A 254,107-nucleotide genomic window follows, 5' to 3' on the forward strand; every position below is an offset into this window, starting at 1 on the left:
CTTCTTTTAATTCCCCTGTTGCCTGCCTGTTGAGGTTTGGGGAGACCATACAATCAAATGTGTGTATGCATGTCGCTACTTAGGCTAATAACTCAATAGCATTCTCTCTTTGGTTTCCCTGAAGACACCCCACACTACCCCAAATTAGTTTTAGCATCAATAACCATGTGTTTGTCCTGCCAGAGGCATGGCAGCCTCAGAATGGGATTTGGTTATCTACATGCCCATCGCAAAGGGTCAGAGGTGGACCTGCAGGGGAATGACACTGAGGTCTTCCCAAAGCTGCTTAGTCATCCCTGCCTCAAAGGAAACCAGGCCCAGGTTGAGGCCACACACTTGTGTAAGAGCCTTGTGACCCAGCTGTGACTGAGCAAACAGCCAACAGACTCTCTCCAGCAAATATCATCTGACTGCTCTGGAGGATTTGACCCCACCCTGCCTAACAGGAGGGGGTTGTGGTGTGCTCGTTCCTGTGCCTGGGTCATGGAAGGAAGACAGAAAGAATAGGGGAATTAAGAGGGTCTGAGAAGGTGAAGATTTGGTTTGCCTTTCAGGCTGACTGAGAGTCTAGAAACTTCTACTCAACTGATAAACCAAAAATTTCCTTCAGAGACAATGTGCCATTCCCTAACGATACCCCAGACAAAGATGCTAACAATGAAAAATGTTGGCTGCTCATCAAGTTTGATGCTACATGAGACTCTGTTTAAAACAAAACAAAACAAACCCTCTGCTTCCACAGGGCTAAAGTGTTTATAACCTCGAGTTTTATGGGATTAACACTACTTTCATCCCCAGATCTTTTGATATGCCTCATAATGTCACAATGCCAAGCCAGCAGGGGCGCTATGACCAAGACTCACTGAAAGAAGCTGTGTTGCTGGATGGTGGTGGTGCATTCCTTTAATCCCAGCAGAGGCAGAGGCGGAGGTGGGGGCGGGGGGATCTCTGTGAGTTCAAGGCCAGCCTGGTCTACAGAGCTATTTCCAGGACAGGCTCCAAAGCTACAGAGAATCCCTGTCTTGAAAAAACCGAAAAGAAGCTGCGTCTGTCTACAAAGACTAATTGGCTGAATAGAACTCTTGTCATGTGGAGTGTTGCAGTTCCGGGCCTGATGATCTTGGGGTATCTTTACCCTCCTAAATAGACATTCATTGCCCTCCTCTGTATCTGATCCAATATCTGCTGTCATAAATCCTTTAGAATGTACAAGCAAACCTTGTTTGCTGTTACTGTGATAAAAAACCATGACCAAAAGCAACTTTGGGAGGAAACAGTTTATGGGTTACAAGTCTGTTGAGCCAAGGCAAGAATTTGAGGCAGGGGCTAAGGCAGAGACCATGGAGGAAGGGCACTTACTGCCTTACTTCCTGTAGCTTGCTCAGCCAGCTTTCTTTTTTTTTTTTTTTTTTTTTTTTTTTTCAAGACAGGGTTTCTCTGTGGCTTTGGAGGCTGTCCTGGAACTAGCTCTTGTAGACCAGGCTGGTCTCAAACTCACAGAGATCCGCCTGCCTCTGCCTCCCGAGTGCTGGGATTAAAGGCGTGCGCCACCACCGCCCTGCTCAGCCAGCTTTCTTATACAGCTCAGGTTAACCTGCCCTGGTGGAACTGCCCTCAGTGGGCTGGCTCCTCCTACATCAGTCACTGATGAAGAAAATGCCCACAGACCTCTGGTGGAGACATCTTCTCACTTGAGGGTCCTCTTCCCAGTTGACTCTAGCTTGTGTCAAGTTGAACAGAAGACTAACCGGGAGAGACTGCTTCTTTCCACAAGGCAAAGGGATAGAAACACTGTCAACACCTCAAGCCCATGGCAGAGTTCTCCATGCTGTGCTGCAACTTCCTGATGGGCCCACCAATATGTTTGAAAAGTGCCTTGACTTGCAACTGTTCTTATAAAAACTTCAAACTGCTACCACACTGGAACATGGACTTTGTGGTGTCCTTAATCTGTGTTCTTATGGTCACTCATTTTTTTGGCTTCAGAAAAAAAAATCATCTTGTATCCCTTTTGAGTGAGATCAGTATTTTTCACACTGGCATTCATAAAAAATAAAAAAGGTAAAACGGCTTATATAATTTTCCTGAATGTTTAAACCTTATAGGAAGACCGGGTTGCATCCTACACGAAGTGACTGGATATTGCTTGTAACCATGGCTTTCATGTTCAGTTTTGCCCTGAGTGACTTCATTTTGCCATGGTGCCTGGCTCCATGTAGAGTGACAATGTGGATGAAGGAAGACTCTGTGTGGTACCACATGCATAGGTACCACTTGTGAGGCACAGGCTGAGAAGTAACTTATTCTAGGAGTTAAAAAAAACCTCTGTAAATTTACCAAAGTCATTTAGGAACACAGGCGCATAAGGCATATCAAAAATACCAGAACCAAGGATTTCCGGAACACACCTGACCGAGCAAGGGTGCAGCATCCCACCGTGAGGGCCTGCTACGGTGTAATGGTGATGGTCCCTTGGACCTGTCAAATGACCACTTGCTGTGTGCATCAAGGGACGGAAGGGTAGAGAACCCCCCCCCCACTATCTCTGGGCTCTAGCTCAGCTTGTTTCACTGCTCATTGTCTGTCTGTCCATCTGCCCACACACCCAGACCTCACCTCCCTCTGCAGAACTGAAGTCCTGCCCCTGCACCTATAGCTCCACCCTGTGACCCTGTGACCCTATGACCCTGCAGCCCCACTCTGCCCTTTCAGGAACTCTCCAGCTGGGTCGCTGTAGCTGCCTCTGTCTCCAGTTAGGCATCCTTGAAACCCTCACTCCCTCTGCAGTCACTCTGAAACCTATAAACATATAGAGCATAATTCATGTGTGATGTGTGAGCTGAGGTTCAGCTCAAGGGTAGAGCCTAGCAAGTACAAGGCCCTGGGTTCCCTCCTCAACTCCAAACAAACAGAAAATAACCAAACAAGCACCATACAATTAGAAAAGAAAAACCTGTGTTTGCCAAGAGTCAGCTCAGCAGGGAAGCCTGGAGTAAGGAAGGGGTAGGTTGTGAAGTCTGGAGTAAGGAAGGGGTAGGTTGTGAAGTCTGGAGTAAGGAAGGGGTAGGTTGTGAAGTCTGGAGTAAGGAAGGGGTAGGTTGTGAAGTCTGGAGTAAGGAAGGGGTAGGTTGTGAAGTCTGGAGTAAGGAAGGGGTAGGTTGTGAAGTCTGGAGTAAGGAAGGGGTAGGTTGTGAAGTCTGGAGTAAGGAAGGGGTAGGTTGTAGCCAAGGAAATCGATGCAGTTTGTGAACCCAGTTGGGTCTCAGAGAAACTCAGGACGGAAGACTGAGATGCCCATTTAACATATCAAAGCAGACTCTGGCCCCAGGTTCTCTCAGCGTCTCAAGCAAGTACCTGTTTGAGTCCTGGTTCCTCTCGCACTCCTCCACCCTGCCCCCATCCACCACCACCACCCAGTGCCCTACCCTAAACCTCTCCAGCCCTGAACTTGGTTTCCTTTCCCCAGCTTCTCTTTCCTACCTAACAGCCATTTTGGCCCCAGGCTGTCTTGGCTCCACTCCTTGAGCTCTCTACCCTACTCTACTCTCTCTCTTCGCTCCCCCTCCTCCATGACCTGGTATATTCTGCTGGTCACGTTCAGTCTGGACTCTTCCTCTAGCAGTTCCCTCTCCCTCGTGTCCACAATAAAACCTTCCCTGCAACCATACCTAGCCTTGGCCATGTCCTCATTGTCATTCAAAGTCTGACCCTGAAGAAAGACCTAAACATCTCTATGTTGCTGGCATAGTGTGCTCATGCCTGTTTACATTTTAAGGTTTGCTTAATTTTTAAAACATGTCGTGCATTATATCATTTGAAGAACATAACTTAGGCAGGGGGTCACATATACAGTTATTGTAACGCGTGAGTATCTTTCTCAAGAAACCCACACCTATAGCTTTGATGCGTACTATAATCTCTCTACCTTTCCTCTTTCCCCTCCCCTTCTGCCTCCCTTTCCTCCCTCTCCCATCCTTCCTACATACTGAAATCTCTCTTCAATCTTAAAAACTTGTTTGCCAAGCTTTCCTTGCCTCATCCTGAAATTCTTGTCTGTGGTATAGTCCAGCCTTACTGGGTGGCAGGTCCAAGGAGGAGGGAGGAAGGGAGAAGACCTTGGGCTGGGGGTGGCAGTGTTGAGCTGTCTCTGTTGCTGTCCCTGAGAGGAGCTACTCTGGAAGTGTAGGGCACAGTCAGGGACACAAGGCTTCCCCATCGAAGGTCACAGCTCCTCTGGCTGCTCAGGCATGCACCAGCATGCCCCAATTAACTTCACAGTTGTGTTGACTTATCCCACCCCAGCCTGATTTTTCTCTAAAGCTGTATTTTTCCTGGCTTTGTATCCCAGGAGGCCAGTCACTAGTGGGGAGACTCATCAAAACTGTGAGCTGGAGAGGGGCCAGGCTGAAGGGGTGCTCAGGGCTGGCTTGTCAGTTCTGTGAGTCTCCTTCAGTTGGGTCTTTGCTGTCTACACACCCAGGGAAGTGGCAGCTCCATGCCCCACAGGTGCTTGTTAAAGACATGATAACCCAGATTCATTATCACCTGTAAGGTTCCCCTCCTCCCCCTGGTACCTTGCCTCCACACTTCCTTGGTCTCTTCTCAACCTCCAGCTTTGCCTATCTACAGTCCCTCCCCACAAATCTCAAGAAGTCATAGACATTAAAATATAAATGTCTTTCCAAACATGGGGTCCCAGGTCTGTAATCCCAGAAATCAGGAGGCTGGGACTCAAGGAACATGATTTGGAGGATAGCCTGAGACTTTCCGTATCCCTCACCATCCCTTGTACTCATCCCTCATTCTGTAGATGCCTTGACCCAGGCACTCCCAGGATGCTGAGTCTTGTTGTTTTTTGCTTGTATCTAGCTCATACTCCTTCAGCGCAGGGAGGGGTTAACTCAGAACAAGAAACCCATTTCGAATGTGTGGATGCCCAGCTGTTTATAACATACACACAGGTTCCGTCTCACAAATGTGTCTGTAATACATAGCACAGCACATCTGTCCCCCCTCCCTGGGCTGTAGAGAGAGAGTTGGAGAGAATGGTTGCCGTCACCAGGATCTTCAGATTGATCACCCAGAACTCCTGGTCCACAGGTAGCAGTGGTTCGCTGCCTGAGTTTTGTTTCTTGGCTCCTTTCCCTCCTTCCTTTGCCTTCTTTCCCCTCTTTCTCTCTTTCCCTTCCTTCCTACATTCCTTTGATCCTTCCTTCTCTCTTTCTTGATTTATGTACCCTGCCCCTCTTTTCTCTGGGTCTTTCTCTGTGGACTGCCCCCTTCCCAGGGCTGTGCGGCCACCAGGCAAGGGGATTGCATGTTTTTGTTTTTGCCACAAGCAAAGCGCTCTCGCTCTCTGTGTGCCTTTCATGAGAACCGGACGATCTGATCTCTTCTGCTGTTATTCTTGATTCACATGGCAGCCCTGCTGCCCTGCAGCTCACAGGTCTCCTCACATGCCTGATTCCCAAACAATGGGGTTACAAAGAGGCCCCACTGTCTTCCTGCACCCTGGATCCACCTCTGATCTCTACACTTCCTGCTCCCCCATCCACCCCTGATCTCTACACTTTCTGCACCCCCAGTCCACCCCTGATCTCTACACCTGCTGCACCCAATCCACCCCTGATCTCTACACTTGCTGCACCCCCATCCAGTGCTACAGATAGAGCCTGAAACACTGTGCATGCATTCGAGGCACTGAGCTGTGTCCCAAGCTTGATATGATTGAAAACGTTGAAAATATTTGCTCATCAATGTGCTAGACTTTGGTGGCTTCCCATGGAAAACTTTATCTTCTCTGAGAAGTGAATGGGGGTGGGGTGGAGGGCAAGGTGGAGGGAGCAGGAGGAGGGGAGGGAGTGGGAATTGGGATTGGTATGTAAAATGAGAAAGATAGTTTTAAAAAAATAAATTAATTAAAAATATTTGCTTATTTGGAGGATGGGAGACACATGCTTGCTTATATATAACATATAAATACATACATACACACATATGTGTATATATACATTCATACACACATACACACACACACATATATCCACATGCCACAGCACATGTGTGGAGGGCAAAGGACAATGTGTAAGAATCTCAGTTTTCTCTTTCCATCCTGTGGGTTCTGGGGACCAAGCCCAGGCCATTAGGGTCAGCAGCAACTGCCATTACCTGCTAAGCCATCTTCCAGCCGCCATCTTCCAGCCGCCATCGTCTCAGCTTTAAGGGGGAGGGGACATGTTATTTTTGTCTCTCCCAAGGAAGGGGTTTGGGCAACACACTGCTATTTACAGTTTCATTCCTACATCTTCAAAATGGCCATTGGAAATGTGCTACAGGAAAATGAGGGGCCTTCCTTTGTTTTAGGGTTCAGCTGTAGCAAGGAACACAGCTGGAGGAAGACACCCATGAGTAAGTGGTCTGAAGAGGTGGGGGGCAGGAGGAGGCCCCAAACCAGAAGTCCTCTGAGATGACCTGTACTGAGCGAGTGGGCTGTTTCTTCCACCCAGAACGTGGACTTATTCCTGTATGGAGCATGCTTCTCTCTGCCCATATCCTGTAGGCCAGGTGGGGACGTGAGTGTCTGTGTGAGCATGGTGGCAGAGAAGCCAGATAATGTGATGTTCATGAAAAAAATGTCATTTATAACCTAATGGATAACAAATCATTACTCAGTATTTAGGAGGTGGAGGCAGGAAAATTAGAAAAAAGTCCAGAGTTTTCCTTGGCTCCATGAGTATGTGCTGGGTTACTGAGCTGGAGACTTTGTTTCAAAAGTAAAGAACATTGATGTATGAATGTAGAAAGGTCTATGTCAGTCACAGGGCACAGTAGACAGAAAACAGAAAGAAATTTTTCTTCTGTTTAGAGAATGTAGTAATACCTATGTATCTATTTTCACATGCTTTTTAAAAAGTGATCATCTATTTATAGGGGGGCATAAGAATTCTGTTGCACCGTCTCAAAGGCACCTTCTTCACACGCTTGTAAGTGTATTTGTGAGCGCCCTCTTGCAGGTTTCCTACCGGCTGTTCTCACCGGAAGTGGCTGCTTTATTGTTCTCCACAGCCTCCCCCTCCCTAGGAAGGCAGAGATCTGGCTGTCCTTGCTTTCTAGTACTGGCCACAAGCACAGCTTTCCCTGAAGCTGCATATCTGTAGCGAACATACTGGAAGGCATATTTATCCTGGCAGCGGCACCTGGACGCTACCGCTGCGTTCCGTCAGGGCCAGACCTCCAGTGCTCCTCGAATTGCTGGACCTGTCCTGGTACGGGATCTCACACCACCGCTCCGGGTGCTGCATGCATAGGATGGTCGCTTATACCTCCGCAGCTCCGGGCACGTTCAGCTCTGCTCTTGGCTGCCTGGGCCATTTTGATGATCTTGGTGAAGAGGAGCGATGCCCTTTATAGCTTTCACGGTCTTTCATTTCTCTCACTTCCTGTCTAAGCAGCTTCATGAATCCGCAACACTTTCCTTCCCTGCGTTCAGCTGGGTGCATATTTAACAATGTTTGCCAATGACAGCCCAGGCTAATTATAGCTATGCTCCCGGTGGTTGTAATCAGAGTACATATACACTCGTGGGTTCTGATTGTTTTCATTTAAGATTGTATTGAAAATTACATGATCTTACTCCAGTCTCCAGCAGAAATGGTGTAATGTCTCCATAATGATACTGTCGAGGAGTGTGTGAACCACTGTCCTCTGGGCATAGTAGGGGTTACACTCTAAGTCCAAACAGTTGTGGTCACCTACAGGCCGTTCTCAAAATGGGATCTGTTGACAGTCCTTCATGCTAGGTGGTGGGGAGAACCGTTAGACATTGATATGCGATTCTAGCCACTGCGTCCAGAGTCTCCCGATTTCCACGGCCCCTTTCCGCAACCGAGGCAATAGAGGGCTGGCTAAAAGAGGCACTCCATCAATGCCACCATGGGGAAGTCTTCATATCAGCTGAGGTAAGATTTGGTGATGCTGTTCTTTTGGGGTTGCTCACCTTCCTGTGGTAATTCCTTATGAATGTGACTGTAAGAAAGAAAATAAAACCCAACAACTCCTTGGTTCACCGACCCATACTTGGATGGAATTATTACATGGTCTATGTTGATACCCTGAGATGGATAGACATTTGTTCATTTCCATAGGGAAAGTCCATGCAACAATGTGATTTATTACTGAAATCTACAAAGAGCAAAAGCCAAACCAAACCAAAATATTTCCCTACCCCCAAAAGGAAAGTGTTAAATTAGTGAGTTATTTCATCAGATAGATTACAGGGTTGTGGCTTCTGGGACAGAAAAAATAAACACTACCTGTTGCTTAGAGCCTTGACATAGGATGCTGCAGTACCAATTCTGCTTTGGTTTTACATGATGTTTATTGCTTTCCCCCTCTCTTTTTGTTATAGGTTAGACCTCTTAGTGACACCCATGACTGAATTCTTTAGCAGGGACAGGAGGCAGTGGCTGGGGGTACTGTCCCAGACCACTGTGGGACACACACATGCACATGCACGCACGCACACACAAACACACACACAGGAGAATGCATCCTATCATGGTTGTTATGGTTACACTGCTATCAGATAAGTATTCTTCAAACCTTTCAAAGACTAACAGAATATGGCATTTAATTTAAGAACTTAGAACTTTTCATGACAATAAGAGACATCTGCTCCTGGCAGCACCAATCTACTTCAAGAGGATGATGGGCATCAAAGACTCCTTATTCAGCTTGTCAGCCATTTGGGCAAAAAAATGCTTTTGCCTGGACTGCTTGATGTTATGCTATATGAACTGGACATTCAGGACTCACAGAAAAATGATTGCTAATGTTGCCTAAAGAAGGTGAGACAGTTCGTCAGGGTTTTTGCTTCATGAAAGAGTCTGCCAGACATTCTGCAGTACACAGAAGAAAGTGACTGACAAACTGCCAATATAGGGAGAACTGTCTTTGAAATTTCCTGCTTCATGGAAAAGTCTGCCAGATACTATTGGCTTGTAGGCTGAAGATGGATGCCTAGAAGAATGTTAGAGAAGAACTTTGGGTGACTTTCCAGGCAGTGAGATGTCTCTGTTAATTCTAGAGTTTTGGAAGTTGCTTACAATGTACCTCCTGTTAACTTAGGTAATATTATATCCTTCTGGAGTCTTTGATGGGAGTAGAAGAGTAGTTATACAGTTTTCCTTAGTTATGGTAAAAGATAGATTAGATATAAAACTTTAGACTAACAAAGATAGGATAGATGATAGAGTATTTTCCTTAATTTGCCAAATGTAAATGGACTAAATATTATAACTATAATTCTTGTTTGGTAACTGTTTTGTTGTATATAATCTTGATATATTAAAGTTAAATTCTTCCTTTTTATTTAGACTAAAAAGGGGAGGTGATGTGAAATTCCCCTCTATATGCTGGAATGTCATTGGTTAATAAAGAAGCTGCTTTGGGCCTATTGGAGTACAGAATAGGGCAAGGCAGGAATTCCAAGCAGATAGAGAAAAAAGATGGCAGAATCAGGGAGAAACCATGTAGCTGCCACAGGAGATAGATGCCAGACACAAGATGGAATCTTACCCATAGGCCACAACCACATGGTGATACACAAATTAATAGAAATGGGTTAATTTAAGATATAAGAACTAGCTAGAAATATGCATAAGCTAATAGGCCAAACAGTGTTGCAATTAATATAGTTTCAGTGTGATTCTTTCAGGCCGGAGTTGCCAGGAAGTGAACAAGCAACCTCTGACAACAATCATGCTTGAACCCTCCCACTTGGGAAATTCTTTTCTTACCCTTCCTTAATAAATCTATGTTTGCTTTGTTTAAAACAGACAATCAAACAAATAAATAATTTTAGAAACAGTCCAAGAAGATGAGTGAGCAAGGTTGATTACCTGTAACTTCAGTACTTAGAATTAGGAGGATGGTGAGCTCAAGGCCAGCCAGGGTTACGTGGTAGGATCCTGTCTCAATAAAAGGCAGGGGAGGGTGTGATTCTGTAGCAGTCTTGCCTGCTGTCTTGCAGTGGGTATGGGGCTGGGCAGCATGGTTGTATTAGTGAGGCCACATTATAAACTGGGAAGAACACAATGGAGAATGAGAGCTGGATTGCAGCCCCACATCCAATCCTCTTTCACCTGGTATCAGTTTTACGTTGCTGTAACAGAATACCACTGAGTGAGTAGTTTATAAAGAAAAAAACTGTATTTTGTTCAAGTTTTGGAGTTTGGGAAGACCTAAGAACACTATGCCAGCTCTGGTGAGGATGCTTGTCCTATGTGATTCCATGGTGGAAGAACACGAAGGCACAAGGAAACAAGACAAGACAAAACTAGGTTTTCAAAATGAGACTAGGTTGTTTGTACAAAATGATGGGTTGGCTTTATTATGACATTTTCATACTCTTGTGAAGGGTCTTTGATCATTCCTACCCCCATTTTGTCTCTCTCTCTCCAACCCCGGTATCCTAGAGTCCTACTGCCTTCTACCTTTATGCTATTTTTAAAAACTATATTTGCATAATAAAAATTCAGTATTTGTCTGTATGAGTCTGGTTTATTTTGTTTACTATGATGGTCTCCATCCCTTTTTCTGGAAAACTAATTTGTTCCGTGTGTGTGTGTGTGTGTTGTGTGTGTGTGTGTGTGTGTGAGAGAGAGAGAGAGAGAGAGAGAGAGAGAGAGAGAGAGAGAGAGAGAGAGAGATTCTGGTTTGCCACATCACTGACTGCCATGTTCATGGTTTTCCAAGCTTCATTTAGACTTGTCACATCCCACAGTCCTACAGAAATACCAAAGCTCTGTCTCTGGAAGGCTTCAGTATCTTAGAAGAGTAGGTAGACCCCGATTTACTCTCACTATGTATGCACGCACAAAGGGATTCTCTTATTGAGCCTTAAAAACAAACAAACAAAAAACAAAGCAAAAAAATGTATCTCTGATTAAATCCTGAATCCATACCTTATCTCCTATCAATGTATCGATGTTAGCTTATGTAGGCCTCTCCGAAGTGCCAAGAGATAATATTTTTGTTGTGGGCATGCCAAGGATTGAACATAGGGCCTCACATGTGCCAAGTAAGTACCCGACCACTAAGCTATTCTAAACTAAGTCTGAGAGATAAATTTTATAATTTTTTATTTTTATTTTTATGGTTTTTGGGACAAGGATCTTGTCTTGCTATGTAGCTTGGGTTGGTCTAGAACTCACTATGTAAACCAGTCTGTTTCAGACTTTCAGCAGTCCCTCCCCCATCTCAGCCTACTGAGCCTTGTGATTATAGCCGGGTCCAGTCACACCTAGCTTGAGATCTAAAATTAATTTTTAGCAGATGCTAGGGAGAGTAGGCAGCTTGTTGAACCCTCGTTTATTTATCATTTTTGCCTCCATCAAATAGCACATCATTTGGTCTGGAGAGATGGTTTAGAGAGTAAACACGCTTGCTGCTCTTTCAGAGGATTGAGGATCATTCCCCATCATCTGTATCAGATATCACAGAGGCCTGTAACTCCCCCTTCCCAGGATCTGATGCCCTCTTCTGGTCCCAGCAGAAGTGGTAATGTCTTTTTCTGAAAATTTTAATCATTTTAAGAATACTAATTTTACATTTTCTGATTTTCTGATAAAAACATGTAGCTAAATAAATTCACTTCAAGTAGTGTTTTTCTTGTGACCACAACCTTACTGTGCTGCTCTTGCACTACCATAGTCTTCCTTGCTTCTGTGATCTCTGAGATCCTTACTTCTTCTGTGATCTCTGAGATCCTTACTTCTTCTGTGATCTCTGAGATCCTTACTTCTTCTGTGATCTCTGAGATCCTTACTTCTTCTGTGATCTCTGAGATCCTTACTTCTTCTGTGATCCATGAGGTCCTTACTTCTTCTGTGATCTCTGAGATCCTTACTTCTTCTGTGATCTCTGAGATCCTTACTTCTTCTGTGATCTCTGAGATCCTTACTTCTTCTGTGATCTCTGAGATCCTTACTTCTTCTGTGATCTCTGAGATCCTTACTTCTTCTGTGATCTCTGAGATCCTTACTTCTTCTGTGATCTCTGAGATCCTTACTTCTTCTGTGATCCATGAGGTCCTTACTTCTTCTGTGATCTCTGAGATCCTTACTTCTTCTGTGATCTCTGAGATCCTTACTTCTTCTGTGATCTCTGAGATCCTTACTTCTTCTGTGATCTCTGAGATCCTTACTTCTTCTGTGATCTCTGAGATCCTTACTTCTTCTGTGATCTCTGAGATCCTTACTTCTTCTGTGATCTCTGAGATCCTTACTTCTTCTGTGATCTCTGAGATTCTTACTTCTGTGATCCATGAGATCCTTACTTCTTCTGTGATCTCTGAGATCCTTGCTTCTTCTGTGTTCTATGAGATATTTAGAAACACATTTTTAATTTCAAGTAATCCAAGATTTCTTCAGACTGTTATTTATCTCCACTTTCATTCATTCCATGTGGCCACACAGAGGTCATACTCTACATGATCACAGTTCTTTAATAATCGTTGGTGTTTGTTCAGGTCCTAGCATAAAATCTGTGCTGCTGAGTGTTTGGGCTCCATTCCTCTGTCATCAGTGTACACACTGACAAGACTGTGTCTGTTTTAGGATCTGATAGAAATGGACTGGAAGACTCTGCACTAAGAGATAGACTAAATGCTTCTTTGAAGGTGATTAAAAAAATAAAAATAACTGCTTTGTTCTCACTACATGTTTTCTGACTCATTTAACACATTATTATACTGGTTCGATGGATCCTCAGATGCTATAAAATAAGGAAGTTATTTTGTTTTCTTTTTTGCCATCTGGTGATTGAAACTGGAACTTTTGGCATGCTAGCCAAGTATTCCATATACCCAGCCCAAAGATGTTTTTAAAAATTCAGTGAACTGACCCGAATGCCCCCTCTTTAAGAGCCAGCCTTCATGGTTCCAGATGTCCACTAACTGATGAACAATAAAAGTGTAGTACATTTACACAATACAATACTATTTAATTGTTAAGAAAAATGAAATTATGAAATCTACAGGAAAATGATGAACTTAGGAAAATTCATCCTGAGCAAGGTAACCTAGACCCAGAAAGGCAAACTTTGTATGTTTTCTCTATGTGGACTTTAGCTTTTAAGCTTTAAATATGTGTTCTTCAATATGAATAACCACAGAGGTTAGGTAGATAGTAAAGGACCAGGGAGGAGAATGGGATCTTCCAAGGAAGGGGTAATAGAACATAATGTTATAAATAAATAAAGGTAAAATTGAAAGTATTAAATTGGGAGGGAGATGGGAGGGCAGGGAAAAGGAGGGAATATGGGGAGGGATGACTAATACTAAAGGCCTTTAGAAAAGTCATTGCACACCTACTACTATAGAGCTTCCTTCCTAATATATGCACACACACACACACACACACACACACACACACACACACTGAAAGGAATTTAAATGGAGTTACCAAATAACGAGGGTGACAATGCCTGAATTAGACATCTTACACTATTGATTGAAGTCCCAGTAGCTGAAGTGGGTTATGTCTTGTTGAGTCATTGGCCAAAGGGATCTCACAGATGACCCCCAACATTACAAGCTACTGCCATTGCTATTGGTTGTTCTCCCAAAACTGACGGTAAGGCCCTTCTGCTGGAGACTCTATTACTTATAGCACCTTGGAGAAATTGAGCTGGTGGTGCCCAACCAGAAGTTTCACCCCCACTGACTGGCAGTGCTCACAGTGCTGGAAGGTACTATGCACACTACAGGAGGAGAACATAGTCATCAATATCACCCAGCTCTGAACCCTGAGACCTACAAGGGTGACCTGCCTGTGGGATATACTGGTGCAGTCTTTCCCAAATGGAGTGAGCCTGGGCTTATCACCCACAGGGCAGGAGTAGCTAGCCAACATAAACCAGACTCTCTACATATTTTGTCTGGGTATTTGTTTGTTTGTTTTGATTTTCCTTTTGAGAAAAAAAAGAATGGGAAGTCAGGTGGGAAGGTCAAGGATGAGTTGGGGAGGGCAAATAATATGATCAAAATATATTGTGTGAGAAAAAATTTAAAGCCAATAAATAAACAGATACTAAAAAGGAAACGGTGTTCCACTTGTGATGAGTCTAGTTTAATAAGAAAGCCGTGCCAGGAATGTGTTGAAGTTTCTTCCAGGATTTTTGTCTACACAGGTGTCTAGCGTGTGATAGGACATCATGACTATATAGAAGTAGGGATCCCCTAAAAAAATTAGATCAGACCATCTTCTCTGTAATTAACTCCTCTGTTGACAAGGTTTAAGTTTTGTGAGTGGGTTGTAAGCAGGCCTCTTTGTTCATTCACAAACGACGTAACCAGAATTCCGCACCACCGGCTGTGTATTATCTGACCTACGGAGGCCAACAGCTAGGTTCCCTCCACAGTGGAAGTGGTTATGTGAGATTGCTCTCAGATCACAATGCCTGATGCTCGCACGAGGAACTGTCCAAGGAACTTGCTCACCATTTTATCTTTTTATCTCCTTTCAACACATATTCATCTGTCGTCGGTTGAGTGGGGAAACACAAAGGTAAGCATTGCTGATGGCTCCTTACCATACTCCGTCAGAGCAGTGGCTAATCTAAGCATTTTCTCTCTGCCATGATGCAGCTTTGAAAGACAGCGACAAAAAGCACAAAGTGGGAAGATGTGTTAAGCTGTGCTGGTTAAGTTTTGTTGTCAATGACACTGTTTAGAATCCCCAGGGAAGGGCGTTTCCGTGAGTGATTGTCTAGATCGAGTTGGCCTCTGAGCATGTCTATGAGTAGTTGTCATGAGTTCACTGGTTACGGTGGGAAACCCTTCACACTGTTGGTGGTGCCATTCCCTAGACAGGGAGACCCTCAACTGTGCAGGGTTGGAGAAGGTGAGCTGAGTGCTCTTGCTCTTGACTATTGGAGGGAGTGAGACTTAACTGCTGCAGGTTCCTTCCATGTCGACATTCTCAGATGATGAACTGGAACCTGGCATCAGGAGCTAAAATGAATCTTTTCTTCTACGTTGCTGTTGTCAGGGATTTTTGCCACAACGAGTGGAAGAAAAGTAAGATAGCATCTGTCCATTTTTCCTTGAGGGACAGGCTAAGGATAGACAAATCAGCCTTAGTCCATATGCTACTTGACCATGGTTTGCCTGGATGGTTAGGGTACCAGAAGGAAAACACCTGGAAGAAATAGATGACAGGGATGTTTGGGGAAGAATCCCTAGCTGCTTGTCTTATCTGAATGCTTACCGAGATGCTAAGTCATAGAAGATTAGCTGAGGAGAACTGAATGGAAATGGCTGGGGGGAATAAGCCAACTTAGTGTGTGCATAGCAGTCAGGCTCTTCAGCAAGGCTTCAATCTGCTCGTAACATACTTCTTCCTGTGCTCGTAAGTTTGGCTTTGTGGGTCAAGATGTCTGAGTTGTGACTTGAGAAATAATTTCATCTGGTGACACCATGGCATTAAAATGAGTTTTGGTCATCTTGGTCTCTTTATGCCCCAGAACCTGCTTTTCTTATTAGTAATGCTTCTGGGTTAGTTAACAACACTACAGCAGCTAAAGCCATGAGTTCTATCTAGTTTTAACTTTGTTAAGATGGTTTCTATGGTCATGAATGTGGTCTTACTTTGTATTTCAGTGTGAGTAGAGAAATGAGGTCAATCATATAAGGTATTTCATGGTCTTTTTAAATTGAAATGTGAACTTACAGATTTTCATTATGCTTTCTCTGGACATTTCTGGTAAGACGCCATTGAATTTTACAACTAGAAGAGTTTTTCGAATGGATGGGCAAATCAATTCTCATTTCCTCTTTAAATCTTGACATTTTAAAACACACAATACTTCGGTGTTTATTTTTATTCCTGACATGGTTCCTTGCTTGGAAATCTGCTCAGTTTATTCCCATTTCTATCACAAATGAAATATTTCTGTCCTTGCCGAGTCCGTGCTTTTTATGTGTAATGCAGCCATGGTCTCTTGCACTATACGCTGTTCGTAAGGATCAACTTCCCAACCATATTTCAGCTTTGTAGATCATGGTATCATGACCATGTGAGTTCGCTCAGGGAGGAGTCAAGCATTCAGGATGAGAAGGAAGTCTTTCAGGAGGACACAAGATCTGTGCCGAGTAATTAGAACCTGAGCTGAAATCATGCCCCAGCAGGTGTTTTCCGGCTAAGCCTCACTCGTGAGGTGGAGATGCTAAGATCAAGTGGCATCTGAAGTGTAATGGTGTGGAAAGAGAAAGCCTATGCAAACTGGAGGCACGCTCTATCCAATATTCCAACAGAATTCTACTAACAGGAGGTGAGCAGGTGGAAACCTCCCAAGCAGAAGTGATTCACAGAGGGCAGGGCAGCGTCTGTTCTGCTGAAGTCCTGGAATCAAGAAAAATGTGCAGCACCTGCAGGACAATCAATAAAGATTTCAAAATGCAAGAGAATCTGTTAAATGATTCACTCAGGGGACTGAATAATAGGGAATTATCAACTTTTATTTTCAAAATTTTTAGGACATGATCATGTTTTGTTTGTTTGGGCTTGGGTTGTGCTTTTTCAAGTTCCTGGTGTGATAATGTACCCTTCCCCACCATAGTGGCTCTTATCATTTGTTCAAATTGATTTTTGATTTTTCTTTTTTTCCAATATAACCAATATCTATTTAGCTTCATTATTGTTGTTGGAAATGTAGACATGATATTGAAGCAAAATAAATTTTATTGAATAAATATTTATTAACGTGGTAGTTCGGGGTTAGCTTTTGGGTGCAGAATCACTCTGTTGTCCTGAGATTATGGATCAGTTTTTTGTTTAGCATGAAAGTATGGCCCATGAGCCTCATCATCACCGTGCCTCATACTTTCCTCCACACTTTTAGGTGAGAGAGGGAGCTAGAAATAGATAGATGTTGATATTCTCTTGCACATAGGTTAGTTATAGCATGTTAGGTGAATTATGACCTTTTTATATTCTTTATTTGGAATTTAAGCATGATAATAAGACATGCTTGAGTGTCCTTTGAAAAGGATGAGCTTATAATGGATGGCCTTGCTTTTGATTGGTAAGATTCAGAATTTCCCAGAAGCCATACTGTTGCAGAATTTTTCTGTCCTGCCTGCCAGTTCCCAAATTCCCACACAGAGACTTATTAATTATAAATGCTAGGCCAATAGCTTAGGTTTGCTAATAAACAGCTCTTACAACTTAACACATATTTCTTATCTATGCTCTACCACATGGTGGTATCTTTTTTTCAAGCATGATTTGTTCATTTTGCTTCTCCCATTTCCTGGTGATCCTGCCCTTCTTCATCCCAGAGAGTGCTCTTCCTGTCTTCAAGTCCTACAAAAGCTCTTCTTGTGTAGTTATTTAGCTCTTTTTTTAAAGTACGGCTTTTTAAAAATTGTTTTTATTGAGCTATATATTTTTCTCTGTTCACCTTCATCCCTCCTCCTCCCCTCCTATCATCTCCCATGATCCCCATGCTCCCAATTTACTCAGGAGATCTTGTCTTTTTCTACTTCCCATGTAGATTAGATCCATGTATGTCTCTCTTAGAGTCCTCATTGTTGTCTAGGTTCTCTGGGGTTGTGGATTGTAGTCTGATTTTTCTTTGCTTTATGTCTAAAAGCCATTTATGAGTGAGTACATATTATATTTTTCTTTCTGGGTCTGTGTTACCTCATTCAATATGATGTTTGCTAGATTCATTTGCCTGCAAATTTCAAGAAGCCATTATTTTTTTCCACTGTGTAATACTCCGTTGTATAAATATACCACATTTTCTTTATCCATTCTTTAGTTGAGGACCACCTAGGTTGTTTCCAGGTTCAGGCTATTACAAATAATGCTGCTAAGAACATAATTGAGCACATGTTCTTGTGGTATGATTGAGCATCCTTTGGGTATATACCCAAAAGTGGTATTGCTGGGTCTTGAGGTAGGTTGTTTCCTAATTTTCTGAGAAATCACCATACTGATTTCCAAAGTGGCTGTACTAATTTCCACTCCTACCAGCAATTGAGGATTGTTCTTTTTACCCAACAACCTCTCCAGCATAAGCTATCATTAGTGTTTTTGATCTTGGCCATTCTGACAGATTTAAGATGGAATCTCAGAGTTGTTTTGATTTGCATTTCTCTGATGGCTAAGGATATTGAGCATTTCTGTAAGTGTCTTTCAGCCATCTTAGATTGCTCTGTTGAGAGTTCTCTGTTTAGGCCTGTACCCCATTTTTTCAATGGATTATTTGTTCTTTTCATGACCAGTTTTTTGAGTTCTTTGTATATTTTGGGTTATCCCTCTGTCAGATGTGTGGTTGGTGAAGATCTTTTCCCATTTTGTAGGCTGCTCTTTTGTCTTTTTGACCATGTCCTTTGCTTTATAGAAACTTCTCAGTTTCAGGAAGTCCCAGTGTCTGTGCTACTGGGGTTATATTTAGAAAGTGGTCTACTATGCCAATGCATTCAAGGCTACTTTCCACTTTCTCTTCTATGAGGGTCAGTGTGGTTGGTTTTATGATGAGGTCTTTGATCCATTTAGACTTGAGTTTTGTGCATGGCAATATATAGATGGATCTTTTTTTTTCATTCTTCTACATGTTGATATCCAGTGATGCCAGCACCATTTTTGAATATGTTTTCTCTTTTTCATTTTATATTTTTTGTTTCTTTGACAAAATCAGGTGTTCATAGGTGTGTGGATTGATAAATGGGTCTTTGATTTGATTCCATTGGTCCTCCTATTTGTTTCTATGCCAATACCAGACTGTTTTCAATACTGTAGCTCTGTAGTAGAGTTTGAAGTCAGAGATTGTGATGCTTCCAGAAGTTCTTTTATTATACAAGATTGTTTTGACTATCCTGGGTTTTTTGCTTTTCCATATGAAGTTGAGTATTGTTCTTTCAAGGTCTATGAAGAATTGTGCTGGGATTTTTGATAGGCATTGCATTGAATCTGTAGATAGTTTTTGGTAAGACTGTCATTTTTACTATGTTAATTCTACCTACCCAAGATCATGGGAGATCTTTCCATTTTCTGGTATCTTCTTCAATTTTTTTCTTCAAATATTTAAAGTTCTTGTCATACAGGTTTTCCACTTGTTTGGTTACAGTTACTCCAAGATATTATGTTATTTTTGGCTATTGTGAAGGGTGATGTTTCCCTGATTTCTTTCTCAGCCCATTTATCATCTGCATAAAGGGGGGGCTATTGATTTTTTTTTTTAGTTAATCCTATATCCTGCTACATTACTGAAAGTGTTTATCAGTTGTAGAATTTTTGGGGTCACTTATGTAAACTATCATATCATCAGCAATAGTGAGAGTTTGATTTCTGATTTGTGTTCCCTTAATTTTCTTTTTTGTCTTATTGCTCTATCTAGAACCTCAAGAACTATAGAGACAGTGAACAACCTTGTCTTGTTCCTGATTTCAGTGGAATCACTTTGAGTTTCTCTCCATTTAGTTTGATATCAGTTTTTGGCTTGCTGTATGTTGCCTTTATTAAGTATGTTCCTTATATCCTTGTTCTTTCCAAGACCTTTATCATGAATGGAGATTGTATTTTTCAGCATCTGATGAGATGATCTTGTAGTTTTTTTCCAACTTGTTTATGTGGCAGATTACACTTACAGATTTTCATATGTTGAATTATCCCTGCATCTGTGGGTTGAAGCCTATGATGGATGATTTTTCTGATGTGTTGTTAGATTCTGTTTGCCAGTATTGTATTGAGTATTTTTACACTAATGTTCATGAATGAGCTTGGTCTGCAATTCTCTTTCATAGTTGTGTCTTTGTGTGATTTGGGTATTAGGGCAATTGTAGCCTTGTAAAAAGAATTTGGCAATGATCCTTCTGTTTCTTTTGTGTGGAACAATGTGAGAAGTATTGATGTTAGTTCTTTGAAAATTGTGTAGAATTCTGCACTGAAACCATCCTGTCCTGGGTTTTTTTTTTGGGGGGGGGGGAGACTTTTAATGACTGTTTCTATTTCTTTAGTGGTTATAGGACTATTTAATTTGCTTATCTGGTTTTGATTTAATTTTGGTAGGTGGTATTTATTCAGTAAACTGTTCTTTTACTTTAAGTTTTCCAGTTTGTGGAGTACAGGCTTTTGATAATTCTCTGGATTTTTTTCATGTCTGTTGGTATGTTCCTCTTTTTCTTTCTTATTTTGTTAATTTAGATATATTCTCTCTGCCTTTTGGTTAGTTTGGATAAAGGTTTATCTATTTTGTTGACTTTCTCAAAGAACCAACTCATCATCTCATTGATTTTTTGTATTGTTTTCTTTGTTTCTATTTTGTTGATTTTAGCTCTCAGTTTGATTATTTTCTGCCATCTAGTCCTAAAGGGTGAGTTTGCTTCTGTTTGTTCTAGAGCTTTCATGTGTTCTGTTAATTTACTAGTGTGGGAACTTTCCAGCTTCTTTATTTAGGCATTTAGTGCTATGAACTTTCCTCTTAACACTGCTTTCATTGTGCCATAGATTTGGGTATATTATGTGGTCATTTTCATTTCATCTATCACTAAATACAGCAGGGTTTACACCCTTGAGAGAAGCACTGCCTGCTGGGCACCGTTCTGGCTACACTTTATGGCAGGCTTGTCCCCAGATCTACTTGTACACCCCTGTGCTGTGGTTACAGATGCGTGTTACTGGGATGACATTTGTGGAGATCCTGGCAGAAAGTAGCTCGCGGAGTAGGAAACCATGGGGCATTAAGTTTATTTCCTACTTCAGACGACTCTGCTGTGTCTGTGTGAGACGCCAGCATGCAGGAGAGCTGGGTAAAGTCATAGGGCAGAACTCTACACAACTCGATACTTCTCTGCGTGTCTAATTCGCTTTAAGATAAGAACACACACACTATACAGAGCTTATGGAGAATTATTTTTGCCCTACAATTTTATACCCAATTAAACTATGCATCCACTGTGATGACAGAACAATGGCAGTTCTCAGACATGGGATTCACATGTGATGACAGGACAATACAGTTCTCAGACATTGAAGTCACATGTGAGGACAGGACAGTGGGAGTTCTCAGACATGGAAGTCACATGTGAGGACAGAATAGTGGCAGTTCTCAGATATGGAAGTCACATGTGAGGATAGGACAGTGGCAGTTCTCAGACATGGAAGTCACATGTGAAGACAGGACAGTGGCAGTTCTCAGACATGGAAGTCACATGTGAGCTGAAGATGAAGATTCAGGTAACACTGAAGTCTACAATAGAGAAAATCATTTCTTTCTGGAACAACGCTATGCAGAGGCCTCTGAGAAAACCAATGTAGATGGGAACTAGGAACTAATGTTTCCTCAGAGGCTTCTAACCTACCAAACACCTCCTTATTTAATGATACCAGTAAAATTTTCATTCTGATTTTTTAAAATTTTTTTTGAAAATGTATGTTTGCATGCATGTATGGATGTCTACCACATGGCTTATGCCCATGGTGACTGGAAGGGGCATCAGGACTCCTGGACCTGGAGCTACATATGATTGTGAGCTGCCTTGTGCACACCATCTCTCTAGCCCTACTTTGATTTTTTGAGACAGGGTCTCATTCTATAGACCGCCCTGTCTCAGTATCCAGAGAGTTGGGATTGTAAGTGTGATTATAAATCAACTGATTCAGGTGACTTTGTTTTCCAATCCTGGGAATGAACCCAGGACCCTTGTACATGCCCCATCACTCAGTACAAGTTTTTAGTATTGAGAGTTTGGAGCTGAATTATGGATACACATGTAGAAAACTGGTATGGGAAGTCCTTCTGTATATGTTTTGCTTCTATTAGTTAATGAATAACGCTGATTTGGTCAGTGGCTGAGCAGAGCAGGGCAAGGCGGACGTTCCAAGCAGGTAAAGAAGGAGAGAGTAGACAGATGCCAGATGGAACTTTACCTGGTAAGCCACAGCCACATGGCTATACATAGATTAATAGGAATGGTTTTACTTAAGATATAAGAGTTAGTCAGAAATATGCTTAAGCTATTGGCCAAAGAGTATTGCAAATAACACAGATTTCTGTGTGATTATTTTGTGTCAGAGTAACAGGAAACAAATGAGTGGCCTTTATCAACAGAAAACTAACACACACACACACACACACACAGAGAGAGAGACAGAGACACAGAGAGACAGAGACACAGAGAGACAGAGACACAGAGAGACACACACAGACAGAGAGACAGAGAGAGAGACAGAGACAGAAAGAGAAAGAGAGAATTGTAGCCTGCGGGGAGAGAATTGCACTAAAAAGATATATAATCCTACTACCTTAAATAGCTTATTGTAAACAAAATTTGTGTAGTCTAAGATTGTAAACACTAACTATTCATTTAGCCAAATGAAATACTTTTGGGGAGAAGGGAAGGAGGGAAGTTTGTGGTAGAGAAGGAAGGAAAGTTAACTCTTGTCTTCCCAGGAGGGAAAGCAGGGAGCGAGGAATCACTGTCCTGAGGGTCTTGGCTGGAAGGTGAGCATGGCTTCATCATGTCGTTCTGGAATGACAGTGAGGATGGCTGTGACAGGAACACCTGAGGGATTCATTTCCCTGCAGTCACAGCAAACGAGTGGGGAGTGAATGGCAGCCACTGTGGAGGGGGCACAGGCTGAGCACATGGGCCAGACTGGGCTGGCTCGGGAGGAGATGGGCTCAAGTTCCATGCCAGCAGGGGTCAGTCCAACTCCATGCCAGCTGGGGCAGAGTGCAGCCTCAAGTCAAAGCAGCTGACACCATCCTGAGGTGGCAGTGGCCTGGTTCCGTGAAACCCGTGACATAGCAGTGCTGACGGACGTGAAGTGACTTGGGAAGCGGGTTTCAGGTTCCCAGAAGCTTGGGAGATGCTGGGTTGACTGACATAAACCAGATTTCTCCAGTGCAGGACATATCAGAGCTTCCCATATGAGGATGGTCACAGTCTTGGTAAGATAGTTAGGGGAGATGATGCGGTGTTGATCATGACCCTGAGACTCCATGAGAACAGAACACTGGACCAGAGAACTGACAGCACTTTCTAGATGAGGGATGTAGCACGAGGGGCTGGCGTTGGCAGGAAAAGGATCTGGGTTTTGTTTTCTCTTTGGTTTGTTGCTAAGCAAGCGCTTTGAGCTTCAGCCCTGGACCTGGCTCTTGTATTTTGATGCCTTCACCACCAATCACCGGTGCTCTATCCAGCTGGTTGGAGGTGACTGCCTGTCTTGCGCTCGCTCTCCCCAGGGGCTTACACTTCAGTTTCCAGGTTCTAGGGCCTCTAGTGGGGTTCCTGGACTGGACACTTCTCTATCCAGCTGAGGAAGTGCCACTTGCCTGAATCAAGGACAGACTTTTTAAGACGCTAACACGGAAGGCTGGCAAGATGGCTCAATGGGTAAAGTCTGTCCCAGAAGAAAGAGGTCCTAAGCATGGATCCCCAGCATACATAGAGGAAGCTGCCATGCGTAACTGAAGCTGCACACTTTCTGAACAGCCGAGCATCTTAGCAGCCCGACACAGGGACCTTCCCATTCTTATTTTCTGCTGTCTAATGTTCCCTTCTCTGAAGTGCTGGCTTTCTACACATAGTTCTAACAACTTCCGTCTTTGCTCTGCAAACCCAGCATGCTTTCTCTCCATTTTACTGAAACACACTATCTACTGACCTGCCCCGACCGTGGGAAAGTCAACGGAGACCCTAGTGGGGGAGTGAGAATGGAAAGAGACAAGAGACACAACAGATGGAGACAAGACAGGATTCTGATGAAGTCTCATTTATTCAAGGGAATAAGCGAGGTAAATATAGGGTAAGGGAAATGAGGAAGTTCTCCTTGTGTAAATGGGTAACTAGGCAACTTACTAGGCAACCTAACCATGGTCTAATTGTCAGACAGAAACTCCCTAACTGCAACATGCAGAAAAGTCAGAAGGTTCAGAACACGGGAACAATGGAGCAATAACTCCTTGCAGGGTTAGTATTTGACAGATCAGAACAGCAGGAGGAGCCAAGCACAACAGGGTGGGTGAAACTGATTCAGGGAGCAGTGTCTCCCACACTGACCTTAATCCACGGTAAAAATCTTATCCTCATCTGCTATGTTTCCCCCCAGTCTCAGATTCCTAGTCCCGCACAAGAGCACAAGATCCTTGCTCATGGGTTGTTTTGGGGGTATATTCATTGAGTAGAAATAGAGAAGCCACTCAGTACTTTCTGGGAAACACAGAGTAGGCAAGGGAGTCACTGAGACCCTTCAGGGTGAGGGCCTTCACCACTTGATCATGGGTGGACTCTGTTATCTGAATAAGAAGATGAACCTCTTCCAGCATAAGGCCCCGTGTTTTCGAAGCACTACCTACACCATGTGGCATTTTGCCAACAGGTGGCATTCTGCCAGGATAAGCTGACTGTCACCCAGAATTCCCTTGAGAGCTGCCTTCACCTTCACCTTCAGCGCTGGCCTCATCCACTTCTGAGAGGGAGGGTGTCAAGTGAGTGTCGGAAACCTTCAAGGTCTTCAGGAGCCTCTCTAGATCATCTTTGACTGTTGGTTTCAATTCTTGATGTAGGCACTTAATTTGACAAATAACTCCCTCCTGCCTGTGTTGCACACTGGGATTCTGAGCCAACTGTGAGTACCTGGTAGGGCACCAGGAACTCCTCAGTCTTGCTGGTGTCTGTACTTCTGGGTTGCATAACAGGAATGGGAGCCTCCTGCCTGGGCACAGCATGTCTCTTGGTGCCCATGTAAGGGATGATGAAGGTGACTCCCTTGGACCAGAGCACTACAGTCTTTGGGAGATGGGTTGCCCTCTTGGTCCCATCATTGCCAGCTTTCATGTGTGGCCTGTGGATCTTCAGATAAGGTTATGTTGGGGACTCCCCAGCTGGGGGCACTTAGAGGAGCCAGAGTCAGGGAAGAACACTCTCTCAGTTAGGGATTCTCTCCTCCAGACTTAGGGCTGTCCCTGGTCCTCTGCTGGCTGGATCAGGGAGCCACAGACCCCCTCCCCTTACAGCTGTTCTGAGTTTCCCTTCACAGGAAGACAGTGATGATGGATACAGGGCCTATTCTGTGGGCTGAGTGAAGGCCAAATAACCGCATGAGCTGCAATGGGAAAGCCCAGCGCAGTGAGGGCTTTGCTGTGCCCATCCTCCAAGGAGCACATGCCAAGCACTGGACCAAGCATCCTGAGAAAGCTGAGAGCCAAGGATGCACAAGTCTTGCAGGGTCTCATGGGCAGAGCAATTCCAACCTCGTCCCACTGAGCACACAGCTAGGCTCTAGTTCTGTGTTGGTGGTGCCTCAGATCCACCTCCTATACCCATGGCTTCAGGGGGGTCTCTCTTTCACTGCCTAGTTCTTTGGAAGATAGACTAAGAACATTGATGGAGGAATTACTTTCATTTAATAAAGAAACTGCCTTGGCCCATTTATAGGCCAACCCTTAGGTGGGTGGAGTAAACAGACAGAATGCTGGGAGAAAGAAGCCGAGTGAGTGAGTTGCCATGATTCTCCCACTCCAGACAGACGCAGGTTAAGATCTTTCCTGGTAAGCCAGCTCATGGTGCTACACAGAATATTAGAAATGGGTTAGATCAATATGTAAGAGCTAGCCAATAAGAGGCTGGAACTAATGGGCCAGGCAGTGATTAAAAGAATACAGTTTCCGTGTAATTATTTCGGGGCATAAGCTAGCCATGTGGGCGGCTGGGTGCCGGGGACGCAGCCCCGCCGCTCCCACTACTACAGAGTGGCACCCAACGTGCTAATGAACTCCACATAAAACCTGAGAGGGCTTAAAAAGGACACAGAGAGAATTTATCACAGCTTTTTGCTGTTTGTGGGTTGCGTGCAGCAAAGAAATTGTCCTGACTCAGCAGCAGGAAAAAACTGGCTGTTTTAAAATGCCGGCTTTCTGGGCTGTGCCGCCACTGCGATCTCTGTCTGGCTTCTGCGGGAGACAGAGTCTTTGAATGGATCTTTTGGAGTAAAGTGCTATGGCTTGCTTGATGGCAATGTGGACTGCTGTGTGCCTGGAACTGTGTGTGGCTCAGGGGCACCAAATGGCTCTGAGGCAGGAGCGGCTCAGCTCCGCCATGCTGAACTGTGCTGGTCTCAGGCAGGAACTACCGTAATTACCATAATAACAGCGCAGTTAAGGTTTAGACTGGGCAGGATACAGGCAGTACCATAATACCTCTAAATGGTGCAACTTAAGTTTTTGAGAAGTGCTTAACATTTTTAAAAATGCTCCTGGATAGTAAAAAAATTACAGATTCACAATAGAACTGATTCAGACACTGTTGGATGAATGTACGTAGGCTTGAGAGAGAGAAAAAAATATATATAAAGAATAAAGTTAATGTCTTAAAAAAAAGGGTAAAGTCTTTAAAGAGACAGAGTACAGATAGTTATAGATTAAAAGAAATAAAGAAAGATAAGCCACGTAAAAATGGAAAATTCACAGAGAGTCTGGATTCTTTGTATTATTGTGTTTTCTTTAAAATTTTTGACTGTGAAGGAGCTAAGTACAGAGAGACATTTCATTATATGGGCTGCCAAGCTAAACCAGAATGGATATAAGGGTATTATGATTTCAGAATATGGGTCTAAGGATATGATGCTTTGGAGAGGGTCTTCTTTTGTTTTCACAGAGGATGAGACTCTGTGGATTGCGTCTATCCCAATATGGTATGATAGACCACGCCCTCCTGAAAGGTTGCTGTGAACACCTTCAAAAAATTACTTCACTCAACTGCCAACTGAGATGACCCTGGCACACAGGTTATACCAAGAAAGACTTAATTAACGACGCCCCCATTCAGCAGGAAGCAGTTTGGAGAGAAAAAACTGCGCCCATGTTCCCGAATATTGTTTATAACTGTTCTTTTACATTTAAAGGGGGAAATGATATAGATATGAATAATTTGCATTGGTATGGATTATAAGGTCAATTTTGTTATATGTATATGCATATTTCTAATATTGATTAAGGTATTGTGATTGTGTAGTTCATTTAAAAATGTAACGTATATAGGTTGTTAATGGATAATCATCAATAATAGTCAAGCTTGTAGTCATGTTAGATTTTCTAGATGTGTATAGATATATTTCAGTTAGATAGGCATTCTTCATATCTTTCAAAGGCTACAGAATATGGCATTTAAATGTTTTAATAACTTAGGACTGTTATAGTGAGATACGTCTGCTCCTGGCAGCACCAATCTACTTCAAGAAGAAGATGGGCATCGAAGAGGCTTCTTATGGAGTTTGTTAGCCATTTGGGCAAGAAACTGCTCATGCCTGGACTGTTGCATAAACTGGACACAAAAAACCCACAGAGAGGACTGCTGAACTTGCCTAAAGGTGAGATGGTCTTTCGGGGTTCCTGACTCATAAAAGAGTCTGCGAGACATTCTGCAGGACACAGCAAAAAGTGCCTGAACTGTCTTTGGAATTTCCTGCTTGATGAAAATGTCTGCTGGATACTATGGGCCTGAAGGCTGAAGATGGATGCCCCAACGGTACAGAGGAACTTTGGGTGACTGTCCAGGCAGCGAGATGTCTCTATCATTTCTAGAGTTTTGGATCTCTTGTTTGCTTAGGTAATATTATATCCTTCTGGAGTCTTTGATGGAGTTGAAGAATGGTTAGTTATAGTTATAGTTTTCCTTAGTTATGATAAAAGATAAAATAGATATAAATATTATAACTGTAATTCTTGCTTGATAACCATTTTGTTATATGTAATTTTACTATGTTAAAGTTAAAGCCTTTCTTTTTGTTTAAACAAAAAAAGGGGAAATGATGGAGGAATTACTTTCATTTAATAAAGAAACTGCCTTGGCCCATTTATAGGCCAACCCTTAGGTGGGTGGAGTAAACAGACAGAATGCTGGGAGAAAGAAGCCGAGTGAGTGAGTCGCCATGATTCTCCCACTCCAGACAGACGCAGGTTAAGATCTTTCCTGGTAAGCCAGCTCATGGTGCTACACAGAATATTAGAAATGGGTTAGATCAATATGTAAGAGCTAGCCAATAAGAGGCTGGAACTAATGGGCCAGGCAGTGATTAAAAGAATACAGTTTCCGTGTAATTATTTCGGGGCATAAGCTAGCCATGGCAACGGCTGGGTGCCGGGGATGCAGTCCTGCCGCTCCTATTACAACAGAACATCATCCTCGGAGTTCATGGGATAGTGAGGGATGGGCAGTACTGTGAACAGAAGCTCTGAAGAGGAACAGGTCTGTGCCTGAGCACTGACTATGGTCAGTCTTTCCTTGGATGTCTGTTAGTCTGGTATCCCAAAGTGGCAACCCACCTTCCCTCCCCCACTTACTAACTGCCTAAGACATGGAAACGGCCAATGACTGGATGAGCGTGTGGCTTTCACAGTGGGCAACCTGTACCCAGAACCCAAGAGCCTGTGAGGTGCTGGGGAAAGGCCCAGTCTCTGGAGATTTTTGAACTCAGGTCTTGGAAGAACCATTGTCTCTCACTGCCCTTCTATCCTCCCTACCCCCAGCCTTGCCTTAAAGACTTCAGATGCTAAAAATACATACCCTGGCCACCTGCTGTCCAGGGAGACACTGGCTTTTAACTCCAGAATCCCAGCCAGATCTAGCTCAATGTGACAGAGGGCACAAACCCAGGGGGCTAAATTCACTTCTTCCCACCAGGCTTTCCCTACCACCTAGCAGGGGGCTGGGGGCAGGAGGGCAATGCCCACAGCCAGCAGTACCAGCTTGAACTTTCTGGAGCCAAGGTGCCAGCTGGGTGTGGGGCAATCTGGGAGAGGGCTACTGGGGAAGAAGGCTCCAAAGAAAGAAGTGGATGAGGCCACAAGAGGCAACTGTTGTACTGTATTAGAATAAAGTCAGCACAACCACAAGTTACCACCGTACTGTCTTGTTAACCTGCAGCCAGCAGATGTCACTATTAACATGGAACACAAGGATCTGTGGCAAGATCCCTGGACAGAAAGTGGATTAATGGAGACAGCTCTGGCTTGCCCTGGGCACTCAGGGGCACATGGGAGAAAACTGCTAACTGCTTCCAGTTCTAATTAAATCCCACTCAACAAAAACACAACCAAGAGATGTCAAAGGTTAATTCATTTGCAGTCTTAACACAGGACCACAGACAAGGAATGAGAAGCAAAGGAAGAAATTTTAATGGAAAAGGCTTAAGCAAAAGGCTTCATCAACAAAGACACTTGTGGGGGCATGACACAGGAAGTGCAGATTATATTTGAAAATGTGAGGACCCCTGAGAATGTTCTAGAAAAGCATTGTATTACAATTAACTGCTGTCAGGCCAGATGTTATGGCACTTGCCTTTGATCCCAGCACACCAGAAACAGAGACAGCTAGATCCTTCCTTCAGTTTGAGTCCAGCCTGGTCTACAGAGAGAGTTCCAGGACAGTCGGCTACACAGAGAAACCCTGTCTCAAATAACAACAACAATAAAAGTGTACGTAACTGCTGTCACTCAACTGCATGGTCCAATCAGTAAAATATAAAAAACAGAACAGTATATAAGCAACAAGCTCAGTGATGGAATTAAAGGCTTTTCATGTATAATGAGAGGACCCACGTGATCAGAAATTATTCGGAGTGGTGGTTTGAAGGAGAATGGCCCCCGGGGCTTGTGCATTTGAATGCTTGGTCCCCAATGGTAGAACTGTTTGGGAAGGATTAGGAGGTGTGACCTTGGAGATGTGTCACTGTGGACTGGCTTTAAGAAGGTGGATGCCATTTTTGAGGATACTTGAGGTTGTCCTCTAATCTACACAGGCATGCACATACACTCACCTTACAGTGTGATGGCAGTGTACTGTAGAATATTATTTTAACTGGGCAAAGACGTGTTACATTTGTTTCTGCGGCAGAGTATTACTTTAACTGTGTAAAGGTGTGTTACACTGGTTTCTGATGCCTTTGTTAAGGATATAAAGATGTGTTCCATTTGGTTACCTTGTATTTGTTTAATTATGTCAAGATGTGTCGCATTTGTTTCACCGTGTCTGCCTAAGGCACCTGATTGGTCTAATAAAAAGCTGAGTGGCCAATAGCTAGGCAAAAGAAGGACAGGCAAGGCTGGTGGGCAGATGGAATAAATAGGAGGAGGAATCTAGGCTCCAGAGGAGAGAAGAAAAAAGAGAACGAGGAGAAATAGGGGAATATGCCTAGGCCAGAAGCCAGGCAGCTGCCAGCCAGCTAGACAGAGACAGCAGGAAAGTAAGATATCCAGAAATACAGAAGGGAATCCCACATCACAGAAGGAAAGGTAAAAAACCCCAAGGCAAAAAGGTAGATAAAGAGAAATAGATTGAAATAGATCTAAAATAAGGCCGAATATTCATAACTAATAAGAAGTCTCCATGGGTGGCCAAAAGAGAGCCTGGCGTAGTAGTGTTGACTGTTACTTATCACAACCTAGGATCACACAGAAGATGGGCATCTTGGGTTGGGGCTGCTTTTCTATCACCAATGGAGGCGGGAATCCTGCCCACTGTTGGTGGCACCACTCCCTGGGCAGGGAATCCTGGACTGTGTGAGGGCTGAGAGAGCAAGCTGAGCATCGTATGCCTGCGTCCATGGCTCTCTGTTCCCGACTGTGGTTGTGAAGGGTCCAGCTCCCGCAAACTCCCACCACAGCGACTTCCAGGCCGTGAGGGACTGCCCCTGAGCTGTGAGCTGGGCAAACCCTTCTCCTTCAGGTGGCTTCTGTCATTTATCACAGCCACAGGAACAGAAAGTAAGATACACATGCGTGAAAAAAGGCAGGCAGGATGGCTCAGTGGGTAAAGGCTCCTGCTGCCAAGTCTCACAAGCTGTGTTCCACCCCAAGGACCCACAGGGTAGAGAAGAACACTGACCTCCCACGGGGTGTTCACACACACACACACACACACACACACACACATTTAATTTTAAAAATTAACAATCTTATGAAAACATTGCAGTTATTTCAAATATAAAGTTTTCAAGTGTAATTTAGATGTGGGAAATTATAAGGAAATATTTCTCAGAACACATTCTGAGGGACTGGAGAGAGCACAGTGACTAAGGGCACTTACTACTACTGCAGAGGGCCCAGGTTCCATTCCAGCACCCAGCTGGAGGCTGCCACCCCCTGTAACTGCAGTTCTCGGTGCTCTGATGCCCTCCCACTTCTGGCTTCTGCGGGTAGCAGGCATGTGGTGCACATATATACACATACATTCAGGAGAAACATTCGTGCACATAAAAACAAATAGATCTTATATAACAAAACATATTCGTACCTGGATATGGTGGCCCATGGCTTTAATCCCCGCACTTAGGAGGCAGAAGTGGGTAGATCTCTGTGACATCCTGTCTTCAACGTTCCATTTTGTGATTTTTGAATGTTTACTTAGTTTTACTAGAGAGAAGTTTCTGTCATTCCACCCAGGCCAGCCTTGAGCTTGAGACAGCCCACCTCCGCCTCCTGAAGACACCCGACACACCTGCCAGCTGGAGACTGAGTGCTGAAGGCCTCGGATGACGCAGCCTGAACTTCAGGATGAACCTCAAAGGACAGTGTTCATTACCCCACTCTTTCAGGTAGTAACTGGAAAGCAGTTATATTAAAAAATCTTTCCAGACCCATGGTCAGGATGTTTCTTCTAGAATGCACCATGAGTCAGGAAGTCTTTCCCCAGTTTGAGAAGAGGGTCTTCTACTTTAGAGACAATTTTTATTCCCAATTTAATTGTTACTTGTATTTTTAAAAAAAAGATTTAGAGAATGAGAGAGAATGTGTGTGTGTGTGTGTGCGTACACACGCATGCATACATGTGCAGATGTGCCGCATCAGCCTGGATGCCAAGACTGGCGGGGGGTGCCGGGATTGAGACACAGAGGCTTCTTTTCAGGTGGACGAACAGCAACCTTTATTTTGCCTTGAGCTAAAGCCTTTTATACCTCTACTCCTTCTGTGGAAAATTACTGGCCAGAAAGAACACAAATATCCTTGTCAATCACAGGCCACAAGGAAGTTCCGCTGTCGGTCAGGGGGAGTGAGGGCAGCTGGATCACAGTACATATGGATGACCATAGGAGGGTTTTAGGTACCCTAGAACTGGAGTTACAGGCAATTGTGAACTGCCCAATATGAGTGCTGGGAACTGAGCTCAGGTGCTCTGTAAGACCAGCAAGTGCTCTTAACCACTGAGCCATCCTTCCAACCCCTGACAACCTGAATTTGATTACTAGGAAACCACAAGGTGGAAGGGGAGAACTACTTCCTGAAAACTTTCCTCTGCCCTCCACATACATACACACTAAATAAATTAATTAATTAAAAACAAAAAGCATGAAAGAATGAGAATTTGAAACATACACACATAGAGTTGCACATACCACACACACAGATGCTTAATAATAAATGAAGATAAAATAAAAGTGGAGTAAAATAATAAAATAAAGAAAAAAGGGGGAAAAGATATAGTAGATAATGCACAATTATAGACGCCAAACCTGAAAGCTAACAAGAGACGCTGGCACCTGACTCTCTGACTCAACCACACTGGTATAGAACACACTGGGAAGCCAGTATCAGTTGACTAATCAATTTATACTGAGCGTAAAGAAGACGGCAAAACTACTTGATAGCTCTATAGGGTAGGAGGGATTTGGAGAATTATTTAGAAGACAGGTATAGACATACAATCAAGGGCAGACTGAGGGCTGGAGAGGTGGCTCAGCAGTTAAGAGTATGTATGCTTTTCCAGAAGACCTGAGTTCAGTTGCCAGCATCCACACTGGGCACTCACAACTGCCTGACTCCAGCTCTAAGGGAGCTGGTGCTCTCTTCTGGCCTCGGAGGACACTGCTCACATGACAAACCCACACAGACACACACATGCAGAACTAAAAATAAAGTTTTAAGATACCATGACCACAGCAACTCTTACAAAGAAAACATTTAACTGAGGGAGTAGCTTACAGTTTCAGAGGTTCCATCCATTATCATCATAACGGAGAGCATGAAAGCGTGCAGGCAGACAGGGAGCTGTGATATGGGATTCCCTTCTGTATGCTGTGAATACCATTGATTAATAAAAAAAAAAAAAAACCCTGTTTTGGGCCTATAGCAGAGCTATGGAGGAACAGAGCTAGGTGGGGAAACCTAAGCTCAATGCTGGGAGAAAGAAGGCGGAGTGAGGGAGACACCATGTAGACATTGCCAGAGACAGACGCACCAGAACTTTGCCAGCAGGCCATGAGCCTCCTGGTTAAGTATAAACTAATAGAAATGGGTTAAATTAATATTTAAAAGCTAGACAATAAGAAACAAGAGCTAACAGGCCAAGCAGTGATTCAAATAATTAGAGTTTGTGTGGTTATTTTGAGTCTGGGCAACCAGGAACAAACAAGCAGTCTCCTACAACAGAGCTGGCTACGGTTCTTACTGTCACACTGAGTAAAGTTTGAAAAAGAGATATCAAAGCCTGCTCCCACAGTGACACACTTCCGACAGAAGGTGTGGCCCAGATTAAAGGTGTACCCACCACCCTCAAGGTCTGGATTAAAGACGTGTGTCCTCCAGCCTCTCCAACAAGCCATACTTCCTCCAACAAGTGCCCTCTCTGCGAGCGTATGGGGGCCCAAAACATTCAAACTGTCACACCCTCTGCTTGCAGCGTTTGGGTCTCCCTTCTTGAAATTATACACTTGATCATAATGTTTTTATTTTAAAAAGTTTTCTTAATTAAAAATTTGGGAAAAAGTAATTTTAGATGAATTAAAATTGAAATTAAAATATTATTGCAGGATTATTCCCCTTTCCTCCCTCCAACCACTCCCATGTAAATTCTTATTATTCTGTCCCAAACTTATAGGCTCTGGTTATATTTCTAAATATTTCAAACATTTTTAATAGATCCATGTGACCCAAATAATGACTTGAAAGTTACTTTAGCTACTTGCTTCACTTTCTGAAGGAAAACCTTAGAGAGAGAAATTCCAGTGACCAGGAAGAACGGAAATGTACCCTGAATCACCCCTAACCCTGAGGGTTGTGGGGATCTGGGGAACAGTTTAGAACTGCAGGAGAAGGAGGAATACACCAGGCATTCCCATAACAGACAGCCTTGCCAGTAAGTGTCTCATGCTAGCTAGTGAGCAGCTACTGTGGGGACCTGTTAGCACTACAAAATTACAGACCTGATCCCCCCAACTGAATGGAATACAGAAATCTATATGAACCCCTCAAAGCATGCTTACCATTTTAGTTTTCACTTACTGATCCACTGAGGAGTTTTCCATTTGACCACAAATGTCTTCATACAGGTTAATATCCAGAGTCCATTTATTGCTCTAATTCTTCCCCCAATGCTCAAGATGTTCTGGGCAATGTCCCTAAGTCCATATCCCGTCCATTCTTGTCTGCTAATTTACCATCTATACTCACCTTCAGGCTCCATTCCTGGTCCCTTCTCTGCTAATTGGAGAAAATCCAACAATTCTAAACACAGCACTAGGCCTCCTATCCGACCCATGCTCATCCTTCAGTTGGATGCCATCTGTCATCTTGAGATGCCCAGAGCACCAGGGGCCATTATTCTGTATCCTCTATTTGGGGGGGCTATTTGATTTTCATCTCCTTGCCTGTCAGTTTGAAAGCTTTCAAGGCTATACATTAGATAGACTAGCATACATTATATGTTTCTGGAATTGAGCAGAAAGTAGCAATGGATAAGAGAAATAAAGTGAAATGGCCCAGGCTCTAACTCTAGCCCTTCCCAAAACCTAATCAAGTCACATAAAGTCATGGGATTCAAATCCTCCTTTCATCACATGAGAAGGTTGTGGAAACCCTTATCTATATCCAGTCATTAGAAGTACAGTCAAAGCTGGGGTTGACTCAGAGGGACTGTTTTGAAGACAGAGCTCTCAGCATGGGCCTCTAGGTTATCTCTAGACAGACAGTGTCAGAGTTAAACTGAGTTAAAGGACACCTGGCTTCTCTTCCCTGCAGAATTTATTTCAGGGTCAAATTTATACTGAATTCAAGGGTACCCAGATGGTGCTCCCAGTAGAACCCATCCACTTGCTTGGTGTTGGGGGAAACCACACACCTGCCATCAGAAGAAACTTGTTCAGTGAAAAGACAGAAGAAACTGAAATTGTGTTGGATTTATTTCTTCTATCACTTTGGAAAAGCATTTACAACAAAATATAAAATTAAGAAAAATAAAAATTAGAATATGATAGGAAGGAGAGAAAAAACTCAATTAACAAGGTGACTTTTTATTAAGACAACGACCTTGCACTTCTAGTGAAGAAGCGAAGAAGCATTCAATGAAGATGTTAAAGTGATTCTGTACTAAGTTTTTGCCACTCCACCTAGGAAAAGGCCAGACAAACAGATCATCAGCATCACAAGGGAAACACAGAGCAATGGCTAAGACAAACAGTTCTTCCTGAGGTTTATCAGAAAAAAACATAGATCTTGGAGATGAGGACTTGCGAACAGCAATGGATTTCCCAAGGGTATATGTGATAATAATCTTCACAGTCTGAACATCAGAGTAGTTCTTGTTTCAGTCAATCTGCTTCTTTAAGCTTAACTGATTTAGGGGACCAGCCCCATCCAGCACCAGGGTATGTAAAAAAAATCCACAAATGCAATGAGGGCTAGACTTTTCTATCTGAGGGGTAAAAAAGAAAGTACATGCTTTCTGCTGGTAACTTTCCCTTTTACTTCATCTTAACAATGCTCTCTGCAAACCTCTGTCTCCACACAGCAACATATCTCCACCCAGCCATAGCTAGACATCTCATTTAAATAGCTCTCTCATACAGCACTTTACACAATGGCTAGGCACAGCTCCTCCATGCAGCTTTCACACACACACACACACACACACACACACACACACACACACACACCTTTTCTATACTATTCACACATTCTTCACTCACTATCACTTGTTGACTCTCACTTCTCCCATGCTTCTTCATTTCTCACACTTCCCTCCCCACAGCCGCCTTCTCTCAACACCACCATTCCTCATCTTTCACAGTCAAACTCTGGACAATCCTAAGTTACATTTTCAGGGCCCGACCCATTCTCATAACACAAGATAAGTCACGTAGTTTCTCTTAGACTAGCAATGCCACATTGACCATGCACGTAGCCTAATTGGCGATGGTTCCTGGACAGTAAACAATTGGCTGAATCTTTAACCTGAGACTGGGGCTATGTGCAAAACCCAGTTACTGAGACAGTTATGTCTAATAAAGTTGCTTCTATCTTGACCTTGAATACACAAAACACCTGGAAAAATGACCTCGTGTGTGTATTTGTCTCTAGGGCTAACCAGATAGTGTCTCGGGAGGCAACCAGCCTGTTTTAAATCTGCTCTGAAGTCTAGAGTTTGTTGTCATTATAAAAGACTGTCTTTGTGACTGAGAATCTTGTGTCAATCTGAGTAATGTAAAATATCTTAGTATTATTATTAGTCGTCAGAATTATGCAGTTGAGCAGAAACCATCTTCCTGACCATCCACAGCTAGATTTGTGAGCAATAGAAGGACTGTTTTCACGAGATAAGCACGCAAGACATGGGAAAACACGCAAAACTGTTCTTATGGAAGAAATGTAGTGGTTCATGTAAAAAATTACATGTAAATGTAACTGGTTTTCAGAGTCTGTAAACCTTGCTCGACAGGATCTCCATCAAAAAACTATTCATCTGGTGGGTCAACACCTGAATTATCAGTTGTCATATGCTGTATGCTTCCATGGTCCCCTGCATACAAGAGCTAACACAGAATAGAGGGTGAGCTCTCGAGATGACATGGTCAAGAAGGTATGTTAGAATACTTTCACATACATTGTTCATGTCACTACCACAACCAATCAAAAGAGATAACTATGGAAAGATTTTCTCATCAAGTATTTGAGAGGTGCTCACTTAATGCTGAGCAAGACCTGGGTCTGAAGAGAGGATGGCACTGGAGGTGAGAGGCTCCTTCTGTGACAGTCAGAGATTCTATTAACAGTAACTTGCCTGCATTAGTTGGCTTTCTATTATTGCAACAAACTATCTAAGACAACTTATAAGGAGGGAGTACTTATTTTGACTCATGGTCCTGGGGATTTTGTTATATGGTCAGGAGACCACTGCTTTTGGAGCTGTGGTGAGACAGCACAGTGGAGCAGGAGATCGTGATAGAGGAGGAAGCTGTCAGCTCCCTGCAGCCAGGAAGCAACGGAGAGACAGGAAGGACAGGATCTCAATGTCCCTTCAAGAGCACACCCCTATGTTCTAGCTTCTTCCCACCAGGCCTCAGTTCCCATGGGTTCAAATACCTCCCAATATCTCCCCAGGATAGCCACCAGACACTTACTACATCAACTCTTAGGGGACACTCCAGGCCAAATATGTGGCATTGCTGAAGATAAGGGCATGCTTCATTAAGACAATTGCATATTTTCTTTGTCATAAATGATCAATGAAAATCCCACAGTTAATATTTATTCTATGACACCAATAATTTTTAAAAACATTTATTTATTTAATGTGTTTGTGTCTGTGCATGTGTGACCATGTGTTCACTCATGGGCATGCAGGCATGTAGGTGCTAAGGTATACATATGGCAGTCAGGACAGCTCTCTGGAATCAGTTTACTTCTGCCCTATCTGGATAACTGACTCATGTGGTCATGCCCATACACAGAGCCTTTTCTTTCTGAACCATCTTGCTGGCTCCAACTCCAATAATTTTTTTTAATTTTAACATACACAAATATAAAGCAGATAATACAAAAAGAAATACTTTCTGGTAGCCAGACTTATTTTTATCTGGAGGTGAGGGGATGAGATGAGGTCAACTTGGGCTTAATTTTAATATTCTCTAAAGTAATGTTGGTCCTTTTATTGATAGCATTTACATTGTACTAGGCATCATAAGTCATCTAGAGCTAAATTAAAGTGTGGGAAAGGCTGTGTTTAGATTCTATGCAAATACATCATCATTTGACACAAAGGACATCACTATCAATGGTGAGAGATCTGAATTCTACAAGGGTTTTCTTGCTGAGTCACCTCCCTGTGGGTGGGACTGAGGCACAGTGAGTTGTGTGGAAAAGCACCTTTTACCCCAATGTCATGTCCATAATAATGAACTCTTTCCACAAAACATCTTAAATCCACTCATATGCACCCATCACCTATTGGAGGTTCCTACTTCTCAACACATGAACTTTGGGGACACAGTTAAACTCCAATCAGGCCATATTCTTTGTGACCTTGTGACCTTCATAATCTCTTCAAAGGATCCAACTCCAAAGTCAAATGGGCACTCAAGACTTCTTCCAACATGGGGTTGGAACACAAACTGATCAAGTAATTCAAGGGCTTTGCCTTACTCAGCCTACACCACTATACCCATGCTTCCTCGTGTCTTTGAGGGTGAGCAAACTGGCTCTCTTGCTGGTTTTAGAATCCCAAGGATTCTCCTATAGCCTGCTAATATTTTCCCCCTCACTTTTACACATCCCTTGGATGCTTAGTCACACACCACTTCTCCATGGCACCTCACTCCCTGCTTGACCATCACAACCCCAGCCCCAACCTGTTCAACAGCCCTACTTCCCATTGTCACCATCGTTTTCAGTGTTGGACCACACATCTTACCTACTCACCATCTGTCCCTGGGCTTCCTGCTGGCTGAGATTATTTGTTCCATTCAGGGTTGGTCTCCATCATCTTTTCCAGTGAGATGACAGAAACTTATGACTGTCTTCAAAGGTGAGCTGCTGATGGGATATTAGCTGCTTCACACTGTATGTGGTCTGAGCCAACAAGTGACTTCTACTTTCTCCACTAGGAAACTAACTTACTGTCCTCACACGTCTTTCTGGCTGCTGATTTTGCACTGTTCCTCAGAATCCATTATTATTTCTTGTCTCTTTCTTGTGTGCTTAGAACATGCTGAAGTCAGCACATTCAGATTCATAAATTTAGACCCCAAGGGCCTTTTCTGTGAAAGACCAAGGTTTATTGAAATAGCAGAATAATAACAATATTGCACAAGGTCAAATAAAGATATAGTTTAGATAGGTTATCTTCAGGCACTTCAGAGATCTACAGAATATGTCATTTAAGATATTCTAATAGCATATGTTCTTCTTTTTTTTTTTTTTTAAGACATTGAGACTTTTCTGCTCCTGGCTGCACCAATCTACTTCAGAGAAGTTAATGGGCATCAAAGAAACTCCACATGGAGTTTACTTTCTTTGTGGCAAAAGCCACTGGGTAAGAAAATGCCCTTGCCTTGACTACTGACAGTATACCATCCTAATTGAACAGGCAGAACACAAAAGAAATTGACTGCCCAAAATATTGTCAAGATAAGGAGGGACAGCCCTTCAGAATATCCTGCTTCACTGAAAGGTCTGTCAGATACGCTAAGCCTGTAGGCCAAAGATGGAGATGCCCTAACGCTGCAGAGGAACTTTGGGTGACTGTCCAGGCATCCAGCTGTTTCTGTTATTACCCACATATTTTGGAAGTTGCTTGCTTGTGCTTCCTGCTTACTTCATTAATATTATTTCCTTCTCGGGATTCTGACATAGTTGAAGACTAGATAGTTAGTTACAGTTTTCCTTGTCTACCAGATGCAGAAAGCAAGTTATAATAGAAAGTAAATTAAGTACAAGACTTTGCATTCACCAAGATAGGGTAGATATGGAGTATTTTCTCTGAATTTGTCAATGCAAATAGAGTAAACATTGCTGATGTATTTATTGCTTGTATATAGTATATATAGTTATTGTACTTATTGTACATAGTTTTTCTTATAGTAGTTATAATCTTTTTTATTTTAGATAAAATGGGAAAGTGTAGTTCATTTCTATTTTAATAAATAAAGTTTGCCTGAAGATCAGAGAGTCAAACAGCCCCACTGGTCAGCCTTACAGACCAGGCAGTGGTAACACATACCTTTAATTCCAGTAGCCACATTAGTTGCCATAGAAACCAGGCAGTGCATACCTTTAATCCCAGGGATACATGCCTTTAATCCCAGCCCTAGTGGCTGGCTGCTTTGCTTTCTGGATCTCCAGGTTGAACCCCAATTTTTCTCTCTGAGTTTTTATTAATCATATGTCTTCATAAATGTGTGTGCCACCATCACCTGGCCATAACTGTAATTATATAGAGGAATGGTGTTTCAGTTCCTAAGGCCATTGGAGATATGTGTTTTCCAGTGGTTTCAAACCACAGATTGAGAACCACCACTCTACAATATTTATACAACTCTTCTTTTGTACTTTATTTATATTTCTGAGATTTTAATATAATTATATTTCTCCTTTTTCTTTCCTACCTTCAAGCCCTCCCATATACCTCTCCTTTAAATTCATGGCCTATTTTTCATTGTTATTATAGGCATATAGTATATGTATATACATATATATTCCTAAATATAACCTGAGCAGTTTGTATAATGTACTTGTATTGTGTTTTCAGAGTTGATCATTAGATATTAGATAAGCAGTTGGTGTTTCTTTCCCTGTGGGAGACTATTTTTCCTGCTTCCAGCAATTCCTCAGTTGTCTGTAGTTCTTTGCATAGGATAGAAGCCTTGTGGGCTTTTTTTTTTTTTGTCCACTTTGGCAGGTCCATGTGTGTCATCCTTGTTCATCTCACACTTAGGCAATCATACTGGTGAAAATTTATGGGTGTAACTTCTGACCTTACTAGGTGACACAGTCTCACATCAAACTCTCTGCTCCTATTGCACTTACAATCTTTTCATCCCCTCTTTCACAATGTTCTCTGAGCCTTAGAAGTAGAAGTGTTTTGTAGCTGTATTCATGGGGACTGGGCTCCACAACTCTGTATCTTGATTGATTATAGTATTCTGTAGTGGTATCTGTGTGTTGCAAAGTTTACTTGATGAGGGTTGAAGACTATGCTTATCTGTAGATATAAGGAAAAATACTTAGATTGTTGTGAAGGATTATGTTGGTTTAATGAAGTAGTGGTTGTAGATTCTTCTCTGATATTTATGACTTCTCTAGAACTAGGTTTCCAATACTAGAAATGGTTTCCTTCTTATTGAGTGGATCTCAAGTCCATTTAGGGAGCTGTTGGTTACCAGTAAGATACACATGCCACTAATGCACCCGAGGTTATTGTGCCATGCTGGTTGTTAATGTGGTTCATAGGCATCATAGCTGGGTAGGACTGTTGGCTGCCTCCCTCCTTTGGAAGCTTGCATGGTGCCTTCTGGTACCATGAAAGTTACTCATCAGGGAGGAGGAATTCAAGACAATCCCAGTTCAGCAGGTATCTGGGCCATGTTTCTGAAGTGTATGGTGTCTTCAGCAAAAGGACTTACCATCCAGTTCTAGAGGGCAACCAAGGGCAACAGCAATAGTCTGTATGTTTTAAGAATCTCTTGGACAGCCTTGACCAATAAAAGAGGGCTTCTCATGTCTGGTGTTGGCTTTTTGCTATGTGAGCTTTGGCTCTTGGAGGAGGCATTGTCAGTACAGATGACAAAAGTTCGTCAAAAATAGCCAGGCAGTGGTGGCACATGCCTTTAATCCCAGCACTCGAGAGGTAGAGGCAGGCGGATGTCTGTGAGTTCGAGGCCAGCCTGGTCTACAAGAGTTAGTTCCAGGACAGGCACCAAAAGCTACAGACCCTGTATCGAAAATCAAAAACAAAAACAAAACAGGATGCCTTATGGAATTTTCAGAATCCTTATTGTTAGTCTACGTCTCTCCCTTCTTCCACATTTGCCTCTTTCCCTAAAGAGCACGTTTTTCACATCTCCCCATCAGATCATTCACTTATACCCAGCTATTCCCCTTACCCTCTCCTATCTTGTTCCATATTTACCTTCCTCTCCCACTTCTCTAAGATCTCCCCCTTTCCCATTTCCTTGATCTGCTCACTTGTACTCTGTTATTCCCTCTTTATTACTTTCCAATCTTCCTGCCCTGGCAATAGTCCCATTTAACTTTCCTGGTCTCTGTAGTTACTACAGATTATAAGCTCACATCTGATGCGTTCCAGTTTTATTACATGTGCTGCTCAAGGAGTACCCAACATATAATTGAGCATGCCTGGACAGTTTTCCATTTTGGTTACTGTACATATCACTAGCAGAACTTCCATTTGACTGTGTTTCGTCTTTCCTACTGCTCATCTATTTGGTAAGACAGAGCTGCCAATCTTTCCAGGTAACTTTCTTCTTTAATTTTTTAAACATATTTGCAGTGGCAACTTTGATGGTCTCAGGTACTCAGCTCACATTCTAACAGGTTTGCTATCACATGCTTTTTCTCCTGACAGATAGGAGAAAATCCATCCTCTAGGTTTGGTTTGATTTTGGCTTTTGTTTAGATAGTTCATAATTTTTTGTTGCAAACTAGATATTTTAAACAATTACAGCAACTCTGAATTATTGGTTTCCTAATCAGTTTCAAAACTGTAGTCTGTTCATTTGTTTATTTACTCAGCTTTGTGTGTGTGTATGTGTGCACACGCATGTGTTTCTGTGCATGTATGTGGTATATGTATATAGTGTTTACACTCGTGTGTTTGTGTTTTTGATATAGGATCTCGTGTATTCCAGGCTAGCCTCACACATGGTATGTAGCTGAAGGTTGCCTTTAGGTTCTGATTCTCCTGCTTCCACGACTCAAGTCTTGGTTACAGGTATGTACCAGCATGTCTGGCTCCATGTGGAACTGGGGATAGAACTCTGCCCCAGGCATACTAGGCAAGCACTACACCGACTCAGCTACATCCATAGACCACGTGTTTGTTTTGTGGCCTATTAGTTAGGTGGTTTGCTGGTCACAGGGAGGGCAGTCTATTTCCTCCCCTGTGTAGTCCCCGATGTGCACACCTCTTACAGTGCAGCCTGGGCACGCCCATTTTCTCCCTTAATGCCTGCTCCTCAGATGACTGTGCTTTGCTAAGGTCCCCTTGGCTCTTACCTAATCACCATGTGCCTGGTTCTACCTCTTTTATGCTCACAACCAGTTCTGGGTTGGGAAGGGATGGAGAGATAGGCACAGTCTTGGCCACACCCACTCAGCTCATACCGAGACTTAGAATATTTTCATGAATAACTATTTTCGCGTCTGCTGTGCCCCAGACACTCTAAATAGGTTTTCATCAGCTTTTCCAGGTGCAGCTGTCCCTGCCCAGAAGCTCTGCAGTGCCCTCTACTGCCATGTCAGTCCTTCCCCGGTCACGTGTGCTTCTCTCTGTCCTTTAGAAACCTCTCTGCTTCACAATATAAACAATGGCCTCACAGTATAGGAACACCATGCTCACGTATTCACATCACTTAGTATACATGGACTGGGTAGCTCAGAATCCCTTTTGCCAGTGAAGTATTCCATCCCAGCATGGGCGAGCTCACATTTGCACATCCACCTGCTTCCAGGATCCTTGGAGTGCTAGATCTCGGGGCTTTTGCCATCTGGGTGAAATTATTTCTGTCTGTGCCAACAAAAGAATAACTTTTGTCTCTGGGGCCATGCTCATTCTGATATACATTAATAATCAGTAAATTAATTAACAGGATTATGTTAGCTATAACTTTTCCAGGTGTGCTGGTTAGTCTGTGTCAAATTGACACAAGTTAAAGTTGCTGGGAAGAGAGGATCTCCATAGAGAGAATGTCTCCAAGAGATTGGCCGGCGGGCAAATTTGTAGGGCTTTTTTCATGATCAATGACTGAGGATGGTGGGGGCACCCCGGGCCCCACCCACTGTGGGCCATGCCATCCTTGGGCAGGTAGTACTGGGTTGTATATCTAAGAAAACAAGCTGAGCTAGACATGCTCAGTAAACCATGCTTCTCCAAGGCCTCTGCCTCAGTTCCTGCCTCCAGTCTCTGGCCTGGAGTTCTTGCCCTGTCACGATGGACTGTAAGCTGTAAGATGACATGAACTCTTTCCTCCCCCACGCTTCTCGTCACAGTGCTTATCACAGCAGGAGAAAGCAAACCAGGACAGCAGACTTGTGTGGACATCTTCGGAGCGTTAGTTCACACTGTTGTCTTTCTGCTGCCTGTGAACTATGTAGAGCATCGTCAATATGTACTCAATAATACATCCGTCTCCCGCCCTTTGTGAGAGCAATAGTTTATATATTATTAAGGTTTTTTATTTTGAGGTGTTTTTCTTACATATATATACCTGTGGATCACTAATGTGCCTGACACCCTAGAAGTCTAGAGAGGGCATCAGATTCCCAGGAACTGGAAGGAGACAGTTGTGAACAACCATGTGGGCTCTGGGACTCAAACCTGGGTCCTCTGGAACTGCAGTCAGTGCTCTAAGCCACTGAGCCATTGCTCCAGCCCCAAAAGTGATTATTTAAAAGAACCCAGCACTCGGGAGGCAGAGGCAGATGGATCTCTGTTAGTTCAAGGCCAGCCTGATCTACAAGAGCTAGTTCCAGGACAGAGTCCAAAGCTACAGAGAAACCCCGCCTCAAAAGACCACAAAAAAAAAAAAAAAAAAAAAGAAGAAGAAGAAGAAAAGTCATTGCCAGCATGTATTTGGTGCAGTTGAAAAGGTGGAGCAGTTCACTTGACTCTTCCAGCAAACTGACTGGATATCTTAAACTGTTATCTAAAAATTGTAAACATTTGGGTTGCAAACCGTAGATGTTTTCATTTTATTACAAGAGAAACATCTCAAATGCCTCCAGAAGCTTTATTACCTGTTTGCTCTAGACAGCATTTTTGTCTTATTTGAAATCATGAAGCTCACTAGCACGCCCCTTTCAGGAACTGAGATGATCATATCTACAGCACATACGGGGAGCATCTTCCCATACCCAGGCTAGCCGCAGGAAACAGCTAACAGCAAGAGGCTGTGTCGTGGGTAAATACAAAACACGCCCAACACCAATTACAGCTCCCAGCATCCCACCCAGCCTTAAAAAAAATTACAATAAAACCACTTCCTCCAACTACTGGATGAGCAGCCAAGCCTTCGCTACTGTTGCCTCTCAAGCCCGAGGGCGTCCCCTGGTGGCCGGTCACCTGACCTTGCTGAAGATCGACCTCTCTGAAGGAGCTTAATCTGAGCTGTGCTGATGAAGGATGTGGAGTTCTGGAGAAACCCGATTAAACAAAGACTGCAAAAGAAGATGCTCGGGCGCCTGGGCCCCTTAAGACCCAGAAGAGCTGAGGTTCGTGCAGCGGATCATTGCACCGGGCCGAGATGGCTCTGCAAGTCCTCAGTTGAGCTGCCAAGGGGACCTAAGCTAAGAGTCACGAGGAGATGAGGAGCCAGGCAGCGCGACTCAGGGAGGAGAGTCAGCTACAGCCTGGGAACCCATGGGGGGCGCGGGAAGGGGCGGGCGTGTGAGACGGGCATAGAGGTTCTCTGGTGCTGGAGTTCCCGGCCAAAGTAGAAGGAGTTCAGAGTTGCTGGAGAGAGGGGCGGTGGTGGACCTGGTGGAAACACTTGGGCTGTTGGCTTCGGGGGAACGCTGGGGACCTCTGCAAGTGCCAAGTGCAGTGTTGGTGCCTAGGAGTGGACAGGTATAGGAGTTGTTGGGGACCCAGGCGGGGGTCTTGTGCAGTGCGGGGACTTAGAGGAGAGTAGAGGTTAGGAAAGGAATGATGGGTCACGCGACCGCCTCGTACTGCGGGCTGGGTTCCCAGTGACCCCTGCCTCCCCGACCCTGGGGCAGCTGCTCCTAGAACCTGCTGGATGTGTGCCCCTGTGTCGGGGACCGCCCCGCCTGGAGCAGAGTTACTGGGTAAGGAGGAGCCAGTCAAGATCCAGGTTGGTCTGGAGCAAGAAAAAGTTTGTGTTTGGAATACAGTGGAATCTGGGGTTGTTTGAATCCCAGACCCCCGAAGCACAACAGCATAAAAAAAGAACTGCCACCATCCACCGCCCAGTACAGACAGCCCTCTTCTCCAGTCTCCTAACCATCCACTAAGGTAAGGGTCCCAGTCTGGCTTTAGTCTTCCCCAAGACCTCCCACCACTTCGAGTCCCCCCCCTCGTCCCCATTACCCCCCCCCCCATGCTGCGCAGCCTACTCTGCTGAGACCTCAGAGGGCTGGGCACAGTCCCGCAGAGAGGTTTGGATTGGGCTTGCTTTGCCTATAAGACTGCTGTCTGACATGCGCTCTGAGATAAGACTTAACTCCTTGGAGTGCTGTGTCCTGTGAGAGAATGGGGGTGAATCTGTTCTCTGTGCGTGGATTTTACACAGGAGCCAGCAGGTGATTTTGGGGAAGCAGAGAGTCTGTGCTAAGTGCAAAGGGTTTGCTTTGGGGTCTTGGAAAGAAACCAGAGCACTGTCATCTCAGGCTCAACGTCATCTCCCAGTCATGTTCAGTTACTTCTGAAGTTTGATGTTTATGGACTCGCAGGCCCCAATAGGAAGATGCTGATTTTAAAATTCTATTGGATAGACATCCTGATGGTTACAAATATTAGTGTGATCTCATTTTATCAGAGAAACAACCACTTCTCAAGTGATATCGCTAGGTAGATTCCATAGTTAGGACTGTGCACACAGGCTTAGAGTCCTGTCTTGATGTTTCTAAAAGGAGATAAACCTGTGTGTTTCTGGCAGGCTGTGAGGATGATGCATGCTGCAATGAACTGTCAGCAATACTGCACACTGTTACTCCAAAGAGGCACACTCACGCTGAAGTCGTGAGATGGGAGAGTTTACCGAGATGTGCAGCCAGGCTTGGGAGTTTCCTTTTTACAACAATATACCTCTAAATCAGTGGTTCTCAACCTGAGGGTTTAGACTTCTTTGGGAGATGAATGACCCTTTCACAGGAGTCACCTAAAACCATTGGAAAACACAGATTATTTATATTATGATTCAAACAGTGACAAAATTAAACTTATGAAGTAGCAAGGATAATAATTTAGGTTGGGTGGGGCTCATCACAACATAAGAGGTCGCATCATTAGGAAAGTTGAGAATGAGAACCTCTGCTCTAAATGGTGTGACTGGCTGAGACACACGCCTTCCACAGGTGTGAGATCACTTGTGAACTTTGAAAATCCCACAGCTGACTGCAGGCATTTTGAACTCCCAGAACTTGCATTCCTGTTACTTTTAATGACTGTGCTGCAGGATAAGACACCAGACTCAATGGTTAGCAGATGCCACACACAAATTCTAACCTATGTGGCATGTGCTTACACATGCAGAGGGGGTTCTGACTCACCATTGTTGTCTATGAGATCAACTCTCTCCTTAGGAAAAAAAGCTCGCCATGGTGATCCACTGAGCAAAGGCTCAGAACTCCACAGCTGACTCTGGGAGAGAGAAGCAAACTCTTGTGTTTACCAAAAGTTTTACCTCCATGAAACTATTAAAATACCACTCAGAGAGCAAGAGGGTAGTAAATTCATTCTTTTTAAAGAAACATCTAGATAATTATGGTTAGAAGAACATTTAAAACCCCTTAGTTCTCACATGTTTGCAGACTATACACACAAACACAATTCGAATCAGCAGCGTTTTGTTACCTTGGGAATTTCTCTAATTTACCAGAGCACCATTTAGATAGCAACCATGTCAGGCTGTCTCAACACGGGTGCTGTCCTGCCCTGTAGTTAAGTGAAACAGATATGGTTTCAATGAAATAAAAAAGGTAAACACAACTCTGCTGCTTTTTCTGGAATTGTATTGACAGAACGTGACCTGTATAGACAGGGTAATGTTGGCACAGAGATCTCAACAGTCTGCAATCTGAAGGTGGGAGCAAAAGCTGTGTCCCAGAAAGCCCATCTCCCTGTAGCTGAATTGATGGGATGTGAACCCAACAGACATGTGTTGGCGATGGTACAAAGCTTGATCTCTCTTCCAGGATCAGTTTGATGTATTCCCAAACGTTACCTTCCTGGACCTGACAGTTAAATTAGGAAATGAAATTACTGCATTCCAGCTTCTGGTTTTTCGTGTCTTTTTGTTGTACATGAGGGAAATAGCCCACTGAAGTAGGAGATGGGGGGGGAGGGGACAGGAATATAAACTCAATGCTTCTTCATTACTTAAGGCTACTTAAGGGAACAGATAGTTCTTCTATCTTCCCCCATTAAATAGCGTGGCCCTAATACTTAATTTGGAAACACCGTACCTGGCTAATCCCTTTTTCTAATTTAATTATTCATTTACAGTAATCAGTGTCCCGAGAAAAGAGAACGCAGCAGATATGAAACCACGCCAGTCCCCACGCTGGGGTTTAAATTGGTGTGTCTCGGTCCTGAACAGCACTGCCGGGAACTGGACCTAAATTAAACATCAGCGTAATTGAAACCGGCTGAAAGCAGCGCAGCGCGCTTCCCATCCTCCTGCTGGGCCAGACTCTCCTGCCCAGCGGCAGGCGCACTTTGTGAGACTTCCTGACTCAGTTTCTTTTACAGTAGTTACTATGACGCACGTGTAATATGCATGTGGCGAAGGAGAGTGTGCCCGCCCAGGTGCCTGTGCGGAAGCTAGAGACAACTTTCAGCAGGCAGTTCTTGAGTTCACCTTTGCTTCCGGTTTGGGATCAACTTCAGGTAGTCAGGTTTGTACAGTACGCACTATCTACAGAGCTATTCCACGGGCCCCTCGACTCTTTCTCTACTCTTTCTTTACAAACCACCCTCGGTTCAAATGATCCAATCTAAATATTCAATCCGTTTCCAGATGACTTCTCACGTGTGTGTGGGGAAGCTTCGTGCTTTTTCGTCTATGTGCCCCACACTCTTTAGGGAGATGCCGTGTAGATCGCATTGCCCCAGCTTCTCCGTGAAGCCACATACCATGGCTATTTCATTTCATCCCCCTGCGCCTGCACCTGATGGGGAACCTCCTTCAGCCAATGGCCTTTGAGAGGTTGGGCGTGGCTTTGAGTACCAAAAGGCCCGCCCTCCCGCTCCCCACTGGCCACACCTGCCCGGATGTTGCATTCCTTCCCTGTTTCCTCCTTGTGATCTGTGAGTTCTCTTTTTAATAAAAAACCCCTTTACATACCACATTAGGAGGTTAGCTCCAAAACTTTTGGACCCCAGCATCATACAAAGGAAGCCTCTGGTAAGTTTCAGAGCTGGTACCCAAACATCCTTCCTGTTAGGGTACAGCATCCTAGACAACTGCCATTCTTCCTGTGAGTGCAGACTGCCACACATGAGTGCTACTAACCCGTCTGAATTCAGAGGAAGGAAGGCCTCACGTTCAGGTGCACAGCAAGGTGGACGGGGTGGCGCTGTGCAAAAAGGGCTTGCAGACAATTCAACGGCCAGGGCTTGACCCCTGGGATCCAGAGAGTAGAGGGAAGGAACTTACTCCTGCAAGTTGTCCTCTGACCCCCCCACACACCTGCCGTGACAAGAGTGTACTTGTAAACACACACATACACACTCACTGAATAAATAATATAATACCAAGAAATGTTAGCATGTCAAGCATCATGAATGGAAACCAGTAACCTAAGATCCCTCTGAGCGAAGCTGGGCATGACGGCACAAGTCTGGTCCTAGCACTGGGGAGGTGGAGAAAGGACGATTCGGAGCGCATCGGCCAGCTCATCTTTCCAAAGCAGTGAGCCTCGGGTTTAGTGAGAGACCCTGCCTCAAAAATAAGGTTGAGAGTGATTGGGGTAAACACCTGAGGTTGGCCTCTGGTTTCCAGACACACATGTGCACATGTGCATACACACCCATATACAAGTATGCAGACATGTTACATAAAATTCATATGCCACACACACACAAATTTTAATAAAGTACATGTAATTTATAAAAATTAAAATTAACACACAGAGAGATGCTATTATTTTTTAGAAATAGAATATTTTCAAAGAATCATCTGTGTGAGGTTTTATGCACTGTGCTGTATTAGACCATTCTCAAATGTTTATCATCAAATGTCTAATCCTCAAATGTTTATCATCAAATGTCTAATCCTCAAAGTTTATCATCAAAAATTGCACAATAACTCAAAAAGTAGGAAGCTATAGATATTCATAATCCGTATTTCAAATGTGTCATTTGTATTGTTCTATCAGTAACCATAGCCATTTGCACAGATATTATTTTTATCATTTTATCACTGCTTCACTAGTTAAATGAAGTGGGCAGAGAGGTCCTTGAGAAGAATATACAGAATGTATGCATATGAGCTAGAAGTAAGGTGAAAAATATGAAAATAGTTTGTAAATTGTGCTTCTCATGATTGGAGAAAGATTTTTCAATTTCTCTAAACTAAATTTTCTTAGTTTCAAACTAAGATGAGTTGAACGCTTTCCTCTGCTGCCTAAATTTACAACTCTTAACTGTATATTTAAGGAGTAATGTTATATTTTTCTAATCATTAAATAGTCTGTATTTTTCAAACTCTGGATTCTGGTTATTTGTAGCTCCGCCCCCCCCCTTAAGTAGAATAAGCATCCCAGACGAAGGAGAACCTCTGCACATACAATCATTAAGACTGTTTTCATGAAGAAAAATGCTTTCCAGTAGTTAACTACTTTTGTCTTTGCTTTTGCATTTTTGATAGGGTCTCATCATAAAGTCCAGGCTGGCTCTCAAATTCCTAGCAGTCTTCCTGCCTCTGCCTCCAAAGTACAGTATGAACCATCTAAATATTTTTATTAGATGTAGAAAGTGAGCCCTAGGTGGGGGTGACGTCCTGTTGCTTACTGGATGGAGGTAGGAAATGTTTACTGTGTGCATTATGACGAGGCAGATCAATGTCTGGTGAGAATCTAAAGTTTGATAGACAAGGTGTTTCACCAACCTTGAGTTAAAGAAGTAACATTAAACTGTAAAGGCTGAGCACAATAAAAACAATTTCCTTGCTATAATTATTTGACACAATTTCTGCTGTGTTTATGAGATACAACTCTCATTTGCTAATCCCAGCATCTATCAAACAAACAGACCCCCTCATTTCACTATCATTATATGAATTGCATATCCGTGTTCTTAAGACTTCTGGCCATACACCAGGCTGCCCGATCCCATCTCCACCCAACAGTCCAGCCCAATCTACACCCTGTCTGTCCACAATGGACACTGCCATCATTTATTCCACATCTTCCCTGCTCTGGGTGAGAAATGCTGCTGTTCCTTCCACTGCTGCTCACTCAGACACAGGGATAATATCGTGTCTATAAACATCAACCCTGTGCTACAGTCTGGACCTTGACTGTTCCTCAAAGACCCAAGTGTTCAGGGTTTGATCATAGAGGCAATGGGAGGTGGGAACCAGTAGGAGGTGGTTCTAGTGGGAGGAAGTTAGGCTATTGAGGACACAACCTTAGAGGATACTGAGACCCCAGAGCACATTACATGTACGAATTAGTTCAGGGCTAGGTGTATAGATGAGAAACTCATAAAAGAAAGATTTATTGGGAGCTTTTCTCAGCCACCAGGACCACAGGAAAGGTTGTTGATAGATTACACAGCCTCAGGCTTTTAACTATGTGGGAAAAAAAAAACAACAAAACAAACGAAATCCCTCCAGTAAGAAGGATTCAGAAAAGAACACAAAAGATAACTGTAACAAACAAACACCCGGTGACCTCGAATATCCCTGTGACAAAGCATGGGAGGACAGATTTCAAGCAAGGACCCATGATGTGAAATTATTTACACACTGACTTCCCATTCAAATCAATAGGAATAACAAATGCAAAATGGACGCCTACTGTCCAAGTACACACTCTGAGTCCAAGGAGAGTCGAAGGTCCTGCTGCAGGTTGCGAAGATGGCAACTGACGCCCTTCACAGGCAAAGGGCTCGTCCTGCCCAGTGTGGAGTCTGAGTAGCTTCTTGTGACACAGAACTGAGTGTGAGATTTAAGAGCCGACACTACAGGCCCAGGAGGTGGCAAATGAGGAGCCACACTGAGAATCCATCTGTCCGCGGGGCACTCTGACTGCAGGAGGTAAACACCCGCCAAAGAAGAAGGGAAACAGCCAGCAGAGAAGTGAAGGTTGGCAGATGCAAAAAGTTAGGTCATGAAGAAATGTTGACTCATAGCGTATTCTTCCCTGGCATAAAATGAAAACGAGGTGATGGCAGGGAGCCACTGTCGAGGAAAGGGAGCCCAGGGAGAGATGAACAGTTTTCCCCGACAGAGGCAGTCCCTTTGCTTTGTTACCTCAGGTGGTCTCTGGGACAAAGCCTGCTCTTTCACAAGGACAGCAATGTCTCACAGCAGTGGCCGATGACCCTGGCTGACCCTTAGAACAACCAGAAGACTTTAAAGAACAAGGACTGCATCGATAGGACACAGCAGAAGGTCTGGTGTAAATACAGGCCACTCTTGCTTCCCCTCAGCTTCCCATTGCCATCAACTGCTGTTGTCCTTGCCCCATGTCAGAGCATCCTTAGATGGTCATCATCTTTGAGGCACCGCTGTTCTCCCTGCCCCGTGTCACAGCATCCTTAGATGGCCATCATCTTTGAGGCACCACACTTCTATGGTTATGGTACCTCTGATACCCAAGTTTAGTAGTAAAAGATCTTTTGAGCAAAAAAAAAAAAAAAAAAAAAAAAAAAAAAAAAAAAATCTGAAGACTGTTAAGGGGATGTTATAATTCCATTGAAAAAATATATCACATGTGAGTTTCAGACTTAAGGTAGACCGACATTAGAAATATAAAATTCTTGTTACAATAATTTCAATTACTCTATAAAATCAGACCCACCTCTGAGTCATTCTCACCTGGAGTACTGGATGTAGGCATTGATAACGTGAAATTATGTTAAATGTGAGTGGAAAGCACCCAAGACACTGGACACGAAAGCCATTCCTAATGTCAAGGGCATGATTACAAACCCAATATACTGACTGATGAAAGGGACGATGTTGACCTTCAACTGTCACGTTCAATCAGAATACAGAGTCAGGGCTTTCAGACTTGTGTTTTCCCATCAGTGTCTGTCTGAAAGGTGAAGGCGTCATCCTTGGCACATGGGATAAATATTTTGATTAAGAATTGATTGCTGTGCTCTGGTTTTCAGTTTGAATTGTCACAGCAGACAATTGTGTGTGGAGGATCCATGAAAGAGCTCCAAGTGCCCTAGAAATATAAAATTAGTTGATACTGTCCTGGTTTAATTTAAGGCCTGCAGCTGTTCCTGTAGGGAAGCATCATGTTTCAAACAGTTACGAAGACACAATGAAAAGAAATAGAAAGGAAGTCTCCCGAGGACAAAGTAGAATTAACCACGTGTCCAGGTGACGCTGCCCGTCTGTGCCATGTTTGCCGCTAAGACACCGATCTCAAAGCATGTAATTTAATCTGCCTTAACTCATGTTGCTCGGCAGCATACCAATAACTCAAAATAAAGATTAGGATGATTCAAAAGCTGATATATGTGTACCTGATAAAAATTAAATGAACTAATTATTTTTTAAATGAAGACAATTTAGCACCAGATGGTTACATCCACAGAATTTGTTAAACGGATGTATTATATCTTCCTTGAAAAGCATCATTTTAATATGTAAAGTTTGTTTAGATTCTGTTTCTTATGGTAAGCATGATGTAAATTCCTTCTCAAATAATTTTCACTGACAATGGGACTTTAGGAAAGTGTTTTTCAAAGACAGACTTTTGTTACTGGATGGTTTCCCATCTCTGGGTAAGAAAAGGGAACCCATAAAGCAGGGAAGTCCAAGTTCTGAGCGCTGCGAACTGCTCCTCAGTGGCTGAGGGAAGGGTCGACATTAGAGCCCACTTACTCTTCTTCCTCAAGACAAAGATGCCTTTCAGGCAGGGTTTACCTGTCGGGGTTCTGGCTTTGCAGGAATGGTTGGGATTCTGTGTGGCTCTGGCTTGGGTTTGGCACACCCGAGGGTGCAGGCTGGAATTGGTTCCCGGTTTTAAGAGTCCGAGCGATTGAGGTCACCGGGTAAAATTAGATTCGCCTGTTGCTACAGGAGGGGCAGAAACCTGAGCCAAGCGAATCCTTTCTCAGGACAGAGTCAGAAGTCAGCGTCCCCTCTCCCTACACAAATGGGAGTTTAATTCTTTCCATCTCCGCAGAGCTCGGGCCCTCATCTGGAACCAGTTCATCGGTGTGGTTTCTGAGTCGCTAAGGTAAGTAGTCAGTTTCCACTTGGGTTTTATAAATTAAATAGGTACAAGGTTTCTAACTTCTTTTTCTCCAGCGGCATAATGGTTAATAGTCTAAAATAAAGCTGAATAAATTCTCTCAATTTTATTTTCATTATTAACAAAATCCAGTTCCCCTCGCATTTCGCCTGTGTTAGTCCCAGCAACTTCAGGGACGACCTGTGCCATGCCCTTAGCGTGGCCGCGTTGCTGACAGTTGCAGACTTGTCCTAACAATGTGGCTGTGTCGTGGGATGTTGACTCTGACAGATAAACACAGAAGGTTTGCTCTTTAAAGTCACCTTCAACTCCACCCAAGCCTTTCTGGTAAACTGAGTCTGACGCTTCAGACCTTCTGGGTGCTTTTCTTAGAGACGCTAATAGTGAAAATGGGAACAAAAGTGACGGTGTTTTATAAACTGAGAATCAACAGCACAACAGCCTAGTGTCAAGCCGGCTCCGGACCTGTTCTTGGACTGTTTCCCCCACAAGATTTGGGGGTAGAAAAGAAAGTGATATTCACAGATAAAAGCCATCCTGTGGGGTAACTCTAAAGAGGACCCGTGCTTTCGACTGCTCAGATTAGGGTTGTTTCTATGTTCCTATGTTCCTATGTGGAGGTTGGAAAATATGAGTTACTTTTAGAACGAAGAAGGCCAGGGAAAGAACAGGACTGGGGAGAAAGATCAGCCCCAGGATGGGGTGAGTCTGGGTTCACAGGAACTCCAAAATCCTGGCCTGTTTGCTTTTTGCTCTTTTCTTAGAAATATCTAGATACAAGGAGATCCACTTTGGGAATTTCAAAACTAGTGGTTCAAGAAAAGTTAATTTTGTGGGTTCTGAAATGGGCTGAGATTTTCTTTCAAAGCCAAAGGGACAGTAATATCTCAGATTGGCCAGGTCTGTGATTCTGAAGATGGTCACGTCCAAGTTCCCAAGTGACCTTAACAAAGATGGTAGTTAAATACTGAAAATAACACCCTTCCATCTTGTCCTATTAAAAATATATTTCCTGGGGCTTGAGATATAGTTCTGTGTTACAGAGCTTTCCTAACATGTGAAGTCCTGGGTTCACAACCAGGTAGATGATGATGATGATAGATAGATGATAGATAGACAGATAGATAGATAGATAGATAGATAGATAGATAGATAGATAGATAGATAGATAGATATGGGGACACACCTGGTCTTCCAGCCATTAAGCCAAACTGTTATTAAAAAAAAAAAAAAGGACAGAACCCTGAGGCTAATTCTGCCTCTTCCCCATTCCTTCAGGTCATGCATTCTTTCTTTCTACCTTCCCGTCCTCTCCCAATCAGTATCTGTGTGGCTCTGTCCTTCTCTGGCCCTATGACAAAGCCCTATAGTTCAGTTCTAGGGTCTGGGTCCCACTCTGTCATCACTTCAGCATCTCCAGCAGTCATCACTTCAGCATCTCCAGCAGAGGAGCTGGTCACCTGACCACTGAGGAGCTTTATCCCCACCGTATCAGCTCCCATGCTGCCTCCCAGTCCTCTTGGGAGATCGTTGAACTCTGCAGTGGCTTTTTTTTTTTTAACACATTGTAGACAATCTGTAGTATGTGTGTGTGTGTGTGTGTGTGTGTGCTTGCGTGCTCGCACACGCATGCTTACTGTGTGATGCATTAGGTATGGCTTGAGATTTATCATAAGTAATTAAGACTGGAGAAAAAGAAACTGTATTTCTGGCTGTGAAGGAAACAGACTATTGGCAAAAACGAAGCCAATGAAACTGCCTTACCTTTAGCTCTGTGGCCTTGTGACAGTGTAAAACCTTTGTCACACTTTGTCATTTCTTCCCCTTCAGAGGCCTTTTAATTTTGTCATGGTGTCATGTAGGAACTTTTCTGGAAAGATTATATAGGAATCTTTTATATTTTGTTAGGAGTAAGTAAAGTCCTGAGTGAATATGTATTGTTTGATAATGCCCACCCATATCAATGACCCTAATGCCTTAGACCCACAGTAAAAGGCAAGGCCTTTCTGGGCAAGGCTCAGAGGAATGGAAAGCCTTGCCCCAGTGGTCTCTGCGTGGGTATTGATACTGTGTGAAGAAAATGTCCACCATAGCTTTCTCTGCCTGCCCTTGGCTGTCTCTACTCAGCCTTTTCACTGTGTATAACAGCTCCTTGTTTATCTGTGTGTAATAACCCTGCCCTGCCTCACTGTCCAGCTGCATGCAATAACCCCATCTCTGTCTAGCTGCATATCATAAACACACTCTCTCGTGTGAGAGATGTCTTTATGAAGAGGAGGGCGACCATAAGCCAAGGACGGTTCAAGCCTAGGTTCTTCTTTCTATGGAGACGTGTCTGTGAGTGTGGTGACCCAACGGAGTCTCCACATGACTATATACATACAAATGAGACAACTCAGACCCTTCACATTTTATTGTTCTGTATCCAGTTACAATTTCAATAAAATGTTCTGGGGGTTTGTGTATCTAATATATTTGGCTTATTCAACAAGTATTTACTGAGTTCATACAATAATGGCACATGCTGTTCAGGTGCTGGGGCACAACAGAGTGGTCAAACAGTTCGGAACCCTACCTTCTTGGGACTCATATGTGGTGACAGAATCAAGTACAGAAAAATACCCAGATAAAATACACAGCATCACCTATAGAACTAAGTGATGTGGGGCAAACTTCAGCAGGAAGGAACATAGCTCTATCTCAGCTGGGGCTGCAGGGAGGTGCTGGTACCTGGGAGACCTGAGCAGAGGACAGCAGCTGCCGAGGCAGGAGTCACACTTAGGGTACACATTCACTAAAACCTATGGGGCTGGAACAGTAGGGGCCAAGGAGAAGCCACAGAGGTTGAAGGCAGGAAGAATCCTGTTGGTGGCAGTGAAGGCATGGCGGTGTACTCCCAGACAGAGTACTATAAGAGACAGCATAGAGACAGAACGTTGTGAAAGGCCATCTCAGGGCTGGGGCAATGGCCATGCATGCACGTTGACTGGAGTTCAGATCTTGAGAATCACAAATGCTTTGGTGAATGTTGGTTGTTTTTTTTAACATTTATATTTAGTGTGGGCCAGAGTTTACATCTGTGTATGTGCTAGGTCCACTGGAACTAGCATTACAGGGAACTGTGAGTCATACAATGTGGGTTTGGGAGATCAAGCTCAGGTCCTCAGCATGTGCTCTAAACTGCTGATTCCCTCTCAGTTTTATACCCTGAGCTTTGTCGTACTTTATGGTGGACAAATTAATAACCTCTAAAGATGTCTATATCTAACACTCCAAACCTGGGAATTGCAGGCAGAGACTGTTCATTCATTTCCCAACTGATAAAACCTGAATAATTACACAGAAACCATATTAATTATAACACTGTTTGGCCAATTACTCAGGCATATTTCTAGCTAGCTCTTATATCTTGGATTAACCCAATTCTATTAATATGTGTATCACCATGAGGCTGTGGCTTACCAGGTAAGGTTCTGGCTGGTGTCTTTCTCATTCATTAGCTACTTGGCATCTCTTTGATGCAACCTACTCTTTCTATATCTCTGTTCAGATATCGTATCTAGCTTTGCTCTGCTAAGCCATTGGCTGAAACAACTTTATTTATTAACCAGTGGTAATAAAACATATTCACAGCATACAGAGGGGAACCCCACATCAGGGAATGTCTCAACCTTTCATGGAAAGAGGAATTCGGTCTATGTGATAGTGTTGGCTCTTGAGGTGGAAAAGTGATCCTGAGTTCTCCAGGGAGTCCAAAGCCAACACAAGGTAGGATTTAGGGTTTGGACAGGGATGGCCAAGTCAGAGAAGATGTGTAGGAGGAAACAGCATGGAGGTCAGAGATTGGGGCAGATTCTCAGCTAGATCCTTCAGAAAACTGCAGCCAGGTCACATTGAGTTTTGGTCCTGCAGATACATTTTCTGAACTATATAGCATGTATATAAGCCACTCAGCTTGGGATAATTTGTTTCATCAGAACTGGGAAAGAATGGCAGGGGATATTAGGCAGGATTATAAGGAAGACTGAAGGAGATCGGAGAACTGAGCTAATAGCACCCGGTAAAGCTGCCAACACTAGGTGTCCAGAGGATGCAGGGTCAGTCTTGAGGACTTGGAAATTCTTTGTGACAGAAACACACTTCCACATTGTCACTACATGGGGGAAGTGCCCACCACTAAGTTAAACACAGACAAAGAATTATCTGGACATCGTTCATTTTCGGTATGGCTGCTTCCAAATCACCCCTAAAAATGAACGTACACCCCATGCACGAGGTGTCAGAGAGGAGACCCGCTCTAGTGCTATGTGCATGCGCCGTTTCCAGTCGGGGTCGTCATCACTCACAACTCTCATGGACCTCTTCCCTAACATTTTCTTTTATACTTGGTGTAAAGGTAAAATAAAGGATTTATTTTTAACCAGAACTCTTTTGCTCACAAAAATGATATTTGTAAACATTCACTCTCACACATATTATAACCTATCTTAACATATGTCAGTTCTTGGCAAAGACGGGTGTCGTAGGCACCCTGTTTAAAACATCATTCATAATTCTGAATCATTTAGGTGAAGGAAATCATAATTTAACTACTCAGAGTCAAATTGAGTAATTATGTTAAAAAATATGGATACCAGCTTGATTTTTCTTCCTTCTTTGATAACTTGGTTTTAAGGTTGATACTTCAATGTCAAGCTCAGCTCTGCAGCATTTTGAAAGCCATAGGTGTGTGTGTGTGAGAGAGAGAGAGAGAGAGAGAGAGAGAGAGAGAGAGAGAGAGAGAGAGAGAGTGTATGCATGTGTGTGTGAGTGTGCATGTGAGTGTGTGCGCACATGTGTGTGTGAGAGTGTGTGTGTGCATGTGTGTGAGAGTGTGTTAATGTGAGTGTGTGTGCATATGTGTGCGTGCATGTGTGTGTAAGAGTGTTGTGTGTGTGCATGTGTGTGTGCATATGTGTGTGAAAAATTATGGCCATTGGATTTTAAGTGAATTGGTCACATCCAAATTATTTTAAATTACAAGTTAAATATCTTCCTATGGTTGAAACAGTATGACATGTTTCAAAGTAATAGTACACCCCCCACCTCATTTGCTCTTCCTTTGAGACAGAGCTTTATGCATCTTACCTTGAGCTCCCTATATAACCAAGAATTCATCTGAATCCTGCCCCCTGCACTCCAGAGCCCTGGCCTTACGGGTGTGCACACCATACCCAGCTTCTGGTCTCTTTAAAAATTATCACTTCTAAAAATTTAAGTCTGGCCGGGCGATGGTGGCGCACGCCTTTAATCCCAGCACTTGGGAGGCAGAGATAGGCGGATCTCTGTGAGTTCGAGACCAGCCTGGTCTACAAGAGCTAGTTCCAGGACAGGCTCCAAAGCCACAGAGAAACCCTATCTCGAAAAACCAAAAAAAAATAAATAAATAAATAAAAAAATAAAAAAAAAAATAAAAATTTAAGTCTGGGCTAAATTTGTTTTCTAGACTCATAACAAATGAGTACTGGCAACTAAGTTCTCTCTCCTCCCTCCTTCCCCCTCTGCTGTCCCCCTGCCTCCTTTACTCCCCTAGAAGATGGTACGAGAACAGTACACCACAGTCACGGAGGGCACCCACATAGAGAGACCCGAGAACCAGCACGTCTACAAGATCGGGATTTATGGCTGGAGGAAGCGCTGCCTCTACCTATTTGTTCTTCTCTTGCTCGCCATCCTTGTTGTGAATCTCGCTCTCACCATCTGGATTCTGAAAGTGATGTGGTTTTCTCCTGTGAGTTCTGTCTTTTCCTGAGCATGCTCCAGATATGCTCGATCATTGCTTTACTAGTGTGTGGATAGACACTTCCTGTCTTTCTCAGGATTTTCGTAGCTTACTGGAATTGTTCTCTGCACACTCTAAACTACAGTGTGCTGATTTTTTTTTTTTTGGCCCTTATTGCATTGTATTTTTCATTAGTTTTTTTTCTCTATAGGGTAGGAAAATTCTAATCTTGAATTTGTGGTTGCTTGAGTCAAGATATCTTAAAGGTCATGTATAGAATATGGCCTATAGAACTCTATAAATCACAGATTTCCTAATATCATCAGTCCCCTAGGCTTAGTGTTTGCACACCTGCCCTCATCTACTTAATTGCCAGAATGAAATACCTGATGCAGGAATATGTTTGCTTTAAAGAAGATAATTTTTGTTTTTCCTTCAGTTTTTTGTTTAATTTTTTCCTTTATTCTTGATAACTTTATGTATGTTTACATTAGAATATGATCATATTTTTCCCATCTCCCCCCTCCAATTCTCCCCATATCTCTTTTAGCAGACCCAACTCCCAATTTCATGTCATTATTTTTATAGCTCACTAACTCCGATTAGTGCTGCGCACACATACAGGGGTGTGGGGAGCATGGAAAATCTACCTACCAATAGTCACATACAAAGGGAGTGATTCTCTCTCCCTCTGCAGTTAGCCACTGCCATAGTTCCTCAGGAAGGGTTGTGGCCCCGAGGTCATTTACCCATCGATGCCAGACTTTTGGTTGGCTTGGTCTCATAGATAACTACAGTGGTTGTGAATTTCTCAGTGCTCAGCCCTCCTCCCCATCCTCCAGCTCTTCCCTTCTTCTGGCCACCCCTTCCCTGATGATGCCAAGCCATTTCGGGGAGGGACTTTATAGAGATGAACCATTTAGAGCTGAGTCTAAAGAAAAGTGGTTAATTCCACTCACATTTTTGGAGGTTTAAGAGCTTAGATTCAGCTCTGATGGGGACCTGAAGATGCCTGGTGGGAATGCAGGAATGCATGTCACAGGAAGCATCACATCAGCAGGCAAAAGCCAGCCAGGCTGGGTGGGGCCCAGCTGGGGTTTTATCACAACCCTCCTATGGAGCTAACCAAGGGCTCCAGACAAATATCTCAGGTACAAGTTTCCATTGACCCCAGAACCTTCCATGTGGACCCACCCCTTGAAAGTTCAAAAAGCTGTCACCCCAATTGCCAAACTTCCCACAAAGGAAGCCTTGGAGCAGTGGTTCTCAACCTTCCTAATCTTGCGACCCTTTAATACAGTTCCTTATGTTGTGATGACCCCATTCATAAAATTATTTTCATTGTTATAAGTAACTTTGCTACTGTTATGAATCTTAATGTAAATATCTGATATTTCTGATGGTCTTAGATGACCCCTATGAATGGGATTGTGACCCACAGGTTGAGAACTACTGCCTGGGAGGGACACACTTACACCATGCCCAAGCCAGAGCAATGCAACGTCTGCATGTTTTAAACACTCTGATCTGATGTGCATGAATACTGGACAAACACTTCAATATTCACAGCAGATTTAGTAAATAAAATACTAGCAGTCTGAAGGAATTTATTCTATTCTAAGCATTCTCATTTGTTAAGAATAATGGCATAATTTTATGTGCCTTGATATTTCAGGTACACTTTGTTTTGTAGTGCTGGGAGTTGAACACAGGGTCGTTTGCATGTTGGGCAAGTGCTCTACCGTTAAGCTATGTCCCAAGAAGTCCTTGTTTTGTGAATTTGGGGAAGGAATTCTACAAATTAATGTAGAACCCATTAATTTAGAATGAATTAATTAATGTAGAATACATTAACTTGGCAAGACAGATCCAGTGAGATAAAAATACTACTGCCAAGAACTTCACATTTAGCCAGAGTGCTCTTTCCAAGAAGAGCAGCTATCGTCTGTGGTCCAGTGAGAAATGCACTCAGGGAATCCTGCCTGTTCTGTGCCCTGATTTCTGTCCTGCCATGGTTCCAGTCAATACCATTGCTCTTCTCACATAATAAACATTTGTGTTTCTATATTGTGGTAAAATACTCATAAAATTAAAATCAGAGCTTAACATTTAGTAAAGAGTACTATAAGTGTATTTACTAGAAATATATTAGAAATTATTATTATAAGTTATATGTAAGTCAACATTACAAATATGAGTGTATTTAACATTAGACAGTATAGGATATGATTTCTGGGTCAGGATTTGTAAAGATAATATCTGCGTAGCAGCATGATGGTACTGGGCACCATGCCCAGCCATGACAGTACTGAGAACCAATGCCCAGCCATGATGGTACTGAGAACCAATGCCCAGCCATGACGGTACTGGCCACCAATGCCCAGTCATGATGGTACTGGGCACCAATGCCCAGCCATGGCGGTACTGGGTACCAATGCCCAGCCATGACGGTACTGGGTACCAATGCCCTGCCATGGCGGTACTGACCACCAATGCCCAGCCATGATGGTACTGGGCACCAATACCCAGCCATGACGGTACTGGGCACCAATGCCCAGCCATGATGGTACTGGGTACCAATGCCCAGCCATGACGGTACTGGGTACCAATGCCCAGCATCCCTTTATGCAGGCAGGGCATCTGGACATGTACTAGTTACTTTTCTGTTGCTATGATAAACACCATGACTGAGGCTACAGTTGTATGTTTCTATTCTTTAACTCTTTTGCTCTTTACTTTTTGGGAGCCTGCCTCCCAGCTCCCAAATAAATACACATGGAGACATAATTCTTTCTTACGAATGCTCAGCCTTAGCTTGACTTGTTTCTAGCCAGCTTTTCTTATCTTAAATTACCCCATCTATCTTTTGCCTCTGGACTTTTATCTGTCTCTATTTCTGTATGCCTTATCTTTCCTTCTTATTCTGTGTCAGCTGTGTTGCTGGGTGACTGGTCCCTGACATCCTCCTCTCCTTGCTCTCTTGCTTCTGCCTCTTTTCCAGTTCTCTCCTTCTATTTATTCTCTCTGCCTGCCAGCCCCACCTGTCCTTTCTCCTGCCTCATTCAGCTCTTTATTAGACCATCAGGTGTTTTAGACAGAGAAGCACAGCTTCACCGAGTTAAACAAACGCAGCAGAAACAAAAGCCACACATCTTTACATGATTAAACAAATGTTCCACAGCATAAACAAAAGTAACACATATTAAAATAATAGTCTACAACACAGGGAAACTTATGGAAGAGTCTGGAGTAGCCAGAGTCTAACTTCAGCTAGGCACGAAGCACTGAAGGTTGCTTGCATTCAACAAAACACACTCCAGATGCACACTATCACTTCCCAATTGTGCAGTTTATAGAACTAATTTGTACAGATTTCTACGACAATGCACATCTTGGACAAAGAAGACAGTAGTGACTTCAGATCTACCTCATGCGGGGCACAGGCTGCACTCTCAACCACGTTCGATGTATGGGGTGGCTTTCCTCCCACAGGAATGCGTTACTGACGGTGGATGAGCAGGGTCTTTAGTGTTGACCTTAACCGAGTGAGACACGATACCATTCACATTTGTGGGCTCAGAAGATAAAAGACACAAAGTCCTAATTCACAAAAGGTGCTGGGCCCTAACCCAGAATTGTTGAGCATCACCTGGCCTTTATACCTTCAGTGGAGTGGCATTCACCATACGGGTTGCATGGGTATAAGCTTGAGTCTTTGCTTTGAAACATCATAGCACTGAGACTACAAATTGTTTATTAATTCATGCTTAATTTTTTTCTGCCTTGAAAACTTTTAACATGATATTTCTGCTTTTAAATTTCATTTGATTGTGGTAAGAAAGTATTATCAGTTTTACTCATGGAATGTGTAGGTGTAAGATAGACTCTCATTAACAATAGGTATGTTTGAGTTAGCACATCTGTGGGCTTTATTCATGTTGAACACTGACCTGAAAATGTATAGGTTTTTAATCAATCATCCCATTTCCAAATCCCCAACCCCTGTAAGGACCATTCTAGTGCTCAGTCTCTTGAGTGTGACTGCTCAGAGATCTCACGCACATGTGACAGTCATACCCCATGTGTCCTTCTGTGTCTTCTAGATATATAGTTTGTTTCCACATCTTTACCGCCCTGGGTGTTGCTAAAACTAACATGAGTGCGCAGAGAACACCCCTCAGATATTTCAGTTGAGAGCCATTCTCTTCAGTGAGCCTGATGGTGGAAACTGAGCACAGATGGACCTCATCTTGGAATGGAGCCCAGTGCAGCGCCTGAATCACGGTCTCCATGACAGTTGTCAGTAGGGGGTAGCCATTTCTCCAGCACACATCAAGCCTGAGCCTCTTCTATGCTGATATTGAAGCCCCTCAGAGGCTCTCTGGGACCCTTCACAATAACTTCGTGTCCCTTTAGAGTAATGATGACATGTTCTAGAATGTGACAGTCATCAGGAGATGCAGTGAAATTCAAAACGCTCTCTAAAAGAAAAAACGCTGTAAAACTCAGTGCAAAGCTTGAAGTGTTTATCTCAATGCCCTTTGCGTCTGCCTTAGTTACTTTTCTATTGCTGTGATAAAGCACTGTAACCAAGGCAATTTATAGAAGGAAGAGCTTATTTGGCTTTACAGTTCCAGGTGGCCAAGACTCTACCACCATGGTGGGGAAGCTTGGCAGCAGGCAGGCATGGTAGGCAGAGAAGGAAACCCGCAGCTCACATCTTCAATGGCAAATACAAGACAGAGAGAGTGAATTGGAAGGAAATGAGTCTGGCTATAGACTTTCAAAGCCCACCTGCCGTGACATACTTCCCTCCAGCAAAGCTACACCTCCTAGACATCCCCAAACAGTGCCACCTTCTGGGGACCAAGCATCAACTTCCTGAACCTGTTGGAGTATCTCATTCAAACCACCACAACTTCCTTCTTTTCTAGTGCCCTTGATGTACAAATGATTCTGGGGTCCCTCCTGGTATAAAATTGATGATTTTATGCCCAATGTACTTTGCTTGTGAATTTTAAGTAAGTGTTTGCCTTATTTTTGTGGATCTAGATTCTTAGTCAGATATAACATTCGTTGCTTACAAATGCAGTACTGAATCTTAACTCTGTAATTATCTGCACTGTTTTCTAAAATCAACTAGATGGTTACCATAATAGCCACAAATACGTTTATATTGTTACAAATATTTACTTTTAAATGCCTTTGTTTCCTTCTTAATAACCTACTTGGCAGAATTCTAAGATGTCTCCATGATGTCCACCCACTGGGTGACATGCCCAGTAGCCCCGCCTTGGAGTATGGGCGGGCCTATGGTTTGTGCCGTCCAATAGGATATGGTGAAAGTGATGGAGCGGCATTCCTCCAGTTACCTTATAGGATGGAGGAGTCTGCAGGTGTAATTAGGGCTTCACATCCGTTGATTCTGAATTCATGGAAAGGACTATACGAGGTGGGTCTGGCCCTTGTTGTAAGGACTTTTACCTTTGTTACAGGGACTCTTATAAGGCAGTAAGTAGTTCTCAGCCTGTGGGTCATGACCCCTTTGGGGATCAAGTGACCCTTTTACAGGGGTTGCATATCAGATATCCTGTATATCAGATATTGATTAGTAATGGTAGCAAAATTATAGTTATGAAATAGTAATGAAATAACTTTATGGTTTGGGGTCACCACAACTGTATTAAAGGGTCACAGCAACAGGAAGGTTGAAAACCACTGTTGTGTGGGGTTCTCCAATTAACCTGGTGTTGCTATGCTTAGGGGATTCCTGGAGCGACTTGGCAGCTTCATCTGGTCCCCACACATAAGAATGCTCAGTTTGCAAAGGGACTTACTACTAAGCCTGACAAACTGTGTTGGATTTCTAAGTACCCCCATTGTCAAGGGAGAGAACCAATTCCTGAAAGTTGTCCTCTGATATCTACACAGACACTGTGGCACATATGTGCCCACATGCAATCCATCCATCCATCCACATCTTTAAAATAAAAGAAAGGCAGTAATAATAAGATTTTATTTCCTTTTATATGGGCTCGGGGTCTTAGATGTTTATCATAACATGATTTGTTAAGTCATATATGCATCTCCCGAATAGATCTTTGTGCTTGCAAAAGGTTTTTAAAAAATGAATAAAAACAACTAAAGTTTCAAGTAGACATTTAGGAGAAATACAGAAAAATGAAAGGAATATATAGAAAGGCATGTGTAGTTTTAGTTTGTCCAAAAGAAACAAAAAACAAAACAATAGAAAATTTCATGTCTCTTTTTCCTTAACAGATAGGAATGGGTTACTTGCATGTTAAACAAGATGGACTTCGCCTGGAAGGGGAATCTGAGTTTTTATTTCCACTGTATGTCAAAGAAATACGCTCCAGAGTGGTAAGAAGACTGTATTTGACTTTTGAAAAATAAGTAATGGTTAAGCTCAGAAATTCACGGTATGTCCTATCTAACACATTCACGGTATGTCCTATCTAACACATTCATGGTATGTCTGATCTAACACATTCACGGTATGTCCTATCTAACACATTCGTGGTATGTCCTATCTAACACATTCACGGTATGCCCTATCTAACAACTGGACCGTGGACATTACTTTATAGAATATGTGCTATAAAGATTTTATTCTTAGCTGGTTCAGCTCTGAGTTTAGTAGCCTCAGCATGCTGGGCTGTTTGAATACACACACACATGCATGCACACATTGGATAATATTTAAATGAGGTCAGACATATTTCCTCCAAAGTTTAGCATTTCTTTATTGTGGAAACATTCAAAGTGATGTCTTCTAGCCTTTGAAATGTGTAGTGCATCACAGTCAACTATGGTCCTGCTGCCCCACAGCACTCCCCAGTGTCTTCTTGCTCCTGTTGGGCTGTAATTCCTACCCACTAGTGATCCACCTCTCCCCTCCCACGCCACCCCACCTCCAACTTCCTCCCCCCTCCCACTCCACCACTAGCCTCATACCCCCTCCCACCTCACCCCAACCTCCTCCCCCTCCCACCCTACTCCCACCTCCTCCCCACTTCCATCCCACCCCCAGTTTCCTCTCCTCTCTCACCCCACCCCTAGCCTCTTCCCCCATAACCCCATGCCTAGCCGCCTTTCCCCTCCCACGCCACTCCCAGCCTCCTTCACCCTCCCCACCTTCTAAATGACCAGCTTTTTCAGACCACATAGCTGAGGAGTCCTGCAGGACTTGACTTTTGCTGTGTTAGATTTTTTATTTTTATTGTGGGAAATCTTTGCATTTTGAAAATAAACAGGTGGTATTTCTTGTAGACTATAACCATTCTCGGATTTATCCCCGACAAATGATTTGAACATAAATAACAGTGACAACAAAGACCGTGAATGCCTTGGCAAAGATAAAACACTAAGTAGAACTTATTTTCCTCGAGAATTAGTTAAAATATTAGGAGCAGTATTTTCAAACATAATAAACTCAAAGGATGATTATAATCTATTCTTAAAAGTCAATGCATTTATACCCTGAAAATAATATTATTCTGGTTATTTAGTTTTGGCTGCAAGTGTAGAAGATCCCAGGATCTGACGTAGAGAGTGTACATATCAACTATTTACAAACATAAAGGTAGATCGTGCTAATTTTGGAAATCCTTTCCAGGACTCATCTTTGCTTCTGCAGTCAACTCAGAATGTGACAGTCAGCGCTCGCAACCCAGAAGGGGAGGTCACAGGCCGGGTGAAAGTGGGTGAGTACAACATCCTTATAGCACCTCACTTGTTTCAAGTCCATGGAGGGTGTAAGCAGATGGACGTTTCTTCTAAAGAGTTGCGAGCTTATTTATAAGTAATAAAACATAAGCTTTCCAACCTTAATGCTGTGCATGGAGAACAGTTAGCACTAAGGGGCAGAAAGACGGCGTAAAGGTTTGTGTGTGTGGAGGGGGGATAGCGTTAAACTTGAAAATAGTGAGAACGATAATCCATGATTATCTAATTAAAGTGAGCTTTATTAAATATTGGCCAGGAAATGAACATTGGCCAGGTCCATACCCAGGATTCCCAGAGAATGGCATGGAATTAGGTTAGTCAGGTGCTCATAAAGGCAAAACCCACAAGGTTATGTATTCCCACCTTCATCCAGTAGGGGGCAATCATCCATCCTGATGTATTTCCTGTCTAGAGACCTCCTGCCTATGTGTGATCAAGTACATTCTGTGCAGTTGGACAACCAACCTTGTTTACAAAAGTGAAAGCACGGGGTTTGTTATCTTACCTGAACAACAGGTCCCAGCATTCCCGGACGTTATCTGTCCTTGGGCAAGTGGAGCTTGCAGGTTAAAGGGGGTTTTGCTTTACAGATCTCTTAAACACAGTCAATTAAAGTTAATACATAACTTCAGCTCTCCCCCCTCCCTGAGTTGTATCCTGAATCAAATCCTTGATTCTGTGGGGGGTGCCTGCACATACTGAGATCTAATAACCATCAGTTTAATAGCACCCAAATAAAAATGTAGTGTGCAGGTAAGGCATTGATGCTGCAAGGGCCATTGGGAGTTAGCAGAAACCGAAGGGCCAAAGGCTCTATGAATGATTGGCATCATGGTTACTATGAAAATGGGAATTAGTCATTTTTCATCCAGGTTTTTTTTTTCTGCAAGTTTTTGGGTTTGGTTTTGTTTTATTGTTGTTTTTGTTTGTTTGTTTTGAGTACAGCCTGATTATCCCTAATGAGTCCTGAGTGATTTGCATAGAAACATTTTTTTCTTAAAGTTACATGATATCTTCTTGCTCTACATAGAGAAGGTCAGGTGCCCTATCATATGGTAGAATTATTCCAGAAACCACCTTATAAAATGGGGACAAACTCAGTCCTACTCAGAGAAGCCCCAAATGGAAACGTCTACATTGCAATCAGAACCACAGATGGGCAGGAAATAAGTGATGTACCTACCTTCCTTCACTCAAGGATTCCGTGTTTGACAGGAAGACGAGACTAGCAACAGAATGATCAGGAAGAACGGCTAAAGAGGTTCTGTGGAGCCGAAAATAAAAATGCGTCCATCTTTACTCTCACAAATAGAGAGTAATATCCTTACCCTGCATTGTTTCCAGAATGCAGGTGCAAGGAATGCATTATTTTTTATCCAGAGGAAAGCCACTGGTACAGGATGCATGCTCTTAGGAAAAACAAAATGAAAACCAGCTAATAATAACACAACAGATGAGGGTGTTTTCCATTCCCAGGACAATGCTGAGGACAATCTTTCATGTTTAAAAGTTGAAAGAGCTGGAGAAATTGCCCAGCACTTGCTGTGGGTGCAGAGGGCGTGAGTTTGGTTGCTAGCACCCTCCACAAGTGACTCACAACGGCTTGTAGCTCCAGCTTTATGGGACCCCACACCCTTGTTTGGCCTCTTTGGGAACTCACATACATGTGCATATGCATCGGCACACACACACACAAAACAACAACAAGCAATTTTTTTTTTAAGCTGAAAGGCAACATATTTTGGAAAACAGTAAAAGTGACACACAGGAATTTAAATGAAGGAGAACGTAATGTTTCAATGGATGTATGTAGCTATAGGGTACGCGCCATGTTTCTGTGGCTTGCAGAGACACCTCAGAACAAACATGGTTCTGGTCATATGATGACTAACACTATGTTGATGGCTAACTTCATGTTTCATACTCTAAGATTATTGTACTTAAGAGAACTGTAAAGCAAAATTGGATTACAAAATGTTAGGGCTATTAAGGGTTGATTTTTGTAAGTGCCTGGTCTTGTCCAGTTTTAACAAAATTATTGTTTATACAAGGTAATAGGTCATAAGGTCAACCACTCTTTCTGCTTCTGTAAAGGAACACTAGTTTTGCTCAAGACGACCTTCTGCTAAGCAGAACATAACTCAGTGTTCTTTGCCTTTATAATCTCTGAATGATGTGATTGATTCTACATTTGGGGATCCCGAGTCCTGGTTGCAGACCTGGCACCAGGTACAAATGAAAGCCTCTTCTTGTAAAATTTATTCATGGTTAGCCTGGTGGGGTCTGGATGACGCAGGCCCGCAACAGTAACGGCAGCTTCCTCCTCTGCTCAGTTCTTCCTTCCACTGCCCGTGGGGAACGGAACCCCTTTACCTTCAGTCTCACCCAGTTTCTTTTCATGGAAACGAGAGGACCCACGTGCAGTGCGCCCCATGGCTCTTGCACGACTGAAGCGGTGAGCCTGCACTGCTTAAGTTGCCCTATTTCCCCATTTTTTAAATCAGAAAATGTTATGTATCATTCAGAGTCAATATTAATATAACATATATAAGAGATGTGAGTGACCCTGGATCTCAGGATAGAAATATATATCTACCCCAAAGTAAAACCACATTTTCTTTTTTCTTTGTTTTTTTGTTTGCTTGTTTGTTTTTGTTTTTCGAGACAGGGTTTCTCTGTAGCTTTGGAGCCTGTCCTGGAACTAGCTCTTGTAGACCAGGCTGCCCTTGAACTCACAGAGATCCACCTGCCTCTGCCTCCCAAGTGCTGTGATTAAAGGCTTGCGCCACCACCGCCCAGCTAAAACCACATTTTCTATTTTTATTTTTATTCTTTTTTAATTAAAATTTCCACCTGCTCCCCGTTTCCCATTTCCCTCCCCCTCCTCCCAAATATTGCCCCCTCCCCCCACTCCCCTCCCTCTATCCCCACTCCTCTTCTCCTCCCCCCACTCCATTCCCCCTCCCTCTAAAACCACATTTTCTTAAGAAAAAGAAAACTGAGCAAACTGGGAGCTTTAATCCCTAACTATATCTGTCAACAAAACATTTATATTCATTATATTACAAAACAGTATTGTGGTAGGATGGGGAGGTGCACGCCGTGGTTTGCCAGTCATGTTCCGTGGTTTGGTAGAGCCGGGGCAGTCGTGAAAACGGGAACGTATGCTGCTTACAACAAACACTTCTAACACCCGTCCTGATTGGCCCTCCAGGTGCACAAATGGTAGACGTTCAGAGCCAGGGCTTTCAGATCCTTTCTGAAGACGGCAAGCCACTGTTCACCGCCGAAGAGCAGGATGTCATGGTCGGCACGGGCAGACTGCGGGTAACAGGTACGTGGAGACAGTCGGCTGCAGCTGCACGCATAGCTCTGCGCCGCACTCTGTAAGGGAAAGCATCTGGCTGTTGATCTTCTTCCTGGCGTTTCCTTTGGCATTCTGTTTGTATGCCTTCCTCACAGAGCTTTGCCCACCGTCTTTCTCCTTCGTCTCTTTTCTGGTCACCGTAGCCAACAGCTTACACATCTTTCTGTACAGTTCACATATCTGTTTCATCCCCATTATCCCAGATACTTGAATACCCCATGTGCCTACAAAACAACCTTTCCTCCGGTTGATTCAAAAGTGGAACCAAGCTCTTACTGGATTCTCCTTCAGTATAAAAAAAATTCAATGACAAACATTTCCAGAACCTCATTGTAAACTTGCTTTCTATGCTTCTAGAAGACGAGAGGTGAAACAGACCTGTGTGTTTAAGCCACTTCCAGAACTTTTCTCTACTAATCAGAGCAGCAATAGCATCTTCTCTCACACAGTGTTACCAGGATGTAGACCCAAGCCCTGATATACGATTTTATGTGATATATGCATCGTTCCCAAGCACACTCCAAAGTGATGACCTAATGTTGCAGACTTTGCTGAGGAAGCAGAAGCTTCCTTTCTTTCCAAACGATACTAGGAAAACCAGATATGAGCAAGTGAAGCCAGTGGCGGGGGCGGGGGAGGAGGGAGAAGGGAGGCATGTGCCTGAAGTCTAACACTCAGAAAGCAGAGGCAGAGGATCACGAATTCAAGACCTGGGCTACATGGTGAGACCTGTTCTCACCCTCTTCTTCCCCCCCCCCTCCCCACACTGACTGCTTAGTAAGTAAAAGAGCAAGTCGCTAAGTATCTGGCATAGAATCCACTAGTATATATGGTCTGACTCGTCTGCCTTGGAATGATGGAGACATGACACATGTTTAGTAGGAACCAACTGGAATTTTTAATGTGCATGCTTTCCTAGACTAGCATTATGTCATCCCATCCTCATGGCTGGACAGCTACTGTGGCCAGCACTACAGCTCCTCCTCAGTCCTTGGGTCACACACAACTGAGCCTCTTCGCTCTACAGTGGGCTGTGCTGCTGAGTCGGCACGGTTGATAGGCAGGTAGGCGTTATCTTCCACTTGGGATAGTATCAGGCCATGACATGGTTATTGGAACACAGAACCATTATGAGTTGAGGGCTAGCTGTATAGGAAACATTGGCTTTCTTGACCTCAAGGCTATTTCTAGACTGGCTATTTCTGCACGCAAGTTGTCAGTAGGTCTATCTCCTGATGTGTACAAGTTTGCTGGCACCACTCTTGTTGATAGACCAAGATTAATGTGTGCATAAGTCAGCATAACTTTTGGGAAAATGTCACTGCATTGCGGGGTGTAGAGAAAAGAGTAAACAGAAACTTGGATTCCATCACACCTAAGCCCCATCACAGAGGATGACCCACTCCCTCCCTAGCCTGGGGCTCCTTTCAGATTGTGGCATTGTAAGGGAAGCAGATGGGAAACCCCATGGGCAGTTGCAGTGTAAATTACCTGCCTGCATGAGAGCCGCCCTGGGGGCTTGTTATGTCTGATTTATTGGATTCAACCCTAGAATGCCTGGCTTAGTAGTGCATTGGTTCATTTTCTTGTCTCTGTGAGAAAGCATCCGCCAGAAGCCACCTGACGGAGGAAAGGCTTACTTGGGCTCACAGTTCAGGAGATACAGTCCACTGTGGGAGAGAAGGCACCGAGGCTGGACCTGCTTGCTCCACGGCTGAGGGAGCTGATGGTCCAGCACAGTTTATGCATCTCAGAGGTTCAGCAAACAGAGACAGCTCAGATCAGAAACAAGATAAGCAATGAACCTCAAGGTCTGCCCCTAGCAGCCCGCTTCCTCCAGCTAGGCCAATGTCCTAAAGGTTCCACAGCCTCTGCAAACTGTGCCGACAGCTAGAGAGCTACTCCTGAAATACATGGACCTGGGAGGGCATACACAGGCACCACTAGACTATTGCAAGAACATTTTCTTGAAGGCAAGGAGCAGTTTGAAGTGTTTAATTGGGAACGGAGTGGGAGGTAGTATGGGTGCCATGCAGTGTGGCAGTGATGGGAACAATAGGATTATTACATCATCTGAGAAGCCTGGGGCCGTCCACAAATGCTTAATGAATCTATACACTTGACCTTAAACACTTAGCGACAAAGATGCAATAGTCTAGCGTGCACATCCCCTACACAAATAGAAGTGTTAATATTGCATTCCGTGTATTGGAGGGATCTAAAGGGAGCCTGTCGGGAAGAATGGAGCCACTGGAAGCCACCAGTACTGGGTTCAACACAAAAGTGTTTGAGGTCCCAGACACTTTGATTTGGAATATCTGTCTGTGAATAGACACGAGAGGGATGAGAATTGACTTGCTCTGTAGCTTGGATCGTCCCTATTATAGAGGTTTCCGGAACTTGCATTTTGACTAGAGCCCACCACATGAGGCCAGTGCTGGAACTTTCCACTCTTGAAGGTTAAGCCTATCCTCAAAAACTCTGGATTCTGAGATTAGGGATGCTCAACCTCTAGGCTGGACTGACTGTTTAATTTGGCTGATTCCATTTCTTGTATTTTGTTCTGACACATCTCTGGGCTTTGTTTAGGGCCGGAAGGAGCTCTCTTTGAACACTCAGTGGAGACACCCCTTGTCAGAGCTGACCCATTTGAAGACATTTGGTAAGGAGTTTGCTTCCAATATAAACAAGCTTTCTGATAGCAAACAAAGAGGTGTGCCTGCAGACAGAGGCTCACAATGTCCCCACATCACTTCTTCCTGCCTTAGCCACCTTTACTGTCAGGGCTTTCAGCATATAACTAACTTGTTATTGCTTATTAGAGCCCAAGGCAAGTCCAAAGCCCTGGCAGGTCTAAACTTTGTTGTGGTTTCAAGGCTCTTCCTCTCTTGTCCCAACTGCCTCTGGTCAGGCTCCATAGGACTATAGGAGTCTGCTGGTCACACTTCTGTCAGAGGGGTATTGCTCAACGGACACTGTTTAATATACTCTGCTGCTTCCGCATCAGGGATGGGATGACAGGTGGGTGCTCTGGGCCTTACCTGGGCAGGACTGGGTCTGGCACTTCTCTCCCTTGTGTGCCTCCAAGACTTGAGCATCTACTACCCTTCCCACCCCAGGCCTTTGAACAAACGCTTCCCTCTGAGGGGTCCCTTCTGTTACAATGCCCCAGACTTTGAAATTTGAAATAAGCATTCTTGAAAGTGTCAATTTAATCCAAATTGTAGGTGCCCTCCTCCCTGTGTGCATGCACGTGTGTGTGTGTGTGTGTGTGTATTATATCTCCCATATATACGATTCATTAAGGAAAGAATGGTATAAATGCAAGTGCAGGATAAATTCATATTTGCGAATCATGTTAGAAAGCTTTGGTATCTGTATAATTTTCCCTATCAGCCATTTTTTAGTGCGCAGTTCAGTGAACTGAACATCCCTAGCACTTTTGAACGATTGCCGCAGTCCATGGCCACGGCTTTTCTTCTCTTTGAACTGAAAGAACTTTAGAAGTCTTTCATCTTCCCTCCCCATCTCAGCCAGGACCCACCGCACCACTTTCCACCTCTGTGGACTTGACTATTCTAAGCACCTCACGCAAGAGGAAGATACTGTGTTTCTCTTGTTGTGACTGCTTCCCTTGGCCTAAAGCCCTCAACTTTTGATGTATTTGCACACGGTGACTCTTACAGAGTCCATCCGTAATTCTAGACTGTTAGCCACCATGTATCCACTGCTAATTCCACTAATACATTATTTATGTCAAAGGTTGAATGGTATTTTTTTTTTAATAAATGGCCTATTACAGTAAGGACGTAGAATGTCCCCTATTACAGTAAGGACGTAGAATGTCTCCTATTACAGTAAGGACGTAGAATGTCTCCTATTACAGTAAGGACATAGAATGTCCCCCACAGGTCCGTGTATTTGGGCAGTTGGTTCCCAGTTGGTGGCACTATTTGGGGGAGGTATACAAACTTCAGGAGGTGGGACCTAGCTGTCGGGGATAGTTGGAGAGCATGCGGGTTATAACCAGGTTCTGGCCCAAGTACTCCTTACTTTCTGGCCTATTAAGAAGTGAGCAAACCATCTCAAGCTCCCAGTGTCAGAGTCCTTGCTGCCCTGCCATTCCCACTATGATGGACTCTACCTCCTCAAACCACGAGCCAATAGAAATTCTTCCCCTTAAGTTACTTCTTACGAGTGCTTATCACAGAGAGGAAAAATATAACCCAGAACATCCATGTTGTTGCTTAAACATGAGGTCATCGCTGTGGTAACTTTACCATCGGGTTAGCACCCTTTGGAACCAGTTGGTAAATACAAAAATAAATGTTTCTACAAGCCAATGAAACCCTAAAGTGCTTCGCACAGAGTTGAGTGGGTGGTTCTGGTGAAGATTCAAACACTACAGAAATGCAGACAGAAAAGATGGATTATGAAGTTTCAGACAGGCATAGGGATTCCATGAAAACTGAGCTGAGGCCATTTGTGTTATATTCTGGTAAGGACTCTGATGGCATTCTTAACTATACATGGATAATCCTAGCTCCTTGGCCAAACTAACTTTTCAATATTATTCCAACATTTTATCCATCTAGAAATATTTGTAACAAAAAAATCAATAGTGATGATAATTGAATTATAATAATGTTCATTAATTCTATAAAGGGTCATGAGGTCAATATTAAAAAATTATCATTGAGGATGAGGAATATTTTCTTAAGGCATAAAATTATTTAATATTTTGTAAAGAAAATTTATTAAGAAAGACCCTTTTGAAATAAGAAATTTTAGAGATTTACTTTAAAGAGAATGCTAATTTTTTAAGAGAGTTAAACATAAACCTGTTGGCTTATTGACTCAATTTCATTTCTGTGGCTATGATAAAATACCCTCACAAAAGCAACTTTAGGGAGAGAGGGTTTGTTAGCTCACAGTTCTGGGGGATAGTCTATCATTTCGAGGAAGTCATGGCGGCACGAACTGAAGCAGCTAATCACATCCACAGTCAAGAGCAGAGAATGAACAGACACAGACTTTCACTCAGCTCACTTTCTCCACTCATAGAGTTCAGGATGGCTGCCTAGGGAATGGTGCCACTCATAGGGGGCAGTCTTCCCTTTGCGGTTAACACATTTTCTTCCAAACTACCATAGGTTTTGACAGGGATTTTTTTCTTTTATTACTATACAGGTCCTTTGAAAATTCATTAAGGCTTCCAGTTTTGTGTTTTTAGGGGATTTCTGTGTGTATGAATATATGTGACTCTGTTTCTACATGTGTATCTCATGCTTATTCTTTGGCTCTTTGTCTTCTGTTTATTTTGTCTTATTCCAATTTGTTTGTTTTTGTTTTATCTTATTTTATTAGTATTCTTTATTTGCCTGTTGGCTTTATGATGAGAGAGAAAAGGTGTGGATTCTGATGAGAGGGAATCTTGGAGGACTTAAGGGAGAGGAACCATAATAAAATATATTGTATTTAAAATCTACTTTTAATAAAATAAAGTTTAGTTATGACATTTTGATACATCAATCCTAGTGCTCTTGGCTGCTATTTGCCCTTTACCACCTTCCCCATCTCCCCTTCCCTCACACTGTCTCCCTCCCTCCTTAGATAGTCCACTTCTGTTTCTGTATCGCATAGACAGATGAGTGCACATGATATAAAACATGTCTTTTACTCTTTCTTTTCCTCTCCATTGCTCTCCTTTGCTGTCCCCGTCCTCTCCCAGCATCCTCCTCCTACTGTCATGTCATGGGAGAGAAAACATGACCACTGTCCTTCTGAGTGTGGCTTCCCCCTTACATGATGATCTCTAGTTCTATCTATTTTCCTGCCGCTGTCATCCTGCATTCTTTCCAGCTGAGTAAGGGTCCCCTCTTCACTTTCCTTAGTGTGTGTTTTCTTAGCGTACTGAGGAATATGTGGGCATGTGTGTTGCAGAACGTGTGGAGTAACAAGATATAAATCAATACATCTGCCCTACACACTACGGTATGGTCCAGGAGTCTCAGGCAAGAGCCTGGAGATTTATACACACAGAGACAAACAGAGACACGGGGACACAGGTCATCCTTGATACAAGAATGCCAACTTCATTCATTTCTTTATTTATTTATTTATTTATTTATTTATTTATTTATTGGTTTTTCAAGACAGGGTTTCTCTGTGGTTTTGGAGCCTGTCCTGGAACTAGCTCTTATAGACCAGGCTGGTCTCGAACTCACAGAGATCCGCCTGCCTCTGCCTCCCAAGTGCTGGGATTAAAGGCGTGCGCCACCACCACCCGGCTGAATGCCAACTTTATTGTGCTCCAGGGAGGCTTACATGGGGATCCTTAGCTGATAGCCACACCAGCTCTCGGATCTTTCAGCTGCAGGCCTCATCAGAACCCACTCCTCTGCCATCAGGGTCTCGTGCTCAGAGCAGCTGCAGGGACAGGTAAACAAGTTGTTTTACTCAGTTCACTCCAGCAGGCAAAGGGTCTGAGGCAGGCAAAGAAGGTCAAGGGGCTAGGGGTTTGCAGCCCCCAACAACAAGATACTAAGCCTTGGGTGCCTTGGTTCTAGGCTTCTTACCATATTTATTTAAGGGCTTTCAGACTACTTGTTGGCAGACATCCCTCAGAGAGACTGAAGAGTTTTCAGATTCTGTTATATCTTTTGGGCCCCAGCTACTTACTGGTGGTCAGGAAGGAGATATTCAACTTTTTTTTTTTTTTTTTTTTTTTTTTTTTTTTTTTTTTTTTAACACAGTGGAAGCAACATGGAAAGAGAACTTTGTTTTCTTTGGTCACTGTTCTGGCTGGAATCCTATGTAGCCATGATGCTGTTTTAATTTGCATTTCTCTTTGAGTGTTGTCTTAGTTTTTGTCTTGTTTCTGTGATAGACTATCCTGAAAAAATTCTCAAGGAAGAAAAGGTTTATTTCAGCTCATTGTTAGGGAAGTCGGGGCCACAGAAACCTGAAGCAGTTGGTCTGTTTGCACCTACTCACAATTAGGAAGTGGAGAGGGATGGATGCCTGTGCTCAACTTCCTTGATTTGTTTTGTATGACCTAGGACCCCCCACCCCCCAGGAATGATGGTATGCTCAGTGAGCAGGTCTCCCCACCTCCATGAACCTAATGTAGATAGTCCCACAGGCATGCTTAGAGCCGCCTGTAACTCCAATTCCAGGGGATCCAATCCCCTCCTCTGGCCTTGTGAGGAAACCACACACATGGTGAACACAGACAGACAGCTCGCTCTCTCTCTCTCTCTCTCTCTCTCTCTCTCTCTCGGCTAAACATTTTCTGCTCTCATGGGAACATGTAGCAAATATCTTTGGCCTTAAATCTGTCTCTTTTGTTCCTTCCCTGTGAATTTGTATATTAACTAAATTCTTGTTGGGGAATATTATTTTAAGGTGTGTTACAATTGTTTATGCTGCATTTGTTTAACTCTGTGAAGCTGTGATTCTCTGCCTAAAACACCTCATGGTCTCATAAAGAGCTGAATGGCCAGTAGCGAGGCAGGAGCAAGGATAGGCGGGGCTTGCAGACAGTCTAAAGAGAAGGAGAAATGAAGAAAGGAAGAGAACAAAGAAAGGAAGACATCAGGGGCCAGCCACCCAGTACAAACAAGCCATGGAGAAAGAAGTAAAGAAAGGTACACAGACATGGAGAGAGATGCAAGCCCAGAGGCAAAAGAGAGTTGGGATAATTTAAGTTAAAAAAAAAAAAACTGGCAAGAAACAAGTCAAACTAAGGCTGGGCATTCAAAACTAAGAATAAGCCTCTGGGTATGATTTATTTGGAAGCTGGCTGGTGCTCCCAAAGGCCAAAAGAGTAAAACATCACACAATGCTGTCGCCATTTAAGCTGTCCACCCATGGCATTTTCTTCTGCAGTGCCATGGTGACAGCTGTCTGTTGGATGTACCTCTGCACAGAGGACACTGATATCACAGGCTGTCACTGGGAGGACACGTGTTTCTCTGCTACTCACTGTGTAGGATAGTTGTTATCAACGTCACACAAACCGGAGTCACCTGGTAGAGGCACTGCCTTCATCAGACAGTGTCAGTATCTTTGCAGGGCATTTTCTTGATTGATGATTGATTCAGGAAGACCCAGCCCACATGAGCACACCATCCCTGGGCAGCTGGACTACGTAAGAAAGCAGGCTGAGCACGCCACGGAAAGCGAGCCAGCGAGCAGCATTTCTCCATGGGCTCTGCTGGAGTTCCTGCCTCCAGCTCCTGCCCTGGCTTCCCGCAGTGATGGACTGTAAGCTGTATGCTGACATAAAACCTTTCTTCCCCTAGCTGCTTTTGGTCAGTGTTTTTATCACAGCAATAGAGAGCAAACTAGAACATTCATCATTTCTGAATGTATGTGTATAGAACATGTCAACATTCACAACCGACATCAAGTTTCTTGGAGAGTCTGTGTCCCTTGTCAGTTACACTTCTATTAAGCCATAGAGGTTTGGTGTGCGAGGTTCAGTAGTTTGTTTTCCTCCTTCATTCGGTTGGTCCTCCCTGTCCTAGAACTTCCTCCCACCTCAGGTTCTGAGTTGCTCAGAGCTGCTCACTGGAGCCATCCTCACACCTCAGGTTCTGAGGAGCTTGGGCTCAGAAGCGTCTTAGCTGTTGTCCCCAAGTGGTTCGAGGGTGGCGTCTAACATCTTTTTCCTCGTTTCAGGTTAGAATCCCCAACACGGAGTCTAAGCATGGATGCCCCAAGGGGGGTTCACATCAAAGCGCAAACTGGGAAAATGGAGGCCCTTTCTCAGATGGACATCATCTTACAGAGCAGTGACGGAGCGGTGAGTACAATGACGGAGCGCTGAGTGACTGTGCGGCTGAGGCACCTGCGTGCTGCACCCACCAAGGCGTCAGTGTGCTAACCTTCTGCTGGCCTGTAAGGAGACCGGAGGAGAGGCACAGCATAGGCGGTGCGGAGGAAGAACTGAGGACACGTCAGTACTGGGAAGGGTCACAGACGGTTGGGGTCATTCCACGGTGGGCTCACTTTCTTACACTGGCACCAGCACCACTAAGTCACTGTTTCCAGTTGTGGGAAAGCACTGCAGACTTTGAGGTGCAGACATCAGTTTTTGCATTTTCTGGTGACTCGGTGTTTCACAGCATGGCTATTATTGGGGTTGTGTATAAACGACAACCGTCCCCTCTTGTTGCCCAGAGCACTATGTGTGTGGGGTGTTAGCCTAGGTCACTAGCACTGTGCGGGTGCATGGTTACACGCTCACTCTCCAGCTCTGCCCCTGGCTTGCACCAGGGACAGTCAGCAGAAACTGTAAAGCACAGTGCAAGCCATGCAAAGTGCAGGGGAGCTGCAAGTCCAGCAGCCCGGGCCTCTGTGGGTCATCCATCAGTCCTCTTTCTGGAAAGTCTGCTGGCCCCCTGCGCCTGTCTCCTCATTAAAGTGGGGAAATGCTTGATCGTGTCTTGTGGTCCTGAGGCACTTGTGAAGCATTTTGAAATGACGTTCATTTAGCATCAATGTAGTCAGGATGCACATAGTGCTGTCCTAAAGAAGGTCAGGTATGTGGACAGAACCCAGTCAATGACCGCCCACAGAGAAGATGTGAAAGACATCTACAAACTGAAACTTAGGAGCGTATGAGATCCAGAGCGGCCAAAGTCAGAGATGGAGCCAAGGATTCTAAAATCTTACTATGGAGTCACGGGATCCCCACGCACTGCACACAGCTCCAGTTACTATGGAGACACAGTATCACCACACACTGCACAAAATTTTAGTTACTATGGAGACTCATGGTATTACATGCACTGCACACAGCTCCAGTTACTATGGAGACACAGTATCACCACACACTGCACAAAATTTTAGTTACTATGGAGACTCACGGTATTACATGCACTGCACACAGCTCCAGTTACTATGGAGACACAGTATCACCACACACTGCACACAGCTTCAATTACTATGGAGACACAGTATCATCATGCACTACACAAAGCTTCAGTTACTATGGAGACATGGTATCACCACACACTGCACAAAGCTTCAGTTACTATGGAGACATGGTATCACCACACACTGCACAAAGCTTCAGAGTTTAAATGTCCATCATTCCTACTGTGAACCAGGCAGCACTCCTTCAGGTAGCACACAATGGGACCTATAATTCCAGCTTGCATTCCCCATGACTAGGAGCTGGACAGAGGAAGGACAGAAGTCTGGACTCCTGCCTAACATGCTGAACAGTAAAACAGTGTAGGCTGTCAGTGGAGGAAAAGAAGCTACTGGACACATTAACCTATCAACCGCAAGACAGGAGAGGGCAGAATGCTGAGGTAATAGCCTCCCAGGGAAGAGCAAGTACTAAAAGACTCCCTGGCATGGCACGGTGCTCACTGGATTGCCTCTGCTCTGCTGCTATGCAAAGCCACACAGTGCAGGCTGTCTGTCCTGCAGCCAGCAGTCCTCTGACGGCTCATTAGGAGATGGGAATTCATGGATGAGAGCTATAGGGATTAAAGAGAGCTCCAAGCTGGTTGACAATAAAGACATTATGCCAACCTACAAAGCACTGAAACTTCCTTTTAACGAGTGGGTGTTGAGGAAGGGGCAAGCCACTCAAGGCAACTGTTCTCATGTCCTTAGGAGAAGGGTCCCCTGCTTCAGCGATGGCTCTTTGCACCTATTTAACAAACCTGGTGGTTCCCATGGTGCCTGCCTTGCTTTAGTCTTAAGGCCTGCTGCACTCAGCACTCAGGAGAAGACAGAAGGATTCTGAATAATGTTAAGAGTTTAGGGAAATGCTTGGCAGCTGGAAAGGTGAATTCAGTTGTCTCTCCTAGGGAAACAAATCCCAGATAAAGTCAGGATAAAGTTGGACATCCATGAACCCATTTCTGTGAACTGAGTGTCATTCCAGTGGGGAGGAGACAGTTCAACATAAATGCACACTCCATCACAAGTGTGAATCGGCCAGCAAGGCTGTCAGTTTTGTGGAATAACTTCAAAAGACATTTTTTGAGGAGTGTGTAGTTGTTTTTACTTAGTTCTTTGGGGGCCACCACCCAGCTCCCAAATAAATACACGTAGTCTTATTCTTACTTATAATAAATACATGTAGTCTTATTCTTACTTATGGATACCCACTTTAGCTTGGCTTGTTTCTAACCAGCTTTTCTTAAATTATTCCATCTACCTTTTAGCTCTGGGCCTTTATCCTTCTCTATTCTACATACCTTTTGTTATTCTTTGGTCTCTGGTCCCTTTAAGGGACAAGCCACGCCCACTCCCAGTGACCCCCCCCAACCCTAGCCCCCCCCATCTTGAATCTCTCTTACTGTCCTCTCTCTCTCCCCCTCTCCCTCTCCCCCTCTCCCTCTCTCTTTCTCTCTCTCTTTCTCTCTCTCTCTCTCTCTCTCTCTCCCCCTCTCCCTCTCCCCCTCTCCCTCTCTCCTTTAAGTAATAAATGTTCAGCTTTATGCCTGTTTTTTGTGTCTGTATGCCTTTTCCGGCTTGGCTCTCCCGGACCCGACCCGCCGCGGGCTGGCTCTCCCAGCCGCACGGCAGGACCAGGCGTGTCCCCCCCCCCCACACACACACACAACCATCTCTGCCCAGCTCGCTGCCTACCTACAGCTGCTCGGGACTCGCCAGCATTCCTGGCCACTAGCTGCTGGGGGGGGGGGAGAACTGCCCAGGGATTTAGGAACTTTACCTCTCTTTACCTTTTTATTCTGTGGCTGGCTGGATAGCTGGGTGGCTGCCACCCCCCCCCCCATGTCCTCCTCCTTCTCCTCCTTCCCCTCTTCTCGCTCCTTGATCTTTTTTCAGATTTCTCCTCCTATTTATTTTCTGTCTGCCGGCCTGGCTTATCCTTCCTCCTTCCCTGCTATTGGTCATTCAGCTCTTTATTAGATTAATCAGGTGTTTTCAACAGGCAAAGTAACCCAGTTTCACAGAGTTAAACAAATGCAACATAAAAGAATGCAATACATCTTTGCATCATTAAACAAATGTTCCGCAGCATAAACCAATGTAACACATCTTAACATAGTATTCCACAACAGGAGCGAAGCAACGCAGACTTGAAAAGCAATCTAGTTTATTGAACTAATTGTAAAACGATGGGTCAGTTTTCCTAGCTAGGGAGTCAAAGAAAATATGGCCTCTCCCCACACTGGAGGAGCATGTCAGCTCCAGGCCATTTTGAGAGGACTCCAATACAGGCAGGTACCCAGCTTGGTACCCAGCTTGTTTTCAATGGGAGAAAACTACTTTTCTTGGACTATGCTGGAAATGTCCCTTGAGCAGTTCCTCCTTCCTCATGTCTCATCTCTCACTCTCTCCCAAACAGCTGATTCTTGATGCTGAAACTGTGGGTTTGCCCAAGTTGAAGCAGGGGACACCGGGTCCCTCTGGCAGCTCTAAGGAATTCTATGAGCTTTGTGTGTGTCCTGATGGGAAGCTGTACCTGTCTATGGCTGGTGAGGTCACCACCTGCGAGGAACACAGCCACATCTGTCTCTGACCGCTCCCTCTTCTGCAGGGCACCAATGTTGTCTTGGTGAGCTGAGAGCTGTAGCCTCAGCCTTCATGTCTCCCCAGCTGGATGGGAGCTGGAGGAGGCCCTGCTACAGCCCTCAGAAGCATGCAGGGGGAATGTGACAATGGAACTGTTGGGCCTAAACTGCCTGGTTGCCGAACGGCACAGAGAAATGTCAAGAACTTAGTCACTGGGTTTTCCTCTTTCTAGGCCCCTCCACGTCTCTCATGTTGAACTGCTATCTGGAAGCAATGCATCATACTAAACGCAGCCATCTCTCTCCTCACAAACATCCAGCCGACAGGTGGATTCTAGAATGCCCCAACCCCGCAAGCCCTTCCTTTACATTAAACCTCAGGTGCTCCTTTCAGCTAAGTTCAGTGTGTCAGGTTTCACCAAGAAATCTCCAGGAGTTTGAGGTTGATAGATTTCAGTATGTAGTTAAGGGGAAAAACTACATAAAATTAGTCATGCTTTTTTATATACAAACCAATGAGCAATAAAAACATTTTTTCAGACCAGAGTTTAAAAGTGTCTTACTTTATTTAATGCTCATAACTCCAAAATGTGGAAAATATTAATTATCCTCAAATAATTGGTGATAAAGGCTCAGGTCAGTCAGTCATAAGGCACAGGGTCCCAGGTAACTACTAAGATTAACTCAAAATGTGACCCTAAATTGCTATGGCCATTTTCACCTGGAGAACTCCAATATACTCACTCCACCCAAAACACTATCACAGCTGTATGCATAGATGTATAATGTTAATTGACAGATTTAGCAGGTGCCCAAGGACTTCTGTCTCCAAGGATCAAAGGAAATGGTGAACCTCTGCCTTCCAGGCCTAGTGCTGACTTCCACAAACAGGAGGCTGGGTGCAGCGGCGTGGAAGCAGTCATACAGTGTGTGAATGTATACAGTGCCATTGTTGCATAGGTTGATAATAACGAAACACAGTGCATATCTTGCTCTCTGTGGAGGCCCGTCACTGACAGTGAAAATGTCCGTCACAGGTCTTGAGAAATGGCTCAGTGGTTAAGAGTGCACTGATCTTGCAAAGAGCCAGGTTTGTTTCCCAGCCCCCGAGTAAAGCAGTTCACAATTGCCTGTAAGTGCAGGTTCAGGGGTACCTGACTCCTCTGGCCCTCACCAGCACCTGCACTCACATGCTCATCCCCCAACACAAATACATATAATTTAAAAAGTATTAAGGTCTTTTTAAAGTGCCCATCATTTTTTTTTAAAGGTGGCAGAAGTTGCTTGTTTGGCAGTTTTAGAAGAATCTCAGTTTAAGACAGAGCGAGACTAGCTCTCCTGCAGCTTCCCGCCCACAGACCTGTAACACTAACACAGGTCAAATGTGCCTTTTTGACTCAGAGCCAGGAGAAAGAAGTAAATTTTTTAAAAAGATTTACTTATTATGTATATAGCATTCTGCCTGTATGCATATCTGCAGGCCAGAACAGGGCACCAGATCTCATTACAGATGACTGTGAGCCACCATGTGGTTGCTGGGAACTGAACTCAGGACCTCTGGAAGGGCAGCCAATGCTCTTAACCACTGAGCCATCTTTCCAGCCAGAAAAGAGAACTCTTTTAATGCTTTTTAAATAAAGTGTTTATCTAATGCTGTCTTCCAAACCTAGCTCTAAGGGCTAGCACACAGCACACAGAAAACAGCAAAGTAAAACACAGTGCTTCCTATGGCACTGAGAGCAAACACCTGAACGCACAGTGCTCCTGGGTACAGGGCTGGGCACTGTTCATTTGGGTTCAACCTTGATTTTTTTTTTTTTTAAATTTCTGATTTCTGTGACACGTCTCTTGTCAAGGTCAATCAGTCCCATGTTTGTGCCTAAACAATGTCTTCAAGCCCATGTGGCCTAATACAGGATCACATTTATAAGTAAACTTTTTCTCATATTAAGTCCACAAAGGCTCCAATGATAAAGCGAGGTCGAAGAGAAAGCATGAGAGTGGAAAATAGGATCCGAGAGGTGGCTCAGAGGACTGGAGTCCAGATCGCAGAACCCATTAAATGAGAGGTAGATGTGGCCACCCCCCGTGACACCAGCCCTAGAATGCAGACGTGGAATGCCCAGAGAACGCTGGCTAATGAGACTAGCCCTACCAGTGAGCTCTGGGTTTGGCTGAGAGGGAGACTGTGCCTCAAAAAAATACAGTGGCAGAGCAATCAAGGAAGGTTCCTGGCATAAAAACCTTGAGCCTCCACAAGCATATGCACATCTACTTGAGTACACACACACACAAAATAAAACATTATTCTTTGTGCTCCTTGGCTTTATAGACTCTTATTGGAAGATTCTGTGCATAGAGTACATTCTCCAGAGTGATAAGTACTTTATCCTTTGTTAGGAGCAAAAACTTTAGATGGATCCTAATATAAATTATAGATGCACGTAATTAAAAATTTCTCACATTCAAGAACATACCTATGCTTATAAAGACTAATCCAATCCTTGGTTCTGGGTTGTTTTGTTTTTTTTTTTTCCAAATTGACACAAGATAACGTTATCTTAGCAGAAAGAATCAGACCTGAGATAATCATTTCATAAGATTGGCCTGGGGGCAGAAAGACGATAAGGGGTCATAAGAGAGAAGTTGAGGTTTGACACCATGTGTCAGGATCAGGGTCCCTGAGGAAGAGTCCAGCAGAGATTACTGATAAAGGTACAGCCCAATTGCAGCAGAGACCCCAGAATTTTGGAGATGCCAGTACCATGAGACAGTCACCAAGGACAGCAGCATATGTGGAGTGGAGCCAGGCTGAGCCTAGAAAGCAAGTCACATGTGCTGGGGATGGCAGAGCCAGAGAAGATGGTTGCAAAGGCAGTGGTTTTATAACCTAACGAACACAACAGAATTCAGGCTCTACCTCCCATAGCATCCTGTGTAATGGACACTATGGTGGTTTGAATAAGAATGGCTCCCACAGGCTCATATATTTGAATGCTTGGTCATCAGAGGGCGGTAGTACCAGAAAGGGATTAGGAAGTGTGGCCTTGCTGGGTAGGTGTGGCCTTGTTGGAGGAAGTGTGTCTCTGGGGGTGTGCTTTGGGGTTTCTAATGCCCAAGCCAGCCCCAGTAGCTTTCTCTTCCTGCTGCCTGTGGATGCGGATGTAGAACTCTCAACTACTTTGGAAGTATCATGTCTGCCTGCATGCCACCAACTTCCTGCCATGATGATAATGGCCTAAACCTCTGAAACTGTAAACCAGCTGCATGAAATGTTTTCCTTTATAATAGTAGCTATAGTCATGGTGTCTCTTCACAGCAATAGAACCTAAGACAGAAGCCACTGACTAAGACACACACTTTTCTGAAGGCTGCCAAGCTCTTGTGATAGGGCAGAGCCATGCTGGCTGAGCCCTCCCTCAATTAACCCATCAACCAGCTGTCTTGGGGGAACAGCAAATGAAGGCAGAATGCCTCACGTATGGTTTTCAGCCTATCTGTTTTGTGTGGGTGTTGTCCTTTCCCTGATTCAAAATAACAGTGGGTCTAGACTGGCTTCAGCCACCCACAAATGGTTTAAATTTCACCATCTACATTCTTATAGCTTAGAACACAATGGACTTTGCATCAAGTGTAAGCCAACAATTTAGATGGTGTGAGCACTGTGTTGAAAAGCACACTGTTGACAGAGTAAAGCACAAGTTCATTTTTGACTTCTTAGAGGCTATGGCGCACGGTATACTCTTTTCTCTTGGTCTGTTAGCTAGCAGTCTGCAAGGACAAAGGGACAGAGGAGCAACAGAAAGCTTTGTATGAACTGTGAATACAGGGAGAAATAGCCTTCCAGGAGATAGCTTCAGTGAGATAGTTCAACTTTTCCAGAGGATGCGGACAGAGACTGGGATATCAACTAATCTGCATTAAACAGCATGTTCCTATCAAGGCTCCCAATACAAGTCTGATTACCATATGGGCAGCAGAGGGACTGTGTCAAGGGTCACACTAGCAATCCAGGCCTAGAGACATTCTCCAGATAAAGTCAGGTAGAGTCCTGGAGTCCTCCATGTTGCTAAGCTTGGAGAGCTACCAGGCCATGGAAGACTGTAACCTCTAACTAGCAGGGCCTCCCAACAATGGCTTTGTGTTCAGAGGAGGTAGGAAAGGACTTTCCTGAATTCTCTCCTACTATTCACTGTTTACACTCATAATCTTTAAATAAAAGTTAACAAATTTGGTTTTAGAAAGTATGCAGATTAGTTTGATCATGTTGCTAGGTAAATCATACCAGGCTTTGGCCTGACTGAGACAGCCAAGCTGGAATGCCCTCACCATATCCCCAGACCTAACACAGGGGACACCTACAATGTGATCAGAAGGTCTGTGTGATAGCTAATCTAGGTTGTCAACTTGATTTACATTTGGAAGCAACTGAAACCCAAGCAGCTGGGTGCACTCGTGGGGGATTTTTTCTGGATTATTTGAGGTGCAAGACCCACCCTAAATTGCGATCATTTGTGATCATAAGACCCACCCTAAAACTGGGCTATATTTTCTGGTGGTCACCTATATAAAAGGACACAGAAGGAAGCTTGTATCTTGTCTGCTTACCCATTCATTTCTTTGCTGGTGTTAAAATCGGGATTCCAACATGGACTGAAAACTGGCAGCTCTCTAGGACCTCCCGGGGACTCCAGCATCAGATTGGGACTGCTAAAATATCCCATCTTGGGGACTGAATAACTACTGTATCACTGGCTTTTCCATCAGGAGAGAGCCATTGTTGGACTACTTAGATCACACCCTGTAAGCCACTCTGATAAATCCCTAATACATAAGTATATATTACTTCATTCTATCAGTTCTTGGAGAACCCTAATATAGTTTTTTTTTTAAATAAATCAAGTATAACCTTAAGTCATATTAAGATAATGGGCAACAAGTTTAAAAATCAAAGTGCTGAGAAATTCTGTCTGTAGAATGTGCCTTAGTTTCTCCTCAGCCTTTCAGCCTTTAGGTGGACCATTAGATTCTAGACTTCTGCCCAGTTGCCAGGCAATGCAAGCAGTAAATCTCCTCACATACACACTACTGGTTCTGGTACATGATAACTAAAATCTCCCATGACTCCTATTTTCTACCAGAACTACAGATGTATCATGGGGTTGTATAAGATTTAAAGAGCACAGTTTACAAGCTGCGTTGATGGAATAAAATGTTACCCATAACCAAGTCAACTAAACATTTTCCTGGAATACTTTTTGGGCTCAACATCTCTGCTCTCCTCTCTGCTGTACTGACTGTAGTGCACAGGCAGTGCATAGGCTTGCCTGTTTCAGCCAGGACACCCATCCTTGCTGGGTGCCCTTCTCATCCCCAGTGAAGGCATTGCTCCTATGCGATCTTAACCAAGAACTACTCAGGAGCACCTGCTTCAGGCATTCAGTTTCCATTATTATAAAAAAAAAGAAAGAAAAAGAAAAAAGGCAAATGGGTTTTTAAAAGCTTAAGACAGTAAAATATACAAATTTATTCAGGGCAAAAATTATTCTCAATTTCAAACTCTAAAAATATCTGGCAGAGGGGGTAGGGAGAATACTTTTCAAATACACTTGCTGCTGCTAAGTTAGTGTTGAAACCTGATCTCAGTTCTGCAAGGCTATTTATGAAGATTTCATAGTTAAGCTAGGGTAGATATTCACAGGCTCACTGCAGAAGATTGCAGGGTTGTCAAACCCCATGAAGATGTTTCATTAAAAGCAGACACGATCTCACAGGCCTAGAGAGATGGCTCAGCAGTTAAGAGACATAGCTGCTCTTCAGGAGGACCCCAATTCAATCAACCCACATGGTAGCTCCATACCACATTTAACTCCAGTTCCAAGGGATCTGATTCTTCTAGCCTCCATGGGCACTACACATACATACGTGGTGCACAACATATATGCAAGTAAAATACCCATGCACATAAAATAGTAAAACAAAATAAAAATAAATCTAAAAATTAAACAAACAATCTAACATGTTCTCAGATTAGCTCACTGAAGAAAAGATGAAATGCAACTGGACCCAATACTTCATATAACAGGTTGTGAATCTCAGTTGTTTGGTTTGTTTTCAACTAAATCAACTATCCCAAAGGCCAGACAGAGTTTTCTGTATAGTTTTAGTGTTGATAATTCTAAGTGCTGAGTCTAAGCATCTAACAGCATACATTTGATAAGGAAAGCAACATTGGGTAGCATCACAACAGAATGTTTAGCCCTCCATCACTTACCTTCAGAAGTCAGGTGCCTGAGGGACAAACCATTTCTATAAGTTAGGGCTCAGATGTGAACCAGCCCCAAACACAGTGCTGTCCAGAGACGGGGAATGTCAAGACATGCTAGGTATGGTGCAGTTACATTCAAACCCACCTCAACAGATGAATCAACCAATCTGTTCCCTACAGAGGTGAAGGGAGCTCTTAACTAAATCAGTGAACACCTAACAAGGCTACATATAATATGTATTTCCTGTCAGTAAACCACAAGGAACCCTAACATCTCAGCATGAAACATTCAGGACAATAAACACATGCCAATATATACTAAAACTCAAAATGTGGGAAACACTAAGCTTGATTTCCAACAAACTATTTCTCAAGAAATAACCTGAAGCTGCAGAGATTCTCAGTAGTCAAGAGCACTGAGTGCCCTATCAGAAGAGCCAAGTTCAGTTCCCAGCACCCACATGGTGACTCACCATTATTTTTAACTTCTGTCCCAGAGGATCTGATGCCCTCTTCTGAACTCTGAGGACACTGCAGGCAGGTGGTATACAGACACATGCAAAACACCCATATACATAAAATAAAAATAAAATCTCAAAACAAAAATTTAGAAAATAACAAAGCAAAATGATTTACATTTTTCTTTAATAAAATTATGGCATTTAATATTAACAGCAGAAAATATTCATGATTCACATCCAGAAGCAATTAACATTCCTTATTACAAATGAAGTTAAAAAAAATCTAACATGTTCTGTATGTAAGCCCTCAATTGCATAAAATATATTTAGCATCATTTACAGCCAGTGCACTTATATAAGCTATTATTTCTTTTCTTTGACATTATGCAAAAGAATATGTTAAATATGTATGTTAGGACTTTTGAACACCATGAAAATTAAATGTCAATTCCCACTCATTCGTGGGGGACAGTACACACTGATAATTCCCTTTGTAAACTACTGCATATCACCTTAATGATTATTTCAGCAATTTTAATGTACTTAAAGTAAAAATTTTAAAATTCCTACTAAGTGCCATATTGAAAAAGGTTTTTTTCACTGCAGCACCTTTAGACAACAAAAGATTGCATCCTGTTCAGTCACACTATACAAATTATGACATTTTTGGGAAATATGTACACAAAACATAATACCAATGTTCTTTTGATAAATGTCATGTTGGTAAGCAGTTTTAGAAACAATATCTTATAGTAGGAACCAGCACTCTGAGATTTCCATAAGTTATCTTCATGAATCAGGAAGCCTGCAAACACAAGGTATAAAAAAATTAAAATAAAGATGTAAAGTGCACCCAGCGCACTCCAGTGACCATCTTCATACTCTTTGTCAAGTAATAGTCAGGATTAAATACTGTACCATTTCTAAATGTACAACTCAAGATGTGAAACAGCAACAAATTCACAATCAGACCCAGCTGATAAGAAATAATGCATCTAGAAGAGTCCACTTAGAAAGTGATAAGCCCCAGAGACCTAACTCGCCTCATATGTCCAAATCAGTATGTCCAGTGTTTCCTTACCTACTTCAAAATGTGTTTAAAGACATAAAATTAACTTCTTCCTAACCAGAGAGTAGACTCTTATCTAACAAACTGCTAAGCTTTGGTTACGTAAAGTGCAGTTCAGTAATGTGCCACCCAACTGCTCAAACACACCTAGGAACTCTGCAGGTCACTACTACCTTCAAAGTCAGCTTTCAACTCTGCTAAAGTTTCTGTGAGGAGTCATACAGCTTCCAAATGTTTCCAGAACACTCTCGTGTGCTTCTCAATTACCAGACACTGGCAATGAAGCTGAATGAAGTACAGAAATCCATAGTTGTGCTATAACACATTCAAGATCTGGCTCTGATTTTTTTCTTTAAATACTTTCATACCTTTTGTTGTATAAAATTTTCAAGTTTTATGATGATACATGCTGTACATTCCATCACTCTCATGGCAACCTCAGACGTGAACCTGTCGTTAGGGATCTGTGGGAAAGGAAGCAAATCAGGATATCTAGTTTTTAAGCTGTCTACACCATAAGCTTCCAATGTGTGCACATCGTTTGTCAGTCCTTCCAGCTGTTGGCTGTACTCCTCTATCTTCTGTGCAAGTGCCGTTGGCTTTACGTCTTTATCAGATTTCCCCCTGACGGCATAGTCGGCTGCAATCAAAGCTAACTTGGTGGAGAGGTAGCACTTGAAGCACACCCATTCATTGGCATTCTTGTGAAGGTCATTCCTGGCAGCTGAGAAGTTAGCTCTGGCTTGTCTTAGCCATCTCCGGGCTTCCACTGGATTGCCCACAGACTTGAAGGTGGGAGGGACAAAGAACCTTTGAGAGTATGTCTGTCCAGCAGAAGGAGGGCATTTTTCTTTACTTTGCTGTTGCCTTTCAGATTTATGACTTGTGGCTTCTTGATTCCACGAAGTATAAAATCTTTGAAATGAGTACTTGTCTGACTGAAAGCGGGATGCAGAGGTTGAAAATGTTCTTCTTGAAGTTCTGTCTGCATTTTGATCTAGAAAAGCCTGTTTCTCTAATCTGTTGATTTCATTCTGCAGATGTTTGAAAACTTCATTAGCAATGTCATGATTCTCTGGGTTTTTGTCAGGGTGCCACTTCAAATACAACCGTCTAATGATCTTTTTTCGTTCTGATTCTGGAAGCTTCCAAGCTTGCTCTACCACTGATGTCACTTCTTTTAAGATTTCTGGTAAAGAATTCACCTTGAGCTTTTTTGGGGAGTGGTGTTTGGAGGAGGAAGACTTGTGGCTCTCTCTGCCAGGAAAAAGAGGAGGAATGCTTTTGAGACCGGGAGTCAGGAACTCTGTGGGGCTTGTTGGTGTGGTGGGAGCACTGTCTCTGCTTTGAGAGCTTTCGTCAGGCCTTGAGAACTTGTACAGATCAAGAGAGCTGACTATCTTATACTCACTGTAGCCAATATCAATCTGATAGATCTTTCCTAGGAAGCTAGTATTGTCAGCATCTTCTCTTTCAACTTCTTGCACAATAATTGCATATGTGTATGTCGGCTGGTATGACCCATAGATATCACCACCTTCTGCATCCACAAGGTATCCCACATATTCTCCAGGATAAAAAACATTCATTGGATCCATAAGCAGCGTATAATGGATCTCAGCAGGTATTGGTGTGCCAGGCATAGGAAGTTCCAGTTTTGATGGCTCAGAAGAGTCATATTTTACCCCTAAACTGTCAAGTTTCTCACTGATCCTGTAAATGTCGTTGCATCCCAGCATAGCAATTAAATACGACGTGTCAGAAATCAAGTTGTCAGTTGCTGATTTTAGTGTCATTGCTAAGGCTAGCAGGAAGTTAATGTCTTTACTGTCTGAATGCTGGATGTAGAGCAAGATGACTGCATTGCCAAATCGCTTCAGAAAAGCAAAAGTTTCACTTCTGCTATGGGGAATAGGATTAAAACCTTTAACCCTTAATGTTGTCTGAAGCTTTTCAAAACAGGACACTTTCAGCCCTTCTCTTAGAGCTTTGCAAAGTCTGATGGCTTTTTCTTCATTGGCCAGGAAAGCATTATCATTTTCATGCTTCATGATTCTAATGAGTCCTGTGATGAACTGCTCTGAAGACAAGAGAAGTTGCAGTCTTCCCTGAAGAGAACACAATGCTCCAAACTGGCACACTTTGGGAGTCTCTTCATCGAGCTGCTCTTCAAGTATACTGCTCAGCAGACGAGGTCGAAGTTTTTGAGGAAACAGCATGATCAGTTTAGTGTGGAACCCGTGGTCTTTCCCTAAGTAGCACTGGCTAAGATCAACTAGCATTTGCACACCAATATTGCCTTGGATTCTACTTTTATAGTGTGGTGCATCGTCAAACACCAAGATACTTGACTTCACCAACCTACCATCCTGGCTCGGAAGGTAGAGTGCGAGGTCCCGGGCATTCTCCAGATCATTTCTCACCTTGACTGAATCATTTTGTAGACTCTTGAACAGACCAGAAACCACTCTCTTAACTGTGCGCATTTCATTAGGATCTAACTGCTTTCCTTCAGAGTTTTTGAATATGCGGCTCAATACTTCAACATATTGCTTAGTTGAAATAATATCTTCAGTGCCTAAATGTTTGAACAGCTGATGAAATGTGCCAAGCTCTAAAGGCAGTTTGTACAAATAGGGCTTAAAATCAGCTTCATATTCCAGGTTTATCACTACTTCCTCAGGCTTCAGAAGTTTCCAGCCATCTTCGACCATCACAAAAGCAACACCCCGAAGCTGAAAACGGAACTCCCGTTTTTCTGCACTGAGAAATTCATATATGCTCCTCAAGACCTTTGCTCTAGTTTTTACCATTTCCTCATCCAAAGTTGTTATGTTGCATATGTTTCTGCAATTATTAATGACCTTATCAAGAGGGGGGTCCAAGTTAACATTAAGCATATTTAAAACTTGTTCAAGCTGTTCCTGTGGACCAAGGTCACTGCCTTCTTGTTCTTTGATGCTCAAGGGTGTGGCTTTCTCTGGAAGAATAGGGCAGGAGGTCCATAGCAGCTGGAGCACATCACACTGCTTAAACTTTGGGTTCACCTGTGCTCCATTGAACTTTATGAGAGGAAGCGTCCCATTTACCTCCTGGTACTGAGGGTGAAACCGAATGTATTCAGCAGGGGCCCGTTCAGGACACAAGAATGGTATTAAGGACAGTTCCTTCAGAAAATTTCCAGATAACAAATCCATTCGTTCTTGGAATATGTGATGGAGAAGGATGTCAACTGTACTTTGCAGTGTTTCTTTAGACCAGTTTTCTGTATTTGCCCTCACACTGATTTCCTTGGCAAACTGTAACAGCTGCTGCTGGGAAAGTACGTACTTTAGTCCAACATTTCTCAAGAACTCCACCCAGGATGTCATAAACGCAACTTGGTTTTTAGGTTTTATTACTTGTTCCAGTTTTTTAAAGAACTCTTTAGGAATAAACAATTTTTCAGGAAGCATAACTTCAAAAACTCTCACAGTTCTATCATAGAAATGTTTTGCTTGTTTGAGTCGATTGTTGGCATCATGGATAATCAATAAACTTTCCAGCTTTTCAAAAAGTTGTTCTTTAATCTCTGACAGCTCCTCAATGCTTGACAATCTATTCTTCAGATAGATCAAGTGCTCTAATTTTGCATCATAAGAGAGATTTTCAATTTTTGGTAGAAGGTGTTTCAAATACACCTCCAGATCATCTACCGGCACACAGCCAAGAACCTCGTACAGTTCTTTTAAATGTACCTTTTCTTCAAGAAAAGCAGATGATGATGACTGTGTCCATTTTTCCACTTCAGCTGAAGGGATACTTTTGGTAAGCACATAGCATGTTCCAAATTTTGCAATGCTCATATAGCGGCCACTGATGGATTTGTAGCATGGGAGGGACTTTAAAATTTTTATATCATCTTGGGACATCAAGTGACTCAAATTACAGTTGAAATACATCAAAAGTGCTTCAAAGTCATTTTCCACTAGTTTTTCAGTTCTAAATGTTGAAGTTTGAACCATATAATGTACAGCCTTCAGGATGCTTGTGGGGCTATCGATGTTTGCTGTGTGACATGACAACACAGGAACTAATGCACTGTCTTTAGAGCAGATTTTGTTCAAAGCAAGCTGAATACAGCCAGCTTTCATGAGAGCGTGAAAAACCTTATCGCTCTGCGCATTTGGGAAAACAGCGATGTGCATGAGGCTCAGGGGAATCAGCACATCTCCCTCGGGAACCACAAGCTGATTGGATGACACAGTGAACTTTGTTCCTGGAAGCAATGCCCAGTCTTTGAGGATGTCAACAATGACATCAAATGCTGGCTTTGGTTCTTCCTGATCTTCTGTCACACTTACAGATTCACTGATAAAATGCCAAGCATTCTTAAGCCAAGATTCACTGGCAAAATTGTCTTTCCATTTTGCACAGTGTTTGGTCTTATATTCACGAGGCAATACAGAAGAGAGTAAGTCAGCAAAGCTGGAAATATCAAACACTTTTGCAACTTTGCAGTTCAACAAAACGCTACTGTATTTCAAGTATAAGGTATTCATAAACAAGTCTTTACGTGATGGAATTAATTCATGGTATGTTGTTAGGAACTTCGGTCTTTTACTATCAAAAACCTGCAAAACACTGTCCAATGTGATGAGCAGGGGCAGTCCCTCAACTTCAAACTCATTTTCTTCAGCATCTTTAAAACAGTAATCAACTAACAGTTTTAAACTATGAAAGAGCTTTAGGTTCGTTTGCTGGAGACGACAAGGCAGCTTCCCGATATGGCAATTAGTATCAGCAGAAGAGAAAGTCATTAAGAAGGACCTGACATCAGCAGGAGTCACATAGCTAACAGGAATATCTGCATCTATGAGGCAGTGGTAAAGATTAGCAGTTTCGTCACAGTTATAAACCAAGTTGAAACCGATTTCTAAAAGCAGGTGCTTTAGTCTGTAGACATTCTCTGCAACTGTTTTTCGAGTTGTGATGTTATAATCTGCATTTTTAAGGTGTTGTAATTCGTCCTGTAGCAAGTTATCAAAAAATGGTCTAGTTTTATTCAAAGTAGACATATTGATCCAAGTAATTATGACTGCAGAGTGCAAATCAGAGCCATCAATATTTGGAGCACGAACAACAGGTAAAAGGCGTTTCATGTCTTCATGGATGCAACTGTAAATTGCTTTTACTAAGCAATATAAATCTGGCTGCAGATCAAGCCTGTTAACTGGAAAGAAGGACAGAAACTTCTTCAATGTGTCCTTTACAACATGAATGGGTGTGTTCTGTAAAACTGACAATGTTGGGTCAGAACCAGGGAAATACCGTTTTTTTAACTGGATTAGTAATTCAACATATGCAGGCGCTATTAATGCTGTCATTAAACTATTATTCCAGTCACTTCGGACACCAACCCCATTATCATCACGCCACAAGTTTCTTCTGGCTGAATCTAGAGCAAAGTGGCCATTCACATGAAACGGCAGACCTGTCTCCAAAGAGAGAGGCAGAAAGCAGAAGGCCCTGTGGGGCTTTTTATAGTTGTGTGTAACACAGGCAGCTACTCCACCACGTGGGAAGAGAGTGATATCTTGGTTCTTATGAGCCGATATAACACTCTTAGACACTTTGTCCATACTTGAAAACCCTGATCTATTGCAGATCAGCCATGTGGTCAGATTGCCCTCAGAGTCCTCAGTGTCCATTGTGTAGGTTATCTGTTGAACCGGAATGTCCTTGAGCTGCCTCTTTTTAGTAACACTATCAATTACAGATGCATGGAATTGCTTCCTTTTCAATCGGTCTCCATCAGTGATCTTGCCTTTTACTGAATAGAGCACATTCAAACCTCCTGTGGCTTTATCTATTTCACAAATAGATATTTTTTCCATGTGATTGAGAAACATCAGAAGTTCTGCCCCATCAGAGCGCAGTTTGTCTAAAAGATTCTGGACCATTCTGTCTGAGGATGGAACTGAGGATATTTCTGAAACTTGTGCCATTTCTGCATTACGCAGAGGAAATCTAAACATTGTACAATTGTCCAGTTTAAAGTGGTTTCCCAAGTAAAGATCCAGAACATCTGAGAACTGGGTTCTAAAGTCTGCATCCAAATCTCTGAACATGCGTCCAGGACTAACTGATGTGGCTCCTGGTGCATATCTGGCATGGGGATCAAAAATACACAGGATATCATTGCCAGAAATAAAAGAAGGGCAGTCTGTAATGTGATACACAGAATTGAATCCAATTCCATATTGTCCCGTTTTGCAAGGATTTCCTTCTTTGGTGCCTTTCCCAAGATTCTGAATTCCTCTAACATCATCTTCTGTAAATGGCTGGTTGTTGTACACACACAGTGCTGGCCCTTGCAGTGGGGCCCACTTATCATCAAATATTCGGTCAACAGGATGCTGCCTGGGATCAAAGACAAAGCAGATTTCTGTGGCCTTTGCATCATCAGCATTTTGAAGAAGCTCTTTCAGCATTTCCTTTTCTGAAGGATAGGCATTGAGTATGCTCTTAATTCTGCTGGTCAGTTTTTCTTTCTGCCCAAACTCTGTACCTGGAGCTGTGAAACAGATGTTGGATGCATATCTTTCTAAGGCTTTGTGTCTCTTTGGTATTGCTCCTAGTTTTACAGCTACTTCCCGGGGTATGTCAGCATGGCAATACTTAACAGTAGAATCCTTTACTTTTATCCAGGGACAGTCATTATAGCATAATGACTTAGCAGGGAGAAGCAGAAGATTAGTATCTGGCAGTAATATTTTGCCATAATTTTTCTCACAGAATTCTTGTCTCTTTTCTCTAATGAGACTCCAGATTCCTTCACTGATTATTCGTCGGCAAAGCTGAAAATTCTCTTCTGTAATTTGTTTTTTTCCTCTTTCTTGATCAATAGTCTCTAAAACTAGGGCAAAATCTTCAACTGTAAATGACTGCCGCACACCCACACTTTCAAAAAGTTCACGGAAACTATTTTTATACTTGTTAGGTAACTGATAGAGGTATGGTGCTGCTTCAAAATTCAAATGGAAAGAAACTTTTTCTGACTCAACATATACATTCTCAACCAGAATGAAATGAAATGGTTTTAGCTTTTCAATAATTGCTGCCTTGGCCATTTCATTCTGCATCATTGCTTCATGGAGGTACTTGTAGCAAGCATTGGTGATGTTCTCCTGATACAATGTAATGCCATCATCAACGGACTTTGCAACTTGCTTCAACTGATTTATTACCAGATCAACTGTTGGCTTCTTTAGTAAACCCAGAAACTCTTTAACAGCCAATGACACTGAACCACACCCTCTAAAAGAATGGGAATTTTCATTGAGAATTGGTTGCAAAAGACAGACTATATCTTGATATTCAGCTGTGTAAAGGTCAGTTGCTGCAAACATGGTTTCAGGCTTAAAACTGTTCCCTTTCCATTCTAAAGAAAAACCTGCTGGCTTTGTTAGAAATGGAAGGAAGGGAATTGTTTGGTATCTTGCAGCAAAATCCTTTGCTCTAGGATCTCTTATTTTTAGCTTCTCATCAATAAGGCTTAGTAAAATACTACTCCTTAGACAGGCAGCAGCATGGTCACTTTTATTAATCTCAGCTACTGACTCTGCACGCTCTAGCATGTCATCCCACAAAATATCATCTTTTGCCATGCCTAACTGAACTAGCTTAATCAAAATAATAGGATTGAGGTAATCCTGTGTAGAGCCATAAGGGAATCTCCCATCCTTAGTATCAAATAGCTTTGCAACTCGTCCTTCGGGGTGGATCAGTCTTGATGGCAAAACCAAAGGATGGCCCTCCAAGGAGCAAGGAACACATGGGGTAACACGAAGAATTCCTGAGAATTCATCAAGTTTCTCATTTAAGACAAAATTCATTAAAGGATCTCTCAATTCTGCTTCAATTTCCTGAATATTAGGGAAAAAGACTTCTGAAAAAAACTGTTTCTCTGAAAATGTATTTTCAAGCAGTATTTGTTTACAGCCGGCCTCTTCAAATCCTGCCTTTACTGAAGAGGGAAGCTCAACAGCACAGAGGTTTTTGGAGCCTGTTTTCTTGAGGTACTTCAGAAATATCTTGAAGGCTGCTGAACCAACATCTTTCCTTTGAAGTATAGAGTCATCTAGAAATCTCACATTCTTCATGGAAACCCAAGTAGAACCATCAGAGAAGACTCTGGTCAACTCCTTCCCCTTCCCATGAGCTATATCTTCATAAAATCCTTGACAAATCACAGAGAAGTCATCATGCACTAGATCAGGATCAGGCCACACAGCATAGTAAGTATAATCAATCAACTCACCACCAGTGGCAAGGTCCCGTAAGACACTGAGTGCTTGTAAGTAAGCTTTCACAATGACATGCCTCATGAATGTGGTATTCCATCGCCCTTTTGTATCTGTCTTCCAGATTTCTTTCCTATTTGAAGTAACAGCAAAGCACCCATTGATGTGAACTGGTAGCCCTGTTCTTATTCGTAGAGGTAAATAGCAGAACACCTCTCCTACGTGTGGTTTCACGGACCACTTCTGCTCCTGGATTTCATGCAGAAGAACACCTACTGCCCCACAAGGAACCAGCCCTAGTCTTTTTCCACTTTCATTCAAGGAAAACTTCAGAGCCTCTCCTGTATCCATGCAGGCGCATATAAGCCACGTAGTGCAATCTACCGTCTTTTGTGGCAACTCATCTGATGGCTTTTTTGATTGGCCAGACTTAGCCATTTCAAAGAGAGTAGCTGGGTCATCATCTGGACCTCTAAACAGTGGTGACTGTAAGTCAGCAATTCTCCTAAACACATGGTGGAATTCTTCAACTGTGATCTGAAGAATGCAAGATGATTTTGGCACATCAGTGGGAAGTTTTTTGTTGCTGCTGCTACAAGTCTTCATGAGTTTAGCAGCTTCTTTTAAAACACTCAAAGCTGGTGTACTCAATGCTTTGGAGGAGCAGGCTTTTTTCTTAATTATTATTGTGTCTTGCGCTAGGTTAGGGTTTGTTTCTTCTATCTTCAAGTATTTCAGGTACATTGAGTTTACACTCTGGGTGAAAATGATAAGTCTGTGCCCACAAAGGCTAAATTCATCCACTAGGGAGTAAATATCTGCAGTGTTATAACAGGTACTGCTAATTTCACTCACTTTTGCTTCCTGCTGTGTTCTAAAGGACAGCCGGAAAAGAGTTCCATTGTAGCTGTAAGGGGCCTCTACAGCCAAAGGTAACTGACAGCCAAATACATCTATAAATGGTTTGAACTGATTCGGAAATTTCCTAAGTCTTTTCTGCTGTTTACTCCAATTAATTTTGATTCCAGGATTAGATCTATCTTTTATGTGTTTACTGATATGATTTATGTTTGGATCAAACATAATCATAAATTCTCGGCTCATAATGATGGGGATGTCAGTGATGTGGTACACTGAATTAAATCCAAGACCAAATTTTCCAACTTTGTCAACTTCTCCCCTTTTTAAAGATTCTCCTAATCTGGTTATGTTTATAAAATCTGAATCTGAGAATTCAGAATTGTTGAAAGACCACAAAGCAGGTCCATGGCAAGCTGCCATCCCTGGGTCTAGGAGATTCTCTCTGATGTCCATATTTCTTCTCATATCAATCATGAAACTGCATTCTGTAGCATTTGCATCATCAGCATTTTGAAGCAGCTCTTTAAAAATATCTGACACTGAAGGGTATTCTTCCAAAATATTTTTAATCCTTACAGTAAGAGGCTCTCTTTGTCCTGACTGCTCAAACCCCATGTTTTCAGGGTTGATCAGTCTTGTACTAAGACAGGGAACTTTTAGCCACTCCGCAGTTTTCATGGGTATGTCTTCATGTACCAGAATGATTGGTTCCACTGAATCTTCAAGTAAGTCATTGAGGTCATCAACTTTGATGTCACAATAACAGCATTCATGAATTGGCTTCATGACAAGTTTGGAAGGATTTTTGCTATGATAGATGGGAACTGGTGTATTAGGGCTTGCTGGAATCTGGTTGCTATACAGCCATCGCATAATATTCAACATAAGATGAAGGTTTTGTTTACTTTCTTGTTCACTCAACTCTTGGTCACTTGCTAGATAAACCTTCTGAATGACCATGGAAATATGATCTGATGTCAGCTCTTCTATTGAGCCGCAGGCCTTAAACAGCTGGTGGAATTTTGCCATGGTTTTAGGCACATTATATAAATAAGGCTGAAGATCCAGATCATGGATTGGTTTTATCACAGCCTGAACAAGAGGGCAAAAGTTTTTGCCAGTCCAAACCCATGGAAATTTCAAGGCTTTAAAAGAATCCTTCCCTTCATTCAGATGATCATGCATGAACCCATAAATTTCAAGCAAAATATGTTGGAACTGATAGTAATCTTCATCACTGAAAGTTTTTGATGTATACCAGTCAACAACAATTTTAAAGTGTTTTAAGACAGCACTGATGCTAGGCTTTGTGAAGATGCCTAGAGCCTTCTCCAAGTTTACATGGACACTTTCAACAAGAGGAAGTGAGGATCCCACTAGAACTGCATGTGCTGCATCACACATATCTGGAGGTGCACAAAGATTACAGAGGTCCCCTTTCCAGACTAAGGAACCTGGATAATTTGGAGGCCTTTCCTTGTAGGCAGGAACCCATTTTATTTTCTTCAGTGTCATCTTCCCTTCAGAAGACTGTAAGAGTGTATGGTTTTTATTCAAGACTAGTAAGAGGGTTTTGGCTTTCTTTAGGAGCACATCCTGATTCTGACAGGAACTGACTTGTAATGCTTCAATTTTTTTTGCCACTTGTACAACATCTTTCTCTTTCAGGCTGGCTTCATTTTTTAAACCAATCTGTCTCAAAGAGTGAAGGATATCTGGTGAGGTAAAAATTGCAGGTGGGAAACAGGCTTCTTCTTCATTATAAAAGAGATCCTTTAGTACTTCTATATCAGGATCAAAGAGTTCACTGGCTGCTACCACACGCTCCTGTGGCATATGAATAAATTTTAGTGGCATCAACCAATCAAGCACATTTGGATTCTCATTTTTAAGAGAGGATAGATTCTCAAGGATCCACAGCATAAGATGTGTTACTTCTTCCTGGGTATAAAATGCATTTTCAATATCTTTTAAAACAAACTTTAAACAGCTTGTAGTTTTTAACTTTTCGATTTTCAACATGTTTGCCAAACGAATGGTAGCTTCATCACTACTATCTATGACAGAAAGAGACAGTCGCAGATCTGCTGGAAGTTTGGCAGTATGATCCAAAACTTTACATCCTTTTAATTTAGTGTAGGAAGAAATCCCTTGATCAGATGAGTGATTAATTCTTTTGAATATTGTCAATTCTTGAATTATTCTTTTCTCTTTTTCACTGGTATCAGTCAAGCTGGCCAAAAACTTTCTTAGAGCATCTTTGTGGGTTGGAAGTAATGATGCTACTTGGTTACATAACTTCTGCAGTGGTATCTTCTCCATTATCTGCAAAATGGCACTCGGTAGTGGCGAATGGATATATTTTTTAACAAGAGGATGCTGAATAGAGTTATCTAACCTTTTTAGGACAATACCCCCAAGCTTCTGTACAATATCTGCTAAGAATTCTGGAAGCTGAGCTCCAGTCTCGTCATCTAAAATGACTACTGATGGGATCCTGAGTCTAATGAGTTCCACACACGTCTGATCCTCATCCAGCGTAGTTCTGGGGAGAAGTGGCATCTCATCAAATAAAGTCAAATCTTCTGCAAAATGTATGTAGAGATTCTTCCAAACCATTTTAAGCCACAAAATGGACGGGTGGTGCTTGTCTTCACTGAATGGATACCACTGAACCACCAACTCTCTGCCGGGCCAGAATGTATTCATTACTTCCTTAACAAGACGTGCAAATCGTTCTGGATTTAGAAGCTGCAGCTGAGTACACGGTCTTCCTGTAAACCACACACAGAAATGTTACGCACAACTCTAAGCTCTTCTGGTCTCACGTTTAAGAAGGTACTAGGAAGTTGTTTGAAGAAAATGCAAAAATTCAGTATAACTAGTTTTAAAATGATAGTCTATACAGAAAATAATGCTTATAATGACCTCTAAAAGAAGCCATTTCTACACAAAGGCTTATTTTATTTAAAAAAATTCATCAAATACATATTCAAAGGTATATAGTGTTCTGCAAATGGAATCAACATGAAAAGCAATGTGTAATGCTTAGTTGTCCACAAGTGAAAGTTCCAAACAAAATGCAAATAAAATTTACGTATTTTTTTTTTTCATTTAATGTGTAAACATTGATAAGCAGGCCCAATACAAATACAAGTACTTTCGGTACCTGACCTGCAAGATTGTATAGGAAGAGAAGGGCTCAGACTCAGCACAGGGGCTGCAGTTTCCTTTTTAGCAGCTAACACTTTCTAAAATGCAGGTAGCAGTGGCCCTTATGGAATTTCCAATTAGCCTCTCTAATCAGATATGCAACTGGGTGTCAGCTAATGTCTCAGAGATTTGAACTCGCTCACCTGGAAAAGCAATGGGGATGAGGCTCTTCACAGACTGTTCTATACGAGCACAGCTACAGTTTGGCCAAGGTTGATTTTATTAAAGTGTGTTCTGTAGAACCAGGGCTTTTGTAGAAAAGCTCCAGGACAAACAAACTAAACACGTGGGGTGTTGCTGCCAGGGCAGGTATTTCTTCCTGCCAAAAAAACTCTATTTCTGGATGACTGCAAACTAGGAGAGTAATAGAATTTCGCCTCCTTCGGGAACAGTTGCTTATCTCAACAGATTGCCTAAAATTAACATTTTAAAAGTATATTTCATATGTCAGAGTATTTTTGATATTTAACATCAGTAACAACAAAATAGAAAACTACATACCTGTAGGTATGTATTTGCTCTTATAGAGAAATAAATCTCAAAATCAATTCCATGGAAACTAACATTTATCTTTCCCCTATGTGCAATGACTTCTAGATCCTTATGAGCGATTGTGGGAAATGGTGTAACAAGAGGTATACCTCAGGCTCTTGGGACTTTTGTATATAGCTTTTTTTCTTTTTGATGAGATCATATATGAGGTGCTTCCAAGGCCTTCTAATGGAGGACATGGAGACTCCTGTGTGAACATTTATACTTCAGCGTTAAAAGCTAAATGTCTTCAGGATAAAGTAGCTAGAAATCAGGACTTCAGATTAAAGATATTATAGTCATCTCATTCCCACCCTTCCCTCTCCCCATCCTAGTACTTTTGAATCAAGGCAGGACATCTTTGTTTCAAAGGTTTACTCTCTACTCCAAAATCCCCACCATGCTATTTTCAAACCACTGTCATAGAAGTCCCAGCAAAGACACACTTTGGAAACATCAAAAGAGTGATAATACCCAGATTCAGAACATTTTCAGTTTCTACGTCATGTGACAGAAGAATTCAAGTAATTTTTTTTTAAAAATTAAAGTGTCAGCAATACAACCAATGTAGTTTCCCTGGGTTATGGAGCAAATTAAAATTATAAAATCAATTTTATAATAATGTTTCTTAAAGTGATTACTGAACAGAATTAGCTATAAGTGAATATCTAAGTCATAAGTAAAGAAAAAACATAATTTTAAAGATATAAAAATGTTGAAAATTAAAATTCAGAATACCCAGAAAGCAAAATTTTAAAATATGTACCATGTATGTTTCATGTAAACTGCCATATCACATGCATTCAGTAGATAATCCTGCATAATATCCTGGCATAAGATTTGACAATTTACAAAACATACTTACTTACCTTTAGGAAAATTATTTGGTATGAATTGCAAGTAAAATGTCAAGACACACACACCTCACATATAGCATGCAACTAACAGTCATGCTCAACTGGAAAAACATTAGGAAGTAAAGGAGAGAGAAAATGTAAAAAGGCACAACTCTAAGTAGATTAAGTTAATTCAGGCAGAAGTCCAAAATTCTAGGCACTCTATACTGAAGACAGTTAGCTTTTAACCCGGAAGTATAAATGTTCACACAGTCGTCTCCATGCCCTCCCCTCTAAAGCACTGCGAATAGGATGAGCAAAACAATTTGTAAGCATTTTAATAAATGAGTTGTGGGCTTTGTGGCTTTCACAACTATCAGCAATGTCAAAACATATCTAACTATCCTTCTGAAAAAAATGTCCCTAGGGTCAGCAAACTATTACCAGGTACATTCAACTTTAACTTAAGAAGAATCCTTGTACATAGGTTTGGTTGGCCACAGATGAGTCCATCTCTTAGATACTGGAAACAATATTGATACAACCAGTATCTGCTCAGAGACTGTACTAGTTTTGTTTCCATTATTTACATGTCTACATTCCTTGCTAACTTGGAGAATAAATGCACATGGTCAGAAAGACGAACTATCAGTCACTGTAAAAATTGTCTTAACAATGATGTTTTCATTCCAAATGCTTTAAGTAAGCTCCTTCAGAGGTGCATTCTACTAGACAAAGCTAACCAAGGCACTGTGTAGACGGCAGTTCTTTTTGCTTCCTGATACACAGTGGCAAAGGAACTTTGATGGCTGGTAAATTCTAATAATTCACCACTGTAAAAGGCGAAAGATTTATACGATTTGAAGAGAAACCAGAGTATTTCACCACTGTATAGAAGATGCAAATCCTTGTAAAGACACAAATGGCAAATGTCCAATTAAATGATTACTGTATATCAGTCATATCTTTAAAAAAAAAAAAAAGACCAAGGTAGGGAGCTGGGGAAAGAAAAGGAAAAGGCAATCCAGCAGTCCAGCACTCAAGTCTAGATGTGGTGCTATAGGCCCCTGGGCCTTTCAGAAGCATCTTATTCTAGTTCTAATGGCCCACTGCTTCCCAGAAAGTCTGCACTGCTACTCTGCCACTGACATCTTGCCTTGGCCTTTTGTTGTTGTTTTTCTTGTAATACTGGGCACTGACTACAAGGTCACATGCAAGCTAGGCAAAAACCCTACCGCTGATCTATATCCCAATTCTCTTTTTACTTTACTTTTCATAGATTCTCACTAAGTTGCCCCAGGCTGGCCTTGAACTCACAATCTTCTTACCTTAGCCTCAGGAACAGCTGGTATTACACACGTCTACTATCAGGCTTGGCTTGGACTTGAATAGGAGATACAGCACAGAGATTCAGTAACCAAATGCAATGGACCCCAGGGCAGGCAGTAACAGGGTAGCTACTTACATCAGCACTTTACTGCCTCTTTCATTATACTTTCCCAATATAAGGGCTATTGATAGTATTAGATATCTTTAATACAAATTTAATATATACAAAAACTGTCACTCTAATAATGACTTAGTTTCTAAACTAATCATGTATGTGTGTGTATATATATATGTGTGTATGTATGTATATGTATATATATATCCTGCTTCAAATGATATATATGAATATCAATTTCTATTAATCAAATATTACATCCCTTAAATTTCCAAGTAAAACATGAACTTGGGAAAATAATACAAAAAATAAGGATATCTATTAAAGAAAAACAAAAAGAGTAGGAAAATAATAAAATGAGATGCCCAGCATTGTCAGGTCACCTGAGTGTCCTTAATAAAAGGAGACTGGCCACTTTAGTGCTCTGTAGCTAGACAGGGCTTCCTACTCCCACCAATCTCCACACTGGGCTACAATTCTAACAGTTCCCAGAATGCTCTCCTCCCTGCATTTCTCCTCTGAGCACTTGCATGTATAATGAAAGTGCATCCACGCCACATTCTCCTATGTAAGCAGTGTAATGTGTCTTTCATTTGAGACTATTTATGAAATGAAGATTTTCAAGTCATTCAAATATGTTTTCTATCAGTGTTTGCAAAACAAAGGCCTATATTAGTAGTTTCCTCTCTCCTTTAAAGTTATTTCCAGCAAAAAAAAAAAAAAAAGCTGACATAATTTCTAGCTATTTAGGTTAAAAACAAAACAACAACACAGGATTCAACAAACCAACAAATGACAATCAATCAATCAAATGAACACAACATTCAGTCAGTGATCCTACCTGAGTATCCCCAGAGAAGCTGCTGTGCTAGAATATAATTAAATCCATTCTTAGAAAGGCCAGAACATTCAATATTTCACAAGCTCACTACAGAAATTACATTTTAAGGCAATGCTGTCTGTAGACTCTCCACACAGCATTATGCAAAAGAGGCAAAAACAAAGCTCTAAACAGTGAATGCATTTACGAATTAAAGATCTATTCAGATGCAAATTAACCTAAACTCTGTAAGAACTAAGGCTTAGTTCAGAGCAGAGAAAAAGGAGAGTGCCTGTTTATAAGCACAGATCACAGGGCCTCCCCGCAGCCTGCAGGCTAACCATGGGCTTTCTCACAGGCCATCATCAAACAAAGGGCCTAGAGAACCGAGAAAGGGAGAATAGAAGTTTTATAAGTGCTTTAATATCTGTACATGTAACTCTCAGTTTATGATAAGGAAAGGTGAATTTATCAGACAAATCCTACTGCTTGCTTCTGATAACCACCAATAACCACAATGTTCTAAGAACTGTCATTCATCCCATCAAGTATACCGCTGCACCTTTGTGCAATTACATTTGTGCACTGGAGTAGCTGGGGCTCGGTTTCAAGGCTAAGACAGGGACTATAAGTCTCATCAGAATGATTACCTCACCAGCAGCATTTGCCAGTCAGGCAATACAAGTGCTGGATAGCTAGAAATAAACACCTGATGAGGAAGGCAGGCTAGAGGGATGATTATAAGTAACTACACAAGTGCAGCTGTGTGGTGCTGCGTTGTGTTCAGTGTTACACAAGCGCACATAGGTTACATGAAACGAGATGAAGGGGGTGGGCATAGGAAAACAATCAAATGTCTGAATAAGTGCTCTTTAAAGATGAAAATGATCAGGGAGAAAACAAAACCAACAAAAAGTTTTGGTAACAGCAAGCACTGATTTAGCAGTCCTGTATACCAGGCATCTTTAAATGCCCAGAATAAGATAAAACTAGGTAATAAAAAAGTCTCACGGACAATGTCAACGACATGGCTTTTTTTTTTTTAAGTAAGAAAAACAAGAAGCCTTTAAAAGATTTTTTTGATAAGAGGTAGAAAACAATGTTTTAGAAAGGTAAGTTCTCACAATGCTGTGTTGACTAGAGAAGTAGGAATGGCTGTGAGAGATACCGGCTTCTCCTGTGTTTCAGGAAGAGATGGCAGTAGCCTTAATTCTGGCAAAGGCGGGCTTAGAACAGCACATGGTCCTTTTTCCAACAAAATACATTGGGTGTGGGAGTTCCAAACATCGTCACAGTACAAGTCTTGTGTCAAATACAGCTATCTGTACACCAGAAGCTAGCAATAAAAATACAACATTTTCTAAAGATTTGTATACATGGATATGAGGTCATTATCTTTTCAATAAATAGTGTACATCATGATAAAGTTGTGTCAACGTCATCACTGAAAACATGGCTGTCCCTGAAACACGAAGGCTGGAGTCTCTCCCCTGTGTGTCTACACAGAATACAAACCCATCCCTGATTTACCACCCAGCTCAGCAGGCCCCTTCTCTGCAGTGCCCATTGTATGAACGACAGTGCTGACTGATATCCATATCCTCATGCAGCTGTCATTTTTTTCATTCATTTATTAATTTCATTTGGCACAATGCTTAGTATATACAGAAAACAAACGTTTAAGGACAACTCTTGAGCCACTAACTGTAAGAGCACGTAAACTCATCTAATAAAAAGTATCTTGAAAATTAAGAAACATATAAATATGATCCTAGCACCACTCCATTGGGAATTTGTCTACTCAAATACTTTTTTTTCTAGGTTTTTTTTTCATCTAAAACCCATTTACTGGCAGAATTTTCTAACTATTCACCTCACACTTAATTTCTGATAATAATCCTTTAACTCATGTAATTTAAACTGCAAATAATCTAATTTGCAAATAAAAATAAAAAAGAACAAAAACAAAATGGTGGCTCTGTGAATTTCAAGTTATCTAAAGTCTTTCATTTCCTTGAGCTTTTCAAGTAGAGATGATGACAGGCTCCGCTAGCTAAGGGCTGTGGAGAGCAAACAATAGAAGATACTCATCACAGTGATGTCTCCTAACCAAGGAAGGGGGAAGTAACTGAGACAAGGCCTTGGACTTGAAGCCCATTACCAAACCCACCATGGGAACTCCAAGACCATTCCCCCATGCTACATAGACCCACAGAGCTCTCAGGGCCTGTAGAATCACATTTACTATGTGGCTCAAGAGCTGCCTCCTGGACCCCTCTCCCACACCTGAGCAATAATGAGATGGCAAAGACTCCACGCACTAGGAAGTATTCTAGGAAGACTAAGCCAGAACGTCACTCTGGAGTTCAGTGCCGGGTCTGCAAACATGAGACTCAGCCCCAGGCAGAAGACAGAAGTCTCAGAGTGCCTTCCAAGCACTGGGCAGAGATCTGTATAACAGTAGGACAGACTACTGTTCCAGCATGCTACACTGTCAGCCGTACAGCAGGACTTCCTCCCCAGCTATCTTTTATTTATCTATTAGTACCTAGATCATGAGCATCTCCCAAGCTTTCTCTGTGATTACCAGAGTGCAGGATGCAATGCATGGAATAGATAGAGGTTGGTCAGCCAGTATTGCTACAGGTCAGAGTAAGAAGTTCTGGGTACAGTAGAGTAACTATAGATAATAATATATATTGTATGCTTAAAAAAGCTAGAAGATTCTCCATCAAGAAATGTATAGAAGGGAGGGAGAGAATCAGCATTTCTACACCTCATAAAGATTTCCTGAAATGCACAATTTACAAAGATGAGTCATCTGGATGGATGCTGGCCACAGTGTCCATCACTGCAGCTCTCAATATTCACAGACCCTCGTGGCAGCATTTACAGGCTCAGTCATTGTATCACTTTTAACCCCAACCTCATTTCTCTGACAAATCCCAAATTCTTTCATGATATTTTAATGAATAAAGATATATAATGATTAACAACTTTTCCTTGAAAGGAAAAACTCATGTTGTCTCTGATAGATCACAAAGAAAAAGCTTCTTGGTAAGACAAATTCTGAAATTTGGGGGTCAAATATCTAACTTGGGAATATTCCAGATAATAGTTTTATAAGTGAAGGAATGTTTTCAGAAATTGAAAGACAGAATTAAAGTCAGAACTGTAGTAATTTTCCCTCCACATTACTGTTATTTCCCGAAAGTCATTCCCAATATAGAGCCTCAGTGAGTTTCTTAGGTCTCCGCAGTCCCCTTGCCTACAGTGCTGTGGGGTTGGATGGGTGCACATTTCTTGAAAGTTGATCACATCTGGTAGCTAATAGGATCACCCAGAATACTATAAGTGGGTCAGGATGTAGTACAGTAGACAAGGCAGACAGGGTAGAACCCCTCTTCTGAAAACCCCAAACTTAACCTTTTCCTCCATCTGTAAAATTGAACTCATCATCAGTTTCCCCATTATCAAACATGCTGCAAGATCTGAGGGTAGGAGGGTCTGGGGAAAACAGGACAAAAGAAAAGCACTGTGCAGGCTACGGTACACATCCTGCACAGGCCCACCACCAAGAGCCTCAGCATGACATTGCCTTTGCTATCTTTTAGACACTAGAACGGCTCCTAACATATCTTCAACTGAACAATTCTTCTAGGCTGAGCCATAAGAACTCAGATTTATAGGTGTAAAATAGACAGTTATTAGAAAAAAATCTTATAAAAACCTTTCACATTTTCATAAAGTGGGTTATTTAAGAAAAGCACTAAATGGCTACTATACCTCGGGTCTGGGCAGCTTCTTTTAAAGCAGTTAGAAGGTGAGGCTTCAAGTTGTCCAAAATAAGTCTTGCTTCAAGACCTGGGAAAAGGGACCTAGAACGTGAGAGGTGTGAGCAGTTACAATTCTAACAATTCTAAGGTTAAAAAAGTCCACCATATAATTTCAAGTCAGTTAAACCTGCTATTTCATTTTACACGAATTACATCACATCAAACTACAATATTATCTAGGCTTTGCTTTAAAATACAAAGGTATCATATACTAAGTCAATTCAAAAAGTCTAAATATCTAACAATAAAACAAATTTTATTCCATGAAATGTCAACATGTACCCTTAGCTATAGAAACTTAGTTGCTAAAGCTAAGTAGGATGATGCACATATGTAACCCTAGCATCTGGGAGGCTGAAGAAGGAAAACTGCTTTCCAGGCTAGGCTGGGCTACACACTCACACCCTGTCTTAAAAATACAAAGAAATAATTTTTTCATATACTATTTTAAATTTCATCAAAATAATTCTACTAACTAATTCTACCTCTATTAGTACCTTATAATATTGTTTTCGGTGTTGTGACTGAAAATTAGCTACTAGAGCAATTGTTTCTTGAGAAAAAGAGTTATTGCGTTGTCCTGGAACGCCCAGGTTCAAGTGGTCCTTCTTACCTCCCAAACAGCTGGGACTAGAGACACAAGGCAACAAACCCAGTTCTTATACCTTTTCCTTTTAAAGTATAATATTTTATCTTTTAACATTTCATGAAAAGCCCTCCTTTCCACACAACCTACAGATACCTGGTGGATCTGCAGTCAAGGACCCTGTGGACAGGACAGCCCCCCACTCCCTGGAGCAGCCAGGGTCTGAGTCACATAGTATCTACCTTGGGAACTCTTCTGAGGTGATGTAAACAACATCCTGATCAGAGACAGATGAGGAGAAGGGGACAAAAGCCCCACTTTGTAAAGGCAGCAGCTCGAGCCCAAGCAGCTCACTGTAGGCGTGGTCAGAAAGCACAAATTCTAGAAGATGAAGCTTTTCTTCAGTACTGCCCAGGTGCGCACACTTCCTCAGCACCTGCCGCACCCATGTAGGTGTTACCTTCCTTACAGGAGTCGCAGTGGAGGTGGCAGAGGCTGCACTGAGCTGAACAGCCGCAGCCAGGTTCGCTGGTACCTTGGCAATCTGCTTCCCTGAGCTCTGGAGGTAGTTGAGCACAGACTGTGTGTATTCTAGACTTCCATCAAGTTCTGAGAAGTGCACCTGCTCCAGCTTTACCCACTCACCACTAATGGAACAGATCACAGCGTGCTGGAACAGCTCACTAAACAGAGGCCCCAACACTGGCTGCCAGTGTGCCTTGACTTTGCTGGCCTCAGGCCAAAGTTTGTAGATGACATCCACTGACAAGGGGAAATCGGAGCTCTTTTCTGTCTCCAGGCGTTTTATTGAGTCTAGGATCAGAGTAGCATAAGCTTTGGGAACAACATTCACAATAAGAAATTCATTCCACAAGGCTGCAGGGTCTCTCCATTGGTCCAACTCTCTCCATTTTATGCTCCTGCGGTTGTCAGTCAGGCCGAAGAAGCCACTGACATGAACTGGAAGTCCTGTTCTACTTTCCTCACCAGGAGGTAAAGGAAGAAAACAAAATGCTTTTCCTGAGAAATCAGACATTGCTCCATTTTCTTCATCATCCCTGCCTGATAAAGGCATGGCTAGTCCAATGATTGGGACAAATTTCAATTCATCAGCCAAAGAATCCAGTTTACTACTAATGCCTCGCCCACCCACACTGTTACACACCAACCAAGACGTCTTCTGGGCATCCTTTGTGCTCTCGTCCTCCAGAACTATGTTTATATGATATGTTACACAGGTGATACTGTTGCTTGGGATCTTTTTACAATAGTTGCTTATGGCCGTTCCCAGAATCTTGATAGAATTCGGCCGTTCATGTTTCAGGGTCTTATTCTCACTAGCAGTCACTCTAAATACCAGTTTTTCTGTCCCATCGGCCTCTCGGACATGTAAAGATACAGACTGCACACTCTTCAGGAAGAGCAGCACTGTGTCTGCATCTGCCCTGAAAGAGTCAAACAACTCCAGAACCTTCTGTTTAGTGTAGAGATTGCTGCTAAGCTGAGAAGGTTGTAAGCGAAGAGGGAAGCGGAAAAATGTCCCTGGAAAGCTGCCATTTGCAAATGTTTCTTTGGTGCTTCCAAAAACGCCAATGAAGGGTGCAAATTGATCCGGAAGCTCATTCATTTCTTTGCTGTCATCTTTGAGATTCCAACATTGGCCTGATTCATGGGGGCCAAAAAGTGTCTGATGAGGATCTAGCATTCCTATCTGGTCACCACTAAAGATACAAGGAACATCTGTAGAAATGAAAACCAAGGCATAACCAACTAAGAAACTCAATGAACAATTGTAAGTGCTGCCATAATAAAGTGATAACTACCATCAAAATATTACATAAGAAATAGCATGACACATAAAATTCCTCAAAAGCAAGTGACTTAATACTTTGAAAGTGAGGCATAACAGTTTCTGGTTTGAGCCAATCTAGTAAGAGCCAGTTATAGAAACTTCCATGATTTTTGTGAAAATATGTGCTATATCTTTAAATATTCAACAAGTGGAAGATATATACACTATTTAGACATATACTCAGTACTAACTGCCAGATAAGTCCAGCTAGAAAGAAAGGAGTTACCACTTATGTTCAAAATTAAAGATTCAACTGTTGACTTTGACAATGCAGGTTATTACATTGCCATGTAGCTCAGCAAGCACAGACTCCATACTGAGTGAGAAATTAACTTTCCTGGGGAAGGACTCACAACGTGCACTGCCAGTTCTTAAAGATCCACATCTTACCACATGGCCTCTAGACTGACGTCAACTGTTTCTTCTGTTCCTCAACTAAATACAGTGATATTTCAACCATGGCAGAACTAAAGTGTGATTTATTACTCTGAAAGAAACTTTTATCCATGGTTCTGCTCAAAGGACTTCCTATGGGTATTCTGATGTGTTTTGTCTTTCATGCAGACTTTAGCCCCTAATCCTCACACTCAATGTAACTCTAGTAAAGTCTGTCAGCTCTTTAGTATCTGTGGTTGTCAGATGCCAGTTCAATTGGGACAATCACCAACTTCTAAATTCTTATGTATCTTAAGTAGCAAATGTATGTCCATTAAATCCATCAACAAGACAATCTAAAAAATATTTGTCCTGCCAGGCGGTGGTGGCGCATGCCTTTAATCCCAGCACTTGGGAGGCAGAGGCAGGTGGATCTCTGTAAGTTCGAGGCCAGCCTGGTCTAGAAGAGCTAGTTCCAGGACAGGAACCAAAAAGCTACAGAGAAACCCTGTCTCAAAACCCCCCAAAAAAACAAACAAACAAACAAAAATTGTCCTTAGTCCCTTTACATGATGCTACATACTCACACTGAAATCAGTTCAGAGAGACTCTTGATACTGGAAAAGCATAACCTATGGCTTTCTCAAATCTTCAGATTACAAAGAGCCTTCCCACAAATGATTCACATCAATGTGGTCACTGTTAACTAGGGGACAAAATAACACTGAGCTGCACACACAGGGTAACAGGCCTGCTCTAAATTCCTGCACAGTAGTCTCTATATTGTACAATCCTCAACTGTGCTTCAACATTTAAAAACCATCACCTGGAGCCATGAAAAGGTGAACTTCCAAAAGGTGAATATATAAATAAAATATGAAGATTCATGTGTAACAGCTACGTTTTAATATATAACAATATAATTTAATGTGTAGCATAGTCAATATTAAATATTAACGTTAATATAATACAGTAGATTTACCAAAATTTATCTATAGTTTGGCTGAGTTTACTCCCCACTTGCCCACAGCCAATACTGCACCTGTTATATGGTAGACAGAATTAAACCCAATTCCAAATCTTCCAACCTTCAAAGGATCATCTTTTTTCCTGCTTCTTGCTATTTCTTGAATACCATGCCAGTCCTCTGGGGTGAAAACCGCATTGTTGTACACATAGAGAGCCGACCCTGGGTATTGAAATGCACAGGCAGACACTCAGCAAGATGTATGGTCAGCTCCGTTCCAAGAGCTTCATCCAGACAAACAACAACAACAAAAACAACTTATTTGATGAGAAAATAGAGACAAGTGAGCACAGCGACTAAATTCTGATTATTCCAATTGTTTTCACAATAAAAATAGAAACAAATTTGGTAAAAAGCTAACATCCAGAGAAGTAAATTGTCAGAAAATTACAAGAATTATGGAACGTAAGCACCAAAAACTACAGATCAGACAAGAATATTGCCACAGTGCACCATACTCTGTTAAAACTTTTCTAAATAGCATATTCAAATTATTCTTTGTAGAGGGAATTTCTAGAAAATGTGTGCAGCATAGATCAGCTTGATAAACTGTTATGGGCTGTTGGAGCTCACCAAGAAGCTGGCTCTGGGATCTGCCCCCTTCCACTTTAGACCCAAGAATGCTGTGTCAGTGTCCTCTCCAAGGCCTCTTGTGGGGATAGGCTGAGGCCCCTAACTCTGTGACAGGAAGGGATAAGAACAGCAAAACGGCCCACGAGTAAAAATGGTATATTCTGAGAATAACTAGAAGGTAAAGTATTTCTAACCAATGCTACTGCTGTTTGTCCCATCATATAAAAAAAGTTCTGAAGTGGGAAAGAGAAGTTCACCCATGGAGAGGACAGTTAGTGGGGAATTCCAGTCTGATTGTCTCAACTTCCCTGGTCATTTTCTGTTGGATGTTGTGTCCAGTTTAATGATGACATCTCCAGTAGTTGCTATTTGTTCTTTTACTTGGACACCCATCCTGAGGGGAACTCTGCTCTGCCTGGGACTCTCTTTTGGGAACTCCAGCTGACTGCCATAAAGGGGCTTCCTCAGCAGATCTCTGCTGGATGTTTTCAGCAAGTGGCCTGATGTTCTGCTATCTATCTATCTATCTATCTATCTATCTATCTATCTATCTATCTATCCATCCACCCATCTATCTATCTCCTATCTGTTGCCATTTATTCTTTACTTTTTTATGTATACTGAATAAACACATCCATTTAAAGCTAAAAGTATGGCAAGCATAGATCATTCTCTAAGACATGCAAAACAATGTATTAAGGAAACCTACAACCAAAAAAGACTTTGTCACTGTATTTTTTCATAAAGCAAAAATTAATCCCTTACTAATGCTAATAATCATCTTTTAAATATTTGGGTTGTATGTTTTTGATTTTGCTTTACTTAATTTATATTCACAGCATTGATTGTATAATTTAAATAGTCATGGTAAATATTTAAATAAATTATTTGGAATTATAATGCTATCTCCAAAGTGATTTCTTTAACAATATATTGTATGTGTAATTCTGAGCAAATACTTTGGCACTCATTTGAGACCCATTTTCAGAAATCCTAACATTCTCTGAATATAAGTAACTATATCAACTCATTACTCTTTAAATATCATCAGTGTTTTCAAGAATAACACAGACACAATTAGGCACAGAATCTGTATGTGTACCCCTTGATCTGTGCAGTCTCCATGCTAATGAACTATATGGAGATTCCGAGTATCCAAACAACATATCCTTATGCTTCTTTATATATGGAATATTGGCCTGGTCTCTTTTTTTTCTCTTTTAATTAGTGCAACTGCTATCTTTGTAGTAATCGAAGTCAGGACATGAAGTTGATCAAGGCTGATATTCTGAAAAGGACAGGCACACAGCTATGAAAAACTACTCAGGAGTCAAGGGAGTCTGGTGTCACGAGATTCACTGTCACCAATCACAGCCCAGGCTCAGCCTCTTCATTTCTACTGAGATCAGAGCTTTATCTCCCCACAGGGGAGTGCAAAGGATCCACTGTGGTATTACTCAAGCCTCCCCCCAGCACACACCATAGAGAAGAGCCCTTAAACTGTTAGCTATTTCTATTATGATACAGTAAGTATGCAAAAATAGTAATGAATGACTTGTTATTATCTACCAGCTAACCACAGTTCCTTAAAATGGCATCTGTCAAATACTCTGTGGTTCTGCCTGCTCCCTGTTCACTAAAAGTACAAGACACAAAAGGAAAGATCACACAACGGGCCCAGGAGTGAACTTCTTGCCAGAATCTAGAAAGATCTATATAACTCTAAGATCTAGAGAAGGGAATTAAGAAGTTCAGCATGGTTACCAGCATTACAGCTGACCACCAGGGGAAGGAAAAGAGATCTTCCCTCCTAGAGTCAACAGGAAAGATAAGAGCTCCTCGGCTAGGGATGGGACTTCCTGATCACCTCCCCTCCCTGTCCTGGAACACCATCACCATCAGGCTTGAGCTTGTGCATGCAGTCATGGCTGCTGTGGGTTCACATGGTGAATGCCTGTCGTATGCGTCACTGCTTCTGGCTCTTACAATCTTCACACTTCCATAGGAGGAACCAGACTTATTAAACATTCAGGCCTATTTTCTTCAAAGGAAGAAGGACTGACACCTGGTCACCTGGAAAGCTGGAGTGAATGCTGTTCTATGGACCCAGCCTTCCTGAGTCCCCCAAGTCCTGAGCATTGTTCAGGCCCTTATTCTGAGCTGAGTCGCTCAATGAGTAGAACCTATCCTTAAGAAAGAGGTTCCATGTACTCTGCATCCTCCATCAATAGAACCTATCCTTATACTTATTACAAATCCTTCCTCTTTAGGCCCTTGGCCTGAGCTCTGTTTATTAGTCAACAGACCTCATCCTTATTCTAAAGGTCACAGGTGCTTTGCTACTTTGCTAGGGGTTTCTACTGTGGTGATAACAGTCACATGGGAACCTTTTTCTTAAATGCATAGGGGACATAGACCCTGAGGCCAGACTCTGGAGTTGTAACCCAGAGCTTACAAAGGCCCTGATGATTCATGTTTCATTCTTCACCTTGCAGTCCCTCCAGCCATGACCCTTACAGGGTCCCCAGCTCCACCTTCTCTTTTGAGATGATCCCTGAGCCACGGGAGGAAGGTGTGTGACTGTTTGAGTTTTTTGGTGGTGGTTGTGATGGTGAAGTTCTAAGTTCTGGCTGGCCTTGAACTCACAGAAACCCACCTGCCTTTACCTCCCAGTGCTGGGACTAAAAGAGTGTACCACTATACACAGCTATTTCAGTGTGTGTGTGTGTGTGTGTGTGTGTGTGTGTGTGTGTGTGTGTAATAAAGATGGGAAGCAGAAAGACTTAAGCCATGAGGCAGAATTTTGAAGTGAAATGCTTAAAGGATCTCTACGTTCTCACTAGCACAGCACATCAGGACAGTAAAAACAGAATGTCCTAGGCATAAGCATGACCACCATTACATCTAGGATCCTGTTCTTTCTCAGAATAACTACAAGAAAACTTGCTCTTTCTATCACTATTACGTGGGCAGGGACTGCCCAGTGTGCCACTGCCTGTGGAGCTGTGCAGTGGATAGGGCTGTATGGGACCAGGACTTGCTGCTGACCCCTGAATGCAAACTGAACACCAATCTAGGAGGCTACATTAAATAATAAAATTACAGCAAAGAAACTACAAGCTAATCCTCTCACCACTGAAAAGATCAATCTCTAGAGGACTTCAGTAGAGTCAGCAAAGTGGCAGAACTCAGAACCAGGGAGCAAGCCTCCTGAGATTATCACATCATATACATCTCTTTACAGATGTAAAGAAAGTACTATGGTTAAGCCTGAAATCTGATATCAGAATGACTGTAGCCACTACAATAATGTTAAATATTCAATTAACAACAATGATGGTTACTGTCACAAAACATCATTTTTGACTTATGTGTCCCTAAAATATATCTAAGAAATGAGTTAAGACTTCTTTTTCATAGTAACTGTCCATCATATACAAGTATCCACAATCATCCATCAATTCCAGAGCTGAGATGAACTAAGTTATGTACATATTTCTCAACGTTTCCGGGTGTAAGCAGGCGGCAAGTCTACAGGTGATGGCTCTCTTACTACTTTCCCTCTCATCCCCCTTTCTCCCTTCTCCTATTAAGTCTATGTTCCCACCAACAGCACAAGGGCAGCCCTAAAGTAGAGACCAATATATATAAAACTTCTTTCCAAATGCAGAAGAAATGATAGTTATTTAGAAGCAATGTCCTTTATCTTATTCATAATATAAAGTGTAGACTGACTGAGAGAAATGGAAGGCTATGTAATTACATTGTTAGCCATTTTATTTTAATTTAATTTTTTTCTTTAAATATACCAACTAGAAGAAACATCTTCCAAACAAAAGCAGAAAAAGCAAAAACACTTGAATTAAACATGCCAGGAAGTACAAATGATAATGACGCTGTTCATTAAAAGCATTGTAAATCATTAAAAATCATCATTAGTACAAAAAATAAAATTTACTCCAAATTATTCTTACCCTGATATTGTGCCATATCTTTTGACCAAAGAGTCTCTGTTCCATATTGTGTTTCATCATATAAAAATTTAACCTCTGTGGCTCCAGCATCTTCTGCATTCTGAATTAATTCCTAACCATAAAACATACCAAAATTTATATTAATACAGCCATCTACTGTCCAACTCTGTATTTACCTACAATATCTAAAATGTAAGTGTATCAAAGTGAAGAAACCTCACTACCTCCATGAGTAAGTTAAGCTCTGGTAAGGTTCCTATTGAAAGTAGTTCCTATATACAGAGGAGTTGGGAAGTCTTTCCCAGAAATTCACACCCGCAAGTCAGCTCTGAATGTGCTAACATTTAGTCTCTAACAAATCCATGCAAAGCCTTTGTTCTAAGGAAAGTACTCTAGTTCAAAGATCTGTACAGATTATTCTGAGATATCTTATGCTGAAACAGCTTCCAAAAACAGACCATTGTTCTCATTTGTTTATCAAATTTAAATGCTCTTAGATACTCAATGGTATTAGTCTACATGCACCCTAATAAACAATATTCTAGATAACCTGACATGCCTAAGGCAGAAAGCATCTTAGTGATGAGAACCATTCATAAATAGAGTAATATCAGTCATTTGTTGGATTGTGAGTGAGCTGGTGGGTGCTCAGAAACCTGTGATATAGAAAGGAAAGGGCAAGACATCAACAAAATTCTCAGTCCTCACCACCCCCAAATACTTCTAAACACTTAACAAACCTTCCTGGAAGCTCAGACTCATTCCTAGCAAAGATCCTACTCCCTCACTTATGACCCAGTTCCTCACTCTGAATTCACGCAGGTCATTCAGGCCACCTCAATCACATGACAACTCCATAATCATACCCTTCATTACTCCAGCAGTCAATACAAAAAACAGGTCTCAAATTAGCCTTCTATGAACACCATTCTGAAAGGCACATTGAAGCTGCTCCAGTGTCCCTTAAGAGGCAGCACAACCTTTATTCCATGCCTATCTGAGCATGATTTCATGAGTTAACAGACCTTAAAACTTTGGTAAGCTAGAAGAGAAATGAGGGCTTCAGGACGGGAGCACAACGACGAAGATCATAACAACTCATCTACAGTCCCAGTTCATTCAGGAGGCTTCTTATTAAACACCAACCTCATTTTCACAAAATCTTCTTTCATTGCCTTTCTTTTGATTATTTAACTTTTGTTTTTCTATTAATAAGTATATTCAAACTTAGAGAACATATCACAAGCCATGTCCATAACCCTAGCACTAAGACTGATGTAGAAGCATTATGAGTTTGAAGTCAGCCTGAATTACGCAAGAGAGTTCCACTCCATCTTGGGAAAAAAATATATTTGAGTATGTAAAATATAAATAAATAAGTAATTATGCTATTAAACTCTCTCACAGAAACAAAGCTCTAAATTCAGAGCCAAAGCAAACATGTGTTCCTGGCCTCTAACATGGACCTGTGTTAGGCTGTTGAACCACTGGCTGGTTGACTAGTGGATGGTGTATGTCACCGGGTGCTCTACAAAAGCACTCCTAAAGGATACCATGTTTAAAGAGAGTATACAGCAGCTTAATGGAGTCCTATACTCCAAGCCCTCCTCCCTTCATGCCAGCTGCAGTCTCAAATCTACTCCATTTAGCTATGCACTGTGGCTGTGGAGGCAAGGTAATCAAATCTAGATCAAACACAAACACTGAGTTATCTGCTCTGGAAGCAAACCACAGATATCCTACCTTAAGGATCTGTCCTCCTTCTGGGTATCTTCTTAAAATATCCTTGAGAAAATCAACAAGTGGAGGAGTTGTTTGACCAAATCGACCTAAAATACAAAATATATTTTAAAAGATTTAGGAAAACAAAACTTCACAACTCACCACCTATGTGTGATTTGGTCATATAATTCCATGTATGGCACTGCAGAATCCTAGGACCAAAATCTATGGGGTTAAGCAACTCAATAGAAAATAAAGCCAATTCAGTGTTATCAAATCTCAAGGTTTTTAACTAATAACACATTAGGTTTCAAAGGATTTTTCCAAGATATTCTATCACAAAAGGTTAATTCAAGAGCAAGCAAGCAGCATGACAGAGGGATAAAGGTGCTGCCATCTTCTAAAGGGATTAAATAGCGGGTACTGTTTATTGCTCCCATGCTGAAAAACAAGACAGAAATAATGGCACTTATAGCCACATTCTTATTACTCTCAAACTCAACTGATATTCTGATGATTCTGAAGTTCAATGATTGACTAGGATAAGAACTAAGAGCTAGCCTGGCACTGGTGGCTCACACCTTTAATCCCAGAACCAGAAGGCAGAGGTAGGTAGGTCTCTGTGAGTTCAAGGCCAGCCTTGTCTAGGGAATAAATTCCAGGACAGCCAGAGCTGTTACACAGAGAAACCCTGTCTCAAAACAAATAAACAAAAATAACTAAGAGTTCCCTACACTGTTCTAGACCAACTGAGCAGGCCACCTTCAGGAAGGGGTAAAGAGAACTATGGAGGAAAAAAATCCTTAAGAACAAGCAATTTTAAAATCTATATAAAATAATAAATAATAAATAAAAAGTGCTTACATAAAGAAACCATCACCATAAGCTGGACAGAGAGTATTTCATACTTCATACTTTAGAATATTTGTACTAGTTAATGAGATAGATTAAGGATAGGACCTAAGATAAAAAAATGAAATCCATGTATATTTAATACACATCTTTTACCCATAGTCTGAGGGTAATTCTATACAAATTTTTTAGTATGCCTGTGTTTTTACTATAAACTGTCACATGAGGTGAAGTACTGAATTTTTCATTACCCCCATGTGCTAAGGTGAGTCATGTGGCAGCTGACCAGGCAGTTTAAGATTTGTCTCACATTGTCAGAGAATGCTGCAGGTACTTAGTAAAGCCAGGTCCAGACACAAAAAAAACCTCTAAAGGGGGCAATATTTGGGAGGAGGGGAGGGAAATGGGAAACGGGGAGAAGGTGGAAATTTTAATTAAAAAAGAAAAAAAAAAACCTCTAAAAAGGTACAATATGTTTTAAAATGCATTTAGGTGCTAAAAAAATAGAAAAAAAAATGATAAAAAACAGTCATAAAAGTAGTTTAAAATAATAAAGTCGTTAAAGAAAAAATAAAGTAATGCAAAAAAAAGATAAGCCACATAAAGATGGAAAATATACAAGGTGCTGGATCTGTATGGTACTTTTTGACTTTAAATTTTTTAAATGCTAATGTACAAAAAATAGCTTCCGAGAGACAGTGAATTATGGAAACTGCTAAATTAAACCAACATATATATTTTAAGAATATCTTCACTTTAAGAATGGAAGACAAAGAATACTTTGAGGGAGAAGTCATGTCTTTGTTTCCACGGGAAACAATAAGTTATGATTTCCTTCAAAGTTAATAGAGTTCAGATTTGACTGGGGGAGAACTCCTGAGGATTTTGGCTACCAACATGAGGATAAAAGCCAAAAGGACTACAGGACAGGTGACATATATGCTGATCCCTCTACTATGGGAAGAGTTCTGAGACTGGATGAGACATGATAAATCTCTTTGGTTACAGACCCCTCATGACTTATGACATGTCATCCTTTCATAGCGCATGGACAGAAGGCTATACAGTCCAAACAAACTTATAGAGTTAACAGATGCCTTATACTAGCTCAAACATAACACAGAAATCATCTGTAGCTGACTTGTGCATACCACACATTCTATACTTGTGTCAACACACACACACATATAATATACATATGTTACTTTTTAAAAGTTTATGTATTTTCAGGGGGAAAAAGGGAGTAGATGCTAATGATGACAAGTAGCCCAAGTGATCCAGCCTCTTAGAATGCCTCTGTTACAGTTTCCTCAAAATTCTGCATCCAGAACAACTTCAAAGCTGCTAGCTGAGACAGTCCAGCCTCACCGACTATTAAGCCAGGACTTCAGATGAGCTCTATACTTTCCCACCACTCAGAAACTAAACAAAAAACAGTACAGCTAGCTCTCTCAGGACTTGACCATATCCCAATTTTCTCAGGGTCCCCTGAAGATGCTGTTACCTCCAGGCGACAGAAAATAATTAAAAAAAATACGATACCTACATTCCCAAGAGGTGGACTGGGTAGTTTTCCGTCACTCAGTGTTAGTCATTGTATAGGGGATTGGTTGCAAATTGTTACTGATCATGGTAAGAAAAGAAACAAGGCAAGGGAGATTAGAGTCAAGGATCTCATTTTGAAAAGAGGGGAGATAGGGTAATGATAGGATAAAAGGGCAGATTACTAAATCTACTTTTAGACTAAAAATCAATTACTAGTCTTAAATATTTTATACTGGTATAGATTTGTATATATTGATACAAATTTAAGGTTGTTTTTGTTAGAACATACCCTATATATGTTTCTACTCTTGTTTAAGATATTTTTATAATGACACAAATTTAAGGTTATTTTTGCTATACTGTATATGTTTCCTTCTTGCTTAAGGTATTATACCTAGGCAGTTCATTTAAAAATGTAATGTAAAGTTCTAGTCCTTGAAAGCTATTATCATAAGTCATTTAGGATAATTAAGAAATACAAGTTAGTAGTTATTCATCTATAACAATAAAACTTGTAGTCATGTTTGGTATGTTTTCAAGGTCATACAGAGATATATTTTAGATATACAGATGATCTTTAAACACTTCAGAAAGCTACAGAATATCACATTTAAGATGTTTTAGTAACAGAAGGCTTTTGATGACAATGAGACAGATCTGTTCCTGGCAGCACCACTCTACTTCAAATAAGGATATTGGGCATCAAAGAACCTCCATATGGAGTTTGCTTTTATTGTGGCAAAGTTAGCAGCTCGGCAATAAATTGCCTGTGCCTCAATGGCTGAAACTATACTGTTCAAATTGGACAAAAAAAAAAAGTTACTGCCAAACTTTACCAAGACAAGGTATGGCAGTCCTTCTAAATTCCTGCTTCATAGAAAAGTCTGTCAGATATTCTAGGCCTGTAGGCCGAAGATGGATGCGCCAATATACAGAGAAAACTAGGGCAACTGTCTAGGCAGCTAGATGTCTCCATTGTTTCTATAGTTTTGAAAGTTGCTTGCTCCGCACTTCTTGCTTACTCAGGTAATATTATATCCTTTGTGGGTCTCTGATAGAGTTGAAAACGAAATAGTTATAGTTTTATAGTTTTCCTTGTTACTAAATTCCAAAAAGAAACTTACAAAAAGATACAAAGTTTATAAAGTTAAGAAACATAAAAGCATAAGTTGTTTATCTAAGATGTTTTGAGGTCTAAAAAGATAGTTTTAATATTGTAATACCATATTAAAGTTATGACAAAATGGTTTAGTTAAATTCATCGAGATAAAATAAATAATAGAGTATTTTCTCAAATATGCCAAATACAAATCAACTGGACATTGTGAATGTAATTCTTACCTGATAACTTTTTAGTGTATATAGTTTTACTATGTTAGGGTTAAAACCTTTCCTTTTTATTTAGACATAAAGGGAGAAATGTTGTAGGGTAATTATACACTGTATGAAGAAGTATTTTGCTGTGATTGGTGTAATAAAAAGCTGAACAGCCTATAGCTAGGCAGGAGGAACAGGTGTGATTTCTGGGGAAAGAAAGGAAGAGGAGGAGATTTAAGGTGCATGGGAGACACAGAGAGGAAACAGGAGGTACAAGATGAAACAGAGGTAATGCCATATTATAGAATATAGATTAATATAAATGGGTTAAGTTATAAGAGTTGGCTAAGAACAAGCCTAAGCTATAGGCTGAGCTGTCATAATTAATAATAAGTCTCCATGTAGTTATTTGTGAGCTGGCAGCCCAAAGGAAAGTCCGACTACAGAAGTACATATAAAAAGCTACAGAAACTTAATGCATGAACTTGAAGGTCAATATATACCCATGAAACTATCCAAACATCATTATTACTCCCTTATTCTATCAATCAGCTCCAAAAGTTTCTCCTAACTCCATTTTGTTTTGACTTTATTCTTTTTGTGGAAAAGTATTTAAGATCTCCATTCTTAGCAATTTTATTTGTTTGTTTATATTTATTTATTGCTAAGTAGCTAGGCTGGCCTCATACTCCAAAGAGCCTCCTGCCTCAGCTTCCTATATACTGAGATTACAGGCATGCACCACCATGCTCCACTCTTCTTAGCAGGCTTTAAGTACACAGTACAGTGCTAGTACTGGTCATCACAACTGGCCCGTTCACTGTGCTGAGCAGATCTTTGGATCTCATTTGTTTTGCATAGTTAAATTTCATATTGGACCAACACCTCTTCATTTTATCCTCCTCCTAGTTCATGGCAGTCACCATCCTGCCCTCTGTGCCTGGATTAAAATAAAATCTTCAATGGACTGAATTATGGTATATTCTGATAAAACCAATATTATACCTCCCCCTTTTAAGCCTTTTGATTGAAGGTTCACAAAAAGATGACAGGTTTTGGGAGTCAGATCTCCAATCTTGATCCAGTCAGGTAACTGAAACAGAACAGAAAATGTGTAAGAAGCGACACAACATCCAATACTGTCATTTCAAAACCTCCCTCAAGTGTTTTCATTCAAGTAACGCTTGTTAACATTTCTCACCAAGAAATAAGTTGCTCTAAAGAGAATGTTTCTGAAGACAGAACAAAATGCTAGTTAAAATATTTATGTAATAAATACTTTAAATTTAAAAGTTAGAATTTTTCTTTAAATAATTATAAATAAAAATTCACCTATTTGTCCTCTGCCATACAATTCTTCCTTCCCTCTTTCACAAGCTAGGCAAGTATTCTACTTATCCAAATCATCTTAAATTCAGTTTCAGATATATGTGAGATCCTTAACATAAGCAAAACTATCTTTTTGATCAATGCTATCAATATGTATTTGGTATATAGCATAGGTCCAGGAAACTGTAACAGATCAAAAGACAAAAATTTTGACATATTAATATGTATGACAATTTTCTTGGGATTAATCTATTCAGCATTCCCTGAATCAGCAGCATTTTTTATTTATTTTTAGTGGTATCCCGCAGAATCATGTTCCCAAGGAATCACGTTTTCCTTTGGAAGGCATTACTACAGATGCCCCCAGCAAGAGAGGAGTACGCTGTGACTTCCCTGAAAACTGCCTTGGTGCTTGGCCCCTACTTCTAGTGAAGGTGGGTACAAGAAGAATTACTGACTCACAGAGCTGACCCCTCTGTCTGGGTCCACTTTCAGTCTACTGACATGGTCTACGTGGGCTTTTTCAACAGTCCAAAGATCACAAACCTGACTCCAAAGCTTACCTGAAGGACTGCTTTTCTAAGGTACACTTTACTGACAGGGCCAACTGTCTCCATGTTCAAAAACTCAACGAGGAGAAAGGTGAGCTCACAGCTTTCCCTCCAGCACCACCTCAGCTTTATTTCACAGTCACTCCAGGGGAAACATCCCTCTCCAAAGCTCCTCCGCAGTTACTTCTAGGTTCAAGTACATAATCTCCAGTCTCTCCAATTTAACTATATTTCTCCACTCCCTGCAGCAGCTTCTCCTGTCATCCAGATTTTAATAACCCTCTCCCATTGGATCTCCTTACTTTCTGTATGTAATCCTTCCGCTCCTCTCGTTGGATGTACCGCTAATGGCCTTGGTTATAAAACATGTTCACATCATACACCTGCTGAACCTAGGAACTATCTTTGAAAACTAGTGCACGTCTTGCACAGGTGCTTAAAGAAACATAAATGGGCTAGTCAGGCAGTGGTGGCGCATGCCTTTAATCCAACACTTGGGAGGAAGAGGCAGGTGGATCTCAGTGAGTTCAAGTCCACCCTGGTCTACAAAGAGAGTTCCAGGATAGCCAGAACTGTTACACAGAAAAACCCTGTCATGAAAAGCTTTTTTAAAAAAAGGAGAAAGAAAGAAAAAAGAAAAAGAAACATAGATGAGTACATTGACTATCACTAGCAAAAAAAAAAGTCCTTAGAAATAATCCAAATACTATAATGTATTTGAATAGCAAAATATCACACATTAAAGAATACTGAACAGCTAAGTTATATATATAATTTAGATGTATATTAATAATGAAATATTGAGTGAAGAAAGCTATCCAGCTTATTACATGAAGAATGATAAACTCCTTATAATGGGCATAACCAACAAAAGTAAATGGAATATTACTTGGGTAATGTATTTAGGTTACACATACATATGAAATACAAACATATACATACACACACATTTATAGAACTATTAAGATAACAAAAAGACAACAGAAGATACACAGACATGAAGGAGAAAGTCAGGCATACAGGCACAGAAGAGACATAAGGATATTCACAACATCATCCATGGATGATCATTCTACAGGTTAATAACCATCTAACTAATTACTAAAAGAAAGTCATACATAAATCAATGATCATTAGTCCAGTTTAGGATCATTAAGGTGCACTGAAAGAAAAAATGGTAGAGCAAAGGAAGGAAACATAGGAAGTTTCCAGGTTTCCAAGACAATCAATTGCAAGAAACTAGACAACTAATAACCTGAGTACATTAGGTTAGCCAGACATACTGAGAGTCCAACAACAGTCTGGTAGACTTCACTGATTCTCCTAAAGAGCAATCAGACAGTAGAGATGTCCCCAGCAGCACTATCTCCTACGGAGCGTGCCATGATCTGGTGGCTTGTACGGGCCCTCTCCCCTTCTCTCCTGGGCACTACAACTAACCAAAGAAAGGTCCCTGTTCTCCTCCCATATTCATTGTTTTTAAAAACGATTATAAAATCATCAGAATCTTGGTCTTGTCAGCCTCATTCTCCCTTACAAACCTCAGAGACATGCATCTTCAATTAACAGCAAACAGTAACTCTATCCAAATTATTAAACACTACGACATTATAACTGTTCAGCAGCTCACCCAACATTTCCTTTTTTCAGTGTCAAAGACATAGGGAGATGCTCAAGAGTCAAAAGTTGGGGTTTAGGGAATGGGGTATTGGAGAGGGACATGACTGACATATTTGTGATGAATTAAAAGACAGAAAAGCTAAATCACCATCTACTATCTATTATGATCTGCTGCTCACACTGAAATATTCAGAATTTAGTAATGTCAGTCTAAAAAGTCCTGAGCAGCATGGGACTGAAAGGTAAACTCCACCTGTGGAAAGAATGCCAACACACAACGCTTCTTTTGAGCACTAAAGGAGGCTGTAGGTATAAAGGTCAGAGAACAGTGTCTGGAGGAGAGCGGGGAGTGGAGGGCACAGAACAGGACACAGTCAGTAGTTCTCTTCCGACACTTTCCAAATACAGAAAGGGAGAGGTGCTAACTATCGGCCACGGCCTAGAATTCTGTCTTCAACACTGACCTCTCTCTCAGTTTCAGATCTGCAGCTGGGAGCTGACTTTCACCGTCTTTAGAGCCGCACACCTTAGAAGTGGCTAGACTAGATGGGAAAACAGAAACTAACACACACACGGATTTGGCTCTAGCGGCATACACATGGCAGCAGCAAACAGGATCTGGGTCACCCACTTCTCCGTTACTTGCATTTCCCCTGTGGCTTCTATGTCTTAGCATCAGCAGAACCACACACAAAAGCACACTGACTGTCACATTTCTTCCACAACAAGCTGCCAGTCATCCACTAAGGAAACCTTGGTCTCCTGGTCTGACTCCAGACTTAAAAACATGCTCTGTAAATCCTTTTGCCTTATTCTACACCCACTGTCCATCCTTTAGGTCAGCGGTTCTCAACCTTCCTAATGTTGCAGCCCTTTAATACAGTTCCTCATAAAATTATTTTTGTTGCTACTTCATAACTAATTTTGCTACTGTTACGAATTGTAATGTACATATCTGATATGCAGGATGGTCTTAGGCAACCCCCGTGAAGGTGCCACAATTCTCTCCTTTACAGAGTGTCCTATATATCCTTTGATTTAATTATTTGTGGTGTGTATGTGAGAGAGCCAGAAAGAGAGACACACAGAGAGAAGACAGAGACAGGAGCGCATGTGTGGAGGTCAGAGGACGACTCTGTAGAGATCCTTCTCTCCTTTGACCTTTGCAAGGGTTTCCAGAGTTAAATTCAGTCTTCAGGCTTGCACAGCACTGAGGCGTCTCACTGCCTCCCCGTGCTTTCTACTTCACCTTCACAGCCGTAGACTAGAACCCCAGGACCTCAAAACCAATCAGTGATAGACACAGATCTCCTTCACCCTCCTAACCACCCAACCCAAACAATATGACCACTTCTTCCACCAAGCACCCCAAATCTGAGCTTTTCAAAGGCACCTCAGAGACACTTTCAATGGCAAAAGCTACAACTGAGTCACTGGAGTAAATGCATCTAGGGAACAGAATGACAAAGGAGAAGCAGGAGTAAGGTGGGCAAGGCATGGAGGTGACAGATAAAGAAGACAATAATGGTGAGTGTCTCTTTTTGATTCCACCTCAACTCTCTGGGCAAGCCAGTGTGTGTGAGAGGCAGCGAACACACTGGGGAAAGCACAGGTGCATAAAAACAGGTTCACCGGAAATCTGTTTAAGTGTACAGGAAATCAGAAAACTGACCCAGGTATATAAAAAGTCAAGACCACACTGGAGAGTAATGAATTGAGAAGAACGGAAATCAAACTAGAAATGTCATCGGTGTCGCTCATGTAACCCCTGTAATTTTTCATTCGACTCTTTAAGTCCTGGACTTGCTGTTCTTTACCGAATAAGAGAGGTAAGATATTAGAGTTATAAAGAATAAGATCATTTTTAATAAAAAGTCATTTAAATTTCCCATTCAAGGAAACTCCAGGATTTGTCCCATCATCTAAGAGTATATGTGAAATGTTGCTATTTTCCAAAATTGTGGTCATTGGCACTTCAGAAGTTTTAGATTTTCTCCTCAAAATAGCAGTATGGGTATTAATGTCTAAAGTCCCTTTTCAGCTGTAGATTTCCGTGATGCATAGAAATCAGTGGAGAGTACTTGCCCAGCACGTGCAAAGCCATAAGTCTCAGTCCCAGAACCACAGGGGCTGGGAAGGGCTCCAGAACAGGCCGTTTTTAAAACAGCATTCTTGTTCAATTTAGCGACTGAAATAAACGAGTGATGAATCAGAATGGTGATGTCTGAGAATTTTTTAAACGCCTCGGTTCACAATGCCCATCAAAAAACGTTCGTCTCAGGCATTGAAGATTCACGAATCTGGAACCGTAAATGCAAAACAAAACAACAAAAAAAAAAAACCCCACTACTACCGGCAGGCGCACGCTCCTGCCATTCTGCCCCAGCTATCTGCAAAGCTCTAATGAATCATCGGAGCATCAGTCTTCCGCGACAGACAGGAGCCCCTGAGTTTCCTGCCGCCAGCACGCGTCGGCGGCGCCCATCTCCCCGGGGCAGGCCCGGAGCCGACCTACCTCCCTGTCTCCGCGCGACAGCCGCTGCTCCGCCACCGGGAAGTCGGTCTCGGCGAAGATGCGCTCCTTGAGGTCCCGCGCGGTTGCGGTCGCCGGCACCGCCACGGTCCTGCAGCCCACGCAGCCGCGGAGCACGGTCACGCGGACCCACCTGCGCCAGGCAAAGGGATGGTCAGCGGGGTTCGCGCGCCGGCCAGCCGGCCCGCCCTCCCACCCGGGGTCTCGTCACCTGTCCCCCATGGCGGGCTCCCCGGGCCCGCAGGCCGCCGCCGCCTCACGCCCAGCCCAGCCGCTCCGAGAGGCCCGCCGCTGGCCCTGACGCGGGGATCCTCATAGCGTAGGCCGGCGCCGCCGCAGCGCTCTGCCGCAGCCCGCAGTAGAGGCAGAGGAAGGCGCCGCTGCGGAGGAGGAGCGAGCCCCGGAGCGGCCGCGCGTTCCCGACGCAAAGGACCGGCGGGCGTCGCCCTCGGGCACGCGCGGCTCCAGAACCGTTAGCAGGCGTGTGGCTCCTCCGCCGGCTACGCCTTCCCAGACGCGCCCTGAGGGCCGCTACTGTTCTTCCCGGAGCCCCAGACCCCGCCTCGGCTCCGCCCCCTCCGGGAGGCAAGAACGGCCCCGCCCCCGCTCTCAGACCACGCCCCCAGACACACCCCGGCGGACTGCTGCGGTTTTAAGATTCGAGCCCCGCCTTGGCTCCGCCCTTCTCCTGGGTGGCTAAGGACCGCCCCGCGCCCTCCCCCAAGCCACGCCCCCCGGGAGCTTAGACTTCAGCCCTTCAAAGGAACCTTGGGCCCCGCCTCTGTCCCGCCCGCTCTCCCGGGCCAGTCTCTTAAGGAACGACTCCACCGGCTCCCTCCCGAGCCCACGACACACAGAAGGGACAGCTGAAGAGCTGCCTGGCCCTACCTAACCCAACCCGATTGAGCAGCTGCACGACCCCACAGGCTACGCTGCACTGTCCAACCTGGAAGGTTAAATGACAGTCTTCCGCCCCGCCCACATTCCAGGCCCCGCCCAGTTCTGCCCGGGCCCCCTTCTGCGGGGATTTAAAACTCTGAAATTCGCAGGAAGAGAGGTGTATTGCCCTGGTTGGAGTTAAATCTGTGAGGAGCAAACATTTCTAGGGCCTAAGCCTCCAACTCTTAAGTGCCTCTACTCAAGAGTCTCATCTCCAAACAAGAGGAGAACGCTGAATTGCAATATGGTTTTTCCTGTTCGTTAGTGAGACCAGAAGTACGATGAACGCTTCAGACGTGGAGACAATCATCGCTGTAAACCTGGCACTAGGGAAACTGAGGCAGGAGGATACCCGTGATTTTGAAGTAAGCCTGTGCTGTCTGTGAGACTGACTCAAAAACCGAAAAGGGAGGGGCAGAGATTCATACATTAGATTTGCTGGAGGCAAGAGAGCCAGAAACAATACAAGAGGATACACATAAGATATTTTAACAGCAAATGTACCTCATTTAGGTTGCATTTTCTTACACTCGATGGGATAAGTCTCCCCCCGCCCCGTTACATCTGCAACTCTGTAGAACTAGGAATGGGGTGACATAATAGGGTCACCCCACAGCTTTAACTTAAGTCGCCTTGAAATTAAAAAGTGAGGAAGGCTTCATCAGTGAGTATCAGGTGCCTCCTTCCACTTATTCTCACAGATCCTGATGAAAATTACAAAATCAAAGTCCTCTGTTACAGCAACCCCAAAGCTACAAGGTGAAATAGTTAAAGGGTGATTGTTATGTGAAATATTCTCACCAGAGTAAGAGCTCTATTTTAGAGTTAAGCCTAAAAAGTGACATGAATTACCACTTCTCTTCACTCCTCTCAATATAGTCAGAATTCAACATCGGAAGTAAAAACACAGACTACCCTGAGAACTGTTCAGTTATTAATAAAGCTAAGGGAGACAATGATTTCTGTCAAAATTGCCTTTTCCTATTGGAAGAGGTCAGGTTCATCAACTAGAGAAAACTACACTCGCAGCATAAAAATCCTGCCAAGAAACCCCAATGACCAAATATTTGATTTTTAAGTTAGATAATCCTGTACATGTGAATGCATTGGGTTGTCCCCAAATAGAAAAACAATAAGGGTTTTTGTCTATCGAGTGAGATTTCTTCTTCTCCCTCCATCTCTACCCTCTCCCAAGCACCATGCTCAGCAATTGTGACAGGTCACCACCCAGACCCCAGGACAAGCCTTCAGGTTAAAAGATTTCAGAATTAGGGTCCACCTTCTATTCTTCTGTCTTCCCATATGCTCCTTCCCTGAGTACCAAGAGGATGTGGTGACAATAGAATGCAGACATGGAGTGGCCGTCCCGAAAGGATAGAATGACCTCAGCCACCGGGCATGCCACAAGAAATACAGTCAGCCTGCAAGGATGCTGCTCAGAGGCAGCCTGAACATGTAGGGCAGAGTGGCTTTGGGCTACACCTCATAGTGGTTTTATTTACAGGAATTGCAGATCTAGAGCTCGGAGAGGTGTCAGAGCTAGCACTGTAGGCTGAGGAATCACTAGCTTCTTCAGATAGTACTGAAAAGCTGGATCCCAACTGGGCACACTCCTGAATGACAAGGAGATCCAGAGAATGAAACAAAGTATCTAAGCAACTGTTTGAGTAGACACAGTTTCAATTTTACCAGATAGCATTCTGGACATGACCATGCTGGTGGTTACACAATATCAGGGCTGTAATATCATGGAACTGCACAATTCAAAATGATTCAGAAGATAAATCTAAGCAATATGTGCCGCCATATTAAAATACAGTACAGCTGGGCAGTGGGGGCACACACCTTTAATCCCAGCACTTAGGAGTTAGAGGCAAATGTATTTCTATGTGTTTGCAGTCAAACTTCTCTATGTAGTGAGTTCCAGAACAGTTAGGGCTGTTACAGAGAGAAACCCTGTCTCAAACAACAACAACAACAATAATAATAGAATATAGTATTTTACTATTTTGTTTTCTGAGACAGAGTACAAAGCACAAGGTGGTCTTGAAATGTCAGGACCCTCCCACCTCTGCCTCCTAAGTGCTAGGATAGGATATGTGGTCATGTATTCAGCTAACCTGTTTCTTTCTTTTCCAATATTTCTGGGAAGCACAGAAACACTGAAGAAGTTGACTAAGCAGCTGACAAGATTTGGAACTAGCAAACAAAGGCAGGCGGCAGGGCAGTGACATGAGTCATCTCACACGGACACACGTCATGTTACACACCGACTGCCAGGTAGCAATGGAGTACAAAGACTGCAAAGTTAAATGAACCGCTGGCATGTGAATAGGACAGAGCGGCAAAATACCAACAGGACAGCCATGATTCTACCAGGCAAAGAGAAAAGCCGGTTCCATAGGGGCTTTGATCCTATTTCCTAAATGTTCAAGGGATTTATTATTTCTTCACTTTTATTTATCTGAGACAGCCTCCCATGTACCCCTGGCTGGCTGGAACTGAGTGCATAGACCAAGACACCCTTAAACTTGTTGCGATCCCTCTGCTTCCTGAGTGCTACCATCACCCCTTGCAAAAATGTGTGCTACCTAAATAAATGACGACCAGTTTGACAGAAGCCATCAATGTAGATGAGTTGGGAGAATGAGGAATCTGGGGCTGGGAAGATGGTTCGGTGGGTAAAGTGCTTGCCATGTACGAATGAAGGGCTGAATTAAGTTTCCTACACTACACACTGGTGTCTGCAGTCCCTGAGTTTGCAGGGGGGGAGGGTTAGGAGCTGGGTGGGAGATAGATCTCTGAGGTTACTGGTCAACCAATCTCGACAGTCAGTGAGCTCGAGACTCATTGAAGAAACCCTGTCCCAAAAAGAGGGGGGAGGAGGAGTGGGAGGAAGAGGAGGAAGAGGAAGAAGAGAAGGAGAAGGGGGTGAGGAGGAGGAGAAAGAGAGAGAGGAAGGGGAAAAAGGCAATCGGCCTCCGTGTGTACACACATAGACAATGCATAGGCTACTGAGGGAATCCAGTCACACAGACCCATGTGCACACATGGACGTGGACAATGCACATGCTACTGAGGGAATCCATCTTTGGAGATGATCTCCGCAGATTTAAAGGGTGAGATGATTTTCACACATGAAAATCATGCAGCTTGGAATCAGTAAAGACAAGAGGGGGCCCAGGCCCGACGTCGTCCTGCAAGCTCCTCCCAAGCAGGAGAGAGTAAGGCTAATGGGGATCCTGGAAATCCTTATTCTAATAAGCACTGAAAGTGACTAAAGCTGCTAGTTTTCTGCTTACATCCCAAGGAAGGAGGAGAAATGATAGGCAAGAAGGCGAGTGATAGATAGACCCTCCCTGTGATGTCAGGGGACAGGAGACATTTAAGGCAGTCAGCAATGAAGGCGAGTGGCTGAAGTGCTCCGCTCTGAGATGAGCCTGAAGAAAATGAAGGAAGCGGAGGTGACACAGCTTCGTGCATAAGAAAGGGACTCAGACCCCGTAGATGACACTTCTTCATGTGTGCAATAGTCGTGTCATCGCTTCCTCCCCGACAAGTCACGTCTGCTTTCTTCCCAAATCTGTTCCTTTATTGTCACATAATCAGATTTTTAAATGATACTTGTCTTAGTCAGATTTCTACTATTATGATAGAACACCATGATCAAATGCAACTTGGGGAGGAAATGGTTTATTTTGCTTACAGTTCCACATCACAGACTGTCACAAAGGAAGTAAAGAATTCAAGGCAGGAACCTGGAGACCACAGAGGATTATTGTTTTATGACTGGCTCTCCAAGGATGAGAAAAGGGCAAGAAAGAAAAGCACAAGAAGGCGGTTATGGGAAAGGAGAAGAAAGGAGGAAGAGAAAGGGAAGGAAAGACTGGAAGAGAAGGCAGAAATAAAAGGAATAAATTAGGAAGGAAAGACAAGAGTGCAGGAGGGAGGAAGGCAGGGAGGGAAAGAGGCAGAATAAAGGAAGAGGAAAGAAAGAAGTGAGGGAAGAGAGATAAATGAGAAGGAATGGAGAATGGCATGAACGAATTGAGGAAAATGGAGAGGAAGGGAGAAAAAGGAGAAGAAAGAGGGGAGTTAGAGAGATCGGAAAGGGGAGAAGGAAGGAGAGGATGGGAAAGGGGGGTGAAAAGGGAGAGGGAAAAGTGGAATAAGGAAATGAGGAAAAGGAAGAGGAAGGGGAGGGAGGGAGGGAGAAGTTGAGAAAAGAAGGAAGAAAAACAAGTGGAAATGGGGGGTTAGAAAGAAAGAAGGGGTCCCTAAGAAATGGCTTTTGTGGTACCAAAAGATGCCATGCAAGCTTCCAAAGGGAAACAACCAACAACCCTACTCTGCTGCGACGCCTATGAACCACACTGATGACCATCAGCAGTGCTGCAGTGGTGGCATGCACACCTTGGCACATACCAACACTCTCTGTTTGGACGTAAGGCTGCTCCACAAGATGGGTACCATACCTGGTTTTGGAAACCTAGTTAACTATTCAGTGCTAGTGGAGTCATGGTTACTGGAGGAGACTCTACAACCACTAATTTACTAATCCAACACAATCCCTAACAACAACCTAAATATTTGTCTGTCTACCCACAGATCAGTGTAGTCTTTGCCTCTCATCAAGGAAACTTCTCAGACAGAGATTATTACAGAAAACCACAACAATCAATATGCAGAGTTATGGAGCCTAGGCCCAGCGGATACATTTACAAAAACACTCCTGCAGCCAAGGCTCAGGGAACATCACCATGTGAAAGAGGGCAGCAGAAGGATTGTAAGAGCTGGGGAATCAAAGACTTGGCTGTGAGATTGTGTCTCCTAGGAACTTCAGAAGCCCCAGCCGCAAAGCCTCACCAATGTGACCACCCAAATGTGAGACGAACAAGAATGACACCAACAAACACACCAAACTGCACAGGGAAAAGCCCAGGGGCCTCAGCCCTGTACAAAGAACTGCAGGAAACTGAGAAAAGCTAGGAGTGGGGATGCCATCTGCCCCAGAGAGGACGGCACCCATCGGTTGTCCAGTGTCAAGCAGTCAGCCCTGAAAACATGCATACAAGTAGCGTTATATGGACTCGACAGATTATATTTAGAAATATACATGTATGTACATATGCATATGTGCATGTAATAACACTGAAAAACGAGACCATGAATCTGAAGGAGAGTGGGGAGGGGTACATGGAAGAGTGTGGAGGAAGAAAAGAGAAGGGGAAATGTTGTAATTACAATGTCAACAATAAAATTTAAATAGAATAAATGGGGGGGAGGATTAGGTGGAAGATGTGGAAGTGGCAATAGGGAACAAAAAGGGAATGAAAGAAGAGATGAAAACAAGAGAAATAAGGGAAGGAAGAGGGAAGGGAGAGTGAGCGAGAAGGGAAAGTAAAGGGGGGGTGAAGGAAAAATGGGGTGGTAGGGAATGAAATGGGAGAAGGAAGTTGGGGAAGTGAGAGGAAGAAGAGTGGGGAAAGGGAAGGGGGAGAGAATACGGGGAAATGGAAAGAGGAAGGAGATAAATGAGAAGAAAGAAAGGTGGGAAGTGGGGAGGAAAGAGGGAAGAGAAAAGAGTGAAAAGAAATAGAATGGGTGGAGGGATGTAGGGAAAGGCATTGAAAAGGAGGGAAAGAGAAGAGAGGAAAGAAAGTGGGGAAGGAAAAAGGGGGAAATCACAGGGAGGGAGGAAGGGAGAGATGGAAGGAGGAAGAGAGAGAGGGAGGAAGAAAGAAAGGAAGGAATGGGGAATGAAAGGGAGAGGGAAGGGGAGGAGGAGGAGAAGAAAAGGGAAGAAAGGAAGGAAAGGAAAAGGAAGAAAGAAGGGAGGGAATGGAGGGAAAGAAGTGTATAAGAAGGAAGGGAAGTAAGAGAGGAGTAAGGAATGGATAGAAAGAGATAGATCCAGTGTCAAGAAAAGGAGAGGAGAAAAACAGATGAAGAGAGAGGGAGGAAGGAGGGAAGTGAGAGGTGCAGGCGGGAGAGTGTAAGGAAAGGGAAAAGGAAGGGAAGGAAGGAAAAAAAGAGGGAGCATGGAGGTCAAATGTAAGAATTAAAAAAGATATCAATGGAGAAAGGGAGAGGGAGATAAGGGAGGAAGGGCAAAGGGAGACAGAAAAAGGAAAGAAAGAATGAAAGTTAGGGGAAGCGAAGGAAGGACATGAGAGAGTGAAGAAGGGGAAGATGGAAAGAGAAGGCAGGGAGGAGAGAGGGATGGGGAGGGGCTGTGTACGGAAGAGTGTAAAGGGGAAGAAAGGGAGGTAAAAGGAGGGGAATGGAGAAGTAAGAAAAGAGGCAGAGGCAGGGGAGGGAAGGGGGTGTGAGAAACGGGGGAGGGGTGAAAAGAAATGTAGGGGAAAGAGAAGGAAGGGGAAAAGTAAAAGGGAAGGGGTAGAAAAGAGGAAAGGAGGAAGTGAGGAAAGGTAGGAGAGAGGATAAGGAAGGAAAGGAAGGGAAGGAAAAGACGGGGGGCAAAAGGGAGACAGGAAAGAGAGAGGGATGGCAAAAAGAAGGAGGAAAAACAGGAATGGAGGAAGGAAGGGAGGGATAGAAAAAGAGAGGGGAGGGGGAAGAAGGGAGAGAGAAGAGGAGGGGAAAGGAGAAGTTAAGGGAAGAGGGAGTGAGGCAGAGAAAGGAAGATTGAGAGAGGTGGGTAGAGAAAATAAGGAAGGATAAATGGGAGGGAGAAAAGGAAAGAGGAAGAACAGAAAGGAAAAGAGAGGCTAAGGAGGTAAAGAATGTGGTAGAAGGAGGGAAACGGGAGGGAATGGGGAGGAAAGTGGGGAAGGGATTGTCACTGTCTGTAAATGAGAAGGGGCTGGCCGGAAGGCTGGTGAAGGCAGAATGACAGGTATGAGGAGAAGAGTGCCCTGGTCAAATTCTTTTGTCAACTTGCCTCAAGCCAGGATCCTCTGGGGAGTGGGAACCTCAACTGAGAAAATGCCTTCCTCAGACTGGCCCTTAGGGAAATCTGCAGGGCTGAGGGTTTGTGAGTCGAATCTCACAGCCTGTCTTCTTGGTAGAGAACCATCAGCTCTCCCCTCACCGGTTAGACAGAGACACACATGGAACTAATTGTTGTTCCTCTGGTTAGTGAAAGCAAAAAGTGAGGATGTGCTGGAAGATGATTCGGGGTCGGGGGTAAAGACTTGCCGTTCAAGCCTGATGACAGGAGATGGATCCCCGGTGAACACATACAAGATGAACAGAGCCAACCCTGCAGTCCACACACATTCCGGGACATACACTCCCCACATAGGGTTTCTCTGTGTAAACAGGCCTGGCCATTCTGGAACTCACTCTGTAGAACCAGGCTGGCTCTAAACACATAGCAATCTGCCTGAAGCTGGGCCCAGGGGAAGCTTTGGGGCTCCAAGTCACACACAGTGTCTTGAACTCGCTTTCCCATGTCCATTCTGTGTGAAGGTCCTCCCTTGTACGAGTGCCAGCCTAATGAGAGCCAAACTAGCAAGTGAAGATTTTTCTCACATGCCTGGCAGCTGTGGGAAGGCCACCACTCAGCCCTGTCAGGACCAGAGACTTGGTGTTATGTTAAGTCAGACTCTCTTTTTTGTCCTAAAATAGACAATACCAGCTAGGGAGGATGGTTCACACATGTAACCCCAGCACTTGAAAGGCTGAAGCAGCAGGATTGTGGTGAATTTGACATTACTCTGGGTTACACGGTACCAGGCTGGTCAGGGCTACATAATCATAAGGTGGTTAAAAGGAAAAAGAAAAGAACAGAACAAGGGGTTAGCAGGGTTCCGATTTACCCAAATTCAATGTATGGAGCAGCAAAGTCTGAGGAAAACAGGAATTTTCCCAGCAGGCTTCTGCTTCTTCTGATTGGCCAGAACGGGGTCACATGATCAACTATAGCTGCAAGGCCAGCAGAGGAAGTGACTGGTGGCTTTTCAAGCCTGTGTAGCAGTCAGAAGTGAAGGGGAATGCTAGCTGAATCATCCAACTGTGTCATCTGCAATGCTGCTGTGGCTGGAAACCCCGGGAAAGTACTTTCAGAGTGTCTGCAAGAGTATCAGGGAGCGGGAGCTGGAGCACGGGCAAAGCTGCCTACTAACTAACGTTAAACACACTTTCAAAGATGTCAGGGAGGGGGACTTTTCATACAGGTGACTTCTGTTCACCTTGGAGCAGATTATATTTTTAAAATGTTTCCTCTGGAATGACAATTCAATTATCTGACTAAAGCAAATCCAGCCAAAGTCACAAATTCTACCCTCCCCCCACCTCCCATCTTCTTCAAAGGTCACCTCTCCTCACTCCTGGAAGGAGGCAGCTGCCTCACAGGCCAGGACTGGAGAGCTGAGAAGAAAGGATAATGCTGCCCCTGCCTGGCCAAGATACACAACATTGGCCAAGATACAGCACGTTAAGACAGATCCTAGAGATAAACACCCAGGGTAAAGTAACACAAAATACCCACAGTGACTGGGCTACTCTGATGTGCATGTCCTCCGTGACAAGAACCAAACACAGTGAGGAACCTACTGAAAAAAAGCACTAAGATGATGCTGGTGATGTTGGAAACACGTCTTACCCAAGGGCAAGGGCAAGGGAATGACTTCTCCATAAAAGGAGATTAGGATAGCTACTCATTCATTCGACTTAATTAGCCTTGTTATATAACCTATGTTTAAAGTATATAAAGTTGAAACGACAATCATACTAGAATCCCAGCACAAATTCGTTGCAGAGAATATCGAATTTTCTGCCCCCTTCAAGTTTCTTTATGGAATAGTTAAGTTTCATATCCACTACAAATCTCTGCATGGAAAATTTCTCTACAGCCAAACCAACTACTTAACTGAGGAATTCTTCAAACTGATGTGTATTCCTGTACAATATTAGTTTTTGTTTTTTTTTCTTAAGTGTGCATTACTTGACAAAACACCAGCCAAAGGTGACTTAAAGAAGGGAGGGTTTGTTTGGGTTCACAGTTTGAGGTTCTAGTCCGTCACAGAGGGGAAGGCATGGCGGGAGCTGGTCACATTACATTCACCATCAGGAAGCAGAGAGAAATGAATAAATGCTGGTTTTTGACTTGCTCCTGCCTTTCCCCTTTTCATCCAGAACCCCAGTCCACGGAAACTCGCCACCCACAGGCATGGTGGGTCTCCACTCCTCAGTCAAACACCTCCACAGACACACCCTTGACTCATAGGTGGTTCCAAGTCCTCTGAAGTTGACAATGAAGGCTAGCCCTCAAACACAGCATCTGCCTCTTTTTTTTTTTTTTTTTTTTTTTTTTTTTTTTTTTTTTGGTTTTTCGAGACAGGGTTTCTCTGTAGCTTTGATGCCCGTCCCTGGAACTAGCTCTTGTAGACCAGGCTGGCCTCAAACTCCCAGAGATCCGCCTGCCTCTGCCTCCCGAGTGCTGGGATTAAAGGCGTGCGCCACCACTGCCCAGCCAGCATTTGCCTCTTTTGGAGGAAAAATTTCACATGTATTTGTCCCTGTAGGACAGCTTGCGTGTACTAGGTTTTGCAAATGTGTGTGCATGTGCTTTGGTGTGTAGAGGCAATTTTCACGGTTATTTTAGCACACCACAAATCTTTGGGACTCTATTGTGGACTGTTAACACTTAGAAGCATACTCAGGACCAACAGCCAGACTTTAGACCATCAGCACCAGATGCAATTGGTCTACATGGGAGAGAAGAGGCCACATGAGTATCCCTACTAGTCCTTGCCATGGACTGTAGGCAGCATCCAGGCCTGTGACAGCAAGATAGGGCCAGGTGCTACCCGGTAACACTAGTGATATTTCATCTTGATTAGTGTGAAGCTGTGCATCTGACGCCTCAGCCTTCTTCTTTCCCTCCGATTCTAAACTTGTTTTTGACCCCTCTCCATTACAGCTCTCCATCAGACTTCCGCCCCTCAAAGAACCAAGAAGGCTCTCTTCCCTCTGCTGGCCTGCGGCGTCCCCACACCTTCCCTCTGCCTCCCAAAGCCCTACCACTCCCCATCTGTGCACGCACAGCACGGTCAGCATTTCTTTTCTCTCCACAGCACTTTCTGGATGAATACTCGATAAAAATGCCTACTCGGACAAACACGTTTGGGTCCAGCACATGACTGAAATCCAACGTTCACACAAAGGTATGGCTGAGAAATGCAGGTGTTGGCAGCTGGGTTCTTTAGGAAGACGTGACTTCAGAGGAAAGCCGGTGTGGACTATCACACAGAACCAGAGTCAGCAAGCTGAGAGGGGGCAGGTGACAAGGCCTGATGTGCCACCGAGCCTCTTGCAGCTGCCACCACAGGCCACAGACAGAATGGACTGAACTACGCCCTCCTCACAGTACTGAGGACTGGAAGTTCAAGGTCAAAGTGCAGGTAAGATAGGTCTCATCCCCATCTTAGCCGCAAGGCCTCTTTGCTGTGTGTCTCTGTGGTCTCTGTTGCAAGGGTTCCTATCATGGATCCCAACCCTTAAGAACTTATCTAACCCTAATTGTCCTCCTCAAATACCTTACCTTTGAATACTACTAAGGCTTGTTATAGGAGGCTGTTTGTTTGTTCCCGGCTGCTCAGCCCCAAAATGACCACATAGAAACTGTATTAATTAAATCACTGCTTGGCCCATTAGCTCTAGCTTCTTATTGGCTAGCTCTTACATCTGAATTTAACCCATTTCTATTAATCTGTGTATCGCCACATGGCTGTGGCTTACCGGCAAAGTTCCATCTGACGTCTGTCTCTGGCAGGGCTACATGGCTTCTCCCTGACTCCGCCTACTCTCTCTATATATATCTGGCTATATATAGCCTGGCTATGTTCTGTTAAGCCATTGACTGAAAGCAGCTTCTTTATTCACTAACCAATAAAAGCAACACATACACAGAAGGACTTCCCACACCAAAGGCTGTCAGTTATTAGGAAAAGCTTAGTTACCTGGGATACCGCACACATGCACACACCTGTATCAAACCACATGCTTGACTTGAATAATGGGAATAAGTGATTCCCCTTAACAACCTCTTGACAATGCCCATTTCTACTCAAACATGCTCCTGGGTATATGTGGGATTGGGAGACATAGGGTAGCTCTGACCTAAACTGGTTTGAGAATACATGCTCAGGAAGGCAGTTATGTTTTCTGAATAAATTTTTTAAAAAAATCCTCTGTTTGCCATCCTATGCCTAAAAGGAGTGTTCGTTTAATTAAAACCAGATGAACCATGGGAAGGGACATGCACAGAAAAAAAAAAGTTATGAAACCCAAACCTGTCAATTTAAACAGAGAATCACCAGAGCTACACTCCTAGAAGTCAGCTCCTCCTTGTCTTGGATCCCATAAATGGGATTCTCAATAATGTTCAAGGTCCTTGAGTATTTTCTCACTCAGGAGGTTCAATGCCTTGCTTGGCAAATTTCCCTTTGCTCTTAATAAAACTTCTTGCTGCCTTCCTCTCTGTCTCTGTGTCTCCCCGTCTTTCTACCTCTCTGTCTGTCTCTCTGTCTTTATCTTTCTGACTCTGTCTCTCTGTCTCTCTGTCTCTCTATCTCTCTCTGTCTCTCTCTCTCTCTCTCTCTCTCTCTCTGTGTGTGTTTCAATTCTCTAAACAAAGCACCAAGAATCGGGAAACATGGAGTCCAGCCAGTGACTTCCAATAACACCATTACCTTGAAGGTCTGAAACACATAAATCTTACAGAGACACCAGCATTAAGGCAGTTCACAGTACCAGAAATGCTCAGTAAACATGGCTGAACAACTAGCTGAATTACTGTCCAATGCAGCCCGCGTGCTGTACCTCCTCACCCAGCATGCTGGGGGATCTGTGTCGGGATCCTTCCCCACTTGATGCCCCTGGTGGAAGATCACAACTGGTAGAGTTCTGTGGATTACTGAGTAACAAGAGATGACTATGAAAACAGTCCACCCAGTGAGAAATCCAGTTATGGATGATGCGTACTATCTGCTGCATCTGTTTACATGTCCAGAATTGGTCCGAAGAAACCCAGAGCAGAGGGGTGGTTGCCATGGTGAGTGGGAATGCTATGCGGATGCTCATGAGTTTGGGGGTCCTTTGCAGGGTGGTGCACATATTCCAGAGTAAGAGGCTGTCAATAGTTTATGCATTGTTATAAACAGTATAAAAATATATTTATTAAAATGACATGTTTCATAGTGTGAAATAACATCTGGAAAGAAAATAAAACCCTTAACTGCTGTGAAAGCAAAGGCTGCCCCCCAGGCTACCATGTGCAGAATCTCTTGGAGCAAAACTTTCTAACTTAGCTACACTGGCTTTTCTGGGGAGCTCAGTGGTCATTGGTGTTCTTAGATTTTTGTTTGTTTGTTTGTTTTTGTGTTTTGGTGTTGTTTTGTCTTTCTTCTGTTAGCTGTCCTTCAATACCCTTAGTCCACTATCAGAATAGTCGAACACAAGCATCTTTGCTCTCTCATGCACACAAAGCCAGCTACAACAAACCCATCTCATCAGCACATTGGGTCCTCCCCAGTGTCTTCCCCTCCTTCTCACTCTATGCTGGGCCCCAGGACAGCTAGGTCTCCAGTTTTCTTACATGGCCTTTGCATACATCCCTCCCTCCCTCCCTCTCTGTCATTTCTTCCAATTCAATGCAAGTGTCCTTGCTGGGGACGCCTGATGCTTTAGGAGGTGTCACCCAGATCTCTCTCTCTGTCTCTCTCTCTCTCTCTCTCCCTACTGTTTGCTGTTTGGGCTATATTTTCTCCCTAGGTGGGATCTGTCTCTCAGGCACATGCCCATGCGTCAGCAGCTTGGCAGCCCCAGAGGACCTAGGCAGAATTTATCTGGCAAGCCACACTCACTCCCCAGTAAGCCAGAAAAGGGGGCGGGACTTCCCTTGTCCTTGTGCTCTTAGAGACATAGTTAAGGTTTATTTTTAGTGTCATTAAACATGCCTTGGGAAATGAGGTCATGTTTCTGAGTTAGCATTCCTGCCTTTTCTACTTCCAAAGAGGGGCATTATGTATTCCTTGGAGTGCTGTGAAGTCATCTGAAAATAGGATGGTACAGGTTTTACACGAGGCTTCTGACTACGCCATTAATTTTAATGAGAGCTAGGTGTTTGGATGCCAAAAATCCTGAGTGGGTTAGTCAAAGGCAGCTCTGCCAAAGTAACGCTAACCGGTGAGGGTCTTGTGTGCAAACGCACAGCAATCCAGTCATACAAGGGCACTTTGCATGAGAAAGGAGAGCCATGACTCTCCTTTGCGAGGTGACCTATCTTGAGCTGTACTGGCCTGGGAGTGTTAAGCCCACATGCGGTTTTTGAATTTATGATGGATGCTGATTAAACATCCCCTCCTGTGATTTTTATAGGAAACATAGGATCGTAGTGAGCTGGCCGCACAGGAATGGGATGAGCTGGCTATAGCAGGAAAGTGTTCAAATGAGCAATGTATCATAAGAGAGTCTCAACCCAAGGCACCAACATTGAAAAGTCTTTCCATCACCAAACTGAGGAAACTGAGCACAAGGCAGAAAGGAGTGCAGGCCAAGCATCCCTCAGCTACCTACCCTCTAGCTACCCTTTCTCTTGTCCTCTAGAGGTCGCCATGCTGCATGCTCACACTGTTTCCTACTGAACGTGATCAAGGCGGTTGCTGGTTCCATGCTCTCTCTCTCTGTGCCTCTTCCTTCCCCTTCTCTTTGGCTGAATCATTGACCAGCTAATGCTAATTAAAGGCAGGTAAGAGGGTCTTGAGGGCCTTACACCCTTCATCTCAGCTGAGCTGCTTTTCCCAGAGAACCCTGCTCTTTCCCACCCCCACCCTCCCTCCCCAGTTGTGTTGAGTTCAGTAAATAGAACCTCTGCGCATTATACACACTGGCCCTCTGCTGGGTGCTGGGAAATCCAAAGTGGTGGTGATCCCAGCACCACCTCTGCTTGTGACTGAGATACAGACAAATACAATGAACAGAATCACCACACAAAGGCAAGTGCTGATGTCAAGGAGACCGATGTAAATCAGCATCAATTGTTCAATGTGCAGAGGGTGTCTGCCACTATTGGGGCCGTCCTGGGCCCACAGCAGCTATCCTGAAGGTTGTTTTGTATCTGAAATGAAATCTTTTTTGTCTTTTCTTTTCCTTCCTTGTTGTCATTCTTCCTAAGCACACTGGAGAGTCATATCTGTGTGTCATGCTGTGTCATTGGTTCTGATTATGAGTGTTCTCGTCAAGAACAGACTTCAGTCCCTCATTGTCCCTCCTGCTCAGGGTCTAAGTATCCCTTCAGAGTAGCTCTGGCATCCCCTTTGTGTGTGTGTGTGTGTGTGTATGTGTATGTGTGTGTGTGCATGTGTGTATCTGTGTGTGTGTCTATGTGTCTAGGTCCATGTGTGCTCACATGTGCGCAAGCCCATGTGTGCACATATGCATTTACAAACAGAAATAACCTTTTTCTCACTTCTTTGAACCACAGGGCAAGATGGAGTGACTGCCAGCAACACTGGGCATCCGCAGTGGCCATGGCAGTCCCCTTCAATCACTGCATGCATAGAGATCGGGAGATTTTAATTTCTACCACCACATGGAACATGGGGTTCATACTTCGGAAGGCTTTCCACCCACTTGCTTCTGAAATCACACTGTAGAGGTGTTCATTTTTCAGCAGGAGCTGAAGTAAGAAACTGAAAACCGTAAACACCTTATCAAGCTACCGTCCAACAATGTATTCACATCTTACAGAGGATAGAGGAGAAATTCTTAAATTTGGGGTTCAGTTAAGGGAAAGCATGGCAATAATCAGAATAGTTCTCATTTTAATCATTGATCACGTAATACGTTCCAAACCCTCTACATCCACGCTGTCATATTTAATTCCCAGAAAACCCTGCACGGAGGTGGTATCATTACAGTCATAGCTAAGACTCGGCACCCAGTGTGAATGAGAGCTTATCTAAGCTTCCTGGCACACACGAGTGAGAGAAAACATGGATCCTGGGATCATCCAGTCTCTCCTGTGTTGTGCAGCTTTCTACTTAGAAGCAATTGGTTCCATTCCATGTAGGTCGCTGGAGACCACAGCCAACTTTCTCTGGGGACACCAGCATCCTCCGTGCTCTCCTAAGGACTAAGGGCAATTTAAAGTCCCAGGAACACAGCACTGTCAGAGTCCAGCTGGGTGTAGATAGCATGAAGCTCTCACACATGCCATAGAAAGAAAACATGTCTACACAAGATCTGAGTAAACTGTAGAAGGGGAGAGGGGAGGAAGGGGGGGGAGGGGAGAAAAGTGTATAGCTCAATAGAAACAAAATAAAATCAAAAAAAAAAAAAACATGTCTACAGTTTATACCTTACAAGAAATACTTGGGACCAGAAGTGTTTGAGATCTGGGGTTTTTCAGTTTGGGAATGTTTGTGCATATATAATGAATTATTTGGGGATGTGACCTGATTCTAAATGGGAAATTCATTTGTGATTCAGATACATCTTATATACACTGGCTAGAAGTAATTTCCATCAAATATTTCTAGCTTGCTTTCCTCTGACTATGACCTGTAATGTTTCATCCCAGACCCTAAAAAATTATTTTTGAACATTTTACTCAGGATTTTATAACTTTGTGATTAGAGATGATCAACACATACTTAAGGTAGGATAAATGTACAGAGATCACAAAATAGAGCCATTCAGTAAAATAATCTTACAACCATCTGCTTACCTAAAAAGATCTTCCAACTGCCTGTTTCCACTCAGCTGAGCTACCTATCTAAAAATATACTAACCTCTACTTTGCTTTGAAATAGCATATCAGAGAGAATCCCATGAGTCTAAGTTGATTAAATATTCTCTGACCAGAAATCACTAAGAAAAAAAAAGGTTATTTCTAAAAGCAAAAGGAACTGGCTTTGGTCATCTCTTTTTTAAAATTCCTTGTTTATGTTCACAACAGGGATTTTTACTGTTGGTGTAGAAGGTCCTTGCTTTTATGGCTGGGGATCAAGCAGAGGGCCTTATGGTAGACAGATCCCTGATGCTCAGCTACACCCTTGTCCCAATTACAGATTTTTCAAAATAATATACCAACATGCGATTTACACCATTTCTAAGTATCTGGGTTTGTCAAGAAGCAAATCAAGGGTTCCTAGCCAGGTCTTGCAGGCCCATTGCTGCAGTAATTTGGAACAATGAATGGTGGAAACCACACACCCAGAATTACAGACCTGAGGAATAACGGGTCTGGTGAAGGAAGAGCATGTGACACCACCTTGCTCATGCAGCCGAGGGGGCTACACAGTGCATGCATTTGCTGCTGTCTCCGAATAGTTACAGTGATTGGCAGGCATCCACTGGCAAAGACGCCAGTTAGAAATGGGTTGAGGGAGTTTTATTTTTTTATTTTTCTAAGGAAAACTGGAGATGAATCCATAAAAACCAGGATGACTGGATCTTTCACCATCACTGCACTCAACCAGAAGCTCTCATTCCCTCCCCAGTGATTTAGGAACAGTTTTCCTATAAAACCTGTTCACTTGGTCTAAGAGTTACAAACTGTATAGACCTTCGCATGGCTCTATAGAAAGACTAGTGTCTTGTCTTGTTTGTCTAGTAATTGGATTATTTGTATTTGTTTGGGGATTTTTGAGGGAGATATCTTACCCTTGGGTGTTTGTTTGTTTGTTGCTTTGTTTTTTGATTTGGGGGGGAGGTTTCAGAGAGGGAGTCCTCTTCTGTTGCTAAGACTAGCCTGAAACTTACTCTGTACCTCAGGATAACCTGAAACTCACGCTGTAGCCCAGGTTCCCATTAACTCCCAGTAATCCACCTGTGCCTTTGCCTCCCCAGTGCTGAGATTACAGGCATGAGCCACAGCACATGGCTCCCATTTTTCTTATGACCTTGTCATTAAACCAAATGGCACAGAATAAATGAGATTAATTTATATTAAAGAGTCACAGAGAAATCATTTTCCCCACTCCTGCATTACTCGGATTGACTTGTGATTTCTTTTTTTACTTTAAAAATTTTATTTATTATGTATACAATATTCTGTCTACATGACTGCTTGCATGCCAGATATGGGCATCAGATCTCATTACAAGATGGCTGTGAGCCACCATATGGTTGCTGGGAGTTGAACTCAGGACTTCTGGAAGATCAGACTGTGTTCTTAACTGCCGAGTCATCTCTGCAGCCCTGACTTGTGGTTTCTATACAGGATTCCCTCCCCAGGGAGAGTCATCTGATGAATTCACTTAAAATCCCAGTGTTTTGTGTTGGGAAATACACAAATTTTTCATTATTCTCACAGAAAAGTTATCTGTTGATTTTTCAGCAGCAGTGTTCATGGTCGCTGAGTAAGGGTTCTTGCTGCTAAGCTTGAGGATCTGAGTCTGATCCCGAGGAGTCACGCGAAAGGGAAGCACAAACTCCCAGAAGCTGTCCTCTGCTCCCCAACACTATGGTATGCACATGGCCACACATACACACAATTAAAAAGTATGCTTAATAAAGGATTAAACACTTGGGCTGAGACTGGACTCAGTGGGTTGCCAGTACCGACAAGAGTAAAGATTCCAGGACCCTAACTGAAATGGCAGACGTGATTTTGTGAGCTTCCAGACCACACTCAAGGGTTTGCTGTGGCCTTGCCCTGGCTCCACAGAGTCCACAGAGTCCCTTCTCCAGTATGCAGCTGCCCAACAGGAAGTCCCCACACCCCCAAGTGACTGCTATGCAGTTTGAGAACTCACACACAGCAGCGCGTCAAGTCCCGTGTGTTCCAGGGACCTGGCCGTAGAGACCAGGGCTCTGTATGATGTCTAAGACTTGCTTTACATTGCAGAAGTGCAGTCGCAGAGTTTCAGTGGGTGGTGAAGGTGAGGGTGTATCTTGGTAGGAGATCAGCATGTGGGCATCCCTCCATAGGAGATGAGAGTGAGGGTATTCCTCAGTAGGAGGTGAGGGTATGGGTGACCCTCAGAAGGAGGTGAGCATCTGGGTGCCCCTTGGAGCATTTTCCTCTTTTTCTCTAGACATGCCTGCAGTTTTTTCAAAGAGGATAACGTTTTTTTCAAAGAGGTAAAGAGGTACCAAGAACAAGCACAGGGTTCTGTCCTGTCCAGCAAAAAGAGACATGCATCCTGCACAGGGCCTCTCCGCTCTCCTTCACCCAGCTAACCTTCAGAGACAGCAAGGACTCTAGGCATTTTGTTAAACATGGATCATGTCGGGTCTCAGAAAGTGAGTTCATGAATTCATTGCCCAACACCCACCTTGGCGTTCACCATGGCTTGACTTGGACCTTCAAGTCAAAGTGACCGCCCTTCTCCAGGAGCCTTGCTTTGCCTATCACACCCGGGCTTCAAGTACAGACTGAGCACCCTTTATCTGAAGTGTCTGGAGTTGGAACTATTTCTGATTTAGGATATTTTCCTTGTGGAAACATCGGTATCTACACAATGACCTTTGTAGACAGACACACGTTATACTAGTTTGCTTCTGTCAACCCAACACAAACTAAGGTCACCTGGGAGGCAGGAACTTCAAATAAGGAAATGTCTCCATCAGATTGGCCCGTGGGCTTGTCTGTGGGGTATTTTCTTGACTCATGATTGAAATGGGAGGGCCTAGCCTGCTGTGAGTGGTTCCATCCAGGGCAGGGGTCCGGGGTGGTATAAGAAAGTAGGCTGAGCAAGCCACGGGGAGCAAGTCAGTAAGCAACGCTCCTCCATGCTCTCTGCTTCACTTCCTGCCTTCAGTTCCTTCCCTGACTTCCTTCAGTGACAAATTGTGTTACCTGGGAGTCGTAAGATGAAACAAACCCTTTCCCTCCCCAAAGTGGTTTTGCCGCACATTTTATCTTGGCGACAGAAATCTAACTAGGACACAAGCTTCAGCTCAAAGTCCTTTATGCTTCAGATATCTCTCAGACAAACCACCTGACTGTGATTTCGTGTGGGTTTTGCTGTTGTTTGTTTTTTTGTTCTTGGTTTTTAGTACACTTCAGTTTTAACTCTACACATGAGATTGTGTCAATTTTCTGCTGATAGTGGCCTTTCAGATTGCACATGTTGGGACCAGGGATGCTCAACCAGCTCAGCTCCTATGCCTCAAGAGGCTCAAGCGGTAAGATAGCTGCTGCTGTTGGCCTTCAGGAGCCCAAGGATGCTTCCTTGTGGCTCACTTCAACCTTTCCCTAAACCCCGGTTAATCCCACTCTCATTCTGGGGCTGCAGCCTGACTGTCCACTCAACATCCAAGGAATAAGGGGAACCAAGCCGCTGTTACTTCTGCGGTGGTGACAGAATGCCTGGCAGAAGGAGGAGGGATTGTTCTGGTTCACGGTTTCTGTCAGGCAAGGCTGGAGTGTGCAGTAGCTAATCACACCATACCAGACCAGGAAGCAGGAAGCTCACGTGGGAGCCAGTGGCAGATAGGCCTTCGCTGGCTAATCCTCACTTCTAGCTGAATCACACACTCCCAGAGGTTCTGTAACTTCCCCAAACACCACCAGCGGTACGGTCAGGTTTTCAAATTTGAGAGGTACCAGTGGATACTGGGCACCTTACACTGCAACTCACTGTTAGGACAAGGAGCAAGTGCCAGGAGGATGGGTACTAGTTCGCATGGTGTCATGGGTCCAACTCAACAGGTTCATGGGGATAATTGTTCTCACAGTGCGGAAACAGTCCTTGATTCATGGCCACAGCACTACAAATGGTGATTCAAAGCAAGAGTCAAAGCAGCATTCAAAGCAAGCAGGGTCAGCTTGGCTTACACCATCCCATGACACCGTTTCCTCTCACAGAGGTGAAAGGGTACTTACAAGGAGTTTGTTTTTGCACTGTTTGGATGTGGCTGTTTCTAAGGCAAAGAGGAGATATGGGGACAGGGCAAGTCCCACATTCCTCTTTCCTAGGACAAGCAAGCCAGTGGCTCTGAGCCTGGGACAACACAAGGTGAAGCCACAGTGCCCAGGAAATAAGGGACGGAGACGTGGAAAGATAAATGTCACATGTTTGCTCTCACATGCAGAACGTAGATGTAAGAATTATACATATGAAAGCGGAGAGGGGACCAAAGGGATGGGAACAAGAAAAGATGTGGGAGAAGTGGCTACGATAAGCTTTCATGGAAAATGCCACAATGAAACATACTGTTTTCTATAATAAATACATAGTAATAAAATTATGATAAAAATAAATAGTGGGCAGGACTGACTTGGCACAGCACTACCACAAGGGCCCTGAACCCTGCCTACTCCCCCCACCTCAACACACACTCTACAGCAGCTTTGGGCTCAAGGGCTCCACTAGGTCATGGGGATGACTTCTTGTCCAGGACACCAGCTGCAGAAGCATGGTACAGACTCCATGGCCAAGGGACTCAAGTGGAAAGAACATGAGCAAACTTATCCCCGAGCCCTTGTGAATTATCCCTGCCCCAAGCACGCCCAGAAATAGCTGGGAGAAACTGAAGCAGAAGACAGAAGCAAGGGGCTGGGGTCCTGTCACCCAGGAGAAGGTTTTGAGCCAGCGAAACATGCAGGGCACACCAATTGCCCTTACTTGTACTTGTGGGCTTCTGAGACCTAGGAGGTATATAGAATAATCTCTAAACCACTGACCCAGGCTTGACCCCAGCACTGGGCACTGCTACTTGGTCATGGCTTCAAGCCCAAATGACTTCTCTGCCTGTCCTTCATCAGGCATGCTGGCTTGGCATGGTGGCTTGGCCCTCCACTGCCCACCTGCTCCTCCCTGTCTGTACTTGTTTCCAGACACTAGAAGTGCAGATCTGCCTGCCGTCCCAAAGACTGCTCTGCCATCTACAGATTTGTTCTTCCATTTGGGGATCATACAAATGTTTATTTGGTTTTAGCCTCTCGTTCCTGGCACAGAAGCACCTAAAACCCTTGGATCTTGCTGGGTAAGAAGAGTGTGCCTAGTCATCCACAGTGGACTTTGAGTGCAAAGGCAGAGGTGACTCTTTAGTGACCTCAGGATGGAGGTGAGGGGCCAGAAGAACAAATCGTGTCATTCAGTCCCTCTCTCCTCCCCACCCTTAAGAAACTCCAAAGAGAAAACATGGGATGGAGGTTGGATTTGGTCACCAATGGCCAATGCTAAGCCATCTCAATATAATGGACGTTTAATACAAACTCCAAGGCAATGGAACTGAGGGAGCTTGTAATTCTGTGAATGTGTCAAGGTGCCGGGAGGGTGGATGCTCAAAGGGTGCCAGGAAAAATCCATGCCAACACCCCTCACCACACCATACCCTCTGCATTTCTTCCAGCTGGCTGGTCCTGGAAGATATAGGATAGGTAGACTCCTTTATAATAAACTGCAATCTTAGGGAAAGTGCTTTTCTGGGCCCCAAGTTATTTCAGCAGATTAGGAAACCCAGGTTGGGGCAATCTTAGGCATTCTCCAAGTTGCAGTTGGTTGGTGGGTTATTCAGAAGCCTAGGTGGTCTGGGGGTCCCACCCATTGGTAGCTGACATCTCAAGTAGGTGGAGTCTCATGGGACTGCGGCTTTGCGGTCAGGGTTTGTGTTAGCGCTGGGTAGCTAATGTCAAGACTGAAGTGTTGATCACCCAACTGATACTGGAGAATTAGGGGATCCAGTGCTGATGTTCTTCTTAGATATAGTCAACATTCTAATGCAGCCAGGGCTGTGGAGATACACTCTCTTTGGAGAGACTGACAAGTGGGCCAACAGAGCCCATTGGGTGAGTATCTCCAGGATCCAATATGCTGGCCAGAGCCACCACCACTTCCTGTCCTGTTACATCTTGTAATGGGTTCCCCAACTTCCCCCTCTGCCCCTCAATGGACCAGCTACAGAGACACATTGAGAATGGTTCCCTTCTCTTATCACAGAGACCCAGGGCCTGGTTACCGGAACATTCTTCCCCCAACAACTTATGACCAAATCTCTCCTTGCCTTCAGTGCTTGTTCAAATTTCACCTTCTCTGATCACCAACCTGTCCTGACCGTGCTATTTAAACTGGTCTTGGTCCCCCTGTGACTTAGCAGGTGTCCCCTTTCCCATGCTAACCTTTGGTCCTATACATTGTATAGTTTGTTAATTTTTGTTTTGTTTTGCCTTGCGCCCTTGCTTACTCTCTATTGATGTGATAAACGTCATGGCCAGAAACAACTTAAGATGGGAAGAGTTTATCTGTTTTCATGTCCCAATCATAGCCCATCACTGAAGGAAGTCAGGGCAGAAACTCAAGTTGGAGCAAAGGTGGGGACTACGGAGAAATGCTGCTTCGTGGCTTGCTCCCCATGGCTTGCTCAGCCTGCTTTCTTATACAACCTAGGGTGACCTGTCCAGTTATGACACCACCTACAGTGATCTGGGCCCTCCCACATCAATCAATCAATCAATCAATCAATCAATCAAGAAAATTTCCCACAGATATGCCCACAGACCAATCTAATGAAAGCAATTCCTCAATTAAGATTCCCTCTTCCTGGGTGTCTCTAGTTTGTGTCAAGTTGGCATAAATAAATAAATAAACAACCAGCAACCCTGCTAATACGTAATATTCATAAAACGTGGTATCTATTTTATTGCTAAACATAAAATCCATGGCCTTGGTGGTAACAAATCCTTAATCTGTGACAGGTGAATGTATGATTCTGAGAACAGAGCTGGTTTACAAACGTCCCAGCATACTGGGGTCCTGGGATCAACGTAAAGTCTGACTCATGGGGCTGGCCTACAGAAAGACAGAAGAGGAGGCTGGGAAAGCCTCTGTGTGAGTCTGATGAGGTGTTCTTCTTGACCAAACCCAGTAGCTTCTTGGCCAACTACAGACAGACCCCTGTACATCAGGCCCCATCAGTAGGCTGTCTTTGTCCTGGCTAAGGTCAGTCACGGCAGGAATTGTTCAGTTAGCTCAGGGAGAACCCCCTAGTCTCAATACTCATCACTCTGCTTCCTGCCTCAGGAATCCTGCGGAATCCATTTAAGAAGCATCTTTTCATGGTTTTCCATAGACCCTCCCTCTGCCCATTGGCCAAAATGCCACCCATCTGCCCATCGGCTGGAATACTCAGAGCTGGCATTCCACATAAAATCTCCCGCTCCCTATGTAGCCTGTGCTCCACGCTCCTGCCGCTCTCGCTGAAGTTTCCTTCTTGTGTCTGATTTCACAAAGAATGACTTTGAGCACCAACGATGTCCTCCGCTTGGCTCCTCTCAGACGGGTATCTTTCCACTAGCTGTCCCCTTCCTCCTTTCACCACGCCTTAGCCTCCTCTTCAGTTCCTACCGCTTCTCTGCTATTCTCCTACTCTGACACCCACTTCCTCAGCTCTCAGCCCACCCAACGGTCACCTTCCCTCCTCTGCCGGCCCCTCCAATCCCCACAGTCATTTGAATTTGAGACTACTGCCACCAGGTGTTCTCAAAGGACTCGGAGACCCCCAAAGCTAGGTCTCAGGACAAACAGCATCTTGAAAATGCCCTCCATCAGTAACATCAGAAAACCAGTGGCTTCTTTCTGGGAGCACGGCAAACACAATTCACATAAAGATGGGAAGTGAGATGGAGAAGGAGCCAACTGTCTCATATAAACCAGTGACTGTCAACTGTCCTGCTCGCCGCATGTGGATAAAATCTTAGGACAGCAGCTGCGAGCTTTATCTGCACCTGTGTGTTTACATGTGTTAGACATGTATGTTGTATTTACTTCGGTAAGTCATTGCCAAATTAACGTATGAACCCCCTTAACGGGGTGCTGTTAAGAACTGGCTTAGCAACAGTGGAACACATGGGTGAAATTCCCAGCTCCCTAAAAGAAGAGAAGTGAATTCAAAGTTTTCCGGGTTCAAATGATTAAAGTCAATTTTTAATAAACAAGGCCAGTTTGGAATTACTGCTTTAGTAAAAGAGGGTATGCTTTCAGTTGTCTGGATTAAGTTTAACACAAGAATTGTGCTTACTAGTCAATTACTAGTCAATAGTATCATAACAAAGTGTTTGGAATTATTTTTAAGTGGATGGAGCAGCGACAGCCCTGAGGTTAAGAGCCATAGTAACCTTTCAGAGAACCCAAGTTTCATCCCTACCATCCATGTGCTGTGGCTCACAACCAGCAGTAACTCAGGGAACCCAACATCCTCTTCTGACTTCTACACCTGTATTGACATGTGTATGTACAGCCATACATACACAATTAAAAAATAAATAAATCTTTAAAATTAAATTATGAATTTAATGTAGAACAAATGTGTAAGTAAAAGATGAATTGCTGGAAACTGAATACTACTCAGACATCGAGAACAGCAAGGAAACAAGCCAAAACTGATGGAGTTGGTATCTTCGTGGTTTTTGTTTTCCTTTTCTCTCCCTCCCTTCTCTTCCTTAATATTTGTCTAACATACATATGCTGTTTACAGTTAACAGAGTAATAACCTGGGCTGGTAGCAAGGGTTTTTATATTGTAACATAGCTGCTGAAAAGGTTCCAAAATCTATTTGCAATTTACAGCCTCAGAGTTGTGTTAGACAATTTCTAAATAAACACACTGCTGATGACGCACTAATTACTACCTGCAGGGGTACGGGGGTTTGGATGATTTTTATATCATGCAGAGATGCCAGTTATATCTTAGTCTGTTGAGAAATTTGAAACTTCATACTACAAATCAGCAAGTCCACAAAAACCATGAGATAGTATTGGAAGAAAATTAGGTAACTTGCTCTGTAATTTTGGCTAATGCCAGGCAACTCACAATGTATACATCTTATTTTGTTAAAAAAATATTAATAAAGGGTTTCCGGGGAGCTACAAATAGCTCAGTCCATAAAGGGCTTGCCATGCAAACATAAGGACCTGAGTTTGATCTTCAGAAACCATTCAAAAAGTCAGACATGTCAGAGCTCATCTCTAATCCCAGACCTGGATTCCTGGTGCATGATGGGCAACTAGCACAGCCTACTCAGCATGCTCTGGGCTGATAAGACCCTGTCTCAAAAGAAACAAGGTGGACGGCCCCTGAAGAGCAATGCCTGAGGTTCACTTCTAGCCGTCACATGCATGTACACACACATGTATGCACACAAACACACAGGCACATGTGCATGCACACAATACAAGCATTACCAGTTGTTAAAAGTTATAAATAATTGGAGGCTGAAGAGATGGCTCAGCAGTTAAGAGCATGTGGCTGCTTTTCCAGAGGACCTGAGTTCAGTTCCCAGCAGCCCTGTTGGACAGCCCGCAACTGCCTCCAACTCCAGCTCTCCGGGGACCTGATGCCTCTGGCTGCAAAGGGCACCTGCACTCCTATGCACATACCCCACCCCTCACACAATTAAAAATAATGAAAAACTTAAAAGTTATAACTAATATATAAATGGAGCAATTACAATAATAATAGCAAATATAAACAACTTTGTATGCTAAAAGGTTTTCCTTTAGAGATAAAAAAAGTGACTTTTCTTTCTGAAGGAAAATGACTGGGTTTTCAGAATGAACAACAGAAAAATACGGACCAAAAACCTGAAGGGGGGGGGGGTAAACAGTTGCAGAAGCTTTGTAGAAAATAACACAAAATAAATTTATGTATCAAGTCCTCACAAGATGAGATCAATGTATCAAAGTTTAAAAAAAAACATCTGGTTTTTATTCTTTTGAGTTATGGTTTTTTGCTTGTTTATTTTGCTTTGTTTTTGATTAAGGGTCTTCTCGTAATAAAAAAATTACAAAGAGATGTGGGGTTTTGGGAGGGTTGCTTGGTTTATTTTGTTGTTTGAGTTTTGTTGTTTGTTTGTTTTGAGGTACAATCTCACTATGTAGACCAGGCTGTCTTGTAGATCCTCCTGTCTCTGCCTCCTTAGAGCTGGGATTAAAGGCGTGAGCCACCACATCCAGTGGGAAATGCCTTTATTCTTTGGATGATTCATCTACACTTTTAAAAGAAGGAAGATTTTTTTTTAAGTGTTTTGTTTTTTTAATTTATGTACGTGTGAGTGCCTGAATGGGTTTATGCGCACCACACATATACAGGAGTCCTCACAGGACCGAAGAGGGTTTTGGACCCCTTAGAACTGAAATTACAGGCAGCTGTAAGCCACCATGTCAGTGGTGGGAACGAAACCTTTGTAAAAACATCTGGTGCTTTTGACGTTGAGCCATCTCCAGCCTCTGAAGGGAGTTTGTTTGTTTTCCACGTATAAATGTGACCTCCTTCTGAATCTTTGTTGCTTTGGTTCCATATACAGATAAGAATTTCATCACAGCAACCTAATATCCTACTTAGTCAAATGTTCAAACACATTTTTTTTTTTGCCTTCCCCAAATTAGATTACTAAATAAATCTAGACCTCAAACTGACCTTGAGATTTTTTTTGGGGGGGGGGCGAGGCAAAGCAACCTCTCTAAATGTGTTCTTTTGTCTTATGAAATGAGTGTTCATTTCTATAAGCCTAATAAAGGTTAATTTGCTATGTTAAATTGAGTACAACACATTATCAAATCTTCTAAGAACTCCAGGATTTCTCTAATCTAGACTACATTCATATGAGGAAGTAATACTAATTAGTTCTACCACAGGCCTAAAAAATGTCCTTTCTGCGACACATCCCGGCATCATGAGATTTCTCACAGGTCTGGTCATTTATTGTAAATGTTAGGTGCTGCAGAAACAACTTGTTCTGTTACATAATCTCTGCTCTTTAACCACGGCAGCCCAGGCCCTTGTTGCTCACTCAGAGTCACTCATGTGCTTCGATTATTCCTGGAAAACCACACTCAGCCCCTCCGCCTTCTCCTGCTTCCCCATGCTCTGCTCCAGGCAATGACCATGGCTGGCACTGGTGTCCGTTCAGTCTCCAGAGACGTTTGAACAGGAAGTCCACTGGATCTGTGGCGCCCTGACTTCATCCCCTGAAGAAGCATCTAGAAATTTCAGCTGCCACCCTCCGTACTCAAAAACTAGATTTATAATTTATCCCAAAGGTCTTTGTCTTTCTTTTAATTTTCCTAGAAATTCCCTCACTAAATGCCTGACTTCTTGAACCAGGGAGCCTCAAGAGATGTTTTCCATGGTCCTTAGTGAACATGAGGGTGGGATGAGGGATAGACTTGGAGATGAGGGTTAGACCTGGAGATGAGGAATAGACTTGGAGATGAGGGATAGACTTGGAGATGAGGGAGTAGACTTGGTAATGAGGGGTAGACTTGGAGATGAGGAATAGACTTGGAGATGAGGGATAGATCTGGAGATGAGGGACAGACTTGGAGATGAGGGATAGACTTGGAGATGAGGGATAGACTTGGAGATGAGGGATAGACTTGGAGATGAGGGATAGATCTGGAGATTAGGGACAGACTTGGAGATGAGGGATAGACTAGGAGCAGGATAGCTCACCTTTCTTTGAATAAGAATTCCAAATTCCTGTCCATCTCTTCCTCTATTCAACTGGTCCTGTCCCTAGCCTATCTGACCCATCTGCAGCAAGCATCCCGCTAACTCCACATAGAATCTACTTTTGGTGTCTAGTCACCTTTACCACAACCATGTGACCATCTGTCAGTCGCAGTGTAACTAGAATCCTCCTTCCTCTGAGGTCACTTGGTCATTTTTCCTACTGCCTCTGTTGGCATTCACTCCCATCAGCTCAAGTCTGAACACCAGAAGAGACATGTGGGATCTGCAGCCAGGAAGCTGAATGAAGCTGTCAGTGGATGCACAATTGTGTATGCAGACATGTACGTATGTGCTCACACACATGTGCGTGTTGCTGCTCACTGATGTTTTAGTGGTTAGTAAAGTGAGAATTCTACAGTACCTACAGCCTATATAATGTCCTTCTCTGAAAAAATACACTCAGATTTAATTCATATTTCCTTTTAGATATAGATGGAATTTATCATCCATGGGTGATTGCAAAGCAACCTACATTATTGGGCTTCCTCCTGATGATTGACAACATGCAGTTAGCGTCGGGACCAGTGAGTGTTCTATATTAATTACTGCAGGTGAGATTTCTTAGCACAAATCAGCCAACTGTTAAGTTAGGCGAAAGCAATTCACTTTTCATTTGTAAAAAGCATCTACTTCCAAAATTCCGGGGACAGGGTACCACTATGGAAGAACTTGAGAAAACGTCTAAAAATCTACAGACTACTGCAAAGAGTGATGAAAGTTACGCATGCGCCTCTCGTGTCTAACAACAGCATCACTAATTAGTTTCAGGTGATTTCGCTTGGTCCTAGCAAATGCAGAGGATGAGGACTGTGCCAGCTGGTTGATGGCACCCACATGCATTCATACATTTCGAAAGCAAGCAAGTGTGATGGCTCAAGAAAATAATCCCAGCCCTAAGGGAGGGGGACACGTTCAAGACCAGTCGTTTTTTTTTTTTTTTTTTTGGTTTTTTCGAGACAGGGTTTCTCTGTGGTTTTGGAGCCTGTCCTGGAACTAGCTCTTGTAGACCAGGCTGGTCTCGAACTCACAAAGATCCGCCTGCCTCTGCCTCCCGAGTGCTGGGATTAAAGGCGTGCGCCACCACCGCCCGGCAAAATCTTTTTTATTTATTTATTTATTTTTTGGTTTTTCGAGACAGGGTTTCTCTGTGGTTTTGGAGCCTGTCCTGGAACTAGCTCTTGTAAACCAGGCTGGTCTCGAACTCACAGAGATCCGCCTGCCTCTGCCTCCCGAGTGCTGGGATTAAAGGCGTGCGCCACCACTGCCCGGCTCAAGACCAGTCTTGAACGCAGATCAAGATTCAGTTCCTAAAGACTCCTGAAGACACTAGGCAACAGCTGCTCCGAGAAAGCGACGGTGTTCCTATTAACCTGCAGTTTTCAGGAGCTACCAGAGAAACACTGTTGCTGTTGTTTAATTCCTTCAGCAGTTCAAGTCTGGCAAAATAAAATTTGAAGTCTTTTCATCTGTGGATATCAGATTGAAATGGAAAATCGTCTTTCTTGTTTTATGGTACTAAAAATTCAACTTTTGAGCATGTTACTTTAATACGTCATTCAAGTAAGAGTAGCACTCTGATATGGCCACCTTTAATCCCAATACTCAGGGGACAGAGGCAGGTGGATCTCTGAGTTCAAGGCCAGCCTGGTCTACAGAGCAAGTTTCAGGACACCCAGGACTATTCCACAGAGAAACCCTGCCTCGAAACACACACACACAAAAGGAAACATAACAAAAAGAGTAGCACTCTGTTTCATGCTTAGAGAAAAAGCATGCTTATATATATATATTTGTACATACACATACATATGTATAATCATTGAAGAAGAAGCTACTAACAGGAGGAGGGGGCATGGGTTTGAGGGAGGGTAGCTGGAAGGGGCTGGAAGGAGAAAGGGGAGATGGAAAGTGATGTGATTCTATTTCAATTTAAAGCATTCGAAAAGAAAAAGAGGACAAATAAATTTCAAAATGAATAAATAAATGCAAAATTTTGTATAGGTCCTTAAGCTTAAAGATCAGGCAGATACTCATAAAATAGAAACCAGGAAGACCGCAAGACAAAGGTTCCTTCTACCCTCTAACCAAGGCTGATGACCTGAATTTGATTCCTAAAACTCACACGGGGGGAAAAAAAGACGACGGACTTCTAAAGCTAGTCCCTTGACCTCCAAACCCACGAGGGTGCATACACATAAACGAATAAATTATCACTTAAAACACTAACTATTTACCTCGTCTCCTGGGTCTCCATGATCCCTATTTCTGGAGCAGTTGTCCTTGAAAACCACAGATGTTTCCCGACTCCTTCTGCTTAAGGCTGGCGAGTGTTTCCTTTCAGAGTACACTCTGAGCGAAGCTCTTCCTGGCTGGTGAAAAGCCCGTTTCCCCCGGCATCTGTCATCATCTGACGTCAGAAAACATTGTGTTTTGTGCCTGTGTTCTGTATGCTACTCTGGTCCAATAAGGTCGCCTTCTAACAGCAAACCTGTATTCGCTTGCTGGGAGTTTCCGACTTTCCTCGGAGGCGCGCTCTGAGGTTCTTCTGTACGGAAGGCGCAGGGTGAAGATGCTGTAGAGGTGCTGGGTAGGGCAGTGCCCACCCTCATCTCAGGAGATAGGGAACGCTGGCTGCTGTGAACGCTTCTCCCAGCTCAGGAGCTACCGGCATCTTGGCTTTACTTCAAGGACCCTGAGAGAAAAAGTAAAACCAAGGTAAAGGAAAGAATAAGGAGGATATGAAATGTGTGCACTGAGGACACAGTCCGCACAGAAGATGGCCAGGTCCTTAGCGTCAGTGACCTATTAAATATAAAGTATCATTGTGCTGCACCTCTGCCAACCAGCATGACATTCCCCCGTCCCCAGCCTCCCAACAAGACACACACCAACAAACACAGGCATTACTAGATATGGAGGCCTCTAAAATAATAACCATATCTATTTATCAACCTAGCTCGTGTGTTCAGTTTCCCTGATTTCTTCCTACTGTGAATCCTACTTCTCAAAACCTTCTTTGAGGAGAAACACTCTTAAAATCCAAACCTAGCACTAAACACAGACAAGATCTCATCATGTTTGAAAGACAGATAGTATTCGAGAGATGGTTCAGTGAGGAACGTGCTGCTGACCAAGTATGAAGATACTGAGTTTGGATACCCAGAACCTATGAAGAGAAGCATGGACAGGTGGGAACCTGCATGCGGTATAGTATACAGTATATGGTATATGGTATAGTATATGGTTTGTAGTAATAGTATAGTATAGAGTATATAGCATACACACAGGCACACCACACGCACAGCCCAGAAACACTTGTCTTAGAAATAGAAAATGTGCCTGTTGCAAAGGCTGAAGACTACTAATCTTTAAAATGGTCTTGCCTTTTAAGAAATAAAATGGAGAAATGGGAAACTTTGGCAATGAGGATAAGTTGGGATGCAGGAGACCAAATTTTCTATTTATACAAACGTCACAGTTATAAAAATACTTTGCAGTTTCAAAGTTTTCTTAGACATGTAAGAGCTGTTTGAAGGGAGGTCGGATTGATACTATGTTAAGGAAATTTGGAAAATACGTAATTTTGTTTAAACACATTCCAGGAGGAAGGCGAAGGGCTGAAGCCATAAGAAATCAGCTCCTGGGTCGTCCTTTGTGCAACCCAGCATCCTCATTCATTTACCTATTTACTTATATTGGCTCGAACCCAGGGCCTCAGGCATGCTCGGCAGGCACGCTCCACGAAGCTACATCCCAACCCGCCAGCCTTTTCACTAGATAAAATGTCCGCAGCGGTAATTGCAGAGAGTCATCGTTGATTTTCGGATGACCAATAAAATCTAGGAAAACTCAAAATATAATGTAGTTCCATCCCTGAAAACAATTTCTCAGCAATTTTCTGTAACTATTTTTTTTTACAGGGCATTTTGATTGGCATCCATCAAAGCCAATGAGTGCAAGTTTCAAAAGCTAGCAGAGAAACATTTTTTTCCCTTAAATAAAAATGTTTTTTGCTCCTTAAGTTTTTATTTTAAATGCAACCATAAAATAGAGCAGATGTAAGGCCGCTAGAGTCCGGAGCTGACTTACTCCCTCTGCAGCACACACCGAGGTTTCATTCCTGATGCAAAGCCCATAGAAGGAGACTTAGCCCAGCTGTGAGTTCAGAGGGGCCCTGGGGAGCTGACATGGTAAATATCAAGAGTGGTGTGCCCACGATTGGATGCTAAAGCTTTTATCAAAAGAGGAAAGAACAGAGGAGACTCATGCGCTCCTTGTGTCCTGCTACATGATGGTCTGAGCAGCCTTGGGACTGTACCAGCAAGAAGCAACAAGGTCACACTAAATGGGCCACTTGACCTTCGACCCGATCTGTAATGTTTGATCGACCTCTTTTCTTCATAATCTACCCAGTCCATAGTGTTGTGTTGGTAGCAACAGGAAATAAACGAAAGCGCTCTCAGCTCTCATAAATAGATTCTGCATAGCAAAACTCCATCTCTATATGCGGAGATGCAGGGCCATGTGCCACAAACAGAGAGCTCCTGAAACGAACTAAAACGAATGCACGAGGAACTGTACATTCCGACTGGATGCGCGTGCCCTCCAAAGACGCTCCTCACCGGGATTCTGCATTAAAAACGGAGCAGTGCATGCATCGGGGGAGCTATAATCTTCAGTGATCTCATTCAGAAGGAAGGATGGCTGAAGACTGGGTTAAGTTTTAATTTCAAGAGCTGAGGAATAAAGTCGTGGGATTAACCCCAAAGGAAAGATGATTGAAGAGGAAAGGATGATTAATGAAAGGGGAGCAGAGGTGCTCTGGAAAACAGCACCCGTTGGTTCCAGAAAGACACTACTGAAGCTGGCAAACTCCATGAGAACCCATTACAAGAAAGCGGGAAGTTGGAGCAGATGCTGAGTGTGAAAACTGGGCTGGTGCCCCAGAGGTCCATCGAGAAGACCAGTTCCCTGGGAGCACCAAAGCATTTAGAGGGCCTCTGCTTCTCCCCGCCCCCTCAGAGTCATTTGGAAAAGAACAAACCATCATACAACCTTCTGGAGCCTTCTCACCACTTTCAAATTCTGCAATTTCTTTGTGCCTGACTTTCTACATCTGGATAACAAGGCCATGCACCACCCACGAACAGTGTCTCCATAGAAACCAAGTGGACTGCATCTAAAAGCGCCTAACAGAGTGACGGTAGTTTGTGCCAAGTCTAGATGCCCCTGTCTTTGCTCATGCGCATTACATTACATGCACCTATGGAATGGCCTGAGATGGCTTCTGTCCCCCAATTCACACACTTCCTTCAGGCCAAAGCAATGGGTGCCCTGCATGGGCTGTGAGGGAATGAGGCTGGACACTTCGGGCCAGCTGCTCAATCAATCATTCACTTGGCTCTGAAACCTGGAGCCTCTCTCCGTGATTGGCATTAGCATCATGTCTATGACATGACCTCTTTGCCTCCTCAGCAAAAATATCCTGCTTTGGCAACCTGAGCTTCCCAAGCAAGATTTGGCACTGTGTGGTTTCACCTGGGGAGGAGGAAGAAAGACGTGCCAACTTCACTCTCTAACTGATGCAGAAGTATCTGAGAATTACATGGTTTGAAATAAACAGCCATGAGTCCCGGGGTAAGGCACGGTCTCTCAACGACTGGCCAGGATCCCTTAATCCAGAGCTGTGCTTCTGTGGAGGTGAGCACCGAGCAGAGTGGAGAAAACAAGCAGATCTAGGCTGCAGCCAATGCACTAAAGCAGCAAGGTCAGAGCGGACCTCTTAGGAGCTAGGACACAGACGCCTGGCTATTACCGAGGAAATGAGAAAAAAGGCCTTCCCATGCGATTGGCACAAAAACATAGCTAGAGCCACCTTAGGGCTTCATCCTGTATAGGGTTTCTGTTAGCTTGCAGAGCCTTTCGAACAGACTTGAAACACTGGAGCCAAGCAAAGCGAAGGCTGCGTAGAAAGGACGTGGGTGGGACGCAGGAGCTGTCTTCTTCTGAGGCCCTTCATGGTGCCACGGGACTTCTGGGTAGCCACAGCTCTCTGCAGCTATCAGAATAGCCTCAGTAATAGCCATTTAAGCCATTTATTGAAAACAGGCATAGCTCTGCACCCGGCCCTCTCCTGAGAGCAGGGTATCCATTCATCTGTAGATGACAACTAAAAATCCACACTGCCAAACAAAGTCACAAGCAGTAAACCCCCAGGCATGGCAAGAACTTACCCTTGAATGCCTTCAACACAGAAACAAAAAGTCAAATGCAGACAGACTTCTAGGCCTCGGCCTCTAGTGATTTACCAAGAGTGACTGTCCCGTCCTCTCAGAACACAGTGAAGCATGAGTCAGCAAAGAATGCACAGGCTGGAACCAGAACCTTTACCAAATGGAAAAGTCGGATGAATTCACCCTACAAATCAATAGACCAAGATCTCGTACAGTGGGCACTGCCTGTGTCACTAATGCCAGTACTGTGGGCTGTACGCTGTAGAAAAGGTCATGGCCACCACGACCAACTTCGGCCTCATAGACCTCTGCCATCAATGCAGAAATAAATGCATTTCCATACCACCACAATGAGACACTAAAGATGGAGGGTTCTCAGTGTGTACACATGCACCTAGGGATTTCCCTGGAACAAGGCCAGCTGTGAAAATACCCTACATCAGGTTAAATGAGAAAAACATGTAGGTTTTCCCTGGCGTTCTGAAGCCCTATGTGTGAGCCAGGCAAGCTTTTCTCGTTTCCTTTGCTGCCAATCCCTCAAAGCTGTCTGATTCCCCCTAAGTTTCCCATTGCAAGGTCTGGATCACAGAGGCAGGAGGCATTCGATAGTGTGAGCAATTCAGACACTTGGTGTACAAATTGCAGCGGTGTGCATAAACTCTCGTGTCCAGGTCACAAGAACAAACACCTGGTTTTATCTCTTGAATCAAGTTCAAGTTGATCCTGTGTCATCACGTTTCAGTCAGCCAGTAGAGCCGACTGGGGTAGGCAGGGATTTGCGGGTCCTTGCACTGGCAAAAAAAAAAAAAAAAAAAAAAAAAAAAAAGGCCATCTACACACACAGACAAAATTTTCCATAAACACAGAGCAGAAGCAAACTGTATGTCATATGGATAATATCTCGGTAAAGCTGCTAAGAATAACATTAAAATAAATACGGTTAAAATCTACCAAATTTGACAAGAGTTGATGAATATCATGTACTTTTGGAAGACATAAGGAGCTCATTTATCTTTAAGAAGTCGCTTTTCTGAGCAACTCCACAAAGAGTCTTGGGCTTTTTATTTATTTTTTTGATGGGTTTCTGAAGAATATAGCAATGAGTCGAACAAATATGCTCTTCATCCTTAAGCAATTACTCTGCACAAACATTTAACAAAAACACTGATAGATAAAAATAAGAGGAGGTTTTGACAGGAAGCTGACATAGACTGGATAAAACTTACAGGTCGAGCTTCAAAATCTAACAAATTCAGATCTTTAAGGGCAAAGCCACTATTGTTTAATCCAACAGTTAGATTTCTGCTTCTGCAGTATTGTAAAATTTAGAAAATAAGAATTATAAAGCTATATGTGCCCAGTTACATCTCCACTTCAGGTAGTCAATATTTACTGTGCGTACGTCTTATCCAATATTAACTTTGTTTTACTGGGGAATTTTAATGGTTAAGTGTATCATCACATTAAACAAGGGGAAATGTTAAATCTACTGTTGTGTAGAACTGTACACAAATTCCAGACACGGTTAAGATCCGCATGCACGCTCCTTCCTAGCGCTCAGTAGTTACGAAATAAAGATGCTTATGAAATTTAAACCACCACTCGTAAGGTGACTGACTTGCTTTAAGCTTTTATCTTTTTGGAGAAAGTGAAAGGCTATGTAGCCTGCAGAATCCTTCCTTTCTGGCTTAGGCAACAGATACACAATACAACTGGAAAAAGAATTTTTAAACAAATGTCTGTCTGGATGCTCCATTACTGTAAGGGACTAAAGATGGGTCCACCCAAAACCAGCAATCACTGTAATCTTTCTGGCTTCCTGTCACCCTAAATTCTAAGTGCAGTAGGAAAAACACCACACCAAGAACCAGAACTTGGGGTTTGGGGTCTGAGAACTTGGCGATCTTCAGCAAGAAAAGCTGTCCTGAGTCAATCTCTCCCTTTTCAAATAAGAACATGCTTCTATTCCCTTGATCTTGCATTTTGTAACCTACAGAATGGGTCTATTAAATAATTTTAATTCCTGATTTTGACCCCACAAGTGAAAAAAAATTTTTTAATTATTTCTGAGACAGTGAGGAGAGTCCTTAGGGTCATATACTTAGAACTCTCATGAAAGTTAAACCTCTTATTTTAGTGATGAGGATAAATGGTTTTCTGATCAGCACATAGAGAAGTCAAAAGAGCCAACACCATACTTTCTGGTCCCCAATCCTGAACTTCTTCCAGTTTCTGTGTTCCATCTCTTGGGCAAGGAGGGTACAACATCTCCCTCCTAGACATTGAAATTCAGCACATGGTAAGTATAGAGTTTAAGGACAAACAGAAAGAGAAAAGAGAAAGACAAAGCATAAATTAAAAATAGTCTCAGGATTGGCAATGCCTTTCAAGCGTGAATGGCCTCCTGGACTGTCCAAGATCAGAATAACCACGGGACTGATTCTGACTTCCAATTTGGCACATTCGACCACATTTAACTTTCCTGACTTGGGTTCCTAGTGGCCAGGGCCCATACAGTCACGGCTATTGCCATCATCTTGTGTTTAGGGAGAGGTATGCAAGAGGAATCAGCCTCCTCCTCCTGTGGTGGTGAGGAAATTTCAGCATTGCTTTCATAGTTCAAAGATGTAGAAATGGCTTGGTAGAGCAGTGCATAGCGCTAAACCCAAAGCAAGGGCTGATTAAGATGCACTCAGCCAAAAGTTCATTTCTAAATTCAGTTTTTGAGGGAGAACTAATATACAAAGCTATTTGGCTTTATTTCATTGATGGGTAGGTGGATGGATGGGTGGATGGATGGACGGATTAGGAATGAGTCAAATACTAACTAGTCACACTCTGCCTGGTTTAAGCTGGCTATCTTCACAAAACATTTGGTGTCTCAATACCATCATGTGACCATCATGACCATCAATGTCTTGGACAGAGGGGAAACTGAGACATAGAGTGTAAGTGACTTTTGTGGGGAGGGTTTATGGCGTGAAGATCCAGTTGAACTGACATTTGAAGCCGGAGCTGCTGAGGGCCAGTCCAGCAGAAAGCAAAGGATTCCTCCTGTAAGCTGGCATTATTCTCCAAAGAATAGGAAACATCAGAGCAGCTTTCAAGGGTTCTTAAAGCTGAGGACACAGGAGGGACAGTGAAGGATGGAATGGGTTAGCTTGGTTCCTCTGAAAGGGACACAGAAGGATGTGAGGATCACGGGGGGGGGAGGGGGGGGACTTGGGCAGCCGAAAGTCAAGAGAGGTAAAGAAAGGATAAAGAAGAATAGGAGCGGCACAGAATGGGTTTAAGCGTCAAGACAAAGGAAAGAAAGCTGGCTGGTCATCAGTGAGCCTCAGGAGACAGAGAATCCTCGCACCGCCCTAATAGATATGTGACTGCCGGTGGGGGCTTTAAAACTTTGTCCTATGACAAATAAATGAGGCTGGGGGTGACTAACCTGGGTGGTGCAGAAATAAAGAGTTCCCATCAGTCCCAGTTTGTGATAGCTTACGCCTGCAGAACACCTGGAATCAGTCCCCACCCTGTCTTTGGCTGAAATGGAAAGACTTTTTGCTATTTTCAGAGACACAGGGAGGAAGGTTAAAGCCAACATTACCAGCATATGAGACCTGAACACTCTTCATTGAGATACTGACCTTGTTTTAAGGAAAACACAGGCAAGCAAAGCAGACAGTAGAGCGGGAGAGAATTTTGCTAAACTTACAGAATGCTTTCTATGAATTTGATTATTTGGTAGAACGAAATAAAATTTAAAAAAAAAATGTTTTTCACCAAGGGCTTTCGAGTACCATTCTATAAGGTAACTGAGAAATGGGCTGTTTAAAAACATGCTATTAAAATTAGGACGCTACAAATTAAGTAATAAGCTATTCTGAGAATACCGCTGTATAATCCAAAGAGTCCGGACCCCACTCTTCATTACAGCAGTGGATCCGTTAGGACCACCCACTGCAATCTGGAGTGGCAATTAGAGAAAGACAAAGCCTGCGGTCAGAGCCACTCTGGAACTAAGACCACTAGGAACAACGGGCCGCTGCAGTGGTAACAATGGCAACAATTCCTCACCGATGCACAGCGCACGCTGGAGCTGCTCTGTCCTCCCCAGGGCGCAGATGCTGAAGATAGTGGTCCAAGGACTCAGGCCATCAGCTGCAGGCGCCACTGAGCCGCCCGGCTCCAACAGGACGCAGCGCTCGGTACAGGCGCTCCTAGACGCACCGGAGGGACACTCAAAGACTCGGGAGATCGGAAGGCTGTCACCAACTGGATTGCTTGGGCTTTGTGTGTCTTTTGTACCATCTGCAGGTCCCAGCGTGACCGCCACTGCATCCAGCGCAGGGCCCGGAGAGTGCGGCAGTCACAGCTCCCCCTACCTAGCTGCTTTTTTTTTTTTTTTTTTTTAAAGAGATAGAACCTTATCAGCCTCAGATAATTCCATAATGCCACAGATGCAGTGTTGTGGATCACTGATGTAAAAAGTCACGATGGAAGCTTTATTTTCTTCGTTTTGCAAAGATTAATTTTAAGAAAGTGACGTGGCTTAAAATGAAGCCATCCCCCTAGCGGCTGAGGGACATTGGACCTCTCGCATGGGCTTCCTTGGCCTCATGAAGATTTCTGAACAGTGTCCAGTGTGAAGATCCTATACTATGTTTAAAATAAAGCAAAGTGTTGCTGTGGTGATACTCGTCTGTAGTTACAGCACTTGGAAGGTGGAGGAAGGAGGATAGAGAACTCAGGATCAGCCTCCCATACATAGTGAGTTCAAGGCTAGCTGGTGGGTGGGTGGATGGATGGATGGATGGAGGACAGCTGATAGTTAGAGTGATGATACCCGCAGCACATCCGCAGAGAAAGCAGCAGGCTCTGTTCACATCCCACGGCGCCTTTGTTCATTGCTGCATGTGGACATGAGGGTCCAAATATCAAAAATTTAAAAAAAAAAAAAAAGCATTCCCTCAAAATGTGCTACACATTGTAAAAGTCCTCTATAGTTGTAAACTGGTGCCCATGTTAATTGCTCCTGCCAATTTAGTGAGACACTGAGGCCGTAAACGCCTGCTTCCCACAAACCAGGCCATGGAATTCCAACAGTGCCTGGCTTTGTGTGCAGATCTGCCCCACTGCCCTCCGGCGCACTATGTTCTAGTTATAGTATCAGGTAGAACGACCTGCTGTATCCTGTGAATGGGGAGTGTAGCGCAGCTAGAGCTTCAGGGGGTTGGAAGCTCCTGTTTGCTGTGCCCTTGGGGAAATTGCCTAATTCAGCTCAGCCAGTTCCAGACTGTATGGGCTCAAATGATGTCTCTGGGGGAGAGGAACTGACTTCAGAAAGGGCACTCTTGTCTTGCTGTAGTCTGGTCCTTCCCACGGGGCCACTGAAGATATCGAATCTACCAGCATTTCTTCCATACCACAAACTCATCCTGTTAGTCACCCTCCCCCCCCAGTATCCATGGAGATTGCTCCCTTAAGGTTGCTACAACACAAAGATGCTCAAGGCCCTTGGGACACTAGAGTGCTGGTTTTGAAATGGCACAGTGTATGATAAGGCCAGACATGTTTTTACAGACATGAGGACCTGGGTTCAAATGCCCAGGACCCACAAAAAGTGTTGTGGAACTACGTGCCTGTAAGCCCATAGCTCAAGAAAGTTGAGACAGGTTGAGCTTCCAATCTCCTGAACTCTCTGAAGGGAACTCGATGGTCAGGTTAGTGAGAGACCCTGTCTCCAGGAGAAAAGACAGAGGTCCTCCACGAGCTTTGGAATATGCTCCTGAATATATGCACATATGGGGGATGGAGGCATAAAAGTAAATAAATGAATATATGTAGTGTGCATTTACATAGAACCCACGAACCTCTCTGGAGTCCATATCCCCCACTGCTAGGAGTCCTTACCGGGATCACCCTCACAGATTCCGGGAAGTTTCCACTCCGTTCAGTGTTCACACCAGGTCCAAGTGACCCCCAATTCCAGATGCCTCTCCCTGAACTAACTCTCTCTCTCTCTCTCTCTCTCTCTCTCTCTCTCTCTCTCTCTCTCTCTCTGTGGTAGTTTGAATGTAATTGACCCCCATAATCCTATAATCTCATAAGGGATTGACACTATTAAGAGGTGTGGCTTCATTGGAGTGGTATGGCCTTGTTGGAGGAAGTGTGTCATTGTGGAAGTGGGCTTTGAGGTTTCATATACAGAGGACACTACCCAGTGAGACTTCCTCTTGCCTGCAAGATGTAGGACACTCAGTTATTTCTCTAGCACCATGCCTACCTGCACACTGCCATACTCCCTAGCATGATGGACTGAACCTCTGAACTGTAAGCAAGCCACCACAATTAAATGTTTCCTTTATAAGAGTTGCCGTGGTTATAATGTCTCTTCACAGCAATAATAAGCCCCAACTAAGAAACCTTCCATCCTATCTCCCCCCCACACACACCTAATCGTGTCTATTCCAATCTCCATCAACCCCCAGTTCACGCATAAGATCTACTCTATTTCCTCTTCCCAGGAAGATCCATGTGTCCACCATAGAGCCCTTTCCTTTACCTAACCACTTTGGGTCTGTGGATTGTAGCTTGGTTATCCTTTACTTAATGGCTAATATCCACTTATAAGTGAGTGCATACCATATTTGTCTTTTGGGTCTGGGTTACCTTGCTCAGGGTGATTTTTTTTCTTTTCTTTTCTTTTCTTTCTTTTTTTTTTTTTTTTTTTTTTTTTTTTGGTTTTTCAACACAGAGTTTCTCTGTGGTTTTGGAGCCTGTCCTGGAACTAGCTCTTGTAAACCAGGCTGGTCTCGCCCGCCTCTGCCTCCCAAGTGCTGGGATTAAAAAAGGTGTGTGTTACCACCGCCCGGCAGGGTGATTTTTTTTCTAGTTCTATTCATTTGCATACAAATTTTGTGATGTTATTTGACAGCCGAGTAATACTTCATTATGCAAATGTACCACATTTTCTAAACTCATTATGCTTAGGGACATCTAAGTTGTTTCCAGTTTCTGGCCATTGTGCACAAAGCTGCAATGAACATAGTTGAGCACGGGTCCTTGTGGTAGGATGGAGCATCCTTTGGATTTATGCACAAGAATGATGTAGTTGGGTCTTGAGGTAGATCCATTCCCAATTTTCTACGAACTGCCATATTGGTTTACGTAGTGGCTGCACAAGTTTGCACTCCCATCAGCAGGGAGGAGTGTTCCTCTTGCTCCACAGCCTCACCACCATGAGCTGTCACTGTGGTTTTGATCTTAGCCATTCTGACAGATGTGAAATGGAATCTCAAGGTAGTTTTGATTTGCATTTCCCTAATGGCTACAGATATTAAACATTTCTTGTGTTTCTCATCCATTTGAGATTCCTCTATTGAAAAATTCTCTGTTTAGATCTCTACCACATTTTTAACTGGATTATTTGTTGCTATTTTTATGTCTAATTTCTTGAGTTCTTTATATAGTTTGGATATCGGCCCTCTATTGGATGTGGAGTTGGTAAAAATCTTTTCCCATTGTGTATGCTGCCACTTCGTCCAAATGAAGGTGTTCTTTGCCTTACAGACGTTTTTCCATTTCATGAGGTCCCATTTACTAATTGCTGATCTTAGTGTCTGTGTTATCTATTGCTGTTCTGTTCATGAAGTTGTCTCCAAGTGCATGTGCCAAAGTGACCAAGGTTATTCCTCATTTTCTCTTCTATCAGGTTCAGTATATCTGGTTTTATGTTGAGGTCTTTGATCCACTTAGGCTTGCGTTTTGTGCAGGGTGATAGATACGGATCTGTTTGGATTCTTCTACACGTGGACACCCAGTTTGACCAGCTCCATTGTTGAAGATGCTGTCTTTTTTCCAGTGTGCATTTTTTGGCGTTTGTGTTTGTTTTGTTTGTTTGTTTGTTTTTAATCAAAAACCATGACCCAGTTCAGTCTGGACCCTTCCATATGCCTCTGACTATTTTCTCCCTCATACCTACAGCAAACCTTCTCCTCAGCCACACCTAGGAACAGTCATGTCCTCTTCTCCTTCCCAGTCCATCATGAATGGCAAGTCCCGGTGTGAAGGGATTGAGACAGCTGCTCACATTGGATCTGCAGTGTGAAAGTTGAAAGCGGTGAGCAAAGAGCTAGGACCCAAACCCAAGGAATGTTGCAGCCCACTTTTAGAAGTGACTCTTCCTGTCTTAACTAAGTTAACCCCCAACCCCAAGAACCCAGGCATGCCAAAAGACTTGTCTCCCAGGCCATTCTAAGTCCTGTCAAGTTGAGAGGAAACACAACTGGGTGAGTCTGGGCTGTGCTGTCTGGATGGAACCGTGTGTATGCCCTCATGACCCAACCACAGTGGGCATCCGTGCACATCAGCTCCCGTTGCAGGATATTTGATCACACTATGAACCCCAAGATTGCTCTATTTACTGGAAAAACCTGTTTCTGGTTGTGGCCTGGTTCAGCCTTATCACACCCTGAGGTTTGATTGCATAAACTAATAAAGTATTGTTCAAATTAAAAACGTAAACACACTGAATAAGGAACAAGTTATTTATACCTAAATACTCACACCCAACTTTACTTCCTGCTATACGTTAAATAAAAGTTAATCTCTATGTGAGTGTTTAAAGAAAGTAGGAAATCACTTTATCTATTGTGTTCAGTGATGGTGCCTTAGCAGAGGCTAAGGTTCGGTCAGCCCATAAAGATGGGTACTGACTCAGTGGGACTGTGACTTTCTGACAAGAGGGCCAGAGGGCTGAGCTTGTGTGCTCTGTGCTCTGACTTGGGGTGTGACATCTTGTGTCATGATGGGACCCTGTAGAATCCCCATCAACAAGGACATTGCAGCCTTCTCTCCAGCACCCCCACATTCAGACCCATGAGCCAAATAAGCCTTTGTTCTTTACAAACAAATAAAGTAATAATCAGCTATGGAGGCAGGAAGTGGACCAGGGTGCTCCTTCTGACACTGTGAAGGAAGCCGTTCTTGCTTCACCGAGACTCTGGTGACCCAGGAGCAGCTGTCTTAGGTCACACACAGTGACACATGTTAGTGAATCCCTCTACAAATGGCCACCTGGTGAGTGTTGGAATAACCTCATGGTGAATGTGTCCGGAATGCAGAGAAGACACACTGATGAGAACACGAGCCCAAAGCTAGGACACAGCAGCTGCAGAAACACATGACGCCTGAGGAGAAGCCATTGAGAAGCCGAGCCAGGAAGAGCAGCCTCGGCCTCCCTTCTGCACCTGCCACAGTCCATCCGAGGACACCCTTCCTTCGTCAGTCTGCTCTCTGCTCTGGACTCCTTTAGCAAGTGTTCTGAGTCCCCTTGGTACTGAGAGAAACAAGTCTGGTCCCTGCTCCATGGAAGCCCCGTCTCAGGAGAAAGGGGATCTCACACAACAGCTGTGGCCTCTACACAACTGTACACATTTACCAAGTGCGAGGTAATTTACCAAGTGATGAGAAGCCGAGGCAAGTGACAACAGAAGATGGTTAGATATTCCCAGGAGTGGCTTTCACATGCTAGACTATTATTAAAATATTATTTCTGTTTTCAAAATTAATATTCATTTCATTTGCTACAAGATTTAAAATCTGATTTTCTTTTCATTTGTAATTGAATTTATAAATCTTATTTTAGAAAATGAATAGCAGGATGCTAGTCAGTTTCAGATCTCTGCTGAGAAAACATTTATAATAATAATAATAAAGAATGTAAAATGCAATCAGCCTTGTAAGCACTAGAGTTTAATAAAATCTTCCTGAGTACTTTTAAAAAACTCATGGACCAGATAAACGTGTGATGCAAGTCACAGCTTATCTTAAATGTGCATCATTTGAGCAAAAATTGAACAAACCACTGTGAGTGTGCTCAACAGCACCATCAGGTTTATATGAATGTGCCAATTTTTAAAACATTATACCCTTAAATATTGTAACTTTAATTAACCTTCCACAACTGTGGGTTCCACATTCATGAAGTCAACCAACTGTGGGTCAGAAATACATACGGGGGAAAACTCAATCTACCATGAACATGTCCACAGTGAGCATGGACATGGGGAGCACATACATGGTGAACATGAACATGCACATGGTGAGCATGTACACAGTGAAAATGAACATGCACATGGTGAGCATGCACACAGTGAACATAATCATAACATGTTGAGCATGTACACAGTGAACATGAACATGCACATGGTGAGCACATACGTGATGAGCACATACATGGTGAACATGAATATGTACATGGTGAGCATGTTCACAGTGAACACAAACATGCACATGGTGAGCATGCACACAGTGAACATAATCATAGCATGTTGAGCATGTACACAGTGAACATGAACATGCACATGGTGAGCACATACGTGATGAGCACATACATGGTGAACATGAACATGCACATGGTGAGCATGTACACAGTGAACATGAACATGTACATGGTGAACACATACATGATGAGCACATACATGGTGAACATGAATATGTACATGGTGAGCATGTACACAGTGAACACAAACATGCACATGGTGAGCATGCACACAGTGAACACAAACATGAACATGGTGAGCATGTAGCTGATGATTGTATCCACAGTGAACATTACACAGAGAACATATACACTGTTCCTTTCTTCTTCACCATACTCCCCAGATAAGACAATGTAACAGCCATTTACAGTGCATTGGCTTTGCTCATGACTGATTAAAAAAATACCTGACAGAGGCAATTGCCAAGGTTGACGTGATTAATTTTGCCTTGTGATTTCAGAGGATATAGTCCAGCATGGGAGCTCTGCCATGGTGGTGGGAGCTTGTAGTACAACTCATTTCTTGTCAAGCTGCTAACAAATACAAACCATCATAGCATGATTAAGAAAAGAGATGTACAGTTGACCCCAGCATCCCATAGGGTCCCCCTGGACCAACTAGCAGGGTGCAGTAAAGCACCAGAGTCCCGGCATGAAGGTTCTCCACTAAATGCATGCAGCACCTCCCTCTAGATACAGCCTGCACACTGTCTGCTCTGTAACTGATCGGAATAACAGACACAAACTCAGTTAGGTGATAACAGCTAGGGACTAGAGATACCCCTGAGTGAGCAAACAAGTTAGTTAAGGAGCTAGGCCAAGCCAAGCGCAGGTGTGTGGGCTACACAGACATCCCTTCCTATGGGTGGTGGAGTCCGTCTTCTCAGGGCTCAGCCTGGTGTCTGGGGTCAGACGGCAATTAACTTAGATGCGTGAAGCCTCTCAGCCCAGATCCCAGTATGTCTCTGTGTGGTCCCTTCAAGACAAAAACTTGCCTTGAAGATGATTGACCCACTAAGAAAACAATTTTGCAGCGACAGCCGTTCTACTGAGGGCCTTGAGCCTTCGCACGTACTAGTCTCTGTGGTGAGCCCATCTCCATTGGAAACCGCTCTTTAAACACCAAACATATACAATTTATTTTACAGCACCAATATCAAGACAGTCACTGGGTTTGATATTCTGAAATATTTCCACATTTTATATCTTCCTTGTTTTATTTTCTTTGTCATCTTCACAGGATTTAGAGTTGCCGTGGAAACCCAACACCCACTGCATTTCTGAGGGAGTCTCCAAATGTATTTAACTGAGGAAGGGAGACCCACCCTGAACGTGGGTAAAGATGACTAGTAACACTGAACCTACGCCAGGCCTTTGTAAGTGACCCAAAGATGGGGCTTTGGCAGATTCTGTAATCTCCTACAAACAGCGCCACAGAAGGCAGCTGGTACGTCATCAGCATCCTTCAGCCAGATCATCACAGCAGGCATGAGTCACAGCGAACTTTTGTGAGCATCTTCCCTCCTGCGACATCTCCAGCACGGTTTATATAATGTCTCATTTGACACTTTCAGCTCTATGAGGCAAGAATCGCTCCATTTTGTCGAGTTATTACATCCACTTATTCCAACGATTGTGAGGTTACACAAGCTTAATGGAAATCATCTTTACCTCGAACTGTATATATTTCCTTATATTTTTTATAACTTTTGAGTACAGTATGATCTAAGATGAAAATCACCAGAAAATATATAAACTCACATAAGGGATTGGCTACTTTCTTTAGTCATAGTTTTGGTTTTAGTGAACTTTTGCCGTGAACAAGAAAGCGGCAGATGTCTAATGAGTTCAAGTTAACAAATGTCATAAAATACATTGCTTCCATGCTGTCTTTATATTTTATTACTAATGTGTGCTTGTGCGTGATATAGGTACACGCCACAGTGCATCTGTGGAGGCCATAGAACAACTTCATGAAGTCAGTTCTCTCTAGGTTAAACTCAGCTTTTCAGGCTTGAGCTGTAAGCTTCTTTACCAGTTAAGTCGTCTTGCTGGCCTCTAGTGCTATTTTTCTCAATGTTTCCAGTTAGCGTACAAAGTAATGGACTTGGTGATAGCCTTTTATATGTATATGCCTTTAGCCCTGTGTACCTCCATTTTGTGATGAGAATGTTAGTGGACACGCAGGTGAAGGACCATGTCTGAAATCCAGCCATGAGGAGACTCCAGGCTCTTCAGCAGCACGGTTTCTCACCCTCATTCCCCTCTGACTCATTGCACGCTTCCTCATTAGTAACCCTCACTGTTATGCTCAAATCATAGGCAATTATAGCTACAGTTTTGGAGATGTGAAAAATCATTTTTTAAATGTTAGTTGGGTACCAATTACCAAAAAGCAGTCAGTGTGATATAAATGAAGATTTGGAGACAGGTGTGGCTGTAGCTGTGGCCCCAGCACCAACCCTTCATGCACTGAGACCCACTGGCTTTCTCTCTCTGAGCTGTGCTTCTCTGATGGTGAAATTGGATAAAAAATACCAACTCTCAAAGGTTATCTAAAACCTGTAAAGCTCAGCTGTAGCTGTGTCTCTGCCTCCTCTTGGGGATACAAGGAGACTGACTGACATCCTTGCTGTGTGAGCTTGTAGATGATGGCCCCAGTTGGCCAGGCTCTGCTTGGTGTGTGTGATGCTAATTCTTCTCTGACCTGCTGTTGCCACAATTTGATTTTACTCTGAATGTCCAGGTCATTACTTATCCCAGGGTCTTCTTCTTCAAACAACCAGGCCACAGAAAGTCAATGCATGGCATCCTGGGAGCAGAACATCCAGCTACTGAGAGACAATTCAAGAATGTTTAACACGATGGCAGGATGGAAAATTCATTTTCCAATTTTGGAAACCACTCTTGTCATTTTTATTCTAAATTTAGAACTGATCTCAATTGCGGGACTCATAAAATTGCAAAATATTAGGGAGACAGGTCCCGAGGAGCTGTGTTAAAGCAAGAAACAGCATAGACCAAGATGGCAGTCCTAAGGTGCCTGACCAGCTGGGAAACCCTGGATAGGGTGTGCGTGGTGGGTGATGTGTGTGTGTGTGTGTGTGTGTGTGTGTGTTGCTGAGGGTGAAATCCATGCTAGACAAGTGCTCTACCATGGAATTGTATCCCCAGAATGGGCTTAAGTCTGTAATTTTACTTCCTCATCCAGGAAACAATTGCAATTGTGCCTCCTGTTCCTATGGCAATCAGAGCTAAGAAGCAGAGCAGCAGGCTCAGCCACCGTCAGGGCCTGCCTGTCTTCTCTGTCTACACTTAACATGTTCTCAGTGTAAGCCAGGGGGCAGTGAAACTGCCGAATAGTCATGGCTAGAAAGACAAGTTTATTGGGGGTCAAACTGCCAAGGCTGTCCGGGGGTGGGGGTGGAACAGGGAGGAGATCAAAAAGGCAGATTAGCAAGTAGATTTTATGAGACAGTCAGCAGGCTGCGGTCTTTGAGTTGAAACTGGGTGTTTGAGTTGACCTAGAACTAAATGCCCTTGTCTAGGGTAGTTGACCTTTGGGGCAAATTAAGGGGGGTCTTGGTGGTTTAAGGGGGGCTCCTGGTGACTTAAGGGAGGCTCCTGGCAAACAGGTATTCATCTTTAGGGCCGTGTTTACCCGGTAACAACCCCTCTGCTTATCTAGCCAAAGTCTTTCTGTTCACAACATTGTCACCAGCACTGCCGTTTGAGGGCAGCTTTGGACCTGACACCCAGGAATGCAGCCTTGCTCCAAAGCAGCGGCAGATGTCTGGTGAGAGGAAGCATGTTCGATAGACAGCACATCAGAGCGGGAGCCAACAAGTCCCACAAGACTGCCTTGAGTCTGGTATCAAGATGAATTGTGGACCAAGATTTAAAGTCATCTTTCATAAAACCCCCACCAGTCTACTGAAACTGGAAGAAGCCATATGCATAGTGCCCCCCAGGGGAATCCCTTGGAAATCTCCCCCACTTATTCCTTTGATTTTAGTGGGGATTAAGTCTGAACACCCCAGTTGATTTAATGAGTGGTTTTTGTAAATGAGTGTGCATTCAAAAATATGAGGATAATTCGTTTTTTTCTTAGGTCCCAACTTTTTGTGCTCTCTGCAAGGAACTTTCTGGCATGTGAGTAATTATTAAGAAACTACAGTTCTGGACACTTCCCTGGATTATTTTATTTTCTATGGAGAACAGTGTGTCATCTTTTAATTCAGTATGATACCTATACATAATGTTTTTACATCCTTTAAAATAATTCTAGTAAATGTTGGAAGATACTCATATTCTTTGACTATGAGCTTTGAATAGGCATCATTATCCATTGCTTTTCTATTTTTCTTTTTTTTCTTTTTTTTTTTTTTTTTATTTTGGTTTTTCGAGACAGGGTTTCCCTGTGGTTTTGGAGCCTGTCCTGGAACTAGCTCTTGTAGACCAGGCTGGTCTCGAACTCACAGAGATCCGCCTGCCTCTGCCTCCCGAGTGCTGGGATTAAAGGCGTGCGCCACCACCGCCCAGCTCTATTTTTCCCCATTTACTTAGTTATTCACTTAAGGGGGACACATGTGAAGATAAGAGGACAACTTTTTAGTCAGTTTTCTTCTTCCGCCCTGTGGCTTTCCAGGATCAAACTCAGGGCCTCAGGCTTGACACCAGGCACCTTAACCCGCTGAACCATCTCATAGCGCAAAACCCAGAAATCACAGACAAAAAGACAATGCCAATGCTTTCACTTGCATCAGCTAGCAAGAGTGGATACTGAAGGAAGGGACAGAAAATTAAATTTGAAATGCATTTAGAAAGGAAAGTATATAAAATACGATGAAGTAAAATACACTATAGTACAATGCAGGAGAATAGTCCAGGTAGAGAGCAGCATGCTGTGACAGTCTGACTGGTGACGTCGTGGGCACGTGATCCTAAGAGGTGAGATGCAACATGTAGTAAATTGTTATTCATAATCGTTCCAAGTCAATAATAATAATAATACAATAGCTGATAGAAAGGGAGGCAGGAAATTTTAACAGTGGGAAGAGAAATGACCAGTGACTGAGTGAGACTCGGTCTTAAACTTTTATAATCTAAAATTAGAGCAGGGTGGACCAATGAGATCCTCTGTTCACCTAAGAGAGAAAATGCTAAACATGACTAGCCTGGGGAATCTGGGTGGAGGAAACAGGAGTGTTCGTCTCTATGCTTCTGAAGCTTTTGTGACCATTTGAAACCATTTTCCCAAACGTTAAAAGTGATATCTTGGGGCTGAGGAGATCAAATCAGACTGAACCTTCATCTGGCGATGGATGGAGATAGAGACAGAGACCCACATTGGAGCACTGGACTGAGCTCCCAAGGCCCAGATGAAGAGCAGAAGGAGGGAGAACATGAACAAGGAAGTCAGGATGAGGGGTGCGTCCACCCACTGAGACAGTGTGTCTGATCTAATGGGCGCTCACCAAAGCCAGCTGGACTGGGACTGAACGAGCATGTGATCAAACCGGACTCTCTGAATATGACTGACAATGAGGGCGGACTGAGAAGCCAATGATAATGACACCAGGTTTTGATTCCACTGCATGTACTGGCTTTGTGGGAGCCTAGTCAGTTTGGATGCTCACCTTCCTAGACCTGGATGGAGGGGGAAGGGCCTTGGACTCCCCACAGGGCAGGGCACCCTGACTTCTCTTAGGACTGGAGAGGGAGGGGGAGAGGAAGGGGGAGGAAAATGGGGGGATGGGAGGAGGCGGAAATTTTTAATAAATGAATAAATAAAATATTCAAGTTCATCTTTAAAAAAAAGTGATATCTTGGGAATCTTGGGCTAAATATCTCAACCACTGTGCAAAAGGATGGAGGTTCCTCAAAACGGTTCAGCACAGAATCACCATATAGTCTTCTGGGTGCACCCCAAAGTACAGAAGAGCATGGGCTTGGATATGTACAGCCGTGTTCTTAGCTTCATTATTCACATCAGGCAAAGTGGAAGCCATGTGAATATCCGCTTATGACAAATAAGAGAGACTTGACCTCTCCACACAGTGGGATAGGATTTGGCTTTTGAAGGAATGAAGTCTGCTGGGCATGGTAGTGAGTACCTTTTTCCCAGCATGTGGGAGACAGAGGCAGACAGGGTTCAGAGACAGCCTGGTCTACATACAGAGTTCCAGGCCAGCGAAGATACATAGTGAGACACGGTCTCTAAAAAAAAAAAAAAAAATTAAAGATGGGCTGGGCATGGTGTCACACACCTTTAATGTTAGCATTTGGGAAGCAGAGGCAGGTGGAATCTCTGAGTTTGAGGCCAGCTTGGTCTACAGAGCAAGTTCCAGGAAACTTGGGGCTACACAGAGAAACCCTATCTTGAAAAAAACAAAGTAAATAAATAAAAATAAAGAAACATCTCTAATACACACTATAACATGGCTGAACCCTGGACGCCTGGTAAGTGAAACAAGGAGAAAGTGAATTAAAAACCGTTTTGAACAGTCAAGGTCCTGTTGTTAGGGACTTTGAGGCAAAGAAGGGAAGGTGTTTGATGGCAATGGAGTTTCAGTTTTGCAAGACAAAAAAAGATTCTAGACACTGAGAGCAGTGACTGATATGAGCGATTCTAACCTCAATGATTAAATGGTCTGTTTTGGTTTACGCCTTTTAGCACAACTTTCAATTGAAAATGAATTTGTGGTTACTTATCTCTGTTTGCTTCTTAGAACATATCTCTTACCATGGTCCGAAAACAAGTCTTTGATCTATAGTATATTTTGGACCCAAAAGCCAGGATCCCAGGGGCAGAGCAGTACCTGACTGCTCCGGGAAGGAATCTCCTTGGCCAGGGATTGGGTTCCAGGACTATCTGGGAGCGCCTGGGATCAGAGCTGCTCTGCCCCATTCCTGTCATGACTGGGATGTCCCGTCTGGTAGGTGTTTTCTAGTCTAGACCACAAGAACTGAATCTCCTGGTGCTGCTCACGGGGACACACAAACTCCGACAGGACAGCCATTCTTCTCTCTTGGAAAGGCTGCCCAGCCACTGCCCCAGGAAAGTTAAACTGACCAGAGACTGTGCTGCTGCCTTTCATTCAGGTTCATCCTGTAACCTGGAAGTGGGTTGAGCTTAGCCTCAAGATTCCATGTTTGGAAATGTAGAGAGGTGGCTACAGGAGGTGACTGGGTTAGGGGTTAGAGCTGTGCGCCTAGAAATGGATTAGCTCGGGGAACCCTTAGATAGAGGGCACAATGAGAGCTAGTCCAGCACGCCATGGAAGTCTGTACAGAGGGTCTCTAAAAACAAAAACAGGCAGCCGGCCTACAGAAGAAAACTGGGAGGGAGGGAGGGAGGGAGGGAGGGAGGGAGGGAGGGAGGGAGGGAGGGAGGGAGGAGCTAGAGCCACCAGCTAAAGGTGCATTATCAGAACGACCCCAAGTCAACTTCCTACCAGCCATGCTTGCCCGACTTTGCAGCTGTACTGGTGAGGACAGCTGGTTATGGAACTGAGTGTCCAACTGCAGAGGGTTGGATAAGGAAGGCGTGGCATGTATGTAAACGGTGAGATTTGTTTTCAACCGCAAATAATGAAGTTCTGTTTGTTTGAGGGATTTTGTTGTTGTTTTGTTTTGTTGTTTTTGTGGGTCGCCCCCACAGGGGGCGGGGGATGGACGCTCCTAGCGATCTTTATATTAAATAGGTTAACCCAGTTCCAGAAAACCCAAGTATCCTTAGTTTCTCATTTATAGCTCCTGAACTTTATATAGATAGTCATACATGTGCATATGACATGAAAGCGAAAGTAAAACTGGGGAGCCAAGGGTGGGGAGCCCACAATAGGGAATTCCCGTTGCTTTGATAATTGCTCAGACTGGGACTGATAGGTCCAGGCCACGTTTGCGGCGGCTTCAGGAACAGCTGCCCGCCTGACTTCTGGTCACATGGCGGCGCTGCAGGATCATTTTAAAGGCAAAGGGGTTGCAGATACAAACTCAAACTGGGCATGTTGGAGAATCACTCGGGTTCCTAGCCCCAGCTTCGCGGGAGGACACCCCACCCCCCACCCCTCCCAAAGAACCACAGAAAAAGCCAGAGTAGACCCTCCTGGATTTCAGCAATCACCTGCCGGTCCTGGGAACACAAAGGCCGGGTCTCAGCTCCAGGGACTTCTCAGTCTCCAGGGTCCTCAACCATCTTCATTGCTGCTCTATCCATAATAGCAGGAAACTGGAATCAGCTAGAAGTCTGCCAACAGAAGAATGGATAAAGAAAACGCGGTACATTTATACAGAGGAATGTTATTCAGCTATTTAAAAAATCGTGAAATTTGCGAGCAAATGATGGAACTAGAAAAAAAATCATCCTGGTGAGATAACTGAGACACAAAAATGCAAATATAGTATCTATCCATGTATATTCAGATCTTAGCTGTTGAGCCATCAATAAGCAGGCTACAGTCCATGTACAGTGAGATTAGATATAAAGGACACGGGGGTGGGGCAATTGAATAGATAGTTAAGGATGTACTGAGAAGGGAGGCCATGTGGGGACCTGGACCAGTAGGATCAAGTGAAGACGGTGAGGCAATGATACACTTATAGATCAGTGTCTTGCTTAGCTGTCATCGGAGAAGCTTCCTCCTGCAGCAGATGGGAACAGACACAGAGACCCACAGCTGGACAGTGTGCAGAGAGAGAGAGAAGACTCGGTGCTAAATGGGATGTTTCCATGAAAACACACACACACCCCTCCAGGGCTCAGGGAACTCTGAGGGAAAGGAGGAAGAAAGATTGTAAGAGCCAGAGGGGATGGAGGACACCAAGGAAGCAAAGCCTTCTAAAGACAACTGGGCTGGCACACATATGAGTTCACAGAGTCGGGGCAGTAGGCACAGTGTCTGCACAGGTCTAGGCAAGATGGGGTTCCAGGACGGAAAGGGAAGTTAGACACAAGCCCCCATCCCTAACCCAGACGCTATCTCTAATGGGTAACCCTTGGGCAAAGAAAAAAGGAGTCCCCAAAGGAGTCTCTTTGGGTATACAAAGCACACTGAACGGCAGGCCCCATGCCCAACAGTAGAGAACAAACACAAAATGAAGTCAGTGGTGGTTTGGGAGGTTTCTTGTCTCGCTGTTGCTTTCTCTGGCCTTTTACCCCCTTACCTTATACTTATAGATCTTTTGCTTATATATTATGGTTTCTGATCACGTTTTTATGGGTTTTCTGTGCATGTGAATGTATATGTGTTTCTTGTGATTTTCTTTGGTTTCTTTTCCTCCTGTTTATATCATATTTATTATTAATTATTATTATCAATTGTTTTAGAAGCTTGTTTGTATTCTAATGAGAGGGAAAGGGTATAAATTTGGATGGGTGAGGAAGTAGGGAGGAGCTAGGGGGAAGCTGAGGGAGGGAAGACCCTTATCAGAATATAGTGTACAAAAAATATTTTCAATAGAAACTAAAATTAAATTAAAAAATTAACTAGGCAGTGGTGGTGCATGCCTTTAATCCCAGCACTCGGGAGGCAGAGGCAGGAGGATCTCTGTGTGTTAGAGGCCAGCCTGGTCTACAAGAGCTAGTTCCAGTACAGGCTCCAAAGCTACAAAGAAATCCTGTCTCTAATAATAATAATAATAATAATAATAATAATAATAATTTTAAAAACAATAAGAACAATTCTTCCAGAATTGGCATTGTGGCACATGCCTTAATCCCCAAACTCAGGAGAAAGAGACAGGTGGAGCTCTGTGAGTTTAAGGACTGCCTGATCTATACAGCAAATTCTAGGCCAGCCAGAGTTGCCTGGTGAGACCCTGTCTCAAAATTTTTGTTTCCAGAGATTGAATGTAAACAGTATTTCTCCAAGAAATAACTCTCATGTAGAGTTTTGAGTGAATAAGCCATAAAGGATATTCCTCCTAAAGCTTGCATGTGAATGGACAGGGTGGAATTTCCACTAGAGTGTAGCATGATGCTATTGGCCACGTGAGCGGTGGGCTAGCATGAGCAGACTTGGGACAAGAGCCGAGGTGAATAGAGGCCTGGGTGGGGGTGGGGTGACTGTCCCAGCTCTGTCACTGCTACTGCGATCAGCCCCAGCATCCACTCAAATGAGGTGGCCCCATGGAGTCTGCAGGAAGTCAGTGCTGCTCTGAGATGACTGGGTCTCCTTGGTCCTGTGTCTGTCCCCGGGCTGTGCAGTGTGCCATCTGGCAACACTGTACACAAATGGAGGCCACATTGCTGGTGTGTGGTGTAGCTTTGTGTCATGGCTACATTTCTGGGTTGAATTTTGACCAGATGTTTTCTATTTCCTATATAAGTGTTTGAAAAGAAAAAAAAACTAAGGTGCTGAGATTTTAAATCAAAAAGCACCTTTCAAAAATCAGGTTTGGGGCCAGCAAGATAGCTCAGTAGCTAAGAGCACTTGCACAACCTGTGCAAGAGTGACAACCTGTGCAAGTGTGACAACTTAGTGCAAGTGTGACAACCTGTGCAAGTGTGACAACCTGTGCAAGTGTGACAACCTGTGCAAGTGTGATATTAGTAAAAGTGTGACAACCTGTGCAAGTGTGACAACCTGTGCAAGAGTGACAACCTGTGCAAGTGTGACAACTTAGTGAAAGTGTGACAACTTAGTGCAAGTGTGACAACTTAGTGCAAGTGTGATATTAGTAAAAGTGTGACAACCTGTGCAAGTGTGACAACCTGTGCAAGAGTGACAACCTGTGCAAGTGTGACAACTTAGTGCAAGTGTGACAACTTAGTGCAAGTGTGACATTAGTACAAGTGTGACAATTTAGTGCAAGTGTGGCACCCTGTGCAAGTGTGACAACCTGTGTAAGTGCGACAACCTGTGTGAGTGACAAACTGTGCAAGTGTGACATTAGTACAAGTGTGACAATTTAGTGCAAGTGTGACACCCTGTGCAAGTGTGACAACCTGTGTAAGTGCGACAACCTGTGCGAGTGTGACAACCTGTGTAAATGTGACAACTTAGTTCCCTGACAAAAGAATCCTCTAGAACTCTGGGATCAGCAAGCCTGGAACACAAGGCTTGACAGCAGCAAGAGAGCCTCTGCCTCGATGAGGAAGGAGAAAACTGACCCACAAAGTTCTCTTCTGTTCTCCACAGAAGTGCTGAGGCATGATGTCTAAGTTTACACATACATACACACACACACACTCACACACACACTTGTATACACACTCGCGCACAGTCACACATACACACACACACCTGACTTGGAGCCTTTAGGAGGGGTAGGAGGAGGAAGTTAGGTCACTGGGACATTTCCTTTAAAGGGGCCCTTCTTTTGCTCTCTCTTCTTCCTGGCTACCCTGAGGCTGGCAGTGTCTCTGATAGATGCTCCCACCACCGTATCCTGTCACCTCATCCTTGGGCCACAGACCCAGGACGAGTCTAATACCATGCACTGAAGCTTCTGGAACCTGGACCAAAAAAAACTGTTCCTTCTTTTAATTTGCTTTTTGCGGGTATTTTGCCACAGCAACAGAGCCCTGACTCCTATACTAGCTAAAATGTGTCCCTACTAGACAGGGGCTAGACTAAACAACAAACAAACAAACCTCTTTATCCCAGTCTCAAAGATGCCAGATCTCACAGAGTGCTTAAGGCACGGGATGTACTCGAGGGCTAGAAGGACGAAGCATGTGGGAGGGGCTCAGAGAAGAACGCGTGGTGTCCTGCAGCCGTCATCATCCTTCCTGCCTAAGAAGAGTAACTCTCTGCTCCCCACTTTCCTCCAATCTGGCAAATATTTATCCAGAGCCAAATCAACCTTGCAGATTTTACAATGTGGATCCTGTTTCCAGCGAGATCTAAAACAAAACAACTTTGCATGAAGCAAGTCAAGGAAGTCTTGTCTCTGGACAAGACACAGGCCCTGCAGAGAGCCAGCAACTGCCCCAGCTGGTCACTCCATCACAGTACCCTGAGCCCATTCTCACGACCTTCTCATCCATGCTTGCCCCTCTTCCTCTCAGACATCATCTTTTGTGCAGGGAACGAGCCACGTTTCTCATCGCCATTTATCCTGCATTTAGCACACACACAACAGGCTCAGACGAGTGCCCTAGGATGGGATTTTCTGCAGAAGAATGAAGCGTGGCTTGTTGACAAAGCATTGGCCACAGCACCTCTGCCATAGTACAGGAAACTGTGCTTCAAACTGTGGGGGTGTCCGAGAACACAGACTGAACCAGCTTCAGCTGGCACCTCTCTCTGTCTCTCTGTCTCTCTCTCTGTCTCTCTCTGTCTCTCTCTGTCTCTGTCTCTCTCTCTCTCTCTCTCTCTCTCTCTCTCTCTCTCTCTCACACACACACACACACACACACACACACACAGAGTCACCACAAGCTGAGGCAGGACAGGAAGGAAAAGTTGGGAGGACATGGGCGAAGACAAGAACTCCTCATTCTGGAGTCTGGTGGAAGTCTCCCACCAGCTGAACATTTCCATGGTAATTACCAACATTTGCTGGGAAGACTACCTATACAGAGACAATATTACTCTGAAACAAAGAGAGTTCAAAGAAGAATGTTAGAATGTGGATGAACAGGTTGAGGAGGGGGCTCAGCATGGAAAGGCACTTTCACAAAGTCTGACAACCTGAGTTTGATCCTCAAAACTCACAGAACGAAAAGTTGTCCTCTGACCCCCATGAATACCTATTCTCCCCCCTCACACATACACACTAAATAAATAAAACTAATATAAACTAGCAAACTAGCACTGGCCCATGCTCAAGGCCTGAGCATACACAGCCACACCCCTTCTGTGACTCTCACAAGCAAGACAGAAAACTTTGGTTTCTAAGATGAACATCTTGACTTCCATCACAACCCAGGTGACCTGGTGTGTCCAGTGCTCTCACTGGAGTCTCTTAGCAATGTGACTTCAGAAGCCACCAAAGTCCTTCAGATGAGAAGTGTAAGACACTCTCTTAAGAAGACTGTAGCCAAGCTTGGGTGCTTTCTCCTTTCCCTAAACACCCCCCTTCCATTAACCCCCATGTTTAAACCTATGTTTTAAAAAATTCTCTCTAATAAACCGCAATTGTGCTTCACACTGGCTCATACTGAAATTCTTCTCTGAGGTGAACTCAGGAATCCAGGCTTCCCCAAGCAGTGAACCATAGAATTCTCATCAGGAATGAGAAGTTAATGTTGGTGATGGAATTACCACCTATGTGCTATGTGCACTGGTGCGCATGCCATTACTCTCTGCCAAGGTCTGCTAAGACAGTGTTTCTCATTGCACCTAGCGTGTGATGGCCAGCAAGTGCCAGCCATGGTATAACACCCATGGCCACACCCAACCTTCCCGTGAGTATTGCAGATCCAGGTCCTCATGCTTGCATAGGAAGTGGATGGAGCTCTTGCTGAGGCAGCCATCCACTCAGCCTCAGGCACAACATCAGCTACTAAACCACAGACCTCATGTGAATGTCACTGCTTCTGTTCCCAGACAAAGTCAGGACCCTGCATTAACTGACTCATATTTTTTATTCCCACTGAGGAGAGAAGAAAGCAGAATTGTCAAAAACGAGTAACTGACCTTCCGACTCTATGGAAAACCTCTGGTGTCTGAGGACAGAGACTGATCAAAAGCAGAGGTTTAATAGGTAGAGCTTTGGGTTCAACTGGCAAGTCCCTGAAATTGCCAATAATATTTTAGCCTGGAGTGATAGTGCATGCCAAAAGGCTAAGGCAGAAAGACCACAAGTTCAAGGCCAGTCTGGGATACAGACGTTTTATTTTGTGTTGTATCTCACAGTTTTCAGAGGTGAGGGTTAGAGATCAGACTTTTTTGCTAGGATGGTATTGAACATCATTGGTGCCCTTGTTCTAGGCAGTGTGACCAGTGGTTACCTCCCCTCAGGCAACAGCAGTAACGAGAAGCATTGTGAAAAGGTGAGGTCAGGCAAGGAGGCCCTGAAGCAGCGTGCCTTTCTGAAGGTAAGCCAGTCCATGGAGCAGGAAGGGGACAGAGAGGGAAAAGGCTTTGGAAGACAAGCCTTTCAGGGGGAACAAGAGGAGCTGTGGTGGTATGGAAAAAAAAAAATAGCTCCCAAAGGGAGTGGTACTGTTAGGAGGTGTGGCCTCATTGGAGGAAGAACAACACCATGGAGGCAGGCTTTGAGGTCTCATATATGCTCAAGATACCACCCAATGTCTCAAATCACTTTCTGTTGCCTGCAAGATAAAGGACTCTCAGCTCCTTCTCCAGCACCATGTCTGCCTGCATGCTGCCATGTTCCACCATGACAATAATGAACCTCTGGATTGAATGCAAGCTACACCAATGAAATTTTTTTCTTTATCAGAGTTGTCTCTTCTTAGTAACAGAAACCCTAACTAAGACAGGAGCCCAGCAGGGCCTGCAGAGAGCCAGGGCCTGCAGAGAGCCAGGACATGCAGAAAGCCGGGGCATGCAGAGAGGCGGGGCATGCAGAGCGCCAGGGTATGCAGAGAGCCAGGGCATGTGGACAAATGCAGTGTTCTGCAGGACGGAATGCAGGGCACCCAGGACTCCTCTGAGAAGTAGAGGCAGCGAAGGAAGAGGTTTTGTGTGACATTGGATTTTTTCCTCCTTCAGGTACATGGAAGCCACTGAGGGTCTAGATGAAGGCAGTGTGATAGACCTACCCTGGGAAACAGACCTAAAACTAGTTCACAAACTCCATTTCTTGGTTTGTTAACCTCTGTTTTAGTGTTTGGTCTTCAGCTTCAGTTACAGATTGAAAGTCCATAGTGATGGGAGTCAGGAAGTTGAAGCACTCAAGAAGCCCAGGCTACTGTTGTGTTTGCTTTCACATGCTGACTGTAGTCTTTGCTTTTCCTCACTGGTTTAGTGAAAGACTAAAGTGAGATGAAAGCAGAGAAATGAGGGTACGGAACTACTGCTCCTGAACTCTATCAGTTAGTTGGTGTCAAAACAATTATAGTCAAGGGCCGGGAGGCAGTTCAGCCTTTAAAGTTCTCACTCAACAAGTATGAGAACCAGTCCCATCCCACACATCCAACTGAGGTGGGAAAGAAAGACAGGGGAGGTGTACAATCTTTATAAGTCATCAAATCTTTCATTTTACTTTACATTTTAAAATCCTGGCTTCAGAATTAAGGCTGAAGAGTCATAGAGCCCTTGCCTAGTATGCTGATATCTCAGGTTCAATTCCCAGACTCAAAACTTAAAATGCTAACATCAATTGCTAATTGACAGTTTCTGGCATCGCTGTCTGCGGTGTGGTGTGGGCACTGGGACTTTTAACGACTCTCCAGTAGAACTGTACATGCAGCCGTGTGTAAGCCACTCTTCCAACCTTGGGGGCTTCACCAGTAAATTCCTGTAACCCCAGCAGTGAAAACCAATTCACCAGTTATGTTGCTAATACAAGAGAAAGACAAAGAAAGCTCATGAGTCCCCTTTGTGCAACAACTATTCCAGTAACAAAAGGGAAACCTCTGAAAGGACACAAAAGTATCCATTGAAACTTTATGAATAAAGGTATAGAAACAATAAAGAAAATAATACAGAACCATTTAAACGATGTAAGAAAAAAAAACAAATAGGATTTATGTCAAGACTTGGAAGGTGGAGCTGGGCATGGAGTTTACATTTGTGATCTCAGCACCCAGGAGACAGAGGTTGGAGGAATGCTTGGGTTTGAGGTCAGCCTGAGCTACAATGGTGAGTTCTAGACCAATGAGTGATGGATATAAAGAAAGAGAGGACTGAACCTCATACCACAACATAGAGGAAGATAGACAAGCCAATAAAGACGCACAAACTTAGTATTGGATATACATAAGAAAATATGAAGGTGAAAGACTGGTCAACATATTAGTGCTTAGAAAAATATCAGTGAAAACTGTAATGAAGCCAGCACAGTGGCTCACACTTGTAATCCCAGTAGGAGCTCTGCTGAGTTTGAGGCCAGCCTGGGCTACATAGCGAGTATAGGCTACAGGGTGTGACTGTGAGCCACACAAAACAGAACGAAACAAATTCACTAAACTGTGTCTATTCACCAAGTCAGCCAGTGTCAAAGCCAGATCCACTCCATACCAGGGCTCCTAGTTCCAGTGCTTGCGGAATCTTCTGTGCCGAAAGACCAGGTTTTGTTTTTAAGTTTCTAGTCTACTGTTGACTCTTTCTTTCAAAAATACAGTTTAAAAACCCCAAAGACACTTTTTAAAGGAAAAACACAAAGCCCAAGTGCCTAGGTCAGAGTACAGCTTAAGTGGTGGGATGGGAGAAAGCCCAGGACACAGAAAGAGGTACCAAACAGCACATCTATCGAATGTGCACAAAAGTCATTAAAACAGACAGTTTTTACATTAATGTGTGTGTGTGTGTGTGTGAGAGAGAGAGAGAGAGAGAGTGTGTGTGTGTGTGTGTGTGAGAGAGAGAGAGAGAGAGAGAGAGAGAGAGAGAGAGAGAGAGAGAGAGAGAGAGAGAGCCAGGTATGGGGCTCACTTGTAAACCCAGTCTTTGAGAAGCTGAGTCAGGAAGACCGAGTGTTCAAGACCAGCCTGGGTTACAGAGCAAAAACCTGCCCCTCCCCCAAGTGTGTCCTTGCTCACTTTTTGTGACTTGGAGCACCTATATGTGTTGTTGACAGTGCAGTGCACAGAAGAGGGCGTGTCTCAGTTGTCCCTGCATCCTTAGTGTTTTGAAATATACCGTATACTATAAAACCTGCCAGTCTGAAGTTTATGCTTCAGGGGTTCCTGGCATTTTTCATAAGCAGCCACATAAATACTGTTTATTCCAGGGGTGTTTTCACCACTCAACATCTCTTGCTTAATACCAGTCATTCTCTATGGTCCCTTTTCCCTAACTCCTGGTATTTGCTAATTTAGTCTCTGTCTTCATGGTTTTGCCTATAACACTTACGTAAATGAAGTAATTCATAGGAGTAGCTTATGTTTGCTTCTCTTTTGAAGCTAACAAAGGATCTCCAGGCTCCATGCATGTCGTGTGTATGCCGATTACTCATCCCCTTTGTGTTCAGTCACTCATCTGTTAATGAAGCATTAGCCTACTTCCAATTTTTTGCCATTACGAGCAATGTTGCTGTGAGCATATATACACAAGTTTTTGTGTGAACATACATGTTCTGTTGCCCTGATAATACTCATAAGAATGAGATTACCAAGCAATATGGTAACCTTATATTGAACCCTTTTATGAGCTATCAAGTTGTTCTCTACACTGAAGATACTTTATAGTCTGTTAACAACTTGTGAACGTTTCCACTTCTCAATATCTTTGCCAGAATTCAATTCCCCTTGGAAAAGTGCTTATCATAAGCCAGGCAGTGGTGGCACACATCTTTATTCCCAGCACTCAGGAGTCAGAGGCAGGCAGATCCCTGTGAGTTTGAGGCCAGCCTGGTCTACAGAGTGAGTTCCAGGACAGCCAGGACTGTTTTACAGAGAAACCCTGCCTCAAAAGAAAAAAGAAAAGAAAAGAAAAGAAAAGGAAAGAAAAGAAAAGAAAGGCTTATTATAGGCATTCTAGTATACATTTAGTACCACACTGTTATTACTTGCATTTCCCTAGTGACTGATGATCGGCATTTTTCCCCATGCTTGGTAGCCACCCACGTGTGTTCTTCTGAGAAAAGTCCATGTAAATCATTTGTCCCTTTTTTCTGTAATTGATGTGCTATACAAGTAGAGGAATTAATATGCATCCTTTTGCACTGTGACATGTGAGAGACTGTCACGTGTTCTGGATCAAAGATGCTCACCAGATGGATGATTTGCAGATATTGTGTTTCATCCCGTGGCCTTTCTTCATAGTGTCCTTTAACACACAAAAGATGCCTGGCGCTGACAAAGCCCAAGTTGACAATTTGATTTTGGTTACTTATATATTTGAGGTCATATTGAAGAAACATTAATGAAATCATAAAGATCTGTGTTTTAGAAATCGTATACAGATAGCTCTTAAATGTAGGTTTTATCCATTACGAGTTGGTATTTTAAAATGGTGGGAGGTGGGAGTCCAAGCTCATGCTTTATTTTGGGATGTCTGACTCTCCAGACAGCTGCTAGGAAGATGACATGGCCCCACTTAGTGGACCTGGTGTTTCTGGCAGGGTTATTTGTCCATGGATGCAGACGCTTACCCCTGGACTGTCACCACCTCTGTCTGAGTGTCCTGTCGTCATCACTGTGCCACACTGTCTTGAAGACTGCAACTCTGTGGTAAAATTTGAAAAGCTGAAAAGTGAATTCACAAGACGGTCCTGGATTACGTAAGGAGGCAAACCTAGCAAGCTGTGGGGTAGCCGGCCAGGACACAGCAGGCCTCCACCATCTCTGCTTCGGTTCTTGCCTCCAGATTCTGCCTGTTTCTGTTTGGCCTCCCTGGATGGTGGAGTGTGGCTGGAACATAAAACAAATAATCCCTCTCCCCAAAGTTGCTTCTGGTGAAGCTGTTTATCATGGCAAGAGAGACCATGCCAGGACACCGTGGTTTTTGAGATAGAGGTTCACACTGGACTCACCAAGTAGGACAAACAGCTAGCCGTCAGGCCCTAGGGATCCTCCTGTCCCTACCTCCCCAGGGCTGGATTGCAGAGACATACCATGATGCCTGGCTTGTTGTGTGGGTTCTAGGGCTCAAACTCAGGTCCTTTTACTTACACAACAAGCCCTTTACCAACTGAGCCATCCCCCAGTCCCTGAATAGGACCTCTCTGGCGGGGGTGGAGTATGAAAGTCAGGCGACCACGTTTGATCATTTATAGTGTTCTGTACTTGCTGACTTTGCTTCTCAATGTATGTAGTACTGTGGTGCACTATTCATCTTTTTTTTAATTGTTTGTAAGAGTGTCATGTTTGTAAGCATGTAAATGTGGTTGCACATGCCAGAGCATGCACTTGGTCAGAGGACAACTTTCGAGAGTCAGTTCTTTTCATTATGAACTCCAAGAACCACACCTAGGTTGGCAAGGTTAGGCAATAAACCCTTTTACCCACTGAGCTATCTAGCCAGCCCTCTACTGTGAAAAAAGAAAAAAAAGAAAACTAGACATTTAGATTCCTTAATGCAGGAAGAAAACATTATTTGTTTTTAATCCTTTAAAATTGAAACATGGATAATAACGCCCTTGGGGCAAATGATCAGAACTGACTCTTTTTTGTCTATTAAAGTTCAGACCCAAGTAGAAGACTATTTTACAAGGGGACCATTGGTGACGTGGTGGCGTCAAGAACTCAAGCCAGCGTGGCTGGAAGTCTGCATCTCTCCCAGAATAGAACCGTGAAAAGGAGACTAAGCAACAGTCGGTGTCGAGAGGAGCACTGGATAGCTGTGTTGTATGGTTGCCATGGATGAACCCAGCAAACACAAATAATTCTCAGGGAAGCAACTGCCCCAGAAAAAGGAGATGACAAGCGAAGTCGCTAATGTTACCGGCTGCCGTCATCTGTTTGTACAAGAACCCTGCCAAAGTCACCTCCAAGGGCTTGGGGTTTAGGTCTCAGGGGAGTCTTCTAACTTGAGCAGAAATTGAGAAGGTGCTGGCTGAGGGCTGCTAGCCTTGAGGCTGGTTTAACAATTCACTGAGGGCACTGCAAAGCTCCTGGGAGATTCCAGGACAATTTTGGGAAGCCAGCTTTCAAACATGGACTCCTTATCAAACGAAGTGGGATGTGAACAGTGGTAATAAAGCCGCAGGGTATCCACACAGCCAGTAGGCCCACACTTATAGCTTTCTCAGCAGAAGCAAACGAGGAGGCATATGCCTGCCTTTTGCTCGAATCCATCCACACTCCCCATATAAGGGTACAAGCTTGCCTGCCAACGACTATTTGTTGCTGAAGTTGTATGGAACCAATACAGTTAACCCTGCATCTCTCTGGGCTCTGCAGCCTTTGATCCAACCACCTGTAAGTCAAAACAAAAAGACCAGAGTTGGCACCAGACACCTCAGCACAAGGGAGAAGGGGACGGGAACAAGGGAGTGCCCCGTAAAGAGGCACATCTATCCAGAGGTTATCAAGGTTAAAGAGGAAACCCCACATTAGGATGAAGTATTTAATCTTGATTGAGTATGTTAATTAGGGTAGCCAAGGGGGGGGGTGATTCCTGGTCTTCAATATTTTGATAGCTGGACCATGGTAGTCAGCCTCAGGAAGGGAAAGTGGCCAAATAAGGGAATAGACCTTGGTGGCTAGCTTTAGAATTTACCAAGGAAGAGGAATGGGGGAAGGGCAAGGCCTGCCAGAGCCTTGTTTGCCCTGCTTGGGCCCACTAGAGCCCTTCAAAAACCAGCTTTTAAATATTCGCGTCTATACTGAACATGCATAGTCCTTTCTCTTGTGGGTTTTTTTGATTTGTTGTTTGCTTGTTTGTTTGTTTTGTAAACAGTATGGTGTAACAGCCGGTCACATAGCACCCACATTACATTAGGCATCGTGCTTTATGTACTGGGTTTAAAGTCTGATGCAGACAAACAGTATATACCATTTTATCTGAGAACCTTGGGTGCTGGTGGATGTTAGTGTCTGCAAGCGTTCTCCAGCAATTCCCCTGTGGATGGCAAGGATGGTTCTGTTTCCTGCAAGGTTGGCCTCATTGCCTGGATATGCTAAGTCCTGTAGGTACTTAAAGACAAGGTTGAGCTGCTCTTGGTGTGTCTGCTCCTTCTGGGTCTCTGCTCTGGGAATGAGCAGGACAACAGCACACCTGCCAAGCTGGGTTATCCTTACCCCCGGGGTTATTAGATGTGATGGTTTGTTTAATGTGAACTTGACACAAGCTAGAATCACATGAGGGAGAGTCTCAATGAGAGATTGTCTCGATCACATGGGTCTGTGATCTGTCTTGATTATATTAATCAAGATCGTAAGGCTTGCCTGTAGCGGATGATATCACTCTCCAAGATTGGGTCCTGGACTCTACAAGAATAGAGAAAATGTGCTGAGCACTAACAAACTCTGATGCATCTTTCTCTCTCTGCTCTCGAGGATGGATGCGACTAACTATATCTAGTTCCTGCCTTGACATCCCTACCACGATGGAGTGGAATTGTGAGCCAAATCAATCTTTTCTTCCCTTCTCCAAGTTGCTTTTCGTTGGGAATGTTCTGTTACAGCAACAGGCATGACATTAACACACTGGACAAAGTCAGTGGTGTCACGGAAAAAAAATGCTCCCCTCCAGGACGGAGTGGAAGCAACAGTAAAATGATCCAAAGGAGAGAAGAAGAACATGTCTAGCATGGTTTCAGTTAGTGTTGAGTTTAAATTCCTGGTTAACGGGAATCTGCCACCGCTGATGTAATAAGCCAATCAAACCAAATCACTAAGTCCAGGTTTATATTGAGCAAAGCATTCCTGGGTAGCCCCAGGGGAAGTTGAGGAGACCATGAGGGAATACCACCAGGTGCAGGCTTTTAAAGCTTTTAATCTCCTCGGGGGTGAAGACACCAATGGTGGACTTTCTAAGTGGGGGGGGGGCACAGAGTCTCGACTGAGGCAACTCCCGGGGAGGGGGTTTGGGGTAGAGCCTCCACCCGAACAGTTAGGTTCTAGTTAGCGAGATGTCTTTTTAAATGCACTCCATATCCGTGGGAGACAGAACCACAATTAGGCAGACACGAGACAAAAGAGATGGATGTTAAATGAGATGCAGATACAGAAGCATGCTCGGGAGTCTCTCTACTGCTGTCAGTACTTGGTGATGCGTGGCTGTCTTAGCTTGTTTTCTCTATCATTGAGATTAAAACACTGTGACCAAAAGCAACTTGGTTAGTAATGGGTTTATTTCAGCTTAAAATGTCAGGTCATACTCCATCACTGAGGGAAGTCAGGGCAGGATCTCAAGGCAGGAACTAAAACAGGGGCCATAGAGGAGCAGTGCTTACTGGCTTGCTTCTCCTGCCTTGCTCAGCTTGCCTTCTTACAGAACCCAGGACCACCTGTCCAGAGAATATTGTGTGATCTTTTTACTCTTTGGGGCTTTTTTTGTGGGGGGCTGCCACCCAGCTCCCAAAGAAATCACACACAGAGACTTATTCTTTGTAGAAGGAGCAGCGGGCCGCTTCCTGCCACCCGGCTCTCGGCCGCCTGGCTAGCTTATGCCCCAAAATATTAACACGGAAACTGTATTCTTTTAAACACTGCCTGGCCCATTATATCTAGCCTCTTCTTGGCTAACTCTCATATCTTGACTAACCCATTTCTAATAATCTGTGTAGCACCACAAGGTGGTGTCTTACTGGGAAAGATTCAGGATGTCTGACCTGGTGGCTGGATCCATGGCATCTGATCTCACTTCCTTCTACCCAGCATTCTGTTCTGTATACTCCACCCACCTAAGGGATGGCCTATCAAATAGGCCAAGGCAGTTTCTTTATTAACCAATGAAATTAACTCCTCCATCAATTCTTAGTCATTAAAGACCAGCCTTAGCTTGGCTTGTTTCTTGCCAGCTTTTTAAAAATCTTTCCATCTATCTATGGTCTTGGGACTTTTATCTTTCTCTATTCCTTATACCTTTTCTTTCTGCTTACTCCATATCTGGCTGTATAGCTGGGGGCAGAGTGGCTTGCCCCTGAAGTCCTCCTCCTCCCTCTCTCATCCCCAGATTTCTCCTTATATTTGTCCTCTCTGCCTGCCAGCCCCGCCTATTTCTCTCTCCTGCTTCACTATTTGGCCATTCAGCTGTTTATTAGAGCATCAGGAGTTTTAAGACAGGCACAAGCACGCATCTTCACAGAGTTAAACAAATTAATCACAAGCAAAAGTAACACACCTTAAAATAATACTCCCCAGCAAAAGGAAGCAACTCTCACAGTGGTCCAGGCTCTCCCACATGGATCATCAATAAAGAAAATGCCGCCCCACAGGATTGCCTACAAGCCAGTCTGGTAGAAGCAATTCCTCAGTGGAGGTTCCCTCTTCCCACATGACCCTGGCCTGTGTCAGGTTGTACTGGATACCAGACTGGGGTCAGATAGATATTAGTAAATGTCACCTACAATATCAGCATCTAAAGAAAGTCTTCAAGAAGAAGTAGTCTACCAATGAAGTTAAAACATTTCTCACTGGGTCAAAATGGACAGATTTTATTGTAACACGTGGGAATGGAGAGGTGACTTCTTGCTCCTGAGAAAATGAGAAGTTCCTGAGAGCTACTGCATGGAGGCAGCCACAGTCACCTTTCTTTTGACCTCCCCCGAGGGCTGCCAATCATTTAAATGTTTACCCCCACACTTAGTGGTTGAGCATGTGTGCTCAAGCGGCTTGAGTCGCCCACCGTGGCTGACTTGCTGTTACAGGGATCACTCAGTTCTTATCTTTTTGAAGGAAAGAATTCAGTTGAAAATTACAGGCAGTTTAAGCAGAAGTTTGCTTAACAAAGTAGAGTGAAGCAGATTCTCCGAAGAGAGTGGAGTGTCGTGCCTCCAAGTGGACAAGCCACTCAGTTCTGCATTGTGATATAAAGAAATTGTTATGACTATTTGTGAGATTCAAAAGTATATGTGGGGCAAGGTAATCCTCCCAAATCATGGCGGGCTGATCTCCCTTTCAGAGTGTTTCTTTCCACGATCCTGTAGACCGATGGTTCTCAACCTTCCTAACACTATGACCCTTTAATACAATTCCTCATGTTGTGGTGACCCCCAACCATAAAAGTATTGTTGTTGCGGCCAGAGAGATGGCTCGGGGGTTAAGAGCACTGTTCATTTCCCGATTGTCCTGAAATCCAGAGGTCCCAAGTTCGATTCTCGCTAAACACAGGGTGGCTCATGGCCATCCGTCCTGAGGTCTGGTGCCTCCTTTGTGTGTCTGTGGTGCATATGTGTGTGTGTGTGTGCATGCATGTGCATGCTTGTGTGTATGAGAGAGAGAGAGCATGTGCGTTTGTGCATGTGTACATGCATGTGTGTGTGTATGTGTGCATGTACTTCTCCCTTCTGAGATCTGAGTCTTGCTAGCGGAGGCCTTTGTGGTCAGCTGCTCAGGCCCTGGAAGGCAGGCGTCCAGCATCTGCTGCTGTCCATGACAGCTCCCTGGAGGCCTCTCAGCTCTCCCTGAACGGTGCCTTCAGCTGCCTGACACGCTCTTTAGCTTCTTTTAACTTCCCACAAAGAATTCTTCACATCACAAATTCCTCAGTTTTGTTCATTGTAGTTGCACACTAATTCATATATGGAGATCTCAGAAAAACCGTTGAGGAGCACCAAGACCAAGGGAAACATCACAATCAATGAATCACACTGGACCAGCCGTCCACTCACTTCCTGCTGTAATAGTGCAAGCACCTGCCCTATCAGGACTTATCCAACCTGGAAGCATATTTCCACTCCTTACAGTGTTTGAATGCTGTTTGTCATCCACAGGACATGGGTAGGAAGATGTATTCCAAACATAACATCAGTGACAGGTATTTGATCTTAGACATGATTCTAGAGTCAGGGGGGAAACACGAGAGCAAACTATGGCTTATTAAAATAAATTGTGTAGCATAATTGTATAACGTTATTTAATGAATCTTTCAGGTCTGAGGTCCACAGGGAGATGAGTGGGTCACTGAGCACCCCTGAGTGGAATTGGTAGAGTTCTCCTTGGATCAGGTCAGTCCCCAAGAGTGGCTTGTTATGAAAGCATAAACCCACTTGGGCGTGGTGTCACACACCTGTAATCCCAGCCTGTGAGAGGCTAATATAGGAAGATCTCAAGTTTCAAGTCAGTTTTAGCTATGTGGGAAGTTTAAGATCAACCTGGGTTACATAGTAGGGCCCTGTCTAAAAAGCTGATGGCCTCTAGAGTCTGGTCTCTTCCATCCTGTCTAATCACATGGCTCCTCTCTTTCACACACACTTCCTTCATGCAATATCACCTCCCATGCTGTGATGTTTCCTGAGGAATGTCACCACCTGATAGTAGTCACTTGATTTGAGGCTTCAAAACTGGGAGATAAATCATCCTTTTCTTTTTATAAAGGACCTACCTAACCTTGGGTATTTTGTTGTAGCAACACAAAATGGACTGAAACATTCATCATTGATGACCAGATAATGCTTCTCATGACTCATGATAGACTATGTAAATTGGAATGGCACACTACACAGTCACTGAACCCCTTCTTCTTTTCTTCAGCACAGAGGGGATTATAGGAGTGTGTGATCAACTACAGAGCATTGTATGAGGTGTAAAGGATTCCTTTGTTCTTGGTGGCTTAGTTATACAAGCTACTTTAATAAAATGACAACAAGAGAGGCTAGAGTATTGTGTCAAAGAGAGGAATGAGTCAGGTTCAGCAGTGCATGCCTATAATCCTAGGATTGCATTATTGCATTATTATTTGGGAGATGAACGCAAGATCAAGAGCTCAAGACTATCCTTGACTACATCACAAAATGAAGGCCTGCCTGGGTAACACATCTCAGAAAGCAAGCATGTGCTTTGATACACATTGAGGTTTGTTCAGTTCTTATATTAGCTATGTGAGCCCATCAGTGTGTGTGTGTGTGTGTGTGTGTGTGTGTGTGTGTGTGTGTGTATCTAAGACAGTGGTCATGATGCTGAATATCCTATGAAACAAAAATTAGCGGGAAATGAAAACCATCCAATAACAAGGGTGGGTCTCTCTCATTCAGGGATGTCCCTCTTTCTCAGCATGCCACTTCTTCCTAAGGCCCAGAACTAAGCAATTACAGAACTCAAAGATTTAAAAAGTTTAGCATAGCCATTCCACAGTTTCTCTAACCTAGAATCAACTAATCTCCCATAAAAATACATTATCACATAAAAGGATGAAAAATATTAAATGGTGCTTGTTAATTTCTAATTTTTTGAATGCCAATGAATAAAAAAATGACAGCTGCTGAGAGATATTGGATTGTAGAAGGGATTGCTGAATTAAATCAGTCTATATACTTTAGGATGTCTTGGCTTCAAAATGGAAGACAGACAATGTATTGCATTGGGAGGGAGGGTAAGCCTTTGTTTCTGCAGGAAAATGTATGGTTCTCTTCAAAATTAATAAAGATCAGTTGCTGCAGACGTGAGGGAAGAAGCCAAGAAAGACTACAGGACATGAGACATACATGCTGATCCCTCAATATGGGAACAGCTCTGAAACTGAATGAGACATGATAAATCGTGTTGGCTACCGAGTCCTCATGACTTATTATCAAATGCCATCCTTTAACATGGCATGGATGGAGATTTGGTTATAAAGTCCAAATGGACCTATAAAGCTGACATATTCCTTTTACCTGCTCAAACATAAAACAAAAAAAATCATCTTTAGCTAATTGTGTACACCTCACATTCCATACTTGTATTAATGTAGATATCTATGCTAACTTTAAAAGTTTCTGCGTTTTCAACAAAAAAGGACCAGACACTAATAAATACAAGTAGTTCAGGTGGTCCAGCATCAAAATGAATCTGTTGCAGTTTTCTAAAAATTCTGCATCCAGCACAACTTCAAAGCTACTAATTGAGATGATCCAACATCACAGACTATCCATCCAAGACTTCAGATAAGCCTGACAGATTCTCATCACTTCAAGACTGGACAACAGCTGGCTCTCCCAGGACTTCACCATTATCCCAATTGTCTCAGGATCCTCTAAAGATACCATCACCCCCAGACCATAGGAAGTCATTTTAAGAATATAACATCTACATTCCCAAGAGGAGTTCTTCATGATTTTTAGCCATTTGGTGGGTTATAAATGTTTGTCATTGTTTGGGGGTTGGTTGCAAATTTTTATTGGTCATAGTAAGGGAGGAAACCAATCAAGGGAAGTTGGATTCAAGGATCTCTTTCTGAAATAAGGGAGGATATGGAAAGGATAGGATAAAAGGGTAGATTATTGAATCTACTTTAAACAAAAAGCAATTGTAAATCTCAAATATTTACATTGATATGGATTTTTATATATTGATATAAACTTAAGGTTATTTTTGTTACAACATACTCTATATATGTTTGTACTCTTGTTTAAGATATTTTTTGTATATTGATACAAATTTAATGTTATTTTTATTCTGTTGTATATATGTCCCTACTCTTGCTTAAGGTATTGTATCTATACAGCTCATTTAAAATATTATGCATAATTTAAAGAGACAGATTAATAGTCATCTATAACAATCAAATGTGTAGTTATTTCAGGTATACTTTACCTAAACAGAGATGCATATTTTAGATAGATATGTGGTCTTCAATCACCTCAGAGATCTACACATTATGGGATTTAAGATATTTCAATATCCTAAGACTTTCCATGACAGCAAGACATGTCTGCTCCTGGAAGCACCAATCTACCTCAGAGAAGATGATGGGTATTGAAGAACCTCCACATGGAGTTTGCTTTTATTGTGGCAAAGTTCAAGAAACTGCCCTTGCTTCAACTGCTGACAGTATGCTGTCCAAACTGAACAAACAGGACACAAAAGAAGGTGACTGTCAAACTATGCCAAGATAAGGTAGGACGGTCCTTCAAAAATTTTCTGCTTCACAAAAAAAGTCTGTCAAATATTCTAGGCCTGAAAGGCAAAGATGGATGCCCCAATGTTGCAGAGGAAACTTGGGTGACTGTCTAGACAGTCAACTGTTTCTGACATTTCCATAGTTTTAGAAGTTATTTGCTCTGCTCTTCCTGTTTACTCAGGAAATATTATATCCTTCTCAGATATTTATAGAATTGAAAATGAGATAGTTATAGATATAGTTTTCTTTGTTACCAAATTCAGAAAAGGAACTCACAAAAGAGGTATAAAGGGTATAAGGTTGAGAGACATAAAAGGTTAAGTTGTTTATCTAAAAAAATGTTTTGAGGGCTAAAAAGATAATTTTGGGTTAACAATATAAGTTAGGATAGAAAGTAATTCAATACAAAACTTTGAGTTCACCAAGATATGATAGATAATGGGGTATTTTCTTTGAGTTTGCCAATACCAATGGACTGGGCATTGTGAATGCAATTCATACCTGATAATTATTTTTATTGTATATAGTTTTACTGTGTTAAAGTTAAACTTCTTTTTGTTTAGACCAAAAAAGGAAATATTGTGGGATATTTGTACACTGTACGAAAATGTATTGCTGTGATTGGTGTAATAAAGAGCTGAACAGCCAATAACTAGGCAGGAGGTGTAGGCAGGACTTCTGGGCAGAGAGAAGAAGTAGGAGATGAATCTAGGCATGGGTGGGACTCCAGGAGACATGGAAGAAGCAGAATGGGCAGTACGTGACAGAACATAAATGAATAGAAATGGGTTAATTTAAGTTATAAAATCCAATGGGATAAGCCTATGCTAAGGCAAGGATTTCATAATAGTAAGTCTCCGTTTTATTATTTGAGTTGGCAGGACAGAGGAAGACTTGTTATAGAGAAGAAAGAGAGAGATGGGTAGGAAGGAAGGAAGGAAGGAAGGAAGGAAGGAAGGAAGGAAGGAAGGAAGGAAGGAAGGAAGAAGGGAAGATAGTTAAGGGAGTTTTCATTTGGATAAGCTGTCCCAGTCTTCCTGTGTTCTTCTGATTGCTTTCACTGGAGTTTGGTCTTCTCCCCCTTGTAATTCTTTGTCTTAGGATCTCTAGACTTTCAGAGTACAGTAAGCATCCAGTGAATTTCTTCTTCATTCTGTCCTCAAATCCTTTGGTGTTCCATTGTCAGTACAGGGAATGGAGGGAGGGGACTTCTCACTGCACCAATGCGAAGACCCCTTCTCAGCTTTGGGAGTTCTGAAAGCCTGGGTGGAGAGCCAGCCTCCGCACCCGAGGCTCGGGGATGTTGCAGTAGAGGGGCAGAAAGATGGAAGGCCAGAGGACCAGGAAGTTTCACTGTGAGACTAAGCCTTTTAGAAATATCAAGGAAGTTATATTGGGCCCCAACCCTAGTCAAAGTACTATAGGCAGCCAAGGAATGCTAAGAATGAGAGACATAGTCTTCTCCAAGAGAATGCACCAATTGGTTATTCAATACCAAAGGATCAGCCCTGAAATCATATACATACAAGTAATATTTATACAGACTGAGCAGGTTGTATTTATATTTAGGAGAGAGAGAATAACAATTAAAGAAAAAGAGGTCAGATAAATTTGATACAGAGCAAATGGGAGCACAAGGGAGGGGTGGGAGAGAAGAAAGGGAAAGCAGAAAATACGTAATTATATTTTAATTTCAAAAAATAAAGTAGACCCAACCAAGTTCCCAAGCAATCAGAAAGCATAATTACATCTGAGCATTATTAAGAGTTTTCAGTATTTACAATTAGAAGCTATAAAACTTCCGAAGGGTCCAAGAAAATACCACATAGCCAGGCTGGAGAGAACTTAGTGGGTAGAGTGCTTCCAAGCATGAGGGCCTGAGTTCGGTCCCTAGAAGCCATGTAAAAGCCAGGCATGAGAACATGCAACGGTAGCCCCAGCAATGGGAAAGCAGATACAGGTGGATCATGGGAGCTTGCTGTCTAGCCAAAATCATTAGTTTCAAGTCCAGTGAGAGGACTTGTCTCAAAAACATAAGGTGAAGTAAAATGATATTTCATTTGTGATCTAACAAATAAAGCTTGCCTGAAGAGCAGAGTGCAGAGCTAACTACTAGTTATGCATAGAAACCAGGCAGTGGAGGCACACATTTTTAATCCCAGGACTCAGGAGACAGGGGCAGATGGATCTCTGTGATTTCAAGGCCACCCTGGGCTACACGAGATTGAACCTATCCAAAAGAGAACCGACGCTCACACAAAGGTGATTCCAGCACTTGGGATCACATACCCATAATCCCGGCACCAGAGAGGTGGAGACAGGAGTGATGTGGCTGGGCGGAGAAAGGAATATGAGGTGGGAGGAGACAGGAGTCCGGTTGCAATCTGAGGATTCAGTCTGAGATTCACTCTGAGATTCATAGAGACAGGATCACCCCTTCAAGCTGAGCATTGGTAGAGGCAAGAACTGTCTAGTGGTTGGCTGCTCTGCTTCTCTGATCTTCCAGCATTAGCTTCTATATCTGACTCCAGTTTTTTATTAAGAGCAATTAGAATCTGTACTACAGTGGAGCGAGAAAGAAGACAAAGTTGACCTTTGACCTCCATATGCTCTTGCACACACGAATACAACCATGCACACACATATGTACGTACTTGGGGGGAGGGAGAGAGTGAAAGCGTGAGAGCACAAGACCTGGAAGGACCACAGAACTTTATCATGTGAGCCTTAGCGAAGGCCTGGAGCAATGCAGCGATGCTTTTGAGATTCTAAGGGAAAATGTTGTTCCATCTTAGAATCATAGCTGAGAGGACATAGGAAGGACCTTTCAAAACGTGCACACCCTCCACATGACGGCAGTGGCCTCACAACATCTCATGTGAAGCCTGGACATTAATTTCTGTTCCCAAGGGCTAAACCAATAAAGGAGGGAGTCAAGAGGGGCTGGGATGTTGGCTGCGCACAGGTACAGAACACAAGCCCTGTACGCCAGCAGGATAGGAAGCCCAAGGAAAGACAAAGACAGCCTGTGAAAAGCTGGGGCTGCGTTAACAAGATGACCCCAAAACCAAGGAAAAACAGAAGTTTATGCAGAAATGAAACAGTCATCTAAATTCAGTGCAAGGCCCAGACAAGGATAGCTTTGCGTAGTTGTGGGGATCTGAGGGCTGAACTAACTGTCTTGCAGCGTATTTCAGGAGAGGAGAGAACTGGAGGAGCCTGGGCAGGTGCACAGATGGGACAAAGAGGCAGGAGAATAGCCAGCATCGCTAATGAAAGGACGCCAGCTACTAAAACAAGATCGGTTCACAGGGCATTTAGAGAAGTAGTGGCTAAGACCAAAACAGCTCAGACACAGACAGATCCTGGCTGGCGAAACTAAGGGCATCTGTAGATCTAACAGAAACCCTAGTGAGGACAAATATAGGCAAAAAGAGAAAAACCAACAGTGCATTTGTGCCCAACACCCCAAAACCAGGGAAATCTGGAGCTTACGCTGGTAAAATTATTCTCCAAACTGACTCAGTATGCAAAAAAAAAAATTAGACATATACACTTAAAAAAATTCATTGGAATCAAAGTTACTGGAATTTTCTAGAATTACAAGCTTTTGGAACTGGTGAAAATTATGAAGCATATTAGAAGAGGAAATAAGAGCTCCTATTATGAAATACAGCTGACTGAAGACTCACGTGGTTTCATGAAAACAGAAACTGTGGGTTCAGGTTGGGGGATGCCTTGATGTGTCATGTGGGGAGTTGCCACAGAAAGCAATCCAAGTTGCAAGCTGTTTCTGTCGGCTGTGCAGGCTGTATGTACAGCATGGCCCCACGGGTCTGTATAACAAGAGATGTCGTGGGGACCTCGGCTGCTGTTCCAAGTCCTTTATCATTGTTGTTTTGTTTTTGTTGCGTGTCTCCGTGTGTAAGGCTGTGTGCCACAGCACATGTGTGGAACTCAGAGGACAACCCTGGGAAGTGGGTTCTCTCATCCCACCGTGGGATCCAACTCAGGTTGGCAGGCTTGTGGGGCAGATGCCTCTATCTGGCAGCCCACTTCTTCACTTTCTGCTTCATGACTGGATATCAATGACAGAAGCTCCCATCTCAGTTTTCAAGAAAGTTTGGTGAGAGAACAGTCGTGAGGGACTCACCATGGCAGAGGAGACTCACGAGGGAAACGCAGGAATCAGCACAAGCACCTGGGTGGCTGAGAAGAAATACAGCCGGCTAAGCTGCGAGGATCCGAAGCTAAAGATTAGCCCTTTGGGAGGCAGCATAAAACTTGGAAGCAGGAAAGAGCCCAAAGGGAACTCAGGCCCCGTGACTGACAGCGCATCCTGTCCCCATCTGTTTGGGTTTACGGCTTTGCACGCTGCCAGCCAAGTTGGAAAATGCATAAAACAATCCCATCGTCTCTGGCCAGGAGGATACTCAGAAGGAGACTACAATGAAGCTGGTCATGGAAATGGCGGGGGCGTATCCTGCAGAAATCAAAGCCAGCAGGCGTGAGCCAGGACAGCCTCTTTACAAAATACTGCTGCGATTCTCAGCTCAGCATCCTGAAAAGGTCCTGGGAAGAGAATTCTGGACCATTTCCTAAGCCCGAGAACTCTGTGACAGATGCTCCGAGAGAATGTTATTAGAAGTACTCGGCTGGGTTCTTGGTTGATTTCAATGGGAGTCAGACACAGAGTCAATTGCAAGTGGGAAATTAGTGAATGCGAAATTTTGGACACTGAGGAAATAAGTCTCCAGCAAACCATTCCTTCGTCTTTTGTTTCCTAATCATTGGATTACTAACCAGCACCGTGTGTGTGTGTGTGTGTGTGTGTGTGTGTGTGTTTCCATCCTTTTCGAGAGGGAAGGGGGAAGGAGAAGCCAAGCCTGATCCCTTACCAACAAGTCTCAAAGGACCCAAAATGTCACTGAAAGGATCTACTTTACAAGAGTGTTTTCAGGGACTATACACAGTTGAAGGACACACTGGATGTTGTTGGGCATACCTCTCTCTCTCTCTCTCTCTCTCTCTCTCTCCCACACACACACACACATCAAACAAACAAACAAACAAAAACCAAACACTAAACACAAACCATTTTAGGTTATAAAACTATGGGGAGTCATAGTATACTGGACTCCCCACACCCTTCAAGATTCCTCTATCAGTATAGATTGAGATGTCGATGCTATTTAAAAGCCTGTCATGTCGAGGCCAGCTAGGCCTACACAGATAATTCCAGGTCAGACAGAACTGTGTGTGTCTGGTTAATATTGCATTGAAGGTCTTATGTAAGGGCAATTTAAATCATTTAAAAATTCTAAACACTGCAAAGACAGTGACCACCTGCCGAGAAGGGATAGAAAACAGCAACCACCTCACCAACAGAGAAAAACCCACCCACTGCAGTGAACACATTCCTGGGATATCCTGTAGTCTTAGAACAACTTTGAATCACAATGACTCAGAGGCTAGCCTGGGCTACACAGAGGAAGCCTGTCTAACAACAACAACAATAAAACATAACAAGAAGTTTAAACCTTTACCAGTATCAGGTTACTGGTTTCTTACTGATGATTATTGATGTTCTCATATGACCTTGAAGTTTCTGCTCTTGCTGGTGGACCAGCTCTAACACCTGGAGAGAGCAAGCGAAATAGATGTGCATTTGAGCATTATCTTTCCCAGTGAGACAAATCCCTGCTTTCATTAAGTTGTTTGAAGATTGTCTAAAAAATTATATTGCTCTGAGTTTGGGAGAAAGTGGTCTTATATTTAAACAATTACAGATGACTCCTTCTCTCTTTTTAATAAAGCTATTAAAACCACAGTGATAGCATCAACGTACCATGTGCTGCAAGGAGTCCTGAAACTACTTTTTTTTTCTTCTAAATTATAAGCATGAAAAGTTGCATGTTTATGATCAGGCCTTGGGTTCTGATGTGACAAGCTGCAAAACACAAACCAGGGCCGTTGTCATGGAATGCTGTAGCAAATAGGTCAGAGCAGAGCTGGAGGCAACTGTCTCAGGTAGCTGTGAACATCATCCCAGGCTTGCAGAACATCATCAGATGCCAGGTGTGCTCCCGCAGGCAAGACTCCTCCAGGTGTGCTCCACAAGGGGAAGCTGCGCGACCCCCAGGGGATGCTTCCTGGGAAAGGGCTGCACAGTGCTGCGGCAGATGCCTAAACCCTAGGACCCCATTGGTGGAATAAAGCAAACTGCTGGCTTTTTCTGTCCCCAGCTCTGTGTTTGGCAGGAGAACGGGGCAAGAATGCATTTCTGGAAGCCACCCAGACCCAAATCCAGAGAAGAAAGGAATGTCATTTTTTTAAAAAAAAATATATATATATATATATATATCAAAAATAAAAGACAGGCCAAGTATTTGTTAGATAAGAAGTGCGTTTCAGAGGGAAAAACATGCCAGGTGGAAACCATAGTCTACCTAAAGCAGACTAAATGCCCGGATGTAACACTGGACAAAGAGTTGCCAACAGATCGTCCCAATTCCCCATCTCATTTCTCATGGGAATGTGTCAGCCAGCTGGCTGTATCCTTACCTTTTCTTGATCATAGCCACTCAAAATGTCCATATTTTGAAAAACATAGAATTATCTTATATGGTTTTCTTCAAATTTTTTATTCACTTAGAAACATTTAAGATTTTCTTCGAAAACGAAGTTTCCAATTGGTCAGAAATGTACAATTTTAATTTTCAGAGAAAATAGGTTCCATGCATTTCCTTACCTTGTGTGTCAGAAAACAACCGAGATATTCAGCCGCATTGTGCCTCTCAGGTTTGTTACAAAGGATTTCAAACCACCATCAGCTGTTGTACCAGGATCTTCGTTTTCAAAGGCAGTCAATGAGCATGCCTTCCCTCAAGGCAGAATCGCAGTGGACCCCAAACCGCATTCCTGAAGGAAGCAATGTCTGCCGTGGCTAGCCCACTTCATACCAGCTGTCCTCAGTATCTGTTGGCGCATCTGTTTCAGGGGGAGATCTAAAAAAAACAAAAGGGTTGAAAGACCATGCTAGACATGGATGGGACAACCAGGCACAGGATGTGTTCCTTCTCTGAGGAGCTTCCAGGACACAGCCTGACAGTGGTTCCAGCAGAGCCACTTCGGCAACACAAGAGTGATGCTTCTGGGGTACCACTTTACAGTGACACACAGAGATTTGTCGCTTTTCCCCAGTGGAGGTACCGTTTCACATTCAAAGTTCATGTCTACCAATCACAGTTCCTGTTAGGCTGTTGGGATTGGGAGATGAGTTAAGCTGATCTTCTCTCTCTCTCTCTCTCTCTCTCTCTCTCTCTCTCTCTCTCTCTTTCTTTTCTTTTTTGGTTTTTCAAGACCAGGATTCTCTATAGCTTTGGAGCCTGTCCTGGAACTAGCTCTGTAGACCTCAAACTCACAGAGATCCACCTACTTCTGTTTCTCCAGGCTGGCATTAAAGGTGTATGCCACCACCGCCCGGTTTAAGCTGATCATGACAAAGTCAAGACACTGCTTTCTCTCACTGGTCCTCTTGTTAAGGCAGTCTGCCTGGGGCTGGAGATGGCTCAACCATTAAAGGCTAGGCTCACAACCAAAAATATAAAGTATTCTGCTTGTATTCAGGAATATGAGAATAACATTAACACACAGGAATTTGAGTCTGGGAAAATAATTTAAATAGAAAACCTGTACAAGTCACCAGGCACTATAGAAAACACATTAACAAGGGGTAACAAAGAACCAGGCACTGAGGAACCATCGCTGCTCTGTGGTCTCCGTTACAAGGATTCCCACCTCACTAGATACTGCTTGCCAGCGTCCTCTCAGGGTCTTCCCTTCTGTATAAGCTATGATCACAATCCTTTGCCAGCAGGTGGTGCAAAAAGCATATCACAGAAATATTGCTCATAGAACAAAACCAAGACTTCTGCTGTTGGTGTCCCTGGTGCCTGAGGTCACTGCTTCGAGAAGAAGACTGACCCCAGCACTTCTGGAGTAAACTGCCTTTTCTCCACACCTTCCTCCTTGCCAGTGGAATGTGTTTTGTTAACAGACAACCCATTTTAAAGGCCTCAGAGTTGCTATTGGCTAGCCCTTTCTCATTCTCTCTGTTCTTAAAGTTACTCCACACCTGCCCTATATCCAGAGACATTCCTGAACGGGGAAGAGGGGAGTGACACTTTGGGACTTCTCCATCTGGTAGGTTCAGGATTCAATCAGGGCCTTCCAATTTGCTGGATCTCTGAACTAGGCTTCTACACCCCACCCAGACACCTGCTCCTGTTTTCCAAAGATGAAATCCAGTACATCACAAAAATCCAGATTCAAGTTACTACTATTGCCATTGCTTAGAAACATTAGGCTGCGGGATGCACACTTTTTTATGGTTGAAGAAGTCTGAGCTATATTCACAGGGGCGAGGGTGGAAATACAGATCAAATTTTGAACAGCTTAAGAACTGCAAGGTTTGTCCTGTGTGACCTCAGACGAATTTCCCAACATGCGTATGCCACGGTGTATTTCCTTGTTGACAGGGCATCCACTGTTTTAACACCTGATGAGACAGGGTGTGAGAGAAGCTGAATGAACTGTAACCTCCAGAGAAAATGGCTCACATCAGACACGGGTTTCATTTTCTTTGCCATGATAGACTCACTACAAACTTGACTGAAAGAGCTGCTGAGTGGGGCAGAGCCAGGGTTTCAGTGCAAATGTTAGTCCCTCGATGCCTTGATTCTTATACGTTGATTCAAAAGTGAGAATTTAGTTCTAGATTACAGAGTCTAGGGTTCAGAACCCTGAACATCCAGAGGCTGAAGGCTGTGTGCCTCCTTAGCTGCTAAGAATGCTGCTGTGGCAGAGGAAATACTGAGGGGAAATCCTAGACACACACACTCACACACACATGCACATTCACACACACTCTCACACATGCACACTCACACACACACATGCATGTATTACTTCATGATGCATTACAATCTTAGGAACAAAAGATCCAGGCTTGAAGGACAAGATGTTCTGGTCCACATCAGACAGACGTGTGTGTGTGTGTGTGTGTGTGTGTGTGTGTGTGTACTGACTCTTCTACTCTTTTGTCCTATATCGCTTTTCGTCAACTTGACACAAGCTAGAGCCATCAGAGAGGAGGAAGCCTCATCTGAGAAAATGCCTCCATAAGATCTGGCAGTAAGCAAGCCTGTGCAGAATTTTCTTAATTAGTTATTGATAGGAGAGGGCCCAGTGTGCCAACTTTTTCTTTGGGGCCACCAACCAGCTCCCAAATCATGACACAGAGACTTATTATTAGTTTTGAATGTTCAGTCTACCTTAGGCTCATTTCTGGGTAGCACCCTAACTTAAATTAACCTGTTTCTCTTCATCTACCTTTTTTCTTGGTGCTTTTCACCTTCTTTCTGTATAGCTTACTCTCACTGCTTGTCAAGTGTTGGCTGGCAGCTGCCTACCTGGCCACAGGTGTTTCCCTCATTCTCTCCTCTCTTCTTCTTTCTGAGCTTAGATTTCCCCGCTTATTCTCTCTGCCTGTCAGCCCCGACTATCCTTTCTCTGCCTAGCTGTTGATAATTCAGCTCTTTATTAGACCAAACAGGTGTCTTAGGCAGGCAAGGCGAAACAAATGCAACACATCTTTATATCATTAAACAAACGCAGCATAAACAAAAGCAACACCCTTTATACTGTTAAAGCAATGTTCTATAGTATGAACACATGTAACTCATCTTTACATAGTTAAAATAATATTCCACAACATCCTAGCCTCTTGTGGGTGGTGCTATCCCTGGGCTGTGATCCTGGGTCCTGTAAGAAAGCAGGCTGAGCAAGCCATGAGGAGCAAGTCAGTAAGCAGCGCCCCTTCATGGCCTCTGCATCAGCTCCTGCCTCCAGATTTCTACCCCGTTTGAGTTCCTATCCTGACTTTCTTTGATAATCAATAGTAATATGGATGTGTAATTCATATAAACCCCTTTTTTCTTAAGTTGCTTTAATCATCATAGCAATAACCTTATTTAGGACACCCTGATATCCAGTACCCTACTGGCAAACCAATCAACTCATTCCCCTACCTTCCTCTGTTCCCAATCCAGTCATTTCAGGAGCTGTTCTAAGGACCAAAGGTCTCCCTGGCCCAATTCTTGGATTACTCGATTCTCAAATGAATGTCCACTCTCCTCGGTTATAGTAATGGCTCCTTCCTGCCATCACTTACCTACTCAAAGGCAGCTGACCTCCAATGTTATGTTCATCAACCCAGCTGTGACCAAGTACACAATTCACCATCGACTTAGGGGGATTGGCTTCAAGACCCCTGGGTAGAAACCACAGACTTTAGAGGTTTGGGTCATAATATAAGGTGATGTGGTGTTTGCTCAGAAGCCACACATCCTTAGGTGATGACAAACTCCTAATAAATTGTACATGCTAGGGAAATAATGGTTATGCTGTTCGGTTTAGGAACTGATGATAAAAATATGCACATATTTCGTACAAATGTTATTCAAAAACAAGCAAACAGTTTCCATCTCAGTTGGCTAAACCCAAGGCTGCAGAGGGCCAAGCATGGAATGTGTGGATTTAGAACCCATTGTAGAATGAATAAAGAGATTACACGGAATGCTACAAATTTACTTTAGATATCCTCTGGGGGTTTTGTTGGCTTTGTTTATTTTGTTTTTAGAAAGACACTAGCTGTTTTTGGACTGGCCTCAAGCCCATGATCTTTCTGTCTCAGCCCCCTGAGTGCTGGGGTTACAGCCACATGTCACCACCCTCATCCTGAAGTGCATGTTTTGCATCAACACACTATTCATCAACCAGAATCCCTTCTGCTGATGCTCTGATAGCAAACATATCGATTTTGATTTTTTTATGTGTATAAACATCACACTTAAAACTAGAGATGCTGAACCTGTACCTGGTGTTATAGGAACATCACAGGTGCTCCAGATGCTGTGTCAGGAAGATCACAAATTCAGAAACAGTCTAGGAAACCTAGCATGACCCTGTCAAAAAAAAAAAAATGAAAGAAAGAAAGAAGAAAGAGGAAAAAGGAGGGAGGCAGGATATGCAGCAGCAGATGCAGTGGCAGGAGAGGCAGCAGCAGGAAAGACAGCTACAGGAGATGCAACTTTGTAATAGATCACTGCCTAGCTTGCCTAGCACAGACAAGAGAGGCCCTAGGTTTAATCCCCAGTATGGAGGCAGGCCAGCATAGCAGGTAGGTTAGTGTCTGGGACCACACCCTCTCACAATAATGTACTCGGCAGCCCAGTCCCTTCTACAAGGATTGTGTACACTCACCCCTCTAAGGATAATTCACCTAGCAACCTCAGAACCCCCACCCTCCCTCTCTGTGTCATACGACTGTCTCTGAGCAATGGGATCGGTTTCTCTGCCCCTTGTAGCAATCAAATTTAGAGTGTCTACTCAAGTGTATTCCCAATACATCCTGGTATGAAACCTAGAAAGGGCAATCTGGGATGAACTAGTTTGGGCGCATGTTTGGTAAGTCAAAACTGTGTCATTGTGGTAACCTTTTAGGGAGGGTCTCTTACTGCCCTATGCCCGTGCATAACTGGGTGAGCATATAATTAAAATCAAAAGCATAGGGGGAGTAACATGCACAGTAGGAAAAATGATTATACGACCTAACCTGTCAATCAAAATAAAGAACCACCTAAACTATGCACACCTAAGCTGCCATCTCCTCCTTTCCCTGTCCTTCATAAGAGAAGCCCTGGGCAGTAATCTGGGCCCCTGAATATTCTTACTCACGCGGGCCCTGTCCGTCTGGACAATGTCTTCCTCTGCAATCTGCGCCATCACTTTACCGCAGATAAAGTCAGTTAGCTTCTTCGGCAGATCTGTGTGAGCCCTTATTGTCAATTCTTCAGAGAAGAGGCCAAGAACATGCAAACGCCTAGGCCAGGTCAGACTACAGGTTAACAGCGTGGGGTGGGAGGGTGTTTGACGTCATTTTCATCGAGGATGCCACTCGTGCCTCTTCCTAGTCTACTTTCATATCAGATTTATGAAACGTGTGACTTGAGAGCTACCGGAACTCATATGCCCTTTTCATATTACAACCTCATTTAATAAACAATATACAACTTCATCATTTCCCTTTTCGTTTTCCTTCCTCCAATGCTTCTCTTGTGCCTTCCCTCAAATCCACGGCCTCTTTTTCTTTAATTGTTGCACGCATATATTCTTAAACACATAGACACAATCTTCTCAGTCTGTCTGTTACTCGAATGCATATGGTTGCAAGGCTGAACCCTTGGTGTTAGATAAGCAATGGGGGGCTGTGTCCTAGTGAAGGCTATGTCCCCCCACTCTCAGCATTCTTTAGCTGCCTATCATTCTCTGGCTAGGGTTGGGAGCCTGGGAGAGTCCCCCTTCCATGGTAGCATGCCTGTTGCTATCATCATGGTTCAGGTCTTGTTTAGGCAGCCATGTTGGTGAGAGTTCATGGGTGTATCTTCTCTGAGATTTTTTTTTTTTTGGTTTTTCGAGACAGGGTTTCTCTGTGGTTTTGGAGCCTGTCCTGGAACTAGCTCTTGTAGACCAGGCTGGTCTCGAACTCACAGAGATTCGCCTGCCTCTGCCTCCCAAGTGCTGGGATTAAAGGTGTGCGCCACCACCGCCCAGCTTTCTCTGAGATTTTTAAGAGACACAATCTCATAGCAGACATTGTGTTCCTCTGACCCTTACAATCTTTCTGCCTCCTTTTCCTTGATGTACCTGGAGTCTTAGGCACAGAGCTGTGCTGTAGATAAATTAGTGGAACTGGGTCCCCAATGTGGTCACTTGTCTGAATTTTAATTGGTTGTGTTTTTCTGTAATGCTTCCATCTGTTGCAAAGAGAAGCTTTTCTTGTTGAGGGGGAGAACCCTACTTGTCTGCGGGCATAAGGACAAATACTTTAAATGCACTTAGGAATTACGCTGATTTAGTATAATGTCGGTTGTAGGTGCTCCTCGAAGATTCATGATCCCACTAACCTGAGTCCTTGGCTAGATTTCCAGTGCCAAGTATAATCTCCTTTCTGTGGATGATCTTTAAGTCACCACCAAGGCATGCATATGACTGCTGCACCCTCAGAATTATTATGCCATGGTGGTGGTTGTAGCTTGTGGGCACCATAGCTGGGTAGGACTTTTGCTGGCTTCCCTCCCTAGGAAGCTTCCATGATGCCTTCTGGTACTATGAGAGCTAGTCCTCAGGGAGTGGGATCTCAGGTCAGATCCAGTTGGGATCCTCTGGATCTCATATCCCAAATGTATAGTGTCTTCAGCAAATACAGACTTATTTTCAACTTCTGGGAAGTAATTTGAGGCAGGATTAATCACCTATAATGTTTTGGGAGTCTCTTGGGCTACCCTGACCAACAACTCAAAAGGATATTTTCACCCATATTTGTGGTAGTTTGGATGTAATTGGCCTCCATAATCTCACTCTTAGGAGGTATGGCTTTGTTGGAGTGGGTATGGCCTTGTTGGAGGAAATGTGTTACTGTGGGGGTGGGCTTTGAGATTTCCTATGCTCAGGATACCACCAGTGAGTCTATGGACTTCCTGGTGCCTGCAGGATGGAGGACTCTCATCTGCCCACATGCTGCCATGCTCCCTGACACGATGACAATGGATTAAGCATCTGAAGCTGTACATGAGTGCCCTCGATTAGATGCTTTCTTTGTAAGAGCTGCTGTGGACATGGATTCTTTTTGCAGCAATAAAAACCCTAAGACAGTGCTATTGAGTTTGGGGGTGAAGAGATTATGTTTGCTTTTAGGTAGTCTATGGCTCTTTGGGAGATCACTGTCAGCCCAGATGGGAAATTTTCATTTAAATTCTATGTGTATATGTATATACACGGACTTATATGTGTTATTCTTTATGGCTCGTTCTGACATCTTTACTGCCATTTTGCCACCCCCTTCCTTTTCCTATATTAATCTCCCTGCTCCCAATTAAGCATAGCCCTGTTTTTCCCATTTCCCCATCAGATTTCTCATACCCTGCTCTTTCCCTATCCATTGCTCCCGGATCACGGTTCCTATTTCCTTTTCAGTTTCAGTGTTTATTCCAGGTTTGGTACTCACATGGAGGTTTGGAGCTAGGAGCCACAGGGGAGAGAGTATGAGCTGGCTGTCTCTCCGGGTCTGGGTCACTTCACTCAACAGGATCGCTTCTAGTTCCATCCATTTGTCTACAAATCTTACCATTTTGGTTTTTTTTCTCACTATCTCATGACATGCGCGTGCCACGTTTCAACTAACCATTCCTCGTCTAGAGGACATTCAGGGGGCTTTGCTTCATTCACATCTGGCTACTGTGAACAGAGAGAGCAGCAATGGACACAGCTGAACAAGCATCTGTGGCACAGGGTAGGGAGTCAAAGACTTGGTAGAGGGTCATAGGGTAGATTTATTTCTAGCTTTTGGAGGGTTCTTCACACTGGTTTCCAGAGTGCCTGGACCAGTTTACAAAGGCCATCAACAGTTCTCATTTCCCCCCATTCCCTCCAGCATTTGTTGGTTGTGTTGTTTATCTTTGCCATTCTGACTTGGTGTAAGATGAAATTGTAAAGTTGGTTTAATTTTCATTTTCCTAATTGCTAGGGACAATAAAGATTTTTGAAATATCTCTAGTTACTCTTATTTTTTTTTCTTTCGGGAACTCTTTGTTCAGATCCTTAGCCCACTTTTGGAATGGGTCAGATTTTCATTTTTCTTTTTACTTTTTTTTTACAATTCTTTATATATTCTGGATATTATTCCCTGTCAGATGCACAGCTGGTGAAGATTCTCCCCCATTCTGTGAGCTTCTACTTCACTGAATTGTCTCTTTATCTGTGCAGAGGCTTTCAAGTTTTAGGAGGTCTCACTTCTCAATTATTGCCCTGAATGCTCAGGCCAGGCAATATTTTTAAGTATAGACCAAATAAGTTACTGAGACTAACTCCCAGATAAGAAAAAAGGAAGACGAAAATAAATAAACAAATAAACAAAGCAAGCAAACAAACAGAACAAAAAAGACATCAGCACTCCCAAGTGCTTTATGTGGAGAAGGGAAAAATTCCAGAACCCAGTTCCATTTAAATTAAATGAAGAAGCGGGGTTGACAGAGGAAAATGGTTTCCTGGCTGCTACAGAACTGTAGATGGTTTAGAAACACAGAGGAAGGAAAATGGTTTGTTTCCTGGCTCATACAGAACTGTAGATGCTCCTGGCCCGTGAATGCTGATCCTCAGAGTTTTAAAAGAAAGCCTGGATGGATAAATAAAAACATTAAACCTTACTTAGTAACTCCGGTTTCAAACAGTAAAAATGTGATGACAGATACCAGATGGGAAGAAGCCTCCCTGCCCTGCAGGGGCTGGTTGGTTCACCAGCTCCAGATAAGGGGCTGAGCTGGGAGGACCGGGAGGACCTGGAGGAATGGCAGGAGTTCACTGATACCAGCGCAGAATCAGAGCACACAGAGGCAGATTCCTGGAAATCCACCTATTCTCCCTAGGGTTGGGGGACTTGCTGAGTTGTAAGGAAGCCTCTGCCTGGAAGGCACAAGGTAGAACTCACTGGGTTTGCTACAGAAAGAGGGTAGAAGTGACTCTCTCTCCAAAATCTTTCTTATGATGTCTGCAGGAGCCAATGGTCCAGTGAGCCAGATGTAATCAGCCCAGGTCACGCCCATTAGCATCCATTAACATTGTCACCACCTGTTGGTGTCTTTGAAATTCAAGAGATTTCATTTTTGGCGGCTACAGAGCTAACCTGAGACCCTCAGGAGACTGAAGACAATGGGAGCTAGGAAACTGGTACCCCCTTATCAACCTCTCTGGGAAAGGACTCAGCTCAGCCTCTTTGGTGGTCTGCCTTGTTTGCAAGAAGCTGTGGCTGGGTTAGGACATCCATTGAAGACTTGCTGTGTAACTGAGGCCAGTGGGTCACCCTCTGGGACTTCGTCATCTCCTCCACCAAGCAGAAATTATGATGGACAGACATGATCCTGGAGGTGCTTGTCTTAGTCGATGTGAATTTGAGTGTGTATGTGTGTGTGTGTGCGTGCGTGCATGTGTGCATGTACAGAGAAACATCCGTTAGAACTAAAAAATTTAAAAATCTGAACATTTTCCTCTTTTTTTATTATATTTCATTTTTTAGCACATCATTTCCAAACAGTGCTGTGGAGTGAAACACATTCAAACACAGAGCTGATGGAAATAACATTCCTCATTCTCGTGTCATATTATCATTGTGTCATGTCAAAGAACGTGCTTTTTAGAGATTATGAACTGTTTTATAGGAAAGCTCCAGTAAGCCACATCTTGTTTCCCTAGGAATTTCTGGAAAGTTCTCTTAGAATTGTTCAACACGATTCTTAATACTCCCACATGGCTAAAAAGAATCAAAGGGTACCTGTGGGCTGGAATTAAATCCTGTTGCCACAACAGCATGAAGAATCTCTCAGGACTGGGTTTTAACCAATGCTCATTTCATCAAAGCCAAGTAGCATTTAGGGGTTCTGAAATTCACTCTTGCTGTGTAGCTAGCTCATTTAAGGTTTAATCTTCTCCATCGCTTTGATGTGTAGATTTGTTTATTTTGTAATCATTTCGTAGATCTGTTCTGTGATTATTTGACTGCTGTGCCCATTCTTTCAAACCTTGGGTATTGGTTGAAAGCATCACCCCAGCCCCTGGCATCCATTTCAAGCCCCCTCCCCTGGGAGTTGCCTTGGTCCGGACTCCACCTCTGTGAAAGCCCGCCAAGTGGTGACCCTTCCCCAGGGAGGGTCAGGACCATTCCCACAGGCTATTTAGGCTGCCGCCCAGAAAAAGAACAGATGGTCTCTGGGTTTTTTTGTGGTCTACCCTTCTCTCTCTTCCCCTCACCATGCTTTGCGGTGCCAAAGGGAGCACTGAATTAAACATGGGCATCTTCTATTTGGTATAATTTGGTCTGATTGGAATTATTTGTGTCAGCGGAGAGACTCATCCTTAAGAAATATTCCTAACATTGGGGTTTTAAAGTAGTGCCTGTCACAGGCAAACTCCAGACTCTTCTGCCAAGAGAGAGTGGTGGGATTAATGCCCCCCACACAGGCAAGGGATATCAGGAACCTGGTGCAGCTTAAGTGTGTATTAGATCAAGGACAAAGGCATCGTCAACTGCAGGATTTGCACTTTAAGAACCCTTCTCATCTAGCTGAGACTGTTGACAGTCAGTCTTCTGGAATGGGTGGACTAAGTACCTGTCACTCTTTGGAAAATCCCACACAGTGACTTGTTCAACAGGCCACCATGTTCTGCTTTTATTTTCTCCATAGAAAGAAATATTGCTAAGGGGGTGTGCTAGGTAGATAGTTCAGTAGGTAGGAGGGCTTGCTGTGTGACTATGGTGGTCTGAGCCCAAAACCTCTATCTCCCAGGTAAAAAGCTGAGCCTGACTGTGTGTACCTGTAATTCCAGCATTGTGTGATGGAGACAGGGAGTTTCTGGGAGCTTGCTCTCTGGAAAACCTAGTCAAAATGGTGAGTTTCTGGTTCAGCGAGAGACCCTGTCTCAAAGGAATAAGGCAAAAAGCTGCTGCAGAGGAAAACGTCACACATTCTCTTCTGGCCTCTGAATACACATATGTGGAAATATACAACCACATACTCATGTATATGCAACACACACAAACTCACACACACACGATTTACAAAACATATGCAGAAATAAACAAAGAAAAGAATTAACTATTCTCAAGAGGCAATACATGTTTCTATTTCCTCAGAGCAGACCTCGTCTTCGGATACCCATTCCTTACCACCTGCTGTTTGAAAGCCACTCACCTCTGCACAGGTGGCTCTGGAGGGGAGCCTGAGAGCAGAGCCCTCGAGAAAGCTAGGCCAGTGAGTGTCCTAGGAATTTGGGACAATTCTCATTCTGCCACTTTCCCATTAAATTGCTAAAGTAGAGAGAAACTCACTCAGGTTTCTCAGTTGTGAATTGTCATTGTCAAAAGTAGTACACGAGTTGACTCTGTCAAGCACTGAACATGTCAACGTTTCAAAATAAAAAGCAGACGTCACCTCCACAGTGTTGGGATTTGTTATCATTAAGACAATGGTTCAAACCATTCTTAGTAAGATGCAAAACACTTTCATAATCTTAACTAAGCAGGGCAAAGACGGCAGTGACAGTGGTGACGATGATGACGACGATAGTGACACAAGAAGGCTACAGCTGACAGCTGTCAGATTTGCTATTCCGCCTTTCTATAGACTATTCTGTTCTACTATAGAGCATAACGAGCTCTATGTCAGAAGTGTGCATAATTATTCCTTGTGCTACGTTTCTTGTCCCTTACGTGGTAACTATAGATCCAAGTCTGTTGATCTGGGTATAAAAGGCTCCTTTAAAGCGTTTCATGTTTGGTTTTATTTGAGACAGGGTCTCATGTAGTCCAGTCTAGTCTCAAACTTAAGGATGACCTGCAGCATCTGATTTTCCTGCTCCTGCCACTCAAAGGCTGGAATTACAGGCACATGCCACCACAGTGAGTTTATTGGGTTCTGGGGGTGGAACACAGGGCCTTAAGCATTCTAGATAGGCACTCTTCCTTCATTAGTACATTTTGGTTAATAGAGACCCCCTGTGTTCAGCATGCCTGGCCTGCTCTGCCACAACTACATATGAAACCCCCCCCAAAAAAATAAAAATAAAATAAAATAAAATAAAAAAACTAGTGCCGGGCGGTGGTGGCGCACGCCTTTAATCCCAGCACTCGGGAGGCAGAGGCAGGCGGATCTCTGTGAGTTCGAGACCAGCCTGGTCTACAAGAGCTAGTTCCAGGACAGGCTCCAAAAACCACAGAGAAACCCTGTCTCGAAAAACCAAAAAAAAAAAAAAAAAAAAAAAGAAAGAAAGAAAACCCCAGGCCTGAGGACAGAGGGCTCAAAACTGTTGCCTTCTTTCCCAGTAGCAGCTGAGTCCTCTGCAGAGCCTTCTAGAACTCTCACACCCAACAAGATGCCTAGCAACACTTGAGAGTACATTGTGCTTTTCTGGGGTGCTTGTAGAAGCATGCTGTCTGTCTCTTTCTAAACATTGATACCTGCTGGATTCATTTAGAACATCAAATGATCCAGACACAGAAACATGCCTTTCCTGTCCTTAACAAAATGTCCCACAAGTTCCCACAGGTTAGGTACATCCCACTTTTTTATACAAATCTGCTTTGATTTTTCTCGCTCAGGTACTGATCCTCCACAGGAAACTTTGAGTGGTTTTGTGGCTCTGCTGGGCCCTCTCAACACAACTTCAATGACCCAACTGTACTGTGGAGCCCATTCTTTACCTGGCTGCCTTTTAATGGATAAACTGCATTTGTTTACTCACACTAAAACAAAACCCAGCCAACGTGGTACCTAGGCTGCTGGTGTAAAGGGCCAGTGCTTGTGGTACATGCTGCGTGGTTACCTAGTTACAATGCACTGTCTCAGCAGAGCCACCAGGAAGAATCTTTGTGTTATAACTCACTGCTCCCCTTTCCTTATTTATTTTGTTTTCTTGTTTGTTGGTGTTTGCAGGACTGGGGAATGAACATGGGGTCCTCCAGATGCTAGGCAAGTGCTCTGCCTCTGAGCTACATCTTCATCCCACCCCCATCTAAAATTTTATTTTGAAGGGTTGGAGCAATAGCCCTGTGTTTAAAAGGCTCCCCTTGCAGAGGAGCCGAGTTTGCTTTCCAACACCCACAGGGTGCTCTTATAACCACAGCTCTGGGGAATTGATGACCTCTTCTGGGTTCCGAGGGTACCAGAACACAAGTGACATATACTCACACAGAGACAGACACACACAGACAAACAAACACACAAACACACACATGCACACATACATTTTTTTAAAAAAGGTAAATTTTTATTTTAAGACAGGGTCTGGCTAATTTGCCCAGGCTGACATCAAGCTCGATCCTTCTCCCTCAGCTTCCTGAGTACCTGGAATGATGGGCATTGGCCAGCATGACCAGTGAATGTTCCTTGGTCATTATTTCCTCAGACTTTCAAGCCTGATCATGTTCTCAGTGGCAATGATTTACAAAAGAGAGAACTAACTAGTAAATTGATCTAACCCAGGAGTTCTCAGGTGGGGGCAGCTGTTGTCCCCAAGTGCCATTTGCAAAGTCTGGAAACAGCTCTCATCATTACAACTGGGGTTGAGGACAGGAGTATCGGACTAGCCAGTCCCCATGCTGCAGAGACTGAGTCCCAAAATACCAGCAGCACCAGGCTGAGACCTGGCCTGGATTGTACCCAAAGGCTGTGTGTTTGGTTTTGGTGCAGGAGGCTGCTCCCGGGGCTGGCCCCGTGACTGTTAAGCAGATGCTCTGTCACTGAGCTCTTCTGCCCCAGTCCTGCTCTTCTCACAGGTAAATGTTCTTAGCACCCCTCATCAGATTCTGAACTGCACAAGTAACAGAAGGATTCCCCTGGGCTTTTGAAATAGAAACAGAACAGATAGGAGCATACAGTACTAGTGAATCCCATCCTTTTGTCACCAGCCACTGATACTGCGAAGTCCTCACAAGCGTCCTTCATCTGTGTTTGCACCCATGAGAGATCCTGCACGGGGGAGGGAGGAGCCTTCCGTGGGAGGCAGCAGGCTGAGAGGGTTCCCTGAAGAGCAGCATGAATTTTCTCTCCCTCTCCCTTTTCTGATCTGATTTGACTATGGATTGGCATGCTCTTCACTCTGCAGTTAAGGCCTTGAAGCAATGCGGCCCTCTGGCATCTCTGATAACCACCTCAGTCCTGGTTGGATGGGTGGAGCTGGCAGGTTCTATCTGCCAGGAGAGCCTTAAGTTAAATGCACCTAAATTTAACTTGAGAATGTTCTCTGTCAATTTATTTAACATGCTTTGACCTGCTTGGTCCTGCAGCAAACAACAGAAGAAAACGAAACAGATTTTTTTAAAGCATTTAAATTCAGAGCAAACAGTAACCCACATTCAGGTATTTGAAATTCCAGGAAGATGTGAGGGGTTAGAAGGCTTACCCACTCATTCTAGAAGTGTCTAACATAATTGCATTGAAAGGTACTTATCATAATTGTTGTAGGTTTGTTTATCTAATGTGTGTGTGCATGCATGTGTTTATATGTGTGTTTGCATGTGTGATGTGTATGTACATGTGATGTGTGTTTATGTGTATGTATACATATGTGTTTGTGTATGTTGATGTTGTAGATTTCCTTATGCGTGTATATGTATATGTACATCACGTGTGTATATATGTATATCACATGTTTGTACATGTGATGTGATGTGGTACATGTATGTGTATTGCGTACATGTGTGGAGGTCAGAAGACAATTTGCAGTAGTTCCCTCCCACCACCATGTTGGTTCCAGGAATTGAACTCACGTCACTAACTTGGTTGCAAGTATCTTTATCTGTGGAGCCATCTTGTTGGGTGTAAATATATTGATTTATTTCATTAATATGTGATAGTTGCTGCTTTGGGAGACTAAATAGCTTTAGAACTACATTGATGGAAATAAGTCTGCAGGATACTGTCTTAGACACAATCTTTCAGGTAAAACTAATTATTCAACAAGTCTGGTTAAACATTTAAAATCCAGACCCTGAACAAAGTATGATGATGTTACCTATAATCCCAACCCTGGGAGGTGGGCTAGGAGGAGCCTGGGTTCTAGGCCAGCCTGGACTACATAGCAAAGGCCTTGCCTCAAAAAAAGCACAAGATCCAGATTCTGGAGTCAAGTTGCCTAGTTACAGCCCAGCCTCGGAGATTCCTGTGGGGAGTGCATGGGGAATGGAGATGTCACCACGTTCCTCCACCCTTCCTGCTACTTGTGTGTCAGATGGTGGTGACAATAGTATCTCTCTCATTCACAGTTTTCAGAATTAGTCAAGCCAGGGATTCTCAGTGTGCACACCCCGAATGCATGGAACCTTGTTAGCGATGCACACATTCCACTCCCACCGAGATCCTCTAAAGTCCTGATGCTTCTGCTCTGCGAGGCTGGAGAGCGGTGCTAACCCCGTTTCAGAGCAGGTACTGCAGGACTAGGACGTAGGGCGCAGGAGACTTTGGCTGCACTGTCATGAAGCCTCTGTGGCTTCTCATTACCACACACTTGTTCTCACTATCATTTATCTGAACATAGTTCTGTTTGTGGGGCCATCCTGGTCTTCACAGACCTCCTGTTGTTCCTCAGGCACAGAGTGACACCTGCCATCACCTGCCCCGGCATCTTCTCTTCCTGGCATCCCTCTTCTCCCCCAGGTCTCTGGACTTTGCTGTTATACCGTGCCTGCAGCAGGCTTCTTCTCTGGGTCCCATGCAGATTTTGTTATCTACTTTCCATAGTACCAAGGACTATGAGATTGTGGATGCGTCCTGACCCCAGGAAGCCCCTGAACACTGCACAGTCAATAATGGTTTGGTCCTATTGTTGTCCTTAGTGAGGCCACGCATCCATGGCCTGGCTTTGACATTTTTAGTGCAACAATTTGAAGTTTGTTCAGACACAAAAGTAGGGTGACAATAGGCATTCACTGTTTGTGTCCCTTCTCTCAGAGTTCCTAGGCCTTGGGCCCTCGAGTACAGCATATCATGGTTGTCCATGGTGGGAGGGAGAACCCAGTGGTGCGCCTACACTGTGAGTGGAAACAAAAGCTGCTCATCAGTCTTCATCTCGTTATCTAAGCACACACCTCCTCGCCCCGTTTTCTTCAGTTCGTCCTACAAGATAAATTCTATACAGAAATGAATTTGGATCTTTTTCTCTCTAGCACCTAAATGTACCATAAATATTTGTTAAATTACCAGATGAATGACTGAGCTGTCTGTAATTTACTTGAGATTAATTTGGTCAACAAAGGATGACATGTTCGCTCCACTAAATTCAATGTTTAATCTGTGTGATCAATTTCCTTAGCCTACACTGCTTAGTGTAACAGTGAACATCTTAAGACTTACTAATTAGCAGGTCACGTGTGGACATGTGTGATATTTGAAACTGTCAGGCTATAGAAACAGGCTAAGGTACTTTAGGGACAGTCATAATCCTTAGAGTGCATAGGGCAGAAAAACTGAGTCTTTACCCTGAGCCTCACAGGATGCCCTGAGAGCTATTCTTTAAACAGTGTCGACTTCAGCCATTGGTCCGGGCAAACCTCGGGCTGTCTAGCCCCACCCGTGCATGTTGTCAAGACGTCATGAAGCTTGCAGGTCAGAGCCCTCAATCAAGTAAACAGAGCTGTTGTAATATGAGCGGCAGGGCTGCGTCCCAGGCACCCAGTCGCCCGCATGGCTAGCTTATGCCCCGAAATAATTACACGGAAACTATATTCTTTTAATCACTGCCTGGCCCATTAGCTCTAGCCTCTTATTGGCTAGCTCTTACATATTGATCTAACCCATTTCTAATATTCTGTGTAGTACCACGAGCTGGCTTACCAGGAAAGATCTTAACCTGCGTCTGTCTGGAGTGGGAGAATCATGGCGACTCCTGACTCAGCTTCTTTCTCCCAGCATTCTGTCTGTTTACTCCACCCACCTAAGGGCTGGCCTATAAATGGGCCAAGGCAGTTTCTTTATTAAATGAAAGTAACTCCTCCATCACAGAGCTAGAAAGCCGGCTAGAGAATAGGAAAGGAGGTTTCCACTTTGACGTCAGTGTGTTTAGTAACAGATCTGGGATGAGACTTGCTCTCTTGTGTCTTCCTGGTAAGGAGATCCTGGGGAATGGTGAACCTTCTGCTGCTTGCTCTCGGGAGCTGAGAGTGAGGAAGGGTCAGATTACTTCAACCAGTTTGTAACTGGCCAGGTTGTGTTTACCCCTACCAAGTCACCCTAAGAAAACACAGTGATGTGACTTACCTCGTTAAAAGAAAATTTGAGGGAAAATTTATGGCCATCTATCTTACAAGGTTCATCATTGCGTTGACATATGATTTCAAACAAATAAATGCTTTGTAACAAAATGATCTAGATTTTTTTTCTTTTCTTTTAGCTTATTATCAGGATGGGTGTGAGCATGCCATAGCTTCAATGTGAAGTTCAGAAGACAATCTTTGAGAGCTGGTTCTCTTCTTCCAGCGTGGAGTGTGGAGATTAAAGTCCGGTCACTAGGCTTCCTTGGCAAGCCCTTCTGCCCCCTGAGCTGTCTCACCAGCCCTAACTAGACATTTTTCTTAATTTGAAAAACATTGTATCACTTGGCGGTGGTGGCACATGCCTTTAATTCCAGCACTCTGAAGGCAGAGGCAGGTAAATCTCTAAGTCAGAGGTCCTCCTGGTCTATAGAGTGAGTTCCAGGACAGCCAGGGCTACACAGAGAAACCCTTTCTCAAAAAACAAACAAACAAACCAAACCAAACAAAAGAAGAAAGAAAAAAGGAAAAGAGTATCTAAATATAATATTGAATAAATCGAAACAAATCGAAAGCTATGGTAGGGTGTGTTTACATGTGATATGCGTACAGTCCTGGAGAGGCAGCAGGGTAGATCAATGAGATCACATAGAGTATTCAAAGCCTCTGTCACTACCTGTGAGGATTTTGAACTTTTTTTGTAATCTTCAAGTTCTAAGTAACAATTGTTTTTTTTTTTTTAAAGTTTGAACTGTGTTAATAAAAGTCAGAAATTTTAAATACCTTCTTTCTTGCTAATGGTATTTCAGCAAGAGCCCCCACTGCTCTCAGCTGGTTAGACTGTATATCCTAGAACCATATGTTAGACCATATATACTGGGACCATGTACGTAAGACCATATATGCTGGGACCATGTACATTAGATCATATATGCTTGGACCATATACATTAGACCGTATATACTGGGACCATATACGTTAGACCATATATACTGGGACCGTATATGTTAGACCATATAAGCTGGACTATTCTGGGTAGGAAAGTCTCCCATTACAATGCACAAATAAACACAAATGTGGTAGACATCTAAACTCAGAGAGCAAAAGACTGACTGTGAGAAAGATGTGTTGGCCATAGATTTCAGGTGGTTTGGGGAACAGGGAATTCTAATTTTGACAGAGAAAGATAATAACCTCTCAGTTTAAAAAAAACATAAATTTTATTATCTTTTAACGTCAGTATACTTATTTAACTTTAGCACACACAAAGTATCGTAGACAAAGATAGAAGATGATTGCTGCACATACAACCAGCCACGAATTGCTATTTGAAATGTACATATAAGATTAGGCAAATGAAGAAGCAGGAAGCAAACCTGTGAGGAAGGAGGTGGAGCATGGTGGATGGGCAGCTTACAGAGGACCTATTGGGAATGACTGGTAAGCCCTCGGATTCTGACAGGCTTACCCTCCTCCCACAAAGCTGGGCCACCAACAGCATGGGTGTCCTGTGGCCTTGTGCCCTGGAGGAGAGAGAGAGAGAGGGCCTCCAGAGTCGCCAGACCACACATGAGGGCTGGAGCTTCAACACCTGTGCTGGAGGCTCCTGGATCTCTCAGCTTCCAGAGTCCGCCAACAACACCGGTATAACATGCTATAAAACGGATTTCAACAGCTACCTGAGGTAGCCATGTCTAACCCAGAAAGCTAGATGTGCAGAATTCTGCATTCCCTGGGGTCCAACAGGAGCTGTTTCGCCCCTGAAGGCGACTCCAATGTTCTGCTGGACACTCAAACGCCCACTCCCTAGCAGAACTAACTCAGGTTCTGTTTGGGCTCAGGCACTGGGCCCTGTGTTTCAGCTCCAGCTTCAGGCAGAACCTACCTTCCTCAGTCGGCTGAGAGAGTGCAACCTAGCGCAAGACCGAGGAGGGTATGAATGTCCTGCCCTGGGACATTCTTAATGGCGCCATATCCCACCAGAGTTACTATCCAGAGTACTGCCTGGGTACAGAAAGAGACTCTGAACACTGGGACAATTGCCTGCAACTGCCTGAGGTGTCACCAACCAGGAAACATTCAGTATGCTTTAGTCTGGAATCCGAAGTCTGCTCTGCTCCTAGTGAGTTCTGTAGGCACACTTTGTACACCAGCTCTGCACAGAGGATCAATGTCAGCCCATCCATATTGGTTCTGTTGGCCTGTCCAAGGGGCTATTTTGCAAAGAATTAGCTAATAAAAATTTAATTAACTAAACTTTTGGCCGCCTGGAACAAGACCAGAGTCTTTTATAAACACTGTCTTCGTGCACAATGGTTCTTAGGACTTTAAGAACAAAGCCGAGTGCCTGCTGGAAAATGTCCCCTTTTGAGTCTAAGGTATGACATTGTAGAAGGAATATGTGCAGGGAGATCGCTAACTTCACTTTTTTTTTTCTTTTACAACAAAGCAAGCCTTTTAGAACTCATGGGAAAGATGCCAGGACAGAGATTTGTCCCTTTGCCATTTCCAGTAGGAGAATTCCTCGGGGGGTTTCTCTGTGTCTCAGACAGATTTCAACAGTGGCTAAGCAGCAATCGCTGACTCAGAAAGCTAGATATGCAGAACTCAGATTCTCTGGAGCCTAACAGAAGCTTTCTATTTCCCTTCTGAAGGTGCCTCAAAAGCCTTGATTTAATCTACACAGATCTTCTGTCCATAATCTGAAATTCCTTTGACGGCTCAATTCCCTTTATACTTCCCACGGCAAGAGATGCCCAGGCTCCGACTGCTTGGGGAGGGAACACCTGACCTCCAGGGGATATGAAATTTGAAGACGATAATACCCCGAGCATTAGCAATGTCCTACACGCGAACTCATGTTGAGTTCAGCAAGCACAGTCCTGACTAACATACTAGCAGTCTCTTTGCAAAGTTTGCAATCCATGACTGCAAAGGTGAAACACTTTTTCCCACGTAAAATTGAGAAACAACATTAAGAACAAATATTTAGGAACCATGCAAAGTAATTTATAGAGCAGAAAAGCAAAGGCACTGTGTTAGAAACCAAGGTATACCCCGGACAAAATGAATATTAATCAAGCAAAATGGAATGGACCAATTCAAGAAAATTCTGAATCCTAACAAAGATTAATCATGTGTTTTTTCAAAATATTCTTTTTTGGTCCCATGCAATGACACATGCCACAGGACATGTCAAGAATGGCTACTTACTTATTTATTTTTGGGTGTTCGAGACAGGTTTCTCTGTGTAGCCCTGACTGTCCTGGAACTCACTTTGCAGACCAGGCTGGCCTCGAACTCACAGAGATCCACCTGCCTCTGCCTCCCAAGTGATAGAATTAAAGACAAGCACCACCACTACCCAGATAAGAAAGGCTATTTATGTATATAAGGTATTGATTGGGTCTCTAAAGTTTCCTAAAGGCAGAATTAATTTAGACCTAAACTCTGAGATACATAACTTTTGTTTTCAGCTATCCTATTCCTGGTTTTGCAAACTTCTTCTAGTCCCTTTTCACTTTATAGTTCAATTTTTAATTCTAAGAACCATGACTAAAACAAATAAATATGTTAGTAATTGTGTATCCAGCTATAGTGGTTGTAACTTTCTCTTGAAAATTTCGTACGTAAGTAAGTGCTTTATTTACATCATTCCCACTTCTTCCCGTCTCCCCTCCAACTCCTCTCTCACTCCCACTCAGACTCAAGACCTTTACTTTTCTAGTTATTATTATATATTATTATATATATTAAATGCTGTGTACTATATACACATATGTATATACATATACAATAGTATATAATATACAATTACACTGAGTCCATTTACTGTTGCTCATAGGTATGTCTGGGACATTTTACCTCAGACCCAGTACCACGTCCTTCGTGATAGTTTTGTTGCGAGCTGTAGTATCTTTACTGTTCAGACAGTTTTCTGCTTTTATAGAAACATGATGATAACGAAAGAGAAAGACTTTCTACCTTGCCCAGCGTCATTTCTCAGCACGGATGTGTGGTCAAGTAAGTATATTTTGGGTTGGCTGGAAGCAGAATGTCTGATCTTGAGAGTTGATCTTTAAGCTGCTGAGTTGAGTTTTATTTTTAAAAAAATCTTTAAAGGACGTTGGTTTGGGGTTAAGGAGAATTTCCAGTTTCTGAAATGGCCTTAAACATTTTATTTTGTACTACGTGTTGATGTGAAGTGGTATTCTCAGCATTGATTATTATAAAATCAAAACATTAATCAGCTCTGAGAAGTGTTCTCCAATGCTCTACAATGCCCTGAAGTAGCAAACACTCTGCCAAGATTTAATTATTTATGTAAAAACAAACAAGCACATCATCTCATTAGAATGCAAATTTACTTTTATCTAACCCGCGATAAAAAATGTCTGCATGCTGAAGAAGTGTTTTAAACTGACTTAAAATTTATTATCAGTGAATAATAATAATGTTTGATAAATTTATTATCAGTGAATAATAATAATGTTTGATGTGTATAGCTACTTTATATCCCTGTAACCTGGAGTTGTATAAATATTTTGCAGATGGAAAGGAGTCGTGTGTGGAAAAGCTGAAGACGTGCCACTTAAAAGTCAGAAAGTCACGTCTTAGTGTTCTAGACTGGGAAGTTCAGGATGGAGCAGCGGGCAGACTGAGTTTCTGGGAAGTCCTTCCTGGATGGCAGGCAGCTGAGCTCGGATGAGTGTTGCAGACTCACAGGGAAAGAGAAGAAGCAAGCTCTCCGGTGTCTCTTATACTGCACTCTTTGCCCCCAGGAGCCCCACCTCCATATCCTCATGGAAACCTAATTGCTTCCCAATGCCTTCCTCTAAAGAGCACCAAATTTGCAGTTCAGGCTTCAATATATGGATTCGGGAGAATGTGAAATTCAGCCTATAATACTATCCCAGAAGTATCCATATCTTAAAATGTATCCATTCCAATTGAAATAGCAGGGTGGCAAATCGGAAGTGGAAAGAAACTCCTTAGTGGAATGTGTCATTTAAAGGGCCATCTTGTTACCCATGAGTCAAGCTATGTTACATTTTATCATGATTAGGACATTATTTAAACAGAAATCATTTTTGCTTGGGGTCCTTCACAGGGTCATGGTTTGGACATCGGGCATCTGAAAGTTCTAGAAACAAAGAAGGCAGAACTGAGTTGGAATAGACAGGTTACTGGGGCAGTTCACTGGCGGCAGTGGCGGGGGGGGGGCAAAATAGCCCTGGCTGCCTCTACTTCCTGGCCTTCCATGGTGTGCGCAGCAATGGTCTGCCACACCTTCCCCACAGTGGTGAACTTGGTCCCTCTGAAACCATGAGCCAAAAGAATTTTCCTCTCTGGGGTTGCTTCTGTCAGGTACATTGATGCTAGTGATGCTCATTGACCCTAGTGACACAACATAGCTAACACGCGAGTCTACTCCTTCCTTCCTTCCTTCCTTCCTTCCTTCCTTCCTTCCTTCCTTCCTTCCTTCCTTCCTTCCTCCCTCCCTCCCTCCCTCCCTTTCTTCCTTCCTTCCCCTCTCTCTCCTTCTACCCACCCTCCCTCAGTTCTTCCCCTTAAAAAAATTGGCAGATTGATGTTATTTCAGTTTTTATTGATCTGTGTCCATTATATATAGTAACAAGTTTCACTGTACCATTTTCGTGTGTTTATAGTGTAATTTCATCATATTCACCCCCTCTTACTCTCTCTTGTCCCCTCTCCTACCCATGATCCTTTTCTTCTTTCCAACCCTCTTCAACTGTCAAGTCTTGTTTGTTTGGGTCACTTAATGAGTTCGAAACAGGACTACTTACTTGAACACGGGTTAGGGGTATTTATGAGGACACGAACGACTTACCAAGGCTACATCACTGAGCTAGCTTTCTTTCTTTTTTAAAACAGGATCTCACTAGATTGCCCAGGAGGGCCCAGCACTGAACTCAAACAATCGTCTTGCCTTAGCCTCCCCAGAGTTTGGGACCACAGTCATGCACCATTGTACCCATCTCTTAACTGTACTCTTCAGGGAACTTTAGTGAATGTTGAAAAGGAAACCTTGAGCTGAGTCCAATGCTGCAAAGGTTTACATCATGGAAAGAAAGAAAAAAAGGGCACCAGGAATGTACTCTCTGTGATCTGCTTCTCCAAAGACCAGCTGGAATGCTGCAAGTGACAGAGGAGCTGTTATCGCCAAGAGGGTCTGAGCACTGTACCTGGATGATCAAAGGAACAACTAGTGCATTAAGATCAAATGCCCTGGTGGCACAGGCCAGGTAGCGGTGGGAGGGAGACAGCCAGGACTTGATAAGAGTCCACAGATATTTAAAAGTGTTAACAGGGAGGAAACCAAGTCCCTATTTTGCCTGCCTGGAGGAGATAGAATGGGGACTAGCAAAGGCTGAGCTTACAACAGAGAAATGTGTCAAGAAGAGCAGAAAATACTCCCAACAGAGAAAACTGACGTCCTTTAAAAAAAAAAAAAAAAAAAAAAAAAAAGCACACAGTAGGAAAACTGCATCTGTTTGTCAAAGCAGAAAATAACCATGGGTAATAACTAGTCTTTGTTCACAAAGCTCTAAGACTGACCGCTGTGCCCCTATTAGCACACTATTTAACACTCTACCTGACCAAAGGCTTTCCCATCTTTGTGATCTTACCAGTGACACTGGGTGTTTTCTCTGGGTCTCTCCATGGAGCTCTCTGTTAGAGGCTTACTGTCCAGCGTGATGGTGGTGGTGGTGGTGGTGGTGGTACATGCTGTAGACCTTCAAGAACTGGGACCAAGCTAGAACCCATTAAAGGCCAGGGCCTCTAAAAACATCGAGTTCTTTCTCTTGGGATTCTGAGTTAAATTTTCTGCTAGTGCTGTCACAAAAGTCAAGCACGTGCCCACCTAGCTCTCTAGGCAGCCTGGGATAAAATATGGCCACTTGCTCCCACCGTTATGTGACACTGAGAGCCCACAGTATAAAGCTTCCTGCCCAGTTGGGACGGAGGATCTCTGATGGCCAGGAAACTTTAGCCTGGAGGACAATGGAGCAATGGGGGAAAGAAAAGAAAACTTTCCAATGGCACAAGGGACAGAGGACCAGAGCAGACCCGTGACCAGTCTGGAAGAGCAACAGATGGAGGTCTGCAAAGATGCTGCAACCAGAATGGTGGGCAACTGACAGCTAGCTCTTCTCTGATTGGCTAGATGTGGTTAGTGACTAGAGAATCAGGGTCCAGCTGGTCCTGCTGCTTGGACACACTCTCTCTGCAGAACTTGACAGAGGAGGAAGATGGGACGACTTTAGAGCTGACTCTTCAGGCCAGGTCCCTGTGGACTGGCAATTCCTCATGCCATGCCTGAGACTTCTGTCCAGGCAGAGAGATCACGTGAGCCGGCTTTCAGGACTCCACCAGCAGTAGCAGGTAGAGGGACTCGGTCCCTAAGCCACAGAGACCAGAGACCAGAGACTCCAGTCCTCAAAGCCTGCCAGAGACAGGAGGCGAGTTCCCACTTCTTCTGCCAGTGACCTGAAGACACCATGCTGACCCAGTATCTGAACTCTGGGCTATAACTGTTTCTAGAGTTTTCCCAGCTCTCATCATCCCACTACCAAGACCTCAAACTTGTATCATTTAAATTCTTCTTACAATCCATTTTTTTAATCTTACCCAAATTGGCAATGAAGCATTGCCTGTTGGTACTCTGCTCTCTGCCCGTTCCATTCTTGGTGACAGAGTGGACAACAGGGCAGGAAAGAGATGTGTCTCTGCCCACTGACTGTTTCAACACTTTCTGCTGTCCACAAGGCTACCTGAGCTTGAACTCTGAACCTCCACAAGTGTGACCTACATAAACTTTTTCTTTTTTATAGGTTGGCTGTCTTCGATGTGTTGTTACACTAACACAAGGCTGACCACTGGTCTCTGGTAGACGACCAGGACGCCAACAAAGCCACGCCTCCCAACAGTGCCACTCCCTGTGAGCTTATGGGGGTCAATCACATTCGGACAATCACAACGAGTTCCAAATTTTTTAAGAAGACAAAGTATTGGATGGCGGGTCTAGAAGTGAATATTATCAAAACACATTGCACAACATTATGAAAGAACTAATTTAAAATGAGAAAATGCAATACAATAGTTTTTATTAATAAGTCTTGGACTTCATTCTTTGTGTCAGATTCTCAAATTTCCATGCTTTTCTCACTGACGGGGTAGTCTTAAAAATGGAAAGCTAGGTTTGTGATGGCACAGCACTAGTCTTCACGGAACATGACTTCGGATCATTGTATAAGCAGAAGTCATCCCAACCATGATTTTGTACCCAGTGAGATGCTTGGGTAGAGAAAGGACTCATCCTTGTTATGACTATTTCCTAATATTAGCTCCCTGCCGACGCAAAAATTCCCAATCAAGGCAAATCAAAACAAGCCGAATTAAGAAATATCCAGGTTTAATGGGAGATCTACGCTCTCAGGTGGCCCCGAGAGGGAACCAGGAAGCCGTGGAAACACGACCCCCGGGAGGAAGAAAGGGAGACCACGTGTTCCTCTTTCAGGAGATCACTTAAGTATCCTGGGGGTTGTCCTGACCCCATCCCCAGGGAAGGGTCAGGACCTGGCCTGCTGGGATTTGCAGTCCAGACCAGTCCTTGAGGCTGGGATAGAAGTGAGGGGCTGGGGCCTATGCTCCCAACTTGACAATCCTCACACACGGCACTGCTCTCTCTGTCCAACCTCCCCACTCATCTTTCTCCACCTTGAGTAACCAAGACCCATGATGACTCTTGGGAGCCAGGACCACCCAAGGCTTTCCCTGAGGCCTTGGTGTGCGGAGAAGGTATGTAGCTCCCTGTTTAAAACCAGGAGCATGCTTGGTAAGGCCAGTAAAGGCCTGGGTCTAGGGTCTTGGGAGAGCTATGATTTTGGATCCTGAGAATCCAACTCTTCTCCCAGAAGGGCTATGATTGTCAGCCCCAAGGTGGTGTGTGCTGGTCTGCAGCACACTGAAGATATCCTGAGCTCCCTTTGAGCAGCATTGCTTAATTAGCTTCCTGCTGACTTCATCCCATTGTATGATAATTTTTGCTTTATCCCCCTTTTCCCGCCTTCAAACTGTATATAAGATGCTGTGCTTCCTTTTTATATATAATTTATTTATGTTTATTTTATGTGCATTAATGTTTTGCCTGCATGTATGTCTGTGTGAGAATGTCAGATCTTGGAGTTGTGAATTGCCATGTGGGTGCTGAGAATTCAACCCAGGTCCTCTGGATGAGCAGCCAGAGCTCTTAACCACTGAGCCATCTCTCCAGCCCCAACATGCTGTACTTCTTAATAAACTCACTTGTATGAGCCATCAGCTTGTGAGAGATTCTCCCATTCCCAACTTTCCTATTGTGTTTATTTTCTCATCTCCTAGTCCTCTTTCTCAGGAACCTGCCAATGAAGAATGACCAGGACAAATGACATTCTAAAAAGATTTTGGAGATTTCCTTACCAAATGAAGTGTGTTTAGAAAGTTAAGATCATGGTGATTTCTAAGTATGTCTAATCAGAAGATGACTGTAGTGATTCCTACTCCACTGGATAGCTATGTGGTCCTCAGTGTTGAGCTAACTGGGGACAGTGGAGAGGGTGTGCCATGATTTCTCCCTTCATAGAGCAAAGTGGAAACAGGGACCAATTTATAGATGGTATTCTTTGTGTTTGGAGAGCTAGTTCAGCGCTATGATGATGAGTCAAAATTCAAAGACAGTTGATTAAGAAAGCCTTCACAAAGAGAAGTACATTTTAAAAGTGTTCATCTCTCTGTCCCCGTGTGTGTAGGTGTCTGCACAGAGACTTTCTGGGTTTATAGCACACATGTTTTTCTGTGCAATGGTTAATGTAGACTGCCAATTCCATAAAGATCTGGAATAACCTCGGAGACAAGCCTCTTGACACACTTGTGAGGAGTTATCTAAATGGGTTTTCCTCTGGTCATACCTGTGAAGAATTATCTAGATGGGTTAGCCTCTGGGCATGTCTGTGAAGAATTATCTAAATGGATTAGCCTCTGCGCATGCCTGTATGGGTTATCTAAATTGGTTAGCCTCTGGGCATGTCTGTGAAGAGTTATCTATATGGGTTAGCCTCTGGGCATTCCTGTGAAGGGTTATCTATATGGGTTAGCCTCTGGGCATGCTGTACAGGGTTATGTAGATGGACTAGCCTCTGGGCATGCCTGTAAGGGTTATCTAGATTGGTTAGCCACTGGTCATGCCTGTGAAGGGTTATCTAGATGGGTTGATCTCTGGGCATGGCTGTAAGGGTTATTTAGATGGCCTAGCCTCTGGGCATGCCTATAAAGGGTTATTTAGATGGGATAGCCTCTGGGCATGCCTGTGAAGGGTTATCTTGATTAGGTTAATTGAAGTATCAACGGGTGACAACATCCCGTGGGGTTGGGTCTGGACCACAAAACAGAGATGAAGCTGGATGAGCAGCTGCATCTGTTCCTTCCTGACTGTGGATATGAGTGAGCAGCTGCAGCAAGCTCTTGCCACCACAGCTTCCCTACCATGAGGATGTACCTTCAACTTGTGAGCCAAATAAAACCCTTCTTCATTAAGTTGCTTTTGTCAGTGTCTTTTATCAAGTAATTAACACTTTTTCTGTTAAGTCTCAAAACAACACATTCATCTTCCTGCGCATACATATAAACCTCAATTTGTCTGATAGGTACAGAATGTACAAGGTGTGCATTTTCCCTTTTTCATTGCTAACATGGTCTGGAAGACAGTCTCTCCCTCATTATGGTCTTTACAAGGAGTGCTATTAGCTGAATATGTCCCCCCAAAGTTCACACTTCAGAAACCTATTCCCTAGATTTGTACGCTGATGCTCCAAGTCAGACCTTGGAGCGGTAATTAGGAGCCAGACGAGGCCATGAGGATGAGGCATCCCTGGCAGCCGTGTAAGAAGGTAGAGACCCGAGCAAGCTAGAAGATGGCTCTGCCTTGCCGTGTGTCTCTATCATACTGTGATACAATACAATGCTAAGCAGACACTGCTTCCATGCTGTCTGGTTTTCTAGCTTCCAGAGATATGGGCCAAACAAACTTCTTTATAAAACACTCAGAGCCGGGTATTTTGTCATAGTGGCAGAAAGCAGGCCAAAGCAGAAAGTGCCTGACTGCCTCCTGGAGGGGAGTCATGATGGGTCCCTGAGATTATTCCCAAAGCTCCTGGCACTGGGTCCACAGTTGCCTGGCACCCTGTTTTCCTGATTGATCACAGCAAGTTGACTGGTGATTTTCAGAAGACCAGGATGAGGACACAGACTCTTTCAAAAGAAAAAAGAAGCATGATTCCCCCCTGATTATTTTTTTCAAAGAGACAACTCTCTGCATAGATGCAAGAGGAAGACATTTTCTGAAACAATGGTGCACTGCCCCAGGTGTTCTGGAATCTCCGAGTTGGTGGAGGCAATGGCTGTCCTTTTGTTTTGTTGTCCCTCACGATGTCCCTTGGTTCTGACCACTCATGAAGCAACCTTGACTCCCCAAGCCTCCTCTGAGTTCCTAGGGTCCAGTCTCCTATCTGCACCCCATGTCAATAGACCAGGCTCCATTCTGGAGGGCACAGATTCGGCCCCCTGAGTTTTGAGTAGCTGCCCTTCTCTGTGGCATGCTTTTAGGAGGATCATGCTGACGGAAGGAGGGTAGACAGGAACAGGCATGTCTCGGTGCTTCTCCACCAGAAACCTGAGTCTGGCTAATCTCCTAGGGACTTGAAGAAAACATAGTTTACCACTAATCTGCACCTGTGGAGGGATCCATGATCAAGCTGATGTCCCCTCCCACTTGAACTCAGACCCCATTCCTTATAAAATGATGTCCCTTCTGAACTATGCCAAAGGTTCACTGACCTCCCCCGCCAACCACCCCAGCCTGATTTCTATGGTAAAATCTCCATGGTAGAGAATATGATGTGGGATGTATATATGTTGATTTATTGGTTGACAAATAAAGCTGTTTTGGCCAATGGCTTAGCAGAATAAAGCCAGACAGGAAATCCAAATGAAGAGAGACAGACAGACAGACAGAGAAAGGAGAGAGAGAGAGAGAGAGAGAGAGAGAGAGAGAGAGAGAGAGAGAATAGGCAGAGCAAAGAAGACACCATGAAGCTGCTGAAGGAGAAAGATGCTAAAGCCTTTCCGGTAAGCTACAGCCTTATGGCAATGCACAGATTAATTTAAAAAAAGGGGGGGGGGTTAATTTAAGATGTAAGAGTTAGTTAATAAAAATCCTGAGTTAATTGGCCAAACAGTGTTGTAATTAATATAGTTTCTGTGTGATTATTTGGGTCTGGGCGGCCAGAAATGAATGAACAATCCCCCGATACAAAAATGCCTCAGTGTGAGACATCAGAGTGACTCCCAATGTTCTCCAACAAAAAACAGGGACAATGTTATTGTTTCATCTGCCAAACAAATCATGACAGAATGGACATCTGTCTCCACCCTTCATGCACAGCAGCACCAGAATCACAGTGGATAAGTACAGCTGTCGATTCTTAACACTTTTACGAGCCCCTCACCTGGGTATATCAAGCACCCATGTCTCTCTATACATCTTTCTTCAGAGAAAGAGCAGAGTCTGGGCTTGGTGACAGGCCTGCAATCCCAGAAACCTGGGAGGCTGAGGTAAGGACATCAAAAGTTCAAGATCACCCTGGGCTGTTGGAACAGGGCTTCTGAGGCAGAGAGGAGAGGAGGAGGCCAGGGTATTGCTCAAAAGACAGGAAGAGAGGCACTGGCATCAGCTCTGAGGAGAACACAGGGAGTGAGGGTCAGCTTAGGAGAGGGGTCAGTTCTGGGGAGGGGGTCAGCTTTGGGGAGGGGGTCAGCTCTGGAGATGGGGTCAGCTATGTAGAGGGAGTCAGTCCTGAGGAAGTGGGTCAACTCTGTGGGAGTCAGCTATGGAGAGAGGGGATCAGCTATGGAGATGGGGTTAGTTATGCAGAGGGGCTCAGTTCTGGGGAAAAGGGGTCAGCTCTGGGGAGGAGGTCAGCTCCAGGAAGACTAATATATGCATTACTTGGTTTTGCCTTCAGTGTATAAGCCAAGCACACAGGAAGCGGCTTTGTGACTTGATGCTTCGGTTCAGTACAAGGAGACCCAGCACAGAAAGTCAGCAATCTTAACAGCAAATCTGGAAACCTAGAAAACAAGTACAAAATGTTTTCTCTACATTAATAAACAGGAGTGAATACTGAAGAGATTAGAAAATTAAATTCTAAATATGAAGAGAAAGGAAAACATATAAAACACAATGAAGAAAAATACAATTTCAAGCAATCCTATGCTACAGAATACACCAGAAAAGTGTTGGAAAACTGCTCCAGCTGATGATGTTGTGTATGCAAGTTTAAAGCGCAAACCACAGATCTGAAGACAGTTTTTACAATGTAGTAGACGGATTGTTGCTTATAAAATCATCTCCAGTCAGTACTAGCGTGTTAACTGATCTGGAAAGAGAAGAAATGAGAGCAGCGGGAACAGAATGGCCCGGGATTGTGAGCGCTGTCTGACTTCGCAGAAGCTACAAAGAGCAGAGTGAACCGTGAGATCCTGTGTCTCACCTAGCACGCATGTGTGAGGACTGTTTGAGGGCTGTAGAGCATGTGTGGTGTGGGTACATATGGTGTGAGGTGTGTGTGAGGCATGGCCTCTGGTGGGACTCTCCCATAAGTCCCTGCAGGTGGGAGGAATAGGAGGCATCCATCCCTTCCACTGTGCCCAGTCTTGCAGCTTTCCCAGTGGACACTGCATGCTGCTATTCCACCCCTGGAGCTGCTCTCATGCCTTCTCACACTGGCCGCCAGGGAGGTGGGGCGGTCTCTCTCCTCAGCCCAACACAAGACACCTTTCTCTCAGAGTCCCTTAGAGGTTACTTCTGTCTTCTTGAGCAGCCTCTTTCCTGGCCTCGGAGAGGTCTCGACTAAAAGAGTGATTGTCGAGGTGGAGGGACGGCTCAGCAGTTAGGAGCAATGGCTGCTCTTCCAGAGGACCGGGATTCAACTCACAGCATCCACCTGGTGGCTCACTCCTGTCTGTAATCCCACTCCAAGTGGTCTGACACCCTCACACAGAATACATGCAGGAAAAACACAAATGCACATAAAAAAGAGCGATTGTCAGCCATGTCTGTGGTAAACACCCTACCTGATGAGAACGTGAGAGAAAGTGCTGGCAACACAGTTCAAGTGTTAATGTCACTGAAGGAATTGTCCCCATCCCACCCTCAGCACCCAGGACAAAACAGGAGAGGAGGCACACTCCCAGAAGGGGCAACCTTCTTTATTCAGAACTTTCCAGAAAAGAGGTAGCGTAGCAGCAGAGCTGGGTCAGAGCTCCCAGCCCCAGGTATCTGTCTGGGAAGGGGTATCTAGCAGTGGACATGAGGTCTCTGAGAATGATGGCTTCCACCTCTTTAATTATTTGCAAGTAAACCGTTCCTTAAAGAAGAATAAGAATTACATGTAGCAGTCTTTATTTTTATATACTTTATATACTTACCCATTTTCTGCAGAATTCAGAAAAAAACCAGAGCTTGAAAGTTAGTAATTTTGTATCAATGTACATAATTAAGGCTTTATTTATTACAGTGAGGAATATAAATACTGAAGAGAAAAGGCTTATCAAAATATATTACACAAGGGGCCAATTTGAAAACAGCACTGCAGAAAAATACCTAATGCTGGGTGGTGGTGGCACACGCCTTCAATCCTAGCACTCGGAGGCAGAGGCAGGCGGATCTTTGTGAGTTTGAAGCCAGCCTGGTCTGCAGAGTGAGTTCTAGGACAGTTAAGACTGTTACACAGAGAAACCCTGACACACACACACGCGCGCGCGCGCGCGCGCGCCAGGCAGTCTTGACACATGCCTTTAAGCTCAGCACTAGAGAGGCAGAGGCAGGAGAATCTCTGTAAATTCGAGGCCAACCTGGTCTACACTTCAGGATGAGAAACACTTGGGAAGAGTAGAATACACTGGGTGGTTTTGTATTTCCTAAGGGAAACAATGTTTTTCCTCACCCCCTAAAAATTAAAAACAAAGTCTTTTTTTTTTTTTTTTAAACCAGGGCTTTTTAAGTGTTCAGTGCTGGAAATTAAATCCAAGGCTTCATACATGCTTGGTCCACCCTCTCGGAGCTGCAACCCAGCACATTCTTGATGCTTTAAATAGCTGGTTAGCATGCTGCATGCTGTCGGCATGATTCTGATCTACAGCACGTGGGAACCCTATGAGACAGGTACCTGTTATGATTCTCATCTTATGCTTCCCCTAAGGCCATGCGTTAATGCTTGACCCCCAGCATGCTCTCCTTGAGAAGTGGTATCACCCTTGAGAAGTAGGACCTATTGAGAGGAAGTCAGGTCGTTAGGGCCATGCCCCTGAACAAGCTATGGGTACCCAACCCCGTCTCTTCCAACATACATTGCCACCCAGGATGGTGATGCTAACCAATGGTAGGATCTTTAAGACATCATTGGGACACGGCCCTCACAAGAGGGCAACCCACTATTTCCTACAAGAATGGGTTGTAACAGATCTTGCTTGTCCCCTAAATCCTCTGGTTCTCTGTCTTGCCTGTGATCTCCTCGGCACTGGCGTCATTGTGACACCATCCGCCACAAAGCCCTCGTGAGAACCCGGCAGCGCTTTTAAATAAAACTATGATCCAAATTGACTTGCTTTCTTCCTACAACACTGAAAGCCACATGTTTCGTCACAGTGACGGAACGTCGCTTTCATCTTTTCTGTTGTTGGACTCACTAATTATAACTGACTTCAGAACTTCCTGAAGGGGGCAGATTATCTAAACCACTAGCTGCTTCAGTGTCTTGTAATTATAGTTAATTGATTCTTGCTTCTAAGCTTACACAAGGGACATTTAAGAGCTGAAGTTAACGGTGCTGCAGCAGCCAACGTGAGATAAGTGTAAGGTCACCAAAGCCAAGAACTGGAGCTGGGCACCGTGGCTCACGCCTGTAGTGTCAGCTACCCGGGAAACTGGGAAAAGAGACTTAAAGGAGTCTTGGCATTCAATACCTGCATGAACAACACAGAAGAACCTAACTTTAAAATGTATTTTAAGATTAAATCCTAGAGGCAGAAGGAATAGCTCAGTGGTTATGAGTACTGGCTGCTTGTCCAGAAGACCCAGGTTCGATTTCCAGCACCCACCTGATGACAACTCATGCCAAGGGATCTGATGTCCTCTTCTGGCCTTTAAAGGCACTGTAAACACATGGTACACAGAAATTCATTCAAGCAAAACATCCATACAGGCAAAAACAAATAACAAAAATGAAAAAAAGCCCTTGCACCAGGCATGAGTGAAATGAACTGTATTGCTCTGATGGCAGATCAACCGTCCTTTTAATTAGACCCATGGTGCAACGAATTTTTGTGTGTGTGTGCACATGCGTACGTGCAAGTGTTGCTTTAATGTGTGAATGCATACGCAGATGAACGGAGGCATGTGTGTATGTGTACACATGCATGCGTATGTACGTGAACACGGAAGCATGAAGTTGTCATTGAATGTTTCCACCGTCATTCTTCCCCTTTCATTCATCACTGAGGCAGGGTCTCTCAGGTGAAAGTTAGCTCACCCATGCAGGTGGTCAGGCGAGCCAGCTCGCCACAGGATCTCCCACCTCCACCTTCTAAGCCGCTTATGCCAGCTCCTGTCCCCGCATTCACATAACAAGCACTTTATTCACCGAGCCTTCCCCTCAGCCTGTAATGACATGTTATTAAGGTCACAGAGAAAGCCACAACAAATCAGAACTTGAAATAACACCATTCCCAGTATTTGCTTACAGTTTTTGTACAAATGGACTTAAACCGAGTGTTGATGACTAGGAATGAAGTGTTGATGACTGAAACCACACGTGAAGCACAGATCAAAATGAAAAGTGCTATCTGGGTAATACTGATGATTGCGGAAGTACTGTGGCGTTCAGAGGACTTCCGGTTCCCACGTCTGTGTGTGAAGAGCTCGGAATGCATCACCCCAACCTCACAACACAAAACCAAAAGCTGAAAGTCACTGTTTTTTTTTCTAGAATCACTGGCGGACTGGGACTGAGTTCACAGGGCAAACCTGTTTCCCCAGTCTGGTAGTCTATGCCAACGGGGCCTCACCAGAACCACATCAGCATAACTGAGGCCCAGGACATCAGAGCCAGGATGACTGGGGTGACTTCCAGAAGCTGTGTGTAGACTCCTGTGCTTTAGAGACCATTGGAGGATCAGGGAGACACCACACCTTCATGGTTGTTCCCACAGAGACAAGAGAAACCATTTGCATTGGGGGGGTGGAGGACGGGGGAGGGATGGGGGGGCAAACATCAGAACTATGGACAAGATAATCTCCATCACACAGCCTGCCTTCCGAAGATGCTGTCTTACCTGAGCCTTACCTGTCCCCGAGGAAGAAACACAGCCCTCCTCCTGCCATTCCTTTGAAGCCTTTCCTAAAATCTCCACAGAACCTCTGGAACTCACAGTGCAGGGATGGGGCCGGCTGACACCTGGGCTCTCACGGTGAAACACAGGAAGCTTCCCACCACATCAAAGGCAGTGGGTTGCACAAGAAAGCTGTAAGATTGCAAAAGGAGTTCCTGGGGATACCAGGCCTAAGGGGGGTGGGGTGGGGGTGGCAGGGACAGGCGGGGGATGGGAGGAAACTGAGTCCTGTGACTGCCATAGAAAACACTAAACCCAGATTCTGCACCAACAGAATAAAACCTACAGTACAAGCCTCCTCACCTCCCTTTGTCACCTCACAGGCTGGGATCCACTTTCAGTAATTAATTAGTTGACTGATTGAAATGACAAGGCACACTTCAAGAAAGGAACAGTCTGAAGGAGACACAGCAGCATCGGAACCAGACTCCTGCGATTCAAGCCTCACTGTGTGAAAGGACTGTTCAAGCTATGGCAAATGGGTGGTGGGGATTCTAGAGGAGAGAAATACAGAAGAAACTTAAAATAGTAGTGGGCGCTGGAGAGATGACATGGTGAGAGCTCCTGCTGCTCCTGCAGAGGACTGGAGTACAGTTCCCAGCACCCACAGGGTGGTCACAATTGCCTGTAACTCCAGCTCAATTGGGTCTGACACCCTCTCTTGGCCACAGCAGGCATCTGCACTCAAGTGCACCCAGGCAGACACACACACACACACACACACACACACACGCACACACACACACTTAAAATCAAACAAAATAAAAACCAAAAATCTTTAGTGAAGGCTGAGAATTTTCCAAAATTAACAAAAACTTCCAAGTTACAGATCCAGGAAGCTCAGATGCTATCTGCCAGGAACCAAACAAAACAAAACACTGGAAATATCTACACATTGGCGTGGCGCATTCAAACAGCAGAAAACCAACCCAAGATAAAAGAAAACAGGACATGTGTGCGTGTTGGGGGCACCTGTAGTCTCAGCCCTCAGGAGGCTGAGACAGGAGGAATGTGAGCTCCAGGCCAACTGAGGCTACCCAGAGAGACCCTGTCTAAAAATCAAATCTAATCTAATCAAATGTAGGCAGGCGATACTAACAAGGACACCTTTTCCTGCTGAGGGAGAAAGGATAAGGACACAAGCAGAGCATGGAATGCAAGGTGCAAATAAAGCCGGACAAAAACATGGAGCTAGGGTTCTGTGTAAAACAAACCCCTTCGCAACTGAGAGGGGAAAGGACTTGGCCGGGCAATCAAAGCTGAAGACATTCCTTACTAGTAAGGCCTGGGGAAGGGGTGGATATTCAAAGTTCTCCCAAGAAGGGATTATGACAGGGGTCAAAAATTTGACCTACATCAAGGGAGAGAGAGTAGAGAAAGGACAAATCTTCAATTTTCCTTTTTATGGCTACCCAAGTCTAACATTTTGTAAAGCTACACTCTAAGCGAAACAATAGGAAAATGGACCAGTGGAAGCAGACACACAGGAATATAATCATCTGGTCTCAGACACGGAAGACATGGGAACTCAACAGAAAAGGAGTCTCTACCCTTCCCCAAAATTACCTAAAAATGGGTCTCAAATCTAAGTACCAAAAATAAAACTTCTAAGGTGAAATATAAAGGAAAATCTGCATGACCTTAGGTTTTTGCAATTTTTTAAAAATATAAAATACAATAGACAAAATCTATCAAAATTAGTAAGTGGGCTTTATTAAAAATATGAAAGTTTCTGTCCTGTGAAGGCCCTGGGGGAGAGATCCACAGACTGAAATGCAAAACAGTTTCTTCTCTACCATGGAGGGGCCGAGATCTGACCCAGAACACCTCCAAGTCCCACATGTGCTGTGTCAACGCTGATAACTGTTAGGAATATTTCATAACGCGAGCTCTCCGCTGACGCAAAATCCCAATCAAGCCAAATCAAAACAAGCCAAATCAAAAAATATACAGGTTTAATGGGAGTTCTGCACTCTCGGGTGACCCTGAGGGGCCTCGAACACGATCACCAGGAGGAAGGAAAAGAGACCACCTGTCCTCTTTAGGGAATTCACTTAAATACTCTGTGGGAGTGGTCCTGAGCCTCCCCAGGGAGGGGTCAGGACCTGGCCTGCTGGGATTTGGAGTCCAGAGTGATAACTCTCAGGGTCAGGGGGCTAGGACAGATGCAAGGGGCTGGGGCCTAAGCTCCCAACTTAACAATAACATTTAATTTATAGATCAGAAACAATAAGAAATTAACAACAGCTAAAAACAGAATAGACAGTTACAACAGATGTACTGTATTAGACGTTGTGTAAATGCTGTTTTCAAGGATATCCGTTGTACTGCTGACGTCAGCAATGGCTACACACAACTTTCCTTAATGAACCGAACACATTCATCCTCTCCCCTATGTTGGAAATGTTTCTTTGCTTCATATTGCTGCTCTTGCACTTTGGAGTTGTTGTCAAATGGCAAAACTGGGGTCCATTGAACATGGCACCATTGACACCATGAGTTGATGTGGTGACTTGAATAAATATGGATCCCATAGGTGCATAAGAAGTGACACTATTAGGAGGTGAAGCCTTGCTGGAGTAGGTGCGGCTTTATTGGAGGAGGTACCTCAGTAGCAGGTGGGCTTCGAGGTCTCAGAAGTTCAAGCCTGGCCAGTGTGCCACTGTCACTGTCTGCTGCCTGCAAGTCCAGATGTAGACTGCTCACTCCCATTCCAGCACCACGTCTGCCTGCCTGCACACTGCCATGCTTCCTGTCATGACCACAACGGACTTCCCCTCTGAAGTGTTAGCCTGCCCCAGTTAAATGTTTTCCTTTATAAGTGTTGCCCTGGTCATGGTGTCTCTTAACTAAGACAGTGACTGTGATAGTCAGGACAGCTATGAAATAACCCATCAGGTGAGCAGGAGAAGCAACACACATGAGAAACTGGACAGGACTGACTCGTGCTATAGACGAGATAGAACAGACTGGGCCATTTTTTCATCATGTTGCTCACCACGACATGTATTCTGCTATTTCTCTCCTCGTGGTGACAGATCTGCCTAACGCAACTTAACGGAGGAAGGGCTTATTTTGGCTCACAGTTCGAAGGGGACAGTCTACCATGAGAGAGAAGGATGACCACCATGGCAAGAGTGTGAAGCACATTGTGTCAACAATTGGGAAGCAGAGAGAGATGTTCAGCCTGCTTTCTCCTTTGTATTCAGTCTACGAGCCTAGCCCATGTGACATTGCCATCCACTTTGAGGGTGGTTCTTCCTACTTCAAGATCCAATACCAGGCACTGGGAAGAAAAAAAAACCCAAAACCTTTGTTTTGTGTTGTTGTGTTTTTGAGAGAGGGGTCTCATGTAGCCCAAGCTGGCCTCAAACTTACCATAGAGGATGACCTTAAATTCCTTAGATGTCTGCCTTCATCCCTCAAGGGCTGGGATTGTAGGCACACACTATTATATAAACTTGGTCACAAAACTTAAAAACTGGGGGCTGGAGAGATGGCTCAGAGGTTAAGAGCACTGACTACTCTTCCAAAGGTTCTGAGTTCAATTCCCAGCATCCACATGATGGCTACAAACATCTATAATGAGATCTGGTGCCCTCTTCTGACATGCAGGAATATATACAAGCAGAACATAATAAAAATAAGTAAATATTTTTTAAAAAAAAAAAGCTTAAAAACTATCTGTTCCTAGAATTTTACATTGATGTTTTCTGGTAGTCGTTGACATCAATGACTGAAACCAGGGATACAACATTTCTAATGGTGTTGGGGCCTGCAGACCCCTGGCCCCTTGACTTTCTTTGCCTACCTCAGACCCTTTGCCTGCTGGAGTAAAATGAGCAAAACCCCTGTGCCTGCAGCTGCTCTGAGCATGAGACCTTGATGGCAAGGGGAGTGGGTTCTGGTGAGGCCTGCAGTTGAAAGATCCCAAGAGCTGGGGCGTGGCTATCAGTTAAGGATCCCTATATAAGCTTCATTGGAGCACAATAAACTTGACACTTTTGTATCAAGTATGACCCTTGTCCCTATGTCTCTATCTGTCTGTGCGTGTGTTTTTAAGTCTCCAGCTTAGTTCCCAGCTCTCATACAGTTCCATAGTGCAGGCGCTACAAGATGGGGGTAAACAATGTGTGTTTATAAAACATATATCTGATAAAGAATTTATACCCAAATATGCAAGTAACTGTTAAAATGCAACAATGTACAGCATGGTGAAGATCTGGGCAGATATTTCTCTGAAGATGGAATACAAAGTGCCAGTTAACATGTGAGAAAGTGCTCCGTGGCAGAGCCCACTGTAAACTAAAGCAGGGACGGGTCATCACACTGCAGAGTGACCAAGTTTCAAACGACCTAGCATTGCTGAGGTAGCTGAGAACAGAGCACTGCTGGTTTCCTTCATTGTTAGAGAGAATGCAAATTACAGGTGTTTTATAAGACAGAGTAATGACTGTTTCTTCAATCACTAGCAATAGTCCTGCCCTGTGACCCAGCCTTTGTGCCCCTAGGTACTGACTATCATTCAGTTGAAAGCGTATGTCCACACCATATTCACACCAAATTCCCAGAGGGAGATAAGGCTGCAAATATGGGTGGAGCCCAAGTGTGGAAATCTTTACATGCTAATCCAGGGAGGATAGAAGTATCCCCTCCCAACAGGGGCAGCTGAGAAAGACAGACCGCACTTCCTGGTTACTTAGGTAATATTATATTCTTCTGGAGTCTTTGATGGAGTTGAAGAATAGATAGTTATAGTTTTCCTTAGTTATGGTAAAATATTATATATAAATGTTGTAACTGTAATTCTTTCTTGATACCTATTTTATTATATGTAAATTTGCTATGCTAACGTTAAAACCTTCCTTTTTATTTAAACAGAAAAGGGGAGGTGATGTGGGATTTTCCTCTGTTTGCTGTGATTACCACTGATTAATAAAGAAACTGTTTTGGATCTATAGCAAGGTAGAACAGAGCTAGACAGAGAAAACTAAACTGAATGCTGGGAGAAAGAAGGTGGAGCCGGGAGACACCATGTAGCCTCCAGAGAGGGAAGATGTGAGCTGCCAGCTGGAACCTTGCCAGTTGGCCATGAGCCTCATGGTAAAATATAAAATAATAGAAATGGGTAAATTAATATGGAGAGTTTGCTAGGAACATGCTATAGTGATTGGCCAAGAAGTGATTTAATTAATATAGTTTCTGTGTGGTTATTGTGGGAGTCTGGCAGGCCAGGGAAACACACAAGCATTCTCCTACAAAAAGTAAGTTCTTTTTTAATTTTGATTTTACAGGGTTTTATAGTTGAGAGATTGCATTATAACATAGCTATAAACCTATGGTGGTTTGAATAGGTATACCCCCACCCATAGACTCATGTGTTTGAATGCTTGGTCCATAAGGAGTGGCACTATTTAGGAAGTGGGACCTTGTTTGAGTAGGTATGGTCTTGTTACAGGAAGTATATCACTGTGGAGGTAGGCTTTGAGGTCTCATATATGCTCAAGTCATACCCAGGGTGACAGTTCACTTCCTGTTGCCTGTGGATCAAGATGTAGACCTCTCAGTTCCTCCTCCAGCACCATGTCTGCCTGCACGCTGCCATGCTTCTCACCATGGCAATAATAGACTAAACTTCTGAAATTGTAAACCAACCCCAATTAAATGTTTTCCATTATAAGAGTTGTCATGGTCATGGTGTCTCTTCACAGCAATAGAAACCCTAACTAAAACATTTTCCCATCTCATAGTCCAGTGACTGAAGTGCATTTTTGTAAAGACAGTAAGAGGCACCATTTATGTTGTGATAAGATCCTAGGAGTCAACAATAAAATACTGTGGCTAGTTGTACCTAAGACAGTATTGTCCCAGAGTGACAGTAGAGTCAATGAGGGACAGCAAGTATGAGGTTGGAATTTCAAATCTCCTATAGATGTTAGAGTAACTTGTCCCTCATGTGGTATGTGTATGTGTCTGTGTGTTGGGGGGGGGGGGAAGATGCTGGTAAAAACACAGTATGCTATCAGTTGCATAAAAAGTAAGGTCATCAAATTAGGGATATTACATTTATTATTAATAGTAACTGGCAACCATGCTACTGGTTCGTGTATTTATGTTTTTTATTACCAGGAGTATAGTTGTCTTATAAAATTTTGGAAAGGTCACTGTAACACAATAGGAATGTCACTCGGCCATCAGCTTTGTGCATCTTGCATCTACCACATCACTGTCCCTGTGTTCTGAATTTAATATTACTTGGTTCATCATGAACAATATGCTAGACTGTGTGTGTGTGTGTGTTTGTGTGTGCATGTGTGTGCCAGATTCCCCAAGTGTATGGTAGATGACCCTGAAGGGAATGGTATCAACACAAGATACCCCAAGACCAAATTCCCAGCACAAAGGAGATTTATTTTCCTCAGAGGGACAAAGGCCAGGGAATTAGAGACAAGGACAGGAGATAGAGGAAATGGAAGAAGAGGAAGGGAACAAGGGAGGGGGCAAGGGAATATTTGCACCAGAGGGACAATGGATTGCCTTTGCATAGAGAGGAGACAGACGTGGACCATAGGGAAATGGCCGTTTATAAAGGGAATACAGGAAACCCTGTGCTAGGAGGAGTTGGTTTGTTTTGCTTGGACGTGTTAATTGGTCAGCCAAAAGGGGGCTTTTGAATGCTGGACTTCAATACTTTGATAGCTGGACCTTGATAGTCAACTCGAGGAGGAGGAAGTGGCCAAATATGGGAACAGATGTTGGTGGCTAACTTTAGGAATGCAATCTAATGTTTTTTAGCAAGGCAGAAAGAATGGGGGAAGGGCGAGGCCTGTCAGAGTCATACTGACTGTGTTTGGGCCAGCTAGAGTCCCTTCAGACGCTGTCTAGATCTGTGTAACACATTCTGATGTTTGCCTGACAGATTTCTCAGAAGAAATCCCTGTGGTTAAACGGCACATGACTGCATGTCAAGTATGCTTCTTGTCACAGAGCATGTGACATGTTTCTTGTCACAGAGCATCTAATTTTATTTCACTTATCTGTGTTTCCTTTTAATTTTTAAAAGTATTTTTAAAAATGTAAAAAGTATTGCATTTATTTATCTATTCTATGTGTGTGCATGTGAGGTCAGAGGGACAAACATTAGGTCATCTGATTTGGTAGCCAGTTCCTTGACCGGATGAGACATCTTGCTGTCTCTCTTCTGTACCTCTTGAAGGTAAGGGGCGAGAGCCTCCTAATCAAGCCCTTCACAAAGCTGTTAAGGACTGCAAGGGCCAGGCCAGGTCTCACACTGAGGGGAGTTCAGTTAGTTGAGCAAAGTGGAGATAAGCTTCAGGCCAAGAGGTCATTCTTCCTTAGAGGTCAGGTTTTAGTTGCCGTCCGCATCTGGGGACAGATGAGACTCTGACTTCAGGCCTTTTTCATTTCCCACAGGGATAGTTCTTGACTCACAAGGACCAACTGAGACCACTTCTCAGTGCACGGGGCACAAGAGCAAAGATGTCTGAACAACCAATGTCACTTTGTGCGATTTATGAGAGCTAGTTTGGCTGTTGTGTCTGTTGAAGCTGCCTTCTAGATGCCTTCTGGAAGCTTCTAGAAATATAAGAATCTGAATCCAACCGTCGCCCATTTCCCATGGGTGGTAACTGCAGAGACCCATGATCCACCTGCCCACCCAGAGGTAAGGGCACTCAGTTGTTTCCATTGATGGTGTATAGAGAACTGCACACCCAGTGCAGGCTGTGGACATAGTCCCCATGCCATGCGACAGTTGGGTGACCTCAAAGAAGAGTCAGCCTCGGCCTTCTTGGAGACAATTTGTCCCTGTTTTCATGAGTCCCAGGAGCTGTGTAGGTCCAGGTGTTTCCGGGTGGCATGCAGAAGTGTACCTGCTATTTTAGGGCTGTGGGGCCAGGTACATGGTTTAGTTGGTAGAGTACCTGTCTAATGTTCATGAAGCCCCAGCTAGGTTCAGAACCCAAAATCACATAAACTTGCTGTAAATCCATGCCTGTAATCCTAGCATCTAGGAGGATCCAGTGTTCAAAGCCATCTTTGACTAAACAGCAAGTTTGAGGCCAGCCTAGGATACTGGAGACCCTGTCAAAAACAAACAAACAAACAAAAGGCACAAAGTAAGCCCTGTGTGTCTCAGGTAGAACCTAGCAAAGAATCTAGACTGGGGCTCAGAGATGGAGGGCTCACCTAACATGAGCAGGCACTGGGGTCCAGTCTGGATCACACTGGGGAAAAAAAAAAGAAAAAAACTATTGGGAATTAAAGAGACTTATTTAAATGCTACACTGAACTCACATGCTGTTCAACCCAAGTGTCTTGCTATCAAGATTTACTCAGAAATCAGAGACATCTGGAGATAGATCGTAAACTATTTTCAAGTATCACATCAGGGAAAACGAGATGCCACCAATAAGAGAAGGGAGTCATAGGAAGGATGTCCTCTGAGCGTGCCACAAAAGAGTTTTCACCGCCTTTCTGCAAAATGGCATATTTCCATCATAAAATGGAAATCTTTCTTCCAGAATAAACATCTCCAGGTTCAGAGCCTGCCGCCATCCCACGGCGGGGCTTTATCCACTGCTGCGGGTGTTCTAAATGACGGGCAACGAGTTTCATTATACAATACAGAAAATCAGGCCGCGATTTCTTAGCTGAGTCCAAACTGTAGATTTGTGCCGTGACTGAAACAGAAGCTGTGGCGTGATTAAAAGCAAACGCTTTCCTCTAAGAAACGCCTTTGTGAATTTTCGAATTCGCAAGAGCTGTCCATGTATTATGTCTAAGAAGGAAGCATCCTTAAATCAGATAATTTGGGGAGTTTTTGTTTTGTTTTGTTTTTGTTTTTCGAGGCAAAAGTTTCTCTATATAACAGATCTGGCTGTCCTGGAACTTGCTTTTTTAAACCAGGATGACCTTGAACTCACAGAGATCTGCCTGCCTCTGCCTGCCAAGTGCTGGGATTAAAGGCGTATGCCACCACCGCCGCCCGACTTGCTTTGTTTTTTTTAAGGACCCCAAATTTAGATTATGAGGCCTTTGACTCAGGTGTCCTGTGAGGATGCAGTGGGCTCCTGATAAGTTGTGACCTGGGCATTCACTGCTTCATGAAAGCCACTACTTTACTGACGCCATCTGTAATAATTTATTTCACCGGGAAAGACGTTTTACTAATTCTTAAAGACCTGTCATAATATGTGTGGGGTAGGGGTGGGGAATGGGGAATCAAGCTTTTA

General features: G+C 43.5%; 2 protein-coding genes across 7 annotated transcripts; one reads left to right on the forward strand and one right to left on the reverse strand.

Annotated features, from left to right (window-relative positions):
- Positions 1-45,800: 45,800 nt before the first annotated feature.
- Positions 45,801-84,055, forward strand: Sgcg (sarcoglycan gamma). The gene is made up of 9 exons (XM_057786598.1): positions 45,801-45,988; positions 54,067-54,120; positions 59,708-59,903; positions 66,174-66,277; positions 67,533-67,620; positions 70,857-70,976; positions 73,599-73,671; positions 79,695-79,818; positions 83,353-84,055. Exons 3-9 carry the CDS (start codon positions 59,711-59,713, stop codon positions 83,524-83,526), a joined length of 876 nt encoding a protein of 291 aa, XP_057642581.1. The 5' UTR covers positions 45,801-45,988; positions 54,067-54,120; positions 59,708-59,710; the 3' UTR covers positions 83,527-84,055.
- Positions 84,056-89,444: 5,389 nt separating this feature from the next.
- On the reverse strand, positions 89,445-169,889 carry Sacs (sacsin molecular chaperone). Of its 6 annotated transcripts, none has more exons than XM_057786591.1 (11): positions 169,673-169,889; positions 161,603-162,060; positions 130,981-131,131; positions 125,971-126,058; positions 121,273-121,358; positions 119,530-119,641; positions 114,998-115,144; positions 111,971-113,468; positions 111,093-111,184; positions 107,328-107,354; positions 89,445-103,236 (listed from the first exon to the last, which is right to left on the reverse strand). In XM_057786591.1, the coding sequence occupies exons 2-11, from the start codon at positions 161,620-161,622 to the stop codon at positions 91,679-91,681; spliced, it is 13,779 nt and encodes a 4,592-aa protein (XP_057642574.1). In that variant the 5' UTR covers positions 161,623-162,060; positions 169,673-169,889; the 3' UTR covers positions 89,445-91,678. The 6 variants fall into 6 exon arrangements, with proteins under 6 accessions (XP_057642574.1, XP_057642575.1, XP_057642576.1 ...); XM_057786597.1 differs by having other exon boundaries at positions 103,057-103,236; positions 107,328-107,349; XM_057786592.1 differs by lacking the exons at positions 161,603-162,060; positions 169,673-169,889 and adding an exon at positions 131,210-131,500.
- Positions 169,890-254,107: the final 84,218 nt, after the last annotated feature.

The sequence above is a fragment of the Chionomys nivalis genome, chromosome 12 (genome assembly GCF_950005125.1).
Source record: "Chionomys nivalis chromosome 12, mChiNiv1.1, whole genome shotgun sequence".
Classification (NCBI taxonomy): domain Eukaryota; kingdom Metazoa; phylum Chordata; class Mammalia; order Rodentia; family Cricetidae; genus Chionomys; species Chionomys nivalis.

Bases quoted from the DNA above. Each gene is read 5' to 3' on its own strand.
- Sgcg (XM_057786598.1), top strand. From the start codon at position 59,711: ATGGTACGAGAACAGTACACCACAGTCACGGAGGGCACCCACATAGAG. The intron at 70,977-73,598 runs GTACGTGGAGAC...GGCTTTGTTTAG, and splicing joins GGGCAGACTGCGGGTAACAG to GGCCGGAAGGAGCTCTCTTT. The intron at 73,672-79,694 runs GTAAGGAGTTTG...TCCTCGTTTCAG, and splicing joins GACCCATTTGAAGACATTTG to GTTAGAATCCCCAACACGGA.
- Sacs (XM_057786591.1), bottom strand. From the start codon at position 161,622: ATGGAGACCCAGGAGACGAG. The intron at 131,132-161,602 runs GTAAATAGTTAG...TGCCTGGCGCAG, and splicing joins ATGGAGACCCAGGAGACGAG to GTGGGTCCGCGTGACCGTGC. The intron at 111,185-111,970 runs GTAGATACTATG...CTCACGTTCTAG, and splicing joins ACCTCAGAAGAGTTCCCAAG to GTCCCTTTTCCCAGGTCTTG.